The sequence below is a fragment of the Sus scrofa genome, chromosome 6 (genome assembly GCF_054392235.1).
Source record: "Sus scrofa isolate SSC_HxYL_T2T_F1_AM1 chromosome 6, Sscrofa_HxYL_maternal_Yorkshire_Landrace_v2.0, whole genome shotgun sequence".
In the NCBI taxonomy this organism is placed as follows: Eukaryota; Metazoa; Chordata; class Mammalia; order Artiodactyla; family Suidae; genus Sus; species Sus scrofa.
In genome coordinates this window covers 13,194,100-13,410,775 of record NC_139388.1, presented here as the reverse complement: position 1 = coordinate 13,410,775, position 216,676 = coordinate 13,194,100, and the positions used below count along the sequence as shown (strand labels likewise).

Genomic DNA, 216,676 nt, shown 5'->3' with positions numbered 1-216,676 from the left:
TAAATGGGACACCTGACATGACATTCTGAAGACAGTGACATCTGGGCTTTTCAATATGACATTAGGATTTTTTTTTTTTTTTGTCTTTTTAGGTCACACCCGTGGCATGTGGAGGTTCCCAGGCTCAGGGTCTAATCAGAGCTGTTGCCCTGAGCAAGGCCAGGGATGGAACCTGCTACCTCGTGGTTCCTAGTCATGTTCAATTCTGCTGCACCATGACGGGAACTCTAACATTTGGATTTTTGATACAGTACACTATCAAAAAAATGCTTCAGGAGTTCCCGTCGTGGCTCAGTGGTTAACAAATCCAACTAGGAACCATGAGGTTGCGGGTTCAATCCCTGGCCTTGCTCAGTGAGTTAAGGATCCGGCGTTGCCGTGAGCTGTGGTGTAGGTGGAAGACGCAGCTCAGATCCCGCGTTGCTGTGGCTCTGGTGTAGGCCAGTGGCTACAGCTCCGATTAGATCCCTAGCCTGGGAACCTCCACATGCTGCGGGAGTGACCCTAGAAAAAAATAGAAAAAAAGACAAAACAAAAAAAAAAAAAAAGAAAAAAAAAAATGCTTCAGCACTAAAAAGCCTGAGGAGCAGGATGCGTTCCAAAGACATAAAGCAGTTCCCCAATTAGCACTCTTGACCCTGTGCCTCTTTCTCTCCTTCAAAATGCATATCACTCAATACTTGTTTATTTCATATTTTCATAAACACATTTATTTCATATTTCATATTTTAAAGCTTCAGAAGGACAGGGACCAGGTCTGTTTTATTCAGCCCTGCATGGTGACGCACAGACAAGGTGTCTGTGAATATGAATATTTGTCTAAAAAGCACATGTCATGTCCCCATAGTGCTTTCTAGATCAAAAGAATGCTTTCTCTTTTTTTTTTGGTCTTTTTGCCTTCTCTAGGGCCGCTCCTGTGGCATATGGAGGTTCCCAGGCTAGGGGTCTAATCGGAGCTGTAGCCTCTAGCCTATGCATCCTCATGGTTCCTAGTCAGATTCGTTAACCACTGAGCCACGACGGGAATTCCAAAAGGATGCTTTCTGTGAAACCAAAAGCAATTTCTAAAACTATTCAAGGTCTTTACTTGTAATTCTTCACACCCAGAAAGAAACACAGAATTACCAAGTTTTCCCTAAAATCTGCTGGCTCTCTTTCTCATTCACCTATCAGTTATTCTCACATGACCATAGCCCTTAAAAATCTCCTCCAGTCCTGGAGTCCAGTTCCACACTCGTGAATTGGCCTTTCTTCCTTCCTTCCAGTTTCCTCCCAATTCTCCATCAAAAAGGCTAAAGACTGCTCTGAAGAGGAGGGCCCCAGCTCGGAGACCAGGAAGGGGAAACTCTTGGCAAGCCAGGTTTAAGGGCAGGGAGATAGAAAGATAAAGACTGCTTTCTAGAAATTCCCACCGTGGCACAGTGGAAATGAATCTAAATGGTAACCATGAGGTTGCAGGTTTGATCCCTGGCCTCACCCAGTGCGTTAAGGATCCAGCATTGCCATGAACTGTGGTGCAGGTCGAAGATGTCGTTCTGATCTGAACCCTAGCCTTGGAACTTCCATATGCCGCGGGTGCGGCCCTAAAAAAAAAAGCAGAGGAGGGATCTGGAGCCAAGTCCAGAGTTTTCATCTTGCTCTTCACTGCTGTGCTCCCCTGAGATCCGCATAGGAATATCTTGTCTGAGTCAGAGACTGGGGATTGCTCGGGGAGGGGGTCCCCTTGTCAAGCAGACCTCGACTTGCTGACAAGGCCACAGGGCCCTTATCACCAAACAATGCCTTCTCAGAAGGTCGCTTGCTAGCCAAGCCACAGGAAGGCAGGGTAAATGGCCAACCCAGAAATCCAGGGCTCTGGCTGGCTCTTATCAGCCACTAGCCTTGCAAGTTTGAGCACCATTCTTTATCTTTCTGGTGCTGTTCCCTCTTAGGCAGAACATGGTGTTCGGTGACCCCTCAGCCCCTCTGCATCCGAGAATCTTGGAATCCTGCCCTGGGCTCTGCCAGTAACTTCCTCTCCTCATCTATCAACAAATATTTGTGGATGTGGCCACATGCTCCTGTCGTTTGCTACAGGCATTTGGTTGATCATTACCCTGGCTTTCTTTTCTTTTTGTCTTTTTGCCTTTTCTAGAGCCTCTTCCCGCCGCATATGGAGGTTCCCAGGCTAGGGGTCGAATTGGAGCTACTGCTGCCGGCCTACACCACAGCCACAGCAACAGCAACACGGGATCTGAGCGAGTCTGTGACCTACACCACAGCTCACGGTAACGCCAGATCCTTAACCCACGGAGCAAGACCAGGGATCGAACCCGCAACCTTATGGTTCCTAGTCGGATTTGTTAACCACTGAGCCACAACGGGGAACTCCTACCTGGCTTTCTCTATTTAAGTTTCTCTTTTCAGACGAAACAATAAAAACGAGAAGAGCTTTGAGAGGCTAAGGAGGAAGTTTTTCACTTGGAGGTGCTTGTCTACCCAGAGAGGCCATGGGAAACCAGCCCCTCCCTCTGTTCATGGACACAGAGCAGAGGCCCCAGGTTTCTCCAGGCTGCCCAAGAATAGGCCCTAACAAGCCATTTCTCTCCATTTCTGAACCCTTCAAGCCACAGGCTTACTTTCTGCCAGATGGTGTTCAAAACTGGGTTTTTGCAGCATGGTTATGCACTCACATTGCAAATGCAAATGGCTTCAGCAATGCTGATATTTTAGAAATGGGGTGTAGTTGATTTACAGTATTCTTATAAGTTTCAGGGAGTTCCTGTTGTGGCCCAGCGGGTTAGGAACCTGACTAGTATCTATGAGGATGAGGGTTTGATTCCTGGCCTTGCTTAGCAGGTCACAGATCATCTTGTGTTGCTGTCAGCTGTGGTGTAGGTTGTAGACATGGTTCGGATCTGGCATTGCTGTGGCTGTGGTGTAGGCCAGCAGCTGCAACTCCAATTCAAGCCCCAGGCTGGGAACCTCCCTATGCTGCAGGTGTGGCCCTTATAACCAAAAAAAAAAAAAAAAAAGAAGTTTCAGGTAAACACCACAGTGAATCACATTCCCCCCCAAGCCCCCCCACACCCACCCCTGGCTGCACCTGTGGGAAATTCCGGGACGGGGACTGAATCTGAGCCACAGTTGTGACCTACGCCACAGCTGCACCAATACTTGATTCTTAACCCACTGGGCCACAGCGGGAACTCCCTGAATCACAATTTTAAAAAGTTATATTTCTTCTAGAGTTATTATAAATATTGGCTATAGGCAATGCTGATTTTATCAGCTCTTTCTCCTGATTCTTTTGGTTGGTGGGTCACTGATTTATTGACCCTGTTTCACAGCTGAAGGAGAGCCAGGAAGCGGCTTGAGGGTCTGTGAGAGCATGAAGATAAATAAAATAGAGATCCCAATTCTAGCTGGGGCCTTTCTTTCTTTCTTTCTTTCTTTTTTTTTCTCTTTTATCTTTTTAGGATGGCACCCACAGCTCATGGAGGTTCCCAGGCTAGGGGTCTAATCAGAGCTGTAGCCGCTGGCCTACGTCTGGGGCCATTCTTGAATCTGGTATCTTTTTGCACCAAGAGCCTCCAAAATTTCCACTCTCTCCAGACCCATTAACTTTAAACCAAGAACCTGTGGGAGAAAATTGGAGCAAAATACATGCTGGACTCTTGATGCAATGCACAACAAAACGAAACTAATCTGAGGCTTCTGGTCTCCGTGGATGTCTGTTGCTCAGCTGTGAGTCATTCTCTTTAAGATGTAAAGGATAGAATCAAGTTACTGAATGAAGAACTTCCCCTGTTCTGTGTTTTCATATTTTCATTTCAGGGGGAAAATTATCATTTGAATAAATATACAGGAAGATAACAAGGGCACTGCCTGAAGACTGCCATTCTGTGTCCCACAGGCCACCTGAGCTTAGAATCATCGCATTACAGTAAGCAAGGACCTCCCTGTCTCAGATCAGGTTCTCAACTATTTAGCGGAGCCAGATGTGAGAGAGACTGGCTTATGATAACCAGTAGACTGGAATATAAAACTTAAGGGCAAATTATTAACTCATAAAAAGGAATTGAGCTGTTAAGCAGATCTCATTTTTTTCACCCCATAGGAAAGCATAGAGGGAAGAGGAAATTGTCATGCAAAGATTCTTTGATGAGCATGTTCACTGTAAAGCTTAGAAGTCCAATTTTGCTCCCTCCAGCTGTGTGGCTTTTTAATGTACACGTATATATACCTCTATATCTTTATCTGTCTCTCTCTGTTTATTTTTTTTTTATTTTTTTATTTTTTTGTCTTTTTGTTGTTGTTGTTGTTGCTATTTCTTGGGCCGCTCCTGCGGCATATGGAGGTTCCCAGGCTAGGGGTTGAATCGGAGCTGTAGCCACTGGCCTACGCCAGAGCCACAGCAACGTGGGATCCGAGCCGCGTCTGCAACCTACACCACAGCTCACGGCAACGCCGGATCGTTAACCCACTGAGCAAGGGCAGGGACCGAACCCGCAACCTCATGGTTCCTAGTCGGATTCGTTAACCACTGCGCCACGACGGGAACTCCCTGTCTCTCTCTGTTTAAATTTACTTGGCTCAGGAGTTCCCACTGTGGTGCCGTGTCTCTGCAACATCAGGATGCAAGTTGGATTCCCAGCCCTGCAGTGGGTTTGGTTGCAACTATAGCTCAGTTCTGCTCCCTGGCCCAGGAACTCCATGTGCCGCAGGGCAGCCAAAAAAGAGAAAAAAAAAAAAAAAGTACTTTTCTCAAAGAGGCGAAACACAAAAAGGCCTATAATGAAATGAAACATTTCTCATCCACCCTGTCACCAGCGCTCCAGTTCTTTGCCCACTCCCCAAGGAACTACCTTATGTTGTTTCATATTTCCATCCAGTATCTTTATGAATATATAAACTGAGAAAAATATAGATCTCTATTTGGGGAGAGGATAAGTCTCTTAATTTTTCAAGTTGGCATCTTAAGTCTCATTGATCATTGGCCTTGTTAATCATATTTTTTTTGGCCACATCCACAGCATGCGGAGTTTTCTGGGCCAGGGATTGAACCCTCTCCACAGCAGTGACCTGAGCCACAACAGTGACAATGCCGGATCCTTAACCCACGAGGCCACCAGGGAACTCCTAATTACTATTATTTTTGTCTTTTGTTGTTGTTGTTGTTGTTGTTGTTGTTGTTATTGTTGCTATTTCTTGGGCCGCTCCCGCGGCATATGGAGGTTCCCAGGCTAGGGGTCCAATCGGAGCTGTAGCCACCGGCCTACGCCAGAGCCACAGCAACACGGGATCCGAGCCGCGTCTGCAACCTACACCACAGCTCACGGCAACGCCGGATCGTTAACCCACTGAGCAAGGGCAGGGATCGAACCCGCAACCTCATGGTTCCTAGTCGGATTTGTTAACCACTGCGCCACAACGGGAACTCCACTATTATGTTTGATGATAATGAATTGATCAAGCTTTCCACAGCTCCCCAGCCCCTCAGGATATGGTCATGCTTCCTTCGGTGGCTCCCAGGACCCCCTTCTCAGTTCCTGAGGACAAGCTTCCTCTTTGCCTCTCAGGTCTTCTCATTGCAGCTCCATTGCATCTTTCCGACCCTTTCCGATGCCATGTTCTCTAGGCCTTTGAATGCACTGTTCCCTTTACATGGAACATTTTTCTCTGCCTAAAACACAGCTAATCCCTCTCCCAATGCCAAGGTCCCTGGCCGATCTACTCGCCTTTTAGGTCTTGCCTTGGAATCATTGTGTTTGTGCAAGTCTCCCTTCATCAGCCCCATGGTCTTGCACGCTCATAGCCCTCAATCATTCATTCATTTCATGGACATTGTGTCACCTATGTGCCAGGCACTGTTCTGGGTTTATCTGCTCCACTGAATTGTCACTGCCTGGTTCATACTTATATGTGTTATTGCACTGTAATTCACATACCACAAAATTCACCCTTCTCTGTGTGTAATTCAGTGGTTTGTGTGTTTATATGTATATTTACAAGTTTGTACAGCCAACACCATCATCTAATTCCAGTACATTTTTCATCACTCCAAAAAGAAACCCATTAGCGGTCATTCTCCCTTCTTCTCTCCTCCCAGGCTTTCTTTCTGTCTGAATGGATTTGCCTATTCTGGACAATTCTTATAAGTGGAATCAGACCATATATGGTCTTTTGTGATTGGATTCTTTTTCTGAGTGTTTTCAAGGTTCATTCACGTTGCAGCATATATCAGCACTTTATTCTATTTGTGGCTGAATAATAGTCCTTTGTATGGATGTACCACATTTGCTTTATCCATTCATCAGTTGACTAACCTTTAGGTTAGTGTTTCTTCTAAAGCCCTGTGAGAACAAGACTCCATATATCTCACGATTGTATCCCAGAACCTAGTGTAGTGTCTGGCACTTATTAAAAATTCATATTTTGGAGTTCCATAGTGGCACAGTTGAAATGAATGCGACTAGGAAACACAAGGTTGCGGGTTCAATGCCTGGCCTTGCTCAGTAGGTTAAGGATCTGGCATTGCCGTGAGCTGTGGTGTAGGTCGCAGACACGGCTCGGATCCTGTGTTGCTGTGCCTCTGGCATAGGCTGGTGGCTGTAGCTCCGATTTGACTCCTAGCCTGGGAACCTCCATATGCTGCAGGGGAGCCCTAAAAAGACCGAAAAAAAAAAAAAGAAATTCATGCTTTGTTCAACATTAAAAAAATTTTTTTTTTGGCCATGCCCATGGCAAGTGGAAGTTCCTGGGTCAGGGATTGAACCCATACCATAGCAGTCTTCCATGCTGCTGCAGTGATATTGGTGAATACTGAACCTGCTGTGCCACAAGGGAACTCCAGAATTCAATTATTTTTTTTTTTGTCTTTTTTTTTTTGCCATTTCTTGGGCTGCTCCCGCAGCACATGGAGGTTCCCAGGCTAGGGGTCGAATCGGAGCTGTAGCCGCTAGCCTACGCCAGAGCCACAGCAACGCAGGATCCGAGCTGCAGCTGCGACCTACACCACAGCCCACGGCAACGCCAGATCCTTAACCCACTGAGCAAGGCCAGGGATCGAACCTGCAACTTCATGGTTCCTAGTCAGATTCGTTAACCACTGCACCATGATGGGAACTCCAGAATTCAATATTTTTTAAAAAGTGTTGAATGAATAATAAATCAAAAGCTAGTTAGTTACAATATTGGTTACAATATTTATTGATTGTGTATTTGTCTCCCCAATAGAGATCTGTCAATGGATCTAGTAACCTCTTCTGCACAGTTCTGAACTTTCCCTCTTCTTTTTTTTTTTTGTCCTTTTAGGGCCACACCCACGGCATATGGAGGGTCCCAGGATAGGGGCTGAATCAGAGCTGCAGCTACTGGCCTATGCCACAGCCACAGCAATGCCAGATCTGAGCCCCGTCTGTGATCTACACCATAGCTCACGGTAACGCCAGATCCTTAACCCACTAAGCAAGGCCAGGGTTGGAACCTGCAACCTCATGGATACTAGTCAGATGCGTTTCTGCTGAGCCACGGCGAGAACTCCCTCCATTTTCTTTCTTCAGGGAGGAAGTTGGGTTAAACTTAAACTTTCTTGTTTTTCTTCTGATGACTCATTTGGATCTTAGGTGTACACAAGTTCCCCATACAGGAACCCACAGATAAATTCCTGGGTATTAAAACATCTTTTTCCTATGTTATTTCTCATTCAGAAATCTCAACTTTGTTCTACAGGGCTTTTTGTTCACCTCCAAGCACTCCCTGCTTGAAAAGAGCCTCTCTCCTCCTTCCTGTTTCTTTTTTTTTCTTTTTTTTTTGTCTTTTTGCTATTTTGTTTGGGCCGCTCCCGCGGCATATGGAGGTTCCCAGGCTAGGGGTCGAATTGGAGCTGTAGCCCCCGGCCTACGCCAGAGTCACAGCAACGCAGGATCCGAGCCACGTCTGCGACCTACACCACAGCTCACGGCAACGCTGGATCGTTAACCCACTGAGCAAGGCCAGGGACCGAACCTGAAACCTCATGGTTCCTAATCGGATTCATTAACCACTGCGCCACGACGGGAACTCCCTCCTTCCTATTTCTTTCCAAGCTGGTCCTACGGGGGCAATTAATACCTATGATGGACCAACCTTTCTTTCTTTCTTTCTTTCTTTTTTTTTTTTTGGCTTTTGTCTTTTTAGGGCCGCACCTGCAGCACATAGTTTCCCAGGCTAGGGGTCTAATCAGAGCTACAGCTGTCGGCCTACGCCACAGCAACACGGGATCCAAGTCACGTCTGCAACCTACACCTGAGCTCAACACGACGCTGGATCCTTAACCCACTGGGTGAGGCCAGGGATCAAACCCGCATCCTCATGGATGCTAGTCAGGTTTGTTAACCACTGAACCAAATGGGAACCTCAAGACCAACCTTTCTTTTACTGGTTTTCTTTCAATATTTCTTTACACCTTGTTTTGACTTTTTTTTTTTTTTTCTTTTCTGGACTGCACATGTGACATATGGAAGTGCCCAGGCTAGGGGTCAAATCAGAGCTGCAGCTGCTGGCCTATGCCATAAGCCACAGCAACGTGGGATCCAAGCCGAGTCTGTGACCTACATCACAGATCACAACAAAGCCAGATCCTTAACCCACTGAGTGAGGCCAGTGATCCAACCCGCATCCTCATGGTTCCTAGTCAGATTTGTAACCTGCTGAGGCACAAAGGGAACTCCCTTGTTTTGACTCCCTGATTGGGAAATATCTGGGGGACATTTAGAACAAGGAAGTCAGGCCAGGGACTAAATGATGCTCATAGCCAGCACTCAGCATTTAATAGATACTGAGTTTTCCCTGTAGCGCAAACAGGATCCATGGCTGCACTGGCGGCTTTGCAGCTATGTGTGTGGGGTGTGTGGATTCAAGCCCCTGCCCCCAGCAATGGGTTAAGGATCCAACATTACTGTAGCTGTGGCATAGATTGCAACTCTGGCTCAGATTCAATCCCTGGTCCAGGAACTCCACACGCCACCCGTGGCCAAAAAAGAAAAGAAAAGAAAAGGTGCTGAATGAATGAATGAATGAATGTTAGTGAGAATAAGAGAGATTGCAAAATTCAGACTTGGTCAGCAAATCTTTATTGAGTACCGGCTCTGTGATAGACCCTGTGGTGCATGCCAAGATAAATGGTGAACAAAACAGGGGTCCCACCGTGAACTAGAGTGTTTCTAAAATCACTAGTTCTAGCTGTATTATTCCATCTCATGTCCATATCTTTTCACTTTTTATCATACATCTAATGATCATCAGAATCACATTTTAGCTAAGGAATCTATCCATTTGATTAAGGACAAAATAGAAAGTTCTGATCTACTGTCAGCAAAAACTGGAGTCACAAGGGCCCCGGTGCTCCATTTACCCCCAACAACTAAGAATTCCCCAAATGCTAAGTTTCCTGATTTTGTTTTTTTTTTTTTTTTGCCTTCTCTAGGGCCGCTCCCGCGGCACATGGAGATTGCCAGACTAGGGGTGAAATCGGAGCTGTAGCCACCGGCCTACGCAGAACCACAGCAATACAGGATCCGAGCCGCGTCTGCGACCTACACCACAGCTCACGGCAATGCCAGATCCCTAACCCACTGAGCAAGGCTAGGAATCGAAGCCGCAACCTCATAGTTCTTAGTCGGATTCGTTAACCACTGCGCCACAGCGGGAACTCCTAAGTTTCCTGATTTTTAGGGGTTCTTGGATGAGGAACCTCAGATAGAACGCATAGCATGTCCACCAGAGGGTGCTGTGGGGGCAAATTTGCGCCGGGTGGGGAGCTTGACCGCTGACCCTCAGAGCCAGGTAGGCGTCTCGAGTAATTTTTTTTCTTCCTTGGGTTTCCTTCCCACCCCTGGAACCATGGCTGCCCCTCGCCCCCCAGGTAGGTTCCCTCCTTTCCCAGTAAGCGGCTACTTTCGGGGGCTTAAAGAGTGCTTGCTTTGAAAAGACGCCTAGCTTTTGGTCCCGACGCCCCAAGGCTCAGGCCCCTCAGGTCAGGGCGGATTGGGTGGGTGGGACTTCTCGGGCGCCCGCGGCCTTGCGCCGCAGGGGCGGGGAAAGGGTTAACCCGGCGGGAGGGGGAGGGGGGGAGGGGGCGCGGGCCGCGCCTGCGCTCTGCCGCCCTCCATTGTCTCCACGGCGGCGAGGAGCGCCGGAGAGCGCAGTCCCGGACCAAGCAGGGCGGCGCGGCTCGCCGGGAAGGCGGCGGCTGCTGGAGCGGGCGCGACGCGACGCTATCACCGCTTCCCGAGCTCTGTCTGGCCTCCCAGCGCCGCGGCCCTCCCGAGGCCTGGAGGGGTCCGGGCCGCCGTCCATGGTCGCGGCGTCCTGAGGCGGGGGACGCGCCCGGCGCCCCCAGCCCTCCTCCGCCTCCTGCTTTCGGGCGGGCGGCCTCCTCCGGCGCCTCCCTGCGCCCGCCCGCCTGCTCGCCCGCCGCCTCCCTCCCTCCTTCCCTGCGGCTCCCCCGGCTTTCGGGAACCCGGGGGCGGCCTGTGGCGCGCCGAGCCCGCGGCGGACTGCGCCTCTTTGGACCTTGAGGGGAAACATGCGTTTGGCTTGGATCGGTTTAAATTCTTAGTTTGGGATCCCCGCCCGCCTGCCTCTTCCGCCCCGCGGGTTTTCTTTTCTCTTTTTCTTTTTTTTTGTCCTTTTCCACCTCCCAGTCTCCTTTTTGACTCCCTCCCCCTTTATGCTCGCCCAACCCTCCCCCGGTTGCTGAGAAGTGGGGGAGGGTCTCGGCCTCCAGGTTCCCGCCCCACCGGGGCCCGGGCGAGCATGGGGGGCAAGCAGAGCACGGCGGCTCGTTCTCGGGGCCCCTTCCCTGGGGTCTCCACCGATGACAGCGCCGTGCCCCCGCCGGGAGGGGCGCCCCACTTTGGGCACTACCGGGCAGGCGGCGGGGCCATGGGGCTGCGCAGCCGCTCGGTCAGCTCGGTGGCGGGCATGGGCATGGACCCCAGCACGGCCGGGGGGGTGCCCTTTGGCCTCTACACCCCCGCCTCCCGGGGCACCGGCGACTCGGAGAGGGCGCCCGGCGGCGGAGGGTCGGCGTCCGACTCCACCTATGCCCACGGCAATGGTTACCAGGAGACGGGCGGCGGTCACCATAGAGACGGGATGCTGTACCTGGGCTCCCGAGCCTCGCTGGCGGATGCTCTACCTCTGCACATCGCACCCAGGTGGTTCAGCTCGCACAGTGGTGAGTCTGCGGGTGGTGGAGGCCTCGGAGGGTGGAGTTCAAGGGAGGGCGCGCCGGGGCGCCCCACACCTTCGCGCGCGTGCGGGGATTTGGAGGTGGAGTGCGCGACCTGAATCTGTCTTCCCTTTGATTCCCGAAGCCAAGGGATGAATGGGATCCCTACCCTATAGAAAAGAGGCTTCCTGAGAGGCTGCGGAGCTGGGCGTATTAGGACTTCAGGCGTTGGTTCACTTGTGGATGCTTATTCAAGTCCCATTCATTGGCATCCTCAGCCTCAGAGAGGTCTGGTCTGGCTTTATAGCAAGTCGGCCTGGGTGCTTCCTTTCTTTTCCTGCTGCATTGTGCTTGCCTTACCTGGAACAGAGAGAGGGGTCCAACTTGACCAAGCGATGTCTCCCAGACAAAGAGTGCGAAAAGAAAGAAAATTGGGGCCAAGTGATGTTTGGATTAGGACTCTTGATTTTGCTTGGAGAAAGGAGGGGGTGCCCAGTGTTGCCACCCTGCTGGAAATCTGTTTGAATTCTTTAAAACTGAGTGGCCACCAGGCTGTTGGCATTAGACAGGTGTGGCCTGCCGGGTGGAGGGCCCAGCCAAGGGAGCCTCCCTCACAGGCTTTGCGGGACCAGGGCTCTCGTTACCTGCGATGCGTGCAGTAGGCTTGTCTTAATGACTCTTGCATCCCTCCATCTTTTTTCTTCCCCTCCGTGCTAAGTGCTAGGCCTTCCAGGTATTCTGCATCTTTCTGTAACCAAGAGGTGGTATTTTATTGCCCGGCTGTTGACACATGTCAGGGGAAAGAAGGATTCAGAGAACCTGGATGAATTTATTTTTTGAACTTCTGGTGACTGGTCAGCTAAAAGCTGGAGGAGGTTTTCCCAGGCTCTAACTAGCAGGGCAGAAAAGGCAGTGGCAGGAGCTTCTGGAGGAAAACAGGTCTGTCTGCTTAGCTAATCTGAAAAGCCAGGTTAGGCTTCTGAAAAATTGGTCGGAAGGGGTGTGGGGCCACTATTTACTAATTGGCACATTGGAGTGAAGAAGTTAACATCTTCAGACTCCTTTGAGAGATTTCAGGAAATTTAGATACCATGCTGAAGAGAGATTGCTTTATGGAGGATTTATCTGTTAGATCACTGTTCTAGCTATTGTGAAATACGGTAGATTTTTTTTATCTCTATTTCTGGAAACAGTCTTGATATTTTTTCAATTCTTTAAGCTAATTGTGAAATAGCTTGCGGGGAGAAATAGTGACGAATGTAAGGTTACACTTGAAAGTGGCTTTTAATTGCTAGGATGGAATTTTAATCCCTGAACAGACCTCTGGATATCATTGGAGCTTCTCTGACCTGCATCGAACTCTGCCCTGAATGAGACGCAGGGCATTTTCAAACATTTGCTCAGCTTTAGACCTCTTGGAATTAGTCATCTTTATTATAAAATTTGGTCCAGAAAGGGTCAGCTGTATTTTGAGTTGACTGTAGTTATGTTTTTAAAAGAACTGTCATTAGTGTCTGATTTTAAGCTGAAAAGGGCTGTAAGAAGGTCCTCAAAATTCACAGAATTTTGTGTGTTGCAGAACAAATGTAATCTTACAGAGATTTGTCTGGAGAAGGAGTTCTCTTTTTGCTTAAATTTGTCTGTCTCTTACTAGAAACTTCTTTTCCATGTTCAACCACCAGGTTCCATGCTGAAGTTATGAGCTTACGATTCGATTTCCAAAATTCAGACTCCTCAGCTGTAAGACCTCAATTTTTTTCTAGTCTGTTTGTAGTGAGGTTAGGAAGAGTCACTAACCAGGGACTATAGGAAAAGGTGGAGCACGTTCATCCTTTGGGGGATTAATATTAAAGTGGGGAGATGGTGCTGCTATTAATATTTTGGGTGATAAAGTCTTTAGTCTAACGCTCTACCAACTGAGCTCTTTGAGTTACTTTGGGTAACACAGTCTTTATAGAACCGTCCCTTTCTTTTGTAGAGCATCGAACATACCTACCCCTGTGCACCAAATGCCCCCCCAAATTTCCAAGTACTCTTGGTGGGGCTGGGGTATCACCTCATTGAGAACCACTGCCTTGGATATCTGTTGTTTGGTTCACATAAAGTAATTAGTTTTTTTCTGTGCAGCTTGTTTCAGAGGAACTTTCATGTTTCCGCTCTTCTGCAATGATGGTTCTGTCTCACCTTCTGAAACAGGCCACGGGCTCTTCCTTCCAGGACATCCCTTTCCTCTCTTGTTCATTGCTTTTAAGAAGAGCAACTGGTTTCAGTTTTTGGAACCTTTGAATAAGGTCTGGGCAGTTTTCGATCTTGTATCCGAAGAGTAGAAGAGTAATGGTTTCAGTGCACCGTTGACCACATGCCTGGAAGTTGATGTGATGGTGTCGCTTACGTTTTCAAGGAGTTTTGGGGGTTCTTCATGGACCCAGGAAACCGTTTGCAGTGAAGTACCTCGGGGGGTTAAGTGTGCACAAGGCTTCCGCAAGGGGAGTGAGCAAGCAGATGTTGTGACAGGAGGTAGAATACTGGGGTCCCAGCTCTTGCTTGGAGGAGCTGTGACCTTGGACAAGACACCTCACCTCTCTTGAGCCTTATCTTTGTTATTTTTAAAACACAAAGCCAGCCAGCCTGTACTGTTTGTTCCCCAAATCCTGTGAGGATACAGAGCAGTCGCATTTGCTTTCTCGCACGTTGTTCTTAACACTTCGCTGGGCTGTGACCCTTGCACACCTTGTTCCCTCAGCCTGGAAAGCTTTTCTTTCCATTCTGTGTTACACGGGTTGTCTTTTTTTTTTTTTTTTGCATTTTAGGGCCCCACCCTCAGCCTATGGAAGTTCCCAGACTAGGCGTCAAATCAGAGCCACAGCTGGCGGCCACAGCTCCTCGGTATCAGAGCGGCAACTGCGACTTGCACCACAGCTCACGGCAATGCCGGATCCTTAACCCACTGAGCGAGGCCAGGGATCCAACCCACATCCTCATGGATGCTTCTCGGTTTCATTAACCCCTGATCCACGCCGGGAACTCCCATGGGTAGTCTTTTATGATCTGTGAGGACTCCACTTAAGTTTCTCCTCAGAGGCCACTCTTAAACATTGGCTCCCTCCTGTCAACCTCTTCAGTTACTTACCTGTTACCTTAATAGTACTTCACATACTTGATAAGTATATTATATAGCAGTTTACTCTGTTTAATTCGACTAAGACTTCAGCTCTCTGAGAGCAAGATATGCCTCTTGGCCACTATTGTAACTCTGGCACTCTGTGTGCCGGCAGAAATATTTGTTGAGTGAATAACTGTGAGTGCCTTATGGCCATTATCTCCTTGAATTATCACTGTAACTCTACGAGGTAGAATGTTTTTATTCTCCTGTTATGGGAGAGGACACTGAGATGTAGAGGGAGGTTAGGGAACCCACACAGGGCCAGGGATCTAGTAGGTGGCAGAGCCGGGATTACAGCGCAGGTCTGTCAGTATCAGAATCCACCTGGTCTCTTAAGCATTACCCCCTCCTGCCTCTCATCCTAAAATGCAGGGGAACTGGGTAGCAGCCTGGAACTTGCACTGGCCTGCACATCAAGGAGGGCCAGACTCCTTTCTGGTTTAGGCTGCTGATTAACCGCCTGCCTTGTGACTTTGTGCAAGTGAGTGGTTTAGCCTCAGAGTCGTCATTTCTCCACCTGTAAGATGGAGATAACACCTGGCCTGTTTATCTTGCGGGTCGCTGTTGTGGTCTCATGAGATACTGTTTATGAAAGACAAATAACATACACATGGGAAGTGATGTTCTTTCAGGGGCTCTTCCATAGCGCTCTGCCTTCTTTCATCACCTCGGAATTGGCTGGGGAGAGAGATTGAGAATCGCGTGGCGTGAACTGTTCCCCCAAAATGGAAGCAGTGCTCGCTCCCGAAATCTGAGCTGTATTGATGGGGCCCTTCTTAATAAGGAATCCCATTTGAGAAGAGCTGCTTTATAGAATCCGAGTAGAGTCTCTTCCTTCCCGCATTAAAATGCGTCTTGCTGGAAGGGGTTTAACTCCTGATGGTTTTCTGGGTGGTATTCTGGAGGTCTGGCTATCCTTTTGTAGTCCTGTTTATCTCAGACGACAGAATTCCAGATGTGGGAGGAAACATAGAGGACCCACCAGGTTGGAAGGAGGAGGCTGCCTGGGTCCTCAGGTAAAATGGCTGGTCGTGAGGGTTTCCTTCCAGCTTCTTAGTCGTGTGTGTACACATGCGTGTTCAGAAAACTAAACTGTTCTCTCTTGTCACCAAACCATCAACTGGGGCTGATGGAATGTGACTTATGATGTCTTTGAACAAGCGAGCAGAATATCTCATGGGTTCTATTTTGCTGCCACTCTGGGGTTCTCAAGTGATTTAATTTTCTCTATTCTTAATTAGGGAGAGTTGCCGGTTCCTTTGGAGTGCATCAGAAAGCCTCTTTGTGCCTCTCTTCTAGGTGTGCTAGAGGGAATGGTCTTTATGTGGTTTCTGGAGAAGGAAAAGCGGTAAAGAGCATCATCGTCCCTGCCCCGCAAGTTCTTAATGAAGCCTTTTTTTAAAAAAAAAAGTCTGTAGAATTTTTAGTTGTCTCTTAGCATGAGGGCTTCTTTTCTTCCTTCCTTTCTTTCTTTTTTCTTTTTAGGGCCAAACCTGCGGCACATGGAAGTTCCCAGGCTAGGGGTTGCGGAGCTGCTGCTGCTGATCTGCACCACAGCCCCAGCAACGCAGAATCCAAGCCACATCTGCCATCTACACCCCAACTTGTGGCAATGCCGGATCCTTAACCCACTGAGCAAGGGCAGGATCGAACCCATATCCTCATGGGTACTAGTCGGGTTCTTAACCCATTGAGCCACAATGCCAACTTCCTTTTCTTTTTTTTGGCTGCACCTGTGGCATTTGGAAGTTCTTGGGTCAGGGATTGAACCTGCACCATAGCAGTGACTTGAGCTGCTGTAGTGACAACACCAGATCCTTAACCTGCTGCACCACAAGGGAACTCTGAGGGCCTATTTTCATGTCTTTTTTTTTTTTTTTTTTTTTTCCCCCAGGGCCACACCTGTAGCATATGGAAGTTCCCCGGGTAGGGGTAGAACTAGAGCTACAGCTGCCAGCCTACGCCACAGCCACAGCAATGCAAGATCTGAGCCGTCTGTGACTCACAACACAGCTGATGGCAACGCCAGATCCTTAACCCACTGAGCAGGGCCGTGGTTTGAACCCTTGTCCTCCTGGTTACTAGCAGGTTCATTAACACGGAGCCACAACAGAACTCTGAAGATCACTTCTTAAAGGTTACAATGAATTCTTCCTCATTGGGGTTTGAAAGGTGTTGCAAGAAACAGTGGTTTCACTTTTTAAGTGTGTGTTTAATGGGATGTGTATATTTTGCCCTTAAACAAAGACACACCCCAGATAGGTCAGAAGGAAAACTCATTCTCAGAGCCAACCCATTCTTTACCAGAGAAATTAAACTCTTAATTCCTTTTGGGAAAAGGAACATGCGTTGTGCTTTCCAGATGTGGTCTTCAACCCAAGCTTACTGGGCACTTACGTTTTAGTCAGCCCAGTTTTAAAGATAAACTTCAATTTTGACAGTTTCAAAATTGGGAAAAATATCATTGGGAAGTGGTGGTAAATTAGATGGGTTCTTGGTATCACGTGTCCTCACCCTTAAGTGTAGTGGGTGTTCTTAATGACCGGGTCACTGAGGTTGTGGTCCCAGAATCTTGAAGTTAGTCCCAAACCTCATCTTCTCCCCCGTCTTTTTCAATGATGGATGATTACAGATTGCCATCTGTTTCTTTTCCAAAAAGCTTTGTCATAGCCTGGTCTCAATCAGATGGGTTCCTAGTGATTACAGTGGCCTTGACTCTGGGAGTAGACGCCTCACAGGCCTGGCAGTTTTCACCTCTGAATCTTATTTTCTCCTAAGGACAGATTCCTCCTTGAATCCAACAGTTAGGTTCCTGGTTTTGATCTGCTCAGTGGGCGAGGGGTAGGTGGTGGCTGTGAATGGGTCACCTGAAGACCAACCCTCTAGTGTGAAGCAAATTAAAGAAAGAACCACGTTCAGTCCTGAAGCAGCAGCTGGGGTACTTTGTACCCTAATGAGACTGTTTACCTGGAGATCTCCCTGGAGTTGTTGGAGTTGGGAGGATAGCTTTCCTCTGTGGGGAGTAAAGAGGAGGGAGGACTCTCTGTGTCCTCTCAGTGCCAAGTGAGAGCAGGAAGTTAGAGCAGGTCAGAATTTACAGTGCACACCCAGATCTGTAAAAAGGCGGCCCCATGCAAACAAGAGCTCTTCTGATTTTTTTTTTGGGGGGGGGTTGTTGCCCACGGCTTGTAACAGCTTGATTTGGGATCTCAGTTCCCAGACCAGGGATTGAACCCAGGCTGCAGCAGTGAAAGCACCAAGTCCTAACTGCTAGACCACCAGGGAACTCCAGAGCTGTCCTAATTTCTGTGATTGGTTCAGAGGGTTTTCAAACTTGACTCTGCCCAGGATTCTCTAGGGCCTTGCTAACAGTGCAGATGACAGGACACCCCCCCCCCCACTGCGCCACTCCGAGTTCCATGGAGCTGAAGGGAAACTCCAGAATCTGAATTTGTACCACATGATTCTAAAAATGTAGTCAGAATATCATCTATTCCTGAAACTCAGCCCTACTATGGATTTAATTTTTCTCTCAGAGAAATGCTTTTCTCATGCACTCATTAGCATTGCTTTCAATATCGTTAAACCAGTCAGATATTTCCTTAGCAAGATCCATACAAATCTTCTCTCCTGTTACCCCCGGAGGGTAGATCCACCCAGCAAGAGCATTATTCATTATCTGACCTTTTTCTTTTACATGGTACCATGCATTTTTCTCCTCCCAACAGGCCTGAGCCAACGTGCCTTGGTCCTGAGAATTGAAGGCAGTGATGGCAATGTCTCTCCTTCTGTGCTTGTCTTCCTCCAATTTTTTCTCCTTAGCCACGGCTGGTGTTGGCAGCCTGTGCTACAGAAGGGCTTAGGAGTTATATCCTGGCAGGCAGCTAGACCAGTCAGGATCTTAGGATGGGAGTTCCCAACATGGCTCAGTGGTTAATGAATCCGACTACGAACCATGAGGTTGTGGGTTCGATCCCTGGCCTCCCTCAGTGGGTTAAGGATCCGGCATTGCCATTAGCTGTGGTGTAGGTCGCAGATGCGGCTTGGATCTGGCGTTGCTGTGGCTGTGATGTAGGCTGGCAGCTCCGATTCGACCCCTAACCTGGGAACCTCCATATGCCACGGGTGAAGCCCTAGAAAAAGGCAAAAAAAAAAAAAAAAAAAAAAAAGACTTAGGATGAATCCAGACTTTAAAGTGGACAAAATACCCATTTTTCCTTGTTTTTTGTTTGTTTTTGTGTGTTTTTTTGGTTTTTTTTAACTGACTGAAAGTCTGAGACTTTTTGTTATGTGTATGGAGATCTGGTGACTCAGACATTCATTTATTCACCTGAGATTGAGCGCGTGCTTCCAGTGTACCCAGACCTGTGCTGGGTGCTGGGAATGTTTATTTGCTATGAAGGTGATTAGCATTACTTTGTTCTTTCTAAGAATCTTTGTTTCCTCACTCTTTTAAGAGAGTCTGAATATTGCAGCTTATGGAAGATTTTACCTTCTTCGTTAGTCTCTTTGTGGAATAAACAGACAAATTCAGGTGCTTATCCATGAGCCTGCTGCCCAGATGAATTCCTCTCTACTCTTCACGCACTCTCTGCCTTCTTTCCTAAATCCTGTCTCTGGGCTGGGGCAGGCGATCGTTTCTTTTCTTTTTCCTTTCCAGTCAAGTGCCTCCTGAGAAGAAATGCCTCCCATGTGCCAATACAAAGTGGTCCTCTATCTTCTCAGTGAGAATGGCAAAAGGAAAACGTTTTTTTCATTATCTTTGCCTTCAGGATCTTTGTCATCCCTAGAGCCACTTTTCTTTCTGGTCACTGAACACTGTTTTCTAGAAGCCTGATCCACCACTTTTTAAAATCCCTGTCTGTAAAACCTATCCCATGCCAAAGTGTGTCTGAGGACAGAGGAGTAAGTTTTCCTCCTTGGTCTTGTATGTATAGTCCCTGAGCTGCACAACGTTGACACTGTAGTGCTGTTTTAAGTCATTTTTATTTGTTTTTATTTTTTGGCCACACCCATGGCTTATGGAAGTTCCTGGGCCAGGGGTCAAACCCACGCCACAGCAGTGACCCGAGCTGATGCAGTGACAACACTGGATCCTTAACCTGCTGCACCACAAGGAAACTCCTTAAGTAATTTTTAAAACTTTGTTTATGATAGGCAATACCGAAGACTGAAGTGTCATTTCTCCCTTGAAACAATTGTTAAATATGTGTTATATTTGAGTATTTTTTGGCCTAAAGCAAAGAATTTAGAAGAAAGTTCCATGCTGAAAGACTTTGCAGTCTTTGGCTATTACCTTCATCTCCATAGAATAATCTTTGGAGAAACTTCACCTTACGTTTCAGCCTGGGTGGTCCTCTAGGTCCTGGTGAATTAGGTGTGTCATAGCATGGATCCAGCTTGCTTGTTGGTACTACCTTCAGCCCTCCACAAAGTGTAATTAAAGAAGCCACGCCTCAAAAAGAGCTGTTCTGAAACTGCTCACCTCTGTAGGGTACCTTTTAAGGTCAAAGTTCATTTGTGAGCATATGGGAGAAATGTAAATCTGGGGTCACCCAGATGATCAGAGACAGAGGTAGGAGAATGCAAGACCTAGGCCCTGTGACCCCAGCCAGCTTGGTCTTTTGGCTCACATCTCTCCACTCTTTGGGGATCTTTTCATCTGTTTCCCTTTCAAATACCCCTCCCCAAGCCCCTGCACGGAAAAGGCGCTTTTCCTTAGAGGGCTATTAGGATTCTTTTATCTTGCTACCTGCCGAAGTTCTGCAGGAATGCTACAAGGATTTGAAGGAGCCCTTGGGAGTCTAACCTGAACCAGAAGTACCTGGTCTACCATAAATACAAATTAACTTCCTTTGATATTGCTCTATTGTTTAGATCATACACATTTCTAATGCGCTCAAGTATATAACGCCATCTAAGCTGTTCAGAGAAATTGTGATAACACTGCCCACTGCTGTAATAAGCATTACCAAATGCGATGTGAATTATTAGATTTCCTCAATCCTGGTCAGATATGGCGGAAATGTTGCAGCCAGTTGCCCTGGAGAACTGCGGAAAGTCTAGGACCTGTGATTAGGTCTGGCTTGCAAGCCAGCCGCCTTCCATCTTAATATCTGACAAGCCCAGTCATGTTGGATGTGTTTAATTCATCCACTTCCTACCTCCTCTCACCCCAGAGGCCAAGTGCAACATGAAAGCATAGTGAATCTAAGCATCTTCAGTGTTTTGAGGTATAGGAATCTCCTATGAAGTGGCAGACCTTTGGGAAATAGTATTATGAGCTGTTCTGTTTTTGCTGTAGCTTTGGAAAACCTTTGGATTCTTCTACTGAACATTTGTTTGAAAAAAAAAAATCTCTTTAATGAAACAGTGTGAGTCACAAAGCAGCCACTCCTTCTCATAATAGCATTTCTCACCAGGGGAATTTTTGGTAGCTGTTGGGGGAGAGATTTGAGTAGGTTGTGGATGATAAATCCCTCGGTGGAACAGAACCAGAGGCTGCCATGTCCGCCGAGCTCTGGTGCTTTCCGTGCTGACAGCAGGCCCTGACTTCAAAGTGCGGGACCGCAGAATAGCATGGGGAGGCCTATGCTCAGTGAATTGTCGCAGTAGCGGGACCAAGTGAGATGAGAGATTGTTCATTAAAACACTACTAGTGTAAAAGGATCATGAAACGGAGGCCTTGGGTCAGAGGGCCTGAGACCATTTTCAAGAACATCATATTTCTGGATTAAGGGATGGCTGTGGGCCTAATGATGAGCATTTAAGAGGCCCGAGTATGCCTCTTTTTTTCCATATTGTGAAATGGTGGCGTGGTGCTTGGCACTGACCATGGGACTGCTTTACAAAGAGAGTTCCTATAGGGTCTGTGCTTTTAAGACTTGAGGTCTAGTAAAGAACTTAGGATGACACCCGGTCTCCTTGTAGGATGGTGACAAGGGGATGCTGGAGATACGCTAAGAGTTTAGAACAAGCCAGGATTTTAATACCAACATCCTCAGCTTCTTTCTGCCCGCTGGAACCTGCATTTTCAATGTTTCCAACCTCAGGTACTTACAGTACATCTTAGGTCCTGTGTCTGAACCCTGTCTTATGTAAGCGACAGACAGGAAAGTCGGAGCGGTTATTACAACTGTTGAGATTTGCTTTCCTTTGGAAAGTCATAGCTGTCTCCATTCCATGTTTTCCTGGCTTTGTACTTTTCTTCAAAGCCTCTTACCAGTTCCAAGTCTCCAGAGCTCAATAAAGGGGAACAGGAAGCTAGCGTTTGATGCCTAAGAGCCAGCAATAACTAAGAAAAAAGGGCAGAGGCGCGGAACTGGGAGGGGGTGGGGGGCGTGTGTGGAGCCTTGAAGGTATCCAGGCCTCTGGGATTATAGATCTCTCCTTTGGAGATGACTTGAGCCAGTTTCTTCAAACAAGGAAAAAGCAATAGGAATCTCTCTTCTGAGAAGACACGTTTGTCTTAGGTTAGAGGAGGCTCCACATGTTAAATTGATGGGATAATTACAAAGCTTCTCTTGCCTAAGGAGTTCAAAACAACCAAGAAAAAAGCGATGATCACTTTCATAAAACAGCAGGGCCTACTTTCCTCTCTTTTCCCTGGGGGTCCTCAGTGTTCTTCTTGTCACGGGGTCCAGGCAGGAGTCTGACCCTTCCTTTCCCTGTTCATTCACATTTATTAGAGGAGCTCTCTGAAAGTTTCAGTTCTGTGACTGCAAGGTAGAAAAGTCACAGGGGTTTGTGCTATTTTGGTTTTGGTTTCACGTACACACTTTCGGAAATCAAATAGTCGTGTGCCTCTAAATAGGAGTTCTGGTCTCTTGGGATCTTTTCAAAAAATAAACTATTTCAGGAGTTCCCATCGTGGCACAGTGGCTAGGAATCCGACTAGGAACCATGAGGTTGTGGGTTCGATGCCTGGCCTCGCTCAGTGGCTTGAGGATAGGGGCGTTGCCATGAGCTGGGATGTAGGTCTCAGACATGGCTCACATCTAGCGTTGCTGTGGCTCTGGTGTAGGCCGGCAGCTACAGCTCCGATTCGACCCCTAGCCTGGGAAGCTCCATATGCCACGGGTGCGGCCCACAAAAGACAAAAAAAAGTGAAAAATGAACTATTCCAGGTATTCTGAAGAGATGATGTACTCACCTACCAAGCAGATTAATAAATAAAACATGACAGATGTAATTGGCAGGGACCCTGCCCAGTTCCCATTTTTCTCCTTTTCTTCCCAAAGGTAAACCACTGCCCTGACTCTCCTGTCTATCATGTGTTCGTACTTTCTACTGCCTGCCACTCTCCAAAACAGTACTTGTATAAGTTACATAAACTTGATCATAATGTCTCTATCCTTTCATGTCTGTGTCTAGAGATGATACAACTCAAAATGGATTTCAGATCTGTAAATCCATTGTACTATTTACTATTCAAATGCATTCATTTTTGCTGCTCTATTGTATGAATATACCACAAATATCACCATTTATTGATCCATTCTCTTACCAGTGGCTGTTATAGTTATTTTCAGTTCTTTTGAGAATGTTTTTCTGTTTGCTTACATACTTGAATGAAAGCTTTTCTGGGTGACTACATCCTTAGTCATGAGATAGCTGGGTCATAGGCTCATATATATATGTATATACACACACACCTTCAACTCTCAGTTAAATATTGCCCAGTAGATTGCCAGTGTGCTTGTGCCAATTTATATTCCCCAAATAGTATGTGTTCACTTGTTCCACATCCTTGCCAAAACTTGATTGCTCTGACGAGTGTGGAATAGTATATATCATTGTGATTTACCATAATTAATATACTAATGCTGTATATTTAATCGTCTTGCCTTTTCATTGTTTTTGTCCATGTTTATGTTAGATGGTTCATCTCTCTCTCTCTCTCTTTTTTTAAGGCCCACACCTGCGGTATTTGGAAGTTCCCAGGCTAGGGGTCGAATCAGAGCCACAGCTGCCAGGCTATGCCATAGCCACAGCAGTGTGGCATCCCAGCTGAGTCTGCGACCTACACCACAGCTCATGGGTCAGATCCTTAACCCACTGAATGAGGCCAGGGATTGAACCCTCATTCTCATGGATCCTAGTTGGGTTCATTAACTGCTGAGCCATGAAGGGAATTCCATATGGTTCATCTTTTATTCTTTGTTTTTATTTTTTTAATTTTTTTGCTTTTTAGGGCTGCACCCTACGGCACATGGAGGTTCCCAGGCTAGGGGATGAAACAGTGGTAGCTGCTGGCCTACACTACAGCCCACGGGCAACACTGGATCCTTAACCCACTGAGTGAGGCCGGGATCAAACCTGCAAGCTCATGGTTCCTAGTCAGATTTGTTTCTGCTGCGCCACGACAGGAACTCTGGTTCATCCTTTAAAAAAATTTTTTTTATTATAATTGATTTAGGATAGTTCATCTTTTCTTATTAGTTTGTATGAATTTATGTTTCAGTTTCATTTTGTTTCCAGATATGTATCTGTATATGTGATGCAGATGTGTATCTCCCAATTTGTGGGTTATCTCTATTTTCTTTGTAATTTCTTATGGGTAACTTTAATGTAATTGAATATTCTAGTGTTTTCCTTAATGGCTTATGTATTTTGTGTCTTAAGAAAAATTTTCTTTCCCTGAGGTCATAAAGATCATATATATATATATATATATATACATTTTTTTTTTTTTCCCAAAGCATAACACTGGGGGTTCCTTTTTACTCGAGATGTTTAACTACTCAAAATGATGACTCCAGTTACATCTTTAAGACTATAATAAAAGGGGTGGACAAAGGCAATACAACTGACAAAGTGTAGATCCTAAATAAACCAAAGGTTTTTTAAATGTTCTTTTGGAAGTATGAAGGATTAGAAGCTTGGGGAAATCCAGAATTAAAAGCAGAGAAAGAAAAAAAGAAAATAAAGAGATAAAGAGGTCCTCAACTGCAGTCGTTCTGTTTATCAACAGCCTCTTGGGCTGTGGGAATGAGATTTTGATCGTGGACTGTGTCGACCATGGTAAAGGGAAGGTGATCTTCGTGGGCTTCGTATCCGTCGTTCCCACGGTCATACCCTCTGTCATGGTAAGAGCGGAGTGAGAATCTCGACGTCTGCCACCACCTCCACCGCTATGAGTTGGTCTGCCCATGTGTATGCCTGTGGTAGGTGTGTGTGCTCTCTTGGTGACAGAATAATCTACACAAATTCTTCTGCCTTCCAGCTCCATTCCATTAGCCCTTTCCATAGCCTCCTTTGAGTCATCTGTTCTCTCAAAATAAACAAAAGCAAATCCTCGTGATCTTCTAGTTCTCTGATCACAAACCATGTTGACACCACTCAGTGGCCCACATGGGGAAAATCCTTTGTGAAGATCCGCTCTCAGTTGTGTGCAGACTGAGGCCAAACACTCCTAGACAGTGTTGGGATCTGGATTTGCCCCGCTGCCTGTGTGTCTTCTCAGATTAAGATCTTATATTTTCTTCTAAAAGTTTTTACATTTTGCCTTATCTTCTTAATCTGTAGAGAATTAAATTGTTTGAATGGGATAAGATAAGGATATAAATATATCCTTTTCCATCTGAATAACCAGCTCTCCCAGCAGCAAGTGAGGAATGGTAAAAATCTTTTCCTACTGATTTGAAGCTGCCTTTTCAAGATAACTCTGTCAAGATATCAAGTTTCTCTCCAGGCATGGATTTGTTCCTGGGCTTTTTGTTTTGTTCCACTGGTCAAGTTGTCTATCCTTGTGCTAATACTTTCTTAATTACTGTAGTTTTGTCTTGCCTTGTGGAAGGGCAAATCCTTTCATCTTGTTACTTATTCTCTTTCAAAGCTGTGTTGTCTAAATAAAGCTTTCTGGGGACAAATAAAGGAATCCAGATAGAATCAACAAAATAAAGTATGGACTATCGTGAACTTCTCTGTTCATACCTGTTATTCTTAATGACAGGACATCTGGCAAACTGAACCCAAATGGGCAGTTTCAAAATTTTTTCCCTACTATATTGCACAAACAGTAATGTTTCCCTATGTCTTTGTATAGCAAACAGCAGAGTAAACAGTTCTGTACGTTACAGACAACGACAATAAAAACAATAAAAACTGGCCAGCTATTTTTGGAGATTTTTGCTTCCAGATAAATTTTAAAATCAGCTCTGCCAGCACAGAAGGGGGGAAAGCTGTTAGGATATGTTTATTGGAGTTTCAGGTTGTTTATCAGTTGCCATTTCAATAAAACTGAGTCTATCTATGAACGTGATGGGAGTGGACTTACAGATATAAAAATGGAATTTTTTTTTTTTACATTTTAGAAAACTTTGAGGGAGTTCCCCGTTGTGGCTCAGCAGTAATGAACCTGACTAATCATGAACCTGTGATTAGGGCTACACCTTCGGCATAGGGAAGTTCCCAGGCCTACGCCACAGCCACAGCCACAGCAGTGTGGGATCCAAGCTGCGTCTGCAGCCTACACCACAGCTCATGCCAACGCTGGATCCCCAACCCACTGAGGGAGGCCAGGGATTGAACCCAAGGTTGCAGGTTTGATCCCAGGCCTTGTTCAGTGGGTTAAGGATCCAGCATTGCTGTGAGCTGTGGTGTAGGTCGCAGATGTGGATCTGTTGTGGCTGTGGCTGTGGTGTAGGTGTAGGTGTGGGCCGACAGCTGCAGCTACAGTTCAACCCCTAGCCTGGGAACTTCCGTATGCTGCAGGTGCAGCCCTAAAAAGTAAAAACAAAAACAACAACAAAAACCCAAAAACTTTGAGATAGTTACAGACTTAACAGAAAAGTTGGGGTAAAATACTAAATAAGTATTTTGTTTCCATTAGCCAGAATCTTCAAATGTTATTAAAAAGACAAGAATAGTTATATGTCCCTCAAGTTCTTGACTCTGGAGACGTTCCAAGTCCGAGGAATCTGCATTGGTTGACTTGTTCCAAGGGGTGGGAAAACCACGTGGCATCTGAAGGGGTGGCCAGTCCTCATGTGGAGATTACTTTCTTCAGCCTTGGTCTGTATCCTTGGGTGAGTTGGAGTAGATATAGTCCCAACCTCTGCTTCCATGGTATGTGCTGTGATCTCCTCTGACGGAAGGAGGCTTCTTGCCCTTCAATTGAGAGTCTCCTCAGATTGCTAGAGGCTGGGGAGTTCAGGACAGGTCTGGCTCAGCATTATCTGGGGGCTTGGCCCAGCTGCACCAGAGGTGTCTGTGAGGGAGGTGCCTGCAATAAGACACTCCTTGGTAGAGGCAGTGTGGGGTAGTGGTTAAGGTTAAGTGAGGCTAATGATAATTATATATTCATATAGTACTCTGAAATGTGAACATTTCTATTCATTGAGATAATCTGTGAATATGATTAAACATAGATGCCCATCTTATACTAAGGGATAAAATAAAAATTGTAATAAGAGCTTTTACACTGCTAAAAATAGATCATATTATTATTACGGCTTTTTTCAAACGCAATTGCAGAGGAGTTCCCATCGTGGCTCAGTGGTTAACAAATCCGACTAGGAACTGTGAGGTTGTGGGTTCGATCCCTGGCCTTGCTCAGTGGGTTACGGATCCGGTGTTGCTGTGAGCTGTGGTGTAGGTCGCAGATGCGGCTTGAATCTGGCGTTGCTGTGGCTGTGGTGTAGGCCAGCAGCCGTAGCTCGGATTTGACCCCTCGCCTGGGAACCTCCATATGCCGTGGGTGTGGCCCTAGAAAAGACAAAAGAACGAACAAAAAACACAATTGCAGATAGTTATGAGGAAACAGAATCACAACTTGGATAACCGTTATGTGAAAACCTTCATTCTACCCCAAAATGGGACATTAGAGCTAGACTAAAAGGGTTAGTGCTTTAATAAAAGCATCATTGACTGTTAAAAAAAAAAAGTATGTATCGTATAGTACTCTGTATCAATTAAATGAGCTTATAGATAGATCCATGTCGCTCAAAACAGTGCCCAGGAGATAGTAAATGATTAGTAAAAATAACCTCTTATTTATTTAATGTCTCTGGATGAAACTTAGAAATTTTTTAAAGATCTTGAGTCTTTTTTATTAGGTTTAGCCCTGGGAACCTTACAGTTTTTTGTGTGTGTTATTGCTATAAATAATACTTAGAACCATTTTATAGTTATTTCAGGTTTCTGATATATTCAGCAGACTCGATGAACTCTTGCAGGTCTAGTGGTTAATGGAAGCAACCACAGAAAATCCAAGAGAATCATGTCAGTAAATAATGACTGCTTTGTTTCTTTCTTTAACTGTTTTTTAAATTATTGAAGTGTAGTTGAATTACAATGCTGTGCCAATTTTGTTTCTTCTTTTCTGATTCTCTTATGTGTCACTTTTCTTTCTTTCTTTTTTTTTTTTCCGCTTTTTTTAGGGCTGCACCCATAGCATATGGAGGTTCTTGGGCTAGGGGTTGAAACAGAGCTACAGCTGCCAGCTTAGGCCACAGCCACAGCAACGCAGGATCCGAGCTGTGTCTGCCACCTACACCACAACGCATGGCAACACTGGATCCCTAACCTACTGAGCGAGGCCAGGGATGGAACCTGTAACCTCATGGTTCCTAGTCGGATTCATTTCTGCTGCTCCACAGCAGGAACTCCACTTTTCTTTCTTTTTTTAGGATTGTTGGCAAGTTCCTCTGGTAAAAAGTTGATATGGATCTATAAACTATGGGCATCCTTGTGTTCCTCCCAGTAAAGGGAGTGCTTCTGGCATTGGAAGCATTGTGTATGTTTTTGATGAGTATCCTTTCTTCCCTTTATTCGTAATTTGTTGAATATCACAAATAGGTTTTTTTTTTTTTTTTTTTTTTTTGTCTTTTGTCTTTTTTGTTGTTGTTGTTGTTGTTATTGTTGCTATTTCTTGGGCCGCTCCCGCAGCACATGGAGGTTCCCAGGCTAGGGTTCCAATCGGAGCTGTAGCTGCTGGCCTATGCCACAACCACAGCAACGCCTGATCCGAGTCGAGTCTGTGACCTACACCACAGCTCATGGCAACACCGGATCCTTAACCCACTGAGCGAGGCCTGGGATGGAACCTGAAACCTCATGGTTCCTAGTTGGATTCATTTCCGCTGCACCACAACGGGAACTCCTAATTTTTAAAAAAAAATTTTTATTTTTTGCCTTTCTCCTCATATTCTTGAAATAAATCCTGTCTGGTTGGGATGTGTTCTTTTTTATACATTGCTAGATTTAATATGTTAATATTCTGCTTGGGATTTCTGCATACATGTTAAAAAATTTCAATGATAATCTTAATTTTGTACTTTTTTTCTTGTTATTAGGATTAATGTAGTGTTTTAAAAGGTGTTAGGAGTTCATTCTTTCCTTGAATAGTTTGTATGAAGGCATATTAGAGCTCTGGCTGCAAAGAGATGTCACACTCAGAGAGGTAATTGAATCAAATTTAACTGAACAGACAGTTTACAAAGGTGTGGACAGAATTAAAGGAACTGTCTGTGGCTAGTGAAGCACCTGGAAACTGGCCACGGTGGGAAGCCCTTAAAACACCTAGATCTGAAGTGCTTGGGGAGGGAGCTGTTACCAATGTTGTGAGAACTCTCTCCCTGGGAGAGATGTCCCACAGAACTTCAGACTTAGACAGGGGAGTGGAACCACTGCCAGACCAGGGCAAAGCTCAGGAGGAGCCAGGTAGTAAGTACCCCCAGTCTCTCTATCGTCTTGTCTTCCAGTCTCCTGCTTCCCATTGGCCAAATGCAACAGAAGTTTAGGAGGCAAGGAAACAGTGTCCAGATTTGTTAGCCTTCTGGATCACAGGACAGAGAGGAAGGTGGATTTGGAGGAAACAGAGACAAAGAAAATATCTGTATTTCGAATGCTTGGTAGAACTTAAGTAAAATTCTCCTCTAAAACCATCTGGGCCTAGGATTTTTCTGGTGGGTAGGCTTTTATCTAATGATTCAAGTTCTTCAGTGTTACTGGTCTATACAGGTTTTCTATTCCTGTGGTTTTTTTTTTTGTTTTTTTTTTTTTTGTCTTTTTAGGGCCACACCCACGGCATATGGAGGTTCCCAGGCTAGGGTCCAATCACAGCAACACCGACTGGATCCTTAACCCACTCAGCAAGGCCAAGGATTGAACCCACGTCCTCATGGATACTAGTAAGCTTGGTTAACCACTGAGCTATGACGGGAACTCCCTCTTGTGTTATTTTTATTTATTTTTTTTTTTTGTCTTTTTGCCTTTACGTGAGCCACTCCCGCGGCATATGGAGGTTCCCAGGCTAGGGGTCTAATCGGAGCTGTAGCTGCCAGCCTACACCAGAGCCACAGCAACTCGGGATCCGAGCCACGTCTCCAATCTACACCACAGCTCACGGCAACGCCGGATCGTTAACCCACTGAGCAAGGGCAGGGACTGAACCCGCCACCTCATGGTTCCTAGTCGGATTCGTTAACCACTGCGCCACGACGGGAACTCCCCTCTTGTGTTATTTTTGATAAGGCATATATTTCAGGACAGTCTCTGTGTCTACCTCTATATTATGTCCCCCTTTTCATTCCTAAAAATGCTTATATGGGTTTTTGAAATTCTTGATTAGTCTTGCCAGAGCTATCTTTTATTAGTTTATTTTCAAAGGACAGCTTTTGGTTTTGCCAGTGCCTACCGCCTCTTCTCCCCATTTCATTGCTTTATGCTTTTAACTGTATTTTATCTTTTCCTTCTACTTTCCCTGGGCTTGCTGTTTGTGCTTTTCTTACTTCTTAAGTGTATCCTATGCTCACTGACTTTAATTTCCTTTTCTGTTGTAGACATTTAAGGCTCTAGAATTTTTCTTTGAGTACTTCTTTAACTCGAGCCCATGATATTTGGCCTACACTGTTTTCTTTATCATTCATTTCTACATGTTTTTCTAATTTTTAGTATTTCTTTGTGTCATGAGTTATTTATAGGTATGGTTTGAAATTTTCAAGAACTTTTTTTTTTTTTGTCTTTTGTTGTTGTTGTTGTTGTTGCTATTTCTTGGGCCGCTCCTGCGGCATATGGAGGTTCCCAGGCTAGGGGCAGATTCGGAGCTGTAGCCACCGGCCTACGCCAGAGCCACAGCAACGTGGGATCCGAGCCGCATCTGCAACCTACACCACAGCTCACGGCAACGCCGGATCGTTAACCCACTGAGCAGGGGCAGGGACCGAACCCGCAACCTCATGGTTCCTAGTCGGATTCATTAACCACTGCGCCACGACGGGAACTCCTTCAAGAACTTTTAAGTTGACCTCTAACTTAATTGCATTATAGTCATAGAGCAGTCTGTGTAATACTGATTGCTTGGCTTTTATTGATACTTGATTTGTGGCATATTACATAGTTGGTTTCCATACATATTTCATTCACACTTGAGAAGATTCTGTTCTAATTGGATGAAATTTGATTCTGATATCCTTAGATCAAGCTCTTATTAGTTGTGTTGTTTAAATCTTCCATATCTTACTAAATTTTGGTGTTCTTGATTTACCATTTCCTGAGAGAACTGTGTTAAAATCTGACTCTGGATTGTCAACCTCACTCTCTCATTATTTCAAATTTTGCTGTATATAATTTGAAGTTTTTTGAAGTATATAATCATTTAGAATTGTTTCTTCCTGGAGAATTGCTTTCATAGAGAACATCTCTTTTTTTTTTTTTTTTTTTTTTAAAGGGACTGCACCTGTGGCATATGGAGGTTTCCAGGCTAGGGGTCGAATCAGAGCTGCAACTGCTGGCTTATGCCACAGCCACAGCAACGCAGGATCTGAGTCTCGTCTGCAACCTACACCACAGCTCATGGCAACGCTGGATCCTTAACCTACTGAGCAAGGACAGGAATTGAATCTGTGTCCTCATGGATGCTAGTCAGATTAACCACTGAGCCACGATGGGAACTCCTCAGAGAGAACTTTTTTTTTCCTTTTAGGGCCGCACTCTGCAGCACATGCAGGTTCCCAGGCTGAGGTCCAGTCTGAGCTACAACTGCCAGCCTATGTTACAGCCAAAGCCACCCAGGATCCAAGCTGTATCTGCAATCTGCACCACAGCTCATGACAAAACCAGATCCTTAACCCACTGAGGGATCAAAGCTGCAACCTCATGGTTACTAGTCTGATTCATTTCTGCTGTGCCACAATGGGAACTCCTGGGAACATCTTTATCTCTAGCAGTATTTTTTCCTTCGGTTTGTTTTGTTTGGTATTAAAGCCAGCTTTCTTTTTCTAACTATTTGCCAATGTCTTTTCCTGTCTGTCCTTTTATTTTCAATCCCTGTTTCCTAATATCTTAGATATGTCTCCTGTAAATGACAGTTTTTTTCAGCCTAATCTGAGATTTTTAATCAGCAAGTTTAATTCCTTTAAGAAGTATTGTGAGGAGTTCTGGTTGTAGCTCAGTGGGTTAAGAATCTGACTTGTACCCATGAAGATGTGGATTTGATCCCTGGCCTTACTCAGTGCATTAAGGATCTGGTGTTGCTGCAAGCTGTAGCTTAGGTCGCAGATGCAGCTGGGATCTGGCATTGCAGTGGCTGTGGTGTACATAGGCCAGCAGCTGCAGCTTGGATCCAACCCCTAGCCTGGGAACTTCCATATGCTGCGGGTGCAGCTGTAAAAAGAAGAAAAAGGGACTGTGAATAGTTCTGCTGTGTCTCTGTGGGTTATAGATCTGGTGTCTCTGCAGTGGCTTAAGTTGTTGCTGAGGCACAGATTTGATCCCTGGCCTGGCACAGTGGGTTAAGGATCCTGCATGGCCATGGCATGGGGAAGTTCATGGCCCAGGGATCAAACATAGGACCTGCTGTGCCATGTGGAAACTTCCTGACTAGTACCCCCCCTTTTTGAGCTTTTAGTTCTTTTAGAGACTGTTCTTAAGTTTCTGCATACTTGAATAAAATCTAAAGTTATGTTAGTATTTGTACTCTCTTCCCAAATAATATAAGAACTCACAGTTTGTCTTACACATTGTTGAGATTTAGGATTATAATTGTGCTTCGTTTTTTATATGCTAGAATTAGTTGTTGCTATTTTTGCTTGATAAAGTCTGCTTATTTGGAGTCATCCATCTACTTACCAGATTCTTTGCTTGCTGGTCCTTCTTTTATCATACTTGACCCTTCTGAGTTAAATTTCTTCCAGAGATAGATGTTAAATTTTTTTTCAGTTTATTAAACATAAACTTTTTTTTTTTTGCTTGCAAATAAAAAAGTGTTTTTACCTGCCATAACTATTGAACGATAATTTAGCTGGGTGTAAAAATCTGGGTTGACAGTTATTTTTTTCTTAGCAATGGGACAGTGATATGTATCTTCTGACTTCTGACATTGCAGTTGAGAAGTTTGATTCTCAGCTCTTAGAGTTACTTTGTTTTTTCTTTTAGCTGCTTTATAATCTTTTCTTTGTTCATGGTAGTCTGCAAATATACTGTCATGTGTTCAGGGTTTAATTTATTTTTATTTTTCTTGTTTGCTATTTGTTCTTGAAACTGAGATTTGTTTTTCTTTTTTTTTTTTTTTTCAATTTATTATTTTTGTCTTTTTAGGGCTGTGCTCTTGACTTATGGAGATTCCCAGGCTAGGGGTCTAATTGAAGCTGTAGCAGCCAGCCTGCACCACTGCCACAGCAACTCCAGATCTGAGCCGCATCTGAGACCTATACCACAGCTCACCGCAGTGTCATATCCTTAACCTGCTGAGCGAGGCCAGGGATTGAACCCACAGCCTCATGGTTCCTAGTCGGATTTGTTTCTGCTGTGCCATGATGGAAACTCCGAAACTGAGATTTCTTGCCTTTCAAAGTGTCTGAAAAATTCTCAGGCATGTATCTCTTCAAATTTTGCAATTTATTCTTCTCCATCCTTCCCTTTGGAAAGTCATATATTGGGCCTTTTTATTCTATCCTTTATGTTTCTTAAACACTTCTCTATTTTCCAACTCTTTATTTCTGTATGCTACACTATTGGTAACTTCTGTCTCTACCTTTTAGTACACTAATTCTTTGTTCACCTGCTTTTTGATCTATCCATTGAGTTCTTTATTTCATTGAACTGCATTTTATTGTATTATTCTTATTATTTTCTTTTTGGCCGTGCCAGTGGCACGTGAAAGTTCCTGGGCCAGCGATCAAACCCATGCCACAGCAGTGACATGAGCTGCAGCAGTAACAATGCTGGGTCCTTAACCTGCTATGCCACCAGGGAACTCTTACATTTTAAATTCTTTGTGTGTTGTTGACTTATTACCTTCAATTGTGTAAAAAATTTTCAAAGGGGAGTTCCCGTCATGGCGCAGTGGTTAACGAATCCGACTAGGAACCATGAGGTTGCGGGTTCGGTCCCTGCCCTTGCTCAGTGGGTTAAGGATCCGGCGTTGCCATGAGCTGTGGTGTAGGTTGCAGACGCGGCTCGGATCCCACGTTGCTGTGGCTCTGGCGTAGGCTGGCAGCTACAGCTCCGATTGGACCCCTAGCCTGGGAACCTCCATATGCCGCGAGAGCGGCCCAAGAAATAGCAAAAAGACAAAAAAAAAAAAAAAAAAAAAAACCAAAAATTTTCAAAGGAATAAATCACCTTACTTTCATGGATTTAGATTTTCTCTTTAGGAAAATAAGTGATTTCTGTTCTCTTCCTGCTCAAAAATTCTAGCTCTATCATTGGCATTATACTGTTGAGCAAACAAGTGCTGTGAACAGGGAGGCAGGAAGCTGGAAGCCCATCATGATTTTGTTCTGTATTTCCAGAGGAAGAGCAGCTCCTGAGTCATATAGGGAAATCTTTCAGCACAGTACCTCTTGGGGCCTCACAGCTGTGGCAGGGATCTGTTTCTGTTTCTATGGCAACAGAGGGCTTAACTCTTCCTCTGAATTCAGGATATGCAAAGGGAAGTTACAGCATAAACTTTTAGAGCTTTCTCTTTTCTAGGGAGGATGGGTTTATTCTCTTTCTTCTGTCCAGTATAGTAGCACTGTCCAATATAGTAGTCATGTGGCTATTTCAATTATAATTAATTGAAATTTAAAATTTCATTTGAGTCACACCAGCCACATTTCAAGTACCAGTAGCCACAAATTGCTAGTGACCACTGTAATTGGACAGCACAAATACAGAATGTTTCCATCACTGCAGAAAAGTTTCTTGGATAGTGCTGTTCTGAACTCTCCCGTAGTATTCTTACAGTAGACAGAGAATTGGTGAGTGTGGCGTTTGAAGGACTGGATCACGTGAACTTGTTGATAACCAGAAAGTAGATGGCTTTCTTTTGAGTTACTGCCATTCTGTTGTATATGTAGGTGGGAGGCACTCAGATTGGGTGCTGCATTCTGAGAATGGTTTATGAGATGGAGTGGTAAACCCAAGCCTACTTATCTTACCTGGAGAAGAATTATTGCCCAGGTCTGTTGATTTTATGCAGTTGTGATTAAACTGTGACAAGGGAGGATGGGTTTGTGAATGACTGGAGAAAACCAGTCCAAGTTCTTATTACTTGAAATTTGACACAGGTTGGAAATTCCTTGTAATGGAATCATCTTTCTCCACCCCCTTAAATTGCCATCTCATTCTCCTTTGAGTTGCAGTACAGCAGTTAAAGATTCTCAAGAAAAGAGGTACCTTCTTCCTCCACCTCCCCCCCCCCCACCACATACACACACCCACGCCTTCTTCAAATTTAGCAGCAGTTCTCAGTGACTGGACTCAAGATAGACCGAAAATAAGAACAGTGTGGGTCAGACCAGCCTGGCCCCAGAAGACTGTGAAGAGAGGAAGGTGCTAGTGACCCCAGCCTTGTGCTTTGCCTGCGACAAAGAACTGCTGAAAACATGTTTCGCTTTTTATCATGGAGCTCTCCATGGCTTCAGAATCCTTCTCAACACAGTGCTCGGGTGCCTGATGCAGACAAACTGAACTTGGCCTGTGACACTAAACCTGTTTACTGGGATTTGAGGCTTAGAGTTTGCTGTTCAGAGAAAGGACATTGTTCTTGTTGACTGCAGAGAACCTGCTAGGAGCCAAATGTAGTACTTGAGAAATTTTTTTTTTTTAATTCCATCTCTAGAGAATTCATGGCTCATGGTATAGAGTCCTTAAATATAAAAGTTGTTCAGTGAAGATATATATGAGGAGGATATTAATTTTAGGGGTAAAGATAAAAGTAATTTTTTTTTTTTTTTTCGTCTTTTCTAGGACCGCTCCCATGGCATATGGAGGTTCCCAGGCTAGGGGTTGAATCGGAGCTGTAGCCACCGGCCTACGCCAGAGCCACAGCAACGCGGGATCCGATCTGCGTCTGCGTCCTACACCACAGCTCACGGCAACGCCGGATCCCCAACCCACTGAGAAAGGCCAGGAATCAAACCCGCAACCTCATGATTCCTAGTTGGATTCATTAACCACTGGGCCACGAAGGGAACTCCAAGATAAAGGTAATTTTTATAGAAAAGAGTCCATTACTTAGTTCATTCTGGTGAATTTTGTAGGATTGGTAAAGCTAGCTTGGAGTTGACTTTCTGGAAGAAATTAATCCAAAAGAAAAAGATGGCTTCAAGATGGCTGGGAGAGGTTTCGAAAGAATTCAGAGGCAGCATTTGTAGAAGAAAAAAAGCAATTGTAAAAGAGAAACACGTCCTCCAGCAGGTGAAGGAGTTGGAAAGCATGAACCAGAGTCGCTCGGCAGAAACAGAGAAGTTAGGCCTCTCTGGTTTCCAGATGCAGTTTTTTGTTTTTCAAGCAAATCTGGAAGCGTGGGTTCTTCCTGGATTTTTTTCCCCATGATCACAAAAATAATCAGAATATTCTTTGTAAGGATTTCAAACATTGACATAGAAAGCCTAAGTTCCCCGATGAGCCCTTTGGTATGTATTTCTCCAGAATTTGTTCCCTGGGGATTAATAGATATGTTTAAAACAGTAGAAGTCACACTCTGCTTATATTGTTTCACACCCTGTCTTTTTCTTAATGTTTTCTTCATTGTTCTCTGTCCTTCCTTGTGCATATGTGGATTTTGTTTTGTTTTTGTCTCTTGGGTAATTGCCAGAAACTTGTACCTGGGAGGGAGAACCTATTCAAAGCAAATCCCTCCCTGCCCTTCCCAGCCATTGTGCTGTTTGGGTGAACTCATAATGTAATAGGTTGATGCCCAAGAAGTTTCCCCCCAAAATGCTTTTACCCTTTTACCTCTTGGCTAGAGAGACTGTCTGTCTCATGTGGTCCACCTTCTTTTGTTTGTTTTTGGCCACACATATGGCATGTGGAAGTTCCCCAGCAAGGGCTCAGACCCGAGCCACTGCAGTGACCTTTGCTGTTGCAGTGACAATGCCAAATCTTTAACCCACTGCCCGACAAGGGAATTCCTGGTCCAACTTCTTTGTACGTTATTCTAAGAATGCCACAGGGGAAGATCACATAGCCCCGCCTATAAATTTATTTTTATCTCAATGGAGCTATTACATTATAAACTAGAAAGAGCCCAGAGCTCAGCCCCAAATGCAGAGAACATTTGGTAGATAAATCACACTAGGCAGTAGAATTCATAGCACCTCTGTTCTCTCCCAGCCTTCAGTTTTAAAGCAATCTAAGTATGTGCAACTTGTTTCAGAATTCACTGCTTCTTTCCATTTTTACTTCTAATGGGACGATTGCTTCTGCCAGTAGCTAGACTTTGGGCATTAGAAATTTTTACCTTGGATTCACAGTCTGAGCCACCCTTTTAAAAGAGAACAATGGGACCTCCCGTTGTGGTGCAGTGGAAATGAGCCCAGCTAGTAACCATGAAGATGCAGGTTCAATCCCTGGCCTTGCTCATCGGGTTAAAGATCTGGCACTGCTTTGAGCTGTGGTGTAGGTCGCAGATGCAGCTCGGATCTGGCATTGCTGTGGTTGTGTAGGCCGGTAGCTGTGGCTCTGATTCGACCCCTAGCCTGGGAAATGCCATTTGCTGTGGGTGTGGCCCCCAAAAGCAAAAAAAAAAGAAAAAGAAAAATTAAAAAATAAATGAAAACAACAGGTGAGGGCAGGGGTGGAGAGGCAGCTAAGCTGACTCTGCGCTTAGCAGCGGGTGTTTTTGTTCCTCAGGGTGCTGCAAACAGAAACTGTCAAACAGGCAGTGCCAGAGGGGCCTGCAGCAACCCGCCGGGCCCTGGACACTGTCTGGGGTTACATCCCACAGACGAGTCTCCGTGGGCTAGAAGAGCCATCAGGTGACCTGGCTGGCAGGGCAGGCAAATGTCTGGCTCTCCTCCCTCCTCCAGTGACCTGTGGAGCCATAAAATGACCAGTGATCATTTGAACCATAGAAGAAGTCTGGTGTATTTCTAAATGGACATGGAAATGTTCCTAAATAGGAAAAAGCACTCTTTCCTAAGGTTTGTTTGTTTTTTTTTTAATTTTAATTTTATTTTTGAAGATGTTGCTATTCCGTGTGACTATTAAGCCCACCCGTGTGGCAGGAAGTACAGGTGCTGGCATAGAACCTAGAAATTGAGTTTCGGGTAAAGTTGAACCCATCACCCAGCAGCTAAGTCAATGTTTATAGAGTTGCTGTGAGCTCACAGCCCTTTCAGATGGCACATGTTATTTTTCCCATGTCCCCGAAAGTGGAGAAACAGGAGCAGAGTAGGAAAAGTACTTGGAAGAATTCTGTAATGACTTGAGTCTGAGCCAGCCTTAATACTTGAGTCTTTGAACTCTTCCCTACTGAGACAGTTGCTTTTATAACAATCTGTTTTTGTTGGGTTTTGCATCTTTTAACAAAATCAGAAACATGCACATTCTTAAACAGGAATATGTAGTACCAGCCTTACTACTAAAAGACAGTTATCTATGCTCACTAAGTGCCAGGCCGAGTGTAAATGCTTCTCATACATTAACTCTTTGATGGAGGTTCCGTCGTGGCTCAGTGGTTAATGAATCCGACTAGGAACCGTGAGGTTGCAGGTTTGATTATTTGGCCTCGCTCAGTAAGTTAAGGATCCTACGTTGCCGTGAGCTTTGCTGTAGGTTGCTGTAGGTTGCAGGTGCGGCTCGGATCCCGAGTTGCTGTGGCTGTGGGGTAGGCCAGCAGCTATAGCTCCAATTCAATCAACCCCTAGCCTGGGAACTCCATATGCCGCGGGTGCAGCCCTAAACAAACAAACACACAAAACAACCCCTCTTTGAATCCTCAGCCTGCGAGGTGGTTATCATCCCCACTTAACAGATGAGAAGTCGGAGCCCCAGCAGTTGGGGAAGGAGTCCAAGGTCACACAGGTGGAAAGTGATGTGGCTCTAATAAGTGGTATCACGCAGTGTTATGACATCCCCATCAAAACTTCAGTCCTCTCAGCAGGCCTAGTCTCCAGCAGGTCCTGTGGTCCGTTGGTTCTGTTTCCTTCACCCCTCACCCCTCGGTGCGCTTGCTTTTCTCCGTAGAGAGTGCAACTTCCAAGGTCAGTCGCTGTAACTGCCTCTTGTACACTGTCAGTCCCCTTCCCCTCTTTTGCTTGGTCACACTTGCTTGGGGTCAGATCCCAATCTCTGCCCACTCTGCCAGTGTAGTCCTCGGCCAGAGGGAACTCCAGGCACTTCTCTGGGCTCGTTGTTAATCCACAGTCACGGATCTCCAGGAGGTCCTTAGTGCTGCTCGGAGTGCTGCTGTCTTTCCGCAGTTCCTTCATTCCCCGGCCTCCCCGAGGACTCTTCCTCTCTTCTCAACACGCCCTTCTCAGTCTTTGCTGACGACGCCCTGTTTCATGGAGGACACATCATTAGCTCTCAGCACCATATCTACCCACCTCCTTGCATCTGTGCACCTTCCCCTTTCCCGCTGTCTGGTCGGTCTGAGCTGTCCGTGCTCCGAGCAAAGGCCAAGGCCTCCGCTGGGCTCTGGGTCTCGTTCCGCCTTACGAAGTCCAGAGCTTCACCCCGGCCTTCCTCCTCCCTCTCTCGCAAAGCCGTTTCTCTAGTGGCATGTTCCCGTCAGCATCCAAACTGTTGGTGGTTCTTTCATCTTGAAAATAGCATAATGGATTTTCTTGATTCTACTTCTCCTCCAGATACTGCCCCATTTCTCTACTTCCTTTTATAGCAAACTCCTTGAGGATTCTCTTGATTTTTGACTTCTTTCAGTCTCCTTGAACTCACTGTCATCGGGTGTTTGCTGTCACTCCTCTTATCAGAACGGCCCTTTTCACGGCAGTTCAAGGACCTTCATGTCGCTGACTCCGTGGTCCCGTCTCAGTGCTCATTTTGGGAAAGCTGGATGCATTTGACGAGCTGGTCCCCTTGAAACTCTTTCTTCACGTGCTTCTAGAATGCCACACTCACCTAGTTTTCTTCCTACCTCTCTCACTGATTTAATCTCCTTTACAATTCCTCCTCTTCACTCTGCCTCTAATGTTGGAGGCTTAATCCTTGGACCATCTCATTCTTTTGTACAGCACAACCCTGGAGAAATCTAGTGGTTACGTAAGTATCGTGTGTCTGCTGGTAACGCCAAGTTTTACCTCTCCATCTTAACAGCTCCCTTGACCTGTTTTTACTTACCTGCTTTATTGAGATACAGTTCACATGCCATACAGTTGACCCATTTGAAATATACAGTTTAGTGATTTTTAGTGTATTGAGAGAGTTGTGCAGTGATCACCACAACTTTAGAACGTTTTCATTACCTCCCAAAGAACCCCCCTACCCATTAAGCAGTAACTCTCAATTTACCCCAGCCCTAGACAACTACCGTCTGCTTTCTACCTGTATGTATTTGCCTGTTTTGGACATTATATGAAAATGGAATCATGTAAGAAAGGAAATGTATGCACAGATGTATGTGTATGTATGACTGAGTCACTTTGGTGTACAGCAGAAATTGGCGCATTGTAGATCAACTCTACTTTGAAAAATGGAATCGTAATATGTGGCTTTTTACGTCTGATTCACTTAGCATAGTGTTTTCAAGGTCGATCCATATTGTAGCACACGTCAGTACTTCATTACTGCTGAATAATATTCCCTTGTATGGGTATATTGTTGAAACTGTCAACCAGTGCTGAATAGAAACATGGAGACTGGGAGTTCCCGTTGTGGTGCAGCAGAAACGAATCTGAGTAGGAACCTTGAGGTTGCGGGTTCAATCCCTGGCCTTGCTCAGGGGATTAAGGTTCCAGCTGTGGTGTAGGCTCGCATCTGGCGTAGCTGTGGCTGTAGCTGTAGGTCTGATTTGACCTCTAGCCTGGGAACTTCCATATGCTGCAGGTGCAGCCCTAAAAACACAGACACACAGAGACAGTTTTGGGTGAAAGAGAAAAAAAACAGCTTTATTGCTTTGCCAGGCAAAGGAGGTCACCTCAGGCTAATGCCTTCAAGACTGTGTCCTCCTTTGGGAGAGAATAGGAGGTGGTCTTAGAGTTTGGGAGTGGAGAATAGGGCCTCAGATAAGGATCAGGGTAGAAGCAAGCTTACATTCTTCTTCAGAGCTGGTGTTTAGTGGCCCCAGGACTGTTTCTGATGGTCCTCCTTTTTGGAATGAAGACTGCTTCATCAAGTAGTTAACATCTTTCTTTTGTTGGGGGTTTTAGTTCTGCAGAAGAGCTCAAAGCTATTGTTATGTATGTTTCTTGACAAACTGGGACCCTGCCCTAAAGGCTGCATTATTGTTTCTGGATGGCTCCTCCCTTGTCTCTGCATCCCCTCCCTTCCCTGTTTAGCAGCTGTTTGTTGGAACCTGCCCTTTGGAACTCAGGGAAGGTCAAGGAGGATGAATGAGGCCTATTGCCTAAAAACAAGAAATGGGGGACACAGAATGGCTTGTGCCCAGGAGCCCCACAGGGTCCTGCTGGGTTTCAATATCATGTTTTATCTGTTCATCTCTTGATAGACATTTGCAGGGCTTCCCACTTGGGACATTAAGAGCAATGCTGCTGTGGACATTCAAGTACAAGTTTTCGTGTGGACACATGTTTTCATTTCACCTGGACACATACCTATGTGTGAAATTGCTGGGTCATGTGATTATTGTTTTTGGTTTTTTGTTTGTTTTGGCCACATCCATGACATGTGGAAGTTCCTGGGATGGGGATCAAACTCACTCTACAGGAGTTCCCGTTGTGGCTCAGGGCTTAACGAACCCAGCTAGCATCCATGAGGATGGGGATTCAGTCCCTGGCCTTGCTCACTGGGTTAAGTATCTGGCGTTGCCGTGAGCTGTGATGTAGATCTCAGATGTGGCCCGGATCCGGAGTTGCTATGGCTGTGGTGTAGGCCGGCGCCTTAAGCTTCAATTGGACCCCTAGCCTGGGAACCTCCATATGCTGCGAGTGTGGCCCTAAAAAGACAAAAGACAAAAACCCCTCAAAAAACCATGCTACTACGGCTGTCACCATAGCCACAGCAGTAGCAACTCCAGATCCTTAACCCACTGAGCTACAAGGGAACTCCAAGTGTTTATAATCTTTCTGAGGAACCCCAGATTATTTTCCTAAGAGACTGCACCATTTAATATTCCTACCCTCGGTATATGAGGGTTCTAATTTCTCTGCATCCTCTCCAGTACTTACTATCTGTTTCTGTTTGTTTTTGTGTTTTGATTTTTTTTTTTTTTTGATAATACCCATCTTAGTGGTTGTGAAGTGCTATCTCATTGTGGTTTTGATTTGCATTTTCCTAAGGATGTTGGGCATCTTTCTCACTTGTTGGTCTTTCATGTATCTTTTTCTGAGAAATGTCTTTTCAAGTCCTTTGATGATTTATTTGGGTTGTTTGTCTTTTTGCTGTTGAGTTGTAAGATTTCTGTCAATATTTTGGATCCTAATCTCTTAGCAGATACTTGCAAAAATTTACCCATTCTGTTGCTTTTTCCTTTTCTTTTCTTTTCTTTTTATTTTTTTTTGGCTGTACCAGTGGCATGTGGAAGTTGCCAGGCCAGGAATTAAACCAGAGCCACTGCAGGGACACCACAGAATCCTTAACCTGCTGCACCAGGGAACTCCTGCTTTTTCATTTTCTTGAAGCACAAAAGTTTTAATTTTTTTTTCCTTTTTGGCCACCCCATGGCATATGGAGTTCCTGAGCAGGGATCAGATCCTATGCTGCAGCTGCGGCAACGCCAGATCCTTTAATCCACTGTGCCTGGCTGGGGATCAAACCTGTGTCCTGGCACTGCAGAGATCCCATTGCAACACAACGGGAACTCCAAAAGTCTTTAATTTTCATGAAGGCCAATTTGTTTTTTCTTTTATTTCTTGTACTTCTAAGAAATTGTTGCCTAATTCAAACTCAGAAAGATTTACATCTGTGGTTTACTATTTTTTTTTCCTTTTGCTTTTTAGAGCCACACCTGTGGCATATGGAAGCTACCAGGTTAGTGTTTCATTTGCAGCTGCAGCTACCAGCCTACCCCACAGTCACAGCAACATCAGATCTGAGCTGCATCATTGATTTCCACTGCAGCTTGCAGCAGTGCCGGATCCTTAACCCACTGAGTGAGGCCAGGGATCAAACCTGCACCCTTATGGATACCAGTCAGATTCTTAACCTGCTGAACCACAGTGGAAACTCCCACCTGTGTTTACTTCTAAGAGTTTTATAGTTTTAGTTCTTACACTTAGGTCTTTGAACACCTTGAGTTAAATTTTATCTATGGTGTGAGGTAAGGGGTCCAACTTTGTTTTTTTTTCCATGGGGTTATCCAGTTGTCACAGCATCATTTATTGAAAATACAATCCTTTTCTATTGAATGGTCTTGGGATCCTTGTCAGTTGACCCAACAGGTATATGGGTTTATTTCTGTACTCTGAGTTCTCTTCCATTGGTCTATATGTTTGTCCTTCTGCTTATACTATCTTGATTACTATAACTTTGTAGTTAATTTTTTTTTTTTTTTTTGGTATTTTGTCTTTTTAGGGCCACACCTGAGGCATTTGGAGGTTCCCAGGCTAGGGAGTCCAGTTGGAGCTGTGGCTGCTGATCTACGCCACAGCCATAGCAACATGGGATCCCAGCCGCGTCTTCAACCTACACCACAGCTCATGGCAACACCTGATCCTTCACCCAGTGAGAGAGGCCAAGGATCAAACCTGCATCCTATGGATGCTAGTTGGGTTCGTTAACCACTGAGCCATGACAGGGACTCCATGTGGTTAATTTTGAGGTCAGGAAGTATGAGTCCTTTAACTTTGTTCTTCTTTTTCAAGATGGTTTTGCTGTCTGAGGTTGTTTGAAATTTCGTTTGTATTTTAGGATCAGCTTATCCATTTCCGTGAAAAAGGCATTTGGGATTTTGAGAGATTGCACTGAATCTCTAGATCAATTTAGGAAATGTAGATATCTTCATATTAAAGTCTTCTAGTACATGAACATGGGGTAGCTTTCCAATTTTTTTAGATCTCCTTGATTTTTTTTCTGCTGTGTTTTGTTGTTTTTGATGTACAGGCTTTGTCTTTGCTTTCATAGTTCATTTTTCCGCCTAGTTGTTTCAGCTAGGAAACAGGACTGTGCTTTCCCCTATTGAATTATCATGGAAAACTCTACTTAACAGATAAAGATGTAGTATAGGAGTTCCTGTTGTGGCTCAGCAGGTTGAGAACCTGATTAGTATCACAGGGATGAGGGTTCAATCCCTGGCTTTGCTCAGTAGGTTAAGTATCTGGTGTTGCCGTGGGCGATGGTGTAGGTCTGATCCACCTGTCATGGGTGTAGCTGAACAAAAAAAGTCCTTTGTCCTTTTCTTTTTCATTTTTGGCTGCTGCCTTGGCATATGGAAGTTCCCAGGCCAAAAGTTTGAATCTGAGCCCCATCTGTGACCTGTGCCATAGCTGCAGCAATTCTAGATCCTTAACCCACTGCACCTGGCTGGGGATTAAACCAGCAATGCCACAGAGACAAGCTAGATCATTAATCCGCTGCACCACAGCAGAAACTACCTTTGTCCATTTTTAAATTGGGTTATTTGGGGAGTTCCCATCATGGCTCAGCGGTTAACGAATCTGACTAGCATCCATGAGGACACAGGTTCCATCCCTGGCCTTGCTCAGTGGGTGAAGGATCCGGTATTGCCGTGAGCTATGGTGTAGGCCACAGACGTGGCCCAGATCTGATGTTGCTGTGGCTGTCGCGTAGGCCCGCACCTGTGGCTCCAAATTGACCACTAGCCTGGGAACCTCCATATGCCACGAGTGCGGCCCTAAAAAGCCAAAAAAAAAAAAAAAAAAGTTTATTCTTTGTTGTTATAGATGTTCTTTATATTTTCTGTATATTAACCCCTTATGCCATAAACAATTTGCAGATACTTTCTCCCATTCTGTAGGTTTTATTTTTTATTCTGTTTTGTCCTTGGATGCACAGAAGTGTTAAATCTTGATGTGGTCTAATTTACCACATCAAGATTTAAATTAAAAAAAAATTCTGTTTTTGTTGCCTGTTCTTTTGGTGTCATATATGTTGAGGGTTCTTTTAACTTCATTTTCCTATGGTTCATTGGTTTATAAATAAATACAGTTGATTTTTTGTATGTTGATTTTATATCGTACGGCCTTGCTAAGTTAACTTGTTGGTTCTGGTAGCTTCATGTAGTCCATAGAACTTTCTTCACACATAATTACACAATCTGAGACAGCTTTAGTACTTTTTTCAAATCTGTATGCCTAACTTCATTGCACTGGCTAGGATCTCCAATACAATGTTGAATAGAAGTGTGAGACAGGTGTTCCCGTGGTGGCGCAGCAGAAACGAATCCAACTAGGAACCATGAGGTTGTGGGTTCGATCCCTGGCCTCATTTAGTGGTTTAGGGATCTGGCGTTGCCGTGAGCTGTGTTGTAGTTCACAGATGCAGCTTGGATCTGGCGTGCTGTGGCTCTGGCATAGGCCGGCAGCAACAGCTCCGATTCGACCCCTAGCCTGGGAGCCTCCATATGCCCCTAGTGTGGCCCTAAAAGGACAAAGGACAAAAGACAAAAAAAAAAAAAAAAAAAAAAAAAAAAGGTAGTGAGACAGACATCTTTTTTTAATATATACCAATTTTGTTCTTATTAAAGTATTGTTGATTTACAGTATTTCATCAGTTTCTGCTGTACAGTATATGTGTGTATTTATGAGCCATACATATATATATATATTCTTTTTCTTATTCTATCTTCCATCATGTTCTTTTTTTTTAATGATTTTTATTTTTTCCATTATAGTTGGTTTTGTGTTCCTGTCAATTTTCTATTGTACAGCAAAGTGACCCAGTCATACATACATATATATTCTTTTTCTCACATTATTATGCTCCATCACAAGTGACTAGATACAGTTCCCAGTGCTATACAGCAGAATCTCATTGCTTATCCATTCCAGATGGACTAGTTTGCATCTATTAACCCCAGATTCCCAGTCCATCCTACTCCCCCCATCCTTGGCAACCATAAGTCTGTTTTCCATGTCTATGAATTTCTTTTCTGTGGAAAGGTTTATTTGTGCCATATATTAGATTCCATATATAAGTGATATCATGTGGTGTTTGTCTTTCTCTTTCTGACTTAACTTCCCCTAGTATGAGAGTCTCTAGTTCCATCCATGTTGCAGCAAATGGCATTATTTTGTTCTCTTTTTTGACTGAGTAGTAGTCCACTGTGTATGTGTACCACATCTTCTTAATCCATTCATCTGTCGATGGACATTTAAGTTGTTTCCATGTCTAAGCTATTGTGAATAGTGCTGCAGTGAACATACAGGTGCATGTATCTTTCTCAAGGAAAGTTTTGTCTGGATGTATGCCCAAGAGTGGGATTGCTGGGTCATATGGTGGTTCTATATTTAGTTTTCTGAGGTGCCTCCATAATGTTTTCCATAGGGGTTGTACCAATTTACATTCCCACCAACAGTGTAGGAGGGTTCCCTTTTCTCCACACCCTCTCCATTGTTTGTTATTTGTGGACTTATTAATGATGGCTATGCTGAGTGGTGTGAGATGGTACATCGTAGTAGTTTTGATTTGCATTTCTCTAGTAATTCGTGATGTTGAGCATTTTTTCATGTGCTTATTGGCCATCTGTATATCTTCTTTGGAGAAATGTCTATTCAAGTCTTCTGCCCATTTTTCCATTGGATTGTTGGTTTTTTTTGCTATTGAGTTATATAAATTGTTTGTATATTTTAGAGATTAAGCCCTTGTCAGTTGCATCATTTGAAACTCTTTTCTTTGTTCTGTAGCTTGTCTTTTTGGCTTTTTTTATGGTTTCCTTTGCTGTGCAAAGACAGACATTTTAGCTTTGTTCCTGAATCTTAGGAGGAAGCCATTCATTGTTCCATTATTAAATATGATGCTAGCTGTTCCATAGTTTCCTTCTGTTCTTAATTTGCTTATAGTTATTATATTGATTTCTAAGAGTTAACTAATCCAATTGGTCATGATTTGTTATTCTTTTTATACTTTCATGACCTCAGTTTGTTAAAATGTTGGTAAGGATTTTTACTTTCATGTTCATAAGGAGTGTTTGTAATTTTCAAGTAATATTTTTGTCTTGTTTTGGTGCCAGTAATGTTGGCCTCATACATTGATTTGGGAAGTGTTTTTTTTCTTTACTTTTTTTTTTTTTTACCCCCCCCCCCCCCCCCCCCCCCCCACTGTCCCGGTAGCACATGGAGCTTCCAGGCCAGGGATTAGATCCGAGCCGCACTGGTGAACTAAGCTGCAGCTACGGCCTCACTGGATCCTTAACCCACTGTGCCAGGGTGGGAATAGAACCTGTGTCCCAGCGATCACGTGCCACAGCAGGAGTTCCGGTGCTATTTCCTGGATGATGTTGTATAGTATTTTTTTTCTTTCTTTCTTAAATATTTGATAGAATTCGCTAGTAAAGACTTCTAGGCCTGGAGTTTTCTTTGTTGCAAAGTTTAACTAAAATTTTATTATCTTCAGCAGGTATAGGGCTATTCAAGTTATTTACTTCTTATCAAATAAGCTTTAGTAGTTTGTCTTTTTCACATAGTTTGTCCATTTCATCTAAGTTTTTAAATTAATTGCCCAAAAGTTGTTCATAATATTTCCTTAGACTTTTAGTCGCTGTAGGCTATTTAGGCCTTCCTGACATTGGAAATTTGGGCCTTTTTTTCTGATTAGTCTGGCTAGGGATTTATCACTTCTATTGTTTTAATGAAGCAGCTTTTATTTTCCTCAATTCAGTCTTTTTTCTGTCTTCTATTTTGTTGATTTCTGCTTTTTATTTCTTCCTTCTTTCAGTTTAATTTGCCCTTTTCCTAGTTTCCAAAGGTTGAAGCTTAGATCATTGATTTTTTTAGACCTTCTTTTCTTTCCTTTTTTTTGGCTGTGCCTGTGGCATGCAGAAGTTCCAGGGCCCGGGGATCAAACCTGGGCCACAGCTGTGACCAGAGCCACAGAAGTGACAAAGTGAGATCCTTAACTTGCTGTGCCACCAGCGGACTCCTTTCTTCTTTTCTAATATAAGTATTTAAACCATAAATGTCTCTATAAACACTGTTTTATATAGCTTTTTAAAAATATTATGCATTCCATAAATTCATATACTGTGGTTTTATTTTCATTCATTTCAATATATTTTCTAATTTTTTGGTATTTTTTTCCCCCTTCAACTTATGGTTATTAAAAGTGTCATATTTAATTGCCAGATATTTAGGGATTTTCTGTATATCTTTATGGTGTTGGCTTTTAGTTTAATTTTGTTGTGATCAGAGAACATATTTTGTATGACTTGAATCCTCTTAAATTTTTGATACTTGTTTTGTAACTCAGAAGCTGTTTAGTTTGCTGAACATTTAACATGCTTTTGAGAAGAATGTGTTTTCTGCTGCTCTTGAGTGGATTTTTGTAAATGTCAGTTTGGTCAATTTAGTTGATAGTGTTTTTCAGATCTTCTGTAACTATACTGATTTTCTGTCTGCTTCTTTTATGAATCATAGAGGACAGAGTGTTAAAATCTCCAGCAATAATTTTAGCCACTCCAGCTTTCTTTTGATGTTTGGATGATCTTTTTCTATTAACATGTCTGTGTCTTCTTATTTAAAATCGTTTCGAGAAAGCATATAATTTTGTGTTGCTTTTTTAAAACTGACTTATTTTTGCCTTTTGACTGGAATATTTTCATTTATTGCAGTTATCAATATGATTAGGTTTAAGGTGACCATCTTGCTTTTTTTTTTTTTTTTTTTTTCATTTTGTCTCCTTGTTCTTTTTTTTTCCTCTTTCCTTTAGTTCATTTGGGCTAGGATAATTTATTTCTGTTTTATCTCCACTATGGACTTACTAGTTTTTTACCTCTTCAGCTTATTTTTTTTCAGTGGTTGCTCTGGGTTTTACATTATGCATTTTTAAGTTACCTTCATGTGTAGGGTAAGCACCTTGCAATAGTATTCTTCCATTTATTTGCTTCCTTTATCGCTGTCTCAAGTTCAACCACTGTAACTGCAAGAGAGAGGGTAAGTGATTTAGATAGGCCCTAAATATTAAAATTCAGATTTTGCAGTTCAGGGGAGTTCCCATTGTGGCTCAGTGGTTAACAAATCTGACTAGGAACCATGAGGTTGTAGGTTCGATCCCTGGCCTCACTCAGTGGGTTAAGGATCCGATGCTGCCGTGAGCTGTGGTGTAGGTTGCAGACGCAGCTCAGATCCAGCGTTGTTGTGGTTCTGGCATAGGCTGGTAGCTACGGCTCCGATTCGACCCCTAGCCTGAGGACCTCCATATGCTGAGGGTGCGGCCCTAGAAAAAGACGGGGAAAAAAAAAAGTTTTCACAGTTCATATAGCAGGCATTATAGGATTTGAGCAAATTATATTGAGACCTGAAGAGCACATATAGTCTCATTTTTCTGTGTGTGTGTGTTTTTAAATTTTATTGGAATGCAGTTGACTCACAAAGTTGTGTTAATTTCAGGCATGCAGCAAAATGTAAATCAGTAAATACATCTACATATCCATTCCTTTTGAGATTCTTTCACCTTATAGATTACCAGTTAGTACTGAGTAAATTTCCCTATGCTACACAGTAGGTCCCTGTTTCCCATCTATTCTTTTTTTTTTTTTTTTTTTCTGTTTTTGGCTACACCCAAATTATATGGAAGTTCCTGGGCCAGGGATCAAATCCGAATGGAGCCTCAACTTATGCCACAGCAGCAGCAACGTGGGATCTGTATCTCACTGCACCGCAGCAGGAACTCCTCCCATCTAGTCTATACATAGTTGTGTGTGTATTCCACCCCCACCCCCCGCCCCCCCACCCCCCACGTTTCCCTTTTGGTAATCCTAAGTTTTGTTTTGAAATCGTTGAGTCTGTTTCTGTTTCGTAAGTTCTATTGTATCATTTCTGTTAGATTCCACGTATTAGTGATCTCATGATCTTCTGGTTTTGTGCTTAAAGAGCGAAGGAAATTTCAGTGTAACAGAATCAGGTGAAGACTGGGCTGTAATTAATAGGAGGCTGCCATTTTCAGTTTGATGCCAGAGTAGGAGAGTCAACTGACTACCTTGCATGAGAACCAGGAGGGATCATGTTGGCAGTCTTCGGCCTCCTAAACCCTAGCAGAACCAGGCTTCTCTGCCTACCAGCATCCTTCTGAATATGAAGACCGTTTGCCCTGTTTCAGTCAAAGCCGCCTTCTCTCTGGGTGGTTAAACTCAGTAACTTGTTAGTTCCCAGCACTAAAGTGTTCACCAGCCAGCTCTCAGTTGGGAGGTGGGATCATGAAGACTTGCATAGCTGCTTTAGGCCCAGAACTCATCACTTTTCCTTTTAAGGATCCATCTCTAGACAAGCACAGCCTGTTCTCTGGCAGCTAAATTATCTGCTCTGTCATCCAAAGAATTTTGGACAACCTGTCCAGAAATATGGAGGTAACTTCACTCTTTTTCTTTCTCAGATGTTGAAATTAAAAACACTTAAAAGGTACCTTACCTGTATGGTACTTGGTTGAGTAAGATTTATTCAGTATACGTGGATACTTATGTTTAAATCCCCTGACACCGAGAGCTGAGCCACACGTGACTCAGTTTCTTTACTGTGTCTGCTTAGAGTACGGTGAAGAAAATCCTTGGGCTCTGCGATACTTAACTTAGTAGGTTCAGTTGCACTGATTTGGGAAGGAAGAGTGAAGGGAATATGAACTTGACATTTCTCGAGTGTTTGTTCACTTCCAAACTTCCCATCTTATAGATGGGAAATGACAAAGCCAAAACTTGAATCTGCCTGACCCCTGCATCTACTTTTGCAGCCTTTGTGAAGGGCGTTATTTTAGATGTGATTGGTTTAAATTCTCCTCCCTCTTATAAAATTGACCAAAGGTGCTGGTATGTAGAGGAAAGAGCAGATGATGATTCTATAGAAATCTCTGTCTTCAGGATCTTTTGTTCCTTCTCTTTTAGCAAGCTCTTAATGTGAATGGAACCATATTAATGGGTAGGTGTGTAATGGAACATCTCTGCTTGGTTTGGTCTTGAGAAAAAAATATAAAACATTCATGTGACTTAGAGTTCTTCGTGGCATAGTGTGGTAAGGATCTAGCATTGTCATGGCTGTGGCTGGGGCTGCTGTTGTGGTGTGGGGTCCATCCCTGTCCTGGGAATTTCCACATGCCGTGGGCATGACAAAAAAAAAAGTTCATGTGACTTGATTTTTTTTTTTCTTTTCTTTTTAGGGCCACACCTGTGGCATGTGGAGGTTCCCAGGCTAAGGGTCTAATCAGAGCTGTAGCCGCTGACCTACACCACAGCCACTGCAATGCCACGGCTGTGACCAGCTCACGGCAATGCTGGATCCCTAACTAACTGAGCGAGGCCAGGGATCCAGCCCGCATCCTCATGGATCCTAGTCGGGTTCGTTAACTGATAAGCCACGACGGGAACTCCCAACTTGATTTTTTAGTATAAAATTTGAAAAGCAGCAAAACTTTCTGCCAACAAATGTGACCAGAGTCTGTGAAGCAGATTGGATTTGGTTTATTTTCTTCCTCCCAGTAGCAAGATTTCAGGCTTCTCCCACCCCTGGGTGTAGAGTCCAAGTCCCTACGTGTTGCCTACAGTCTGCACATCATTTACGCAGGAGAAGGTCTGAGAGCAGACTTGAAACCTATTTTTGCTTTCTCTTGTTACATAACAAAACCTCTCCAAAGTGTAGTGGACCACAGCCATTTTATAGTTGCTCATAGTTCTGGGGCTCGGCAGTCGGGGCAGGGCTCAGCTGGGTGGTTCTTCTCTGTGGGGCCGCGGTGGGGCATCTCCTGAGGTCGTCTAGCGGGGGAGGGTGGCTTCACTCACAGTGGCCACCGTGGTGGGCGCGCCTGGGAGGCAGGGACCTCTTCTTGTCCATGTGGCTTTCTCTCCACTCGTCTAGCTTGGGTTTCATTTCACGGCAGCTGGATTCCTAAAGCAAGCCCTCCAAGCACCGAAGGCAGAGCTGCAGTTCTCTGAGGGCTCAAGCCTCGGAAGTTGCGTGTCGTTTCCTCCGCAATCTGGTGGGTCAGCACAGGAATCTTGCCTGGGAAGGGGGAACGTGGCAGAGGAGCCCGTGAGACAGTATTGTTGTGATGGTCTTTAGAAACATAATCTGTCATCAGATCCTTTATTTAGAGAGCCTGAGCCCCACCCCAGGCCTTTCGGTGCGAATCTGAAGGGTGAGTGAGGTGAGGTGAGGTGCGGTGCTTTTAGGGGAGTCCGTGTGTGCTCTGTCCAGCTCTTTCTGACTTGTGGCATTCAGTGTGCTAGCCCACTCCCACTCCTTTGAACCATGCTGATAAGAGCAATTGGAAATAGTTGGAGTGTTACATTTTTTTCTAGAATACAGTTCCACCTTGTAAAAATTTTCCCCATCTGTTCCTGCATACACTAATGTTGACTACTGTTGTTTTTATAATAGTAACAAGTATGGTGAATTCTGGTATGAACTAATCTTTGTGTCTTCTGTGGTAGAAGAGCTTTTTTTTACTCCCCAACGGTTACTGAGTTGAACCATTAAAATTGGCACCACTGCTGCTAAATGCTACGTATAGCAGTCAGAATTGTCATCCTGTAGATCAGGCAATTACCCATCCCTGTTCAGAGTTCAGAAAAACATGTGATTAAAATCAAAATTAGATTGAACCTGAAAAATGGCCTGAACATTTTTAAAGGAGAAAACTTTTGATGGGGAATCATGTTTAGAATACTTTGAATAAACACAGTTTCCTTCCCTGCAAATTACTTTATTTAGAAAGGCCTAAGGCAGAACCTTTCTAATTTTTTTTGTTGTTGTTGTTGTTGTCTTTTTGCTATTTCTTTGGGCCGCTCTCGTGGCATATGGAGATTCCCAGGCTAGGGATCGAATCGGAGCTGTAGCCACTGGCCTATGCCAGAGCCACAGCAACGCGGGATCCAAGCCGCGTCTGCAACCTACACCACAGCTCACAGCAACGCCGGATCGTTAACCCACTGAGCAAGGGCAGGGACCGAACCCGCAACCTCATGGTTCCTAGTCGGATTCGTTAACCACTGCGCCACGACGGGAACTCCAGAACCTTTCTAATTTTAAACCGTTTAAAATATGGCATTTACTTTGTCATTTTCAAAATAGGAACACACAGATTTTACTTTCACTTTTTTTTTTTTTTTTTTTGCTTTCTAGGGCCACACCCGCTGCATATGGAGATTTCCCAGGCTAGGGGTCTAATCTGAGCTACAGCTGCCAGCCTACACCACAGCCACAGCAATGCTGGATCCTTAACCCATTGAGCGAGGCCAGGGATCAAACCTGCAACTTCATGATTCCTAGTTGGATTTGTTTCCGCTGCATCAGGATGGGAATCCCACAGATTTTACTGTTGAAACTACTTGCGTCATTGGAGTTCGTGGTATGTGAGAATGTTATAGCTCATGGAGTGTTGAACCTTGAGATCACGTGTGAAGTTTTCCCTATCTCTTGGCCCTCTTTATCGGTGAGTTCCACATCCCTGCAGTCAACCAACTGCCGATTGAAAATATCCGGAGAAAAATTCCAGAAAGTTCCAAAAAGCAAAACGTGAGCTTTCCACTCACTGGCAACTATTTACCTAGCATTTACATTGTCTTAGTATGATAAGTATCTAGAGATGATTTAAGTCCACGGGAGGATGTGCTGAGGCTATATACCAAGCATGCCGTGTTATATAAGGGACTTGGGCATCCACGGGCTTTGGAATCCATGAGGGGTGGGAGAGGGTGGCCCGGAATCAGTCCCCTGTGGGTACTGAGGGACGGGTATACCTGTAATAATAGGCTATACCTACAATAGGCGTAGATTCTCAGGTCTGCCTTTCCTAAAGAGTCTATGTAATGGATCTCTGGTGGGACTTTGGAATCTGTGTTTTTACTGAGTGTTCTGGAAGTTTCCTAGAAATGCAAATTAATGGGCTTCATCCCAGACCTTTTGAATCCATGTCTGGGGTGTTTGTGTTTTAACAGGTTTTCCAGGTGATTCTTACATGTGCTACAGGTGGAGAAGCACTGTTAGAAATCTCTTTCTTAGTTCTCTGCCTGAAAGCTTTATTTCTACTAGAAAGTATCCCCAAAGATTTTCACTGTGTAACGGAACCTCTAGTTAGAGACATCCCAAATAATGTAGGTGATTGGTTCTTGTGTGTTTGTTTAAAGCTGAGGTGTGATTTATATACCATAACATTCATTTGTTGTAAGTGTACAGTTCAGTGATTTTTTTGAGTGAACTTAGTTGTACAACTGTCACTAAAATCTAATTCTATAACACTTCCACCCCGCTAAAGGTTACAGATCTGTTTGTAGTCAATTCCTGCTCCCACCCCTAGATCCACTAATCGGCTGTTCTGGATTTGTATTTTCTGGAATTTTTTTTCTTTCCTTTTTTGGGAGTTTTTTTTAGGGCTGCTCCTGCAGCATATGGAAGTTCCCAGGCCAGGGCTCGAATCAGAGCTGCAGCTTCTGGCCTATGCCACAGCCACGGCACCTTGGGATCTGAGCCGCATCTGTGACCTACACCACAGCTCACCCTTAATCCACCTGTCAAGGCCAGGGACTGAACCTCTATCCTCATGGTTTGTTACCACTGAGCCACGATGGGAAATTTCATTTCTTATCAATGAAATTATACAATATGAAGTTTTTTTTTTTTCTTTTTCTTTTTTGGCTGCACCCTCAGCACGTGAAAGTTCCTGGGCCAGGGATCAAATCCAATCTACAGCTGCGATAGCGCTGATTCTTCAGCCCACTGCTCCAGGTCGGGGATTGAACCTCCACCACCACAGAGACAAGCCAGATCAGTAACCCGCTGTGCCCCAGCATGAACTCCGCATACAAAGTTTACATTTGGCTTCCTTCTTTTAGGTTCATCCATGTTGAGAGTGTTGTTCCTTTTTATTGCTAAATAGTATTCTGTTGTATGAATTTACCACATTTCTCCTCCCCTTCACCCAGTTACTAGATGTTTGGGTTGTTTTCAGTTTCAGGCAATTATGAATGATACTACTCTGAACATTCATGTACACGTTTTTGTTTTGTTTCGTTTTGTTTTTTTTGTCTTTTTGCCTTTTGTAGAGCCGCTCCTGTGGCATATGGAGGTTCCCAGGCTAGGGGTCTAATAGGAGCTGTAGCCACAGGCCTATACCACAGCCTCAGTAATGCGGGATCTGAGCCCCGCATCTGCAACCTACACCACAGCTCATGGCAACACCGGATCCTTAACTCCCTGAGCAAGACCAGGAATCGAACCCACAACCTCATGGTTCCTAGTCGGATTCGTTAACCACCGTGCCACGACGGGAACTCCATGTACACATTTTTGTGTAAACATATTTCCATATGGCAGGTCTATGTTTAACCTTCTAAGAAGCCGACAGACTTTTTCAAAGTGGCTGTTCAGTTCAGCAATGGGTTGGGGTTCCAAATGTGTCGTATCCTCAAAACACCTGGTATTGTCAGTTTTACAAATTTATAGCTCTTCTGGTAGGTGGGTAGTGGTATCTCATTGTGGTTTTAATTTGCATTTCCCTAGGGACTAATGATGTTGAGCCTTTTATCGTGTGCTTTATAGCAATTCATGTATTCTCTTTGGTGAAATGTCTACTCGTATCTTTGCCCATCTCTTTTTTTTTTATTGAGTTGACTGATATCTTACTGAGTTGTAAAATTTCCCTATGTTTTCCAGATAAGTCTTTATCAGATATGTGATTTGAGAGTATTTTCTCCCAGTGTCTGCTCCCAGCATCTGGCTTTTTCATATGGTGCCTTTTTTTTTTTTTTTTTTTTCCTCCTTGTTCATGCCTGTAGCATGCGGAAGTTCCCCAGGCCAGGGATCAAACCTACACCAGTGGCATAAACCCAAACCATAGTGACAGTGCAGGATCCTTTACCCACTAGGCCACCAGGGAATTCCTGTAGTGTCTTTTAAAGAGCAAATGTTTTAAATTTTGGTCGAGTCCAGTTTTTCAGTGTTTTTGTTTGATCGATCACACTTTGGTGTCATATGTAAAAAGATCTTTGTCTAGTTCAAGGTCACAGAGATACTCTCCTGTGTTTTCATCTAGAAGTTTTGTAGTTTTAGCTCGTATGTATGTTTATGTTCCATTTTGATTTATTTTGGCGGTATGGTGTGAGGTAAGGGTCTGATAAGTTCCTTGGAAAAAAAACACTTGTAGATTCAGTTGTTTTAGCACCATTTGTTGAAAAGACCATTCTCTCCTCCACTGAAAATTCCCTTGGCAAACTCTGCTGGCCGTAAATGTAAAAGATTATTTCTGGACTCAGTTCTGTCCCATTGATTTATACTTCTATTACTGTCTTGGTTACTCACAGCCTTTAAAAAAAGAAAAAAAGACAAAATTTATTCTTCTTTTTCAAAATTGTTTTGGTATACTAGGTCCTTTTATTCCCATCTGAATATTTAGGATCAGCCTGTCAGTTTCTACACAATGGGTTTTTTTTGTTTTTTTTTTTTTTTTTTTTTTGGTCTTTTTAGGGCCACACCCATGGTAAATGGAGGCTCCCAGTCTAGGGATCAAATCCGAGCTGTAGCTGCCAGGCTACACCACAGCCACAGCAATTCAGGATCCCAGCCATGTCTGCGACCTACACCACAGCAGATGGCAACGCCGGATCCTTAACTCACTGAGCAGGGCCAGAGATTGAACCCGAGTCCTCATGGATGCTAGTCAGGTTTGTTTCCACTGAGCCAGATGGGAACTCCTGGTTATGTTTTTGAATCCTGATAGTTTTCATTCAGGAGTCTTCAGAGAGGAACTTTTCAGAAAGAAACTGACACTGACTCACTGCTCTTTGAGAGGTGAAAATAAATGGTTCCCGAGAGACACTTGATGTACCGGCCTTTCTCCAGGTTAGGAGTAGAGAGGGTGAAACAGCTAATGAGAACACACACCGAGGCCAACCCCAGAGCCGTGATGACGGAGGCATGTCCCTTTACCTCCACGGCTCACCAGCGCTTGGCACTCCGTGAATACTTAATTGAAGAGAGCATCTCCCATAAAGCATCCGCTCAGGACGCTGCCTTTGTCCTCTCTGTTCTTTGTGAGTCTTCCTTATTTTCAAGCCGTCTTTGTGGCCATGAGTTTGAAGCAGCCTGGCCAAGCCTGGTTCCCTCTTCATTGAGTTCTCAGCAGCTTCATGCTTGATTGCTTTTATCAGATGTTTTTTTCACCTGTTCTTGTCTAAGCCTCTCACACATTATCACTCAAACCAGGCATGCTTTTATCTTTTCGGAAGCTTGCATGAGGAAGCTCCGGGACTTCCTTCTTCCCCAGGTTGACTTAGAGGAACATTTTCTCTCTTGCACAGGGTGGCTGTTCATCTTTTAACATTTTAAATGTGTGTTTCTTTTGAACAGGCTGCCTTCCACTGCAGTTCTTTTTCACTAGGTCTCTTGGGGCCGGACTTCCTTGGACCCAGCTGATACTTATTGAGCATTTGAGTCTATGCCATACGTCAAATGTGCAGAAATGGACCAAACATGACTCTTGCCTTCATGGAGCTTGCGCTCTGGCCCGAGTGACGGTGTGTAGTTAAAGTACACACATGACTATAGAAGGGGAGCACCTGAGAGATGGGGAGATCGCGGGGTTGAATAGAGTGCCGTTCTCCGAAGAATCTGCCTGTATGCCCGGAGCTGCCTTTGCTGGATATTTTAAAACCCAGATCTTGACTTTCCTAATTTAATCCTTAGGAATCGCTCGTGGTGGTTTAGCTGTCAACCTTGCTGGGTAAAGAACAGAGAGAGTACTTGGCTTCCAGGCCCCCTTGTCGTGTTGACTCACTTTGTGGCCGCTGTTTTTACAAGGATCCAGGGTATATTTTTAATTAAACTGTTTGATGGGCATTCTGTTTTCCCTTGGGAGAAAAAGGGCTGCATATGTAATAGATGAACCAAGAGTGACATACTTATAAATAGAGTAACATAATATTTTAAGCACCTCATCTGTTACCTAGTATTTTATTCTTCAAGGGGATCTTAAGCTGGGTCTTTATCACCCATGGGCTTCTTGAAAGTGGGAATTCTTTTCTCAAGCATTGTTTAATGCTTCCACCTGAAGGAGGCAGGGGCAGAAGATTTGAAATAGTGATTCTTTTAGCCGCCTCCCTGTCCCTTTCTGAACTGTGGGAAACCTTTAGCAGAACCTCCTGGCAGGTGTCCTGGATGGATGGATGGGTGGTGCTTGTGTCATGGCCTCATGTATCCGGTTAGGGACTTGTTCTTGTGAGAGTTTTGTTTGTTTGTTTGCTTTTAATCTAATCCACACCCATGCAGAATACATCCCCCATGCCAGTACCAGAATAACCTTGGCCAGGGCTCAAGAAAAACCTGGTAACTGACCTAAAATTAAACACATGAACTCTCCCTGCCCTTTGCATTCGTTTTTTTGTTAGGTACTCTTGACTGTGTGTGTGTGTGTGTGGCTTTTTTCCCCCTTAGGAAAAGGCTGGGAAGTCAAAGCTTGGGTCATTGTCCTAGGCTGAGTGGGGAAGATAACTGCTAATAAGCGTAGGGGGGCCAGTGCAGTTTACTGGACCCAAGATTTCTTTTTGAACGTAGCAATAAAGATTCTGTGGCATTATCCATCCCTGGTTTCATCCAGGGGATCCCTAGTGTGATCCTAACTTGACTTTGACATCGTCCCTGTGCCTGTAGGCCCGCGTTGCTCTTTCGACTCCGCTGAGTCTTGTCTTTAATGAGCTCACTGAGTACTCCCAGGTGGAGAGTGTAGCTCTGACACCTTTCAGATGAGGCAGGGACACTGCCTAAAGTTGGTTTTTATTCTGACTCAAAATTAAGTGTCTTGGGAATTAAATCAATCGCTTTGCTGGTTTTCACCTTCCTGCTGGAGTAGCAGTCATGTGGGAGTGAGCTTAGGGTCCCCCAAAAGGCATGTGTGTGCAGGTAGTAGAGAACAGTGTTGTGGGACTTCGTAAAACACCACGAGCCCCTTAGAATTTAATGTTTGTGTTTATCTGGACCTCAGAGAGTTTTTCCTTTTTTTGTGTTTTGTTTTTTACACAGTCTTCTGTGTGTGTGTGTGTCCTAATCGCTACTTCTTCTTTTCTTTTTGTTTTTGTCTTTTTAGGGCTGCACCAGCAGCACATGGAAGTTCCCAGGCTAGGAGATGAATCGGAGCTGTAGCTGCCGGCCTACACCACAGCCACAGAAACGAGGGATCCAAGCCACATCTCTGACCTACACCACAGCTCACGGCAACGCCGGATCCTTAACCCACTAAGTGGGGCCAGGGATCGAACCTGAGTCCTCATGGATACTAGTCTGGTTCGTTACGTCTGAGCCACGACAGGAGCTCCTCTAATCTCTACTTACATGAACACCAGTCAGGTTGGATTAGGATGTTCCAATTTAACCTTAATTACCTCTTTAAGAGGCCCATCTCCAAATACAGTCCCATTCTGGGTTCCTGGGGGTTCAGACTTCGACACAGGAACTTGGAGGGACACAGTTCGGCGTCTCACACTGTGCTGGCCCAGCCATCTCATGCACCACTCAATTAAAGCACTTTTGGTGGGCATCCTTGACTTGTTCCTGACCAGAGGGATTTTTAAAGAAAATGCTCAAAGTTTCAGCATCAAAAGCAATCTTTGCTGTGGCTTTGTGGATGCCTTTCTCTGGGTTAGAGAAGGTCTTTGTAAATTAGAGCTCAGAAAACTTTTACTACCTGGCCTCCCTCACAGCAGGGTCCAGAGAGATGACCTGGGCCCTGTCCAGAGGCTAATTTGGAAAGAGCAACTTGAGGCCGTGGAGGTGGCATGTTGACAGGGTCAAATTCTAGTGTGTAAATGGCATCGGGATGGTGCGATGGTTTTTCTCAAGTGTCCCCAAGGTGGAAGGCTCCTCCTCAGTTCAGTTTGTGGTGTAGTGTTTGGCCTTATCCCTAGAAGCTTAGCTTCCAGTCCACTGCCACCATCCTTTTAATTAACTTATTTTCTGCTGGTTGCTGTGTTTTGGGGCCATTTGTCCTCCCTTCCCCTCTTTTTGGGTTTGCTCCATAGTTCTTTCCTTTTTTTTTTTTTTTTGAAGTGAATTTATTTATAGTTGTACAGTGATCATCACAACCCAGTTTTGCAGCATTTCCATCCCAAACCCCCAGCCCCCCCCCACCCCCAACCTGTCTCCTTCGAAAACCCTAAGTTTTTCAAAGTCTTTGAGTCAGTCTCTGTTCTGCAAAGAAGTTCATTGTGTCCTTTTTTTAGATTCCGTATGTAGGTGATAGCATATGACATTGGTGTCTTCACTCAGCATGATAATTTCTAGGTCCATCCATGTTGCTGCAAATGCCGTTATTTCTTTCCTTTTAATAGCTGCATAGTATTCCATTGTGTATATGTACGACATCTTCTTGATCTACTCCTCTATTGATGGGCATTTAGGTTGCTTCCATGCTTTCTTAGGTTTTTGAGTTGGACATTCTCAGTGATGATTTTCCATTATTTTTATTTCCTAGTTTATGTATATTTTGTTAAAATTATTTTTTAACCTCCTTTCCTTGTTTTGTGCAGTTTTACTGAGATACAACATATAATTCATCCATTTAAAACACAGTTCTTTTAGTATACTCAGAATTGCATAACCATTACCAACATCCATTTACCCCAGACAGAAAGAAACTCCACACCCTCTACATCTGTTCCCCCCACCCCCCCGAGTCTTCTAACACTAGGCAATCTATTTCCTGTCTGTATGGATTTGCCTATTCTAGTATATGCTTTTTTTTTTTTTTTTCTTTTTTTTAGGGCCACACCTGCATCATATGAAAGTTCCCAGGCTAGGAGATGAGAACTGGAGCTGCACCTGCCAGCCTGTGCCACAGCCACAGCAACACCAGATCCACAGCAACGCCAGATCCAAGCTGTGTCTGCAACCTACACTGCAGCTCATGGCAATGCTAGATCCTTATCCCACTGAGCAGGGCCAGGGATCAAACCCACATCTTCATGGATTCTAGTTGGGTTTGTTACCACTGAGCCACAACAGGAACTCCCTAGTATTTACATTTTAAATTTCCCATAGATTCTGCTTTAATCCATTGAGGAATTATTTTTTTTAACCTCCTTTCCTTGTTTCATTCTCCCAGTCTTTTGATACTAATATAAGAAACTGGAATAGCAACAACAACAACAAAAGACAAAAAAAAAAAAAAAAAAAAAAAAAGATTAGGAGTTCCCGTCGTGGCGCAGTGGTTAACGAATCCAACTAGGAACCATGAGGTTGCGGGTTCGGTCCCTGCCCTTGCTCAGTGGGTTAACGATCCGGCGTTGCTGTGAGCTGTGGTGTAGGTTGCAGATGCGGCTCGGATCCCGAGTTGCTATGGCTCTGGCGTAGGCCAGTGGCTGCAGCTCCGATTCAACCCCTGGCCTGGGAACCTCCATATGCCGTGGGATCGGCCCAAGAAATAGCAACAACAACAACAACAACAACAAAAGACAAAAAAAAAAAAAAAAAACTGGGGTTCCCGTTGTGGCTCAGTGGTTAAGGAACCCGACTAAGAACCATGAGGTTGAGGCTTCGATCCCTGCCCTCTCTCAGCGGGTTAAAGATCCAGCGTTGCCATGAACTGTGGCGTAGGTTGCAGATGGGGCTCAGATCCCACGTTGCTGTGGTTGTGGCTGGTGGCTATAGTTCCCATTTGACCCCTAGCCTGGAAACCTCCATATGCCGTCGGTGCGGCCCTAAAAAAAGACAAAAAAAAAAAAAAGGCTTATTCTAATTTAGTATTCAGGATTCATGGCTGTAGAACGTTTAGTGAAAATATTCTTGAGATCTTTTGGTGAAGTTGGCAATTTCGTTTCCTTAGACGATCCAGTACAAATGCATACTCTTATCTGCTCTGTTTTAAGTAGTATGGAAATGAGATCCCCTGAAATACACGAACTAACTCTCCCTCAGAGGCTCTCCTGGGGACTTCCTTCTTTCTCTGAGTTACTTGGATGGGAACCATAGTCAATCATTCATTGAGTGCTTCCAATGCTTTCTCCTCCTTTTTTAACTCCCACACTCATTGCTGTGTTTAATTGCCTTGAAACATTCATTGGTTTTTATGTTTATAAGTGTGTAAAATGTATTTTTTCTTTATCCTAGTTTGGTATTTTGAAAAAGTTCAATCCTACAGAAAGAAAGAGTAGGACAATAAACACTGTTTCCCTCGCCTAGACCCAGTCAGTTAATCACATTTTGTCTGTATTTGAGCTCTCTTCCCTCTCAGTCCCTTACCTCTCTTCTGTATAATTTTTTCTGAACCATTTAAAAGCTAAGTTGTAGGCGTTCCCATTGTGGCTCAGCAGGTTAAGAAACCGATAGCCTCCCTGAGGATGAGGGTTTGATCCGTGGCCTTTCTCGGTGGATTAAGGATCCGGTGTCGCTGCAAGCTGCAGCCTATGTAGCAGATGTGGCTCCGATCCGGTGTTGCTGTGGCTGTGGTTCAGGCCACCAGCTGCAACTCTGATTCAACCCCTAGCCTGGGAACCTCCATAATGTCTCTGGTGGGGCCCTAAAAAGAAACAAAAAAGTTAAATTTTAGATATGATACTTATTTGCAGGATCTGTCAGACCTGCTGTTTTCAGATTCCTGCCCTGGATGGATGGTTTCCCCTGGTTTTGCAATTTTTGACTGTGAGCTCGTTGCCAACCTAGTCGGCGGGGCTGGCCTCCGGCTGCAGAGCTCAGGAGCGGCTTTTCTTGCTCTGCTGGTGGCACCGCAGCCTGGCCTCTTCCCTGCCCTCACTTTCTCTTCTCCGTTCTCCCAGGTGCTGGCACTTGGGGATTTCCAGTTCTTTCTCATGTTCTCTGGTGGCAGTATTTGTAGCAGCGGGGTTCTCTGGTTTTCTAGGCTATCCTATTACTGTAACTGGAAGTTCCCTTGGTTTTCATTTTCAGAATGGAGACTGGGTACTTCAAATAATTTTCGAGGCTTGGGTTTACTCTTCTGTGAACTTTAAGCAAGGGATCAGAGTGGGTATCTTTCTCATGATTTAACAAGTTGGAGAAACCTTGTTCCCAAATTACTATTAATGCTGATTACAGAGCTCTTCCAGGTTATTTTTTCTTAATGATTAGGGGCTGGAGAAGGGACGGGTGATGGAAATCAGCAGGGAGGACGGTGCAGTCGGTTGTCACGTCATAAGAGCCCCCATTGGGCTCCTGCTTAACCTTCGTTCGTCTAAAAGGGCATCAGCACATCAGCATTTAGATGTGTCAGAAAGGTTTCCTTTTCAGTATGATCAAGCTGGAGCTAAGTTATTACATTTTAAAAGATGAAAGGAATCGTGGTTCCCTCCCCTGCTGAGGTTGTAGTTTGAAGGATTTATGACTTTTTAACATTTTCATTTTTTAGACAGGATCTTATTTTCAACAGCAGATGGAAACAGCTGTGTCTAGAGCATGTTTGCTCCCGCTTCTCATGAAATTTACTGGCAAATAATGGTTTAGGAGCTCTTAAAGCCAAGAGAACCCCCTTTGGACAAACCCAGGCTTGGGTGGAAGGGGTGTGAAACACTCATTTTTAAAAAACTTACAATTTTTAGTTGGCAGATTTGTATCTGCCCCATTGTAGCTTGGAAAGCATCTTTTTTCCCCCCTCTCACTCCTTTTGGTCCTCTTTTGCTCCCACGTTACCTGTTTGGAAGATCTCAATCTTAGCAGTTCATGTAATGCCAAAATTACGTTCCTAGGGAAGGAAGGGATGATGTCTTTAGGCACAAATGGCTCAGAAATATCAATCAACATTTTAAATAATTGATTAAATGTCCTCTTGTTTCTTTGTGATTGAGAGACCTCTACAGACTTGATTTTTCTTCTCTACAGTAAGTGGTTAGACTAAATTAGTAGTTTTCTTTTTTCTTTCTTTCTTTCTTTCTTTTTTTGCTATGGCTGCAGCATGCAGAAGTTCCAGGGCCAGGGATGGAACTTGTGCCGCAGCAGTGACAGTGTTGGCTCCTTAACCCACTGTGCCAACCAGGGAATTCCCTAGATTCGTAGTTCTTAATAGGGAAATTTGGAATCATCTGAGAAACTTTTAACTTTTTACTTTGACGTAATTATAGATTCACAGGAAGTTGTAAAAATAATAGCATGGTCTCACAGACCATCATGTGGTTTCTTGGAGTGGTTCACCTCGTGTACCTATGACACAGTGTCAAAACACAGACATTGGCCTTGGTACCTTTGGGGCCATCCACAGATCTCAGATTTCACCATTTGACATGTGTGTGTGTGTGTGTGTAGTATGTGCACTTTTTTCATGTGTGTAAGCGGAGTAGCCACCACCACAGTCAAGCTGTAGGATGTTCCATCACCACTGAGACCCCCAGTGCTTCCCTTTAGCATCACACCCATCCTCCTCTCCCACCCCACCCCCACCCCCACCCCGCCGGTAACCCCTGGCAACCACTGAGCTCTCCTCCATCTCTGTAATTGTGTTATTTGTTAACCCTCTCTAAATGCAATCTTATGGTATATAACCTTCAGGATTAGCTTTTTTTCCCTTTCCAAATTGTGTATATCAACAGGGGTTTTTTTTTGTTGTTGGTTTTTCGTTTTTTTGTTTTGTTTTTTTGATCCATGGTACAGGTGGACCACGGTTTGTTTAACCTACCTGAGGAACTTCTATAAAATACTTGTTTGCTGGCACAGCCATGCCCCCACCATCACTATCCACCCCAATACATCTTTTTTTTTTTTGGTCTTTTTGCCATTTCTTGGGCCACTCCCGTGGCATATGGGGGTTCCCAGGCTAGGGGTCCAGTCAGAGCTGTAGCCACCGGCCTACGTCAGAGCCGCAGCAACGTGGGATCTGAGCCGAGTCTGCGGCCTACACCACAGCTCATGGCAAGGCCGGGGATCGAACCGGCAACTTCATGGTTCCTCGTCTGATTTGTCAACCACTGTGCCACAACGAGAACTCCCCCAATACATCTTTTTTACTACGTTTGTTTCATCATCATGTTTCTTTTCATCTTAACCACTCTTATTTGTTGACACATTTCAAAGTAAATGCACAACACATTTGTATGCTTTCCTCGAAATAGTTCAACATGCATAATACCGTTCATTGGTGTTCAGTATTTGTTTACAGTTTCTCTTAATGTAAAATTTACATGCATTGGAGTTCCCTGGCGTCTCAGTGGGTTAAGGATGCAGAGTCGTAACTGCTGTGGCTTGGGTCGCTGCCGTAGTGTGGGATTGATTCCTGGCCTGGGAGCTTCCACATGTTGCTGGTGTGGCCAAAAGCAATTTACACCCAGGGGTCCCCACTGTGGCTCAGTGGAAACAGATCCGACTGGTATTCATGAGGATGCAAGTTCCATCCCTGGCTTTGCTCAGGGGGTTAAGGATCCGGTGTTGCTGTAGTCTGTGGCATAGGCTGGCAGCTATGGCTCCAATTCGACCCCTAGCCTAGGAATCTTCATATGCTGAGGGTGTGGCCCTAAAAAGCCAAAAAAAAAAAAAAAATTGCATACAGTGAAAAGCACACATTTGAGTGTATGCTCACTGAGTTTTGATAAATGTATATGCAGGTACAATGCAAACCTCTGTTAAAATAGAAAAGTTACATCACCCTGACAACCTCAGTTTTTGGGTATGTTAAGTAAGACTCAAGAGTTACAGTGGGGTCGAGGTATGAGTTGTTCTGTAAAGTTTGTTAATTTTGTTTTTTGGCCACATCTGTGGCATATGGACGTTCCTGGGCCAGAGATCAAATCTGAGCTGCAGCTTCAACCTATACCACAACTGCAATAATGCCAGATCCTTAACCTGATGTGCCACAGCAGGAACTCCAAAAAAATTTCAAGTTTTTTTTCGGCCATGCCCACGGTATGCAAAAATTCCAGGACCTGGGATTGAACCTGCACCATAGCAGCAACCTGAGCCATCAGCGCCCTAACCCACTGCGTCACCAGGGAACTCTCAAGGTCCCTAATTTTGATGAGGCTGATTCTTTTTTTTTTTGTCTTTTTGCTATTTCTTGGGCCGCTCCCAAGGCATATGGAGGTTCCCAGGCTAGGGGTCAAATCGGAGCTGTAGCCACCAGCCTACGCCAGAGCCACAGCAACTCAGGATCCAAGCCACGTCTGCAACCTACACCACAGCTCACGGCAACGCCAGATCGTTAACCCACTGAGCAAGGCCAGGGGCCAAACCCGCAACCTTATGGTTCCTAGTCGGATTCGTTAACCACTGCGCCACGACAGGAACTCCCTGATGAGGCTGATTCTTATGTGTGCCCTTGTAAAGAACCCTTGGTGACCCAGAAAGCCACCTTTAGGCCAGTAATCTTGTGTAAAGTGAGGCTAGGTTACCCCCCTTACTCCTGCAAGGCCGCTTCCACCTTCACGCAGATGGGTCATCCAGAGACAGTGAAATTAGAATTGTGCAGTGAACATCCGTAAAACTACTACCTAGACCCTGCAGTCTGCATTTTCCTATATTTGCTGTGTCACAGATCTTGTCTGTGCGGTCTTGCATCGACCTATCTTAGCGTTTTGATGCCTTTCATGGAATGCAGCTTTAATCTCCATTATGTCCTCTGTGAGTCTCCTCCTTTGTGGTGCTTTTAAAATTCAAGCGGATCTGGAGACCCATGTGAACACGAGGAGCGTCTGAACCTGCAGGCGGGAAAAGCGGTTGGGGATGTGACGCATGTGTCCCCGCGTCTAGGCATCCTGACTTAGCTCTGCAAGGCGTCTGTGCTGGAAGTGAAGGAGGCACCTCCCGAGGAAACAGACTTTTCCTTCAAGTCCCGCCCCAGGTAGGCCAGCCGCCTTCCCGAAGCTCTGCCCGCAGATCCTGCGGGAAATCTTGGGGGCTTCCGCCTCACTGCCCGCCCCACCTTTTATAATTCGTTCAGGTGGGTGGCTAGACCCTCAGCATGAAACACCAGTTATCTAAATATATCTTGTAAGGTGGGAACAGAGGGTCAGAAAAGAATTCTGTTTTCCACCTGGAGGACTCCAGCTGGAGTGATGAAAACTGCAGCCGTCAAGAGCCCAGAGGTCTTCCTCTCTTTGCCTCTGTGATTTCCGTCATTGGTGCGCCTCCTGCTGCAAAACCCAACACAGTTAGAGGAGCAGACGTGACTCAGGGAGGTCTCCTCCTGTGCTCAGGTGATGTCTTTTCAGTTCGTGCATTGGGATGATACGTCACATTTTCAAGAAAACCTAGACTTGAGAAACAGTCCTTTAGGGAATTGCTGGCTGGTCCTGGGCTCCCTGTTCAGCTGCCTCCGCTGTAGCATCAGCCACTGGCTTGTTTGGCTCATCCTGGTGGCTCACGTTCTTGTGTTACAGTCCCTTTGGTGGCCAGTGTCCTCCCAAGCCCAGGTCAAAACTTTGCTTTTCATTGAGTTATCTTTGCGGTCTCTTCCTTCAACTCCATTTAAAACCCTTTTAAAATCATTTCTTCCTTCCTGTTGACAGTTCACTTTGTACTTCCTCCCCCCTGCCAATCCCCAGCAGGGCCCCTTAGTTCCTTCAGGGTTCGGGGTTCCTGTGGAAATGGCAGAGCCCACGTGGGAGATAATCGGCCTGCTGTGTGTTTCAACAGCGTGGCATTTTCATGTATCGCTTCTTGTGTGAAGGGCCTTGTTAACCGTATGGATCCAGAAAAGTGGTTCCTGGTTTGGAGAAGGAAAATAAAGCCCAGCAACTGTTGTGATGATGGGGGCAGAGTACTTTCGGGAGTCTGGTTTGAAAATCCAGTCATGGCCCTGCTGGGAGAAGCTGATGCCCCTTTGCCTTCCTGGTACCCTGGCTGTTCTGTCACCTCGCTGGCCTCCGCGGGTCCACCCACACTGGTCTAGGTCTGGGTCTCTGGTCTAGGATCCTGGGCAGCGAGGAAGACTGGTCAGGACACAAGGGCTGGGGCTGGCCCAGAGGAGATCACTGGGGGCCTCTCACATCTTGCGCTGGGTTTGCAGCTCTCACTCTGACCTCTGAATCAGGCACGTCTAATTAAGGGTCTGAATTACTGATTTTTTTTTTTTTTTTCTTTTGCTGCAGCTGCAGCATGTGGAAGTTCCCAGGCCAGAAACTGAGTCAGAGCCTCAGCTGCAGCAATGCTGGATCCTTAACCCACTGTGCCATAGTGGGAACTCCTAGAATATTGGTTTTTTTACTTTAGGAAGTGACTTACTATATTAGCAGTCAGCAATAGCCACCTTCTGAGCATCCCTGACCATCTCCTCCGTCCCAGTCCTGTGAGGGCATCACTGCGTTGCCCCATGACTCATTTCCTACATTAATTCCACGGGTGGGGCAGGGGGAGGAGGGTTTGGCCCTGTGTATTCATGTGGAGCCTCACCTCTCCTGGAGCATGAGACCAGCTTCGTGGCCATGGTGCCTTGGCTTTCCCTGCCCTCATCAGCTGGACGATCGAAGCCTCTCCTTGTCTCTCACACCTGGCCCTTCGTACTGGTCAAGTCCAAACAAGAAGGTCTGACTCTCTTCCTGGTCTGTTCTCCTGAGTAGCTTTCTTGTTTTAGAACAGTAATTAAAGGAGCAGGGTGTCTGGATGAGCCTGTTACTGCGATCTTCTCAGCTTCCCAGAGCAAATGCAGAAAGAGGGCTTTGTCACAGGCAGAGCAGGTGGGCCGACGTTCTTCATTGTAGAGGTGGCTTCCCTCTCTCCACAGGGAAGAGGAGGGCCAGGCTGTGTCCTGGGCTGCACTGATGCAGGAAGAGAGTTGAAAAGTGTGGGAGCATCCTTTAGGCTTTTGCTCCGGCCTTCATTTTAGTGTTCTCTTTTTACTCTTTCTTTCTTTCTCTCTCTTTTTTTTTTTTTTTGTTCTTTTTTAGAGCCGCACCCACAGCATATGGAGGTTCCTAGGCTAGGGGTCCAATCGGAGCTACACCTGCCGGCCTACGCCACAGCCACAGCAATGCAGGATCCGAGCTGAGTCTGCAACCTACACCACAGCTCATGGCAACGCCAGATCCTTAACCCATTGAACAAGGCCAAGGATCAGACCTGCAACTTCGTGGTTCCTAGTCGATTCGTTTCCGCTGCGCCACGACAGGAACTCCTCATTTTAGTGTCTTCTAAAGGAACTATTTTCTTGTTGGAATATGGTGGCAGTGCTGGCTAGCTAGAACTAAGTACCACCTCTCCCTTTGTGCATATTCACCCCGCCTTTCCAGCCCCCCACTCTTCTTATGCAGAACCAGGGTCCTGATTGAAGGCCCTGGGAACTCCTGTTGGGAAGAACTTAGTCCTTGCACTCTCCATGCTACTGGAGCAGCTTAGGTCTTCTCGGAAAAGCTGTAGGCTTGATGACGGCACGGCTACTCCCTGAGGGGGAGACCCTTTTCCTCTGCCCACAAAGCCAGAGGCACCATGGACACACCAGCCACCCTCTGGAGCAAGAAACCCCTTCCTGCTGTGGGGAGTCACTCTGCCTGAAGGCATGAGAATGATGCCTGTGACTTTGTCAGGCTAGCACAGAGACAAAGGACCTCAATTTCACAGACAAAAAATAGTGTAAACACAGAGTCTGTGGGGAGGGGTGGCTGGTTGCCTTTCCAACAGAAATGAGCTTGCCTAGGGAGTCAGCCTTGTCTCTAACTGGCACATTCTCGAAGGACCGGGACAGTGTCTCTTGGGGGAAACAAGTAGTATTTCCTCAGTAAAGACATTTGCTAGCCAGTGGCCCAGAGCCATCCCTAAGCTGCTCAGAATTGAGGTCCAGCTCTTTGCTGCATGGCAGGTTATATTTATATGTAATCAGGACTATTTGCTGTTTTGGAAAATTCTAAGGGCTGCAGCCGTTTAGGTAGTAACAGCTGATGGTTAATGCTATAGGTCCGCCTCCTCATTTCACTTCAGAAGTCTTTTTTTTTTTTTTTAATATCTGTTTGAAGTAAGAGGATCCAAAAGGGTGAATTGGAATCTTCCTCTTTAGAGGTCAGGGCTTGCAGACGTTGACCGTGACAGGATCTGTCTCCTTCCATAGGTCCCAGTGGCGGTAATGTTAGTTCACAGATCCACTGGTGGCTCTGGCCAGAGGCCCTGAAATACGGTCTTGGGCTGACAGTTCCATCATTTTCGGTGACGTACTGCTAGTAGGTTCTAGTGGTCATGAGCAGGTGTGAAAGTGTACCTGATGTTGGGGTTTACCTGTCTTGGTTCCTCTTGAGCCAGAATGGGACTGTATGCTTGTACCAAGAGGTGAAAGTGCTGAAGCGCACAAGCAGTGTGTGGGCGGAGAGATCACCGAGTACTAGGCTCATGCGAGAGCCTACACCCGTGGCACATGGAAGGTCCTGGGCCAGGGATCGAATCTGAGCCACAGCTGTAACCTGCGCCCCTGCAGTCAGGTTCTGTGGCACAGTGGGAACTCCTGGAGGAGACTTAATACCACTGAGTTCAACCATCCACCTTGGGAATCCTCCTGGAGAAGCAACTCCAAAACCCAGAGCTCTCCAGCTGTAGCCATTTTATTACCAGAAGAATAAGGCCACGGGACTGCAGGGCACAGACAGCCATCCGTCATTTTTGTAGTTAACCAAAGTGAGAATGAGTCAGCGGCACTCCTGGTTTACTGCATCTGCATCGCCGAGACAGTTGACGTCCTGATTTGTTCAGAGATGAACTTCCCGGCAGGCGGGCAGGCGTGTGTGCGGTTCTTGGAATGGCACCCCGGTGAATGTCTGGGTCCTTGCAGGGCTGGTGCCTGTGGCCTCGGCTGTGGCGGGGGGGTGGGTAGGGAGGGAATGCCGCTGGGCTCCACCCCTTAGACCCTGGCTTTTGTTTTAAACTTGCCCGTTTTCTCAGGAAAACTCGCCTGGCCCAGTGCTTTCCTTCAGTCCCATGGCATCCTCCCGTTCAGGAACCCGAGTTGCTGGAACTCAAGGTTTAGGGTGCTTGTGATGGTGACATTTCTCCTTACGGAGTCTGCCTCTGTATTTTCTTTCAGATTTGTTCAGAATCTCCTGGGTTTTCCTTCATTCAGAGCCCAGTGGCTCCAGGGCTGCTTTGAAAGTCTCCACCCTGCCAGCCTCCTCCTCCTTCCCCCCCTCCTTTGACTCCCATGTAACTCATGTGCTCGTTTTGTGTGTTTTCCTGCCAGGTGGGTTTCTGATCTAAACAGAATGTTGTGGGCTTGTTCCAGTACAAATATAGATGGCGACAGAGTTTTGTTGTACTGTTTGCTCAGCGAGAATCACCAGGTTTGATCAATACCTGGAGATTTTTTAAAATGACTTAATTTGGTCCTGGATTGAGAGGGGCTAGAGGAAGACAGACCCCTCAGTCTTGAGGCTAGAGTGCCTTCCTTTAGCTGGGTGGGAGCTTGGTTGGCTCTGGGCAACAGGATGACCAGATGCTGGTCTTGCCTGTGCTTCCTCTGGGTCTCCATCACCTTTGAACCTTCTAGTTCTAGTTCCAAAGTCAAAAGTCTTAGGAAGCAGAATGGAAAATACCTTTACAGGAGAAAGTGAAAACTTCATCCGCAAGGGATTTGTCACCATTGGCCTTGGGTTGGTCCCCTGCAGGCGCTTTGCAAAGTATCTGGTTCTGCCTGACTGCCTTGGGATCTACTGTCTTAGCCTCTAGCTGTGTGTGGAGGGGTAGGGACCAGCGCTGTTGTAAACCCCTCAGCAGATGTGGGGACCGAGAGAGGAGAACCTCTGTTCTGCCCCTGCTGCTTGACCCTGCTTGCCTTTTCTTTCTCTGTAGGGGTTTGTAGATCTGACGATAGCCTAGGGCTGTCCTCTTAGGTGGGCTGTCCTCATCAGTGGTGTACAGCTTTTTCCTTTTTTGGCTTTCAGTAGCATTGTGGCAAAGGACACTCTGAGAATAACTCCACAGTAACAGTTAAGTCCAAGGATTATTTCCCCATACTTGCTGGCCCAGCCCCACCACAGGCAGCGGAAACAAGAGGAAGGAAAGTGGCCAAGACCTCACAAAAGAGTGAGAGACATGGTTCAAGACGGGGGTAACTTGAAGGGCAGTTGGAGCCCTGCTGGGAAGTGGGGGTCCCAACCCTGCCTGTTGCACTTGAGCCCAAGCAGGCAGCAAATCTCACACCACTGCTTTGGGCACGAGCATTTGGATTGAGTTTGGTAGCTTGGTAAGTGGTCAGATGGCAGTAGCTAGTACTATTTATGCTCGTTCTGTGTGCAGCTGTGGCTGGTGGAATCCAGGAAGATTGTTCCCTTCCCTTTTTTACTTTTTACTCCTTTTTTTTTTTTAAACAGGCCTTGCCTGCAGCATAAGGAAGTTCCCTGGCAGGGGATCAAACCCCGTACCACAGTGGTGACTCAAGCCAGAGCAGTGACAGCTCCAGATCCATAGTCCACTGGGCCCCAGAGAACTCACCTTTTTTCCTTTAAATAAATCAAGTCTCTTCACCCAGAAGTTGTACCACATTTTCTGCACACCTGCATTGAGGTTTACCCTTGATCCGGTTCCGAGCTAAAGCATCCCAGGGGTGCTGCCCACTAGGCTTTTCATGTTTGGATGTAAATGAGCAGATATAGGCCTTGATCTCCAGCTGTGTGAGCATTTGCATGAGCCTTTGGGAGAGGAAGCCCTCAAAATGTCCCAGACCTGCTGCCATAGGAAGAGCCCACTCTTGGGACCGTTTTTTAGACACCAAGACTCATTATAGACACTTGGTGGTTACCTTTCCTGTTGCAGGCTTGGCATCACATACCTGTAGGATTTGAAAAAGAACAGCACAGTAAATCAAGATGAAGCATAATAAATCTCTGACACTGTGAGGGTATCAGAGAAAACTGGTCTTTTTATTTTTGTTTGTGGTGAAATGGCTTGGATCACCTAGAAACCAGCCTTTCTGCCATCAAAAGACTCTGGTTCTTGAAGTTTGTTCTTAGGTCTTATTTGATCTTCCCAGTTCTTAAGTCCAATGCCTTAGCCACTCGGCCATTCTGGTACCCTTGATCTTCCCAGTTCTTAATGTGAACAGAAAGTATTTGGAGCCAGAAGTTTTGAGTTTTTTTATTGACCCCGTAATGGTTGGAAATTGCGTAAATCAGTTTTTTTTTTTTTTGTCTTTTGTCTTTTTTTGAGGGTCGCTCCCGCAGCATATGGAGGTTCCCAGGCTAGGGGTTGAATCGGAGCTGTAGCTGCCAGCCTATGCCACAGCCATAGCTACACCAGATCTGAGCCGTGTTTGCAACCTATACTACAGCTCATGGCAATGCCAGATCCTTAACCCACTGAGCAAGGCCAGAGAATCGAACCCGCAACCTCATGGTTACTAGTCGGGTTCGATAACCACTGAGCCAGATCCACATAAATCAGTTTTAAAATGGGCTAAAGATCTTAACACCGATAGATTTGACTGCTACCCTGTCTCCTTCAGGGCTGTGTTTCTTTTTCATCTGCCCCTTGGAAGTCGTACTGCTTCTGTTCTTTCCTGTTCCTGCCTCCTCCCCTCCGCCTTCTATTTCTCCCATCCCTTCTTTGCATTTACCAAGTCCAGCAGCGTAGAGTGTTTGGGCAGGGTTATATGACTCAATTCTCTCTGTGCCCTTGAGCACCGGGACCGTGAACTCCACCCTCGCACACCAGCGTCACAGGAGAGTTTAGGAGTCCAGACACCTGGATTTTAGTCCCGGCTGCACCCTTGTTTGCGGGCAAGACTTCTGAGGTCATCTCTTCATTTCTGCTCTATACTGTGCGGCTGCTGGAATGTCTTTAACTATGTGAGGGGGAGGCTGAGAAAGTGAGGCAAGACGATCTCAATGAGGTTGCCCCAGGGTGACCTCCCCTCAAGGCTCCTGATGAATTCAGACCTGCAGCTGCGCCGTGGACCCCACAGGCTTTGTGACGGCTCAGTCAGACTGGGGAAGAGGCCATGAAGAGTGTGGGACTTCACCGTTGATTCCTGGACCTGAGTTTAACCGCCACTCCACCAGCTTTCTTAGGAGAATTAATCATCCCTCCGCCAGCTTGGTTTAAAGTGTTGCCTTTAGGAGTTCCCGTCGTGGCGCAGTGGTTAACGAATCCAACTAGGAACCATGAGGTTGCGGGTTCGGTCCCTGCCCTTGCTCAGTGGGTTAACGATCCGGCGTTGCCGTGAGCTGTGGTGTAGGTTGCAGACGCGGCTTGGATCCTGCGTTGCTGTGGCTCTGGCGTAGGCCAGTGGCTATAGCTCCGATTAGACCCCTAGCCTGGGAACCTCCATATGCCGCGGGAGCGGCCCAAAGAAATAGCAAAAAGACAAAAATAAAATAAAATAAAAAATAAAGTGTTGCCTTTAAGGAATCAGCTTTGTCACAGCTTCTCACCTGGCTGAGGCCTTTTGATGAAAATTGGCCTAAGGGTAGTATTACCTCGGGGAGGCTCCCCTTCCGAAGAGCCTGGCTGCTGAGACAGTGGAAGACACTGGTTTATGTTGTATTTCCCCCAAGTGAATCTGTGAAAGAAACATAAAATTAGGTTATAGTTTTGACTTGACAAAATATCAGTGTTCTCGCTGTTACACTCCTTAGAAAGATCTAAGCAAATGTCTGTTCAGTGACTTCAAAAGAATCGAGACAGTTTAAAGAACCTCCTTTGACAGACCTGTTATATCTCATTTATAATAACATGCTCAGAACCTTATTTGTTTAAGAGCATCTCAGACGAAGGTAACAAATGCCTTGTAGTTGTTCCATTAGGAATCACTTGGGGGGTTGGCATTATCAGAGGCAGGCACCCCGTGTCTCTTCAGAAAGTACGTTTCTTAATCACGAGAGAAATCCTGCTCCTTTCTAGGCTTCTCTGAAGGAAGCTGAAGTTCCCACCTGCAGCAGCTCAAGGTCAGTGCTTTGACCTTTTGCTAAAGTTGACAGTTGCTGAAGTGAGATGAATTATTTATCAGAAAGCATCATTTAAAAGAGCTAAGTAAAAGGGAGTATACCTACGGCATACGTCTTTACCTTTTCATAGCAGCTTTGGCTGCATGTGCCTAAGTTCTTTGTGAGTGTCTCTCCTTTAGGTCATTGTGGGTGATGGAGGCCTCATGAGGGGAGTTTGGGGGAAAGATGCTGCATGGTGGTTCATGGAGAGGTGTCAGAGGAGGAGGAGTCTTCTGAAGTAGAACAGTCAGCATGTGACTAGCAAGTATCTCCTTGCCTTTTCTAATAGAACCCCCCTCCCCTTTTTTATTTTATTTTATTTTTGTCTTTTTTTGCTATTTCTTGGGCCGCTCCCGCGGCATATGGAGGTTCCCAGGCTAGGGGTCTAATTAGAGCTGTAGCTGCCGGCCTACGCCAAAGCCACAGCAACGCGGGATCCGAACCATGTCTGCAGCCTACACCACAGCTCACGGCAACGCCGGATCATTAACCCACTGAGCAAGGGCAGGGACCGAACCCGCCACCTCATGGTTCCTAGTCGGATTCGTTAACCACTGCGCCACGACAGGAACCCCCCCTCCCCCTTTTTAAACAGGGGTATCAATTCTGAAAATACTTCAGAACCTTTACAATATGTGAGGCCTGGAGGTGCTCGTCTCCCTTAGTTCACCTGGGAATAGTACATTGTTCCTCAGGGACAGGTGAACCCAAGGTCCTTCCTGAAATGAAATCATTGCTAACGTTGAATCTGTAAGCCTTAGAACCAGAAGGACTCTTAGAGGCATAACCCAGTCACCTTGCTTTACAGGTGAAAAAGTAGAGACTCAGAAATGTCAAGATTTAGTCCATGTCAAACATAGACCCTTGATGAGAAGGCGCATGTTTCAGCTCCCTGCTTAGAGCCTTTTGCACCACACAGGCCGCAGCGTGGGCATGGGAGCTGGAAGATAGACAAGGAGTGCCTTCAGGGAGGTGGGGAAGGAGCCTCGGACCTGGGTGGGGGTGATGGTGAGGGGTGTTCACATTCCTGGAGGCCTGGGGTAGATTCCAGCCTAGATGGGGGTGGGCATTGACAGCCAGGCTGCACCTGCTTTTACTTTCACCTTATCCCCCTTCTCAGATTCCCTTCCCACCGCACCCCACCCTGCTGGGTTCACCATTTGTCTTGAATAGGAAAATATAGGTGGCATTTCATTGGTATATTTTGAATTTCACCCCAAAGATCTTGATGTATTCTTGAAAGTGTTTGGATTAATAAATGAATGCAGGCACCATGCTTGGGAGATCACAAGCCTTCATCTCTCTGACAGCCACACAAAGTGGCTTGTCCCCTGCTATTCAGCGTAGCTGATTAGGGAAGGACCTGTTCCTACCAGAATCCAGATGAGGGGAGGATACTCATAGAGGCACAAAGAGTCACTGCTTTGTCCTCAGTATGAAGGTGGGGGACAGGTTGGCTGCTCCCTCCCCGAGTGTGTCTGCCCCCCCCCCCCATGCGGGACTAGAGGGGGGGGTGGAGTTGGCCAGCTTAGGGTTTTTGTTCAAACATGGATTCCTTTCCCGTTATCCTCACAGGTTTTCCTTTGTATTTCTAGGTCACCCACAGGAGTAAACTAAAACTCAGCTACTCTGTCCTTGACCGAACGGGAGAGACAAGGCAGAGTGTTGGCGGCTTGCTTTATTCCCCCCCCCCCACCCCCGTCTGCATCTCTCTGTTGCCCTGAGGTCAGTCTGCCTGGGTTGGGACCTCATCTCCAATCATTCAAACCTGTCTGACCTTCCTCTCCCTGTGCCTCAGTTTCCTTACCTTAAAGTAGGAAAAATAATGGTGCCCAGCACGGGCATTCAAGGGGTTGAGTGCAGAAAAGCAATAAGGGGCCCAGGGCCTGTGCCAGGCACAGCCCCGGACACTAGGCCCCTGTTCTCATTGTCCTTCCCTCCTCCTGCCCCTCCTGGGCGGATGGAAACACTAAGTGAGCAGCAGACTCGGGCTGCTCTTGGCTGTTCTTGCAGCACTTGGCACCGGTGTGTCTTCCATCACGGAGAGCTGAAGAGGCTCTGGGGAAGGACTGACTGCCCCACGCTCCCCTTGGCTCGCTGGGCATCCTTCCTGGGTGCCACATGTGCCGTCCTGTGCCCCACAGAGGGCTCACAGAAAGGCGCTTGCACCACCAGCCAGCGTGTCGGGCTCAGAGCTGGCCGAGCAGGAGCACAGTGTTGAGTGAATTCAGACCTGTGCAGCTGCCCTCCCTTGGAGTGCGGGTGTACCTACCGCTCACCTTATCTCACGGGAGGGACGGGCCTTGCTCCTGTGGCCCCTGCTCAGTAGCTCTTGGCCTTCAAATAGGGGAGAAGAGAAGGTGCTTTCTCGGAGTGAGAAACTATACCCATCGCTTTGGTAACTGGAGCTTTACATGTGCCAAAGGCAGGCGACCAGGGCTGAAAACGGACAAGAGGGAAGCTAAAGTGATAAGAGAGTCACGAGAAGGTTCTGTGTTGCTCCTGCCTGGGCTTGTTGTGGGGCCGGCTGTGGAAGCAGCCCCCTTATGCACACTCGCCCAGGTTTCCTTCAGCTGGGGTCATCGTCCTGGCCCAGACTGCGGGCCTTGGCTTCTTAGTAAGTAGCAGTTTCAACACTATGATTTTCACCAGGATCCAGGGATAATTGGGGTAAGGGTTAGGGAGTGGGAGGATGTAACAAAAAAAAATCTTTTCTGATTCTTGTAATTATGAAAGTAATTTGAGTTCATTATCACAGAATCAAACAATACAGTGTTGAAAGTAAAAGGCTGTGTCCGTTCTCGGGCTGCAGTCTCCCTGTCTGCGGGTAACCAGGGAACCCCTGTGAAACATGGGTGTGCCTGTGCAGACGTGGGACGGCTTCTGCTTCTGCAAGCATGTGTGGGTTTCTTCGTTTTCCAAGGGCGTCACACTACATAGTATTCTGCATCTTGCTTTTTATTTTTTTTGTCTTTTGTCTTTTTAGGGCTGTACCCACAGCATATGGAGGTTCCCAGGGTTGAGTTCTAATCAGAGCTGCAGCTGCTGGCCTACTCCCCAGCCACAGCAACGCCAGATCCTTAACCCATTGATGGAGGCCAGGGATCAAACCCCGCCACCTCATGGTTCCTAGTTGAATTTGTTTCCACTGCGCCACTACAGGAACTCCAACCTTGCTTTTTTTTTTTAATTTAATTTGTAGACAAATTAGTGTACTGAAATTTTGCCTTTTTATCTGTCTATGCAAACTGCCCATCATGTGGACATTCCACAAATCCATAATCAGACCTCCATTAACCTTGAAAACAAGGAGATAGCGGAGTTCCCATCATGGCTCAGTGGTTAACGAATCCGACTAGGAACCATGAGGTTGCGGGTTCGGTCCCTGCCCTCGCTCAGTGGGTTGACGATCCGGCGTTGCCGTGAGCTGTGGTGTAGGTTGAAGACGCTGCTCGGATCCCACGTTGCTGTGGCTGTGGTGTAGGCTGGTGGCTATAGCTCCGATTAGACCCCCTAGCCTGGGAACTTTCATGTGCTGCGGGAGCGGCCCTAGAAAAAGACAAAAAGACCCCAAAAAAAAAAAAAATGCCCCTGAGGAGTTCCATTTGTAGATACTGGTGGTTCACGTGGCTCAGTGGATAAAGAAGCAGATGAATATCCATGATGAAGTGGGTTCCATCCCTGGCCTTGCTCAGTGGAGTAAGGATCTGGCATTGCAGCAAGCTGTGGTGTAGGTTCCAGGTGCAGCTCAGATCTGTCGTTGCTTTGGCTGCGGTGAGGGCTGGCAGCTGCAACTTCATTTCGACCCCTAGCCTGGAAACTTCCATATTCCATAGGTGCAGCCCTAAAAAGGAAGGAAAAAAAAAGATTTGTAGATACTAATGTTTGGTCACAAATGAAAAAACTCGCTGGCATTTCTCTTACCAGAATCCCAAAATGAAATACCAACTAACCAATTCAATAATTTATTGAGAGCATATACAGATACTGTTTTCTCCCCAAGTACAAGGATGGTTCAGCTTCAGAAAACCTATTATATCAATAGACCAAAGGCGGGAAATGATGACCTTAGTTGATACAGAAAATAATTGGATAAGTTCAGTAGCATTTTTTGTATTAAATTCTCAATAAATGATGATAAAAGAAACTTTAATTTGACAGAAGTTATATGACAACAGTCTGTAGCAAATAATATATTCATTCGAAGAAACGTCTGTTTAGGGAGGGTTCTGATCAGCAGAAAGAAAAAGAAATTGAATGTAAAAATTGGAAGGGAAGAGACAGCACTTTGTTTTGCTGTGCCTGCAACATGCAGAAGTTCCTGGGCCTGGGATTAAACCTGAGCCACAGCAGTGAAAAAACTGAATCCCTAACTGCTAGGCCACCAGGGAACTCCGGTGACACCTTATTTTTGCATATATAATCATACACGATGAATCTATCAAATTAAGTTGTATTTCCCTATGCAAACATTAATCAACTGGAAGTTTAAGAAATATTAGCGGGAGAAACCATCAGGTTTCTGGTATTTAACTGAAACAAAAATACGTAGAACCTCTGTGGGAAAGCCATTGTGTATACTTGCCTGAGATCTAATATTGTAGATTCAGAATCTTCCTTTCACGTGATTTATAAATTCGGTGCTTCCAGCAACTATGGAGCAACAAGTTACTCCAAAACTTTAATAGCTTAAAAGCAATAATCATTCTCTCATAATTTTTGTGAGCTAGTAATTTGGTGGCAGCCCTTCCAGGCATTTTTGTCCTTCTGGCCTCTCCTGAGGTTGCTGTCCGATGGTGGCTGTAGATGGGACCGTCTCAAAGAGTTTTGCATCCCATGCCCAGTGCCCAGTCTAGGCAGACCTGAGCAGTAGGGGCTCAGACAGCTGGGGAGCTCTGTTCCCGTGCAAGCCTTCCACGTGATCTCCCCAGCAGGGTGCCTTCAGGGTAGCTGGACTTCTTCCAAGTTGGCTCAGGGCTCCCACATCCCTTGTCCCAAGAAAGAACCAGGTAGAAGCCTTTTTTGAGCCAGCCTTGGAAGTCGCACAGTGTCATCTCTGCACATTGTTGGTCAGGCAGGTGCGAAGATGGCTCTAGGTAGAAGGGAAGAGAACATAGACCCCATCTATTGATAGAAGAATGTTCACATCATGGTAAAAAAAGCCTGTGGGGTGAGACGTGTAATGGTGCAGCCATCTTTGGAAAGTGAGAGTCCCCCAAAAGTGCAACCCCATTGAGAATTCTAACTGGATTTTTTTTTGAAGAATTTTTTTTTTAAACCTTTTTTGGGGGTCTATATTTATAGGGCCACACTTTGGCATATGGAAGTTCCCAGGCTAGAGGTTGAATTGGAATTTATAGCTGCCAGCCTACATCACAGCCGTGCCAGATCCAAGCTGCATCTGTGACCCACACCATGGCGCACACACACAGCAATGCCAGGTCCTTAACCCATGAGCAAGGCCGTGGATTGAACCAGCATCCTCAATGATGCTACTCGGGTTTGTTACTGCTAAGCCTCCACAGGACCTCCCAGAACTTTTATTCTTAAATGCATTTGAAATAACAAATCAACTTTTAGAAAAAGGGGACTTTTGCACCAGATATTGTAAGCTACCAAGCCATAGTACTACAGGCTGCATGGTATTTATGCAAGAATAGGTAATAGACAAAAATGGAACAAAGATCTCAGAAACAGATCCTTGTATATATGGGAACTTAATATAAAAAGGTACCATAAATCAGTGAGGAAAAGATGGATTACTCAGTAGACAGTGTTAGGAAAATTGACTTACTGGATGGGAAAACATAAACCCGATTGCCATGTAATATCACAAACAGGGGGAGATTCTAGAAGAATTAAAGGCCTAAATGAAGGTGATAACACCACAGAATTAATAGAGGTGTGCTATCTCTTATCCACAAATACGGAGTCCAGAAAGCTCTGAAAAGCCAAAGCTCTTTCATAACCCACATGGCAGCTAAAGTGAGTTGAGGTGAGGCTATTTTTGATCATTTATTTATCCTGCTTAATGTGACTATCACACATTTCACTGCAGTGGTTCTTTTTTTCCACACTATTCTTAGGAAACCTTTCAAACATTCAGAAAAGTTAAAAGGATAGTCCAGTGGACACCCGTGTACCCACTCCCTGAAGTCAGCACTTATCATCTCGCTGTATTTGCTGTAATCTATATATGTATATATGTGTGTATTTTTTCCTTTTTTTTTGCTGAACCATTTGAAATAAGTTGCAAACATTGTGGCACTTTATCTGTATATACTGCTGTGTATCGGTATTTCCTAAGGAAAAGGACATTTTCCTACAGAATCACAATAGACAGGTTTTTATTTGTTTTATTTTTTAATTTTTGCTTTTTAGGCCGTACCTGTTGCATATGGAGGTTCCCAGGCTAGGGGTCCAATTGGGGCTACGGCTGCCAGCCTACACCGCAGCCATAGCAACTCCAGATCTGAGCCGTGTCTGCAACCTACACCACAGCTCACGGCAACGCCAGATCCTTAACCCACTTACTGAGTGAGGCCAGGGATCCAACCTGCAACTTCATGGTTTCCGGTCGGATTAGTTTCCACTGTGCCACGATGGGAACTCCTACACATTTTAAAAAATTAACAGTAATTCCATAATATCATCTAGTATCCATATTCAAACTCCCCAATTATCCCTAAAATGTTTTTCCCCACTCAACACATGTTTATGGAGCATTTGAATATTGTTTGTTCACTGTTCATTGAATAATGTTTAGTGAACATTATTAAACACCTACTACTGTGAATCACCATGGAAAATACAAAAATAAATTAGACATGCTCGCTATCCTCAGGAACAATCCAGTGTGGGGGGAAACAAACTACACCAAAAAATAAGATGCAGCATAGGCAGCAGTGAGTGCCATAATACTGGCAGAAACAAAACTCTAAGGGCAGGAGGCAGGGGATTGTCACTTCCTTCTGGAGGGGACCTTGCTCCCTCTCTAGCATGTTGGGAAAACGGCTAAATCCTCTTCCTCATTCTCTCTTCACACCTTAAAATGATTCTAATTTGAGAGATGTTTGGCTTTAGATTGACCCAAATTATATATTTTTAGGTTTTTTTTTTTTTTAGCGGCATATGGAGGTTCCTAGGCTAGGGGTTGAATCGGAGCTACAGCTGCCAGCCTACACCACAGCCACAGCAACGCAGGATCCGAGCTGCATCTGCAACATACTCTGCAGCTCACAGCAAGGCCAGATCCTTAACCCACCGAGTGAGGCCAGGGATCGAACCCGAATCCTCATAGAGCCTAGCTAGTCAAGTTTGTTAACTGCTAAGCCACGGAGGGAACTCCTAGATTATTTTATTGAACTAAGATCTAGCCAAGGATCATACACCGCATTTGGTTGGTATCTTTTTTTCGTTTTTTCATTTCTCTTGATCCAGAACTGCGTGTGTGTATGTGTGTGTGTGTGTGTGTGTGTGTGACAGTGACTTCTTGTGACTACCGGAACCAGTTGACTTGTAGAATGTCCCTCATTCTGAGTTCGTCCGATTGTTTCCTCATCGTGTCATTTCACCTGCTCCTCCGTATACTGGTATATATGTTTCTTGATAAACTGGAAACAAGGTCTAGATTACTTTCCGTTTAAACAGTTTTGGCAAGAATATAGGTGTTGCTGCTATGTCTTCATATTGTGTCACGTCGGGAGACATGTATTGAATGTTAGGTTTTTCCACCATTGGTTCTATTAAGTTTGAACATTTGGTTAAATGGTGAGTGCCAGATATTTCCCTTGTAAAAGGACATTTTTTGTTCCACTTTGCAGTTAGCAAGTTACAGGGCAATTCATTGGTTGACTTGCAAGTATTCTCTTCTCCAAGAACTAAATGATTTTAGTGTTCTAATGACATGTCTAATGGTTTGTTATCCATTGATGATCCTTGCCTAATCAGTTATTTCCTTGGGGGGGGGTGACTTTAAAACTATTAATCTAAGCAATGTGTTGTGCTGTCCTGAACATTAATGGGAGTATTACATGAGATCACCTTTCTTATGTCCGGAACAATCTGAATTCCACAACCCCTCTGGCCCCAAGGTTTGCAGATAAGGGATTATTAAAAAGTAGGGAGGGGAGTTCCTGTCATGGCTCAGCAGAAACGAATCTGACCAGCATCCATGAGGATGCAGGTTTGATCCCTGGCCTCAGTGGGTCGAGGATCTGGCGTTGCCGTGAGCTGTGGTGTAGGCCAAGACGCAGCTCGGATCCCAAGTGGCTGTGGCGCAGGCCAGCAGCTACAGCTCCGATTGGACCCCTAGCCTGGGAACCTCCATATGCCGTGGGAGCGGCCCAAGAAATAGCAAAAAGACAAAATAATATTAATAATAAAAATAAATAAAACCCAGAGTTCCTGTTGTGGCTCAGCGGATGAACCCGACTAATAACCATGCGGATGCCACGAGCTGTGGTGTGGGTTGAAGACACGGCTCAGACCCTGCACTGCTGTGGCTGTGGTGTAGGCCGGCAGCTATAGCTCCGATTCAACCCCTAGCCTGGGAACTTCCATATGCCGAGGGTGTGGCCCTAAAAAGCAAAAATAAAATAAAATAAAACCCTTTACCGTCACGTAAAACTGGCCTCTACGTCAGAGCTGAGTGCTAGCTAGCTTTCCCAGGAGTGCAGTACGCTAGGAAAGCCTTGAGCTGGAGGAGGGTGGCGGTTAAAATTGGTGAACATTTTGTAACATGCCTAAGTGATTGGGAAACAAATCCGCAAGCATTACACCATCCCAGCAGTGGAAAGAAGTCGAGTGCCCTGCCAGGCCACGGGTCTCCGTCTGTGTGGAGAGCAGGCTGCGGGGCCTCCTGTGACGAATCCCTTTCTCAGGAGGCCAAGCTAAGGTTCTAATCCATCCCCGATGTTCCTTTTTCACGGATGGCCTAGCTGATTGGTTTTGCCTGTTACAGCCAAACTCAAATGCTGGTCAGTCCAAACAGTTAAAGAGGCAGCGGTTTAGTTTTGGGGTGTGACGTCTGGAGGAAATGTGCCCCAGATGTGCGTGAGGGCCTCCAACCCCAGCCATGGCTGTGAGTGAGGCCAAGGTTGTCCTGGGGTCTGGAGTCTGTTCAACAGGCTGCGCATCTCCAGCCCTGTATCCTGCCTCCCTCCAGGGCATGAAATGCTTCTCCCTGATCCTTGTGGAGGAGTTGGCCCTGGTGGCTCAGGTTATAAGAACACACTTCCCTCTTCACCCTTTATCTATTTCCTTACTCTTCTGACCTTTTTTTTTTTTCCCCCCGTCTTTTGTGAAATGGACCTGAAGTTACCTTCCCAATGTATTTGAAGTCGCTCAAAAACCATGAGAATCCACTCCGTCCTCTCTGGTTGCACTTGGCAAATGGATGGAATCAAACTGATGCCTGAGGAGCACCTGTGGGTCTGGAGAAAGGGAGGAGTGAAAAAATCAAGAAGAAGGCAAGAGTTGCCCTAGAGATTGCCAACAGTTTGGGAACTTGAGTGTGTTTTTGGTTTTAGTTCTGGACCCCAGGGATGTATGCTGTAAATGTTATTCCTAGCTGCTCCCTTTTTCTTCCGTCTCCACCATACTTGCACACGTATTTAAGTGTGGTCCCTTAAGTGTTATTTTCGCTCAAGGCTCAGGCTTGGATCCTTATATATTTCCCTGGAGTGGGCTTATGTGTCCCCATGGCCTTTAAAAAAAAAAAACACGGTTTCTAGCCTAATCTATATCTCCAGTCCAGATCTTCTCTTTGGGCCTCGATTCCTAACACCAGACACACCAGTTATGTCTACTTCCATTTCCCCAAACTTGATATGTCCCCAGTGAACTAGCATCTTCATTCCTGCCCTCTTCCTATTAGCCATCCTTCTAGGATTCATATGTCCATGAAATGCACTATTTATTCAATCCCCAAAGGCAGAAACTTGAGCATCACTTTTAATTACTTTTGCACCCATTCTTCTGACTTCTGAGATAACAAGTTGAGGGGAATGAACCCTTTAGAGATCTTTTTAATCCGTATATATACTTTTCCACCAGGATTGGGCACAGAGTGTCAGGAGACACCGAAAAGCTCAGTAATCAAGATAAATAATTGTTCAGAGTTGGGTCAACCAGATGTCCTTTCTGGACTCTCTGTCCACCAGGTGGCCTATTGAGCTGCCAGTCCTGAGGCCCCAATAGCACAGGGGAGCTTAATGCTTACCAGAGGTTGGTGGGGCAGCAGAGTAGCCTGGTTCAGGCCTGCTTCTCTCCATTCATACCACTTTTACACCACTTTTGGCCTGAATGACTGCAACAACCCCCGCAACTGTAGAAAATGGGTTCATCCTTCAGTGTCTGCCCACTAGAGATGCGCAAACCTGAGCCCTAACAGTTTAACACAGGATTAGCTATGTGCATGCACAAGCACCAAGTATTAGAGCAGGGAGCCGTTTTAGCTTTAGGTGGTCCTATCAAACACGCTCCTTTTGCAGATAAGACATGTAAACGGCTGTGATAAGAGTCAGCCAACCGGGAGCTGGTGCCTTTGGGACCCACAGCAGTTCCAGGCCCATGCCGTGAGAGCAGGCATTGCGGTGGATGGCACTCCTGCCTTCACCTCTGCGAGAGGGGCCATGTGGGTTCTGGGATAAAGCTCGGCTGCTGTGTTCAGCAGTGCCCTTCCCGTGAGCCAGCCGCGAGGAGTGAGGTGTTGTTTTTCAGTCCCCCTGCTTTGTCCCTCCCTGCTGCTGGACTGTTTGTCAACCAGTTATCTAGGTGGGTGTTAGGTGGGTGTTAGCAGGCATTAAAAAAAATTAAAAATTGAGACCTGGGGAGTTCCCATCGTGGCGCAGTGGTTAACGAATCCGACTGGGAACCATGAAGTTGCGGGTTCAATCCCTGGCCTTGCTCAGTGGGTTAACGATCCGGCGTTGCCGTCAGCTGTGGTGTAGGTTGCAGACGCTGCTCGGATCCCGCGTTGCTGTGGCTCTGGTATAGGCCAGTGGCTATAGCTTCGATTCGACCCCTAGCCTGGGAACCTCCATATGCCGTGAGAGCAGCCCTAGAAAAGGCAGAAAGACAAAAAAAAAAAAAAAAAAAAAAAATGAGACCAGGCTACTCCTCACAAGTTGCTTATTTGCCAGCCTTTGTTAATACTGAGCCCCCACCCCCACCCCTGGCCTCTTTCGTTTTTTCCTTTCTTTTTAGCCCTTCTAATGCAGAGGGTTGAGTCATAACTTGCTCAGTTTGTGGCATGTTGTCGTTGGCCTGGGTTAGGCTCTTCTCTTGGGTTTATTTGTCTGTGCCTTGATTGCCTCACTTTTATTCTTTTCCCCCATTCCCCTCCCCTTCGTAGCCAACTATGCAAATGTGCTTGATATGTATTCTCTTATTAGTGTCTTTGGAATTGCTGCTTTGTGTGCATTTGTGGAATTTCTTGTTGTTTTTGGATTTGGATTTTGGTTGGTCACGTCCATGTTTTTACCTTAGATGGCTTAGTGCCGTGCATCCTCTTGCATCTTTTCTTACTCGGCACTGTGTTGAGCTCTTTCCTGGGGGGACGGTTCTTCTGTTGCCGATGCCTGCTGCACAGCGCCTCATAGTGAACATGGCCGCTCTGCATGGCTCTTGCCTGTCCCCCTTCATCATCTGGGCCGCCTGCAGCTCTCTGCTACCCCACTCTGCCGGGGCAAGCTTCTGGGCTGCCTTCTGATTGGCCTGTGCGAGGATTTCCCTGGGAAACGTACCTGAAGTGGGCCTACTGGTTATCAGACGAGTGAACTCTCTGTGATCATTTCTTCTGAGGACTCAAAAGAGGTGGTTGTGTCCATTTCCCTCCCTGTTTTCTCTTAAGTGCTGCAAAGGTAGGTTGCTTAGACTACCCCGGCTTTTAGCCTGGCTCTGGAATCTGGCAGTGACACCATCCAGGGAACAGAGGCAAAGGTTGGGGCTTTCATCTCTTGTGGGTAGTTTGAAGTTTGAGTTCCTTTACTCTGCATTGTTCAGACTCTCTCTGCTCCTTCTGTGTCCATGGATACAATGGGTTTCGACTGCCGAGGATTATTTTGGTGTCCTGTTGTCGGTGGCTGTTTCCAGACCTCTTGGGTGGAGGCAGCGTGGTGTAGTGGAGTCAGACCAGCTTTTCTCCGTGTGCGTGGCAGCCCAGCCCATGAGCCGGAACCATGCCATCAGCCCGCAAAGTGGGCGTGGAGGCCCACTCGCAAGGGCACAGCAAGAACCTGTCCTGGCCATACCTGTTCCCCTTTGGCTCCCTCTTAGGAGACAGGAAAGCCTCCAGCAAGAGTGTTGAGCAGAAAGCACAGTGTTAGACGTGCGTTGGTGTCTAAAGAGTGTTGAGCTGTTTTAAAATCTTTGGAATCACATGGTGTAATATTTGTGGATAGGCTTATGTCTGGAATTGGCTTCAGAATAATCCAGGTTTGGGGGGAGGGGGCAAAGCTCAAGTGGCCATGTCCTTTGCTGTCCAGTCCCAGGTGGATTTGAGACCGAAGGAGGGGGCGTTCCATATACCAAGACAACAAACCAAGACGTGAACACTCCAGGGGGAAATGAGACTGAATTGCCTGTGAGTTCATCACTGTTGAAGCTGGGTAATGGGTACCTGGGAGCTCATTATATTCTATTTTTTGTTTTTCTTAAAAATTTTCCATCATAAAAAAGGGTTTGCGAAAGGAGATATATCTAAGGGCTCCTTTTGTGCCTCCGTGGATTAAGAACGTGGCTAGTATCCATGAGGCTGTGGGTTCGATCCCTGGCCTCACTCAGGGGGTTAAAGGATCTGAGCCAGTGAGCTTCAGCATAGGTCACAGACACGGCTCAGATCCGAGTGACTGTGGTGTAGGCCATCAGCTGCAGCTCTGATTCCACCCCTAGCCCGGGAACTTCATGTGCCTCTGGTGCGGCCCTAAAAAGGAAAAAATTAAATTAAATTAAAACAGGAAATATATCTCTCAAGCTGCTGAAGCATTCAGAAGCCCTCCCTGTCCAGGAAATGGCCATTGGGTTCCAGGCTGCCCCTGCCTGGGGCAGAAAGCCCAGTTCACCAGGCGCTGCTCTTCCACCACCTCTGGGCTCTTCCGCGTGGGCCTGGGGGGTGGGGAGGAGGGGCCCTGCCCGCCCTGTTGGGAGGAGGAATGAGAAACCTGAGGGTGTTCTAGCTCAGCATGACTTGGTATGGGGGCAGGGCTGACCTTTTTCCTGCCTCAGAGCTTTCAAGGCCTGCGCAGGTGGCAACTGAAGCAAGATGCTTTCACATCCGCTCTACACCGCGGGGCTGGTGGCAGGGGCGCCCGCAGGCTGTGCACAGGCTCATGTGATCATTATCTGCACCCTCATCAGAACCATGGGTGGGGCAGGAAGCAGCGTGACCACCGTGGGTTTTTAACCGACATGCTGGCTCACACACTGTATCGCCCCCCCACCCCGCACTGCGGTGTGGCAGTTGCTGGAGCCTTGAGTGGAAGACAGTAACCTCTGCTGGGAATGGACTCACGCAGCAGTGTGACACACCCTGAATGTGTTGCCTCCTTCCACCTGTTCAGCTGGACCTTTTCCTCACAGTTCCACAAAGTGTGACATGCCTTCATCCAGCAGTTGTTTTCAGGAGTCTGTCATGTGTCATGCTCTGGGGACACAGCAGTAAGAGAAAAAGACTGCCTTCAAGGAGCTTGTGTTGTAATGGGGGTGACAGCAGGTGCAGCGGTGGTGAGTGCTGAGAAGGCAGTCAGGGGCATTGTGGGCAGTGGGTTCAGAAGGGTGGCTATTTCGGATGGGCTGTGAAGAAGGTGAGCAGATGGGAACCAGCAGATGTCAGAGAAGGGGGCCTTTGGGGGCCCAAAAAGCACCTGCAACAACATGGGGGGGCAGGTGGAGGAGGGGCTCACCCTTCTCAAATGCTCTGATTATTGGGGGATTGACTGTCAGAGACTGTGATGTGGAAGCCATTGGTAACCCCCCTGAGGGCGATTTGGGGCCTCTGGATCCTTCAGCAGGGGAGGGAAGGAGAGGGAGTGAAGAGGCCATTCAGACAACTCTTCTCAAGTGCTTTTCATTGTGAACGGGGCAGTTGCTAAAGATGGGGTGGGATTGAGAGAGTGCCCTGTAAGGTGGGGAGTGGCCCACGTGTGCTGACTCAGTGGGGACGGGAAATGGATTTGATGGAACTTGTTGTAAATGGCCCTCTGGTGTGCTTTAGCACATATTAAATATTAAGTGAAGAAGAGGCCTGGAGGGCCTGGTTCCTTTTTGTTTCTCCCTTGGCGTTTCCTCTTCTCCGTGCTAAAAGTAATTTCACCCGTCTTTGGACTGTTCTCCAAATCTCTGTTTTAGCATGCTTTATCTTCTATGTGTAATCTTTCTCTTGTTATACAAATGGTTCTGAACTTTGGGATTTTAAACTGAAACCCTTTCGGTGATCGTAATCTGCAGGTTCTTTCCCACCAGAAACACAGCTACCCAGAACCTGGCGTGTTGTCAGGAGGTTGACGGATCCGCTGACGTCTGTTCTAGGCGTGTCCAGGTCAAAGGTCTACATGACAGATAGACTGACTGTGTCATCTATCACTTCAGTCTCTGAAAATGGTGGGAAAACTGAGAGCCCTGTGGCCGTGGCTTCTCTCTTTTCCCTAGTAGATGGCCGTTTCCTTGAGGGTAGAAATTATATCTAATGTTCTGCCATGCTTCCTCACCACTTAATAACTGGAATAAAAATGGAGTGGACAGACAGATGGACTCACTTGGCTGCACATCCTCCTCGAGTGTGGCCAACAACTAGCTGTACGGTTTTCAGTGATGCCCCAAGAGAAGATGTTTCGGGAATTGTCTGCAGAGCCCAGGAACCCAGTGGCTTCCACCTTTTAAAATCTGATCCTTTAGGAAAATAACCACATGTCACATATTTTATATTGGTTTCCTATTACTGCTAAAACAGACGGTCACAACACAAATTTATCCTCATATGTGTTTGGAGGTGAAATATCTGAAATGATCTGACTGGCCTAAAATCGAGGTGTTGATGGAAGGAGGTTCAGGTGGTTCCCGAGGAAAACCCATTCCCTCACCTTCTGCACCTTCTAGAGGCTGCCCGCTTTCCTTGGCTTGTGGCCCCTTCATCCATCTTCAGAGCCAGGAGCTCTAGTATTTTTACCCCTCTCTCTGACATCTGCTTCCCTGACACTGTCTCCTTTCCCTTATAAAGAGCCTTGTGATTGCTCAGGCCCACCCGAGTGATCCAGGATCGTCTCCCATTTAAAAGGCCTTGATTTGTCACACCTGCAAAGCCCTTTTCACCACATCGATAACATTTGCAGGTTCCAGGGACTAGGATGTGGTCATGTGGGGGGGGACCATTGTGCTGCCAGCCACACATTTCTGCAGCTCTTTACACATACGGTCTCACTTAGCAGCTAGGTTGGTAAAATTATTCCTGTTTTACAAGTGAGAAAATGGCAGCTCAGAGAGATTAAGTGACTTTCCCTTAGCTCCAGAATTCATGACTTGAACACCAGAATTCTGACTCCTGTCTACCTTCTTCCATTCTATTTAGCTGCTTGTATCTTAATTCTCTCTTCTTCCATAGACTTCAGTAAGTGGCATTTGTCAGGTGTTTTTTTGTTTGTTTGTTTTGCTTTTTTAGAGCCACACCCATCGCATATGGAGGTTTCCAGGCTAGGGGTCCATCCAATCAGAGCTATAGCTGCCGGCCTACACCATAGCTGCAGCAACAACAACATCAGATCTGAGCCACGTCTGCAACCTACACCACAGCTCATGGCAATGTCACATCCTTAACCCACTGAGGGAGGCCAGAGATTGAACCTGCAACCTCGTGGTTCCTAGTCAGGTTCCTTTCTACTGTGCCACAGTGGGAACTCTGGTATTAGGTTTTTTTGATGCCAGTATTTGAGGAAGTTGATGTGTTGACTCAAAGTAAGGAAATGTTAAAATCTATATAAAAATAGTCATCAAGGCAAAATATCAAAGTGAAGAGGGAATTCCCAGATTATGTGGCCTTTCCATTTCCCATAAACATACATGTGTGCGATCCAGTACAGAGACTGCTTACTTGCTTAATATTTTTTCCACCGACATACAGAATGTTACAGCATATTACTGATGTTTTGTTTGACAGCCAGATTACTTACTGTTAGGAGACCTCTGACCTTTTCTTTTTATTCTTCCTTTTTAAGGCCGTACCTGCAGCATATGGAGGTTCCTGGGCTAAGGATCAAATTGGAGCTGCAGCTGCAGGCCTACACCACAGCCTTAGCCAAACTTGATCTGAGCCACATCTGTGACCTATGCCTCAGCTTGCAGCTTTGCTCGATCCTTAACCCACTGAGTAAGGCTAGGGATCCAACCAGCATCCTCACAGATATTATGTTGGGTTCTTAACCCAGTGAGCCACAATGAGAACTCCAAGATCTCTGACTTTCTTAACCTTGGAAGTATTGTATTTTGTTTGCTTTTTAGAGCCGCACTGGCGACATATGGAGGCTCCCAGGCTAGAAGACCAATTGAAGCTACACTTGTTGGCCTGTGCCACAGCCAGAGCAACATCAGATTCGAGCCATGTCTGCAACCTATGCCACAGTTCACAGCAACGCCAGATCCTTAACCCACTGAGCAAGGCCAGGGATTGAACCTACAACCTTGTGGTTCCTAGTTGGATTCATTTCCGCTGTGCCACAACGGGAACTCCCAACCTTGGAAATATTGTGAATAAAGATTGAGGAGCTATTGGAATTCCCTGGCGGCTCAGTGGGTTAAGGATCCAGCATTGTCACTGCTGTGGCATGGGTTCGATCCCTGGCCTGGGAGCTTCTGCATGCCATGGACATGTCCCATGGCAAAAGAGATTGAGGAGGTATTGCCATGTTCTTGCTACCAGGCTGGAGTCTCTTTCCCTGCCCTCCTTGCTCTCTGACTTCCCCCTCTCCCATTTGTGTCTCCCAGACTCCAAGTAATCTGAGCCAGTATCGTATAGCAGCACACGCCGCATCTTGATGGGGTCATTTACTGTTTTAAGGAGCTTAGCATTGATGACCTTTGTTGCCCGTGCTTTGTGTCTGGCCAGTCCCAGGGAATAACTCATTGGTCGGGACCCCGGTGCTCTGTAGGGTCTTCCGTCTTTGTCTGTGGCCTTCAGAGGTGTAGATGACGGAACAGCAAGGGCTGCAGCCTGGAGGTCTTCTCTTGCCCTGACAGTTCCCTCTGTTAGGACTGATCACTCCACTGCCCTTGAGTTCTCAAAACCCCATTCTGTTCTTCTCTCTTCTTCCTCTTTAGATGCCATTTCAGAGCACAGTTGTGGCCTGCAGGACCATGTCCTCTGAGTTCCTGTCTCCATCCACTTCTGTGTTGGAGGCACAGGTGAGCAGAGGATGCCCCGCGGGTCCAGGCAGGAAGCCAGCCGGCGTTCATTCTGCCGGTAGGCAAGCTGGGCCTGCAGTGTTGCTGCGCCCCAGGCCCAGGCTGGAGCTGATAGCTTTTAGGAAGCAAATACAGCAGTGTGTGTTCTGCGGCCTGAGATTGTATTGGGAGCTGGGAGGAGCCTTCTTTCTAGCAGACCTCCCGTGACACGAAGGCCTGGGCTGTCGGCATCGATAGACGCAAGTCCCACAGTGCCAGGCAAATGGCATTTTCCAGTATGAGCGTCACTGAGACACGAGTGTCATGTTCATTTTCCTGGGGAGTCAGGCACTGGCCGAACATGATCTAATAGTGTGTGCAAGCGTTTCCCTTCCTGTCAGGGAAAGTCCTTGTCGGCTCTCTGTGCTTTGGGAAGGACAGTACCTTTAGGAACCCAGAAGGAAACTCTTGGTCCTGTGTGGATTTTGTGTGAAACTTTCCTTCTTTGTTCTTTTCCCTTTCCTAACTCTTCTTTTTTTTCTTTACACACACACACACACACACACACACACACACACAGCATTTAAAAAAAAAAAAAGTTACTTAAAGGTTGGGCATTTTAAGAATATCAGCCAAGACCCCCAAGGTGTGGGAAAGAATATAGGCCGGCAGCAGGACAGTGCCAAGCATAGTCGTTTCTCTGGGCAGGTCTGCTGAGGGCACCTGCTGTGCGTGAGGCTAGACCTGCCTGGGGGTGGGTGCCCTGCTCAGACACTGTCCCCGCTGGAATCAGAAGAGGTGAGGCTCTCTTCTGTTAATGTGGAGGCACCAGTCCATTGGGAGGGATAACTGCCTTTTGGGCCTAAAACCCAGGTATTACAGTCCCTATGTCTTTTTTGAGAGGAGATGGTCCTTGGACCCCCCTTGATGCTGTTGAGTTTGTGAGGAAGAGACTGGGGAGTTCTGCCTACTGAGATGTTCCCTGGCATTGCCCAAACACCAGAAAGCCCCCTCCAGCAGCGGCTGTGGGTGTGGGCCGGTGGGGGGAGGCACACGGGCATGTGGGGTGTTGGGATTGGAAGGAAGGTCCGACAGCCTTGGAGAGGAAAGCATGGTATCAGCTACATAACTAGGCATTTCCTGGCCAGACCCGTCTGTCCTCCTGCCTTGCTTGTAGGTGATCCCTGATACCCGAGCACTGAAAGACTCTCTGGCCTGGCCCTTTGCGTCCTAGCCAGTCTTCCTCTTTTAACAGATGGGCTATCGTTTAATGAAGGCACCTCCAGCATAAAAGCCAGCTGTTCATCTGGAGACTGTACCCATACATTCTGCATTGTGACTGGATGCCCCTAAACTTGCCCAAGCATGGTAGCCATGTGGCAGTAATTTGACGTTCATGTTTTCTGATCAGTAGTTGGAAACTGGATCACACTCACACTGAGGCTTTCATCTTTTTTGTATTTGTACCTGCTCAGGCTGGGGTCATCAGACTCTCATATCCCTCACCTGCCCCGCCCCCGCCCCCGCCCCATAGTCCGTCCCCTAAACAGTCCTTCCGGGGCCCGCCTCTGGACGAAAGGGGTTAGAGGGTCAAAGGGAACAGGCCCGTTTGTGGCTGCACTTCCCTTTCTTCCCACGGCCGGAATGCCGTTGGGCTCCATCTGGCAGGATTGCAGCCCAGACTTGCCCTGGCTGCGAGCGGGTGTGATGTCATCAGGCACATGTCCCCAAGCGTGGCGTCAGCTCTTCCCCTCATCCCCACTGCCCCGGCTTCATTGAGCCTGTTCTCATTGATAGTAAAATCCCCACTGCCCCTGGCTTCATTGAGCCTGTTCTCATTGATAGTAAAGGAACAGGAATAAATGCATTGAGGCTGTGATTGGGATTCAGTCTGTATATTTGAAAAATACATACATGTGTATTTTTCATGTATTCATTATAAGGCACATACATTTCACAATTTAACAACTATAAAATCCCAGTGTGTCATAGAGTCACATGTTAAAATGATAATTGGCAGCTTTTATCTCTCTCAGACGTTCGTAATGGTGCCTCTTAACATTGAGGGCATCGGAGTTCCCTTGTGGCTCAGCAGTAATGAACCCAGCTAGTATCCATGAGGATTCAGGGTCTATCCCTGGCCTCGCTCAGCGGGTTAAGGATCTGGCATTGCCGTGAGCTGTGGTGTAGGTTGAAGGTGCAGCTCGGATCCTGCGTTGCTGTGTCTGTGGCCTCAGCTATAGCTCCAATTCGACCCCTAGCCTGGGAACTTCAGTATGCCTTCGATGCGGCCCTGAAAAAATAAAAACTTGAGGGCATCCTTAAGTCCACAAAATGCATGATGTAGGGTCAGCTCATTTTTCATTTCTTTGCCTGAAGAATTTGTAAATTTCCCCAACTAGGCACATTTACCAGCAAGCCTCAGTATATTTAAGTTCCATTCAGTGCCGCCGAGTGAAGTGGCCACCTCGCATCTCACATGGCTTTGCTCTGCAGAGATGACTCGCACCTCCACCTGTGGTTGGATGTTACAGCCACGGTGGACAGGAGGCAGGACACGAGGCGCATGCGCTGAGGCCGCCTGGTGAGTGATCAGGAGAGCTGTTCCTTCTGACTCCTCATGTAGTTTTCTTTCTTCCAAACCGGTCAGCCTACAATCCAGAAACAGCAAAAATTTGTTTGGGCGTGGAATCTACCATACTTGGAGTAGAGAATGGAGATAACTACTGAGAGAATCTTTATAGTAGGTAAAAGTTGGGGATCCAAACGCCCACAGGAAAAAATAGCTAAGCACAGTGTATTATCACTATAGAATGCATAGACTTAGAAAATGACAAGTATGCGGATTGCTGCTTATACAAAGAGAGTGTGTATTGTAGAGTTCCCTTGTGGCTCAGTGGATTAAGGATACAGCATTATCACTCCAGCAGCTTGGGTCAGTGCTGTGGTGCAGGTTTGATCCCTGGTCTGGAAACTTCCACTTGGCACAAGTGCAGCAAAACACACACACAGACGCACCAAAGAGAATGTATTTTTTTTTTACAGGTCAGGCACTAGGTTGTTTTTTTTTTTTTTTTTTTTTTTTTTTTCCCCCTTTTCTTTTTTAAAAAATTTAAAGTATATTTGATTTACAGTGTTAGGCAAGAGGGGGATATGGATATCCAGGCAGAGAGGATTCTAGGAAGGTGTGACCAGGATGCCAACCATTGACCTCTTCCAGCAAGCAGAGGCCGATGGGGCCTAGAGGAGCCAGAAAGGCCAAGCTTCCGAGCAAATGCTAAGACAGGGAGGTTATGCAGGAAGAGACCAGAGACCCAGAATATGCAACCAAGATGCTTGGCGTACCAGTGATAGGAGAAAAAGATAAAGGAAGTGTGTTTCAGTCAGGGCAGGCTAGAACTAGGTTGCAGTGTGATAGCAGACAATCCTGTAAGCTCTGTAGTTTAACTCAACAACTTAATTTTTCCCCTGTGATGCAGTAGCCAGTCCAGGTCTGGGAGGAGGGGTCTTTGCTGATTACCTTTTATTCAGGAACAAAAGGTAATAGAGGCTTTGTCTCAGTGCAGCAGGGCAGGGAATGTGGTGAATCATAAACTAGTGCTTAAAGTTGGCTCAAATGTGCATCATCACTTCTGCTCCTGTTTTACTGGCCAAATCACAAACCCACCTTTAACTTCAGAGGGAGGCAAGTGGGGTCCTACCATATAGCCAGAAGGAGCAAAGCCGGAAATATTTGATGAATGGCACTCCTGACTTAGCACTAGAGGAAATAACTAAGATAGGTCTCAGTAAAATTTCTTAACTCTTAGGATGCAAAGAAAAATCTTCTAGGAGCTCCTGTTGTGGTTCAGCAGGTTAAGAACCCTATATTGGGAGTTCCGTCGTGGCTCAGTGGTTAACGAATCCTACTAGGAACCATGAGGTTGCGGGTTTGATCCCTGGCCTCGATCAGTGGGTTAAGGATCCGGCATTGCTGTGAGCTATGGTGTAGGTCACAGACACGGCTCAGATCTGGCGTTGCTGTGGCTCTGGTGTGGGCCAGTGGCTACAGCTCCGATTAGACCCCTAGCCTGGGAATCTCCATATGCCCCGAGTGCGGCCCTAGAAAAGACAAAAAAAAAAAGAAAAAAAAATAAGAACCCAATACTGTCTCTCTGAGGATGCAGGTGGATCCCTGGCTTCGCTCAGTGTGTTAAGGATTTGGTGTTGCTGTGAGCTGTGGCATAGGTCGCAGATGTGGCTCTGGTGTTGCCATGGCTGTCACGTAGGCTGCCTGCTGCAGCTCCGATTTGACCCCTGGCCTGGGAACTTCTATATACTGCAGGCGTGGTTGTAAAAAGAAAAAAAAGAAAAAAAATTGTCTGAACTTTTCAGGCCAAAGGAACATATTTTTACAAAGGAAAAACCAACCACACTGATTGTTTTCAATCAGATTTTCTATTTGCAGTACCAAGAAGCTAGAAGATGGTAGAATTTTATCTACACATGACTGAGGGGAAAAAGAAAGGCAACTCAGGAATCCTATGCTCAGGCAAACTTTTGTCTAACATAGTACTGGAAGTCCTAACCAGTGCAATTAGGCAAGAAAAGAAAGAAAACACACCAGAAATCAGAGAAGAAAAAGTAAATAAATTATCAAGTGACATGATATTATATAGAATACCTTAGACTTCTCCAAAAATTGTTATAACTAATAAACAAGTTTAGTAAAGTCAGCGAAATATCTGGAAGAGGAATTAATTGAAAACAGGGAGTTCCCATTGTGGCTCAGTGGCTTATGAACCTGACTAGAACCCATGAGGATTCAGGTTCGATCCCTGGCCTCACTTAGTGGGTTGCGGATCCAGCGTTGCTGTGGCTGTGGTGTAGGTCAGCAGCTTCAGCTCTCATTCAGCCCCTAGCCTGGGAAATTCCATATGCTGCAGATGTAGCCCTAAAAAGCAAAAAAGAAAATACCTGGGAATAAATTTAACCAAGGGGGTGAAAGGTACACTGAAAACTTTAAGACATTGAAGAAAGAAAACAGAGAAGACACAAATGTAAAGATAATCTGTGTTCATGAATTGGAAGAATTAATATTGTTAAAATTTCCATACTACCCGAAGTGATCTACAAATTACATACAATCCCTCTCAAAATTCCAGTGGCATTTTCCAGAGAAATAGAAATAACAGTCCTAAAATTCATATGGAACCACCGAAGATCTTGAATAGCTGAAGTAATCTAGAGAAAGATGCAGAAAGCTGGAGGCATCACAGTTCCTGATTTCAAACTATGTTACAGAGTTATCACCATCAAAACCATGTGATATTGGCTTAAAAGTAGATATATAGACCAGTGGAGCAGAATTGAGTTCATTCTGAATAGAATAAGTTGGTTACAACGCAGAAACAAACTCATGCATATTTTGTCAATTTTTGACAGAGGCCCAAGAAAACACAATAGTCTTCAATAAATAGTGTTAGGAACACTGGATATCCACATGCCGAGGAATGACACCGGACTCCTATCTTCCACCATATGCAAAAATCAACTCAGAAGGGTTAAAGACCTGAACATGAGGCCCGACATAGTAAAATCCTGTATTACATAATCGGTAGTGTGCGAGGATCTTAAGCATTCTCCCCCCCGCCCCCAAAAGTAAGTAAGTGAGGTGATGGAAATGTCCTTTCACAGTGTATGTGTATGTCCGACACCATGGTGTGCTTTCAGTATGTTAGATCTTATTTATCAGTTATACCTTGGTAAGGCTGGGGTGGGTGTGGGTGTGATCCTGTACTCAGGTAGCCACTCGCCTGTCCGAATGAGACGAAGGTATTTGAGCACAGACAGGGAGTCAGAGAGCGCGTCTCCCATCACCTGCTCCCCGAATACTTCCTGTGCCCAGTGACACTTGGCCTGTGGTGTCCTTCTGACACACGGAGGTCACCACCTCAGAGGGACCTTCCCTGACCTCTGTAGCTAAGTTCGTGTACAGTCACTGCCTACACTTTCCCCACTGTTACATTATGAAAATTTCAAGTAGACAGAAAAGTTGAAAGAAGTTGGACTCAGTAAGCATCTTCCTTTCTGATGCAGCTCGTTCTCCTGAGGGCATTAGGACCTCCCCTCTAACTGCTTCAGCCCGTCTCTCATTAACTGTTTTCCTGGTTGAGGTGAAACATACATGAAATCTCAAATCTTAGGTGTATATTCACTGAATGCTGGCAAATGCAGGCATGTGTGTAACTCGGACCCTCATGACACAGAACATTTTCATCACCCCCTTTTCAGTCAGTCTCTGCCCCACTGCTCCCCGCTCGAGACAGCCATCGTTGTGATTTTTTTTCCACCATGGATTAGTTTTCCCTGTTCTAGAACTTCATACAGTTCCAAATGTGTATGCTCTTTTGGGTCCTTCACTCAGCATGTTTTTGTTTGTTTGTTTGTTTTTTCCTTCTTCTTTTTACAGCCACACTTGTGGCATATAGAAGTTCCAGGCCAGGGGTCAGATTGGGGCTGCAGCTCTGGCTTATGCCACAGCCACGGCAACACAGGATCCGAGCCACATCTGTGACCTGGCTTGTGGCTCTGCCAGATTCTTAAGCCACTGAGTAAAGCCAGGGGATCAAACCTGCATCCTCATGGAGATTGTGTCAGATTCTTAACCTGCTGGGTCACGATGGGAACTCCACTCAGCATGTTTTTAATATTCATCCCTGTTGCATATATCGAGAGTTCAGTGCTTTTTATTGCTAGGTAGTATTCTGTTGCATTCCGTGATTATACTATAGTTTATTTGTCCATTCTGTTGATGATCAGTTGGATTGTTTCTGGGTTTTGCTTGTTAAGAATAAAGCTGTGGAGTTCCCGTCGTGGCGCAGTGGTTAACGAATCCGACTAGGAACCACGAGGTTGCGGGTTCGGTCCCTGCCCTTGCTCAGTGGGTTAACGATCCGGCGTTGCCGTGAGCTGTGGTGTAGGTTGCAGACGCGGCTCGGATCCTGCGTTGCTGTGGCTCTGGCGTGGGCTGGTGGCTACAGCTCCGATTCAACCCCTAGCCTGGGAACCTCCATATGCCCTGGGAGCGGCCCAAGAAATAGCAACAACAACAACAACAAAAGACAAAAAAAAAAAAAAAAAAAAAGAATAAAGCTGTGATGAACATTCTGATAAAATATCTATTTGTAGGAGTTCCCGTCGTGGCGCAGTGGTTGGCGAATCCGACCAGGAACCATGAGGTTGCGGGTTCGGTCCCTGGCCTTGCTCAGTGGGTTAAGGATGAGCTGTGGTGTACATCGCAGACGCGGCTCAGATCCTGTGCTGCTGTGGCTGTGGTGTAGGCGGGCGGCTACAGCTCCGATTAGACCCCTAGCCTGGGAACCTCCATATGCCAAGGGAGTAGCCCTAGAAAAGGCAAAAAAAGACCAAAAAAAAAAAAAAAAAAAAAACCTATTTGTAGACATATGTTTTAGTTTCTTTTAGGTAAATATTGAAATGAGGAATTGCTTGGGTTAGGGTCCATGTATGTTTTGTCTTACAACAAACTACCAGACCTTTTCTCAAAGGGACTGTGTCTTTTTACATTCTGTCCAGCAATATCCGAGTTCCAGTTGCTCCACATTTTCACCAACATTTGTCATTGTCAGTCTTTTAACTTTTTAATATATGGCATTTTAATAAATATAAATATATTAAAGTTTTCCAGAGAAGCAGAACCAGTAGGATATGTGTGTGTTTGTCTGTATATATATGTATGTACATACATACACATGTATATATATATTAATACGTTTATTGTGCGGAATTGGCCTGTGCACTTATAGTAGCTGAGAAGTCCTGTGATCAGCGTCGTGCAAGCTAAAGATCCAGGAGAGCACACCAGCTTTGGTTCTAGTCTAAAGGCCTGAGGAGCAGGAGGAAACCAGTGGTGTACAATCCCAGTCCAAGGGTAGGAGAAGACCCTTGATCAGACGGCCAGTGAGCTCCCTGTCTTCCTTCCACCACCTTTTTCTTGTCTTCAGGTCTTCCATGGACTGGCTGATACCCAGCCACCCGGGGAGGGCAAGCCGCTTTACTCGGTCTACCAATTAAATGTTAATCTCACGCAGAGACATCTGGACAGACGCACTGAGAAATACTTTTTAACCAGATATCTGCACACCCAGTCAAGCTGACACATGAAGTTAACCAACACAACAGATTACGTTAGGTGCACACACAGACAAACCTTAAGTTGTATGTTAATTTGGTTTTAAGTATCAGTGTGGCTCTCTCCTAATGTCTGTTTGTGAGAATTTTATTGGCTCCCGGGGCAATAGGCCTCTAGAAAAGAATCTAGAGGCTGTGTCCAGAAGAGGCATTAAAAGAAGCCACAGTCAGAACTGGTGGGCCTTTCCAGAGTGTTCTCCAGCAGCTGATAAATTGTGCGTTGGTTTCCAGTTATTTCTTTGGTGGAGGGAGGGAGAGAGAGAGAAGATCATGATACTTACAGCCTCTGCTCCTGAGGGCACATTTCTTCAGTGTAGAAATGGAAAGAAGGGAGTTCCCGTCATGACTCGGCGGTTGACGACTCTGCCTAGCATCCAGGAGGACGCAGGTTTGATCGCTGGCCTCCCTCACTCCGTTAAGGATCTGGCGTTGCCCTGACCTGTGGTGTAGGTCGCAGATTGGCTTGGATCCTGCATTGCTATGGCTGTGGCTGTGGCGTAGGCTGGCAGCTACAGCTCCGATTTGACCCCTACCCCGGGAACCTCCATATGCCGCAGGTGCTGCCCTGAAAAGCAAAAAAAAAAAAAGTCATGTAGTCGAGTCTCCTTTAACAGACATTAAGCTCCACAAGCATGTGAGAGGGAAAAATCTGGGCTGGAAACCAGGAGCTGGACGGCAGGGATGGAGTGTGGGGTGGGACTCCCCGAGCCCCTCACTTTGAGGGGGTCCATCAGCACCGCTCAGGGACCGAGGGCTGCGTGTGTGGCGGGCCTTCCTTTACCCTGCTTGCTTCTTTTGACTCCTCTCCCTTTAGGTGATCCCAGAGACAGGCAGAACTGGGGCAGGGCTAAAATAGGGCATCAGCATAGGAGGGAGGGTCCAGGAGGGAACTGGGGCAACGTGCAGAGCACACGTCCTGCCCAAGAAACCAGGTCTTAAAGGAGAAGGTCGCAGTTTTGGAAAGAGAAAATCTTTAATTTGAATTGCACGATAAATGCTGTGGAGAACTGAGAGAGCTATAACCTGAGCCCGTGGCCCCGTCCTTTTCTCGGCTGCTCTGTCCAATGGGAGAATCTGGATCAAGTCCGAGGGGCCTCATTAATCCAACCCAGGCAGATGCTTGATGCCCAGGACCACGTGTGTATTCCTGGGTCTCTGCTGGCTCACCTGCTTATTACCCTGCCACCACTTCCCTTTGGCCTGGCGGTAGCAAGGTCAAGGCCATGGGTCAGGGGGTGCGTGTAGGCCCTTCTGGCCACATAACCCTGGACCGGTCAGATGGTGAGAGGAGGAAGGGACGCGAGGTCTCCGTTAGGACCTCCCTCTCCTGGATTGGGGGTCGGGGAAGTCTGCAGTAGCACATGCTTGGGAGAGCCCACCCAGCATGGGTCACATTCCCCTTGGTGCTCTGTCCTCTGTTCCTCCCTCATTTTGAGAGGCTGGTGGAAAAGGACTAGGAACCAGGTAGCTTCCCCGCCTCTCTCACAGCCTCACGGGGGCCGACAAGGGCTTGGGGGAACCAGTGTCGGACTTGGCTTGCAGGCCTGAGCTAGCCGATGCCTTCCTTCCCTCTGTCAAATGTTAAAGATACAACCCGGGCAGGGCTCCCTCTGAAAGGCGATGAGACAGGAGCAAGACAGGCAGCTGGGTGCACGTGCCACCTGCTCACCTGGCTCCCAGGCAGGATGGGCGGTCTGGTCTTAGCACAGTTGGGGAGTGTCCCAAAGACTCAACCTGTAGCTTGCTTCCTCACAGAGAAAAAGAAAGCATCTCTTATCTGTATTTCCTGAATGCCAACGGACATCTCATGAAATCTGACAAAGAGCATGTCAGTTGGATGAATTCGTGGACCACTGTTTGATCTTTGCAGGGGTGGTTTTAATTCCGTTGGGACTTTTTCCCAAAAGAGTATCAAAATTCTTCCTAGATTTTTTAAACCTTCAAAGAGCTCATGAAGATCACAGTAGACACCATTCTGTAGGCCTGTTGGTGCTGAATAATTGACCAGATAATTACAAGCAAAGATCTGGCTGGTAGCATCCATCTCGATCATTGGATGACCTTTGGGCTCAGAAGGTGGGGACGCTAGTTTTTTCCGTGTGGCTCTCCTTATTTTTCCATCCCTTTTACTTTTTGCCCTTTATTTTCCACTTGAAAACTTGCGAAGGTAACTTGCAAACTCATCGACCTACAACCAGTGCGGCAGGCTCAGTGCCAGTGGGAGGCAGAACGCTGTCCCGCCTTACTAACAGAATTCCCAGGAAGAAATGATCAGATATCAGAGTTTATGGGCTTATCCAGGACCGTGGCTGCTTCAGGAGAAATTGCTCAGACACTGTGGAAGGTTTGAGGTGACTGGTACCTCCTTGTATCTGTAGCATTTTATGTCCTTTCCCATTTGCTGCCTCCTGCTAGTCAGCCTGTCCCACAGCTTGGGGAACAGGATGCTCCCAGGGTGGTCAGACTTCCTGGCTGTGGTGGGTCAGCTCTGGAGCTCTGGCTGTTCCCTGGGGCAGGTGACCTCTCCCCGGGTGTCCTCTTCTGCAGCATAGACTCAACTCAGCATAGTCAGTGCCCACCTCATGTTTTGGTTCGTGGGAAGACATCTAAAGCCCAGCAGCTGCCCATAGCAATGTAAATGTGAGCTGTTACTTTTCACCATGTGCAGAAGCAGGTGCCTAGAGGTGAGCCAGGTACTGTTGTTCCATGTCCGCTGTACAGGAAGTGCCATTCACAGTGCCCCAAGGTTTCGAGGAAATGGAGGTGGTACCAGCCAGGATGGGGGCCAAGGTGCCCTGCTGATCCATCGCTTCTGTCCCACCCCACGCCCTAAACCCCTTCTCCAGCCCTGTTCCCTCCCTCCTCCTTGTTAAGCACAGCCAGGCTTGAGGAGGATGGTACTATCAAACATTCGCTGGCTTCTTTTTAGCATATGCATTCAGGTTTCTTATCGCATTTGGTCCTCAAGAGGAAGGTAAATGTCTCTTTTTTTCAGATGAGGAACTGGGGCCAGGAGAGCAGATAACTTGCCAAGGTCCTGAAGCTGGAAAACCCAGGTCATCTTGGGCTTTCCCGCTCACATGACAGACCTCGAGTTATTTTTTTGAGCCACACACATACCAGATCGTGAGTTTTTTTTTTTTTTTTTTTTTTTGAGCCTTACTCACACACGCATGCAGAAGTAGGTGATGCAGGTGGTACAGACCCTGCTTCTGTTAGAAGGTAGGTCTCTCCCTACTATTCTGGCACTTCCTCCAAGACATATTTCCCAGCCCACCTCTTAAAACCCTCTTTCAAGGTGTGTCTTCCAACAGCACCAGCAGTTAACTTAATTCTGATAGTATCCACCCGGGAACAGTATCAAATCTGACAGGCGAAGGACTCAGTCCCACAGGACTGCCCCCCCTTCAGAAGCCAGTCACAAGCCCGTTTGTCACCTCTGCTTCTGCCCAACTGGCTGTTAATTGGAGGTTCCCATAGCCCCCTTCTCACATTTTTTAATTTGCTAGAGTGATTCCCAGAACTCAGAGGAACATTCTGCTCATTACGTGAATGATTGATTATAAAAGGATATCTCTCAGGAACAGTCAGAGGGGAGAGATGCATAGAGCAAGGCGTGGGGAGGGGCTCCGGGCCACCGTGTCCCCAGATACACCACTCTCCTCAGGTTTTCCTGTGTCCACCAAGCCTGTCCTTTCGGGGGCTCCAAGGACTTCATTACCTAGGCTGATTGATTAAATTGCTGACCACTGGCGCCTGATCCAGCCTCCAGGTGGAGGGTGGGGCTGAAAGGTCCAGTTCTCTGGTCACATAATTGGTTCCCTTGACAATCAGCCCCCATCCTTGGGACACCTAGGGGCTTTCCAGAAGCCACCTCATTAACATAAATTCTGATGTGGTGGAAAGGGGCTGGTTATGAATAACAAGGCACTTCTTTCACTCTTGCCTTTGGCTCTGGAGCTGTTTCAGGAAGTGATGACAAAAGACCAAAAATATTTTTGTTTTGTTTTATTGGCTACACCCACAGCATATGGAAGTTCCCAGGCCATTATGAACTGCGCCAAGTCCTTAACCTGCTGCACCACAAGGGAACTTCCTAACTATTTTTGGTCTTATTATGTTAGAGAGCTTCAGTGGTTTTAGGAGCTCTGTGCCAGAAATGGGACAAAGACCGAATATATAGCTCTTATTATAAAATCACGTCATACTTGTAGTCAATTCTTTCTTCCCTCATAGAAAGGACTTTAGGTTGGAAGCTGAGAAATCTGATGCCAGTCTCAGCTCTGCCTCCTAGCTGTTTGATGGCCTCACTGGGGTCTCTTTCTTTATCTGTACAAAGGGGGACCAGTCTAGACCTGGGTCAGTTTGTTTTTTCCTAGGACATAAATGTCTGTAGACCTTCTTGTGGGGCGTCCTCCTTCCCAGCACTGTTGCTATAACTCGACGCCTCTCTTGTACTTAAGCAATCACGTTGGGATGCAGGGGGCTTGAATGATGCTGTCGTAATAATAACCATGACTCTGCTCTAAGTTAATAGAAAAGTGAGTCATGTACTAGGTGAAGGGCTTTTCTTTGGTAAGAAGTCACTTTAACACCTTCCAGTGACTGCATCAGGGTCACTGCAGACACGGTGCTGTCTTAGCAGGTTCACAGTGGAAGCACGCGGTAGTCGCTTAAAGTGCTGTGAAAACCTTGGTCTTTTGAGTCAGAATAAAAGATGAACACATCTCTGAGGAGAATGAGGCAGTCTCCCCGTGGCTGGTCGTTCCGTGGAGTGTCACTTCATCTAAGTATTGGTTCGTTCGCGGGGCACAGGCACGAGGGCAGATTCCGGGGTACAGAGGGACTTGGGTTAGCTGTGAAGAGTATCCTCATTCCCCCAGATTCAAGTTCATTACTCACCTGGCTAGGAAACTGGGGGTGGACCCTCTCCAGGCATGCTTCTTTTCCATCTTCTGGTTTTGTCCTTAGTGAACTCATAACCACCCAGAGATCAGAAAATGCAGCCTTTCCCAAAGGTTGGCCAGGATCCTTGGGTTGGTGTACTTCCAAGACTTTTTAAGTTCGGACACCGAGGTGCTAGAGATCTTTGAGGAAGGAGTTGGGGGGATGGGGACTGTGCCACGGAGTATGAGGTCCATTCACTTTGCCCCAAGTGAGCCAGACCCTGGATTTTCCGTCTAGTTCTGTAGCTCAGAGCATTGCCCCCCCGAAGAGACGAGGGTTGGAGAAGACTTCCTGCGGAGTGCTTGTGCCCTGCATGGGAACGAGGGGGCTGCCATGCTTCCTCTCTCGGCATCACCAGCTGTCGCAGTTGAGGGCTTTCCAACCAGAGTGAGCGGGGCCCTTTGGGAAGGACGCTGGCGAAGGTGTGGCCGCCTCTTCTCCTGGAGCAGCTGAAGGCAAACGTGAACTCTGGCCTCATGACCCCTCACCTCGTTTACGCCTCAGTAGATGTTGCTGGTGGATGTGACCAGCACCCGGGGAAACTGCGCGTAGGATGTTCTGACGGAAAATTAGCTGAAGAGTCAAACCCTGACAGCAGTATTTAGATGGGCTGTATTTGACCTAGGAATTCCAGGCTGAGGAAGCAGGGGTTATGGTCACAAAAGGGAGAAGCTGTGATGTGTAAAATTTGATGTGGAGAAATGAATAACTTTTCAGTGGTGTTGGATCTTTTTAGCAGAATGGAAAAGAAACAATCCATTTGAAAATAATTTTTAATAAAAGCAAAATGGGGAAATTGGAAATAGTGTTTCTGTATTCATAAAAGTAGGGTTTTTTAAAATTATTTTAGGAGATCCCGTCGTGGCGCAGTGGTTAACGAATCCGACTAGGAACCATGAGGTGTGGGTTTGATTCCTGGCCTTGCTCAGTGGGTTAAGGACCCAGCGTTGCCATGAGCTGTGGTGTAGGTCGCAGACGAGGCTTGCATCTCTCGTTGCTGTGGCTCTGGCTTAGGCCGGTGGCTACAGCTCCGATTCAACCCCTAGCCTGGGAATCTCCATATGCCTCGGGAGCGGCCATAGAAAAGGCAAAAAGGCCAAAAATAAAATAAAATTTAAAAAAATAAAAATTATTTTAAAAATAGATCAAAGGGAATTCCCACTGTTGCTCAGCGGCAACGGATCTGTTATCCATGAGGACGAGGGTTCGATTCCTGTCCCCACTTAGTGGGTTAAGGATCTGGCATTGCCATGAGCTGTGGTATAGGTCACAAGATTCAGCCCGGATCCTGCGTTGCTGTGACTGTGGTGTAGACTGGCAGCTGCAGCTCTGATTTGACTCCTAGCCTGGAAACTTCCCTGTGCCGCAGGTGTGGCCCTAAAAAGCTAAACAAACAAACAAATAAATAAGTAAAATAGATCAAAGAACTAGGTTTGTTTAGAGGAGTTCTACTCAGAAGAGTCTCCACCCACATCTTCACTACTGTACCGTCCTGTGAACGTCCTTGGGTGTAAACCGTGACCTCCTCAGGAGCAGGACTGCAGGGTCTGTGGCCTGTCATTATGAAACAGCTGTTACTCCTGGTGGCATGTGGCAAGGCATGTGTGGCATTTGGGAGTGCTCTGGAGGGCCACCCGCCACTCCACTCCACGGACAGCTGCGGAGCTGCAGGAAGGAAAGGTGCCGGGCGAGGCACGTGGTTGCCCATGACTAGAGGGATTCCTTCGCAGGGGCTCTGGCCGCATGGGCTGAGGACTGTGAGGCAGAGGGTGTTAAACTCTTCAGTAGTCAAAGACAGGTTATTCAGTCGATGCCTGCCTATCCCTCAGCCCACTGGATCCCCTCGAGAAGGGGTTGAAAAGAAAACAATCAGCTGTCCGTGGCTTCTGATAAACTTCAGCTAGGGGCACAGCGAGGTGAACCCCAGTAAGAAATTGGGAGATGGAGGCTGCAATAAAAAACAAAGTTTTGCCTGCCTTAATGAAGGAACAGTCAGTTGTAGGGTGTATCTTCTTTTTTTTTTTTTTTTTGTCTTTGTCTTTGTCTTTTTAGGGCTCCACCCATGGCATATGGAAGTTCCCAGGCTAGGGGTTGAATTGGAGCTGCAGCTGCTGGCCTGTGACAGACGCTGGCAACGCAGGATCCAAGCTTCATCTGCAGCCTACATCACAGCTCACAGCAATGCTGGATCCTTAACCCACTGAGCTGGGCCAGGGATTAAACCAGCGTTCTCATGGATACTAGCTGAGTTCATTACTGCTGAGCTACAGCAAGAACTCCTGTAGAGTTTGTCTTGATTGTAATTCCCCACGTTGACTCTGACCCCACATCCATGCAGCCATAGTCATTTAAGAGTTCCCACATTCATTATCGATATGCTTGGTTTGGAAAAAACATTTCATTCTGTTTCCTCTTTTTCAGGTTTCAAGTGCCCCATTTGCTCCAAGTCTGTGGCTTCCGATGAGATGGAAATGCACTTTATAATGTGTCTGAGCAAACCTCGCCTCTCCTACAATGGTAAGGGCTTGGCCAGTGGCGGGGGGGCGCTCTGAGCCAGGGTCTTCCCACCCTCGAGTGGCTCTGCCCAGCATTGCCACCCCACCTTCGGCAGGAGTGCCTACACGGTGGTGAGCAAGCTGCTATTTGGGAGCCTTGCTGTGCTGGGGTGGGGAGAAGTCGGGGTGGGACAGGGAGGAAGGCACAGGGGTGGGGCGGGAAGTCTAGGTGGCCCAGGCTGCCGGGTCTTTTCTTCTGCCTGCTCCGTTCCTCACACCTCTGGTCGGGAGACAGGCCTTGGTCACACGGCTGACGGCCGGGGGCTCAAAGGGAGCGCCAGCTCTCTGTGGGGAAGGGGCGTCTGCCGTGGTCTGCAGAGTGCAGAGCAAGTGCAACATGTGGACACCCTGTAGGGGTTAAAAACGCTCACCTGCCACCTCATCACTGCACCGAGGCTTTGCTGCTTGCTGCCTCGGAGCTGAGCAGTAAGTGCAGCAGTAAGCGTGTGAAACCCACATCCCCTCCACAGCACCTCTGTGGACGACATGAGTGCCAGCACCTGCCTGGTTGCCACGGGGACGGCTGGGAGTCCAGCTATTCTGGGTTCAGAGCCTGTCTCGCACTTTCTGGCTGTGTGATCTTAGACTGGTACTCAGTTAGCAGAGCCTGGGTTTCCTCCTCCCTAAAATTGGGGATCTCCATACCTTGCTTATAGGATTTTTGTCAGAATAAAGTGAGGTATTACACACAGCAGCCTGGCACACAGTCGGTGCTCCGGAAGTTACAGCCCCCCAGAGAGGTGGAGGGCCGTCCATGGGCTTCTTTGCATTGTTTCCGCAGGGGAGAGACACTCATGTGTTCCTTGTATCCTGTGCTTCGGGCAGCTCTCGGGCTTTCCATCCCTGTGTGCTGGGTCGGGTCCTCAGACCATGTTCCTGGAGAACTGTATCCTCTCCGAGAACGGGCCCTGGATCTGCACGCGGTGCACCTGCTGCAGGCCCTGGCCGCCTTGTCGCTTAGAGGTGCTGCCGTGCTTAGGAGAAGCACAGAGGTCTCTCCGGGCCAGAGGCCCAGGTCACATGACCCCCATTCTGTGGATGAAAGTCTCCTGGGTCCCTCTCCTTACACACCTGTCCTTGGGCTCCTGCCTACTCAGACCTGCTCTGCTCCTTCCTCCAGCATTAGCCTGGGGGGGCCAGGTGATTCCACATTGTTCTTACGAAACTAACCTTTCACATGTGCCCCCCTTGATTCTCCTGAAAACACTTCTCACTATTTCTCTTTATCTCTTCATTTGAGAAGCCAACAGATTCCTCCTGTGGGTTGGCAGGCCGCTTCCCTGTTGTCTCAGATACACGTGGTCTGCTGACCGTAGCTGCCTCTGACCCCAGGTGTCCGTCCCCTTCATTTCCTCCCTGGTGTCCAGGAAGCCCCTCTTCTCCCCAAGAGACAGCCTCTCCTGCCCCTGGGGACTGACTGATGCTGAGGCTCTGAATCTGGTCCCTTGAGCTCTGGGCTCCCTGTCGCTGTGCTCAGCTCCGCTGTATTCGTTCCTTGTCTTCTGGTCTCCGCCCGGGACCAGGGAGGGAGAGGAGTCTCTCTCCAGGCTGACACCCTCCCCAGCCGCGGCCTCAGGGACTGTGCTCATTTATTTCCCACCCGTGCAGCGCCCTTGTGAAGGCTGCTTTCTGTCCCCTGGCGACGGGAGAGGTCTCTGCTGTCACGGGAACACAAAGCAGCCTCAGAGTGGGCTCGGCCCACAGGCCTGGGTGCTTGGCGTCGTCAGGGAGAACCTTGCTGGGCTGCGGTGGAGGGCCGTCTGGGTAAGGAGGACCCTGGGGCCCTTGGAGCTGGGTCCCCCTTACCCAGGTGTCCACTTACCCGACAGCAGGGGGGCGAGGGCAACAGCCGCTGTGCCAGAGAACTGCCCGCTTCTGCCGCTGCTTCCGTGTTCCTTGTCCCTGCCCGTGCTGGTGCCGCCCTAGCTGTCTTCCTTGCCTTTCCTCTTTGCCTCCAAAGACAGGAGCCCGAGCACAGGTCAGCTGCAGAAGCCACTCTCAGAATCAGAGTCCCCTTAGAGGAAGCAGAGCTTGGCCAGCTAGCCTGAGACATGACTGTGGCTGTTCTTGGTCTGTTCCCATTTTTTCCCTCCTCTTGAAAGCGCTTTTGTAGAGGGTGTGTGTGTGTGTGTGTGTGTGTGTGTGTGTGTGTGTGTGTGTAAATTAAAGGCGTTAAACTGAAGGGTCTCTTTCGCAAAAGCCAGTCTCTCTTGCCAGAGGCAAAGAGAGGCCTGTGGCATCCGGTCCTCTCAGTGGACTTTGTCTTAAGGGGAGGACAGTGCTGCAGGAAGTAGCCTGGCCGCTCTGGGTGCTCTGGGTGCACGGTCAGAAGGAAGCCTTCTGGCTGCCTGGATTCCTCACATTGTCTTTGTCTTTTCTAGAGACACCTAAACCTTCCAGCTGAGGGGAAGGCCTTGGGTACCTGGGTTGTATACGGAGCGAGTCTCCTGGGCTGGCCCAAGGCCTGTTCTAGTTCAGATAAGACGCGGGCCTTTGGGGGCCTCTGGCCAGAGTCTCAGGTCAGACCTCTAGGTATTTGTGTCGGTTTGGCCAGTAACAGATTTTGCCAGTGATTTCCCAACCTCCCCAACTTCACTTCATCTTTTCTGCTCTCGGAATCTCTCCGGAGAGGGGACATTTAAGAAGTGCTCTTTCCTTGCGAAGACTCGCTGGAACTCCTGGTCACTCTGGAGATTTCTATTTCTCCTCTGCGCACATACACACCCTTTCTGTAGTTGCTGGCACCAATTGGGGAAATTTTTTAAAATTTTACAGTGGTTATATAAGGTGAAATTTAGTTAACCAGCAAAGGGGGGATTAAAAAAAGTAGAAACCTCCTAAATGAGGCAGATAAAAAGTAGTATTTTTCTTATTATGAGGGTTGGCCTGAGCCGTGGGTTGGAAGGCCTCCAGTAGCCGCCTGCCAGATTTTCAAAAAAAAGCCAGTTTAGGAAAGCCGAGAGTCGTTTAACTGGTTCACCCAGTGCTTGAGAAAACCTTGAAGGCCAGTGACTGGTGCTCGCAGGTGGGCACTTGGTGTGGCTGAGCTGCTCAGAGGGGGCAGGAAAGGGGGCCACACCCCAGAGCTCAGAATCTTCTGCTCTCCACGCTTTTCTATAGGCAGCTCTGAGCCCAGGACCCCTTGAAGATAGGAAGGAGTTGGGGGGACCCATTTCTGTGGGTAAATGTGGCCAGATTCATTGGGCCTTGTAATTCCTCTCCCTTTCCAGCATCTCTTTGTGGTCCTGAGACTGGGAGCACTTGCACCCTCAAGAACATGCACTCAAACTTTGGCCGTCAAACTGGTCAGCCAGCAGAACGAGCCTGGAGATGGGGGGCCTGATTCTGCTCTGAAGAGAAGAGAGTCCCAGTATTGTGGGGCAGGGGGGGAGGTGTGCCTCATGACAGATGGCCAGTTGTCCACTCAAAGCCAAGGGGGCCCTGGTTCCAGGACCAGCCCGCGGCCTTTGCTCTGGAAGAGTCTGGGCTGTGGCAGGGTGGTTTGCCAGCCGTATTAAGAGAGCTTGGTGGCTGCCATGGCGGCTTCAGAAGATCCTCTCCCCCCAGCTTTCTTCTGGGGCCCAGACCCCTGCCCTGCTTCGGAGCTTCTGACTGCCCACCCCTCCTCTCTGCCGAAGGTCATTGCCCCCAGCTTTAGGGCTCTTAAGATGCCGAATGTCACATAAGGAAAGGGGTATCTGGCTCCCCTAGAAGCAGGACGCCTCCTGCTAGTTTACCCCCAGCCAGCAGACCTGTGTAAATACTGCTGTGTAAATATTGCCTGTGTCTCTGCTCTCAGGGACCCTAGGGTTGGGATGCAAGTGCCTTTCTCTGGGCCTTGGGGGAGCCCCACCTTGGCCAGGGACTTTTCCCAGCCCCTTGGGGCGCGGCTAGGAGCTGATGTTCGATGCCTAGCGGTCTGGCTGCAGAGGGCTCTGTCCAGAGGTGTCTCTCCGGGAGCTCTTCCTGCCAGAGGGTAGGCAGCTCCCAGCAGCTGCTCCTCAGCAGGCCATTGGGTGAATGAGTGGGTAGGAGGGAGGCTGGAGGAGAGGGGACCCAGTGGGTCACAGGGGAGCCCCTGTAAACATGAGGCCCTCTCAGATGAGGACTCCCTCCTCTGCTTGTTGTGCCTGCAGCCCACAGTCCTGGGGCTGGGTGGAGGTGCTGCTGCTGGTCCAGACTCTGTACCAAAGTCTCCCCTTGGCCTGGAGATCTCCTGAGAAGGGAGCTGCCAGGCCCGGTGTTGGTGGCACTGCCCCTTCCTGTCCCCCAGCAGGTGGCCCCAGCTGCTCTGCACATGCTGGAGAGGCTGCAGGGCTAGGCTCTGCTGCACCCAGGCTGGAAATGAGGCCGAGGGGTGGAGCCCGTGTCTCTGAGCCGTCTGCTGGGGGTTCTCCCACCTTCCCTGCTACCAGCGCCCGAGGAGGGTGGATTATGGCTCCCGCCAGCCAGCCTTCTCCCCCCACCCCACCCACCCCGCCTCCCGTGCTGTGGCAGCTCTGGGGTCCCCTGGGGGCATGTCAGGCCTGCATGCACTCTCCGCAGGGCAGCCCCCTGAGGTGTTCGTGCTAAGCACTAGCTTCTTCCTCCCACAGTCACAAAATGAGAAAGATCTGGAGCTGTCTGTGAGACGGGATGGGGGCAGGGGGCGGGGGTGGAACAGGCTCAATCACCTGGTCTTTAAAGGAAGGGCTGCGGGGTGGCCAGGAAGGCACCTGGCATGGGAGTCATGGCTACTTACCAGCTGCCTGAGGTGAAGTAAAGACGCCCCCACAAACGCAGGATCTTTAGGGTTCCTTGAGCTGTGTCTGTGATACGTGTGGCATGCGACTGGCCTCCAAGAAGTGAGGGCTCCTCTTTCTTCGTCCTTCTCCACCACGTGTCTTTGATAAACAGCGGCCGTCAAAAGCCTCCCCTGTGTCTCAGGGAGGGGGCAGAAATGTGCCTTCGCCTCCCACCCCAGCCCCATCGCGGAGAGCATCACCTGCCACTCTCGGCTGGTCCCCTGACTGGGCTAAAGGGCCAGGCATTGGCATCAGCAGGCTGAGCACACGTCCACACTCCTGCCTGGGAGGGAACGTTGGCTTTGCGCATGGGGTCAGGAAGCTTGGCAGGCAGTAAGAAAAAGGAGGGAAGTACAGCTCCATTCCGTGTCCTCATCAACCAGCCTTGAGCCCCCCTCCTCTGGGGACCTGGGGATGCCCAGGAGCATTTGAGTCCTCAACTTGCAGAGTGGCCTCAACTTGTGCCAGGCTTGGGGTTCCCAGCTTTGTTCTTCAAGGTCCACAGCAGCAGGCAGCAGGCTCCCCTCAGTGGCGCCGTGGTCTCATGGGATCTGGATGATGAACAGGCTTCAATTTCAGCCATTTCCACCCCACTACAAGCACCCAGCGACATCTGGGGCTGCTGAGTCCTAGGGCCCCGGGATTGGGACAGGAAGTTTCACTCAACCCACTCAAGCCTGTTGCTGGATTTGGCCTCCTCCTTCCTTCTGCCTGCGGGTAGGTGCTGCTCCCTGGGCACTGCCCTGGGTGTGGGCTCTGCTGGCTTTCCTGCATGCTCAAGGTCCCAGCCCTGGCTCGTCCCCATCACAGGAACCTTCAGGCAGCCTTTGGTAGCCAGAGCTTTGGGTCTTGGTGAAATGTGCTCCCCACTGTGCCAGCCTGGCAGGCAGCTACAGGGTTTAGTCCCCCCAGTGCCCCATACTGCAAGCCCAGGCTGGCTGGTAAGGCATAGGCACTTTGCGTGAGGATACTTGGCCCCGGCTTGCGTGATGGTGATGGTACGAAAAGTCTAGCATCCAGCCCTGCTGGGCTCATGTCTGAGTCCTAGCTAAGAAAACCAACCACCCTCGTGCCTCCTTCCCCTTCCCACTGAGAAAAGGCAGGAGAGGCAGGTCCAGCTGAGAGGCAAGGCCTGGTCTCATCCCAGTGACGGGCTCCCTGCCCCCACTCAGCCTGGACCCTCCCAAGCCCACAGGACGGGGAGAGCACGGCCCATGCAGAAAACTGTTAGGGACCCAGGAATTTTAATATGCCCCTTGGCGCCCAGCCGAATCACCAGTCAGAAGCGGGCGCCGATTCAGAATCCGTAACGTTGCTGTGCTCCCCGGAAATCAGCCTGAGCAGGGAGAGAAGCACGGGGAAGGGGCCATATCCCCGAGCCTCACTTCACAGACGAGATGCCTAGACAGAGAGGGTGGGAAACAAATACCCTAGAATGTCTGCAGTATGACCGCCTTCTCAAAGCTGAACTCTTTTTTCCTCCAGTATTTTATTATGAAACACGTCAAACGTACAGGGAACACCAAAACACGCTCCTGCCACGTCCCATTGTCCTGTACTTTATCAGTGCCGCTCGTCCTTTTGATACATTTCAGAGTAAAATGAAAACACTAGTCTTTTTCTTTATTGAGAGTTTTTGTTTTTGTCTTTTTAGGACCGCAGCTATGGCATATGAAGGTTCCCAGCCTAGGGGTTGAATTGGAGCTGTAGCTGCCGGCCTACACCACAGCCACAGCAACACGGGATCTGAGCTCCATCTGCAACCTACACCACAGCTCACAGTAACGCCAGATCCTTAACCCACTGAGCGAGGCCAGGGATCAGTCCCGTGCCCTCATGTATACTAGTCGGGTTCGTTAACCACTGAGCCATGATGGAAACTACTTTACTGAGTTATAAAAGTAATTATAAAAGTGATGCATGTTCGGAGTTCCCATTGTGGCGCAGTGGTTAACAAACCTGACTAGGAACCATGAGGTTGCAGGTTCAATCCCTGGCCTCGATCAGTGGGTTAAGGATCCAGCGTTGCCGTGAGCTGTGGTGTAGGTCGCAGACTCGGCTCGGATCCTGTGTAGCTGTGTCTTTGGCGTAGGCAGGCGGCTACAGCTCCGAATTGACTCCTAGCCTGGGAACCTCCATATGCCGTGGGTGCAGCCCTAAAAAAAGACAAAAAAAAAAAAAAAAAGTAATGCATGTTCAAACAAACAATTCAGAAATATGTAAAAATATGTTTCGTCTGACCCTTCCTTTCCTCCACCACTATTAAAGTGTGTGTTTCCTTCCAGACTTCTTTCTGTGCTTATATACACACATATTTACATGTGGTTTCTAATGCTTTTTGAAAAATGGAAACATACCCTTTTACAGATCTGCCACCTGCCGCATTTGGAGTCTGAGGTTACGCTCCAGTGGCAGACAGACTGTGTGCTGTCTGCCTTTTCTGTTCATGTGGGCTTTGGGTTAAGCAGATCTTCAGAGAGAAATTGGCTACGGGTGACTTCTCTCCCAGCTCTTACGCATAGGAACTGAACTATTGAGTTGGTTCTTGGTTGTTTTCTTTGGAGTTCCTGCTGAGAGTCACCATAGCCCCCGAACAAGTCTCATGTTATGGGCCCCAGATATTTCTCCTTCCACTGAAGTAGCCAGAGGGTCCCCATCCCTGCTCCTGTCCGCATGCCCTCGGACTTGGGCAAGGCGTCTGGTTTCTCTGGCTGTAGTCACCCCATTTGCAAAACGAGAATAACACCGTATGCCCTGCCTGGCTCGTAAGACTGTGACGCTCACTGAACACACACGTGTGAAATCTCAGCGTGTATCGTTGGCATGGTTCACCGTTGATTAAAATCTTTTAGAAGTGGGGAGTTATCCTCCTTTAAGCTCTGCTTTCTTCACATCCAGAACCCACCACCTTGGTGTTTCTCTGGTGGTTTTGAGAACTTCTGGATAACCTTTCGCTTATTTCACCTCTTGCACCTGCCTTTCAAATATTAGAGCTCGGCTGGGTTCAGTCAGCTGCCTTCTTTGCTTTTCTGACTAATCTCTTCATCCTGCATCTACCCCTATCGCACACGTCTCTCCTCTAAACCCCAGACTGGGACTCGAACGGGCTCCTGGGGGTTTCCATGAGTGTGTCCCGGGGGCAGGAGCCTGCTCAGCACTGGCCACCCAGCTGCGAGTCCGCGGGGGTCGCCCACCTCCCGGACTCCCGCTCCTTGAGAAGGGCACCTCACTTTGCCCAGCTGCCCTGTCCCTGCGCCGCCCCCCCCCCCCCTTGCTGATGCCAGCCTTGAATTCATCTCTCCTGCAGTGCTCTGTTGGCCTCCAGAGCAGGCTTCCCATCTGTGGGCTTTTCCAGTCATTTCTAGTAGGTTCCGGAGACCCAGTGTGATCACAAAGCGTCTCCAGGGCCTTTCAGAGACCCTGTAAAGCCCAGGCAGCCAGGCAGGATAGAAGACTCCCCTCATGGCCCTATGGCTCTCTGTGCACCCAGCAGAGCAAACATCCTGCCTCCTGGGGGCACGGAACAGTCCACACCCGATTAGGCGGCTCCCGTACTTCTCACACCTGGATGCGTGTGCCTCGGAGACTCTCAGGGATTCCCATGCTGTTCGTTTCCGTCTTCTTGTTGGCCACCCTGCTGCACGGTGAACTGCCTGAATCCTGAGGCTGTGGTCTGTTCACTGAGTTGCCAGTGCCCAGAATGTCACAGAAATGGAGGCAGGCTGCTCGCTCGGCCATGGGGCCCCCTCTTTGGCTTGGGCTGTTGTGGCCACAGCTTCGCCAGGGACTGTGGTGGGCAGCACCTTCCTTCCATTCATTCTTTTCTGGTATGGGCTGTCTTGTTTTGTTTCGTCTTTCTTTTTTTTTTTTTTTTTGGTCTTTTTGTCTTTTTGTTGTTGTTGTTGTTGTTGTTGTTGCTATTTCTTGGGCCACTCCCGCGGTATATGGAGGTTCCCAGTCTAGGGCTTGAATTGGAGCTGCAGTCACCAGCCTACGCCACAGCCACAGCCATAGCAACATGGGATGCAAGCCTCCTCTGTGAGGAGGATCCTTAACCCACTGAACGGGGCCAGGGATCGAACCTGCATCTTCATGGATGCTAGATGGGTTTGTTACTGCTGAGCCACAACCAGAACTCTGAAAGTAACTGTTTTGTTTGTTTGTTTGTTTGTTTTTCCAGCCTATGGAAGTTCCCAGGCTTGGGGTCGATTCGGAGCTGTAGCCGTTGGCCTACACCACAGCCACAGCAATGCCAGATCTGAGCCGCGTCTGCCACCTACACCACACTGGATCTTTAGCCTACTGAGCGAGGCCAGGGATCGAACCTGTGTCCTTATGGATGCTAGTCAAATTCGTTTCTGCTGAGCCACAACAGGAACTCCCCAAAAATAACCTATTTTTCAACGTACAGTTTAGTAGCCTTTAGGACATTCGGGGTGTTGCCCAACCACCAACTCTGCCTAGTTCCAAATATGTCCTCACTCCAGAAGGAGTTCCAAGTATGATTCCGCTTACATGAAGGATCTAAAGTCATCAACCCCATAGAGCCAGGGAGTACAAGGGGGTTGACAGAGGAGAGGGAGACAGAGAAATAGGCAGTTGCTGTTCAGATTGAAATTTCAGATAGAAAGTTTCAGTTACGCAAGATGAATAAGTCTAAGGGTTCCCGTCGTGGCTCAGTGGCTAACTTATCTGACTAAGAACCATGAGGTTGCGGGTTCGATCCCTGGCCTTTCTTAGTGGGTTAAGGACCCGGCGTTGCCATGAGCTGTGGTGAAGTTTGCAGCCGCGGCTCGGATCCCGCGTTGCTGTGGCTCTGGCATTGGCCGGTGGCTACAGCTCCGATTAGACCCCTCACCTGGGAACCTCCGTGTGCTGAGGGAGCAGCCCTAGAAAAGGCAAAAAGACACACACACACAAAAAAAAGATGAATAAGTCTAGAGGTCTGCTTTGCAACAGGGTGCCTATAATACTGTTCTCTACTCTGAAATTTTTATTAAAAGGGTTGATCCCTGAGTTCCTATTGTGGCTCAGCAGGTTAAGAACCTGACATATAGTTCTGTGAGGTCGCAGGTTTGATCCTTGGCCTCAGTCAGTGGGTTAAGGATCTGGTGTGGCTGTGGTGTAGGCCGGCAGCTGCAGCCCCAACCAAGCCCTAGCCTGGGAACTTCCATATGTTGCAGGTACGGCCCTAAAAAGAAAAAAGAAGGAAAAAAAAAAAAAAAGAGGGTGGATCTCATGATAAGTGTTCCTACCACAAAAAAAGAAAAAGAAAAAAAGAAAATCTACCTTCCCCATGAAGCAGTCACTCCCCCGAGCCCCGTGCCCCCAGCCCCTGATCTACTTATTGTCTCCACGAATTTGCCTGTTCTGGACATTTCATATAAATGGAATCATGTAGCAGGTGGCCCTTTATGTCTGGCTTCCTTCACCCAGCATCATGTTTTTGAGGTGCACCCACATTCCAGCACCTGTCAGCTCTCCCTTTTCCTGGCTGAGTGATACTTCATTATGTAGGTGCACGCGTTTCCTTTGTCTTGTCAGCTGGTGGGCATTTGGGTTGTTCCCACCTTGGCTCATGAATAATGCCGCTGTGGATATGCATGCACGCGTATTTGCCAGAGGACCTGTTCTGTTGTCCCTGTCATTCTTGCCTGACACCCCTCTTCCCATCTTATTTTTCCAAACCAGACATCCAGTACACCTGGTGTGTGTGCATGTTTAGGGGAAAGATCTCTTCAGGGAATTAGTTGGCTTCATGCTGCCTCTGCTACTTGTCTCTTCCTGTCCAAGTGTTTTTTTGTCCTTCGTTGCCTGGGCCACTCATTTGGTGATTAATCTTGGTGAGAAGGTTTGCATGTCTTGTCTCCCCAGTAAGGGCTTGCACATCCAGGTCCCTCTTAGGCTTCTGTGTCCCTGCACAGAACCCCACACACGTGAGGCGACCCTAGTAGCCTCCTAGACCTATACCTGCCGTGTGCCACCTGCCTGCTGGTGACTGACCCCCCACCACTCCCACTCTTCCCTGTCCCCCCTTTGCAGATGATGTGCTGACTAAAGATGCAGGGGAGTGTGTGATCTGCCTGGAGGAGCTGCTTCAGGGGGACACGATAGCCAGGCTGCCCTGCCTGTGCATTTATCACAAAAGGTACGAGAGGCCCAGCAGGGCCAGCTCAACTGCACCCAGACCCCAGAGGGCTCCTTCCCTGTGCTGAGGGCAGAGTGGAGGGTGGGCCTTGCTGGTCACCCTGTCCCCCAGGACTCTGGGTGGGGTCGATGCAGAGGCCAGCAGGCAGGAGGTCTGGACATGCCGAGTGCAGGTCCTGGGTGGTGGGGGCAGATGGGGAGGCCCGTGGGGGTGCAGAAGAAGCTCCTGGAAGGTTGAGTCTCTGTCTCTGTGCGCCTTCCCTTTCTCTGTGGCCCTTTGCTCCACAGGGCGTGGGGCCTCTTCTGCGAGATGAGCAGCACGGAGGGTGTGCTTGCTGCCCCGGCCCCGCCCCTGCCCCCCGGAGGCCAGGCAGGCAGGAATAGCCACTACCTGTGGGGCCGTGGGCTGTGAGCCACTATAATTAGCAGGGCTGAGACTCATCCTCAGACTCGTTCTTGTTTCCAAGTGGAAAGAAGACACCTCCTTACTCAGGACCGGAGGACGCTGTGTGCTGCCTGTGGCCGCCACCTGCTCTCAGCCCCTTGAGCCCCAGCGCTGCTTCCTGACACATGGGCTTTTCCAAAGCCTGACTCACAGGGCCACTGGCCACGGGGCAGCATGTGGATGTGGCCAGTGCCGGGAAGGCTCCAGTGAGGCCTGGGCGGGGGGAGGGGTGCGTCCTGGCCTGGGCCCAGCACCCAGGGCTCCAGTGTCCCAGGCAGCATCGACCGGAACCAGGAGGGAACTTCAGCTCTGGGGAGATTATGCAAATGATCTGTCTGGTTCCTGTTTTGAAAATACCCAGATGTTGTTTTACAGAAAGCCGTCTTGGGGCAATTGCTGTTCCCTCTCTGTTCAGACTCTTTTCTGTAAACTCCAGAGACCAGAGTTCCCTGCCAGCCTCCTGTTTGGCTCTCCTGAACAATGTCCCTATGCCACAGGGCCAGCCCTGCTCTAGAAAGGCCACATGCTGGCTGCCCACCATGGCCAGCCAGGCCAGAGCATGGGGGTCACCTCAGAAGTTACCCACCAGGGAGGGTACCTCAGGCTGCTCCTTGGACCCAGGAGAGGACTTGCAGATAGCTGGTTGGCTGCCCTGCACAGCCCCGACTCTTGCCTTCTCACTGGTAGCTGTTGCTGTCCTCCCGGGCTCCCCCTCCATGAGGTCTTGGTCCCTCTCGAGACCACAGCCCCAGCTTCCTGAAGCGCCGAGGTCCAGCCCGGTCCCACACCCCCGACACCGGGCCTCCGGCCGAGCCAGAACCCATCTGGGTGCCCTCCCTTCTCCTTGCTTGGAGACAGTGGGTATCTGGGGGCCTCGAGGCGAGTTACAAATCCCCTGTTCAGAGACCTGGTCCTTGGAGCGAGCCCCCTAAGCAGCAGCCCGGTCAGCTGGTGATGTGTTTCCTTTGCTGCCTCTCCCCTCAGTTGCATAGACTCATGGTTTGAAGTGAACAGATCTTGTCCAGAACACCCTGCGGATTGACCCTGCTGGGCTCGCTTGCTGACTCCTCTCAAAGGTGAGCCTGTGGTTGGGATGGAGTCGCTCTGGGACCAGGAGGGTGGGGGGCTCCGAGCTGCCCTCACACCCCCCCACCCCTGAGAGGGTCGGGGAGAGGGGAGCATGTTAGCAGCAGTGGTGCCGTGGGGTGGGGTGGTTTCCGGGCAGGATGCGAGTGGAGACTTGCTCGGTCATGGAGAAGAACCTGCTTAGCAGAGGTAGCTTCGTTGGGCTGTGTTCCAGATGTCTGGGGCCGGTCTCCCTGAGGAGAGGGCCGGGCAGGAGAAGCAGCACAAACTCTGGGACAAGACACTGCCTTGCTTCCCAACTGCCTCGTGCTCCCTGGGTGGTGGGGGCAGGTCCTCACCTTAGGGGTCTCTGCTGCCTCTTTGGGGAAGGGACATCACAGGCCCTGTTCGAGACGGCACGTGTTCTTGAGGCTTCCAGGCCGAGCTTGGGGCCCCGCTACCCACAGCAGAGCAGTGCGATCGGCTTCCTCCCCAGATGTGCACTTGCTCTCCCCAAACCATCGTTTGACCCCCGTTTCTCCTTGGGCGCGTTGCTTTGTTGCCACCGTCCCCTCCTGTCCCCATCCGGGCTGGCGCTTGTGCTCCTTGCTAACAGACTAAACCCGCAGAGAAACCCACACCCAAACCCGGACTCCACCTCCTCTCACATCCGAGGGTCTGGGGGCCTCTTTCCCTCTCTCTCCCCGCCTGCCTCTGTTTTCTGTTTTCTTTTGTTCTTCGTTAGGTTTATTTTCTTTATTCCAAGTAAACTCCCAGAACAGCTGATGATGTCAAACTATTCAGGGACATTGGCTCTTTTTACCTTCGCCTCAAAAACTGAGGACGTGGGGCGAAGAAACAGCAAGGGGGAGAGTGAGGCCGAGGGAGTGGAGCCTGGCGCTGGCTGCGAGCCCACCTTCCTGGCACATTTGGCTTCACGATGTTCGGCGCCGGGGCCCCCGGACCGGAACCATGGGCGCCCCGGCCCGGCCTCGCGGGATGCACACGTCCAGCCTCGGCCCCTCGGAACACGACTCACGTCTCCTGGTCCCCACAGGGACAGCCAGGCCCCCCCCCGCCCCCGTTCCTGAGAGGAGGCTTCGGACCCTGGGGCAGAGCTGAGCTGGGGACACCCGTGGGAACAGGGCGCCCCTCCTGCACTGACTTCCAGAGATGGTTCTCCCTTTCTCCCCGAGGACACCAGACTGGATGAGCGTGCGTTTGCCAGAAGGAAGAACCACCCGCTCTCCTTCCCTCATCCTCATCCCAGGAGGGAAAGGGCATTTTCTTTTTCACTTTCGAAAGGCGTTGTGGGTCTGTCTCTAAAGTGTTTACAAAAAAAACTATAAAAACAAAAAAACAAAAAACAAAAACAAAAAGTCTAGTGTCGACTGGTGTTTTCCCTCGTGATGTTTACAGATCGCTGTCTGCGGCCCTGCCAGAACCTGCTCAGAACCCACTCGCTCGGGGGCAGAGACGACAGAGCGGGTTCTCGCCAGGCGCGGCCTTGCTCACGGCGGCCTCGCCCTCGCCAACCGCTCGGCCTTGGTTTCTTGTTTGGTTGGTTTCTTCCCCATTTTTTATGCCCTGGTCTCGCACTTTCTCCCCTCGGGACCCTGGTATCTTGACTTCATTGCCAAAAACCAGCCCCCCAAGGGACCTCTCCTCCTCCTCTCCGTTTCTCTTCCTTCCCGCTTCCTCCTGGTTCTGGTCCGTTGCAAGGATTTAACAATCACAAGTGTCCTGCAAAAATGCCTGAACATTTTTCTTAGACCCTTGTGGAGTTTTTTTTTCCCCAAAAAAAACTTAGACACACAAAAGACTTATTTAACGGATCTGTACAGCCACCCCGTGTTCAGGCGTTCTGTTTGAGAACATTTTAGCCATTGGTGTTCACACATGGCATCAGCCCCTGCAAGATAGGTTTCTGTATTTGTATATTACAATACAAAAAAAAAAAAACCCTTATAAAATGTTTAAAAACATGTTCAAAGCCGGGGGGAAAAGCTTACTTCATTAGTCAAGGTGTTTTGATATGGTATTAAAATAATGTCTAATAAAAGATGCACTGTGTGACTTCATTTTAATCAAGTATTTCTACACAGTCAAGACATGGGCAGTGAAGGCCTAGCTCTTTAGCCTTGCTTCAGGCTGGTACTCGGGGTTACAGGTATGTGGCATGGCTCTCGGCAGCCGTGCCTGGGTGAGAGAATGTGGCAGGTCAGGCCAGAGTCCTGCAGGTGTATGAACCCTGCAAGCCTCGTGGACTCACTCTGTCTCCCGTCACCTGTGGAGTGGCTTTGACAGAGCTGTCGTGGAAAGATCTGCAGGGGTAAAGATCTTGCGGCCCCTGGAGGCCGCAGTGATGTGGGTTCTTCAGGCATTGGCCTGGACCCCACCACCTCACCCCTGGCTCCCCATCCCACACCCTGCCGTGCCTGTGGCTCAGTGCTGACTCATGGGCATGCTTCACTGAGGCCCAGAAAGAGGCCCTAGTTTGGGGCTGAGCCAGCTCAGAGCCCTTGAACTAGGACCAGCCACTCGGGGCTCACAAAAGTTGGCACTCCTTGGGTGGGGCAGGAAGCCCAGGGCAGCTGGTAGCCATGCATGCCTGGCCTCTGTCTCTGTGCCAGACAGGCTCCCGGAGCGGCATTCCAGAGCCTCCCACAGAGCCTGCGAAGGAAAGCTCTGGAGGGAGATGACTGCGCCGCTGCCTCTGTGGGCGCCAACCCCACCAGGCCCTGCCTCTGCCGTCTTCTGTTCTGTTGCCTGAAACACCTGCTCGCTGCAAGGGCATTGCAGGCTGGTGGGCAGATGTGGGCGAAGCACCAGCGCGCCCAACATTTCCGAGAAACACTCGAGTTTGTGGATCTGAGCTTGCTGGGTGGAGACCCCCCCAAGACCCACAGTCGCCATGGTGGCAAGAACCTCGGCTCTAAACTACCTGCACAGACTCCTCTGCAGAGGATGTTGGGGAAACAACTGCATCTAAACTTCAGCTGCCCCATGTGTGAAGTGGGAACAAAGTCACGCAGCTCAGAGGTCACCGTGAGGGGCAGAGAATCTGCCCAGAAGCCCCTGGCACATGCATAGCAGGCTTGCCTTTGGCTTTGTCACTGCAAAGAGCACTGTTCTATTCACAGCACCTCCTGCTTCTGCCTGGCAACTGTGTCTCCCTGTTCTATATTTAAGTCCTCCTGCAGAGCTGGCCCCAGAGATCTCCTTGTCTGACCCCTGGGCCTGAAGATGGAGAGGAGGCCTGTGTGCCCATCTCAGTGGCTTAGGCCCAGTGGCCTGGGCAGCACCCAGGGTGAGCTGAGTGGTCCTGAGCCGGGTGAGGCAGGGCTGGAGCCCACACTGGCTGCTATTCCAGGCTCCTGAGGCTGGTGCTCGTCCCCACCCGCAGTGACTCCCCCCCCCCCACCTGGCCCTCTGCTGGTTGCCAAGTTCTCCACATTCAGTCCCGGATTGCCAGCTCCTAGATGGGGGTGGGACCGGGGTTGTCTGGGTTTTCCAGATGGAGCTGGTGTCTGTCATCTTCCATCCAAACCGCTCTCCTGAACTCTGCCTTTCTGGAGGGGTGGGAATTGGCAGGAACTGGGAGGTAGGTTCCACCCACTCCCTCTTTTAAGGGCCCAGTGCGCTTGGGGTGGGGGCTTCCTGGACAGGCCCCCTTGCTAGAACCATCTGTCTTATAGCCATTTAATGGTGTTGAGGTTTTTTGGTTTTTTTTTTTTTTTTTTTTTTTTTTGTCTTTTTGCCTTTTCTAGGGCCGCACCCACGGCATATGGAGGTTCCCAGGCTAGGGGTCGAATCAGAGCTGTAGCCACCAGCCTACACCACAGCCACAGCACCGCAGGATCCAAGCTGAGGCTGCGACCTACACCACAGCTCACGGCAACACTGGATCCTTAACCCACTGAGCAAGGCCATGGATCGAACCCACAACCTGATGGTTCTTAGATTTGCTAACCACTGAGACATGCTGGGAACTCCGTGTTGAGGTTTTTAGAATGTCCTTACTCCTAGGAGACAGGTGCTGAATTATATAGGTGAGTGATGTCAAAAAATTTGTAGCCCAATTCCAGATGGTTTCCCCCCACAATACACACATGAAGCAAATAAAAGCAAAAATGTTCACTGGTGAGTCTTCAGTTGCTGGCATTTCAGTGAACGGTGTACTTTTTCGAACTCCCCTGCATGTTTGGAGTTTTTCCTAATAGAAAATTGCATGGAAATGGCCATTTGCTGAGCACCTGCTTGTTGCCAGGCGCTGGGGCCACATCAGAGAGGAGCCCTGCCAGCAGGGGAGAGTGCCACCGCGGAGGGAGGGGGCGGAGGGGGCTGCCCGGGGAGGGCCACAGGTAGCTGGCAGCCTGTGTGGAGGGGAGGGCACTGGTGAGCTGTGTCCCCATCAACACGTGTGGCCGATGGTTAGATTGTGTCTCCTTTATCAGGTGATTTCCTGGGAGGAGCCATGACACTTGCCCCACGTCACCCCCTGGCACAGCTACTGCTCTCATCCAGGGGACAGAAACATCACAGAGGAGGGAACCAGCACTCAGCCCAGTGATGGCAGAGAGGAGGGGTTCCAAGAACTTAACTAGTCTCAGGAGACAGCGGGGCTGCCTGTGCGGAGAGCCTGAACAGCTGATGGGGGTGGAAGCAGGGCAGGAGCTGGGAGGTGGCTTGGGAGATTGGGGGTGAGGCAAGAAGGAGGATGCTGCTGTCTCCCCTGCGTCCTTCACTCAGCCCCTCTCCTAAGGGCCAGGGCCACGGGGTAAGGGAGGGAGATCTCCACTATAGGCTCCTGGGACCTGCAGTGGGCTGGAGAGCTTAGAGGTTGATTTCCAGGATGCCAGGCACTGCCTACACCCTGGGAAGGAGGGGGCGCCCAGGGCTGTAGGTCCCTGCAGAGGTGAGTGCTGGGCACCGCTGCCCCTGCAGACACTGGCGTCTGAGCTTTGTGGAGTCAGGCGCCCCCTCGTGGACTTAAGGGAAACAACTACCAGGTACCCTGGGTGAGGCAGTCTGGCCAGGGATCCCAACAAGACAGAGGCAAGGCCCCAGGGTGGGCAGCGTCTGGTGTTGAGGGTAAAAAAAGCTGGTAGTATGATACATCACACCATGGAGAGGTGTGGTACCTGGAAAATCACTTCCGTCTCCAGTGATTAGTAGCAGCCACTTGAAGGACTTGTTCAGAATGTTCTAGATCCCACTTGGGGCTCCGTGGAGGAGTCTGTAGTAATTGATGATGGCCATGGGCAAGTCCTCAGGCCCTGGGGTTCTCATAGTGGGAGCAACTGGGACAGGGGCCTGGGCCTCTGAAAGTAACCTTTCTATAGTCAGACCACAACCCCTCCTCAGGCTGTACAATTCAGGGCAGGCCCAGGACAAGGGACAAGGGAGTCACTACCCAAAGGACAGAGAACCTGAAGGAGGTGGGGTAGGCACAGGGGACCGTTCACAGGTGCCACGTGCTCATCTCCAGATGGCTGCAAACAGGGTTCAGGTTTATTTGGGGAGCCCGCGAACGTGGAGTGGGAGGTCCCTTCCCCCACCAGCAACTGAGTGTTCCTGTCACCAGGCAGACAGAGAAGGGCTATGCGTGCTGGGTCCCCCAGGCTTTGTCCCCACCCCCACCCCCCAAGCAGTAGGGAGGCTGATATGGAGGGGCGTTGTCCTAGTCTAGGGTGACCCACACTGCCTCTCCTAGCCAGGACAGGAAGTGTGAGAGCACAGAGAGGAAGCAGCTTCACAGGGAGTGATCCTGAGCCGTTTACTGGACTTCTCAAAAGGCTCCTGAGAACAGCAAGAGGGCCAGGGAGGAGCCGGCTGTCCAGGCTTCTCTCCTCAGGCCTCGGCTGCCTCCGAATGAAAGAGCCAGTGGGCAGGGCAAAGGCAGAGTCATTCTGTGGCACGAAGACGTCCCAGATCAGGAAGTGCCACTGACTGGGGGCTTGTGGGGCAGGTGCTCAGAGCCCCTCACAGCACCTTGCCTGGGTTCATGAGGCCGCGGGGATCCAGTGTGGCCTTGAACTGCCGCATGACCTCCATGCCCACGGCACCCACCTCCTCCTGCAGCAGCTGCCGTTTGCCCAGCCCAATGCCATGTTCCCCAGTACAGGTGCCATGGAATGCCAGTGCGTGCCTGAGAGGCAGCGGAAGGAATTCTTCAGCAGGTGCCCCCCACTTCCCTCAGCTCTCCCCAGCCCCCTCCCTGCTTCATTCACCCTTACCTGGCCAGCTGTTTTGAAAAGGCCATGACCTTGAGGAGCTCCTCAGGGTCCTCCGGGTCTGCCAGCAGGATGCAGTGGAAGTTGCCATCGCCCACATGCCCAACGATGGTTCCTGGGGGCCCAGAGGACAGAGCTGCTTGCCCTCAGCCTGGCCCCTCCCCTGCCCTCCCTCCCCCACCCGCTCTGTGGGGGCCCGCAGCACCTGTGAGTCCGGAGGCCTTCAGGTTCTCCTTGGTCTGCACCAGGATCTCCGGCAGCCGGGAGATGGGCACGCACACGTCGGTGGAATAGCCCTGAGTTGAGGCCGGCCTGTGAGCTCCCCCCCCATCCCACCTGCTCGGAGCTAAGGGGTCAAGGCTACGAATGGGTTCAGGGGGCTGGCTCTAAGCCTCCAGCAACAAGGTGACTGGCCGGAGTGTGTTCCCTGGACCCTGTCGGCAGGTGCTCCCAAGTCTCTCGTCCTACTCCCCATCCCCAGCTGTGTTCGGGTCCCAAAGCACCTGCTACCTGGAGCCTAGCCTCCCCTTCCGGCTGGCTAGCAGTTTCCGCTTCCTCCTGAAAGCCTGCCCTCTCTCTGGCTCGAGGCCGGGGCTCCCCGCTGAGGGTTTGGCAGTTTTGTCAGCCGTGCCCTCAGCCTGCTTCTCCGGACAACAGGCTAGAGGGCGGAGGAAAGGCTCCCACTTCCACCCCAGCCCGCTCACCTTGCAGCCGGGCCGCAGGGCTAGGGCTGCGTACCAGGCGTTGTGCCGCGCCGCCCAGAGCCGGCTGCGCTCCTCGGCCTCCTTGGCCCAGGAGAAGTGGGATCCTCCATTGTGCCGGGTGATCTCTTCTGTGGAAGGTCGAGGGTTGACACTGGCCCCGCTCCGGGGCAGCCCGTGCCCCCCTCCCGCAGCACCCCAGTGCACCTGTGCGCTGCACCTGCTCTGCCAGCGCCTGCTCCGAGCCATGGAACTCGAGGAAGAGTGTGGGCGCCACGCAGCAGTTCAGCTTGCTGTGCCTGTTGCATGCGTCAATCATGGCGTCATCCAGGAACTCTGGGACCAAGAAGTCCGATGAGGTGAGGACTAGCCTTCCAGACCTCCTCCAGGGCGCCCACGGGGACTGCCCAGTCCCTGGCTCACCAATGCGGGCCACAGGCACTGCAGCCTGGAGGATGTGTACAGTGCTGTCCACTGCCGCTTGGATGCTGGGGAAGGCACAGGTGGCGGCCACCGTGGCCTCAGGGACAGGGTGCAGGCGCAGGGTGGCGGCTGTGATGAGTCCCAGGGTCCCCTCGGAGCCCACAAAGAGCCCGGTGAGATTGTAGCCCGCTGCGCTCTTCCTAGGCCCGAGGACATGAGGGTGAGCGCCCAGGCCACGAGATGATGGATTTTTGGCCAGAAGCCAGGTGGGGAGCTGCGCCCAAGGTCTGCGCTGGCCCCCTCGGGTGCAGACTGCCACCAAGGCAGCCTTTCCCTGGCACAGCCCGAATCGGCCTCAAGCAGGGGGAGCAAACCCTGGGACCCTCACTTTCGGCCCACGGACATTTTCACAACCCGCTTCTCCAAGAGGCCCCGGTGGCTGCCGGTAGAGGGCGCTCACCGGAAGTGCCGGCCGGGCCCCGCGGTGTGGAGCAGCCGCCCACCAGGCAGCACCACCTCCAAGTTCAGCACATTGTCGCGCATGGTGCCATAGCGCACAGCGTTGGTGCCCGAGGCCCCGGTGGCCACCATGCCGCAAAGAGAGGCGTCTGCACCCGGATCTGCGGGGCAGAGGTCAGGCAGAAGGCAGCCTGGGGCGGGTGCCCATGGGCAGAGGGGTCCCCCTAAGCCCCAGAAACACCCGTGCCACCAGGGAGCCCTCCCAGCCCGGGAACGGCCTCGAGCCCCAGCCTACCCACGGGGAACCAGAGACCGCTGTCCCGCAGGTGGGTGTTGAGAGCTTTGCGGGTGACGCCGGGTTCCACCAACACGGAAAAGTCTTCTAGATTCAGCTGCAGGATTCGGTCCATGTGGGTCAGGTTGACGCAGACACCGCCCTGGCCGGAAGGGTGCCAGCGTTTGCTAACCAAGGTCTTTCCCCAGGACACAGCCCGGAGAACCCCAGCTCGTGGCCGACCTCTCAGCAGCCAGACCAGAGCCCCAAGACGGCAGGTAAGGAGGCTGGAGCTGGCTAGCCGTGGGTGGTGGAGGAGGCAGAGGGCAGGGTGGCAAGTGTGATGGGACTAGGATCTGGCCAGGGGGGGAGGCCACCATACATACCTGCACCGCACAGACTCCACCCTCAAGCCCGGTGCCTGTGCCAAACGGGATGATGGGCACGCCTTGGTCATAGCACAGGGCTGCCAGCTGGCTGACCTGCTCCACATTCTGGGGCCACACCACAGCGTCAGGAGGTTGGCACCTGCAACCAGACCCTCAGCCACTTAGGGGCGTGTGGTGCCCTCTGGTCCTGCTCAAATTTGAAGCAGCCAGAGGTATTGCAGGGCCTGAGGCTGCACAGTGGGCCAGGGGCAGAGCGCACCCTTCTGGAGGTGAAGAGGAGGGGTGGAGAAGGCCAGAGCACCCAGAAACGGATGGGCGGGGTGGGGGTGGGCGCAGAAGACAACCCAGGACCCTGGCTCTCAGCCAGGGGCTCTGATGGGGGCGGGCCTCCCACCTGTGAAAGGACTCATCGCGCCCGTGCTGCTCTCGGACCGCAGCGGCGGTAGACACATGCGGGCTTCCCACGACTGCCTTCAGAGCCTCCACAAAGCCTTTGCTGAGTTCGCCCTGCAGGGGACAAACACCCTGGCAGGGTCTCTCAAAGACGCCAGAGGCCATCCGGCCAGGGGGAGGCGTCAGAGTGGCGCTTCAATGGCCCGTGAACAGAGGCACCCACACCTCCGTGCTGCCTTGGCCAGGGGCTCATGGGGCTCTCAGAGCCCTTCCGTGGATTTCGTCCCATTTTACAGATGGGGAAATGAGGCCAGCAAGTCAGAGACAGGGCCTGGCCTAGAACGCAGCTCCTTGCTGCCCAAGCGCTGTTTTAAGCCCCAAAGCGTCCCTGTGGAGTCCACAGACCTTCCAGCTGAAACCCCCCAGCCCCACTCATGGCAGCTGTGGGGGCCTGGGCCTACTTTACTCAGTACCCACATTTGACCCGGGGTGGGGGTTGGGTGGAAGGGATGTGAGCCAGGTGGGTGATTCTTTGCCCAAAGTCTCCGGGTTGCTGGAGCAGCACAGAGCCTGGCGGAAACTTGGCATAGGGTCCCCCAGCCTCCAAGCCCCCCCCCCCCCACCTACCTGTGTCCCCCTGGAGCAGTAGCCCCTCCAGGGGAACAGCCGCCAGGTTGCAGCCCGGAGCAGGCAGGCCATAGCTGGGCAGAAGCCAGCAGCCACCCCAGCCTAGTAATTCTGCTGGGGGCAGGGCTGCTTAAGGTGGCACCGTTTTAAGGTGGCCCCGCCAGACCTCGGAGTCCACTCCTTAAAGGAGAGGCGGAGCTTACTAAGCATAAAGGGAAACAACAGAGGCCACTTGCTGGCTTAAGACTGTGTACTTACCCTCCATCAAGGCTGGGGTTTGGCACACACCCTTGCCCTTTCTCACCTTGCAAGTCCCAGATCCACTGTCACAGTTAGATGGAGGGTATGAGGAGGGAAGCACAGGGAAGCTCTTGGGGGATGGTTTGGGGCAGGGCAGTGAGGCAAGCCAGGAGGACTTCCTGGAAGAGGAGCACTTTAAGGATAAGCAATGGTTCACCAGATAAGTGAAGGAAAAGACTATTGCATCCCTTTGTCTCCACTCTCCCACTGGGCATATCCCAGGATTGTGCGGAGAGATGTGGCTGCTACTTTTGAAACTATTTCAAGCTCAGATTTCCTCCCACAGCAAATTTGAAGACGTGTGTTGCTAACATTACTGAGATAAAGCTATTTCTAGCTTGGCTATTTTTTTTTTGTTGTTTTTTTTTTCCCCCCCAGGAATCAAACCAGGAATACAAACTCCCACTTGGGTCCTTCTCCCCAGCCGCATTTGAATGAGTTCACATTTCACTCTCAATGTGTTTAGCTGGCTTATCTCAAAAAAAATCTCTTTTACAGTCGGTTAGTTCAAATCAAGATCCAGGGAAAGTCCACCCAATGCATTTGGTTAATGTGTCTCATAAGCCTCTTCATCTACAACAGTTTCTCGCTCTCCCACTTTTCCATGCCATTTATTTGTTAAAGAAACTGGGTCACTTGGCCGGTAGAATTTTCCACATTCTGTTTTTGGATGATTGCATCTTGTGGGATTGTTTAAGATATTTTTCCAGCTTCTGTACTTCTTGTCAACTGTTAGATCTAGGTGTGGTACTCTGTCCAGTACAACTTCCGCTCTGATAGAAATGTTCTCTCTATATGCTTCCCAACCTGGTAGCCATTAGCCACCTGTAGCCAATGGTCCTAGAGGTATTCGTGGATGGGGGAGAGCTCCTGGGTAGAGCTGGATGGCGAACCCCAAGAAGAGCCATGATATTGATCCCAGAAGTTCCGGAGCAGGATCACAGCAGCTGCAGCAGAGAGCCATACACTATACCAAAAAAACTGCCCCAGCCGACTCCTGGGTCCTGGTTAAGACAGTGAATGTGACCAGAAGACATTCAGTGATGATGTCGTCAGAGCTGACCTTGATGAGCTGCGTGCTCTGGCAGACCCACTAAGTCGTAAATCAGGCAGGAGCAAAAACAAAGTGAGGGCCAGGAAAATCGGGCATGAGCAGGGCCAGAGGGCAAAGTGAGCTGTGTGTGTAGGTGGCCCAGACCCCCATGTCAGCACCTGTCCCTCAGCTCACACCTATGGCCATGTGGGGGGAGCTATGACGACCAGCTGATGGAGGAGGGAAAAAGTCAAGCTCAGCTCATGAATGGATTGGCTCAATATGAACTTGTAGACTGAAAATGGACTGTTGCACTACAGCCCTGCATGGGGGTGACCCTGAGATGCCCCCAGCTGGCAGAGCTGCAGCTCAAACATCTGGGTATCCCTTTTCGGAGACAGAAAAGGAAATCAATAGGCGAGTGTATATGGGCCCAGAGGCAAAGGTGAATGGCTTGGCTGGTTGGTCAGGGGCCTGTGCAGAGACTGGAACATCAGGGTCAAAGGAAGTTTGGAGAAGATGCAGATGGAACAAAGTGAGATCTTTATAGCATCACATGGTAATGCCCACCTGAGAGCATCTACCTTGGAAGAGACTAAACCAAGCAGACAGTGTGGTTCAGCCCTCTGTCGTTGGGGAACCTCCATCAGTGGACACCCCGGTGCAGGCACAGTGGGAGCAAGGAAGAGCCTGATAATGGGTCCACCAGCACGGACCCCTGCTCACTAAGCCTGACCTAGCTACTGCCATGCCGAGTGTCTGCCCCCCAGCAGCACTCAATCCCCCGCATGGCACCATTCCTCAGGGAGACCAGCCAGCCACCTGGTAACAAGTTGATCACATCAGACCTTTTCCGCTCTGGAAGGGGAGCAGCTTGACTGCTGAAATCCACACGGTACCTATTATGGAGCGGGCTTGCCTCTCCTCCTGGCTGCGTGGCCTCAGCCAGCCCCGCTGCCTGAAGGTTCACACGGTGTTTGCGCCAACGACATGGTATAGCACACACACCTCAGGCCAAGCCACCCACTTTTTAGCAAAGGGGGTGCAGTAATGGGTAGATGGCTGTGGGATCCACTAACCCTCATGTGCATCTCACCAGCCAGAGACCACCCACCTGACAGAGCAATGGAAAGGATGGCCTTTGGAAGGTACAGCTAACACGCACGCCCAGACAGGCATCAACGCAACGGGAGGCCCAGGGATAAAGGGTGAGTGTCCACATCGTTGCCATTTTATTTTGAAAGAATTTTAGACTTTCAGAAAAGTTGCAAAAACAGTACAAGGAATTCCTTCGCTTCGCTTGGATCTCACTGATATTTATGTTGTGTGTATCCACAGTACAACCATCAAAACTAAGAATTAGTGAAATACTAACAGGGGCCGTGGCAGAATTGGTACATTACTCACCTATAAATTTGATTTCCCATTCGTCCACAAATGCTTTCTTGCTTCCAGGGGGTGTTTGGTTGGCCCGGGATCTCATCCACCACCCCATGCTGCACTGAGTTGTCTTGTCTCCCCCAGTCTGTGACAATGCCTTAGTTTCACCTGGTCTTTCTGACCTTGACATTTTGAGAAGTACGGATCCGTTACTTCAGTCTGGGTTGTTTGGAATTGAACCTGCATCCTCGTGGATTCGAGTCAGACTCGTGTCTGCTGAGCCACAACAGGAGCTCCACATGTAACATTATTTAATAAAAGTTTTAAAAGACCTATGTGACAAGTAAAATGTTACGAGAACTTTTTTTTTTTAATACTAAAGAACAAGGGAGTTCCTGTCGTGGCGCAGTGGTTAACGAATCCAACTAGGAACCATAAGGTTGCAGGTTTGATCCCTGGCCTTGTTCCGTGGGTTAAGGATCCGGCGTTGCCGTGAGCTGTGGTGTAGGTTGCAGACACGGCTGGGATCCTGCATTGCTGTGGCTCTGGCGTAGGCTGGCAGCTACAGCTCCGATTCGACCCCTAGCCTGGGAACCTCCATATGCTGTGGGAGCGGCCCTAGAAAAGGCAAAAAGACAAATAAAAATAAAAATAAAATAGACTAAAGAACAAGTATTGCTGATCCTTCATTGCCACATTCCTTAGAATAGTGATGTTTGGCTGACAGCAGTGTTTGGAGAAAACATGTCATGACCGTTATCTGATTTGTGTTAAGACATTTTCATATCAAAAAGTACTTTTGTTCCTCCATATACTTCCCCACTGTATCAGGTAGCTGTTGCTGTGTAACAAGCAACTAAAACTCAGTGGCATAAAACAGTAAACATTTACGCTTGCTTATGAGTCTGTGGGTCAGCTGGAGATTTTTCTGGTCTTGGCTGGCCTCGCTTGGGCATATTGGCCAGTTCTGGGGGTTGGGTGGGCAGCTCTGCTGACCTCAGTTGGGCTTTCTCATATATCTGGGCATCACCTGTTTGTAGCCTGGTCTAGAGGGGACTCAGCTGGGACAACCGGCTCGCTTCCTTGTGGTCTCCCTCGTTCCAACAGGGTTCTAAGAGAAAGCAGGAACATATGCGGGCCAGCACATGCTTATTTTCATAGCTTTGTAGCCACAGCAAGTCACAAAGCCAGCCTCAGTTTAGGAGGCAGGGAAATAGACCGCACCTCCTAATAAGGAGAGTGTAAAGTCCTGCCGTGAAGGGCGTGGAGACATGTGGGCCTTTCATGGAGGCCACTCCTTCGCCACATCCCAGGGAGATATCAGCTACTTCTGATACAGAAATAAAGTTCCTTCAAGCTATTCTGCAAAAGGCGACCGATGGTCGGACACATAGAAATGATTGCTTTGGAGTTCCCGTCGTGGCGCAGTGGAAACGAATCTGACTAGGAACCATGAGGTTGCGGGTTCAATTCTTGGCCTCGCTCAGTGGGTTAAGGATCCGGCATTGCCATGAGCTGGTGTAGATCGAAGAGGCAGCTCGGATCTGGCATTGCTGTGGCTGTGGTGTAGGCCAGAGGCTACAGCTCCAATTAGACCCCTAGCCTGGGAACCTCCATATGCTGAGGGTGCGGCCCTAAAAAGAGAAGAGACAGGAAACAAAAAAAGAAAGAAAAGAAAGAAATGATTGCTTGTACACGAAGACCATCTCAGTGATCTTCAGGACTGCTTTTCTGGAAAACAAAATACAGGAGTTCCCATTGTGGCTCAGTGGTTAACGAATCCGACTAGGACCCATGAGGTTGTGGGTTCGATCCCTGCCCATGCTCAGTGGGTTAACGATCCGGCGTTGCCGTGAGCTGTGGTGTAGGTCGGAGATGGGGCTCCGACCCCGCATTGCTGTGGCTCTGGCGTAGGCCAGTGGCTACACCTTCGATTAGACCCCTAGCCTGGGAATCTCCATATGCCGTGGGAGCGGCCCTCGAAAAGGCAAAAAGACAAAAAAGAAAAAAAGAAAACAAAATACAAAACCAATTTCCCATGGCATAGAAAAAGCACCATAGAGGATTATACAGGAAAGGGTTAACTCAGCAAGTGCAGGTTGCTAAACCCTGTACCTTCCAAAGAAAGGTTTGACTGTTGCCCAGCTCTTGGGAGATAACCTCTAAGCTTGTGGAATATCCTGTCTGATAAGAGTATTTTTCTTGACCTGGAGGCCTTGAACCAGCCAGCTGGTTTATATTAAGAACATAAATGGAATTCCCGTCGTGGCGCAGTGGTTAACGAATCCGACTAGGAACCAGGAGGTTGCAGGTTTGGTCCCTGCCCTTGCTCAGTGGGTTAACCATCCGGCGTTGCTGTGAGCTGTGGTGTAGGTCGCAGACTCGACTCTGATCCTGCGTTGCTGTGGCTCTGGCGTAGGCTGGCAGCTACAGCTCCGATTCGACCCCTAGCCCGGGAACCTCCATATGCCTCGGGAGCGGCCCAAGAAATAGCAAAAAGACAAAAAAAAACCAAAAAACATAATTTATGCTGGGGCCCTTGGTCCATGTGGTGTCAGCTTGACTGGAGGAGGGATTGGAGACTGGGGTCCCCTGAGTGGACTGTCAGACATGCATGTACCATGAACGAGCTTCAGGTGAGCCGGACCCCATTGTGATGTCACACACCATTGTTGGGAGAATCAAGCCAAGCTGCTGACAGAGGACAACTGGAATCGTGAGCCTGGTGTCTCTAGGATCCTGGCCTTTGCTCATTTTGCATTGCTGATTTTAACCTGTCTCCTTGCCCTGCAGCAAACCACAACCAAGAGTGTAACAGCTTGCTGAGTTCTATGAGTCCTTCTAAGGAAAAACTGAACTCGAACTTGGCCCTGGAAAAGAGTCATATTATCATTTTGAAACCATAAACAGATTATCTTGTCAGAATTAGAACCGTTGGCTTCTCCAGGCTTTAGTTTTTCCATTTGTAAACAAGTTTTTGGACCAGTAGACTCCTAATCCGTTTATGGATCTACTCATGAAACATGGGAAGCTTTGATTCAGTTGCTTCATTGTGTAGTAATGCTTTGCCCATTAATACTCTCAGCCATATCGTTCTGACCTATATGAAATTATCTCTGACTCCTCTATAAAAACAATGCATCCAGGAGTTCCCGTCATGACTCAGTGGTTAATGAATCCGACTAGTATCCATGAGGGCGTGGGTTTGATCTCTGGTCTTGCTCAGTGGGTTAAGGATCGGGCGTTGCCATCTGCTGTGGTGTAGGTCGCAGACGCAGCTTGGATCCCACGTTGCTGTGGCTATGGTGTAGGCCAGCGGCTACACCTCTGATTCCACCCCTAGCCTGGGAACCTCTACATGCTTGTGTGTGGCCCTAAAAAGACAAAAGACCAAAAAACCCCCAATGCATCCAGTAATAAACCTGATTCAGAATGACTATGATTTTTTTCCCCCAAAAATGAGATAAATAGAATATTCTTTAGGTGTTTCTCCACGAGAAGCAGATAGAGTGAAGAGCAAGCTGGAGTTCTTTGCAGTCCCAAGACCTGGCCTGCAGGAGAAAAGGGCTGAAGGAGCAGCTGCCCAACCTGGTGTCATGCAGGGGCACCACCATTCCCCTGAGGTGGGCAGCACTGAAGATTCGGGTGATGCTGGAAGCTGTCAACTCCAGCAGGATGCAGGCTGCATAGGCAGCACTTGGTACACCCAGGTGGACAGGACCTCAGAACTGCATGTCACCAGTAGGAGTTGGGTTTCAAGCATCATGAGTTCTTGTCCCAGTCATTCATTCATTCAGCATCTCTACCAAGCACAGTGCTGGGAAGACGGAGATAAATGAGAGAGACAGTCTGTGTATGCCCAGAGGACCCCTGGATAAAAACTAAGCCACTGGCCATGTAACGCCCCTTTGTTCATTGAAAAAAAAAAATGGACTTGTCAAACACTCAGTAAGATAACTGGATTTTTTGAGGTTCAAGTTCTTCCATCCCGGAATTAATTTATGTTAAAAATAAAGAAAGATAGCATGAGATACTCCAAATCAGGGGGATTTTTGCAGGCTTCCTATTTTGTAATTTTTCCATGAAAAAAAAAATCAATTGAAGGCTACTTCTCAGTGCCCCAAATGAAGGAGAAGCCATGATTAGTTATCATTCCTTCCCATCATTTCTGACGTAATAAAGAGGGAGACAGATCGCCTTGCTGGGAGAAATTGGTAACCAGATGGAGTGGTGGTGTCAGACACTGGAAATAATACAAGGTCAGGAACATGCACCAGCAGGAGTCTGATTATGGAGTCTTGGAGTTATGATTATAGACATTCGGTGCCTAACATCTTGACTCAGACCTCACCTGATGAGTAAAACCTTCTCTAGCCACTCAATTCAAAAATTCACCCCCGGAGTTCCTGCTGTGGCTCAGCAGAAACAAATCGGACTAGTATCCATGAGGACGCTTGGCGGGAAAACCTGAACCTCTTACTCAGTATCTTAGGAAAAGAATTGTTTTAAGACCTGGCAAGGAGTAAGGAACTGCTGTTAGTTTTTGGCCCTAAATTCTTCTGAAATCTTGACCTTCTCAGGTTCCAAGTCCAGATCAAGGAACAGAAAATCGATCATTAAAATTTAATGGGGGAGTTCCCGTCGTGGCGCAGTGGTTAACGAATCCGACTAGGAACCATGAGGTTGCGGGTTCGGTCCCTGCCCTTGCTCAGTGGGTTAACGATCCCGCGTCGCCATGAGCTGTGGTGTAGGTCGCAGACGCGGCTGGGATCCCGCGTTGCTGTGGCTCTGGTGTAGGCTGGCAGCTACAGCTCCCATTCAACCCCTAGCCTGGGAAGCTCCATGTGCTGCAGGTGTGGCCCTAAAAAGACAAAAAAAAGAAAATTAAGGTGATCAAGAAAATCCAGACCCTGTGGAAGTTCTTCAGAATGAATCAGCCAGTGTTATCAGCATGTAAATAACAAAGAAAAAAAAAAGATATGGTGGGAGGGCCTATGTATTAAAAGATGTCAGTCATGGGACATGGATTCATTTGGATCTTGAGTTTTAAAAGCTTGAAGAAACAGAGTTCCCACTGCAGCTCAGTGGGTTAAGAACCTGCCACAGTGTCCCTGAGGATGCAGGTTCAATCCCTGGCCTCACTCGGTAGGTTAGGGATCTGGAGTTGCCACAAGCTGTGTGGAGTAGGTTGCAGATGCACCTTGGAGCCTGTGTTGCAGTGGCTGTGGTGTAGGCCTGCAGCTGCAGCTCCAATTCAATCCCTGGCCTGGGGAACTTCCATATGCCACAGGTACCACCTTAAAAAATAAAAAAAAAAATAAAATAAAAACTTGAAGAAATATATGACATCCATGAAAACAATTTGGAAATGTGCCACCAGCTGGATATTTGAATACTACTAAGGAAACATCGTACATTTTTTAGGTGTAATAATGGCACGCAGTGATCTTGCTTTAAGTGTGAGCCATAGACCCTGGGGCTTGACCCTTGCAGGGGATCCAGGAGGTCAAGACTATTGTAATAATAATACTTGGGCATTATTTTCCTATTTTGTTGAGTTGACAGTTGCACTGGTGGTGCAAAAGCAGTTGGTGGGGGAGCCTGCTGGTGCCACAGCAGGATTCCAGAGAGTGGCAACAAGTTGCACGGGCAGTCACTGCTTTCTGCACTCTCATGCAGCTGCAGGAAAGAAATGCCGGTTTCACTTAAGGATGCCCTTAGTGGAAGAGTTCCCATCATGGCTCCGTGGTGAACGAACCTAACTAGTGTCCATGAAGATGTGTGTTTGATCCCTGGCCTTGCTCAGTGAGTTAAGGATCTGGCGTTGCTGTGAGCTGTGGTGTAGGTCGTAGATGTGGCTTGGATCCTGGGTTGCTGTGGCTGTGGCTGTGGCTGGCAGCTGTAGCTCTGATTTGACCCCTAGCCTGGGAACCTCCATATGTCGCAGGTGTGGCCCTAAAAAGACAAAGGACCAAAAAAAAAAAAAAAAAAAAAGAATGCAATAAAAATGATTAATTGTACTGTCTCAGCCTTCGAGGGCATGTCCTTTTAACATTCTGTCTGATGAAACAGGAAGTACGTACAAGGTACAGAAGCATGATGTTGTCTCCAGGAAAACCACTATGCAGCTGTTTGAGTCATGAGCTGAACTAGCTGCTTTTCTCATGAAACATTTTTACATGAATGGCTAAGACTCAAACGAAGGCTGGCTATTTGGCAGACATTTTCTCAAAAATGAATCAAATGAGCTGTCATTTCAGGGAAAACAAGTGACTCTATTTGTTGTCCAACGATAAAATGAGCTTTAAAGTGAAAATCAGAATTTTGGCAAAAACCTGATTCTCCTCCCCAGTACTTATTAAAATTTTTCTCAGGAGCCCAGTGGTGATTTTCTTATGGTCCTTTGACCCTGTGTAAGAGGAGGTATCAGCATTTCAAAGATCTTTATGACTCTGTAAGGCGGTATTTTTCACATGGCCAGGGCATGATGCCTGAATAAATGATCCAAAGTATGAGAAAGACCAATGGATTTTAATAGAACAGAGCACACACGTTCTTGGATCCAATCTGCGCCCCACTGTAATGTCACTGGGGCAAGTGGACAGAAGTGAAAATTTTTGCTCACTCTCTGTGAACAAATCATTGTTATTATGTCCTTTGGGATATTTGCTCCACTTTAAACCGTCACTATATTTACAGTTAAAGTCTGTTTACATTCAAGAGTGGTGCCATCCAAGCAAGCACTTACTCTTGGTACCTGTGCTTGTTGGAACAGAAGTGAATATTACAGCAGGCTCAGAAGAGCAAACAGCCACTAGGATATGTAGGTAGATGGTGGAGAAGAGGGTGTGAAACCTTAGCAGAAGGTCCAAAAAATTAAAGGCAACATTTAAAATATCTTATTCAAAAAAACATCCTCTACATGTTTCCTTTATGCCTCAGAGGAAATTAGTAAAAAAAAAAAATGTGGTCTTAAATTTTGCAGGGTCTTTAGAAACTACTCCACGTGTTATGCATAAGGCAGTAGGGAATTTATTTTGTGTGTGTTTGTTGGGGGAAGAGTGTGTATTTCTTCTTTTTGTACATTTTAGTATTTAGTATTTTTTTAATATGCATAATTTTTATAAAAATAGGATCACACGCTAATACTCTTGTATCCTTTACATTCATTCACTTCTCTTTTTTTAATTACTCAATGGATTTTATCACTTTTATAGCTGTACAACAATCATCACAACCAAATTTTATGGCATTTCCATCCCAAATGCCCAGCACATACATTTGTTCATTTCTCAATGCGTTCACCATCTCCCTGTAGTGTATGTTATCATTCTCAATGTCTCTCCAAATTCTATTTATGTATCACAATTTATTTTACTTCTACGTGTTGAAAGATTCTTAGGTTGTCTCCAGTGTTTTGCAGATATAGACTGCAGGGTGAGAACAAACATTCTTGTTTATACATCATTGTACAAGCTTAAAAGTTGTGATGCCTCTAAAATTTTAACTTTGGATACAATGAGGCCTTTGGAATGATTTTATATATTATAATCCCACCAGAATTTTATAAAAAAATTTTTCCAAGTTGTTCCAACCCTGGGTATCATTACTCTTTTAAGCATTGGCCAAACTTACAGGTCAAAATGATATTGCATGAGTTATATTGCTTTTCTTTGATTTTGAGTAGAGAGAAGACTTTTTTTTTTTGTTTTTTGACTGCACCTGTGGCATGCACAAGTGCCCGAGTCAGGGATCGAACCTGTGCCAGAGCAGCTTCCCAAGCTGTAGCAGTGACAGCACTGGATCCTTAATTAACTGAGCTTTCCACAAGAGAAATCCTGAGGGAAAATTTTTTTTTTTTTAATGGTAGCACCCACAGCATGTGGAAGTTCTTGGGCCAGGGACCCCTCGCCTCCACTGCGACCCAAGCCACTGCAGTTGGATTCTTAACCCACTGCACCACAGCAGGAACTCCAAGAAAACATTTTTGACAAACTTACTTTTCTATGTGTTTCATTTTTAATTGGCTGGTCATATCCTTAGCTTTTTTTTTTTTTTTTTTAAGTACCATGAATTTATTTATTTATTTATTTACTTATTGTCTTTTTTGCCATTTCTTGGGCCGCTCCCGCGGCATATGGAGGTTCCCGGGCTAGGGGTCGAATCGGAGCTGTAGCCACCAGCCTACGCCAGAGCCACAGCAACTCGGGATCCAAGCCGCGTCTGCAACCTACACCACAGCTGACGCCAATGCCGGATCCTTAACCCACTGAGCAAGGCCAGGGATGGAACCCACAACCTCATGGTTCCTAGTCGGATTTGTTAACCACTGCGCCACGATGGGAACTCCCTCCTTAGCTTATTTTTATTATTGGGGTTACATTAACTTGTAAGAGGAGTTCATAAATTAATAATACCCATTTTTTGGGAGTTCCTGTCATGGCTCAGTGGTTAATGAACCTGACTACGAACCATGAGGTTGCGGGTTCCATCCCTGTCCTTGCTCAGTGGGTTAGGGATACAGTGTTGCCGTGAGCTGTGGTGTAGGTCCCAGACGAGGCTCAGATCTGGCATCGCTGTGGTTGTGGTGTAGGCCGGCGGCTACAGCTCTGATTAGACCCCTAGCCTGGGAACTTCCATATGCTGAGGGTGCGGCCCTAAAAAGACAAAAAGAAAGAGAGAATACCCATTTCTCCATTTCTTTATTTTAGCAGCTTGTTTGTCTTTAACTTTGTAGCATTTTTTTCAGAATTATCTTTGTAGTTGAATTTGTCAATTATTTTCTTTATGATTTTTTTCCTTTGGTGTTAAAACTTCTCACTCAAAAAATAAAAAAATATTCTCATTTCTTTTTAACTGCTTTAATAGTTTTCATTTTAAAATCATGCATCTTGCTTATACTTAATTGTTCTAATGTGCAGACAGGAACCTAACATTTTTTCCTTCAAATTGTTAATTAGTTGCCTAAGAACAATCATGGAAAATTCCAGTTTTTCACAAGTGCTGCTGTGAAAACAGACATTAAATTAATATATACTTTTGAGGTCCTTTATTTATTTCTATAGCCACTATTAACAAGTTTTTACTTGGAGTTCTCTTGAGGCACAGCAGGTTAAAGATCCAGCATTGTCACTGCTGTGGCTCGGGTTTGACTCCTGTGGCCCAGGTTTGATCCCAGGCCAGGAACTTGTATGTGCTGCAGGCATGGCCAAAAAGTTTCTTACTGTTTTAGTTTTTTTTTTTTTTTTTTTTTTTTTTTTTGGTCTTTTTGTCCTTTTAGGGACACACTAGCAGCATATGGAGGTTCCGAGGGTAGGGATCGAATCAGAGCTGTAGCTGCCAGCCTACACCACAGCCACAGCAACAGCAGATCCAAGCTATGTCTGCGACCTATACCACAGCTCACGGCAATGCCAGATCCTTAACCCACTGAGCAAGGCCAGGGATCGAACCCACAACTCCGTGGTTCCTAGTCGGATTTGTTTCCACTGCGCCACGACAGGACCTCTTGTAATACATTTTTATGTCTAATAGTTATTAATCTCTCTTTTAAAAAATATCCTGAGTATTCTCTTTTTCTTTCTGATGAAGTATGGAATTATCCCATCAAACAAAAAAAGAATCAAAACAGTGCAAACAATAAATAATTAGAAATATCTTGCTGACACTTTGATTTTTAGTAATTTACAGAGTTCTGCAACAATCACTTCAATCCAGTTTATTATTTTTTAAAATTCACCATTTTCACCACTTTTAAGTGTACAATTCAGTGGTGCTAACCACATTCACAGCTACGCATCACCACTGTCTCTTTCCAGAACTTTTTCATCTTCCCAAACAGAAATTCTCCACCCATTAAGTAATAACTCCCATGCCTCCCTTCTCCTAGTCCCCAGTAACCTCTATTCTACTTTCTTTCTATGAATTTACCTCTTCTAGATAGTTTAGGTAGGTGGAATCATACAGTATATGTCCTTTGGTATGTGGCTTATTTCAACTCATATGTCTTCAAGGTTCATCCATGTTGTAGCCTGTTTTAGCACTTCATTCTTTTTTTAGCTGAATAATATTCTCTTAAAAGTGTATACCATATTTTATTTACCCATTCTTCTCTTGATGGGCACTTGAGTTGTTCCCATTTTTGGCTCATGTGAATAATGCTGCTATGAACATTTGTGTTCAAGTACTATGACTGAGAAGAACCCTATGAGGCCTTCCCAGGACAGAAACCCCACAATGTCCTCTACCTACCTCGTGTTTTTTATATTTTTTTAATTTTTTAAATTTTTTGTCTTTTTAGGGCCATACCCGTGGTATATGGAGGTTCCCAGGCTAGGAGTCGAATTGGAGCTACAGCTGCTGGCCGACACCACAGTCACAGCAACCTGGGATCCAAGCCATGTCTGCAACCTACACCACTGCTCATGGCAACGCGGGATCCTGAATCCACCGAGCAAGGCCAGGGATTGAACCCGCATCCTCATGGACACTAGTCGAGTTGGTTAATCACTGAGCCATGACAGGAACTTCTGTCTCTTGTTTGTAGAAAACTTGCCTTCCCCAAGTTCCAAAGAGCAAATTTAATCAGAGAAATGAGAAAATACACAGAGAAGAACAGTCAAGCAAGACAAAATAATAATAGTTTAGCCATTAAACTAAGTCAAGGATCTCTTCCTCAAAGACTGTTTATAATATTCTGAACCAAATGCTTGAACTATTTTGTAAATCCTGAAACCTCTACCAGGTGGAAGAAATTAACTACATGTTGACCATAAGCACATAGACCCCAGGCCGGTTAAAACCAGAAAGTTGATGGATGTTGACTCCTGATTACCTCACCACCAACCAATCAGGAAAATGTCAATGAACCAATGGATCATCCCACATCACACCACCCTCTCTCTCACCCTGTCTTTAAAAACTTTTCTCTAGATTCAAACAAAGAGTAAAAAAATTACAAGTCAATCTCTTTCATAAACTCAGAATAAAAAATCTAAATCTAAATCGAATATCAACAATTCACTACATTTGATTGAGTATCTCCGAAATGCAATGGCAAAATATCATTAGAAAAGTTAACATAAGAAAAAGACCTTAGGAAGTTCCCGGGTGGCGCAGTGGCTAAGGAATCCGACTAGGAACCATGAGGTTGCGGGTTCGATCCCTGCCCTTGCTCAGTGGGTTAACGATCTGGCATTGCCGTGAGCTGTGGTGTAGGTTGCAGACGCAGCTTGGATCCCACGTTGCTGTGGCTCTGGTGTAGGCTGATGGCTACAGCTCCGATTCGACCCCTAGCCTGGGAACCTCCATATGCCGCGGGAGCGGCCCAAGAAATAGCAAAAAGACAAAAAAAAAAAAAAAGAAAGAAAAAGACCTTAGGGAGTTCCCGTCGTGGCGCAGTGGTTAACACATCTGACTAGGAACTATGAGGTTGCAGGTTTGATCCCTGGCCTTGCTCAGTGGGTTAAGGATCCGGCATTGGCGTCAGCTGTGGTGTAGGTTGCAGAAGCAGCTTGGATCCCGAGTTGCTGTGGCTCTGGTGTAGGCCGGTAGCTACAGCTCTGATTAGAGCCCTAGCCTGGGAACCTCCATATGCTGCGGGAGCGGCCCCAGAAAAGGCAAAAAGACAATAAATAAATAAATAAATAAAAGATCTTAACATTTTCATCTCTTTAAATCTAGGAAAAAACGTTTAACTAGCACTTATTAAGGACTTACTCTCTAATAGGTGCATTTTTTTCTCTTTATTTTTAAAGACTAAATATAAAAATATTTGAAATTTGATAAAATAGACAGTATGTGCATTTATTATAGCTATGGAAATAGCAGGCTTATGACCAAAAGCTAGGAAGGAATATACAAAAATGGAAATAGTTTGTTTCTTTAATGTTTTTACTGTTTTATTTATCCAGTAAAGGTTTATTTAAAATAGAGGAATAAAGCAAACCCTTCTCTATAAGCCATTGGGAGATTCCAGTGTGTTGATCATTAGCTACCCGTACTCCTTGCTGAGCCTTGCAATAAAGGCTGCTCTTTTCTTCACCACAATCTGGTGTCAGTAGCTGGGCTTCACTATGTGTGGGCATACAGACCCAAGTTTGGTTCAGTAACGGTAGTTTTTTTTGTTTTAATTAAAATCTAGTTGCTACCACTACACACCTATTAAAATGGCCAAAGTCCACAACACTGACACCACCAAATGCTGATAAGGATGTGAGCAATAGGAACTCAATTCATTGCTGGTGGGAATGCAGATATTACAGCCACTGTGGAAGACAGTCTGGCAGTTTCTCACAAAATTAAACATATTCTTACCATACACTCTAACTGTTGTGTTCCTTGGTACTTACACAAATGCGAAACTTATTTTATTTCCACACAAAACACTGTACAGGGATACTTATACCTTTATTCACAATTGTCAAAACTTGGACGCAACCAAGATGTCCTTTAGTAGCTGAATGGATAAATAAATAGTGGTACGTCCAGACAGTGGAACATTATGCAGTGCAAAAAAGAAATGGGCTTTCAAGCTGTGAAAAGATATGGAGGAAACTTAAATGCATATTATGAAGTGAAAGGGCTACATACTGAATGATTCCAGCTATAAGACATTCTGGAAAAGGCAAAATTAGGGGAACAGTAAAAAAAAAAAAAAAATTCGGTGGTTTCCAGGGGCTCAGGGAGAGGGAGGGAGGGATGCACAGATGGAGCACAGGGGATTTTGTGGGCAGGAAACTGTTCTGCGTGATATGATTATGGTGCCTACAGATTATATATTTGTCAAAACCTGTGGAAGGTTCAACACCAAGTGAACCCTAATGTAAACTGTTGATTTTAGGTGATACATCAGCGTGTGTTCCATTACAACAGATGTACCACTCTGGTACTGGATGTTGACAGTGGAGGAGGCCGTGCATATGTGGGGCAGATGGTGTATCGGTCCTCCGTGTACATTTTCCTCAAATTTAACTGTGAGCATGAAGCTTGAAAAAAACAAAAAAAGTTAGGTGTTCCCCCTCATGGCTCAGGGGAAATGAATCCGACTAGGAACCATGAGGTTGCATGTTCAATCTCTGGCCTTGCTCAGTGGGTTAAGGATCCAGTGTTGCCATGAGCTGTGGTGTAGGTGGCAGATGCGGCTGGGATCTGGCATTGCTGTGGCTGGGGTGTAGGCCCGCAGCTGTAGCTCTGATTAGACCCCTAGCCTGGGAACCTCCATATGCCCTGCGTGTGGCCCTAAAAAGAAAAAAAAAAAGTTGCAGCACACAGTATCCTTATGGCCAATTTTATTTTTTAAAAATATCAGGAGGGTGTAAGTTTGTTACATACCTTTGAAAAGTGATATTATGGGTGACATTTGCTTTATTTTATGCATATTTACAATTTAAATACACTTAACGTCAATCACCTGTGTACTCTTTAAAAGCCAGTGTTCCGTATTTGGGGGACGTAGCGATTGTAACTCACAACCCGTTCTGAGGGAAATGAAGTTTCCCCTCCACCACGAAGGGATTATTTTGGTAAGCCCTCCTCCGACCCGCTAAACAAGGTGAAGACTTTCCTGAGAGTCCCTACGGCGCGGCCCCGCAGCCTTATGGGAAATGTAGTCCCGAAGTTCGATGGCCCACCCCTCGGCAGACCCTGGGACCGCGAACAACCCTGCATCTGCGCATGTGCGATGCAGCGAGCGCGCCGGTAGCCGCCCTTCCCCCACCTCCAGCCGCGAGTGGGTGACAGGGCCCCGGTCTCCGCGTCTTAGCCGCCCCGCGCCCTGACCCGGCCTGGCACTGAGCCACGAGTGGAGACTGTGCTCCTCCAGGTAGGAAGGGGCCTGCCAGGCAGCTCTGCGGAGTCTAGGGGCCGAGGAGAAGGCGATGAAGGCTGGGCTCGTGCCCGCGCAGGGTAGGAGCCCAAACTTCGGCGACTCGCAGGCGGTGGTGACCCTCGGGGCGGCGTCTGGGGCAGGTCCGCGCTCTCCTTGGCGCGGGGCCGGCGGGGCCCGCCTGGCCGGACGTGCGGGGGCGGGGACGGCCAAGGTGGAGGGTGGCGGCGAGGGTTCGCCTTCCTCCCTTTGTCAGGCAAAGCGCCTCCGACCGGCAGCGAAGGTCTCCGGTGGGGCGGGAGCGAGTCCGGAAGCCCGGCAGGCGGGCGCGCGCGTGACCCGGCCGGGCGGGCTGGGGGCGGGGCCGGGCACACCTGGCAGCACCCGGATGCCGCGTGCTGCGTCCCGGGCCTCGCGGGGTGGAGGGAGGCTCAAAAGCCTTCGCAAGTTTCCTGAGGTGCACGAAGTGCGGAATGAGTAAGAGGTGTGACCTGTTTGCAGGAGCCTTTTCGTCGTATGTTCACGCAATCCTCACACCTACCCTGTGACTTCACTGGTTCTTCAGTTTCAACAGAAGGAAAAACGAAGGCACAGGTGAAGCGCATTACCCTGCATCACATGGCCAGCTGGTACTTTGTCAAATTAATGGCAAATATTTTTTTCATTTGCCTTTTAACTTCACTCACTGCTAGTTTTTGCCATGGAGGCAATTTGATTTTCCCCATGGTTCAATTTACTGCTCTTCCTTTTTATTCATTTTTTAATTTATTTTTGTCTTTTTAGGGCCGCACCCGCACGGCATGTGGAGGTTCCCAGGCTAGGGGTCCAATCGGAGCTGTAGCCGCCGGCCTACACCATAGCCACAGCCATGCCAGATCCAAGCCACATCTGCAAACTACACCACAGCTCAGGGCAACGGGGGATCCTTAACCCACTGAGCAAGGCCAGGGATGGAACCCCATGTCCTCATAGTTCCTACTAGGGGTTCATAACGGCTGAGCCACGACGTGAACTCCTGCTCTTCCTTTTTATACACTCAAAAGCCTTCCCCACACCTCTCAAAGTATAATCTCATTATACAAGTTTACTTATGATTCCTACCGGTACTTTAGAATAAATTGTGTTTTAAGAAAATATATTGGTACTTTTTATCATGCTCCACTTAATGGTTACATTTAACTAGGAGGAATGGACCCCTTTATGATGTTGAATCTTTCTGTCGGCCTTCCTCTTTGTTCAAGTTCTCTTTGATTTTTGCCTCCTTTGCACTTTATAGTCTTGATTATGAAAGATTTGCATTTTTATTAACTTTATTCTTATGTAGTATTTTGTTGTTATTGAAGATGGAATCTTTTTTCCATTATTTTATCTTTTATCTCTTGTGTTCCACTTTTCTTATTTTGTATGTTTGGGATTTCTCCTTAATTAGTGTAGCTAATGGTTATCCATTTTTATTGTGAATAACTAACTTTAAGGTCTGTAGCATCTGTAGTAATGTCTCCTTGATCATTCATGATATTGGCCTTAAGGCTATAACTGTTCTTTAAATACTGCTTTAGCTTCATCCCCCAAATTCTGATATGTTTTGCTTTCATTTCCATTCAATTTGCTGGAATTTTTTTGTTTGTTTGTTTGTTTTTAAACTTTTCCCTGTGGTTTCTTTTTTAACTCATTGGTTATTTAATTTCCAAAATTTGGGAGTTTTTCTAAAGTTATTTCTATTATTGATTTCTAGTTTAATTCTCTTTTGGCCAAAGAATGTTCATCGTTACATATTGCAGTTCTTTAAAACTTGTTGAGATTTGGAGTTCCTGTGTGTCTCAGTGGTTTAAGGATCTGGCATTGTCACCGCAGTGGCTTGGGTTGCTGCTGTGAGGCAGATTCAATCCCTGGCCTGGAAATTTCCATATGCTGTGGGTTTGGCCAAAAAAAAAGAAAAAAATTATGGCCAAGGATAGTATTTGTCTTGGGGATTTTTTTTTTTTGTAATGTACAGTAATGACTATTTTGCTTTTGATGGTAGAGTTTTCTGTAAATACTACATAGGTCAGGGTGGTTGATAGTGTGGCTCAGTTCTTATATATCCTTACTGGTTTTTGTCACCTACTGAGAAAAGAATTTTGAAGTCTTGAACTGTAATTGTGGATTTATCATTTTTTTTCTTTCAGTTCTTGTATTTTGAATTTCTTTTTTTGCATATAAATTTAGGGTTGTTATGTGTTCTGGTGATTTGACGCTTTTATCACCTGTCATTTATCACGGTGACATAATGTACTATTACACTTTATTCCTGGTAATAGTTTTTTTTTAGGTCTACTTCGATATTAAGATAATCACTGCAACTTTATTTTGATTAAAGTTTGCAAAGAATATCTTTTTTTTTCTTCCCTTTTTAGGGCCACACCTGTGGCATATGGAAGTTCCCAGGCTAGGGATCAGTTCGGAGCTACAACTGCTGGCCTACACACAGCCATAGCAACGTGGGATCTGAGCTTTGTCTGTGACTGGCTATTGTTGGTGAAAATTCAGTTAGCAGTCAAATTAAGAAGAAAGAGAATTTTAGTCAAGTCAACCTGAGGATTATAACCTGGGAGACACTCAGAAGCTCTGAGAACTGTTTAGCCTGTTAGAAGTTGAAGGCACAGTTGTATACATGTTTTTTTATTTTTTATTTTTGTTACATAAATTAACCCATTTATTATAGGCTTTCCAATGTTGGTGCTTCTACTGGTCCTTCAATTTCTTCAGTCTTCTAATGGCAGACAGTGGAAGTGGTGTGGTAGGTCCAGGCACCACCAGCTACCATTTTCCTACAGGAACCACAGTGCCAGATGCCCACAGCTCTTCCCTTCATCTTAGTTTTGCCACAGAAGGGAGCAAGTGTACTTGGCATGCTGGCTGATTGCAATTTTCATCACCATTTTCCTGAGAGAAGCACCATAATGCTGTATTTACCCACAATTCTGACCTTGGTGCATTTGGCCATTTCATTGCAAATCCAATCCAAGCCCAGAGAGGAATCATATACATTTTTGATACAGAGGATCATACATCAAAATGACATACTGACAATTTGCATAAAATTCACCAAATAAACAGTAGTCCAGGTAAGCACATACAAAGTGAGCAGCAAGTCATCATGACCCTTTACAGAATTGAGAAAGAGTGTTAATCTTTTAAGAAGTTACATGAGAAGAAAGGGAAAAAAGGGGGGGATCTTTATGGTTAAATAGGTATTCCCATCTTTTTTTTTTTAATGGCTGCATCTGAGGCATGATTGAATATGAGCCCCAGCTTCAACCTAAGCCACAGCTGTGGCAGTGCTGGATCTTTTAATCTATTGCATCAGGCCAGGGATCAAACCCATGCCTCCATAACCTGAGCTGTTGTAATCGGATTCTTAACCCACTGTGCCACAGTGGGAACTCCAGGCATTCCCATCTTTGAGGAGGTCTGGTGAATGTGGATGGGCATTGCACACTAAAGGTTGAGGGAAGAGGTCCAAAGAACAGAGAGAGAGAATTCTATCTTAAATCTTCTCGTTCTGTCTTAAAGTATAAATTTAAATTTATCACTGTGTTTTTATATTTAAAATACATTGCTGGTAGAGAGCACATAATTTTTTTTTTAATCCAGTTTGGCAACCTCTGTTGTTTAATTGATGTGTTTATACCAGTTATTGAGATGGTTGGGTTAAAATCTACCATCTTGGTTTTTGTGGGTTTGTTGTCTTTCTTTTTTTATTTTAGGGCTGCACCCTTGGCATATGGAGATTCCCAGGCTCTAATCGGAGCTGTAGCTGCCGGCCTACACCACAGCTCATGGCAATGCCAGATCCTTAACCCACTGAATGAGGCCAGGGATTGAAGCCATGATTCCTAGTCAGATTCATTTCCACTGTGCCATGATGAGAACTCCGAATCTATCATCTTGTTAGTTTTTTCCCACTTGGCCCATCTAGTCTTTGTTCCTCTCTTCCTCTTTTTCTGATTATATTTGGATTTAGTGGTAGTTTTCATGATTTCATATTTTTCTCCACTATTGGCTTACTGTTTATCCCTCTTAAAAAAAAAATCTTTTGGAGTTCCCATCATGGCACAGTGGTTAACGAATCCAACTAGGAACCATGAGGTTGTGGGTTCGTCCCTGGCCCTGCTCAGTGGGTTAGGGATCCGGCGTTGCTGTGAGCTGTAGTGTAGGTCGCAGACGCAGCTTGGATCCCGCGTTGCTGTGGCTCTGGCGTAGGCTGGTGGCTACAGCTCCGATTAGACCCCTAGCCTGGGAACCTCCATATGCCGCGGGAGTGCCCCAAGAAATGGCAAAAGGAAAAAAAAAAAAAATCTTTTGTGGTTGCCCTAGGGTTTAAATTAATTTCTTGAGTGAATCAAAGTAGACCTTAAGATATATTCTACTGCTTGTGTGTATCATAAGATCCTTAAAACGGTATACTCCCATCAACAATTTCATCATCCCATTTTTGTTATTATCTTATGTATTTTACTTTTTCATATGTTATAAGCTCACAGAACTTTTCCACTCCTTTTGCTTTAGACAATCAATTCTCCTTTAGATTGATTAAAAGTAGGAAAAAATGTCTTTTATATTTGTCCTCATTTCAACCATTCCCACAGATCTTAATTTCTTTGTGTAGATCCATGTTTCTGTCTCATATCATATTCCTTCTATCTGAAGAACTTCTTTAAATATTTCTTGAAGATCAGGTCTATTGTTAATGAATTTTTTTCTGTTTTTGTTTCTTTGAAAGGGTTTTTATTTCACTTTTATTTTTTGAGAGATATATTCGCTGGGTATAGAATACTGTAGAATACTGGATTGGTAGTTTTTTCTTTTTTTCTTTCTTTTTTTAAGTGTGTTAAAGATGTCACTACATTGTCTTCTGGCTTACAGAGTTTCTGATAAGAAATTGGCTTGATTCTTTTTGTTGGTTCTTCTGTACAAGTATACCTTGGAAATGTCAAAGATTCAGTTCCAGATGACCACAATAAAGCAAGTCACATGAGGTTTTTGGTTTCCCAGGTCATATAAATGATATATTTACCTTATTCTTCAGTCTGTTAAGTATGCAGTAGCATTATGTCTAAAAAACAATGTATACACCTTAGTTTAAAAACACTTTATTATTACTGGGAATTCCTCTTGTGGCTCAGTGGTAATGAACCTGACTAGTATCCATGAAGATGCAGGTTTGATCCCTGGCCTCAGTGGGTTAAGGATCTAATGATGCCTTGAGATGAGGTGTAGGTCCCAGATGCAGCTGGGACCCCACATTACTGCAGTGTAGGCCAGCAGCTGCAGCTGATTCAGCCCCCAACCTGGGAACTTCCATATGCCACAGGTGTGGCCCTAAAAAGCAAAAACAAGCGAACAAACAAACAACTGTATTACTTAAAAAAAAACCCCGCTAACCATCATCTGACAAGGCAGGGTTGCCACAAATCTTCAATTTGTTTTTTTTAAAAAAGCAGTCTGTAAAGTGCAGTAAAATGAGGTATGTCTATATATAGTGTGTCAGTTTTTTTCCTGGCTGCTTTCAAGAATTTCTAACTTTGTTTTCCTTTCATTTGTTTTTATTTATTTATTTATTTTGTCTTTTTGGGGGCTGTACCTGAGGCATATGGAGGTTCCCAGGCTAGGGGTCGAATTGGAGCTACAGCTGCCGGCCTACAGCACACCCACAGCAACGCAGGATATGACCCGCGTCTGTGATGTACATCATAGTTCATGGCAATGCTGGGTCCTTAATCCACTGAGCTAAGCCAGGGATCAAACCCATGTCCTCATGGATACTAGTTGGGTTTGTTAACCACTGAGCCACAACAGGAACTCCGGTTTCCATATATTTGAACATGGTGTGTCTTTGTTTTATTGTTTAAACTTTTTTGGTAAATTATCTGAATTTCTTGGATCTATGGTTTGATAATCATTTATTATTTTTGGAAAACTTATGGTCATTTTGTCTTTGGAGACTACTTCTCTCCCATTTTCTCTGCTTTTGAGATTCCAGTACATTTTTATTAGGCCACTTGATACTGTACTACTGACCTTGAATTCTGTCCTTCTCCTCCTCCCCCTTTACTTTCTCACTTACTCTTTCTATCTCAGTTTGGGTAATTTCTTTTGACTTATCTTTAGATTTACTGAAAATTTTTGCAGCTCTGTTGTGTTGCCTATTGAAGGTATTCTTTCAACTCAGTTACTATACTTTTCCTAGTATTTCCATTTTGTTCTTGAAGTTTCTCTCCTGAAATTCTCTATTCGTTTATTCATGTTGTAAACTTGTGCAATTAAGGCTTTAACATATGAATCAAAGTTCTAAAGTCCCTGCCTGATAATCTCATCAGTTATGGTTTCTGTTGATTATTTTGTCCATTGATAGTGGGTTGTCTTAGTCTTGTTTTTTCAGGTATTTAATAATGTTTCATAATGAGGGTAAATGCTGCCAACATGAGCCTTTTTCCCCTTCTGAACAGGCAAAGGGACTATTAGCCTAGGAGGTGGTATTTTCCCAGAGTTTCTTTCTTTCTTTCTTTTTTGTCCTTTCGCCTTTTCTAGGGCCGCTTCCCGTGGCATATGGAGGTTCCCAGGCTAGGGGTCTAACCAAAGTTGTAGCTGCCAGCCTACACCAGGGCCACAGCAACGCGGGATCCAAGCTGCGTCTGTAGCCTACACCACAGCTCATGGCAATGCCAGATCGTTAACCCACTGAGCAAGGCCAGGGATCGAACCCGCAATCTCATGTTTCCTGGTCGGATTCGTTAACCACTGTGCCACAATGGGAACTCCTTTCCCAGGGTTTCTAAACAAGTCATTCTAGAAGTTGTGAGTCAGGTCAGATTTTTAATAACAGTATCTTCCTTTTTCCTCTCTTCCAGTTCTTCCTTCATAGTTCTCTGCCCAAAAGCTGCAGAAAATGAGCAAATCCGAGGTGAGTTATTAATTCTTAGTTTTATTTTTCTGTGCATTTGAGGAAGTTTATAAGGAACTAGAAGATAAAATAGAAAGGTATAAATAAGTAAAGCTCAAGGAAAACATCATAAATATAATCAATACCAGCAGCCAAAAAGTAAATGAAGTTAATTGTCTTGCATGGGTTTTGAATACCATTTCCTTGTTTTTTTAGTATTAGGTCTGAATAAATTTTACAGACTTTTATATAGATGGTGTTTTGAATAGCACCCCCAGAAACAACCCAAATTAAGTAGGTTATTAGTTTGTCTCTGGTTATTTCATATAGCATTCTTCAGGGTAATTGTATATTTTATTTTTCCAGTCAGATTAACATGATGCAAGAGAATCCATTAAATAGTTGGATATGTATTTAAGTTCTTTAATCCTCACGAGTTCCATTGTCATTACTTTCTTGAGTACCATTCTAGGATTTATTTCTACATGTTTATACAAGTACAAGTCTAGGTTATTATGAGATAGCATACTAATCATACTCTTCTGTTTATATGTAGGTTATTGTGCTTTTAATGAATAGACTTCATTTTTTTTAGAGCAGTTTTGGGCACAGAGAAAATTGGGGTGAAAAGTACAGACAGTTCCCCTATACTCTTCACTCCCTCTGCACACACAGTTTCCCGTCTTATTTACCCCTTGCATTAATGTGGTATACCTGTTACAATTGATACTTTAACGTCCATAGTTTACATCAGGATTTGCTTTTGGTGCTGTGCATCCTATGTGTTTTGACAAATATATAATGATATGTATGCACCATATCATGTCATATAGAATAGTTTCACTGCCCACAGAATCCCCTGTGCTCCATCTGTTCATCCCTCCTCCCTCTCCCTGAGCCCCTGGAAACCACTGATTTTTTTTTTTTTTTTACTGTCCCCCTTTTAATTTTTTTAACTTTTGCCTTTTCCAGAATGTCATATACTTGGAAACATTTAGATGTACCCTTTTCAGACTGGTGTCTTGTTCACTTAGTGATATGCACTTAAGTTTCCTCCATGTTTTTTCAGGGCATGATAGCTCTTTTTTTTTTTTTTTTTTTAGTATTGAATAATATTCTATTGTCTGCATGTACCACCATTATTTATCCATTCAGCTATTGAAGAATATCTTGGTTGCTTCCTTGTTTTGAGGATTGTAATTAAGTTGCTGTAAATATCTCTGTGTAGTGTTTTCTTGTGGAAATAAGTTAATCATTTGGGTAAACACTAAGGACAATTGCTAGATTGTAAGAGTTTGTTTAGTTTTGTGAGAAACTGCCAGACTGTCTTCCAAAGTGGCTATAACACTTTTTTGTCTTTATTTTTTTAGGGCTGCACCCATGGCATATGGAAGTTCCCAGGCTAGGGGTCGAATTGGAGCTATAGCTGCCAGCCTACACCACAGTCATAGCCACTCCAGATCGAGCTGCGTCTGTGACCTACACTTCAGCTAATGGCAACACAATATCCTTAACCCAGTGAATGAGGCGAGGGATCGAACCCAAGTCCTCATGGATACTAGTCGTGTTTGTTACTGCTGAGCCGCAATGGGAATTCCCCAAAGTGGCTATAACATTTGCATTCCCACCAGCAGTGAATGAGATTTCCTGTTACTCCACATCCTTGCAATCATTTGTTGTCATGAACTTTGGCCATTTAATAGGTGTTTAGCAGTATCTTGTTGTAATTTATAATTCTCTGATGATATGATATTGAGTATCTTTATATGGGTTTATTTACCATCTGTATATCTTCTTTAGTGAGGTGTCTCTTAAAGTTTTTAGCCAATTTTTAAATGTTTATTTACTTTTATATTGTTTAATTTTAAAAGTTCTTTATCTATTTTGGGTATCAGTCCTTTATCAAGTATGTGTGTTGCAGAGATGTCTTTGTCTTTTCATTCTCTTGATTATGTCTGTTTTTGTCACTCAGTAACATGTTTTTGAAGTCTTTCCATATCAGAGCATAGAAGTTCCTCATTTTTTCCTGATTTTTTTTTTTGGTGTGTAATGTAATGTGTAAAAATGAATGTATAAAGCATTATGATACTTTTTCCTGTTTAATATTATTTAAAAATTTTAAAAATATAGTTGATTCATATTATTCTGTAAATTCTGCTGTACAGCCAAGTGACCCAGTCATACATCTGTACACACACTCTTTCTCACATTATCTTTCATCATGGTCCGTCACAAGGGATTGGACATAGTTTCCTGTGCTGTACAGCAGAACCTCATTGTCTATCCATTCTAAATGTAATAGTTTGCATGTATTAACCCTGAACTCCTTAGGCCATCCCACTCCCTGTGCCCCTCCCCAACCACGAGTCACTGTCCATGTCTGTGAGTCCATTTCTGTTCTGTAGGTAGGTTTATCTATGCCATATTTTAGATTCCGCATATAAGTGATATCATATGGTATGTGTCTTTCTCTTTCTGACTTACTTCACTTAGAATGAGAATCTCTAGTTCCATCCATGTTGCTCCAAATGGCATTATCTTGTTCTTTTTATGGCTGAATAGTATTCCATTGTGTATATGTACCACATTTTCTTAATTCACTCATCTATTAATGGTCTTTTAGGTTGTTTTCATGTCTTGGCTATTGTGAATAGTTCTGCAATGAACATAGGAATGCCTGTATCTTTTTGAATGAAAGTTTTGTCTGGATAGATGCCCAGGAGTGGGATTACTGGATCATAGGGTAGTTTTCTAAAGAACCTCCGTACTGTTTTCTGTAGTAGTTGTACCAATTTACATTCCCACCAGCAGTGCAGGAGGGTTCCCTTTTCTCCAAACCCTCTCCAGTATTTGTTGTTCATAGTCTTATCAATGATAGCCCTTCTGACCAGTGAGAGGTGGCACCTCACTGTAGCTTTGATTTTCATTTCTCTAATAATTAGTGATGTTGAGCATTTTTTCATGGGCCTGTTGGCCATCCATGTATCTTTTTTGGGGAAATGTCTACTTAAGTCTTCTGTTCATTTTTCAGTTGGGTTGTTTTTTTGTTTGTTTTTTCTCTTGAGTTTTATGAGTTGTTCGTATATTTTGGAGATTAGTTGCTTGTCTGTTGCATCATTTGCAACTGTTTTCTCCCATTCCATAGGGTTTTTTTTTTTTTAATGGTTTCCTTTGCTATGCAAAGGCTTGTAAGTTTGATTAGGTCCCATTGGTTTATTTTTGTTTTTATTTCTATTGCCTTCAGAGACTGACCAAAGGAAATGTTTGTACAGTTGATGTCAGAAAATTTTTTTTCCATGTTCTCTTCTAGGAGTTTTATAGTGTCATGTCGTAGGTTTAAGTCTTTAAGCCATTTTGAGTTTATTTTTGTGCATGACATGAGGGTCTGTTCTCCTTTCGTTGATTTACATGCAGCTTTCCAGTTTCCCACCATCGCTTGCTGAAGAGACTGTCCTTTTCCCATTTTGTATTCTTGCCTTCTAGTCGAAGATTAATTGATTATAAGTGTATGGTTTTATTTCTGGGCTCTCTATTCTGTTCCATTGGTCCATATGGCTGTTTTTGATCTGGTACCACACTGTCTTGATCACTGTAGCTTTGTAGTATTGTCTGAAGTCTGGGAGAGTTTATGCCTCCTTATTTATTGTTCCTCAGGATAGCTTTGGCAATTCTGGGTCTTTTGTGGTTCCATATACATTTTTGGATTGTTTGTTCTAGTTCTGTGAAAGATGTCATGGGTAATTTGATAGGAATCACATTAAATCTGTAGATTGCATTGGGTAGTATGGCCATTTTAACAATATTAATTCTTCCAATCCAGGAGCGTGGAATGTATCTTTGCATTTCTTTGCATTTTTAAAAATTTTTATATTTTTTATATTACTCAATGAATTTATTACATTTATAGTTGTACAATGATATAGCATTTCCATCCCAAACCCTCAGCATTCCCCCCCACCCCCCAACCAACCTCTCTCCTTTGGAAACCATAAGATTTTCAAAGTCTGTGAGTCAGTATCTGTTCTGTAAAGAAGTTCATTGTATCCTTTTTTCAGATTCCACATGTCAGTGAAAGCATTGGATGTTGGTGTCTCATTGTCTGATTTCACTTAGCATGAGGATTTCTAGGTCCATCCATATTGCTAAAAATGCTGGCATTGTGTTCCTTTTAATGGCTGAGTAATATTCCATTGTGTATATGTACCACATCTTCTTTAGCCACTCCTCTGTCGATGGACATTTAGGTTGTTTCCATGTATTGGCTATTGCAAATAGTGCTGCAATGAACATTGGAGTAAATGTGTCTTTTCGAGTCATGGTTTTCTCTGGGTAGATGCCCAGGAGTGGGATTGCTAGATCAAATGGTAGTTCTATGTTTGGTTTTCTGAGGAATCTCCATACTGTTTTCCACAGTGGTTGCACCAATTTACAATCCCACCAACAGTGTCATAGGGTTCCTTTTTCTCCACTCTCTTCAGCACTTATAGTTTGTAGACTTTTGGATGATGGCCATTCTGGCTGGTGTAAGGTGGTGCCTCATAGTGGTTTTGATGTGCATGTCTCTAATAATGAGTGATGTTGAACATCTTTTCATGTGTTTTTTGGCCATCTGTATGTCTTCTTTGGAGAACTGTCTGTTTAGATCTTCTGCCCATCTTTTGATAGGCTTGTTTGTTTTTTTGGTATGTAGCTGCAGAAGGTGTTTATAAATTTTGGAGATTAATCCCTTGTCAGTTGATTCACTTGCAAATATTTTCTCCCATTGTGTGGGTTGTCTTTCATTTTGTTTAGGGTTTCCTTTGCTGTGCAGAAACTTTTAAGTTTGATTAGGTCTCATTTGTTTATTTTTGTTTTTGTTGTCAATACTCTGATAGGTGGATCTGAGAAGATGTTGCTGTGGTTTATGTCAGAGAGTGTTTGGCCTATGTTTTCCTCTAAGAGTCTTATAGTGTCTGGGTCCTATATCTAGGTCTTTAACCATTTTGAGTTTATTTTTGTGTATGGTGTTAGGGAGTGTTCCAATTTCATTCTTTTACATGTGGCTGTCCACTTTTCCCAGCACCACTTACTGAACAAGCTGTCCTTTCTCCATTGTATATTCTTGCCTCCTTTGTCATAGATGAGTCAGCTGTAGGTGCGTGGGTTTAATTCTGGGCTTTCTCTCCTGTTCCACTGATCTATATTTCTGTCTTCGTGCCAGTACCATGCGGTTTTGATGACGGTTGCTTTGTAGTATAGTCTGAAGTCCGGGAGCCTGATTCCTCCAGCTCCATTTTTCTTTTTCAGGATGTCTTTGGCTATTCTGGGTCTTTTGTGCTTCCAAACAAACTTCAAAATATTTTGTTTGAGTTCTGTGAGAAATGTCCTTGGTAATTTGATAGGGATTGCACTGAATCTGTAGATTGCCTTAGGTAGTATAGTCATTTTGATAATATAACTCTTCCAATCCAAGAGCATGATATGTCTTTCCATCTATTTGTGTCATCTTTGATTTCTTTCGTCAGTACAGGTCTTTTGTCTCTTTAGGTAGGTTTATTACTAGGTATTTTATTCTTTTGGATGCAATGGTAAATGGGATTACTTCCCTAATTTACTTTTTTTTTTTTTTTTTTTTTTTTGTCTTTTTGCTGTTTCTTTGGGCTGCACCCACGGAATATGGAGGTTCCCAGGCTAGGGGTCGAATCGGAGCTGTAGCCACTGGCCTACGCCAGAGCCACAGCAACACGGGATCCGAGCCGCGTCTGCAACCTACACCACAGCTGACGGCAACGCCGGATCGTTAACCCACTGAGCAAGGGCAGGGCTCGAACCCGCAACCTCATGGTTCCTAGTCGGATTCGTTAACCACTGCGCCACGACGGGAACTCCCTAATTTCGCTTTTTGATCTTTCATTGTTAGTATATAGAAAAGCAGTCGATTTCTGTGTATTGATTTTGTATCCTGCGACTTGGCCAAATTCATGGATCAACTCTTAAGAGTTTTCTGGTAGAGTCTTTAGGATTCTCTAGGTATGGTATCATGTCACCTGCAAATAGTGATAGTTTTACTTTTTCCCTTCCAATTTGGATTCCTTTTATCTCTTTCACTTCTCTGATTGCTGTGGCTAGGACTTCCAGAACTATGTTGAAGAGTAGTGGCGAGAGCGGACATCCTTGTCTTGTTCCTGATCTTAGAGGGAATTCTTTCAGCTTTTCACCGTTGAGAATGATGTTCACTGTGGGTTTGTCATATATGGCCCTTATCATGTTGAGGTAGGTTCCCGTTATGCCCACTTTCTGAAGGGTTTTTATCAGAATTGGGTGTTGGGTTTTGTCAAAGGCTTTTTCCGCGTCTATGGAGAGGATCATATGGTTTTCATTCTTCAGTTTGTTAATGTGGTGTATCACACTGATGGATTTGTGGATATTGAAGAATCCTTGCATCCCTGGGATAAATCCCACTTGATCATGATGTACAGTCCTTTTAATGTATTGTTGGATGTGGTTTGCTACTATTTTGTTGAGGATTTTTGCATCTATGTTCATCAGTGAAATTGGCCTGTAGTTTTCTTTTTTTGGGGAATGTTTGTCTGGTACTGGTATCAGGGTGATGGTGGCCTCATAGAATGAGTTTGGGAGTGTCCATTCCTCTGCAATTTTTTGGAATAGTTACAGAAGGAGAGGTGTTAGCTCTTCTCTAAATGTTCGATAGAATTTGCCTGTGAAGCCATCTCGTCCTGGACTTTTGTTTGTTGGAATTTTTTTTTTTTTTCAAAGTATATTTTATTTTATTTATTTTTTGTCTTTTTGCCATTTCTAGGGCTGCTCCCATGGCATATGGAGGTTCCCAGGCTGGGGGTCAAATCGGAGCTGTAGCCACCAGCCTACACCAGAGCCACAGCAACACAGGATCCGAGCCGCGTCTGCAACCTACACCACAGCTCACTGCAATGCCGGATCGTTAACCCACTGAGCAAGGCCAGGGATTGAACCCACAACCTCATGGTTCCTAGTCAGGTTTGTTAACCACTGAGCCACGACGGGAATGCCCTGTTGGAAGTTTTTTAATCAAGTTTCAATTTCAATACTTGTGATTGGTCTGTTCATCTTTTCCATTTCATCTTCGTTTAGTCTTGGTAGATTGTGCTTTTCTAAGAATTTGTCCAGTTCTTCTGGGTTTTCCATTTTATTGGCATATAGTTGCATATAGTAGTCTCTTATGATCCTTTGTATTTCTGTGATGTCCATTGTTACTTATCCTTTTTCATTTCTTTTTCTCTTTCTTTCTGTCTTTCTGTCTTTCTGTCTGTCTTTCTTTCTTTCTTTCTTTCTGTCTTTCTGTCTGTCTGTCTGTCTTTCTTTCTGTCTGTCTTTCTGTCTGTCTTTATGTCTGTCTTTCTTTCTTTCTGTCTGTCTGTCTGTCTGTCTGTCTTTTTAGGGCTGCACCCACGGCGTATGGAGGTTCCCAGGCTTGGGATCTAATCAGAGCTGTTGCTGACAGCCTGCGCCACAGCTACAGCAACTCAGGATCCAAGCCACATCTGCAACCTACACCACAACTCACGGCAATGCCAGGTTCTTAACCCACTGAGGGAGGCTAGGGATTGAACCTGCAACCTCATGGTTCCTAGTTAGATTTGTTTCCACTGCACCACAACGGGAACTCCTTATTTCTAATTTTATTGATTTGAGTCATCTCTCTTTTTTTTGATGAGTTTGGCTAAGGGTTTATCAATTTTGTTGATCTTTTCAAAGAACCAGCTTTTAGTTTCACTGATCTTTTCTATGGTTTTCTTCATTTCTATTTCATTGAGTTCTGCTCTGATCTTTATGATTTCTTTCCTTCTACTAACTTTAGGTCTTGTCTCTTCTTCTCTCTTGAGCTGCTTTAGCTGTAAAGTTAGGTTGTTTATTTGAGCTTTTTCTTGTTTCCTGAGGTAGGCTTATATTGCTAGAACCTTCCCTCTTAGAACTGCTTTTGCTGCATCCCATAGGTTTTGGAGTGTCATATCTTTGTTGTCATTTGTTTGTACGAATTTTTTAATTTCCTCTTTGATTTCTTCAGTGATCCATTGGTTATTTAGTAGCATGTTGTTTAGTCTCCACGTGTTTGTGGTTTTTTGCAGTTTTTTTCTTGTTGTTGATTTCCGGTCACATACTGTTGTGGTTGGAGAAGATGTTTGGTATGATTTTAGTTTTCTTAAAGTTACCGAGGCTTGGAGTTCCTGTCATGGCGCAGTGGTTAACAGATGCAACTAGGAACCATGAGGTTGCGTGTTTGATCCCTGCCCTTGCTCAGTGGGTTAACGATCCGGCGTTGCTGTGAGCTGTGGTATAGGTTGCAGACGTGGCTCAGATCCCGCGTTGCTGTGGCTCTGGCATAGGCCGGTGGCTACAGCTTCAATTCGACCCCTAGCCTGGAAACCTCCATATGCCGTGGGAGCGGTCCAAGAAATGGCAAAAAGACAAAAAAAAAAATAAAAATTAAAAAAAAATAGTGTTACCAAGGCTTGATTTGTAACCCAGGATGTGATCAATTTTAGAGAATGTTCCATATGCACTTGAGAAGAATGTGTATTCTGTTGCTTTTGGATGGAATGTCCTATAAGTATCTGTTAAGTCCATCTGATCTAATGCTTCATTCAGGGCCTGTGTTTCCTTATTGATTTTCTGTCTAGATGATCTGTCCATTGCTGTAAGTGGGGTGTTAAAGTCCCCCACTATTAATTGTGTTATTTTCGATTTGTCCTTAAGATTGTTAGCAGTTGTCTTATATATTGTGGTGATCCTATGTTGGTTGCCTAGATATTTAAAATTGTTATATCTTCTTCATCAATTGATCCTTTGATCATTGTGTAGTGACCTTCCTTGTCTCTTCAGATGTTTTTCAATTTAAGTTCTATTTTGTCTGGTATGAGTATTGCTACTCCTGCTTTCTTTTGATTCCCGTTTGCATGAAATATTTTCTTCCATCCTCTCCCTTTCAATTTGTATGTGTCCCTAAAAGTGAAGTGGGTCTCTTGAAGACAGCATATATATGGGTCTTGCTTTTGTATCCATTCGGCAAGTCTCTGTCTTTTGGTTGGGGCATTTAGTCCTGTAACATTTAAGGTAATTATTGATATGTATGTTCTTATTGCCATTTTATTCATTGCTTTGGATTTGTTTTTGTTGCTCTTTTTTCTTTCCTTCTTCCCTTGTTCTCTCCTCTTATGGTTTGATGACTATCTTTAGTGTTGTATTTGAGTTTATCTTTCTTATTTGTGTGTGTATCAATTGTAGATTTTTGATTTGCAGTTACTCTGAGGTTTTGATATAAGAGTCTATATATATATGAGATTGTTTTAAGTTGTTGGTCTTTTAACTGCAAGTGAATCTCCAGTGTCCTGCTTTTGTACCCTCCTCTTCTCATGATTTCTGATTTTGGTGGCATAGTTGTGCATGGATGATTTCGTATCTTTACTGTATACATGCCTTTACTGGTGAGCCTTGTCATTTGTGATATTTTTGTTTCTGGTTGCTGCCCTTTCTGCCTAGAGAAGTTCCTTTAGTATTTGTTATAAAGTTGGTTTAGTGTTGCTGAATTCTCTCAGCTTTTGCTTATCTGTGAAGGTTTTGATTTCTCCTTCAAATCTGAATGAGAGCCTTGCTGGGTAGAGTAATCTTGCTTGGAGGTTTTTTCCTTTCATCGCGTTAAGCCTATCATGCCACTCCCTGCAGAGTTTCTGGCCTGCAGAGTTTCTGCTGAAGAATCTGCCGATAACCTTATCGGGGTTCCCTTGTATGTTATTTGTTTCTTTTCCCTAGCTGCTTTCAATATTTTCTCTTTGTCTTTAATTTTGGCCAGTTTGATTAGTATGTGTCTCGAGGTGTTCCTCCTTGGGTTTATTTTATATGGTATTCGTTGTGCTTCCTGGATTTGAGTGAGTGATTCCTTTCCCATGTTAGGGAAGTTTTTGGCTATTATCTCTTGGAATATTTCTTCTGTCTCCTTCTCTCTCTCTTCTCCTTCTGGCACCCCTATAATACGGATGTTGGTGCAGTTAACATTGTCCCAGAGTTCTCTGAGACTCTCTTCATTTGTTCTCAATCTTTTTTCTCTTTGCTGTTCCGCATCCGTGATTTCCACTAATCGGTCCTCCACCTTGCTTATTCGTTCTTCTGCCTCCTGTATTTGCTGTTGGCTGCTTCTCATGGATTTTTTAATTTCAGTTATTGTATTTTGCATCTCTTCTTGCTTAAGTTTTATATGTTGTATCTCTTTGCTCAGTGTTTCCTGTAAGTTATCCATCTTTGCCTCCAGTTTATTTCCAATGTCTTGCATCATCTTCAGCATCAACAGTCTAAAATCTTTTTCCTGGAGACTGAGAATCTCCTGATCACTTAGCTGTTTTTCTGGGGTGTTTCCTTTTTCCCTCATCTGAGTTATAGTCGTCTGTCTTTTCATTTTTATAGGTGTTTGGTGTGGTGACCTTCTTACAGATAATAGAGTTGTGTAGCCTCTCTTACTTCTGGTGTCTGCCCCTCTTGTGGGTACAGGGGCTTGCTGATGGGAGGGACTGGTGCCTGCCCACTGGTAGGTGGAGCTGATTCCTATCCCTCTGGTGGGTGGGGCTTTGTCTCTGGGTGAGATTAGAGGTGGCTATGTGCCTGAGGGATCTTTAGGCAGCCTGTTTACTGATGGGTGGGGCTGTGATCCCACCTGGATTGTTGTTTGGCCTGGGGCTTCTCATTGCTGATGGGTGGATCCAGATTTTCCCAAAATGGCCACCTCCAGAGAAAGGTAAGCTGATGAATACTCCTAAGAGCTTTGCTTCCAATGCCCTTCCCCCACAACAAGCCACAGTCTCTCCCTGTTTTCCCAGGAAATCTTCCTAGATTTGCAGTTAGGTCTGACCCAGATTTCTATGGAGACTTTGCTTTGCCCCGGGACTCAGTGCATGTGAAAGTCTGTGTGCACCTTGTAAGAATGGGGTCTCTGTTTTCCCCAGTCACATGGAGCTCCTGCGCACAAGCCCCACTGGCCTTCAATGCCAGATGCTCTAGGGGCACTTTCTCCCAGTGCCAGATCCCCATGCATGGGTGCTTGACGTGGGGCTCAGAACTCTCACTCCTGTAGGTGAGTCTCTGTGATAGTTACTTTCCAGTCTCTGGGGCTTCCCATCCAGTATTTATGGGGTTGCTTATATCGTGTAATCGCCCCTTCTATCTCTTTATGTGGTCTTCTCTTTGTTTTCTGGAGTAGGATATCTTTTTTTTTTTTTTATAATTTTTTTATTTTCCCACTGTACAGCAAGGGGGTCAGGTTATCCTTACATGTATACATTACAATTACATTTTTCCCCCATCCTTTGTTCTGTTGCAACATGAGTATCTAGACAAAGTTCTCAATGCTATTCAGCAGGACCTCCTTGTAAATCTATTCTAAGTTGTGTCTGATAAGCCCAAGCTCCCGATCCCTCCCACTCCCTCCCCCTCCCATCAGGCAGCCACAAGTCTCTTCTCCAAGTCCATGATTTTCTTTTCTGAGGAGATGTTCATTTGTGCTGGATATTAGATTCCAGTTATAAGTGATATCATATGGTATTTGTCTTTGTCTTTCTGGCTCATTTCACTCAGGATGAGATTCTCTAGTTCCATCCATGTTGCTGCAAATGGCATTATGTCATCCTTTTTTATGGCTGAATAGTATTTCATTGTGTATATATATATACCACATCTTCCGAATCCAATCCTCTGTCGATGGACATTTGGGTTGTTTCCATGTCCTGGCTATTGTGAATAGTGCTGCAATGAACATGCAGGTGCATGTGTCTCTTTTAAGTAGAGATTTGTCCGGATAGATGCCCAAGAGTGGGATTGCAGGGTCGTATGGAAGTTCTATGTATAGATTTCTAAGGTATCTCCAAACTGTTCTCCATAGTGGCTGTACCAGTTGACATTCCCACCAACAGTGCAGGAGGGTTCCCTTTTCTCCACAGCCCCTCCAGCACTTGTTATTTGTGGACTTCTTAATGATGGCCATTCCGACTGGTGTGAGGTGGTATCTCATGGTAGTTTTGATTTGCATTTCTCTAATAATCAGGGATGTTGAGCATTGTTTCATGTGCTTGTTGGCCATCTGTATATCTTCCTTGGAGAAATGTTTATTCAGGTCCTTTGCCCATCTTTCAATTGGGTTGTTGGCTTTTTTGCTGTTGAGTTGTATAAGTTGCTTGTATATCCTAGAGATTAGGCCCTTGTCTGTTGCATCATTTAAAACTATTTTCTCCCATTCTGTAAGTTGTCCTTTTGTTTTCTTTTTGGTTTCCTTTGCTGTGCAAAAGCTTTTCAGTTTGATGAGGTCCCATAGGTTTATTTTTGCTCTAATTTCTATTGCTTTGGGAGACTGACCTGAGAAAATATTCATGATGTTGATGTCAGAGAGTGTTTTGCCTATGTTTTCTTCTAGGAGTTTGATGGTGTCCTGTCGTATATTTAAGTCTTTCAGCCATTTGGAGTTTATTTTTGTGCATGGTGTGAGGGTGTGTTCTAGTTTCTTTGCTTTGCATGCAGCTGTCCAGGTTTCCCAGCAATGCTTGCTGAATAGACTTTCTTTTTCCCATTTTATGTTCTTGCCTCCCTTGTCAAAGATTAATTGACCATAGTTGTCGGGGTTTATTTCCGGATTCTCTATTCTGTTCCATTGGTCTGTCTGTCTGTTTTGATACCAGTACTACACTGTTTTGATGACTGTGGCTTTGTAGTATTTCTTGAAGTCTGGGAGAGTTATGCCTCCCGCTTGGTTTTTGTTTCTCAGGATTGCTTTGGCAATTCTGGGTCTTTTGTTGTTCCATATAAATGTTTGGATTGTTTGTTCTAGTTCTGTGAACAATGTCATGGGTAATTTGATAGGGATTGCATTGAATCTGTAGATTGCTTTGGGTAGGATGGCCATTTTCACAATATTGATTTTTCCAATCCAGGAACATGGAATATCTTTCCATTTCTTTACATCTTCTTTGATTTCTTTGATTAAAGTTTTATAGTTCTCAGCATATGGGTCCTTTACCTCCTTGGTCAGGTGTATTCCGAGGTAATTGATTTTGTGAGGTGCAATTTTAAAAGGTATCGTATTTTTGTATTCCTTTTCTAATATTTCATTGCTGGTGTACAGAAATGTAACTGACTTCTGAATGTTAATCTTATATCCTGCTACTTTGCTGAATTTATTAATCAGTTCCAGTAGTTTTTGGGTTGAGTCCTTAGGGTTTTCTATGTATAGTATCATGTTATCTGCATACAGTGACAGTTTGATCTCTTCTCTTCCTATATGGATGCCTTTTATTTCTTTTGTTTGTCTAATTGCTGTGGCTAGGACTTCCAAAACTATGTTGAAGAGCAGTGGTGAGAGTGGGCATCCCTGTCTTGTTCCAGATTTGAGTGAGAAGGCTTTCAGTTTTTCCCCATTGAGTATTATATTTGCTGTGGGTTTATCATAAATGGCTTTGATTATATTCAGGAATGTTCCCTCTATACCCAGTTTGGCGAGGGTCTTGATCATGAATGGATGTTGGACTTTGTCAAATGCTTTTTCTGCGTCTATTGAGATGATCATATGATTTTTGACTTTTTTTTTGCTGATGTGGTGTATGATGCTGATTGATTTGCGTATGTTGAACCATCCTTGTGAACCTGGGATGAACCCAACCTGGTCATGGTGTATAATTTTTTTGATATGTTGTTGGATTCGGTTGGCTAAGATTTTGTTGAGAATTTTTGCATCTATATTCATCAATGATATTGGGCGATAGTTTTCTTTTTTGGTGGTATCTCTGGTTTTGGAATGAGGATGATGGTGGCATCATAGAATGTCTTTGGGAGTATTCCTTCTTCTTCAACCTTTTGAAGGTCTTTATATGTTTGATAAAATTCACCTGTGAAGCCATCCGGTCCTGGACTTTTATTTGTAGGGAGTGATTTTATGACCTCTTCAATTTCATTTCTAGTGATCGGTCTGTTCAGTTGGTCTGTTTCTACTTGATTCAGTTTTGGCAGGCTGTAAGATTCTAGAAAATTGTCCATTTCTTCCAGATTGTCAGACTTGTTGCTGTATAGTTGTTCATAGTATTCTCTTGTGGTTTCTTGTATTTCTGCTGTATCCATTGTGATTTCTCCTTTTTCATTTATAATTTTGGTTATTTGGGTTCTTTCTCTCCTCTTTTTAGTGAGTCTGGCCAGGGGTTTGTCAATTTTGTTTACCTTTTCAAAGAACCAGCTCTTGGTTTTATTAATTTTCTCTATTGTTTTTTGAGTCTTTATTTTATTGATTTCTTCTTTGATCTTTATAATTTCCTTCCTTCTGCTGACTTTAGGACTTTTTTGTTCTTCTTTTTCTAATTCATTTAGGTGGAGGGTTAAGTTGTCAATTTGGGATCTTTCTTCTTTTTTGAGAAAGGCCTGTATTGCTATAAATTTCCCTCTGAGCACTGCTTTCGCAGCATCCCATAGATTTTGAGAGGTTGTGTCTTCATTATCATTTGTTTCAAGGTAGTTTTTAATTTCCTTCTTGATTTCCTCATTGACCCATTGGTTTTTTAGTAGCATGTTGTTTAGTCTCCATGGAGTAGGTTTTTTCTCTTTCCTTTTCCCATGGTTGATTTCTAATTTCATGGCATTGTGGTCAGAGAAGATACTTGAGATAATTTCTGTGCTCCTAAATTTATTGAGATTAGCTTTGTGTCCCAATATGTGGTCGATTCTTGAGAATGTTCCATGAGGATTTGAGAAGAATGTTGGAGTAGGATATCTTTTTGAAAGTTTCCAGTCTGTTTGGTTGAAGATTGCTCAGCATTTGGTTGTGATTTTGTTCTTTTTAGGAGAGAAGTTGCACTCCAGTCCTTCTGTTCCGCCGTCTTAATCTCATCTCTTTCCATTTCTTTGAATCTTCTTTAATTTCCTTGATTATTGTTTTATAATTCTCAGCATATAAGTCTTTCACCTCTTTGGTCAGATTTATTCCTAGGTATTTAATTTTGGGGGGTGCAATTTTAAAAGGTATTATTTTTTTATATTCCATTTTGAATAGTTCATTGTTAGTGTTCAGAAATGCAACCAGGGAGTTCCTGTCGTGGTGCAGTGGAAACGAATCCAACTAGGAACCATGAGGTTGCAGGTTTGATCCCTGGCCTTGCTCAGTGGGTTAAGGATCTGACATTGCCGTGGGCTGTGGTGTAGGTCGCAGATGCCGCTCAGATCTGGAGTTACTCTGGCTATGGCGAAGGCCAGCAGCTGTAGCTCCAGTTCGACCCTTAGCCTGGGAACCTCCTTTTAGGGTGGGTATGGCCCTAAAAAAAACAGAAAAAAAGAAAAAAAAATGCAACCAATTTCTGAATGTTAATCTTGTATCTTGCTACTTTGCTGAATTCATTGATCTGTTCAAGTAGTTTTTGTGTGGAGTCCTTAGGGTTTTCTATATATAGTTTCATGTCATCTACAGAGAGTGACAGTTTTATCCCTTCTTTTCCAGTTTGGATACTTTTTATTCCTTTTGTGTTTGTCTGATTGCTGTGGCTAGGATTTCCAGTACTATGTTGATCAAAAGTGGTGAGAGTGGGCATCCTTGTCTTATTCCAGATTTAGAGGGAAGGCTTTTAGCTTTTCTCCATTAAGTATTATATCAGCTATTGATTTGTTAAATGGCTTTTATTATGTACCCTCTCTACTCTCTTTAGTAAGAGTTTTTTTTATCATAAATGGATGTTGGATTTTTTCAGATGCTTTTTCTTCATTTATTGAGATGATCATATAGTTTTTGACTTTTCTTTTGTTAATGTGGGATATGACGTTGACTGATTTACCCCATCCTTGTGAACCTAGGATAAATCCCATTTGGTCATGATGTATGGTCTTTTTTATGTGTTGTTGGATTCACTTAGCTAAAATTGTGTTGAGAGGTGTGTGTGTGTGTGTGTGTGTGTGTGTGTCTTTTTTAGGGCTGAAACTGAGGCAAATAGAAGTTTCCAGGCTAGGGGTCAAGTTAATGCTGTAGCTCCTCCAGTCTACACCACAGCCACAGCAACGAGGGATCCAAGCCAGGTCTGCAACCTGCACCACAGCTCGTAGCAATGCCATGCCCTTAATCCACTGATTGAGGCCAGGAATCAACCCGTTTCCTCATGGATACTAGTCAGTTTCATTACCACTGAGCTACAACTGCAACTCCCTCGAGATTTTTTGCATCTGTATTCATCAAAGATATTGGCTTATAATTTTCTTTTTTGGTGGTAGCTTTGTCTAGTTTTGGTATTATGGTAATAGTGGCTTCATAGAATGTCTTTGGGAGTGTTCCTTCTTCTTCAACCTTTGGGTATAAATTCTTCTTTGTATATTTGGTAGAATTTGCCTGAGAAGCCATCTGGCCCTGGTTTATTTGTAGCGAGTGTTTTTATTACTTATTTGGTTTTATTCAGTGATGGGTCTGTTTAAATGATCTATTTCTTTTTTTTTTTTTCTTACCCTTTTAAAAAATTTATTTATTTATTTTTTTTTTGCTTTTTAGGGCTGCACCTGCAGCATATGGAAGTTCCCAGGCTAGGGGTTTAATTGGAGCTGCAGCTGCCAGCCACAGTAACACCAGATCTGAGCTGTGTCTGCAATCTACACCACAGCTCAAGGTGATGCTGGATCCTTAACCCACTAAGCAGGGCCAGGGATCGAACCTGCATCCTCATGGATAGTAGTCTGGTTCATTACTGCTGAGCCACAGTGGAAACTCTCATAAATGTTCTGGTTTTTCTTGATTCAGTTTTAGTGGGCTGTATGCCATCAAGAAAGTTGTCCATATCTTTTGGGTTATCAATATTCCTATTTTTTTTTTTTTTTTGATACTTCTAAAGTATCCGTTGAGTTCCTGTCTTGGCTCAGTAGTTAATGAATCCAACTAAGAACCATGAGGTTGTGGGTTCGATCCCTGGTTTTGCTCAGTGGCTTAAGGATCCGGTGTTGGCCGTGAGCTGTGGTGTAGATTGCAGATGCGGCTCGGATCCCACGTTGCTGTGGCTGTGGCATAGACTGGCAGCTACAGCTCCAATTCGACCCCTAGCCTGGGAACCTCCATATGCTGCGGGAGCGGCCCAAGAAATGGCAAAAAGACAAAAAAAAAATATTAAAATATCCTGTTGAGATTTCTCTTTTTTTATTTCTTATTTTGTTTATTTGGGTTCTCTCTCTCTTCTTGGTGAGTCTGACCAGAGGTTTGTCAGTTTTGGTAACCTTTCAAAGAATAATCTCTTGATTTTATTGATTTTTTTTCTTTTTTTTTTTTAACCTCTATTTTATTTATTTCCTCTCTGATCTTTATGATTTCTCTCCTTCTGCTGACTTTGGGTTTTGTTTGTTCTTTTTCTTTTTCTTTGCTTTTTAGGGCCACAACCGAGGCATGTGGAGGTTCCCAGGCTAGTGTTCTAATCAGAGCTGCAGCTGCCCGCCTACACCATAGCCACAGCAATGCAGGATCCAAGCTGCATCTGCAACCTACAGCACAGCCTACAGCAACACCAGATCCTTAGCCCACTGAATGAGGCCAGGAATCAAACCCACGACCTCATGGTTCCTAGTCAGATTTGTTTCCGCTGCTCCACAATGGGAACTCCTTTTTTTTTTTTTTTTTTTTTTTTTTAATTTTTAAATTTTTTTTGGTCTTTTTTTTCTTTTTAGGGTGCATCAGTGGCATATGGAGGTTCCCAGGCTAGGGGTCTAGTCAGAGCTGTAACTGCCAGCCTATGACAGAGCCACAGCAGTGCCAGATCCAAGCTGCATCTGCAACCTATACCACAGCTTGTGGCGATGCTGGATCCTTAATCCACAGAGCGAGGCCAGGGATCAAACCCACAACCTCATGGTAGCTAGTCAGATTTGTTTCTGCTGTACCGCAACAGGAACTCCGGAACTCCTTTTTCTAATTATTTTAGGTGGTAGATTAAGTTGTTGATTTGAGATTTGTCTTTTTTTAATTTCCCTTTTGATTTCCTTGGCCCATTTGGTTTTTTAGTAGCATGTTGTTTAGTCTCCATGTAGTCAGTTTTTTTTCTCCTTTCATTTCCTGTGGTGACTTCTAGTTTCATGCCATTGTGGTCAGAGAAGATGCTTGAAATAATTTCTATAACTTAAACTTGCTGAGGTTAGTTTTCTGCCCCAGTATGTGGTCAGTCCTTGAGAATAGGCCATGTGCACTTGAAAAGAATGTATATTCTGGTTATTTTTAATGTAATGTCCTGAAAATATCAATTAAATCTAACTTTTTTTGTGTCATTGAGGATCTCTGTTGCTGTATTGATTTTCTCTATGGACGATCTGTCCTTTTTTGTGAGTGGGGTGTTAAAATCTCCTACTATTGTATTCCCATCAATTTCTCCTTTTATGCCTGTTAGTATGTGTCTTATGTGTTGAGTATTCCTGTATTTAGGGCGTATATATTGACAAGTGTAATATCCTCTTATTGAATTGATCCTTTTATCATTAACTCATGTCCTTTGTTTTTCTTTACAGCCTTTCTTTTAAGTCTATTTTTTCTGATATGAGTATTGTGACTCCTGCTTTCCTGTCATTTCTTTTCACATGAAATATCTTTTCTATCTCCTCACTTTCAGTTTATGTGTGTCCTTTGCTCTAAGGGAAGTCTCTTGTAGGCAGCATATTGTAGGCTCTTGTTTTTTATCCAGTCTGCCACTCTCAGTCTTTTGGTTGGAGCATTTAGTACATTGACATTTAAGGTAGTTATTGATAAATATGTATTTATTACCCTTTTAAACCCTGTTTTTCAGTTGATTCTGTGTTTCTCTTTTGTTCTTCTTTGGTTGGATGATTGCCTTTTATTTTATGCTTGTGTCTTCGTCTTTTTGGTTCTTGTGAATTGTATTTTTGGGGTGTGATTTGTGGTTGTCCTGTTTTTCAAATATATTAACCTGCTTGTTTTAGTCTGATAGTCATATAGGCTCAAACACATGGTTAAAAAAAAAAAAAAAAAAAAAACCTTTATTTTTTATTTTTTGCTTTTTAGGGCCGCTTGCACGGCATATGGAGCTTCCCAGGTTAGGGGTTGAGTCTGAGCTACGGATGCCAGCCTAAACCACAGCCACAGCAATGCGGGATCTGAGCCACATCTGCAACCTATACCACAGCTCATAACAATGCCAGATACTTAACCACTTGGTTAAAAAAAGTCTCTGTATCATAATCTGGCTTCCGTTTTTCTGAAAGTTTACAAAAATCCTATTTGGAGAAGTCATTGGCAAGGTCACGAGAAACACAGGGCTCAAAGGTTGGGCTATCTGGCAGGGTCCAGGTGTGATTCAAGTATTGAATGTCTGACAGGAATATAATTAGAGTGAGTGGGCTACTCAGTGTTCTCTGCTTCTTAGCTCACTGGTCAACTGCCAGCTCTCAGGAGTAAATCAAAGCAGAACACTGCTTTGAGATGAAATGAGTATTCTCATCTGATCCAGAGCAGCCTGGTGTGGAGGGGGTAGATAGATGTCTTCAAGCAGATGCTCAAGACCAAAGCTAAACCAAGCCAAACAGATAAGAATAGGCTCCCCAAGGAGTTCCCGCCGTGGCTTAGCAGTTAGCGAACCTGATTAGCATCCAGGAGGACTCCGGTTCAATCCTTGGCCTCGCTCAGTGGATTAGGGATCTGGTGTTGCCATGAGCTGTGGTGTAGGTTGCAGACGTGGCTTGGATCCGGAGTTGCTGTGGCTGTGGCGTAGGCTGGTGGCTACAGCTCTGACTGGACCCCTAGCCTCGGAACCTCCATATGCCATGAGTGTGGCCCTAAAAAGACAAACAAACAAAAAGAATAGTCTCCCAAAGGCATTTCTCTCTCAGGTTAAAAGATGATACTATGTCAATAGACATCTTATGATAGCCCTCAAAATGCCTGCTTTTATTTATTTATTTATTTTGCTTTTTAGGGCTGCACTCAACGGCATATGGAGGTTCCCAGGCTAGGGGTCTAATTGGAGCTTCAGCTGCTGGCCTACACCACAGCTCACAGCAAAACTAGATTCTTAACCCACTGAGCGAGGCCAGGGATAGAACCTGCAACCTCATGGTTCCCAGTCAGATTCATTTCTGCTGGGCTGCAGTGTGAACTCCTAAAATGCCTGCTTTTAAATCACACTTCCAATCTCTGTGAGAAACAGTTTGCTATTAATAGAGAACCACTGCCATCCCTCAATCTTCTAACTTCTCCTAGGGCTTTCCTTCAGCTTTCCTACTGATCTTTTATTGTCTTTTCCCATGTCTTTGACTTTTTTGGATTATCGTTTAATTGGAGTACATCCTTCTTGAGAAAGGGTATGTGAGAGATAACCTTTTTTTTGGCCACTCCTGGGGCATGTGGAAGTTCCTAGACTGGGGACTGAACTCATGCCACAGCAGTGACCCAAGCTGAGCCTGCAGTAACAATGCCAGGTCCCAAACCCACTGTGCCACAGTGGAACTCCAGAATTTGACCATTCTTTGCTTTAGTTCTGTCATGTTTTGTTTGATGTAATTTGAAGCTGTTGTTGAGTTTGTATACATTAATTGAGTGCATGCACATTTATGCTTGTTCTATCTTCCTGATAGATTTACCCTTCTATCATTTTGGAATGTCCTCTTTTTTTTTTTTTTTTTTTTTTTTTTGCTTTTTAGGGCCACACCTGCGGCATATGAAAGTTCCCAGGCTAGGGGTCCATTTGGAACTATAGCCACTGGCCTACACCAGAGCCACAGCAACGCCAGATCCGAGCCGCATCTTCAAGCTACACCACAGCTCATAGCAACGCTGGATCCTTAACCCATTGAGCAAGGCCAGGGATTGAACCTACAACCTCATGGTTCCTAGTTGGATTCATTTCCGTTGAGGCACGACGGGAACTCCTGGAATGTCCCTCATCTTTAGTCATAGCGTTTGTCTCATATAGCCATACCTACCTTTTTTTTTTTTTTTTGGCCACCCCGCAGCATATGGAGTTCTTGGCCAAGGATCATATCTGAGCCACAGTTGCAACCTTAGCTAAAGCTGCAGCAATGCCAGATCTTTAACCCACTGTGCCGGGCCAGGGATTGAACCTGCGTTGTAAAGCTCCCAAGATGCTGCCAATCCTGTTATGCCACAGGGAGAAGGGAACTCCCTTACATACCTTTTTATGATTAGTGTTTTCATGGTATCTTTTCCATTCTTTTCACTTCAACCTATTTGTGTTCTTATATTTATAGTATATTTCCTCTAAACAGCATGTAGTTGGGTCATAGTTTTTATCCAGCCTGACAGTCTTTTAAATGAATAATTACTTTATTTATAATTAACTTCATTATTGGCATAGATTAATTTAAGTCTGTCATTTTGCTTTTTATTATAAATAATTTTTATTTTTATTTATTTATTTATTTATTTTGTGTTTCGTCTTTTTTTAGGGCTGCACCAGCAGTATATATGGAGGTTCCCAGGCTATGGGTCTAATTGGAGCTGTTGCTGCTGGCCTGCTCCAGAGCCACAGCAATGCCAGATCCAAGCCATGTCTGCAACATACACCACAGCTCACTGCAATGCCAGATCCTTAACCCCCTGAGCGAGGCCAGGGATCGAACCCGCAACCTCACGGTTCCTAGTTGGATTCGTTTCCACTGCTCCACAGTGGGAACTCCAACTTTTTTTTTTTTTTAATCTCTCCTGTCTGTGCTTTTTTTCCATCACTTTTTTAAAGTGGTTTTTCTGGAAATTACAGTTTATATAATAATACGGTTATATAAACTGTTTATTAACCACCTCAAATTAGTATTTTCCCACCTCAGGGTATGTTGTGTTGGACATGTTGTATGATACATAATTCCCTCTAAGGACTCTTATATTTTACTCTGCTATTGATTTAAATATCTGGCGGAACATAACTTCTGTTCTCTGCTGGCTCTTCTGGAGGTTTGCCTTCCACCTGCACATATTAGGAACCAGCCAAAGATCTGAGGTGAATTTTTATGCAGAATTTCAGAGCCTCTCTCTATGGCTTCCTTATCTCCATTACCCTGCCCCCAAATCCCGCTTCTTTTGGAGACCCAAATGCCAATTTTTAATTATTCCATGTAGCAGTACTGTCATATTCTACTTGATCTCTTTTTCTCTGTGCCATAGTTTAGGAAATATCTTTAGGGCACTGCGAGATGGATAATTTTGTCCTTTCAGCACATTTATCGTCAGTGTGAAAGTGGAGTTCTCTTCACGTTCACCTTTCTTTCAATAACTGGAGCCCTGCAATGGATACTTACCAGTGCCTTCAAACTTTTTCATTTATTTGCCCAGCTTTTATTGTTTTCTTCTTTCAGAATTGTTTTGTTTTTGTTTTGGGTTTGTTTTTTTCCTTCCTTTTTAGGACGACATCTGCAGCATATGGACGTTCCCATGCTAGGGATCAAATCAGAGCCGTAGCTCCCAGCCTACACCACAGCCACAGCCACAGCCACAGCCACAGCCACAGCCACAGCCACAGCCACACTGGATTCGAGCTGCATCTGCAAGCTATGCTGGGCTTATAGCAACACTGGGTCCTTAATCCACTGAGCAAGGCCAGGGATCAAACCCACATCCTCACGGATACTAGTCGGAGTCTTAACCTGCTGAGCTGCAGCCGTAACTCCCTTCTTTCAGAATTTTGAAGTCATTGTGTTTTGGTGTTGTAGTCACCAAGTGCAAAGGCCTTTCTGTTTGTCACAGTGTGACCCGTTTAGTTCTCTGCTGAAATTTGTAGGCTTTTCTCTTTGTTCCCAGTATTCTAAAATTTTATGATTTTTCTCTTCCTGTTTGCCTAGTATTTTGTAAAATATTTTCTTTTCTCTTTTTGGTTTGATTCTGTGAGGTATGAAAATGCACAGAAATACAAATAAAAGCGTATTAGGTTGACCTATATAAAGTTGCCATCTTTAGATGTTCATGTAGTTGAATTTTAATATCATTTTTTTAATTGTTATTTCCCCAATACAATTTTTTTCTCCTGTACAGCATGGTGACCCATTTATACATACATGTACACATTCTATTTTTGCACATTATCAGGCTCCATCATAAGTGACTAGACATAGTTCCCAGTGCTACACAGCAGGATCTCATTGCTAATCCATTCCAAAGGCAATAGTTTGTATCTATTAACCCCAAGCTCCCCAACCACCCAGTGTCATTAATTTTAATGTGGTTCAACCTAATAACTATCAACCTGTTACACTACCTAGTCATCAGTACTTCACATCTTGGCTTATTTGCTTCCACCTGTGATACATAAGTTTTTTTCTTTATGTTACACAATTCATACATGAATTCTGTCTCCTTTCTCTCTCTACTTGTAGCATGGTTCTGACTTCCTAACATGCTGTTAATCTTGGTATTAGGTCACCATACTCAAAGCTAAAATCTTTTTACCATTAAAGCCAGTCTTCTCACTTTAGAGGTAGCCATTTCTCTTTTCTAATACTTTAATATTCATTAAGTAGAATTTGGGGTTTGTTATATATGCATATTTTTAGATTTTGTTTTAACTAATTACTAATGTTCCTGTGGCAGCTTTATTATGCCTTTTATCTTCAGGCTTCATGTTATTTGTTGGCTTATTGTAAAAGGTATGGTTTTGTTTTAATTTCTCTGAAAGTCTTAATCTTTCATGAAATAGCTTCAAATCTCAGTGTCCATAGATCAGCTTTTATTGGAACACAGCCATGTCCGTTTGTTTACACATTGTCTGTGCCTGCTTTTGTGGTACAACAGCCAGCCTTATTAGTTGTAGTTGAGACTACATACAGCCTACAGAACCTAAAATATGTATTACTTGGCCCTTTATAGAATAAAATTTGCTAACTTACATTCTGGTATTTTCAGCATTTTGAAGCTATTCTCATTTTTTTGTTTGTTTTAAATTTTTTATTACTAAAATGAATTTATCACATCTGTAGTTGTATAATGATCATAACAATCTGATTTCACAGGATTTCCATCCCATAGCTCAGGCACATCCCCCCACCCCCCAAACTGTCTCCTCCAGAGACCATAAGTTTTTCAATGTCTGTGAGTCAGCATCTTTTCTGCAAAGAAGTTCAGTCTGACCTTTTTTCAGATTCCACCTGTCAGTGAAAGCATTGGATGTTGGTGTATCATTGTATGGCTGACTTCACTTAGCATGATAGTTTCTAGGTCCATCCATGTTGCAAAAAATGCTGGCATTGCGTTCTTTTTAATGGCTGAGTAATATTCCATTGTGCATATGTACCACATCTTCTTGATCCACTCCTCTGTTGATGGACATTTAGGTTGTTTCCATGTATTGGCTGTTGTAAATAGTGCTACAGTGAACATCAGAATACATGCGTCTTTGTGACTCATGGTTTTCTCTGGATAGATGCCCAGGAGTGGGATTGCTAGATCAAATGGTAGTTCTATGTTTGGTTTTCTGAGGAATCTCCATACTGCTTTCCACAGTGCTTGCACCCATTTACAATCCCACCAACAGTGTACTAGTGTTCCTTTTTCTCCACACCTTCTCCAGCACTTACTGTTTGTAGATTTTTTGGTGATGGCCATTCTGGCTGGTTATAAGGTGGTGCCTCATAGTGGTTTTGATGTGCATGTCTCTAATAATGAGTGATGTTGAACATCTTTTCATGTGTTTTTTGGCCATCTGTATGTCTTCTTTGGAGAACTGTCTGTTTAGATCTTCTGCCCATCTTTTGATAGGCTTGTTTGTTTTTTTGGTATGTAGCTGCAGAAGGTGTTTATAAATTTTGGAGATTAATCCCTTGTCAGTTGATTCACTTGCAAATATTTTCTCCCATTGTGTGGGTTGTCTTTCATTTTGTTTAGGGTTTCCTTTGCTGTGCAGAAACTTTTAAGTTTGATTAGGTCTCATTTGTTTATTTTTGTTTTTGTTGTCAATACTCTGATAGGTGGATCTGAGAAGATGTTGCTGTGGTTTATGTCAGAGAGTGTTTGGCCTATGTTTTCCTCTAAGAGTCTTATAGTGTCTGGGTCCTATATCTAGGTCTTTAACCATTTTGAGTTTATTTTTGTGTATGGTGTTAGGGAGTGTTCCAATTTCATTCTTTTACATGTGGCTGTCCACTTTTCCCAGCACCACTTACTGAACAAGCTGTCCTTTCTCCATTGTATATTCTTGCCTCCTTTGTCATAGATGAGTCAGCTGTAGGTGCGTGGGTTTAATTCTGGGCTTTCTCTCCTGTTCCACTGATCTATATTTCTGTCTTCGTGCCAGTACCATGCGGTTTTGATGACGGTTGCTTTGTAGTATAGTCTGAAGTCCGGGAGCCTGATTCTTCCAGCTCCATTTTTCTTTTTCAGGATGTCTTTGGCTATTCTGGGTCTTTTGTGCTTCCAAACAAACTTCAAAATATTTTGTTTGAGTTCTGTGAGAAATGTCCTTGGTAATTTGATAGGGATTGCACTGAATCTGTAGATTGCCTTAGGTAGTATAGTCATTTTGATAATATAACTCTTCCAATCCATGAGCATGGTATATCTTTCCATCTCTTTGTGTCATCTTTGATTTCTTTCATCAGTGGCTTGTAGTTTTCAGAGTACAGGTCTTTTGTTTCTTTAGGTAGGTTTACTCCTAGGTATTTTATTCTTTTGGATGCAATGGTAAATGGGATTACCTCCCTAGTTTCCTTTTCTGCTCTTTCATTGTTAGTATATAGAAATGTCATCTATTTCTGTGTATTAATTTTGTATCCTGTGACTTTGCCAAATTCATGGATGAGTTCTAAGAGTTTTCTTAGGGTCCTTAGGATTCTCTAGGTATAGTATCATGTCACCTGCAAATAGTGATAGTTTTACTTTTTCCCTTCCAATTTGGATTCCTTTTATCTCTTTCACTTCTCTGATTGCTGTGGCTAGGACTTCCAGAACTATGTTGAAGAGTAGTGGCGAGAGCGGACATCCTTGTCTTGTTCCTGATCTTAGAGGGAATTCTTTCAGCTTTTCACCGTTGAGAATGATGTTCACTGTGGGTTTGTCATATATGGCCCTTATCATGTTGAGGTAGGTTCCCGTTATGCCCACTTTCTGAAGGGTTTTTATCAGAATTGGGTGTTGGGTTTTGTCAAAGGCTTTTTCCGCGTCTATGGAGAGGATCATATGGTTTTCATTCTTCAGTTTGTTAATGTGGTGTATCACACTGATGGATTTGTGGATATTGAAGAATCCTTGCATCCCTGGGATAAATCCCACTTGATCATGATGTACAGTCCTTTTAATGTATTGTTGGATGTGGTTTGCTACTATTTTGTTGAGGATTTTTGCATCTATGTTCATCAGTGAAATTGGCCTGTAGTTTTCTTTTTTTGTGGAATGTTTGTCTGGTACTGGTATCAGGGTGATGGTGGCCTCATAGAATGAGTTTGGGAGTGTCCCTTCCTCTGCAATTTTTTGGAATAGTTACAGAAGGAGAGGTGTTAGCTCTTCTCTAAATGTTCGATAGAATTTGCCTGTGAAGCCATCTCGTCCTGGACTTTTGTTTGTTGGAAGTTTTTTTTTTTTATCTTTTTTTGGTCTTTTGTTGTTGTTGTTGTTGCTATTTCTTGAGCCGCTCCCGCGGCATATGGAGATTCCCAGGCTAGGGGTTGAATCGGAGCTGTAGCCACCGGCCTATGCCAGAGCCACAGCAACGCGGGATCCGAGCCGCGTCTGCAACCTACACCACAGCTCACGGCAATGCCGGATCGTTAACCCACCGAGCAAGGGCAGGGACCGAACCCGCAACCTCATGGTTCCTAGTCGGATTCGTTAACCACTGGGCCACGACGGGAACTCCCTGTTGGAAGTTTTTTAATCACAGTTTCAATTTCAGTTCTTGTGATTGGTCCACTCGTCTTTTCTATTTCATCTTGGTTTAGTCTAGGAAGATTGTACTTTTCAAAGAATTTGTCCGTTTCTTCTAGGTTTTCCATTTTATTGGCATATAGCTGCATATAGTAGTCTCTTATGATCCTTTGTATTTCTGTGATGTCCATTGTTACTTCTCCTTTTTCATTTCTAATTTTATTGATTTGAGTCATCTCTCTTTTTTGCTTGATAAGTCTGGCTACGGGTTTATCAATTTTGTTGATCTTTTCAAAGAACCAGCTTCTCGTTTCATTGGTCTTTTCTATGGTTTTCTTTGTTTCTATTTCATTGAGTTCTGCTCTGATCGTTATGATTTCTTTCCTTCTACTAACTTTAGGTCTTGTCTCTTCTTCTCTCTTGAGCTGCTTTAGATGTAAAGTTAGCTTGTTTATTTGAGCTTTTTCTTGTTTCCTGAGGTGGGCTTGTATTGCTATAAACTTTCCTCTTAGAACAGCTTTTGCTGCATCCCATAGGTTTTGGAGTGTCGTATATCTTCGTTGTCATTTGCTGCTAGGTATTTTTTAATTTCCTCTTTGATTTCTTCAGTGATCCATTGGTTATTTAGTAGCATGTTGTTTAGTCTCCACGTGTTTGTGGTTTTTTGCAGTTTTTTTCTTGTTGATTTCCAGTTGTACAGTGTTGTGGTCGGAAAAGATGCTTGATATGATTTCAATTTTCTTAAAGTTACTGAGGTTGGATTTGTAGCCCAGGTTTTGATCAGTCTTAGAGAATGTTCCATGTGCACTTGTGAAGAATGTGTATTCTGTTGCTTTTGGATGAAATGTCCTATAAATATCTATGAAGTCCATCTGGTTTAATGCTTCATTGAGGGCCTGTGTTTCCTTATTGATTTTCTGTCTGGTTGATTTGTCCACTGCTGGAAGTGGGGTCCTCCACTACGATTGTGTTATTGTCGATTTCTCCTTTTAAGGTTGTTAGCAGTTACCTTATATATTGTGGTGAACCTGTGTTGGGTGCGTAGATATTTAAAATTTTTATATCATCTTCTTGGATTGATCCTTTGATCATTATATAATGTCCTTTGTCCCTTAAAATATTCTTCATTTTAAAGTCTATTTTGTCTGATATGAGTATTGCTACTCCAGCTTTCTTTTGATCCCCATTTGCATGAAATATTTTCTTCCATCCTCTCCCTTTCAATTTGTATGTGTCCCTAGAAGTGAAGTGGGTCTCTTGAAGACAGCATATATATGGGTCTTGTTTTTGTATCCATTCAGCAAGTCTCTGTCTTTTGGTTGGGGCATTTAGTCCTGTAACATTTAAGGTAATTATTGATATGTATGTTCTTATTGCCATTTTATTCATTGCTTTGGATTTGTTTTTGTTGCTCTTTTTTCTTTCCTTCTTCTCTTGTTCTTTTCTGCCTAGGGAAGTTCCTTTAGTATTTGTTGTAAAGTTGGTTTAGTGTTGCTGAATTCTCTCAGCTTTTGCTTATCTGTGAAGGTTTTGATTTCTCCTTCAAATCTGAATGAGAGCCTTGCTGGGTAGAGTAATCTTGCTTGGAGGTTTTTTCCTTTCATCGCGTTAAGCCTATCATGCCACTCCCTGCAGAGTTTCTGGCCTGCAGAGTTTCTGCTGAAGAATCTGCCGATAACCTTATCGGGGTTCCCTTGTATGTTATTTGTTTCTTTTCCCTAGCTGCTTTCAATATTTTCTCTTTGTCTTTAATTTTGGCCAGTTTGATTAGTATGTGTCTCGAGGTGTTCCTCCTTGGGTTTATTTTATATGGTATTCGTTGTGCTTCCTGGATTTGAGTGAGTGATTCCTTTCCCATGTTAGGGAAGTTTTTGGCTATTATCTCTTGGAATATTTCTTCTGTCTCCTTCTCTCTCTCTTCTCCTTCTGGCACCCCTATAATACGGATGTTGGTGCAGTTAACATTGTCCCAGAGTTCTCTGAGACTCTCTTCATTTGTTCTCAATCTTTTTTCTCTTTGCTGTTCCGCATCCGTGATTTCCACTAATCGGTCCTCCACCTTGCTTATTCGTTCTTCTGCCTCCTGTATTTGCTGTTGGCTGCTTCTCATGGATTTTTTAATTTCAGTTATTGTATTTTGCATCTCTTCTTGCTTAAGTTTTATATGTTGTATCTCTTTGCTCAGTGTTTCCTGTAAGTTATCCATCTTTGCCTCCAGTTTATTTCCAATGTCTTGCATCATCTTCAGCATCAACAGTCTAAAATCTTTTTCCTGGAGACTGAGAATCTCCTGATCACTTAGCTGTTTTTCTGGGGTGTTTCCTTTTTCCCTCATCTGAGTTATAGTCGTCTGTCTTTTCATTTTTATAGGTGTTTGGTGTGGTGACCTTCTTACAGATACTAGAGTTGTAGCCTCTCTTACTTCTGATGTCTGCCCCCCTGTGGCTGAAGTCAGTATGGGAGCTTGCTGTAGGCTTCCTGATGGGAGGGTTGATGCTTGCCCCTGGTAGGTGGAGCCAATGCTAATCCCTCGGTGGGTGGGGCTTTGTCTCTGGATGGGATTAGAGGCAGCTCTGTGCCTGAGGGGTCTTTAGGTAGCCTGTTTACTGAGGGGCAGGGCTGTGATCCCACCTGGATTGTTGTTTGCCCTGGGGCTTCTCAGCAGCTTACTGACGGGTGGGGCCAGATTTTCCCTAAATGGCCACCTCCAGAGAAAGGCACTGTTGCTGAATATTCCCAAGAGCTTTGCTTTCAATGTCCTTCCCTCTCAACAAGCCCACGTTCACCCCTGTTTTCCCAGGAGGTCCTCCAAGAACTGCAGTTAGGTTTGACCCAGATTCCCTTGGAGACTTTGCTTTGCCCTGGGACTCAGTGCACATGAAAGTCTGTGTGCACCTTGTAAGAATGGGGTCTCCGTTTCCCCCAGTCCCCTGGAGCTCCTGTGCACAAGCCCCACTGGCCTTCAATGCCAGATGCACTGGGGCTCTTTCTCCCCATGCCAGATCCCCACACGTGAGAGTTTGATGTGTGGCTCAGAACTCTCAGTCCTGTAGGTGAGTCTCTGTGAAGCAGTTAGTTTCCAGTCTGTGGAGCTTCCCACCCAGGAGGTATGGGGTTGTTTATATTGCGAAATCGCCCCTCCTACCTCTTGATGTGGCCTCCTCTTTTTCTTCTGGAGTAGGGGTATCTTTTTTAAGGTTTCCGGTCCATTTGGGTGAAGAGTGCTCAGTCTTTAGTTGTGAATTTTGTTGTTTTTAGGAGAGAAGTTGAGCTTCAGTCCGTCTATTCCACCATCTTAATCCCATCTCTATTCTCTTTTTTTAAATTGACCTAATTTTATTTTTTCAACTCAATGAATTTTATCATATTTATAGTCGTACAACAATCATTGCAACCCAGTTTTACAGCATTTCCATCCCAAACCCCCAGCCCACCCCTCCCCCCAACCTGTCTCCTTTGGAAACTATACGTTTTTCAAAGTCTGAGTCAGTATCTGTTCTGCAAAGGAGTTCATTGTGTCCTTTTTTTTTTTTTTTTTTGATTCCCCATATAAGTGATAGCATATGACATTTGTGTCTCTAACTTCAGCATGATAATTTCTAGGTCCATCCATGTAGCTTCAAATGCATTATTTCATTCCTTTTTATGGCTGAGTGATATTCCATTGTGTATATATACTACATCTTCTTTTTTTAAGGGCTGCACCCATAGCATATGGAGGTTCCCAGGCTAGGAGTTGAATCAGAGCTACAGCTGCCAGCCTGCACCACAAGCATGACAACGCAGGATCCAAGCTGAATCTTCGACCTATACCACAGCTCATGGCAATGCTGGATCCTCAACCCACTGAGCTAGACCAGAGATCGAACCCACACCCTCATGGTTCCTGGCCAGAACCCTAGTCCCCGCCAGGATGGGAACTCCAGTAGCCTATCTTCTTTATCTTATCCAGCAGACATTTAGGTTGCTTCCATGTCTTGGCTATTGTAAATAGTGGTGTAATGAACACTGGAAACATGTATCTTTTTGAGTCATGGTTTTTTCTGGATAGAGCCCAGGAGTGGGATTGCTAGATCAAATGGTAATTCTATTTTTAGTTTTCAAAGACCCTCCATACTGCTTTCCATAGTGGTTGCACCAGTTTACATTCCTGCCAACAGTGTAAGAAGGTTCCCTTTTCTCTACACCTTTCCAGCATTTGTTATTTGTAGACTTACTGATGGCCATTCTGACTGGTGTGAGATGGTACTTCATTGTAGTTTTGATTTGCATTTCTCTAATAATTAGTGATGTCGAGCATTTTTTCATGTGCCTGCTGCCCATCTGTATGTCTTCTTTGGAGTCTGTTTAGATCTTCTGCCCATTTTTCAGTTAGGTTGTTTGGTTTTTTGCTGTTGAGTTTTATAAGTTGTTTGTATATTTTGGAGATTAAGCCCTTGTATTTTGCATTGTTTTGCGATTTTCTCCCATTCTGATCCTGGTGAGTATGGGGTTGCTTATATGCTATAATTGCCCCACCTACCATCTTGATGTTGCCTCCTCTTTGTCTTCTGGAATAGGATATCTTTTTTGATAGTGTGCAGTCTATTTGTCTGGAGGTTGTTCAGCAGTTGGTTGTAATATTGTTGCTCTTATAAGAGAACATGAGCTCTAGTCCTTTTACCAGTATTCCGTCATTTTCTATCTTCCATTGTTTCTTTTGAAAAGCCAACTGTCAATGTTATTGTTGTGCCTCTGAAACCAAAGTATTTTTTTCCCTCTGGGATTTTTAGCAGTTTTATTATAATATGCCTAAATGTGGTTTTCTTTATATTTATTCTTGGGTTAGTGATATTCTGTAGTCTAATGTGAACTGTTCCAGAAAGGTCTAAAGCCATTATTTTCTCAAATACTATTTCTGTTGCATTTTGCTTCTCTTAGTGGACTCCATTTGCAAGTATGTTAGACCTTTACTTTGTCCGTTGTGTCTCTTAGGCATCTTGATGCGTTTTCCATCCTTTGTCCTTTCTGTATTTCAGTCTGGACATTCCTTACTGACCAATCTTCCAGTTTACTCACCATCTCTTCAGCTGTGTCTAATCTGCTGTTAATATATGTTTTCTAACACTTTTTCTGCTCAGTTTTATGCTATACTGTTTCTTTTGCGAAAGGTTATTTAGTCTATGATTTATGCCTGTGTGATGATGAGTCCCATTGTGTCTCTGCTTAAATTATGCTGACAATGTGGTGATGATTTTACTTATACTTACTCTGTGAATGGACTGACCATATCCTGGATGCTAAAGAGCTAAATAACTACTACTAAGGCCAGTAGCCAAATACAAATAAATTGTCAATACAGGTACAGCCAGACTTGACCTGGGAATCAAGCAGATTACAAATAACATAGAGCATTTTTAATGAAGAGACAAGCAGGTTGGTATGCATGACATCTCAGGAAAATGAGCCGTATTTTAGGATTTACCAAAATGTTTATATAATCTGAGTGTGAACAGTAGAGATGCTATATTATTTTAGATAGCTACTTAGGATGTTGCTGCAGGAATTAAGTGGCATGGCTCTTCAGGAAGCAGGAAGTTAGTGGGGGGAAAAGTTTAAAACTGAGATACATTCAATAGTATTGTTTTTATCTCATTTGAGTACCTAACATGTACTCATTTACTTTCTGCTAAAAGAATACAAAGATACAGTTTCTGGGAGTTCCCATCATTGGCTCAGCAATCCGACTAGCACCCATGAGGACTCAGGTTCGATCCTTGGCCTCATTCAGTGGGTTAACGATCCATCCTTGCCGTGAGCTGTGGTGTTGGCTGCAGATGCAGCTCGGATCTTGTGTTGCTGTGGCTGTGGAGTAGGCCAGTGGCTATGGCTCCAATTAGACCACTGGCCTGGGAACCTCCATATGTCGTGCGTGCAGCCCTAAAAAGACCAAAAAAAAAAAAAAAAAAAAAAAATCTGGTCTAAAAAATTGCATCTAATGGAAAGTAAGAGGAATAAGGAATATTTTTTAAAAAGTTATATTGAGGAGTTCCCGTGGTGGCTCAGTGGTTAACAAATCCGACTAGGAACCATGAGGTTTCGGGTTTGATCCCTGGCCTTGCTCAGTGGGTTAAGGATCCGGCGTTGCTGTGAGCTTTGGTGTAGGTCGCAGACGTGGCTCGGACCCTGCATTTCTTTGGCTCTGGCGTAGGCCAGCGGCTACGGCTCCGATTCGACCCCTAGCTTGGGAACCTCCATATGCTGCGGGAGCGGCCCAAGAAAAATGGCAAAAAGACAAAAAAATAAAATAAAAATAGGAAGTTATATTGAAGTTTAGTTGATTTACAGTGTTGTGATCATTTCTGCTGTGCAACAAAGTAAATCAGTTTTACATGTACACACATCTGTTCTTTTTTCAGATTCTTCTCCCACATAAACAAGACACATTTTTAAAAAGAGAAAAAAAAAAAAAAAAAAAGAGCAGAGTGAAATAAGTGCCACAAGAGAAATACACAGTGCCCCAGGGTTTAAAAGAAAATAAGGACTCCAATATGGAAGATCACATCTAAGTGATCCGTGATGTGACCTAAGTGGGAGGGTCTGAGCAGAGGGGGGGGGGGGGGGGCAGGGGAAAGGGAGACGGAAAAGGAATTCGAATGGTACTGAATGTTGGGCCAGTCATTAGTTCAGGAGATAACGGATAATGTTGCTAATCAGGGTAATCATATAATTAGAGCTATACTTCAGAAAAATTCTGTTAGCTTTATAATTTAGAGTAGACGAGAAGAAGAGGAGGCAGGAAATAAGACTTAAGGAGCTTTTGTTATAGCTGAGGTGTTTGTGGAAAGAGGAAGCAAAGGTTAAGACTTGAGAGGGTGGAAATATCTTAGTCCTTGTGTCCTTGGTTCCTAATTTAGGCCCTGGGATTTTCCTAGTGTACTTATTTTGAGAATTATACTTTCAGAAGTGATCTGAAAATGGTAATACGTATTTATTCCTGGGAAAATTTCAACTCTATAATTGACCTCAGTGTCACTGATCTCAGGCACAGATGAACCCTCTGTCTGCATTGTCTGCTCCCATGCTAAGTGGCTAAAGATTCCTATAAGATGTCATGAAATAATACAGTTGGGTTATCTGAAAATTTGTGCAGTATAACTAGGTCATTTGTAGTGGCCAGGCCTTTGTCTCATGTTTTTGGTTTTTTTTTTTCTTCCTATAACTTTTCCTGAGACTACAAGTTATGAGAGGGAGATGATGGGAAGTCACTGGGGCATGGATTTTAAAGATGATGACAAATATGGGTGTTCCCACTGTGGTACAGTGGGTTCGAGATCTAGCTTGTCTCTTTGGAGGCACTGGTTTAATCCCTGGCCCATCACAGTGGGTTAAGTATCCAGCATTGCCGCAGCTATGACATAGGTCAAGATGGCAGATGTACAGATTCAAAAGAGAGGGAATGTGAACAGGTTAGAGAGAATTCTTGTAATCAGAAGTAAATTTGTAGGTCAATATTTTAGATGTTTAATAGTTTGAAGGGTTGAGGTCTGCTCTGGGTACCAGATACACTGAATATATATCTCTACTCACGGCCATTAGATTTCTTCTCTGAACACAAAATTCATTCCAGGTCAAAACTGCATGTCATTGACAGAAGTGACTCTTTGAGCACAGTTTTGTTTGCCCTCCCTTTCAGTGCTATACTGTCAGAATTGTGTCTTACCACTAACTTTTGGAGCAAGTTTTTGTACAGAGTATAGAAAACAGCAGTGTTAGAAAAAATACAGAAAAGTTTCATATTTGATATTAGAGTCATTTCTGATTCATTGAACTTGAGCCAAAATCATGTGCCACAGGTTTATCCCCCTTGTTGGTGTGGCAGCAAGGCAGAAGTTCTTATGGGACCTGTCATGTGGCCAAGTGAATCAAAGGATCTTCAGTTTTGCTTTCCTTACAACTTCCTCTTCCTGGTTTTGGTGAAAAGCTTGGTTTTCTAGTTTATGACTCTTCGTATTTATATGCTTTAGCATGTCTTTTGTCTCATGAGAACTATTTATTAGAATAAAAAGTATCATATTTACATTCAGGCCAGGAAGTAAAAATTAGCCTACTTTTTTTTTTTTTTGTCTTTTTAGGTAGCCAACATTGTTGAAACCCTTGGGAAATCCTCCCTCTGTAGCTGGAATTAGTTCCTTTTCATTGCTTTATAGTTGTTTTAATACACCACCAGAAATTAATCTATTGATGAACTTGTTCTTCCAGTTTGGGGCTCTTACGCAAAATGTAATTGTGAACATTCTTTTTTAATTAGTAGACTTTTATTTTTTATTGAAGTATAATTGGCCATCTTATTTCACTTGTACATTATTTGATATTTGTATGTTTTGTGAGGTGATAACAATGTCTAGTTAATATCCATCACCATACATAGTTTTTTCTTATAATGAAAACTTTTAAGATCTGTTCTCTTAGCAACTTTCAGATATGCAGTACAGCATTATTAACCATGGTCACCATACTGTATATTATGTGATTTTATAACTGGAAGTTTGTATCTTTTGGCCCATTTCTCCTAGCTCTATCCCCTAGCCTCTGGCAATCACCAGTCTGTTCTCTGTATCTACATACTTGTTTGTCTTGTTTGTTTAGATTCCACATGTAATTGAGATTATATGGTATTTGTCTGTTTTGTGTCTTTTTTTTTTTTTTTTTTTTTTAAGGGCTGTACCCACAGCATATAGAGGTTCCCAGTCTAGGGGTCGAATCAGAGCTTTAGCCACTGGCCTGCACCACAGCAATGCTAGATCCGACCCAAGTGTGCAATCTACACTGCAGCTCACAGCAATGCTAGATCCTTAACCCACTGAGCAAGGGCAGGGATCAAACCTGTGTCCTCATGGATGCTAGTCAGTTTCATTTCTGCTGAGCCATGACGGGAACTCCCTGTCTGACCTATTTCACTTGACATAATGCTCTCAAGTTCCATCCATATTATAACAAATGGTAACATGCCATTTTTTATGGCTGAATAATATTCCAGTGTGTGTGTGTGTGTGTGTGTGTGTGTGTGTGTGTGTGTGTGTGTGTATTTGCCCCAATTTCTTTATCTTTTCCTCCATCAGTGGATACTTAGGTTGTTTCCGTATCCTGGCTTTTATAAATACTGTTGAGGAGTTCCCGTCGTGGCGCAGTGGTTAACGAATCCGACTAGGAACCATGAGGTTGCGGGTTCAGTCCCTGCCCTTGCTCAGTGGGTTAACGATCCGGCGTTGCCGTGAGCTGTGGTGTAGGTCACAGACGCGGCTCGGATCCCGCGTTGCTGGGGCTCGGGCGTAGGCCAATGGCTACAGCTCCGATTCGACCCCTAGCCTGGGAACCTCCATATGCCGAGGGAGCGGCCCAAAGAAATAGCAAAAAGACCCCCCCCCCAAAAAAAAATAAATATAAATACTGTTGAGCTGAGCATGAGGACAATCGTCCCTCAGTATCCCTGGGGAATTGTTCCAGGATGCCCCCTTTGACACCAAAATCTGTAGATGCTCAGCTCCCTTATATAAAAGGCATAGTATTTATATATAACCTCCATACATCTTCCTGTGTACTTTAAATCATCTCTAGGGTAAAATACCTAACACAATGTAAATGTGTAAGTCGTTGTAGATGTCCTCTTTTATAATAGCCATTCTAACAAGTGCGGTGATATTTCAGTGTGGTTTTGATTTGCATATCCCTGATGATTGGTGATTTTCAACACCTTCTCATGTACTCTTTGGAAAAATGTCTATCTCCTCTGCGTATTTTTTTTTTTTTTTTTGTCTTTTTGCTATTTCTTGGGCCACTCCCGCGGCATATGGAGGTTCCCAGTCTAGGGGTCCAATCAGAGCCGTAGCCACTGGCCTATGCCAGAGCCACAGCAACGCGAGATCCGAGCTGTATCTGCAACCTACACCACAGCTCACGGCAACGCCGGATCGTTAACCCACTGAGCAGGTGCACGGACCGAACCCGCAACCTCATGGTTCCTAGTCGGATTTGTTAACCACTGTGCCACGACGGGAACTCCTCCTCTGCGTATTTTTTAATCGGTTTTTTGTTTTTGTTTTTTTTTGCTTTGAGTTCTTTATGTATTTTGGAGATTAACCCCTTCTCAGATATACACCTTGCGCATATATCCTCCCATTTGGTAGTGTGCCTTTTCATGTTGTTGTTTTCCTTTGCTCTGCAGAAGCTTGTCAGTTTGAGGTAGTCTCACTTGGTTTTGCCCTTCTAAAACTCTTTTTATGGTTTTGATATGGTGCAGAGCTTTACTTATGCCTGATATTTTATCTTAGAATTTCACCTTCTGCCTTTAAATATTTAAAGCTTTAATTAATCTTTTAATATTATGTAGTTTGAGATGCCAAAAATAATACCTCCGTGAGCATCGTCACTATAGTGTTAACATTAAACACTGCATATTAATGTCTGTGTGACTCTAGCCATATGTGCATCTTCCGAGAAGAAAGTGTTTTATTAAGCTTAGATATCTGCCAAATAGGACAGTGCCAGAGATGTAGGGGAATCTGAATAAATGCTTTCTAAAAATATTTGAAGACATGACAAAACAATGACATTTTACAGTTGGTGTCATAGGTAAATTTTAAAGATAAATGACTCTTTTTACAACATGGTAAGAGTAAGTTTTCACATGTCCTTCCTACATCACTGGTGTTGATCATTTCAGAATGAATAGCAATATGCCATTTCAGGGGTCAGTTTCATTCACGGATGTGACTGTGGACTTCACCCAGGAGGAATGGGAGCAACTGGACCCCTCTCAGAGGATCCTCTACATGGATGTGATGCTGGAGAATTATAGCAACTTACTTTCAGTGGGTAAGCACAGCTTTCAGGCATAGTTCAAGGTTTGCCTAGTAGCCTTTAGGTCCTTTCTCAGGTACCCAAAATTAGGAGCTTCTGAATTACTAAGTGGTTTTGGTTTCACACTTCATGTATTGAAGCTTAGAGAGAATGCAAACTCTCAAGTTTTACCTTCTTTGTTTCCAAGCTTTCTGAAGTCCAGGCAGTTAGGAGCTCTGTTTCACTATCAAGTTCTGATATTATTATCAAACCGGATTTTCAGGTTGGATCAGTGAGAGAGGGTTGTGAATATCAGAAATTTCCAATTCAGAACTTTCTAGGGAAGAAGTGCAAGGCAGGGAGGAGAATCAGATAGAAGTCAATGGATGTAATGGTGCCTTTGGAATGTTTTTTAGGAATCTGTCTTTCACATCCCTAACCCTTTGGAGGTGGCTAACAGATACTTTTGTACTTCAGATCTGAGCCATATCTCCAAATAACCATCTCTCCTTGCTTAACTTTTTTTCCTGTTTTAAGTTTTATAGCTATTAACCTCTCACATGCGAGCCTTAATTCTTGCCTAACATTTTTTAAAACTTTGTTTTGTAATTAGTTCCTTTTTTCATTAGTATTCTCATTTTGCCAAAATGGTGACTTCCATATTTTAGGTCATGAGAATTGGTGTCATAGCCTTAAAGAAAACACAGGTTTTTCAGTATAAGAGTGACACAGATGGCAGCAGGATCACAAGAGTCAGGAATAACCAGTAATACAGAGACGAAGGCAAAGGTTTGTAAGGTCTAGGTTGAGGCGGGTAAATATGACCCTTAAAATTCCTTCACATAAAAGCAGGGACAAGATTGGTTTGAGGAAGAAATTAGGAGTTCCCGTCGTGGCGCAGTGGTTAACGAATCCGACTAGGAACCATGAGGTTGCGGGTTCGGTCCCTGCCCTTGCTCAGTGGGTTAACGATCCGGCGTTGCCGTGAGCTGTGGTGTAGGTTGCAGACGCGGCTCGGATCCCGCGTTGCTGTGGCTCTGGCGTAGGCCGGTGGCTACAGCTCCGATTCAGCCCCTAGCCTGGGAACCTCCATATGCCGCGGAAGCGGCCCAAGAGACAGCAACAACAACAACAAAAAGACAAAAAAAAAAAAAAAAAAGAAATTAGATTAAAAGGAAAAAAATAAGATATGATGGTAGAAATATTTTCTCTCTCAAACTACTTCGATAGAACAAAAGGAGTGCCACCAGCAGTAGCAGTGAGTCTGTCAGAGGATCTTGGACCCATTTTCTATTTCCTACAGACTGTATGGGTTTCTGGATTTTGCCTTCTGTTTGCAAAAGTCTCACTTTGGAGATTGGACCTCTGCATAGGGTTCTCCCTGCAAACCTGTGAAAAAAGCTGCCTTGAGGAAATTATTGGTCCAGACGAATAGAGCAGAGAGAAGGGAACAGAGCCTTGAAGCACCATAATTCAGTCTAAATGGTGGAAGCTCAACTTAGATCTGTCTGGGTTTTTCCCTTAACATCTGTCTGCTTATTTTCTCGATCTGTGCCAACTGTGTAGTGTCCTTGAGGACACTAGATTGGCTTTGTGTGTGGAATTACCTACCAGCTTTCTTATGTCATTTGTTTTTATTTCACTGCACCCACGTTTAAAGCCGTTTTATAATTTGGTAGTGCTGTTTTTTTGTCCCTTTTGCCACAGGCTTTGTCTTTTTTCCCCCAAAGTTAAGAGCTAGGAAAACTTTGCACTAGGGACTTTTTTACTTTTGAACAGCTGAGTCCCAAACCAAAGAGGTAGTCCTGTGATGAAACATTTGTGGAGACTTCACATTCTGGTGAAAGTGTTGACAGTATTTCATGTGCTCTTTCCTAGAGGTATGGAAGGCTGATGACCAGATGGAGAAGGACCACAGAAACCCAGATGAGCAGGCAAGGCCATTTATAATCTTTAAGAACCAAACCCCAATTGAAGAAAGAGATCATCATCTCTTTGGCAAAACGTTTAATCTTAGCACAGACTTTGTTTCTTTAAGACAAGTACCGTATAAATACGACTTATATGAAAAAACTTTGAGATACAATTCAGACTTACTTAATAGCAATAGAAGCTATCTACGAAAGAAAGCTGACGACTGTAATGGATTTGGCAAAGCCCTCCTCTATGTGAAGCAGGAGAAACCCCATACTGGAGTGGACTACCCTGAATATAGTAAAAGTGGAAAAGCCTTCAGCCATAAAGAAGCCATTTTTAAACACCAGAAAATTAGAAATTTGGTACAACCTTTTATCTGTAATTATTGTGACAAGGCTTTCTCATTTAAATCACTCCTCATTAGTCATAAGAGAATACATACTGGAGAAAAACCTTATGAATGTAATGTGTGCAAGAAAACCTTCTCCCATAAGGCGAACCTCATTAAGCATCAGAGAATTCATACTGGGGAGAAACCCTTTGAATGTCTTGAATGTGGAAAAGCTTTCACCCACCAGTCAAACCTCATTGTACACCAGAGAGCACATATGGAAAAGAAGCCCTACGAATGCAGTGAGTGTGGCAAGACATTTGCCCAGAAGTTTGAACTTACTACACACCAGAGAATTCATACTGGAGAACGACCCTATGAGTGTAACGAATGTGCAAAAACGTTCTTTAAGAAATCAAACCTCATTATACACCAGAAAATTCACACAGGGGAGAAACGCTATGAGTGCAGTGAATGTGGAAAATCCTTTATCCAGAACTCACAGCTTATTATACACATGAGAACTCATACAGGAGAGAAACCCTATGAATGTACTGAATGCGGCAAAACCTTCAGCCAGAGGTCAACCCTGAGATTACATTTGCGAATCCATACAGGCGAGAAACCGTATGAGTGTTCTGAATGTGGGAAAGCCTTCAGCAGGAAGTCTCGACTCAGTGTCCATCAGAGAGTTCATACGGGGGATAAACCCTGAGACTGCAGCCAGCTTGTACTGGGGAGAGCCCATGTGGAGGTGCTGTAGGAACGTGGGCGCTCATACAGAGATATAACCTATCAGCTCAGAAATGCGCAAAAATGGAGTCTTCTGAGAGCAATGTTGTACTGCAAGTTAGATGAGAAACCCAGCTAAATAATACATATCAGCATATCTCCAGCTGTAAATAAACAAACTTACCTGTATTACAGTGAGCTTTTAAAAATCGGGAATGAATTCTCCCATCATGACATATTCCGGGCAGCAGTGTACGGAATCTAGAGACAGGACACTAGGAAGTCGGTGGTTATGTGCGGGAGCATGCCACCACACACACTGCAGTCTGCATGTGTAAATTTAACTCCGGCACCGGGAGTTTGAAATTCTTGTCCTGATAGTCAGGACGCATCAAGATTTTCCATACTGAACATCACATGTGTTTCATTATCTTCACAACCCAGGATGCATTCCAAATGAAGTATCTAACAGGTTTTAGTAGCATATAGCCTCTGTGTTCTCTCCTCCTGCTTGCTGGCATGTAGAAGTTGGTATGACCATGGTTAACTGAGCTACCTCCTCAGTCAACAGAAGACCGTACTGGTGAAGTTGGAACCTTCCGGGTTTGCCGAAGATTTCTTACAAGTCTCACTGACATAAATATGCAAGTGTGAGGTGATTAAGAGAAATTGGAGAGGGTGGAAGGAGGCAGAGGTGGCTTCTGTCACTCAGTGTGCACCACAGAATAAACGGGCTGTGTAAAGAATAGCCATACCACTGTGCTGTCTCTATCTTTCAGTGGGGTGTTTACAGACAGATGCATGTCTTTTTACCAAAATATTGTATAACCCAGAAACGACTTGTATTTTTGTGTGTTTCCGTATTTCTCTTAATATTTTATAAATTGTCTTGCAAAAAATAGAATGCGTGTGTAGTTCACAAATGTTACATTTCAGAGACTGTAGGGAAAAAGTAATTTATTTTAAGAAATTGTCAATAAATGTCTTACTGCTTTTTAAAATTTCCACGTGCATAGTCCACTTCAGAAATTTTTTTTTTTTTTTTTTTTGTCTTTTTGCCTTTTTTAGGGCCCCTTCCCGCGGCATATGGAGCTTCCCAGTCTAGGGGTCCAATCAGAGCCGTAGCCACCGGCCTATGCCAGAGCCAGAGCAACGCGGGATCCGAGCTGCGTCTGCAACCTACACCACAGCTCACGGCAACGCCGGATCCTCAACCCACTGAGCAAGGCCAGGGACCGAACCCACAACCCCATGGTTCCTAGTCGGACTCGCCAACCACTGTGCCACGACGGGAACTCCCAGAAATAAATTTTTGCAATAGTCTGTTTATAGGAGGCATTTCTGGAGCTCCTGCTGTGGCACAGCAGGATTGACAGCTCTTGGGAGTGTTGGGATATGGATTCGATCCCCGGTCCAGCACTTTGGGTTAAGGATCCAGCCTTGCCGCATCCTCGGCTTAGCTGAAGACTGTGGCTTGGATCTGATCCCTGGCCTGGGAGTTCCATATGCCGCAGGGCAGCCAAAAATGGGGGGAAAGAAATCCTACTTCAATGAGTTTGACTGCTGTCAACCAAAAGCATTTTTCTTTAGGACCTAACTTGGTATATAAGTCATGTCTTTGCTTTAAAGGCTCACAAACATTTGAAAAGTTAGACTTTTCAGTGATCGCTCCTTATGTAGTTGTTTAATGATTAACCTAAATTTTTTTTGCTTTTTGCCTAACTCAGATATACCATTTTAGGGTTGATTTCAGATTTACAATTCCTTTTTTTATCAATCACAAATCATGCGTTAGAATTGTAAATGGTAACCAAAACTGGCTTTTTTCTTGCACTTATTTTTGAAGATTATTGATATGCTGTGACTGTATAAGAACATGATTTTCTAAACAAAATTATCAGAATATCTGTAGTCTAATAAGTCTTTGTCATTCTAAATTGTCATCTACTAATAGCAAGGAAGCAGGAGAGAGGTTAAGTTCTTTCAGTGCTGTTAGAAATATAAATTGTAACAACCTCCTTGGAAATCATCTTAACACTGTTTTTTAACATTAAGAATGTACACAGTTGACTCTGGGACAACACAGGTTTGAACTGCACAGGTCCACTTATACACGGATCTTTCTCAGCAAATACATCCTACAAGACTACACCATCCCCACTGGTTGACTCTGCAGATGCAGAACCTCAGATTCAGAGCACTGGCCTAAGTTACACTCGGGTTTTCAACTGCACAGAGGGTCAGTGCTCCTGACGTTGTGCTGTTCAGGGGCCAGTGACTCTTGAACCCAGCAGACTCCCTTCTGAAAATTTATCCCTAAGAAAAAAAGTGCCAGTACCCAAGATGATATGTTTGTCAAGGTATACTGTATTTTTTGGTAAGGACAAAAAAAGGAAACTGACTGACCATCAGTAAGGGAATGATTGAATCAACTGTGGTGAAGATATGCCATGGCTGGATGGTATTCCATGAGCAAGGGTGTGGAGGGGCAAATGCCACCAGGTCAGACTGGGGGGGAGTGGACGGAGGGAGCGGCAGAAAGAGAGAGGGAAAAACTTGTGTGTATATTGTGTATTTATATATGACTCTATGGGCCTGGAGGATAGCAATTCTCTAAAGTCAAAAGATACAATTAACATTACTTTCAATGTAAAATTATTCACGCATTCCTTAGTCTCTAAGTTAATACTTGTTCATACTAGAATACCACCATGACCCATTAAAATGGACACGGTTAGTTAACTTATGAACCTTAGTTAACATAGCACAATACAAGGCAGTTCTCTTACTCTGTACAACGGCCAGCTGCTGTGCTCCAGCTCCACCCTTCACGGCTGGTGTACACCTGTGCCTGTGTTCTCAATAAAAGCAATATTTGACATTCATTGTTCACGTGATGGATCTTTAATACAAAAAAAAAAAAAGTAAAGACAGAAAAACCAATGAAAAATGCAGGGAATGCCAAGGTTATTACTACTATAAATTAGCAAGTTATGAATGCTTTGCTAAACCTGAACATACCCACCTTTGAACTGCACCAGTGGTCATGGAGGTCACTGTCCTTTCATGAGCTGTTTACTCCCCAGGCCCTAGAAATCCAGATCAGAACTTGTAATTTTTTTTAGAAAGTGCCTTGTAATCCTCATACACCAAAGTGGCTTTAGAGGAAACTCCTCTTAAAGATGAGTTCTTGTAGCTTGAATCTATGACTGTATTTCATGAACCTCACAGCATGCTGAGAGGCAGGGGTCATTCCACTGGTGAGGTGCAGGCCAGGAGGCAGAACAGTTAGCATTAGAAAACTCAGCTAGTAGCAGGTGTTCTGGAAGTCAGACCTCCACCTGTCTGACTCCAGACCCATACCCACTGCACTTGGCCCCATGACCTGTCTTTATTGCACTGATTTTATTTTTTGTTTTTTAGGGCCTCACCTGTGGCATATAGAGGTTCCCAGGCTAGGGGTCCAGTTGGAACTACAGCGCTGGCCTACGGCACAGCCACAGCCACACAGGATCCAAGCTGCGTCTGTGACCTACACCACAGCTCACGGCAAGGCCAGATCCTTAACCCACTGAGCAAGGCCGGGGATCAAACCCACCACCTCATGGTTGCTAGTCGGATTCATTTCTGCTGTGCCATGAAGGGAACTCCCCACTGATTTTAATCAGAGATTTTCTTTCCACTTTCCATAGATGTATTTTTCGTAACTAAAGTGCTTAAGTATTTTAGCATTTCCACATTGTTTTGTGCTCTATAAATCTAAAGTTGGGATCATCTTCTTGGTATAAAGCTGGTGTGGCTAAATCCCGTTGACGTCACTCGACTATTGCTAAGTCTCAGGACTAGTTAGATGGGGAGTGAGATGACAACATCCCAGGCAGGAGGCACAAAGCTTGTAAAGACGTGAGTGCGTGAGACCCTGTAGGTCCTCCAGGGGTGGGATGCCGCTGGGGATTTAGTCCAAGCCCCCCTGCTGTCTCCCCTACACACTCATTGACCTGGGCCACAGTCCCCTTCATCTCTTCAGCTGAGTGGCCAACACAGGCCCTGTTCCCAGCCAGGCAGCTGGTCTGCAAAGTCAGGACCCTGTACTATATATACCTGGGCTGTGTGTGGCTCAAGTCCTTGCCTGAAAGTCCCATCAGATCCCACCGGCCAGAGTACAGTGGACTCTTGGGACCTGGTCTCTACAGTCTTCCACCTTCATCCAGTCTGACCTCTAGTGTTTTGGAGAAGGAAATTCCCACAGCTCATCCAGCTAAGAAATAGTGAGAGGAACATGGCTGGATCCCCTCTGCTATATTTTCCAGCTCTCAGTTCACTGTTGGCAACAGTCTTACCCTCAGGTCTTTCTCCTTCTGCCCCCCGAGAGAGGCTGCCATGCTACCTCAGGCACATGCACGGAATCATTGTGTGTGTCACACACGTTTCAATGCAGGAGAACCTACCTCTTGGTTTTATAACAATTAGAATGTTAAGATGTTACAAACAAGGCAAAACATACCATAAAGGTTAGCAGGACTCCTGTGAAAGGCCCCAGAGATGGGCACTGAAGAACTTAAGAGGGCATGAAACCCCATGGGACGTCTTGACCAAGGCTGTGGACACTGATGATAGACGTGGATGTGGGGACATTGATTTATTCACTCCCAAAAGACATCCTGAGCACCAGCGAGGGGCAGACCCTGTAGGCTGCTGGGGATACACTGGTGAACAAGACTGTATTACGACAGATGGTTCCTGCCCTTGGGGCATTTACATAGTAGCATTGCACCCCAGGAGCAGAGAGACAACCTGGGCACAGGATAGATTATTTGAAGCCAGAAATATAGGGATGGCCTGGGACTGTCCCTATGAGAAGAATGAGAAGCCACAATAGGGTTGGGTTTGTTTTGGTTTTGTCTTTTTGTCTTTTGCTAGGGCCGCTTCCCCAACATATGGAGGTTCCTAGGCCAAGGATCAAACCTGAGCCACAGCAGTGACAATACCAAATCCTTAACCACTAGTCCACCAGGGAACTCCTGCTTTTTTTTAAATGTATGTTTTGGGTTTTTTGGCCATGCCTGTGGCATGTGGAAGGTCCCAGGTCAAGGATCAAACCCATGCCACAGCAGTGACTCAAGATGCTGCAATGACAACACTGGATCCTTAACCTGCTACACATCAGGAGAAACCTTTCACCTGATTTTTTTTGTTTTCTTTTTAGGGTGGCACCTGCAGCATATGGAAGTTCCAGGGATAGGGGTTGAATCGGATTTGTGGCTGCCAGCCTATACAGCCACACCAACACAGGATCTGAGCCATATCTGCAACCTGCACTGCAGCTCATGGCACCAGATCCCCGATCCACTGAGTGAGGCCAGGGATCAAACCGACATCCTCATATATACTAGTTGGGTTTTTAACCCACCAAGCCACAACGGGAACTCTTCACCTGTTTTTTTAAAAGTAAGTGAGCTTGGAGTTCCCGCTATGGTGCAGCAGATAAGGATCCAGTGTTGTATCTGACAACGCAGATTCAATCTCTGGCCTGGTGCAGTAAGTTAAGGATCCAGCATTGCTGCAGCTATGGTATAGGTCACGGGTAGAGCCCAGGTTCAGCCCCTGGCCCAGAAACTTCCATGTGAGGTTAATGCTAACAGGGAGGGGATTTGGGTGGAGCTGCCCAGAGCAAAAACTCTCACTTAAGAGAAACCTAAGGGAGGGAGCTCTGCCAGTTCACAGTTCCCTTCTCAGTTGCGTTCCACGAAACTCCTTCAGAGAGCAACCAAGTGCATTCTCCTGTCTGTCACTGATTGTTGGCGACTGGTGAAAATCATCTGGCAAGGACCCTCTCTTTCTTCCTTCCTTTTCTTTTCTTTCTTTCTTAACCCACGCCGTATAGAAAGTCCCAGGCCAGGGACCAAACCTGCTCTATAGCAGTGACCCAAGCCACAGCAGTGACAGTGCCATATCCTTAACCACTAGGCCACCAGGGAATGCCTCCTGCTCTCCTAGATCTGTTCTTCGTGTCTTTTGGTGTTTGCCACATTCCTCCTGCCTCCAGCCCAACCAGACCACTGAGGATTACCTGTTCTCACCTCCAAACTGCAATTCCATATCCTGAAAAACATTTAGAGTAGTTAGTGCAGGCTGTTTGGGGGTAGGGCTGACATTAGCTCTGCCTGGTTGATGCTGAATGTGAGAAGAGGAAGTTACCAGACTCTCATGTCCCACAGTTGCTGGGACTGAAAGTAAAAAAAAAGGAGGGGCAGCAGATGGGGCTTGATAGCTGTAAGGGAAATGAAGAGAAGCCAGGGCTGAGCAGGGGCCACCCCCTTGACATGTGGGGAACCCTTTCATGCTGAGAGGTATGCATTGAAGGTAGCAGGGGACCTGTGGGACTGTGGCTTCAAATCATTTTGCTTAGGACCAACAGATGCTGTAACGTTGAAAACAAGCCAGCCGGCTTTTGTCTGGGATGAGGACTAGCCTAGGGGTGGGCCTAGCTGTGGTCAGCTCATTTAGCTCTCAGGGTACAGGAGAAGCCTGAGGAGTAGGCATAAGATGGCCAAGCCTGGGTAAGGAAGTGGCAGCTGAGGCGTGCCCAACCGAGACAAACTGTCATTGATGGAACAGGCCACCTAGAGGAATGAGTGATCAGTAGCAGTTGGAAAAACATGACCTCAAGACAGTTATGGTGGTGAGGATGTCAGTATGTCTACCCTGTGGCCTCAGAATGTCAAAAAACAACAACAGCAACAGCAACTACCACCAGACCAGTAGCAGTGGTAATAAGAGTAAAAACAGCACTGCCGTTAGTGAGGATGGCACATAGGTATTTGCTTGCTTGTTCTGCTCTTGGCAGTGTCCTCTTCACTTTCTATAGGTTAGCTCATTCAGTGGTCAAATAACCCGTCCGACAAGTTTATTCTTATTTATAAATGAAACTGAGGTTCAAAGAGGCTAAGGAATTTGCTCAAGGTACATGACACGGTACGACACTAACTCTCAGAAGAATATAGAGAGTTCAGGTTTATTGTAATCCAGACCAACCACTGAAAAAAATCATAGAAGTATGTATTAAAAGCTAATAGATAAATTAAAATGGAGCTTTTAAGACTGTATTTAACCTAAAAAGAAGGTAAGAAGAAAGGGAAAAAAGAGGGGAGGGAGAAACAAAATAGTAAAATGGTAGACCCAAAATTCAGTCGTATTAATAGAAGGCAGAAATTGTCTAATGGATTAAAAAAATAAAAAGCAATATGCTCTTTAAGAATCATGCTTTTAATATAAGGACAGGAGTTCCCGCTGTGGCACAATGGGACCAGCAGTATCTTGGGAACACTAGGACGCAGGTTCTGTATCAGCTCAGCACAGTGGATCAAGGATCTGGCTGCAGCTTAGGTCTTGACTGCAGCTTGGATCTGATCCCTGGCCCAGGAACTCCATATGCCACAGGGCAGCCAAAAAAGAAAAAAATAAACACACACAGATGGAAAGTAGGTGGATGGGGAAAATATTATGTGACTGATAAACAAGATGCTTGGAGGGGTACTCTTACTATCAGATAGAGTGTAGACGTCAGAACAGAGTGTTACTAGAGATAAAAGGTAATCCGAATGATAAAGGAGTTCAATTCAAGCAGACAAACATGAATGTACCTAATGAGAAACTTTCAAAATAGACAAAGCAGGAAGTTCCCATTGTGGCACAGCAGAAACAAATCTGACCAGTAATCATGAGGATGCAGGTTCAATCCCTGGCCTTGCCCAGTGGGTTGGGGATCTGGTGTTGCCATGAGCTGCGGCGTGGATTGAAAACTCAGCTTGAATCTGGTGTTGCTGTGGCTGTGGTGTAGGCCAGCAGCTGGAGCTCCAAATTGGACCCCTAGTCTAGGAATTTCCATATGCTGCAGGTGCAGACCTAAAAAGCAAAAAAAAAAAAAAAAAAAAAAAGACAAAGCAAAAATAAACATATTTAAAGAAGAGGAACTATTCCCACAAGCACAGCTCAAGATTTTAACATCTCTCAACAAGTGACAGAACTAGACAAAAGTTCAATCAAAATAACCTATGAAGATTAGAGACAAGATGTGGCGTCCAAGGACTCGAGCTCACCTCCTTTCACAAAAACACCAAAAGAACAACTAACTGCTCAACAACCATCGCCAAAGAAGACTGGAACTTACCAAGAAAGATAGTTTACATCCAAAGACAGAAGAAATCACGAGACGGTAGGAGTGCTGCACTCGCAATATAAAATCGCATACCTGCCAGGTGGGCAACCCACAAACTGAAAAATAATTGCATCACGGAGATTCTCCCACAGGAGTAAGAGGGCTGAGTCCCGCATCAGGCTCCTCAGCTTGGGGGCCTGGCATCTGGAGAAGGAGCCCCCAGAGCATTTGGCTTTGAAGGCCAGTGGGGCTCAAGTGCAGGAGCTCTCCAGGATGAGGAGAAAGATAGATTCCATTCTTGCAGGGTCACACGGGTCTCATGTGCACTGGGACCTGGGGCAAAGCAGCAACTCTATAGGCACCTGGGTCAGACCTATATGGGTCTCCTGGGGAGGTGAGGGTCAGACTTGCAAAAGGGCAAGAAAATCTCCCTGTAACTGAGTAGGACAAAAGGAAAAAAGAAGGGAGGAAAAGGCATCAGGACAGGACCAGGACAGGACCAGCACCCCTGGGAGGGAGCTGTGAATGAGGAAAGGCTTCCACACGCTGAGACGCCTTCTGACTGGCAGGGAGGGCAGCTGGGGAAAGCGGGGTGCTTCAGAGCCTTGGAGGAAAGTGCAGCAGCTGGTCTGAGGAGGACAAAGCAGCGAGAGATGCACATGGATGGGTGGTTCCTCTGTCCAGTGCACCCCAGCCTGAGATGCTTGTCCACTGTGGCAGGCAGGGTCTGGGTGCTGAGGCTTGGGCTTCAGAGCTTAGACCTGAGGAGAGGACGAGAGCTGCCTGTGTGGAAACAGCCTGAGGGGGCACGGGAATGGTGCGCCATAGCCAACAGAGGGCTAGAGGCGGCTTGGGCCTGCCAGAGAAGCAAGGTGCCATTGTTGGGGAATGCTAGAGGGGGAGGACAGGGCCACCATAGGAACCTCTTTCTCTCTTCTTTCTTTCATGGGAAGGAGAGACAGCAAGCTTCCAAACCAAAAGCAGCCCTCACGCCAAAAAGAATAGTAAACCCATACAAACTACATAGGGATGCTCCAACAAATAAAAATAGCCCTCCAAGGCGACAGTAGACAATTGTTCCCCTGTAAATTCACAGGTCAAGAGGAATATAAACAAATGAAGAAGAGGAACTATTCCTGGCTAAAAGAACAAGAGAATTCACTGAAGGAACAAACAATGAAACAGACCTTTTCAGTCTAACAGACGCCAAGTTCTAAAAGGAGGTAATGAAAATACTGAAGGAATTGAAAAAGGCTATTGACAGAAATAAAGGTTACTGTTAAAAGGAACTAGAAACTATAAAGAGGAGCCAAGGAAAATCAGCAAATTCATTTGCCGAGACAAAGGCTGAGCTAAGACTATGGACAGCAGAATGAATAATGCAGAGGAACGGCTAAGTGACTTGCAAGATAGAATAATGGAAATGACCCAATCAGGATAGCACACAAAAAGCCAAATGAAAAAAATGAAATCAATGTAAGAAGTTTATGGACTAATGTAAAGCATCCCAGGAGTTCCCTTCGTGACTCAGCGGAAATGAATCTGACTAGCATCCATGAGGATGCAAGTTCAATCCCTGGCCTCGCTCAGGATCCGGGTCTTGCCGTGAGCTATGGTATAGGTCGCAGACGTGGCTCAGATCTGGTGTTGCCGTGGCTGTGGTGTAGGCCAGCAGCTGTAGCTCTGATTTTATCCACTTGCCTGGGAACTTCCATAGGCTGTGGGTCTGGCCCTAAATAAACAAAACAACAACAATAAAAAATGCATCCCAGTCTGTGGACAATAGGGATTCAAGAAGGAGAAGAAAAAGAAAAGGAGATTGAAAATGTATTTGAAGAAATTATGGCTGGAAAATTCCTAAATCTAAAGAAGGAAACAAATATCCAGATACAGGAAGCACAGAGGGTCCCCAGCAAGGTGAACCCAAACAGACCTACACCAGACATTATAATTTTTTTAAAAAAGATATAATGAAAATGGTAAAATTTAAAGAGAAGATTCTAAAGGCATCAAGAGAAAAACAGTTAATTACTAGGGAAACTCCATAACTCCTATCAGTTGATTTCTCTAGAAATGCTGCAGGCTAGAAGAGAATGGCAATATATAGTCACAGCTCCAGGAGTTACCACTGTCAGAGTGGATTAAGGATCCAACTGCAGCAGCTTGGGTCACTACAAAGGTGTGAATTTGATCCCTGGCCTGGTGCAATGGGTTAAGGATCTGGCATTCCTGCGTCTGTGGCACAGGTCACAACTGTGGCTCAGATTCAATCCCTGGCCCAGGAATTTTCTTATGCCCTGAGTAAAGGGGGAAAAAAAAGGTTTGGAAGGGGAAAATGTGCCACATAGACCACTCTACACAGCAAGGTAATGATGTAGAATAGGACGAGAAATAAAGAATTTCTCAGATAAGCAATACTTAAAAGATACAGCAGTACTAAACCTATCCTAAAAGAAATACTGCAAAGTCTACTTGAAATAAAGAACTAAGAAGATATAGGATGGAGGAAATCACAATTGGAAAGTAATCACTTGGGATTTCCCACTGTGGCTCAGCAATAATGAACCCTACTAGTATCCATGAGGATGCCTATTTGATCCCTTGTCTTGCTCAGTGGGTTAAAGGATCTGGTGTTGCTGTGACCTGTGGTATGGGTTGCAAACACGGCTCAGATCTGGCGATGCTGTGGCTAGTAGCTGCAGCTCCAATTCAGCCCCAGCCTGGGAACTTCCATATGCCACAGGAGCATCCCTAAAAAGAAAAAAAAAAAAAAAAGGAATTACTTAAATAATTCCGTATACAAATTAAAAAAAAAAAAAGGCTATTTGTGAAAGTGATGATAAACACAAGGAACAGCAAAAGGGTAAATGAATATGCAAAAGGATGAAGATGTAAAAAGGACATCAAAATCATAAAATGTGGGGAAGGAAAGTAGGAAAATCTAGAGTCTTTTTTTTTTTTTTTTTTTAGAATGTATATGAACCTATGTGACTATCAGGCTAAATAAAGCAAGTAGATATAGGAAGGGAGTAACATACTTGAAAAACAGGGCAACCACAAACCAAAACCAAACAATACATTCACAAAAACTAAAAGGAGGACACAAGCATAAAATCAATCATCTAACGAAAAAAAGAACAAAATGATGGAGAAACATAGAGTCGACTGAAAAACAAGGTTTAAGAAGGTAATAAATATATATGTATCAGTAATTACCTTAAATGTCAATGGACTGAATGCTCCAATCAAAGGACATAGAGGGGCAGACTGGATAAACAAACAAGAGTCTACAATGTGCTGCCTACAAGAGACTCACTTTAGGGCAAAGGGCATAGGAAAATTAAAGTGAGGTAATGGAAAAAGATATTTCATGAGAATAGAAATGACAGGAAAGCAGGAGTTCTAATACTCCTATCAGAAAAAAATAGACTTAAAACAAAGGCCATAAAGAAAGATAAAGGACACTATTTAATGATAAAAGGACCCATTCAAGAAGACGATATTACACTTGTCAGTGTATATGCCCCTAATATAGGAGCATCCAAGTACACTCAACAAATACTAACAGACATAAAAAGATAAATCGACAGGAATACAATAATGGTGTTCCCATCATGGTGCAGCAGAAACGAATCCTACTAGGAACCATGAGGTTGCAGGTTCAATCCTTGGCCTTGCTCAGTGGGTTTGGGATTCAGCATTGCTGTGGCTGTGGTGTAGGCCAGCAGCAACAGCTCTCATTAGACCCCTAGCCTGGGAACCTACATATGCCGTGGATGCAGCCCTAAAAAGACAAAAAAAACAAAAAACAAAAAACAAAATAAACAAAAAAAAAAAAAAACCCCAGTGGGTCAAAGAGGAAATGAAAAAGGAATTTAAAAAATACCTCAAGACAAGTGACAATAAAAATAGAACCATTTGATGGAGTTCCTGTCGTGGCGCAACAGTTAACGAATCCGACTAGGAATCATGAGGTTGCTGGTTTGATCCCTGCCCTTGTTCAGTGGGTTAACGATCTGGTGTTGCCACGAGCTGTGGTGTAGGTCACAGCCTCGGCTCGGATCCCGCGTTGCTGTGGCTCTGGCATAGGCTGGCAGCTACAGCTCCGATGAGACCCCTAGCCTGGGAACCTCCATATGCCACGGGAGTGGCCCAAGAAATGGCAAAAAGACAAAAAACAAAAACAAAAAACAAAAACAGAACCATTTGAAATCTATGGAATGCCACAAGAACAGTTCTTAGAGTGAAATTCATAGTGATACAGGCCTTCCTCAAAAAAAAGAAAAGAAATCTCAAATCAACAACCCAACCTACCACCTAAAAGAATTAGAAATAGAAAAACAGCAAAACTTCAAGTCAGCAGAAGGAAGGAAATCATAAAGCTCTGGAAGGAAATCAATAAAAAAAGAGATTCAAAAAAAACAATAGGAAAAAAAAAAAACAAAAAAACAGAGCCAGTTCTTTGAAAGGGTAAATGAATTTGACAAACCTCCGGCCAAACTCACCAAGAAGAAGAGGGAACCCAAATAAACAAAAGAGGAAATGAAAAAGGAGAAATCTTAACCAATACTACAGCAATGTTAAAAACCCTAAGAGAATACTAAGAACAATTATATGTCAACAAAATTGACAACCTCAAAGAAATGGACAACTTTCTAGAGACATACAGCCCACCAAAACTCAGTCAAGAAGAAATACATTGGAGTTCCTATCATGGCACAGAAGAAACAAATCCAACTAGGAACCATGAGGTTGTGGGTTCAGTCCTTGGCCTCAATCAGTGGCTTAAGGATCTGGCAATGCCATGAACTGTGGTATATGTTGCAGACGCGGTTCGGATTCTGCGTTGCTATAGCTGTGGTGTAGGCTGGCAGCTGTAGCTGCAATTCCACCCCCTAGGCTGGGAACCTGCATATACTGCAGGTGTGGCACTAAAAAACAAAAAGAAGAGGAAGAGGAGGAGGAGGAAGAAGAAGAAATAGATTATTGGAACAGACCTATTACTAGAAATGAAATTTGAATATGTAATAAAAACACTCCCTACAAACAGAAGTCCAGGACCAGATGGCCTCACAGGCAAATTCTACCATACATACAAAGAAGAAATTATACCCATCCTCTTACACTCTTCCCTCATCTTTTGGAACACTCCCAGACATTCTATGAAGCCTAATACCAAAACCAGACAAAGATACCACCAAAAAACAAAATTATGGGCTAATAACACTGATAAATATAGATGTAAAAATTCTCAACAAAATTTTAGCCAACTGAACCCAACGATACATTAAAAAGATCATACGCCATGACCAAGTGAAATTAATCCCAGGTTCACTAGGAAAGTTCAACATATACAAATCAACCAATGTCATACATTACATTAACAAAACAAAAGCCAAAACCACATGATTATCTCAACAGATGCAGAAAAAGCATTTGACAAAATCCAGCATCCACTGTTGATGAAAACTCTGACCAGGAGTTCCAGCTGTGGCTCAGCAGGATCATTGGCACCTTTGGAGCCCTGGGATGTAGGTTCTATTTTTGCCCTGGCACACTGGGTTAAAGATCTGGCATCACCACAGCTATGGTTTAGGTTACAACTGTGGCTTGGATCTGATCCCTGGCCCAGGAATTTAAACAAAACAAAAACAATCAAACAAACAAAACTGACCAAAGTACCTATAGAGGGAACTTAACATAATAAAAACCATTAATGACAAACCCACAGCCAATATAATCCTCAACAGAGAAAGGCTGAAGTCTTTCCCACTAAAATCTAGAAAGAGACAAGGATGCCCACCCTCACTGTTTGTATTCAACATAGTATTGAAAGTCCTAGCCACAGTAATCAGACAAACAAAAGAAATAAAATGTATCCAAATTGGAAGAGGTAAAATTGTCACTATATGCAGATGACTTGATACTATATATAGAAAACCCTAAGGACACCACACAAAAAACTATTCAAACTGATCAACAAATGCAGCAAAGTAGCAGTATACAAGGTTAACATTCAGAAATCAGTTGCATTTTTGTATACTAACAGTGAAATATTAGAAGAAGAATATGAAAACCAATACCTTTTAAAATCACCCCCCTTCAAAAAATAAAATACCTAGGGATAAACCCAACTAAGGAGGTGAAAGACTTATAGGCTGAGAACTATAAAACATCAATCAAAGAAATTAAAGAGGATTCAAAGAAATGGAAAGCTACCCCATGCCCCTGGATTGGAAGAATATTGTTAAAATGATCATAATACCCAAAGCAATCCACAGATTTAATGCAGTCCCTATCAAATCACCCATGATGCTTTTCACAGAACTAGAATAAACAATGCAAAAATTCATATGGAATTATAAAAGACCCAGAATTACCAATACAATCCTGAGGGAAAGAAAACAAAGCAGGAGGCATAACTCTCCCAGACTTCAGACAATATTATAGAGCTACAGTCATCAAAACATTGTGGTATTGGTACAAAATCAGACATACACAATGGAGAGCCCAGAAATAAACACACACGCCTATCAATTAATCTTTGCTAAAGAAGGCAAGAATATAAAATGGGAAAAAGACAGTCTCTCCAGCAAGTGTAGCTGGAAAAACTGGACAGCTGCATGTAAATCAATGAAACTAGAGCACACTCTTATGCCATGCACAAAAATAAACTCAAAATGGCTCAAAGACTTAAATGTAAGACATGACACCATAGAACTTCTAGAAGAGCATATAGGCAAAAGATCCTGTGTCATAAACTGTACAAACGTTTTCTTAGGTCAGTCTCCCAAAGCAATAGAAATAAAAACAAAACTAAACCATTAGGACCTAATAAAACTTACAAGCTTTTGCACAGCAAAGGAAACCATTTTTAAAAAAGAAAACAACTAGGAGTTCCTGTTGCCGCTCAGCATAAACAAACCTAACTAGTATCCATGAGGATGGGAGTTCAATCTCTGGCCTCCCTCAATGGGTTAAGGATCTGGCATCACCACGAGCTGCAGTGTAGGTCAGAGATGAGGCTCGGGTCCCACATTGCTGTGGCTGTGCTGTAGGCCAGCAGCTGCACTTCCAATTTGGCCCCTAGCCTGGGAACTTACACATGCTGCAGGTGCAACCCTAAAAAAATTAAATAAATGAATAAGTAAATAAATAAACAAAAAGGGAGTTCCCACTGTGGCCCAGTGGATTAAGAATCCAAATGCAGCTGCTAAGGTTGCTGGGGTGCTGTAGGTTCAATCCCTGGCCTGGCACAGTGGGCTAAGGATCTGGCATTGCCTCAGCTGTGATATAGGTTGCAATTATAGCTTGGATTCGATCCCATGCCTGGGAAATTCCATATGCCATCGTGTGGCCAAGAAAAGTTTAAGCTAAAATAAATAAGTAGACAAAGAAAATAGTAGTAAAGATCAATGAAACCGAAAGCTGGTTCTTTAAAAAGATAAAATATAAACATTTGGCCAGACTCATCAGGAAAGAAAGGGAGGATTTCCTGTCATGGCGCAGTGGAAACGAATCCGACTAGGAACCATGAGGTTGCAGGTTTGATCCCTGGCCTTACTCAGTGGGTTAAGGATCCAGCGTTGCCATGAGCTGTAGTGTAGCTCGCAGACACAGCTTGGATCTGGCATTGCTGTGGCTCTGTCGTAGGCTGGCAGCAACAGCTCTGATTAGACCCCTAGCCTAGGGAATGTCCATATGCCATTGGTGCAGTCCTAAAAGGACAAAAGACAAAAAAGAAAAAAAGAAAAAAGAAAGGGAGAGGGCTCTAATCAATAATATTAGAAATGAAGAAGGAAAAATTACAACTGATACCATAGAAATACAAAGGATCACACCTACAAGCAACAATACGCCAAGAAAATGGACAGCTTGTAAGAAATGGACAAATTCTTACAAATGTATAGTCTTCCAAGACTGACCAAGGAATGAAGAAAAAATATGAACAGACCAATCAAAATACTGAAAAAAAAGCTTAATGTTAAAAACCTTCAACAAACAAAAGTCTAGGACTGGATGGCTTCGCAGACAAATTCTATCAAACATTTAGACAAGAGGTAATACCTAGCCTTCTCAAAATTTTCCAAAAATTGCAGAGAAAGGAACATTCCCAAACTCATTCCATGAAATCACCATCACCGTGATATCCAAACTAGACATACCTCAAAAGAAAATTACCGGCCAATATCACTGATGAAAAAAAAAAAATACTAACAAACCAACCCAAAAATACATTAAAAGGATCATACATCATGATCAAATGGAGTTTATCCCAAGGATGCAAGGATTTCTCAGTATCTGCAAATTAGCATGATACCCCACATTAACATATTGAAGAATAAAAACCATATTTCATCTCAGTAGATGCAGAAAAAGCATATGAGAAAATTCAACACTCATTTCTGATAGAAAAAAAAAAAACCTTCCAGAAGGTGGACATAGAGGAAACCTACCTCAACATAATAAAAGCCATATATGACAAATCCACAACTAACATCATACTCAATGGTGAGAAGCTGAAAGCATTTCCTCTAATAATAGGAACAAGACAAGGATGTCCACTCTTGCCACTGTTTTTCAACACAATCTTGGAAGTCCTAGTCATGGCAATCAGTGAAGAAGAATAAAAGGAATTCAAGTTGGAAAAGAAGTAAAATTGTCACTATTTACAAATGACTTGATACTAAACATAGAAAATCCTAAAGAGGAAAATTACTAGAGCTCATCAATGAATTCAGTAAAGTTGCAGGATACAAAGTAGAAATCTCTCTTGCATTCTTTTTTTTTTTTTTTTTTTTTTTAAGGCCACACATATGGCATATGGAAGTTCCCAGGCTAGGAGTCCAATCCAAGCTGCAGCTGTTGGCCTACACCGTAGCCATAGCAATGCCAAATCCAAGCTGTGGCTGTGACCTACACTGCAGCCCACAGCAAAGCCAGATCCTTAACCCACTGAGCGAGGCCAGGGATCAAAGCACATCCTCATGGATACTGGTTGGGTTCATTACCACTGAGCCACAACAGAACTCCTCCTGAATTCTCATAAACTAGTAATGAATTATCAGAAAGAGAAATTAAGGAAATAATTCCATTTACAATCTCATCAATAAGAACGGAATACTGGGACTTCCCACTGTAACTCTGCAGGTAAAGAACCCAACTAGTAACCATGAGGATGCAGATTCCATCCCTGGACTCGCTCAGTGGGTTGAGTTTCCAGCATTGCCACAAACTGCAGCATAGGCTGCAGATGCACTTCAGATCTGTGTTGCCATGGCTATAGCATTGATTGCAGCTGCAGCTCCAATTCGACCCCTAGCCCAGAGACTTCCATATGCTGCAGGTTCCACTGTAAAAAGAAAAAAAAAAAGAATAAAATATCTAGGAATAAACCTACCCAAAGAGACAAAAGGCCTGTTTTCTGAAAACTGTAAGAAGCTGATCAAGAAAATCAAAGATGACACAGGTGGAATGATATACCATATTCTTGGATTCAAAGACTCAATATTGTCAAAATAACTCTACTACCCAAGTCAATCTACAGATTCAAAGCAATCCCTACCACATTACCAATGGCATTTTTCACAGAACTAGCACACACAAAAAAGGTTTAAGTTGTATAGAAATACAAGACCCAAATAGCCAAAGTAATCCTGAGAAAGAAAAATGGAGCTGGAGGAATCAGGCTCCCTGAATTAAGACTATACTACAAAGCTATAGTCATCAAAACAGTGTGCTACTGGTGTAAAAAAAGAAATATAGATCAATGGAAGAGAATAAAAAGCCCAGAAATAAACCCATGTAGCTATAGTCAACTAACCTATGACAAAGAAGGCAAGAATGTATCACCAAGAAAAGACAGCCTCTTCAATAACTGGTGCTGGAAAACTGGACAGCTACATGTTAAAGAATGAAATTAGAACACTCTTGAACACCATACACAAAAATAAACTCAAAATGGATTAAAGACCTAAATTTAAGTCTGGATACTACAAAACTCTTAGAGAAAAACAGGCAGAACACTCTTTGACAAAAATTGCAGCAACATCTTTTTGGGTCCACCTCCTAGAATAATGAAAATAAACTAAAAAATAAACAAATGGAACCTAATTAAACTTAAAAACTTCTGCAAAGCAAAGGAAACCATAAATGAAATGAAAAGACAACCCACAGAATGGGAGAAAACGTTTGCAAACAAAGAGACCTTCAATGGATTAATCTCTAAAATATACAAACAACTCATGCATCTCAATATAAAAAACCAATGTCCAGTCAAAACATGAGCATTAGATCTAAATAGACATTCCTTCAAAAAAAGACATACAGATGACAAAAAAATACATGAAAATATGCTCAACATCACTAATTATTAGAGAAATGATGCAATGAGGTATCACTTCTTAACAGTCAGAATGGCCAAACAATTAATACTGGAGAGGGTGTGGAGAAAAAAGAACCCTACTATTACTGTTGGTAAGGTTACAACCACTATGCAGTTTCCTCAAAAAACTGAAAATAGAGCTACCATATGATCCAGCAATCCTACTGCTGGGCATACACCTGGAGGAAACAATAATTCAAAAATTTTAAAAAAAAAGATACATGCACCCCAATGTTCACTGCAGCACTTTTTACAGTAGCCAAGACATGAAAGCAACCTAATGTCCTTTGATGGAGGAATGGCTAAAGAAGATGTGGTTCATACATACAATGGAGTATTACTCAGCCATAAAAAAGAATGGAATTTTGCTGTTTGCAATGATGTGGATGGACTTAGAGATTATCATACTAAGTGAAGTAAGTCAGACAGGGAAAGGCAAACATCATATGATATCACCTATATATGGAATCTAAGATAATGATACAAATGAACTAATTTACAAAACAGATACAGAATCACAGACTTTGAAAACAAATTTATGGTTACCGAAGGGGACACGTGGGGGGAGGAACAGACTGGGAGTTTGGGATTGCGTCTATGTACACTATTGTATGTGGAATGGATGGTCAATGGGGACCTGCTCTGTAGTATAGGAAACTCTACTCAATGTTCTGTGATAACATATATGGGGAAAAAAATCTGGAAAAAAAAGGGTTCTGTGTCTATGTATAACTGAATCACTTAGCTACACAGAAGTTATCACAACACTGTAAATCAACTATACTTTAATAAAACTTTTAAAAATGAAAAAATTAATAAAAGGTAAATTATAGAAAAAGACTATGTGTGTGAAATCACAGTATCACAAATGGATTTATTTATTATTTCCATGACCATAGTGACCCAAATGACCCTTTCATTTCCAACCCTGAAGAGGCCGCATTTGACCCGGAGTCCAGACAACTCTCTGCACAGGCATTCTCCCTAATTACAGGGCGGCAGGATGAGTTTTCTTGGAACTGCTGAACCATCCGAAAGGCACCGGAGGACACTGACCTGGTTTCTAGACACAGAGATTCCCAATTGGAAGGCCACACACTTTTTTTTTTTTTTTTTTTTTTTTTGGTCTTTTTAGGGCCGCACCTGCAGCACATGGAGGTTCCTAGGCTAGGGGTCGAATCAGAGCTACAGCTGCTGGCCTGCGCCACAGCCACAGCAATGCAAGATCCGAGCCACATCTGTGACCTACACAACAGCTCACGACAACACCGGATCCTTCACCCACTGAGCAACGCCAGGGATCGAACCTGCATCCTCATGGATGCTAGTCAGATTCACTTCCGCTGAGCCACGATGGAAACTCGAGAAGCCCAAATATTTAAGACTTGTGAAAATGAATAGAGGGAAAACCTCACTAAAATGGAGCCAGGAGGCCAGAAGGGGGAGCATTCACCCCCACACTACTCCACCTCCATAGAGATCTTTTTTTTTTTTTTTTTTTTTTGGCTTTTAAGGGCCTCACCTGCGGCATATGGAGGTTCCCAGGTGAGGGGTCTAATTAGAGCTACAACCGCCAGTCTACACCACAGCCACAGCAACGCACGATCCAAGCTGCATTTGTGACCTACACCACAGCTCAGGGCAACGCCGGATCCTGAACCCACTGAGCGAGGCCAGGGATCCAACCCGCCCTCATGGATCCTAGTCGGGTTCACCGCTGAGCCACGAAGGCAACTCAATACAGATCTTGACGGGAAGACACCGACTTTGCAGTTCCCACCGGAAGGCACCACCGACATTAGGAGGAAGGTTTTCTCCTTGCCTGGCAACGGCTCAGCCAATGAGAAACTGCCATCTCAGCTGTGAACCGCCACCTTGCCTCGAACTCCCAGTTTCCTCCACTGGACTTTCTCCTTCTAGCAGCCCCTCCCAGCTTCCCCTCCTCTTTTTTGTTTTGTTGGGCTTACATGCGGTTTTCCATAGTTGCATGTCCCAAAGTGCAACGTCTCTGCTGGTCTGGAGTAAACACGTTTTTGGTTGAAATAACTGACTCTTTTGTTATTTTAGCTTATGCATTCATGGCCCTCTACTCTCCCCTTGCCTTGGAAGCATCTCCCTCAAACAAATTTTCCCTCAATAGAAAAGGCTTCCCACCCTTCCCCTCGATACACCCCCAACGTCATGTTGTCCCTTACGGGAGTCCTTAGGCCAGCCTTCACTGGGACACTTCCACAAACTCAGGGGACCTGGCCACTTGACCTTTGGACAGCCAGTCTCTAAACTCCGGGCCCTGAAACGTGCATTCTCCAGCTACCCCCGGCCTCTGCTGTCCACCTGCTGCTTCTTCTCCTTCTTCTTTTTTGTCTTTTTAGGGCCGCGCTTGCAGCAAATGGAAGTTCCCAGGCTAGGGGTTGAAACAGTGCTGTAGCCTCCAGGCCTGCACCTCAGCCACAGCAAGGCCAGATCTGAGCCATGTCTACCACCCCTACACCACAGCTCACGGCACGCCAGATCCTTAACCCACTGAGCAGTGCCAGGGCTCAAACCTGCGTCCTCACGGTCACTAGTCAGATTCATTACCACTGAGCCACGACAGGAAATCCTGCTGTCCACCTTCTCGCCACGCAGCCACCTTCCAGCCCCGAGCCTGTCCTGGATATTCCCTCTGCCCGCTTCCTAACCTCCAAGCCTGGCAGCGACCTAAGCCCCTATCCTAGAAAACTAACAGCTCTCTGGGGCCTGACCCGTCTACTGAGGACAGTTGCCCCTGTACCACTCTGGTGGCCCACTGAGACAAGATTTCAGTCCTTTTTGGTCCTAACAGACACTGGGACCCAAGTCACTGTCTAAATTCCCAAAAGGAAGGTCCTTTGTCTATAAAACAATCGAAGGCTTACAAACCCATTTGGATATAACTACTGGGACATTGACCTCAAACAGCTGGCCTCCACTGGTGCTGGCTGCCCAGGTTCTTTCTTTTACTCTCGTAGGCATCCATCGGTTGCCACCACACCACGTCCCAGAGACCAAGCCAGAGCTCTTGGCCTTTCTGGTGGACTCGCCAGTTGGACATGGGTGACTCTTCTTCCGCAAAAAGATGATCAACACTCCCGATACCGACTTAAACAGGGCACTGAAAGCCCACTCCCTGTCATTAAAGACATGCTCGAGTGACAGTCTTCAGACCACCATCCCCCGAGCAATAGCCCCAGTTGGCCGGCACCTAAGCCAGCCAGGAATGATGGTGCCTCACGGAAACATCGATGCTCAGGTCTCCCAATTAAGGCTCCGATTCCTATGACAGGACTGGTTGAGGTTATACAGCAGATCCTAGGAGCAACCTCTGCTGCTGTCTTCAACCTACTCTCATGTTCTATTCTGCTCCCATCACAGAGGAACCTCAGGCCCAATTTGCTTCCACTTCTGAAGGGATTCAATTTATGTTTACCATTGAAAAAGTACCCTTTTGATGTTACAGTGATGACATCATGCTGAGGCGACTATCAGAGCAAGTGCTACAGTGAGTGGCACCCCATCGGAGATTTCTTATACCAACATGGCATCGCCTCTTACCAGATCCAAGGCCCAGCCTCAGCTGTCAAGTTTCTGGGCATCACCTGCTGCTCCAAGGGCCGAGAAATTCCCCCAACCACTGAACACCAAGTGCTCACCATTAAAGCAGCTTCCATACTCAGACGTATGTATTAGGCCCTTTCCTCTTCTGGAGGCGTCTCACTGCTAATTTTTCACCCTCTACACGAAATCACAAACTTCCACCCGGGCCAGCCACGGTGTGCTTGAGAAAGTGCCCAGCAGTTAGACCAGCTAGCCTTACCTTTAGAACCCTCCTCCCTGAGTCAAAGAGCAAACGTCAGTCCTGGAGCCAGGTAGACCACCAGTCTACCCAAGCGCCTGCCCCAGCCAGCAGCAAATACACTCCCCTCGAGTGCCAGCATTCAGCATCTTATCGGACTCTTTTAGCGACCAAGGCACTGCCTCCACCCAGTATGACAGGCGCTTGTAGCAATGGGCTTTGCATTATTGCACTCTGCAGATACTGTGTTTTTTACAAATTGAAGCTTTGTGGTAACGTATCAAGCGAATCTATTAGCATCATTTTTCTAACCAGATGCGCTCACCTTGTGTTTACATATTTTAGGGATGCTCACAATATTTCGCAATTTTTCATTATTAATATATATGTTATGGTGAGCAGTGATCTGTGATATTACTATTGCAAAAAGATTATGACTTGCTGAAGCCTCAGGTAATGATTAGCATTTTTTAGTCATAAAGTATTTATTTATTTTTTTGGCCCTGCCTATGGCGTGTGGAAATTCCTGGGCCAGGGACTGAACTCGTGTCACAACAGCAACCCGTGCCACTGTGGTGATAATGCCAGATCCTTAACCCACTGCGCCACAAGGGAAATCCAGT

The 216,676-nt window shown here is 45.4% G+C and overlaps 2 protein-coding genes, 2 long non-coding RNA genes and 2 pseudogenes across 16 annotated transcripts; 3 read left to right on the top strand and 3 right to left on the bottom strand.

Annotated features, from left to right (window-relative positions):
• The first annotated feature begins 10,134 nt into the window (after positions 1 to 10,134).
• Positions 10,135 to 122,184, top strand: LOC100739840 (E3 ubiquitin-protein ligase ZNRF1). 6 transcript variants are annotated; one of them, XR_002344499.2, is made up of 5 exons: positions 10,135 to 11,203; positions 107,548 to 107,643; positions 118,508 to 118,613; positions 120,042 to 120,133; positions 121,542 to 122,184. It is a non-coding gene; the product is annotated as an E3 ubiquitin-protein ligase ZNRF1 (long non-coding RNA). The 6 variants fall into 6 exon arrangements; XR_002344496.2 differs by lacking the exon at positions 121,542 to 122,184 and adding an exon at positions 121,180 to 121,501; XR_002344498.2 differs by lacking the exon at positions 121,542 to 122,184 and adding an exon at positions 120,927 to 121,501.
• On the bottom strand, positions 24,327 to 32,765 carry LOC100736686 (transformer-2 protein homolog alpha pseudogene; annotated as a pseudogene).
• Positions 37,344 to 41,668, top strand: LOC146402207 (uncharacterized). The gene is made up of 2 exons (XR_014805454.1): positions 37,344 to 37,528; positions 38,419 to 41,668. It is a non-coding gene; the product is annotated as an uncharacterized LOC146402207 (long non-coding RNA).
• Positions 122,185 to 125,614: 3,430 nt separating the features above from the next.
• Positions 125,615 to 129,704, bottom strand: LDHD (lactate dehydrogenase D). The gene is made up of 11 exons (XM_021093784.2): positions 129,625 to 129,704; positions 128,999 to 129,111; positions 128,602 to 128,743; positions 128,237 to 128,378; positions 127,943 to 128,102; positions 127,483 to 127,682; positions 127,267 to 127,395; positions 127,063 to 127,190; positions 126,564 to 126,654; positions 126,362 to 126,473; positions 125,615 to 126,273 (listed from the first exon to the last, which is right to left on the bottom strand). The coding sequence occupies exons 1-11, from the start codon at positions 129,694 to 129,696 to the stop codon at positions 126,108 to 126,110; spliced, it is 1,455 nt and encodes a 484-aa protein (XP_020949443.1). The 5' UTR covers positions 129,697 to 129,704; the 3' UTR covers positions 125,615 to 126,107.
• Positions 128,355 to 196,582, top strand: ZFP1 (ZFP1 zinc finger protein). 8 transcript variants are annotated; one of them, XM_013998178.3, is made up of 5 exons: positions 128,355 to 128,493; positions 132,057 to 132,165; positions 153,056 to 153,108; positions 190,627 to 190,753; positions 192,596 to 196,582. In XM_013998178.3, the coding sequence occupies exons 3-5, from the start codon at positions 153,094 to 153,096 to the stop codon at positions 193,678 to 193,680; spliced, it is 1,227 nt and encodes a 408-aa protein (XP_013853632.2). In that variant the 5' UTR covers positions 128,355 to 128,493; positions 132,057 to 132,165; positions 153,056 to 153,093; the 3' UTR covers positions 193,681 to 196,582. The 8 variants fall into 8 exon arrangements, with proteins under 8 accessions (XP_013853632.2, XP_084815704.1, XP_013853633.2 ...); XM_084959578.1 differs by having other exon boundaries at positions 190,602 to 190,753; XM_013998179.3 differs by lacking the exons at positions 128,355 to 128,493; positions 132,057 to 132,165 and adding exons at positions 146,012 to 146,159; positions 146,664 to 146,756.
• On the bottom strand, positions 148,884 to 149,148 carry LOC146402206 (large ribosomal subunit protein eL43 pseudogene; annotated as a pseudogene).
• Positions 196,583 to 216,676: the final 20,094 nt, after the last annotated feature.

What these genes read in the sequence shown, in the direction of transcription:
- ZFP1 (XM_084959578.1), top strand. Translation starts at nt 190,603, where the DNA reads ATGAATAGCAATATGCCATTTCAGGGGTCAGTTTCATTCACGGATGTG. An exon ending in TAGCAACTTACTTTCAGTGG is followed by an intron (nt 190,754 to 192,595) that starts GTAAGCACAGCT and finishes GCTCTTTCCTAG; the next exon opens with AGGTATGGAAGGCTGATGAC.
- LDHD (XM_021093784.2), bottom strand. Translation starts at nt 129,696, where the DNA reads ATGGCCTGCCTGCTCCGGGCTGCAACCTGGCGGCTGTTCCCCTGGAGG. An exon ending in GTGGAGTCTGTGCGGTGCAG is followed by an intron (nt 128,379 to 128,601) that starts GTATGTATGGTG and finishes CCTTCCGGCCAG; the next exon opens with GGCGGTGTCTGCGTCAACCT. An exon ending in CCCTGCGGCCCGGCTGCAAG is followed by an intron (nt 126,655 to 127,062) that starts GTGAGCGGGCTG and finishes GCCTCAACTCAG; the next exon opens with GGCTATTCCACCGACGTGTG.